The sequence below is a fragment of the Erithacus rubecula genome, assembly GCF_903797595.1.
Source record: "Erithacus rubecula genome assembly, chromosome: 18".
NCBI lineage: Eukaryota > Metazoa > Chordata > Aves > Passeriformes > Muscicapidae > Erithacus > Erithacus rubecula.
In genome coordinates, this window is record NC_136670.1 from 9,447,590 (window position 1) to 9,732,647 (window position 285,058).

At 44.4% G+C, this 285,058-nt stretch overlaps 8 protein-coding genes and 1 long non-coding RNA gene across 15 annotated transcripts; 3 read left to right on the forward strand and 6 right to left on the reverse strand.

Moving 5' to 3' along the window:
* Positions 1-26,855: 26,855 nt before the first annotated feature.
* On the reverse strand, positions 26,856-44,930 carry SLC17A9 (solute carrier family 17 member 9). 2 transcript variants are annotated; one of them, XM_079321390.1, is made up of 13 exons: positions 44,776-44,930; positions 36,888-37,085; positions 35,836-35,975; positions 35,106-35,205; positions 34,039-34,169; positions 33,164-33,260; positions 32,219-32,315; positions 30,185-30,272; positions 29,848-29,882; positions 29,202-29,317; positions 28,707-28,762; positions 28,178-28,207; positions 26,856-28,069 (listed from the first exon to the last, which is right to left on the reverse strand). In XM_079321390.1, the coding sequence occupies exons 1-13, from the start codon at positions 44,862-44,864 to the stop codon at positions 27,906-27,908; spliced, it is 1,341 nt and encodes a 446-aa protein (XP_079177516.1). In that variant the 5' UTR covers positions 44,865-44,930; the 3' UTR covers positions 26,856-27,905. The 2 variants fall into 2 exon arrangements, with proteins under 2 accessions (XP_079177516.1, XP_079177517.1); XM_079321391.1 differs by lacking the exon at positions 36,888-37,085 and having other exon boundaries at positions 27,776-28,069.
* A 3,049-nt stretch (positions 44,931-47,979) lies between these two features.
* On the reverse strand, positions 47,980-55,496 carry GID8 (GID complex subunit 8 homolog). 2 transcript variants are annotated; one of them, XM_079322068.1, is made up of 5 exons: positions 55,338-55,496; positions 54,067-54,196; positions 52,726-52,922; positions 52,043-52,240; positions 47,980-51,702 (listed from the first exon to the last, which is right to left on the reverse strand). In XM_079322068.1, the coding sequence occupies exons 2-5, from the start codon at positions 54,182-54,184 to the stop codon at positions 51,529-51,531; spliced, it is 687 nt and encodes a 228-aa protein (XP_079178194.1). In that variant the 5' UTR covers positions 54,185-54,196; positions 55,338-55,496; the 3' UTR covers positions 47,980-51,528. The 2 variants fall into 2 exon arrangements, with proteins under 2 accessions (XP_079178194.1, XP_079178193.1); XM_079322067.1 differs by lacking the exon at positions 55,338-55,496 and adding an exon at positions 54,822-55,125.
* A 362-nt stretch (positions 55,497-55,858) lies between these two features.
* On the forward strand, positions 55,859-107,226 carry DIDO1 (death inducer-obliterator 1). 3 transcript variants are annotated; one of them, XM_079322060.1, is made up of 18 exons: positions 55,859-56,033; positions 57,273-57,405; positions 71,934-72,113; positions 73,604-73,708; positions 74,018-74,930; positions 75,243-75,561; positions 77,477-77,689; positions 78,162-78,387; positions 90,313-90,760; positions 91,586-91,745; positions 92,160-92,276; positions 92,471-92,575; positions 93,030-93,165; positions 93,305-93,851; positions 94,671-94,824; positions 95,804-95,893; positions 96,530-96,725; positions 102,177-107,226. In XM_079322060.1, exons 3-18 carry the CDS (start codon positions 72,029-72,031, stop codon positions 105,515-105,517), a joined length of 7,155 nt encoding a protein of 2,384 aa, XP_079178186.1. In that variant the 5' UTR covers positions 55,859-56,033; positions 57,273-57,405; positions 71,934-72,028; the 3' UTR covers positions 105,518-107,226. The 3 variants fall into 3 exon arrangements, 2 of the variants coding, with proteins under 2 accessions (XP_079178186.1, XP_079178185.1); XM_079322059.1 differs by lacking the exons at positions 55,859-56,033; positions 57,273-57,405 and adding an exon at positions 59,771-60,016 and having other exon boundaries at positions 71,924-72,113; XR_013776358.1 differs by lacking the exons at positions 55,859-56,033; positions 57,273-57,405; positions 90,313-90,760; ... (7 more) ...; positions 96,530-96,725; positions 102,177-107,226 and adding exons at positions 59,893-60,016; positions 78,800-79,802 and having other exon boundaries at positions 71,924-72,113; positions 78,162-78,694.
* A 2,023-nt stretch (positions 107,227-109,249) lies between these two features.
* Positions 109,250-116,460, forward strand: TCFL5 (transcription factor like 5). 2 transcript variants are annotated; one of them, XM_079321516.1, is made up of 7 exons: positions 109,250-109,447; positions 109,681-110,447; positions 111,137-111,323; positions 111,888-112,047; positions 112,738-112,978; positions 113,380-113,521; positions 114,171-116,460. In XM_079321516.1, the coding sequence occupies exons 2-7, from the start codon at positions 109,714-109,716 to the stop codon at positions 114,282-114,284; spliced, it is 1,578 nt and encodes a 525-aa protein (XP_079177642.1). In that variant the 5' UTR covers positions 109,250-109,447; positions 109,681-109,713; the 3' UTR covers positions 114,285-116,460. The 2 variants fall into 2 exon arrangements, with proteins under 2 accessions (XP_079177642.1, XP_079177643.1); XM_079321517.1 differs by having other exon boundaries at positions 109,712-110,447.
* COL9A3 (collagen type IX alpha 3 chain) lies at positions 115,286-148,244 on the reverse strand (the record flags this gene model as incomplete). The annotated part of the gene is made up of 32 exons (XM_079321515.1): positions 115,286-116,290; positions 116,979-117,056; positions 117,210-117,392; positions 119,104-119,158; positions 119,500-119,646; positions 120,029-120,061; positions 120,289-120,333; positions 121,620-121,655; positions 124,593-124,664; positions 125,515-125,568; positions 127,594-127,647; positions 127,985-128,038; positions 128,854-128,898; positions 129,552-129,605; positions 130,186-130,239; positions 130,517-130,570; positions 130,987-131,040; positions 131,888-131,941; positions 132,670-132,723; positions 132,826-132,879; positions 133,316-133,369; positions 134,629-134,685; positions 136,112-136,153; positions 136,727-136,780; positions 136,951-137,004; positions 137,730-137,753; positions 138,339-138,374; positions 141,916-141,969; positions 142,201-142,272; positions 142,823-142,858; positions 146,969-147,037; positions 148,179-148,244. The coding sequence occupies 32 exons, from the start codon at positions 148,242-148,244 to the stop codon at positions 116,115-116,117; spliced, it is 2,028 nt and encodes a 675-aa protein (XP_079177641.1). The 3' UTR covers positions 115,286-116,114.
* Positions 148,245-150,095: 1,851 nt separating this feature from the next.
* On the reverse strand, positions 150,096-161,092 carry OGFR (opioid growth factor receptor). Of its 2 annotated transcripts, XM_079321513.1 has the most exons (9): positions 160,766-161,072; positions 158,588-158,641; positions 156,746-156,790; positions 156,008-156,070; positions 155,632-155,713; positions 155,243-155,321; positions 154,729-154,795; positions 154,315-154,463; positions 150,096-153,534 (listed from the first exon to the last, which is right to left on the reverse strand). In XM_079321513.1, exons 1-9 carry the CDS (start codon positions 160,964-160,966, stop codon positions 152,163-152,165), a joined length of 2,112 nt encoding a protein of 703 aa, XP_079177639.1. In that variant the 5' UTR covers positions 160,967-161,072; the 3' UTR covers positions 150,096-152,162. The 2 variants fall into 2 exon arrangements, with proteins under 2 accessions (XP_079177639.1, XP_079177640.1); XM_079321514.1 differs by lacking the exon at positions 158,588-158,641 and having other exon boundaries at positions 160,766-161,092.
* A 737-nt stretch (positions 161,093-161,829) lies between these two features.
* On the reverse strand, positions 161,830-166,705 carry MRGBP (MRG domain binding protein). Its single transcript, XM_079321901.1, has 5 exons — positions 166,361-166,705; positions 165,371-165,492; positions 164,766-164,847; positions 164,205-164,282; positions 161,830-163,173 (listed from the first exon to the last, which is right to left on the reverse strand). The coding sequence occupies exons 1-5, from the start codon at positions 166,581-166,583 to the stop codon at positions 162,983-162,985; spliced, it is 696 nt and encodes a 231-aa protein (XP_079178027.1). The 5' UTR covers positions 166,584-166,705; the 3' UTR covers positions 161,830-162,982.
* Positions 166,706-213,174: 46,469 nt separating this feature from the next.
* NTSR1 (neurotensin receptor 1) lies at positions 213,175-265,018 on the reverse strand. The gene is made up of 4 exons (XM_079321484.1): positions 264,222-265,018; positions 228,330-228,531; positions 217,615-217,705; positions 213,175-215,472 (listed from the first exon to the last, which is right to left on the reverse strand). Exons 1-4 carry the CDS (start codon positions 264,888-264,890, stop codon positions 215,223-215,225), a joined length of 1,212 nt encoding a protein of 403 aa, XP_079177610.1. The 5' UTR covers positions 264,891-265,018; the 3' UTR covers positions 213,175-215,222.
* Positions 234,790-239,692, forward strand: LOC306809866. The gene is made up of 3 exons (XR_013776319.1): positions 234,790-234,907; positions 237,343-237,441; positions 239,611-239,692. It is a non-coding gene; the product is annotated as an uncharacterized lncRNA (long non-coding RNA).
* Positions 265,019-285,058: the final 20,040 nt, after the last annotated feature.

Consider the following 285,058-nt stretch of genomic DNA (forward strand, 5'->3'; position numbering starts at 1 on the left):
GATCAGTGGCTTTTAATGAGGATGTTGTAGGGTGATTTAGGTCTAATTTTCTGCTTAATAAGGCTGGTTTAAAAAGTAATTTTGTTGGGATGTGACTCTCCTAAACCTGTTCATTATCAGTGATGGGACTTCACTTCAACACTCCAGGAAATGTTGTGTTTAATTAATATTGTGTCGGCAAGTGGATATGCTGACAGATGAGAAAAAAATTGATGAAGAACTTTCAAGGACATTGACTTCATTACACAGCTTCATTATAGCCTGAATAACTGGCTAAATATGTCACTGGAAAGATAATGTGCCACTTTTAACTCTTTTCTGTGTGTTGTTCATGTAAGTAAGCAGAGGATTTCTTTCAAAATAACCACTATTGAAAAAAAAACCCATCAAGGTATTACATCTGCATTTTTTTCATTGCTTCATTCTCTTTATGAGATTTCTAACTGATAGTGTAGATGTAAAGTAAAATACTGTGGATTATTTACATTAATTCATCAACCATTTTGCTTGGGCAGAGTGTAATGTTAGTAAGTGACATTCTTCACCATTGGATAATTTTCCACAGTTCCCCTAAGACGGGAGTAGAAATTAATTTAGAAGATTTTTATTTATCTGCACAAAACAGTATCCTGAGGCATAGTGATGGACTGATCAGTGCCTATATACATACATATATATATATATATATATATATATATACATATATATATTGGGTATCAGTGTGGGGTCTCAAATTAGTCTTTTCACCTCAACTCAGAATTGTTGCACAACAATCCTTATTCCCCACCAAGAAACACCACTTTTAGCTCTCATTAGTGGGTATTGTATTTGTCTCCTGGACTGGCAGCCAATGTTTCTGCAGCATCCTTTAACTCTTTGCTGATTTCCTCTGCAGACTCACCTTTCCCTTGGCTAAGGTTAAGCTATGACAAAATCGCCCTATATAAAACAATTTTTAAAAAAAGAGACACTGTTAATTCAATTAAATTTTGTCCACTGTAGTAATTCACAGTAATTTGCAGACCACCCTCCATCACCTGACTGAACTTTCAACCAGAAAAGAAAGCAAAAATAACCTGTTTCAGACTAAATTATGTGAACTGAGTGTGACCTCAGAGACTTTGGGTTGGGGTTTTCCCATTTCTTTTTGCAGCAAGGGAAAAAAGCTTCAAGTCAGATCTCTCCAATAGGAGTTGGGAGAGAAAAAGGAAAGAATGGAGCACAGGGTCTGGAGCAGTATTTAGCTGGGGGCTACAGAAAAGAATCCTAAAGGTTTGTTACAAAATTCCTAGTGAAAAACAGGTCCAGCAGCAAACCATTGACTTTTCCTGGGTTTCAGTTGCCTCTTCTTTGAGAAATAAGACTGTTAAAGAAGAAAAGGGAAAATAACAAAAGCTCAACCTTTGAGGCTGAAAGCAAAAGAAGAAAAAAACTGTTTTCAATCTTAATCATTAGGGCTATTAGCCAAGAGAAGAGGCCCAGGCAGGGGAAGGAGAGGAGACGCTGACTGGAGGCGACAGCTGGAGTTTATCGGATGCGTCAGTTCTCTTTAACACCTCCTTTGGGTGGCTGCTGTCACCTTCAGATGGGGGCTCTTACAGGAAGGGATTCAGGAAAGCATTCTGCCATGTCAGCCCCGTTACACACCAGGAGCTTTGTCCCCATCCCAGGATTTGCATTCCTCCTTTCCCCATCCTGTGTCCGTGTCCTTGTGCCAGGGGTGGCACTGGGTCACCTCAGATCTCTGCCCACGTGCCAGCACCTTTAATTTAATAATGACTCATTATTTCCTTACCCTCGGTAACAGGAAGGCAACACTCAGCCCAAGTGTTCCATGAAAGAGGAGCCGACAGCATCCTGTCATCAGCACAGAGCTGAACCCGCTCCAGCACCTTCTGCCTGCAGAAACTCACTGAGACATCCTGGGGCTGCAAAAGAGGAAAGGACCAAGCAAAGCCACCATCCTGTCCCCAGGATGGCTCTGTTGGTACCTGCATCTTGCTCTCCCTAATGGGGTTTAAATATCTGCAACGATGCTCTGAGCCACTCGTATGGATCAGCCCATGGGAGAGAAGGTGCCTGGGGGTGCAATGCTGGCTGAACCTGTTAAATGTGCATTTGGTTGGATATATTACATCCTGAGTAAAATTCCACTCATGTGGGATTTTTTTTCCTTGGTTTTTCAATGGTTGGACAGCCAGAAATATCACAAGGACTTAAATTAAAATAACATCCTTCCTCACCTTGGTCTATGGAGGGATGTGTCTTACCTGTTAATCTGCATTTAATTGCAATGGTTATGTATTAAATCCATAAATTGCTTCCTTCCACTTCTAGCTGCCTGATACCTGCTTCAGTCAGAAAGAAGCAGAGATTTCCTTGGAAACAAATTATTTACAGCAGGGCATGTTATTCCCAGACTGGCACAGCTAAGAAGTAAATGCAGAAGTTTTTCAGAGCCTTTTAAGCTCACCATGGGTTGACATCCATTGGAAACCTTAGCCATGTGTGCATGGATAAAGCTAAAGCTGTTTAAAATTGGGATGAATAAGTGTGATATGGGAATTGATTGAAACTTTTATTTGGGACAGGAAGACCCAACTATCTGAATATTCTACAGTGGGCACCATGTTCCAGTTTGGATGCAAGATTCCCATGTCAGGGTCTCTTGGCTTCTGTCTGACAGGCAGGAAAATCAGGATTTTATTCTGCTTGGCTTTTCTTGTTCCTGAGCTCTGCACTTAATTGTTCCCTGGCCAAGGGGCCAATTAATTCCTATGCAGGGCAATTAAAACACATTGGATGTGAGCAGTTTTGGAGCTGTGACAATGAGGTGACACAGAATGCAGCCCTGGACAGGGAAAAGACACGTTTCCATTTGCCTTCTGATCTTGCTGCACACAGAGCTGGATCCCCAGGGTGTGAGGCAGCTTCAGGCAACTGGAGGAGGAGGAGGCAGCCTCATTTTTGGGGATGAGCTGCTCAGTTCATCCCTTCTCCTGCCCTGGGTTTGGCAGGAGGGAGCTTGGTTTAATTCCTGAAATTGGGATCTTGGCTGTGGGGCAGAGACTGAGAATCCCCAACTGCTCTGCTGGGCACTCCCTGTTGTGCTGACAGAGTCTGGGTCACCCCAGCACCCCTGGGCTGTGTCACAGTGTCCCCACACAGGGACAGTGGGGAGCTCAGTGGCAGGACAGGGCATCACTCCTGAGTGGCTGGATGGTGCAGGCAGGAGAATTTGGAAGCAAAGGGAGCCCAGGTGTGCCAGCAGCACATGCACTGGTGCTCAGGAGGAGCCTGCTGCTGACTCCTGTGGCTCTTGGATTATCTCAGCTGAGCACCCACCTTTGGGGCTGGAGCAGAGTGTAAATATTCAGATGAAATTTTGAAACCAAAGTGCAGTTAGAACTGTGGCTCTTTGCAGTCTGTTGTATAACGCATTACAATGCACAATTATGTAATTGTCAGTTATCCAAGAGTTTAGTATTTTGCAGCATGCCAAAATCAAAAGCTTGTTCTTATTAACATCCCAAATGTACTTAAGTGTTTGGTAAATACTGGGAGATACATTTCTTGCCCTAGAGAACATACAGTCTGAAAAATTAATATTGATTCTAGACAAATCAATGTTTGCTTACTAAAATCACGTGCTGAATACTTTATAAGCACCCACCCAGCTGCAGGGATGTTGCAAGCTCTGTCTCCCTCTGATGCCACAAACACAGCCTGAGTCTGTATTCAAGGCTTCACCTCACCATGCAGCTTTAAAATTGTGGCAATAATGTTATTTAACAACATCTCCCGTCAGGGAGAGTGAAGGCAAAAAAATTCAGACTTTTTTCTGCAGATCCCCAGTGGGTTTCTTTTAGGCAAGGCCCATGTACATTAATACAAATCATATTTTATGTTACTCACAGGACATAGAGATAATCAGAAAGCTATCTTCATAAACAGAGGGTTATTCATAATCCCTCACATGGCATTTCAATTATCAGTCTGATGACGATGTGACATTATGGATGAGGTTGTGATTAAATTTTCTTGTGTAATGACCCTAAGTAAATCTTTGCAATTTTCATTTTGCAGAGATTTAATATAGATTGGTGGCCTGTTGTTTGGCCCCTGTTTAATCCAAAATCGCTCATTAAATTGGGACCAGTAAACATCTGATGATTGCATTTCATGGACTCAGCTATGAATTTAACATATTAAATCTACATTCCAGATGGATATAAGCATCTGTTCTCATTATGGTTATTGGTGTTAATCTGAAACCCTGACCTGTTTCCCCTAACATTACTCATATTAAATTCCATCCCAAATTCTAACATATAATGGCATGAAGGCAGGAGATAACTAAAATACCTTCACGTGCACATAATCCAGTGAAAGATGAACAGCAGAAATTAGGGGACAAATGCCATGAACTTCTTGTTCTCAGAAAGTGGCTTTCACTGCTGCAGGATGTGAAACAACTCCTTTTGTTTTCCAGCATTGAAAAAAAAACCCTGAAAAACTCCAGCAGTCAATTCTATTTGACCATGTACTTGCTAATCACCGGGCTTGAGCTGTATCCTTTACAGAGCAGCACAGCCCTAATTTGCAAATCTGATTTGTCGCTAAATCTCGTCAGAGTTTGACCCAGCATCTTGCAGGCACTTGCCTGGCAGTAGCCAGACTCCTCTGCTCCAGAAACACTCAGCTCAAAGTCAAATTAATCTGTGACTTCCAAAGACCATTAGGAAGAAGATATGTGTTCCAGGGCTGCTGAGAGCTTCTCCACACTGCATGATTCATGTTTATTGCAGCCAGGGCATTTATTTATTAGATTGCTCAGTGTAATGGGAAATTTAAAATGACACACATTGTATTACAGGGAGGCTTAGCAAAATATTATCTCCCTGTTATTGTAAATCAAACAATTCTCAATGTCAGCACGGATCACCTTTGCTCAACAGAAGTTTCTCCAGAGGGTTTGTATAATTCCTTGGACTTTTTTTTTTTTTTTTTTTTTTTGCTTTAGTTTCAGGAAACATGCCCTTTTCCCAAGCTGAGACAGGCTGCACAGCTCAGTGCTGGTTTGGGATCCTGGCTGTAATTCCAGGTTTACTCAGGAATTCACATTCAGGTCCTGTGCCTAAAGCATCAGACAATTCAGCCCCACAGTATAAAAGTTAGTCAGAAGGGTGAATTTAGTTTTTGCCTTGAAAAGGAGAGAAATAGCCAATATTTTAAAAGATAAGAAGTAGATTTGTTGCACCAATCTTGTACCAAAAGGCACAAACCCCTCCCAACACCTCATTAACTTATTCCCTGGGGTTTTCCTGGCTTGTTAGGGCAGGAAGAATCCATCCTCTGCGATGGTGGGAGAAGGAAAAACAGCCAAGAAAACTGCAAGTACCAGGAAAGTCTGTCTGAATTCTAGCAAAACTGGGCTGAAGCCAAAAATCTGAGTTAAGTCCTCACTGGGGTTTGGCCTCCTGCAGCACCACACAGACCATGAGTGGCTATAGCAGCAAAAAGCCTTAGGGGGATTTTAACTATCAGATATTCACCTGCCATATAGGAACACTGTCCCTGAAGGACAAAGTGTTGGAAAAAGTGCCAAAGCTGTGGTTATTGGTTGAGAAGTGAGACACAGCATTTCCTGATGGCTGCACTGGGCAGTCACTTGTCTGTAAAATTTCCCTGTGATTTTAACAAGTTGAAAACTGTAGAAACACAAATGCTTTATTTCCAACATGTACTGAGGTTTGTACATAAGGGAAAAGTGGATTTCAGTATGTACTATGTATTAGAGAGTGCATCACACACAGAGAAAACCGGCCTGGCTTCATGTACCCATTCTGTAATGGGAAAACAATCTGATCTCTGAAATATTCTCAAATACTGGCTCAAAGACCACAGAACAGAACGGGGAGGAGGTGAAAGAACTGTAATGTCCAGTGGGTGAAAATACCCACCAAGGTGTGCATTCACCATCACCAGTGCTTGTAACAGAAGGACAAAAAACCCCATTCCTGTCATTAGCAATTAGGGCTGCATCACTCAGGGCAGAGCCCTGTGTGTGCAATGAGGCTAATTAGCATCACAGTGCTGTCTGACTCGGGGATTTTGGAGCAGGCAGCACAGCAGAGGGGCTCAGCAGCGAGGCTGGCTGCATTTCTGAGGTGGCCAAAATGTTGGTGCCACTCTCCAGCAGTGAGTGTTGGGATGGCAGCAGCGTTGGGAGTTCAGTGTGAGGAGATGCTGCCTCAGATGATCAACACAAAGTAATTTTTGCTCCATGAAATGCACTTTTTATATCCAGGTGTTGTTCCACCAGGGTTTTGCCAGGTTGGTTCCAGGATGAAGCAGCAGCAGAAGTTTGATGTGTGAGCACCAGCTCAGCATTTTGGGGAGTGGGAGGAGGCCGAGGAGAGGGGTTCTGGAGGAGCTTCTCTGGCAGAGAGGATTACAGCAAGTGCTGCTTGTTTGGGACATTCTAGTGGCAGGCATTCCTGCTCATGACAGGGGTTTGGAACCACTTGAACTCTGAGGTTCACTTCCAACCTCAGCATGCCATGATTCTGTGATGTGATTCTGTTTGCTGCTGCTTCCCCACTGGCTACAGCCCACAGGAGCTGACACACCGAGTGGTAGAGAACCAGCAAGATATTTCCACAGCCCAACCCTGGAACAAGTGAACCTAGAGAAAGCCAGAATTAAAATACCCTCCCTAAGAACCATTTTAAGCAGACCAAGAAACTATCTATGCCACAGAAAGCACTCCTTAAATTCCCAAAGTGAGGATTTTTAAGAGGGAATAATGCTGAATGCTGATTCTGAAGAACTGTGATGTAGCTCCCAGCACAACAGACCAGAGATTTTAATTGCTTGTTAACTACTATTGTGGCACACGAGCTAGCAAAGCTGAAGCCGTGTGACATAAATCACATGTCCCAGCCCAATAAATCTCCTCTCCAAGTGACAGCTTTGCAGACAGCACTGAAGGAGAGCGGCCCATGCCCAGACCTGTACTACAACTGCGCCTGGAACCCTGACAGATCTGTTGAGACCAAAACACTTGGCACTCTGCTAATGTCTGTCATTATGGTGATTGATACGGCCCCTCTATCACACGCTGCACTTGTCTGCGTTTCCAAAGCTTTATTCAATTACTGCGTCTCCCAACTGTTATCCCGCATCGGTACCAGCAAATGACCAAGAGCACTCAGGGACAAGCTGAGGTTTTTTCAGCTCTGAAGAGCTGAAAGGGGTGAAAGCAGAGGGTCTGCTGGCTTTTCTCTAAAGGCTGAAAAGCTGAGTTCAGGGTTAGCTTTATGCATAAAGGACAGGAGCTGATGCTGTCCCCACGCTGATAAAAGAAACAGGTTATTCTACCACTTACAGCTTGGCAGGACCAAGGGACCTGCTGCTGCCTTCAACGTGCAATAATTGTCAAGGTTGAAGGATTTATTTTGTGAGCCCTGGTGCTCTTGGGGCCGGGGTTATCTTAATGACTCTGCTGCAAGTGTTCCCCTTGACCTACCTTCAGTGCCAGCCCCAGGAGCAGGTGCCATTAGAATATATTCCACCCCCATTGAAAGTCCTGTCTTGGTGGAGACTTTAGGAGGAAGAATATACAGATATATTGTTTCTATAAATCCCCTGATATTATCTTTTATCGGTAGTAATAAATGTCCATATTAATTAACTTAATGGTTTTAACTGCAGTAATGACTTTGTATTAAACTAGTGAGCTTTCATGTTCCACATAAAAGCTGCAATATTAAAACTCATCTACAGTATTTTTTTTTTTATTTGAAACAAAGCAAACCCATTCTGGAATATTCCAGCCACCAAAGGCAGCAAATTAATCAACCTTGGTATAAATTATATCCATTTTTAAATGGACATATATTCAAATTTGGAAGATTTGTGAACAAGCCACAGATATGGTACAAAAACAGGGCAATCACTTTTCCCTTTTTTTCCCTGTATTTTGCTAATAAACATGTGAATCTGGTACTCAGTCTTTCATCTGTTGCTGTGAACATTCTGTGTGTTCCCATAAATATTTGAGAAAAATTCATTGGTTTTTGCAATCATTTTGAAATATGTGTCAGTGCCAGAGCCAAAGCCAGAGGAGGTGTTGGCTACCATTAAGGGAGAAGGAAAAACTGTGTGTGGTGAGAACAGCAAGAGAGTATCAAAGAAATATCTTCAAAATTTCCTTTGCATTCTCCAGGCTGAAATTTCTATACATTATATGTGAGCTCATGCAACTGGAAAGGTGGAAAATGGGGATTGTCTGTAGCCAGGGCAGTGGTGCAGGAAAAAAAAAGTTTATCTCCATAAATTGACATCTGTGAACAGTTTTTCCTGGTTCTACCAGGACTGTGTCTGAGCCAATTTAGTCCCTGGTTTTCTGTGGATTTAAACCAGTATGACTGTCTTCACCATCTGTGTGAACTGGCCCCATTTTATGATATATTATTTTATATTTTATATATAATATATAACTGACTGCTACCAGTGCTTTTCCTGGCTCTAAAATGTCTGGGCAGACGTGTTTGTTCACAGCTCCTAAACCCTCCTGAGAAAGACCATGACCCCTCCTGACACCCCAACACCAGCTACACAATTCCTTCCAATCCATCCTTTACCTGCAGCTGAAATTGCAGATAAAAGTGCTGCTTTCCAAAGGTAGTTTATCTCTTGCATTCCATTTGGGAGATAAAGATGGGGGCATCAGAGGGAGAGGTCCACAATTGGAACCAACATCCATCCATGAACTTCCTTCATGTCTGAGCTGCACTGGAGGACAACTGAGGCTTTGCATAACAGGATTGGATTTGCACTCTGACAGCAATGGATCTTTGCAAATTAAAAATTTCTCCTGAAACCCTTCATGCTTTCTAATGAAAGCCCATTTCTGGCACCAGCTGGTTAAAACAGAAGTGGAAGCCAAGCCCTCAAGCAGGGCACAGGGAAAGCTTTCTAGTCTGGTCCATAATCCCAAATCTAAAGAGTGCAAATTAATCTCTAAATTCTCCAAGAAAAAAACTGCTGGATTGTACTGGCCCTTACAGGTAACAAAGTGAGCTAAGAAGAAGCTCCCAGCTCTTTGCATGACCAGCAAAAATCAGATCTCATTCCTCCTGCTGTCACCACTGAGCCAAGCTGCTCTTTGTGTCACGGAATTTAGGCTCAGCAATTATCATTGTGCATGGGGAGAGTTTGCCAAAGAGCTCATGGTGCAGCAAGGAATGAGGATTTCTTGGCTGGTTATGTTGGGTTTGAGGTTTCTGAGCAGCTTCAAGCAAACCCCAGAGCATCTTCCTGAGAAAAAGATCAGGCAGCATCCAGGCTCCTGATAACTTCTTGAGGTCTTTGTACCTTTTGATGGCAGGAGCTGCAGCTGGGGCTCAGTTTGGCAAATCTGAGCCATGTGGGGCTCTGCAGCCTGGGGCAGTGGAGCTGTGTGGGGGGACCTGCCAGAGCCTTGCCTGATGGCTCCCTCTGGGAGTGCTGGTTATCCTGCTAGCTTTATGTAAATATTTTTAAGTGGCACATCTGTCTGAATTACCACCGTGCCCTCCTGGATTGCTAATTGTAGGTTTTAATTCAGCTCTGACGACCAGTTTACATAAATTAGGGAGCTGGCAGTAAGCAAGCTTTGAGGAGCTGGGATATGGATTTAGTGAGGACTGATTTTTTATTTTTTTTTCTCTGAAATGCTTCTCCTCACAATCTAGTGCCTCTTCCCTTAGCTTGAATCGTTCTGGGAGAGAAACAGAGTAATTCAGCTCTGCTTGGGGAAGGGACACAGAACTGTTTTGTCTTCACCCCTGTGCCAGTGTGCCCAGCTCACACCAGTGGTCTAATTGACTTTAATTGCTCTAGAAAAAGAAAAGGATTTGGCATTTAATTTGTGTGCCCCAGCCCTGTGGCAGGAGTCAGAGGCAGTGCAGCTTGGCATGGCTGTGCTGGCTCACTGAGGGAGGCTTGGCTGACACAAGCACAGTGTGCAATCCCCAGCCCTTCCCTGCTGGACCCAGGATGTGCCAGAGATTAACCAGCCAACAGGTTGGTGCTGTGTGAGCAGTGAAAATCTTCCAGCCCTTCCCCAGCTGCACAGGCTCCAGGGCTGGTGTGCCCAAGCCAGTTCTGGCAGGCAAATAAAGCCCAGCAAAGGGTTCAATGCCCAGCCCCATCCCCTCTGCCAAAGGACTGTCCACAAAGGCTTTATGGGGATGCTCAGGGGAAATTCCATCATTAGGATTTTCCCAGGCTGAGAGCTTTCTCAGTCCAAGCTTGGGGTTTTTTTCCCAGCCTTGAAGCTTTCTCAAAGGTAAACATAAAAAGAGAAAGAATTATAACAAAAGAGAAACACCTGCTGGATGCATGAGAGCCTTGACAAGGGGTGTTGCTTTCTCTGGACCAATGAGCTCTTGTTCTTTCCCTGTCTCTGAACCTTTCTATAAATGTAAGACTAGTTTGTAATAAAGTGCTTCTTCTGCTGCTGCTTCTGCATGGAGGAAGTCTTGTTGCTGTGTTCTGCTGCTCCACAGCTCCATACAGCAACAGCTGTAAGCTCACATTTGTTCTCCTGGCTCTCACCCATACTGGCTGCATTAAAACTCCCTCATTCTTGATGTGGCCAACCTGAAATTCAAGAATTTTTGCACCCATTTCCAGCAGTCATCAAGGTAGACATGCCTAAATTAATTTATTTAATGCTGCCTGCTTGGAAGCAGAAGTTGGCTCAACAGAGGGGTTTGAGAGGGATCTGGAAATATCCCTCCTTGAAGCCAAAATCTTACATGTTTTGTAGCCAGATTTCAGGGGAGATCAACAACCCCTGGTTTGGATGCTGCCAGCCCCTGTGAGGTGCCACACCCCTGGGGTGGATGAAAACTGTGCTTCACCACAGCCTTGTTCATAGGAAAATATCTAAGTCTTGTATTAAATTACAACTGAGGTCTTGTGTCTTGTGGGGAAATGGTATTTTAATATAAATTAGAGCCCAAAATACAACAATGAGATGGTTGAAGAGAAGCTCTCTGATCATGTGTCTACCAGCACCAGAGAGCACCAAAAGCACAAAAAGCTGTAATTTCACATTGAGTTCCCAGTTTGCATCTTAGGGAGTTTAAACTTCAAACAGAGATTAATCAAGCAGGTCAGTATTCACTTTCTCCAAACTCTGCCTTAGCACTGTGATGCCTTCAGCTGATAAGCTTATCCATGTCATTCCCTGTCTCCTGCCCAGAATTAATCTGGTCAAGAGCCATTTTCCTGCTGTCACATCCTCCTGCTCTCCCAAGCAATCATGCATTTCACACCACAACCACTGACACCACTGATGCAGCCCTTTAACCATCAAAACACCCAGGGTTTGTCCCAAAGCCTGTCAAATGTCCCTTGCATGGATAGAAGCTGTCCTACAAATGTAGACAGGAAAGTCAGAGTCTCCTTTGGCAGCTTGTGTTTGCAAGGGTTTGTTTTTTTGCAAGGTTGCAAAGTATTTCTGCCTTCAAGCAGCAGCAAACGTATTTTCTGCTGGGGGAAACATAAGTGCTTTTCCAATAAATATTCTGCAAGTGAATCAGAGGTTTTTTTATTATTTTTTGTTATTATTTATTATTTTTATTATTGAAATATCCCATCCCTTCTCCTCAGAATGTTGATGTGCAGTCATCCAACCATGCAAGACCATGGTGCTGCACCTATAAAAATAAACCATCTGCCACCTGGCATCTCCCAGCACCAGCACTGCCATAGCCACTGCCCAGCTTTGCAAGAAAAACAGAGAAACCAATGAGCAAAACCCATCTATTTTATGAGTGACTCTTTAGCAAAGTCAGAGGTCAGGGAGGATGGGCTCAGAAATGGATTCAGATTTAAGGGAGGAAAGAATACAAGGAGAACAGGCTGGAAATATCCTGCCATACTCAACCTGTTGACACACAGACAAGCTTGAACTGAAATGATCTAGTTGACTAAAATAGTTGCTGCAAATGTATTTTGTGCTATGACTTTGTTTCATCTCAGTTAGGCGCCCCATATCTTCTAGATGGCTGGAGAATAAGAAGAATATAGCACCTCCTTAAAAATATAAACCCAGAAAAGCAAAACTAGATAAAAGTGTGGAATTTGGAGGGCTGGTCACTCCCTCTGTCCTGTCTGAGATGAGGCTGCAGCTCCTCAAGGCACCAAGTGATGCCTTGTGCTTTCTTTTCACTTCTGAAAGATGCCTCCCACGTGTTAGACCTTCTAGTCTAGTGAGAACATCCTGATTCTCGCTGCCATTCTCTTTTCTCACATTCCAGACTGAGCCTCAAAAGACAACATTGTCTCAAATCCAAGGAGCCAAACCCAGCCCTGCTCTGATGGATCTGAACAGGACTGCAGCTAGGTGAATTTTTGACCCTTTCTTCACAACACATACACCAAGAACAATTAATTTCCTCCACTCTGGTGACAGCTCAGCTGCATCCAGGTTGGTCCAGAGCTCATTAAATGTGGCAGAAATCTTTCCATCACTCCAAGGGACCTGGAGCCAGCCTGCTGCCATGTGTGCTGCAAGCAGGTGCCACTCATGCTGAAGCACAATCCTGGTACATCACTGCATCCAGACTTTCCAGAACAAAAGCTTGAGGGTTTTTTTTTTGCTCTGTCTGGCTGATACTTTTTATGGTATCACCCAAGGGCCAGGTTGTAGTTCTGTAATTGTACAGGGCTGTCATCCTCATAAATATTAAACACCACTTCCAAGTGAAACTGCAGCTCCTTTCATTGCACAAAGCTATGGATATCCCAGCTGAAACCTCTCTGCCTCCTTGCTGGTGCCTGCTGAAAAGTGACTGTGGTTCAAAATATTTATTGATGCTTTGTTGTATTGGGAGAATGCTCAGTGACAGATGGACACTCTCTTTAAAACCTCAACGTATGCAAATCTCCATACAAAAGAGCCCAGGATGTTTTTAATATCCCACACTTGCCTCAGGACATGTTTTTAAATCCCCACTTACCAAGGGGCCTGGCTTTTTATCAGTCAAACGCCTTAAGCACTATGTCAATGTGGACATCTGGCCGCGTGGTTAAAAAATTTTTTATTTGCTAAAATATTTAGTGGTGTGACAGGGGTTTTAGCTGGGGACATCAGGTCTAATGGCATATGTTTCAACCCAACTGCTCAGAGAGGAAAAATTAACAAGGTAGTTTTTGGGGCAGTTTACCTTTTAGAGTGTAGTAAGGCAAAGAAATTGAAGGGAGAAGTCCAGAACCAGGGTATAAACAATTGGGTTTTAATGTGCTGAAATAGCTCCTCAGGATTATTCTGATTCCTTTCCATTACTTCAATGTACAAGGGAAATTCTCCTAATGATGTGTTTGAGTTTTAAGAGCTTCTTCCTTCTTTTCAGGTTGAGGTTGGCCAAGGAGATTGTCTTGAACTGTTCCCATGCAGGAGCCTGAGCAGCTGATAAAGGGTTTGGAACTGGTGGGAAGGGGTGGGAGATGATTACCAAGGAGTAGATGAATGAAAAATAACAGACAGAAAGGTGTCATGAGTCTTTCAGGTTTCTTTCCAACCTTTTACACTTAGCACTCAGCAGTGACAATTCCCACCCAACACCATCTGGAGAGCAAATCTCCAAACTTCTCAAGGTTTTGCTGCTCCATCAGCACCCAGACCATGAAAAAAGAATTGTGATCCCAGCAGTACCAACCATCAAGCTTGTTTTCCTCCCAGCTAATCCTAGCAAGCAGTTCTTGAAGGAATTGTCAGGCTGGGAAGGGAGCAGAAGGTGCTGAGCAAAACCAGCCCTGGGCAGTTGGTGATGCCAGGGCTGTTGGCTGGAACTCCTCTGGGGTGATCACAACACCCCAGCCTGGTGCCAGAAGCCCTTTTGCTTCCAGAACAGCCACCTTTTATCTTTAAAAATTAGATATGCAAAAGTGATTCCCAGCCTACAGATGTGCCATGGTGTGTTTGCTAAAAGCAGCAGCCTCAGCTAATTGTTGCTCACCTGCTGGAGCTATTCTGCTCTCAATTAACACCACTATTATTAGGAAGTCACCACATGTGAATTGAAACACCAGAAGTGTTTGCCTTTTGCATGGGCAACCAGGCAGCCTGAATTGCTTAGAGGCTTCCTCCCCTCAATGCTGATGCTGAATCCAAGGAAAATCATTTAACCCTTAATAGCTGTCCCTTCACTGGGTTTGGTGTGACACTCTGTAGGAAGAGTCACATCACTGCTGTCACATTTGGGTATTGAGGAATTGCTTCATTGGAGGGCAAAAGTTTCTCTTTCCTCCACTCAGGGAGAAAAGTCAACCAGAAGAACCAAGGCAGTGTCTGACCCTTTGTCTTGTATCTCTGTGATACCTGCATTTTATGTCACTGCAATATTCATGTTTACATTTGATTAACTGAGACTCCCTGGGTTGAGTGGTGTTCAGTGCAGCTGCAGGTGTGCACAGTTTCAGGTCAATATGTTTGAATAAATGAGGCCACTTTCTCTTAAAAAAAAAATAGAAATCTGGTTTTTGTGCTAGCTGGCAAAGGTTGCATCACTCCATTTCTCTGGGAAAATGAATGAGAAAATGAATGTGGCAGAAGAGCTGCTGATTACAATGCAATGTGATGATGTAAGGCTAATGAAGAGTGAAATCCATTGATTTCAGCTCATTTATGCAGAAAGGGCCAAACTGTGTAGGAGCCATTCTCTGCCCATATTGGTGTCCTGTCTCCAGCTGTGACCAGAGCTCTGCCAAAGGTCCCACAGCCCCCAAAACATTGATGTGACCAAGTCTGGTGATGGCAAGCCAGTGTGAAATCTGAACACAGCACCACCAGAAACAGGTTTGAATCGTGGAGCACATCTTCTTTCCAAAGAAGAAGATGTCTACTTTTTCCAAAGTGCTGTTTATTGTGATTTACAAGAGGAAAAGGCTGATTTAAATGGAGTTGATTAAAAATATTTTTACCTGGAAGTTGCACAGATGTCACAGTGGAGCTGGAAGGTTGGACAGGAGATACCTGTGCCCTTCTCTGACCTTGCTGTGATGGTGGGAAAGGGAGGATTTCTGAGGGATGGGCCAGCAGCTGACAATTGCCTGCAGAGCTGGTCCTGCTCCACGAGGTCCCTGTGTCCTCCAGACACCTCCTGGCTTTCCTGCCTACCACTGAGGGCTCCACTTCTGCATCTGCTCTTCCCTCACAGGGAGAGATTTTGGCTTCACCCCATCCCTCTTCTGGAAGAGACAAAATGTCATGGTGAGATCCAAGGCATATCAAAGGAGTGAGACACCGTGGTAGGCACCAAGCACTGTGATAGATTTGCTGCTTGTTTTCCAAATGAGAAGGTGATATCATTCTCCTAGAGCTAAAACTTTTTAGCAAACCCCCAAATTACTTTTTTTGTTGTTTAATAAAAAGTTCTTTTTCTCTAGCACACAGTACTTTCTTTGTGTCATGTGCTTGTCTTTGCTGCATTCCTCCTGAGAGCAGTTGGTCACTCTAGTTCTATGAAGTATTAATACCCCACCAGTGATATTTACGTACCCAGATCTCTCTCTCTATTTTTTTTTTTTTTTACCTTTAGATGTTCAACAGCATGAATATTCTTATTTTTTATTTAAAACTAATTTGGAGTTCTCGCTCTCTAAGGGGTTTCTAATCACCAAAAAGTGCCCGAGGCTAAAACTGATTGACAGGAAAATGTTGTGGCTTCTGAAAAGTAAATTGTCTATTGACAGAGCAGTATACAAAGGAAAATGCTAAATGCTTATTATTTATGAGCTATTAGGGAAAATGTTATTAGCATCTGTTTCCCACATGGGCAAAAACACCTGTCAGACATCAGGAAACTATAAAACGATGCACAGTTAATAGTTACTTTGTTTAAAAAGTCATTAAAATTGAATGTCAGCTAAAACTTAGGGAAACATTATTCTTCAAAAGACTTTTAATCTTGCTGTTAAAAAAAAAAAAAACAAAACAAAAAAAAAAAAAAAAAAAAAAAAAAAAGAAAAAGAAAAAAGAAAAAGACCTTGCCACATTTTAATTTCTGGGAGCAGAAAGGAAGAAGACGTTTGATTTGAAAGCGATGAGGCGACTTGTGGTACACAACAAACAAGGCATGAGAAAAGAAAAAAGCAGAGGAAGAAAGAGCCAGGTTGGGTCCCCCTGGAGCTGTGGGGCAGCAGAGGGAGAGCAGGGCAAGGTCAGGTGTTTACAGGGGCTTTCAGTTCATTTTGGGACTGTTTGGATTTTATTTAAACTTGTAAATAGGGCAGGTCTCTTTTCCTTGACTGGATTTTGATGAATTTTCCATGGGCAGAATTGGCAAAGAGCTTCAGTTTGTTTACACAGGGAGCCATTTTCCTTCTAAAAATTCATTTATAATTTTCCAAGCAGCCATATTCAGGAGACAAACCCATTCTCCATATTTCACACATAGCTGAGCACAGCAGCAGCACTTTGACAGCAATCCTGGTAAAACCAAAGGCTTTTGTTAACACAGAGTGTGATGGCACCTTCCCTACCAGCTTGGTCAGAACTTTAATACAAGTTGTAAGACCAAATCCAGGGGATGTAGAGGCTAAAAGGTGAAAAATATGTCTAAAATGTGCTGTTCTGAGTAAGTGTAATATCAAAAAGTACACACAGAAGCCTTGGTGCAGAACAGAAACATGGTCCATCTTCCCACATTTGCTGTTGCAAAGGAAATAAATCACTTCTGTCTGCACAATTTACATTCCTAGACAGGAATTTCAAAGCTGGAGATTTACTTTGGGAAATATTAATAGAAAAATAGATGCTTTTTGTAGCAGTCACACACCCTGAAGTCACTCTTGGTTTTCCTCACAGTGAATGGGATCTTCCTGATCCAAGGCACAAGGACAAACCCACTGTGACACCAGTAAAAGTGCCAAAGAAATATAATATAAAATACTGCTTGTCCATTTAAATTATTTAATGTTATTAACATTAATTACCATACTTGGATACCCTGAGTGATTCACACATTCTCCCTCCCCCCAGCCCTCTCCTCCAAAGCTGAACTCTGAATTTCCACATCCCCTCGTTTTCCCCATGGATTTCCTTCCAGCAGCAGAAGGGATTTGGCAGATGGTCTCTCACCATCCCAGTCCCCTGTGCTCCAAACTCTATTTCTTCTGCATCTCCTTGTTTTGCTCCACAGCCACCAAGGCTCAGCTTGGTGCCTCCCTGTGTGTCCCAGTTTCCAGCTGGGACATCCCTGGGGCACTGGGGGCTGGAAGGGTTTGGTCCATGCCAACACCCAGGGTGGCTCAGTTAGTGCTGGTGGGTACCAGGAACTCTCAGATCTCTCTGCATGCTCTCTGAAGAGATGCTGAAGGAGTTCAGTGCTGTAGTGCAAGCAGAGGGTTGTATTTTAGCCTGAAGAGCTGCATAAATTATCTTCACCTGGTGGAACTACTGGCTTTTATGACTCAGTTTTATCACAATTTCTTCTGCAGCCCATAAATTGAGACAACGTTTGTCCTGCTCATTGGAAATGGTGTGAGGGATGGAGGGAGCAGCCTGTGCTCCTGGGGGATTTGCCATCCCCAGAGACTCTGGGAATGTACCAGCAAGGTAAAGGACACCTCACTCAACACCTTCTGGCAATGGCCAGCTGGGGAGGCAGAAGATGCTCTCAGTTCTTTATTAAATTCGTTTCTGGGACAGGTTAAAGTCACAATTACACTGCTGACATTTCAGCAGCAGACTTTCCAAAGCAGGGACTTTCCAACCAGCATCATTAGCTGGGACAGGCAAACGAGCTTCCCAAAAATTCTGCTGTCCTGCTCCAGATGCCAGGTGCCTCCATGAAGTCGTGGGGCTGTCTCTTGCCCTTCCCACCCTCTCTCCCAGCAGCAGCCACAGCCTCCACCTTGCCTGATCCCCCCAGGCAGGAGCTCTCCTGGGTGGGGACTTCAATATGGGCTGGAGCTGCCTTTGAAGTGCCACTTTCTCTTTGAAATGCAATGTCTCACTCATCTAATCCTCATCACATTTGGGAAGCTTCTCTTCAGTCCTTCAGATGGGGATGTCAGGGGAGTAGAGTTTATTTTTGAAAGGGGCCAGTTTGAAGTTTTTTTGTTTTAAAAACATAAATGTGTTTTTGATCACAATGTAAAGTAACCCTTCTGGTGGGTGAACCTGGTTGGGTTGAGGTTTTATTGCTTTGTGGGGTTTCAAGTTTTTTGCTTGGGACTGTAAATCGCTCTCAGGCACTTTGGATTTGTTTTCCTAAACTTTCCCCTGATGCTCATTGTATAGTCCATGTATTCCAAACCTCCCTGTTGCCTTTCCCACCATATGTGTGGACTCATTCCAGAGGGAGCTGTGCTTAGAGAGAAACCAACACTGTGCCCACTCCAGTCCCAGGGAGCAAATCCTAATCAGTGGAATGTGCAAAGACTAAAATCTGGTGCAATTAATTCCATTTGGTTAATGAGGATGATCCTCTCCAGCTCCTGTGCACGTCTCAGGAGCAGCAGGGACTTTCTTCCCAAGGAGCCACCATGCAGGATGGGAGCTGTCCTGTCCCCAAATCCCCCATCCCTGTGCTTTCCCTCTGCTGGACACAAATGCAGCTCCATGGTGCAGAGCAGCTTCCAGTGACACCCTGGGTGCCAGGCTGGGGTTTTCTTGAGCCCAGCTTTCCTCACAGACCCTACAAACACTCCTCACCCATCCTGGAGCCAGGACCCACTGGCACAGCAGAGTCAGGGATTTAACTTTGAAACGACTTGCACTCAGCCTGCTTTTCCCCACACTAACCTTTCCTCCTCCCAGCCTTGAAAGTTAGAAACATCTTTTGTATTCCAGAGGCCAAAGGGCCAAACTTGCCTTTAATTAAAATGCATATTCTTTAATTAAAAGCCCCATAACACATGAAGGGCATTCATTGAAATACGATGTGTGACATAGTCATTACCCTGCTGTTAATTACTAATTAATGAAGCTATTTCAATTAATAGCTTCCCCACTGTCACTCTGGCTTTGACAGGGCTCCGTGCTGAGAAGCTGCAGTGGAATCACAGGCGCTCCAAACTCCTGGAACGGCACCAAAAGGCATCAGCTGAATATTCATGTCGGACGGCGTTAACACTTTTCAATTAAACATAATAAAGTAAAAGCTCCGTCAAAAGTGTATATCAAACATGCCTCAGCCTTTCCCTCTCCCCTTCCAGCTTGTCAAAAATAACTAGAGAGAAGTAGGAGGGGGAAAAAGTGGGGTTTTTTTTCTTTTCTTTCGACACTTCAGGCTGGAGCATCGTTTATCAAGCACGCGGTGCTGCTGCTCAGGAGAGGATTTACAACAAGCACTTGTGCTCACAGCAGCTCTTTGCTCTCCCAGGGCTGAGTTCTGCATTGCACTCCTGTTTTCTATCACTTCCCTACAGTAAAACTGCAGTGGGAAGCAGGGAGAGGCCTCCCCAGCTCTGAACAAATATCTGGGAGCTGAGGAACTCTGCATTTCACTGCCCTGGTTAAAGGAATCACTTCCCCAGTGCAGCTTTGATCACAGAGCTGGGTCTCCAAGGGGGTGCTGCTAAGGGCTGTTGCAAGAAGCAGCCTGAAAAAAAAAAAAAAAAAAAGCTGTTTTGCAGTTGATGATAAGTTATATCAGACCTGAAAACTGCAGAGAGGAGCAGAGCTCTCTTGGGCGCCATCTGGTTGAAGCTTTCCACTCAAAACACTTGGAAAATGAATCCAAGAGAAATTCCCCAGGAGTATTTCCAAATTGAACCCCAAATGTTTTGTTTGAAGAGTTTGTTTGGGTTTGTTTTTTTTTTTTTTTCCAGGCAGATCTTGGGGAGGGGGAGGTTTCTTTTAGAGAGATAACATTATTTGCAGAAAGCTGGAAATTGGGAGAAAAGGAAGATATTGTCCAGCTGTCCCTGTTTAGGTAGTCAGAGGTACAGAGAAGTCTCATATTCTGCTTTTGTTGCAGAAAGCAAAAAGAAAAAGATGATTACTTGGTGTGGGATACTTCTGCCATAGGTACAGGGAAGGGAGATTACTGTGATTCCTGCAGGAAAAAAGGAAAGAAAACGTGAGGAATCACAAAAATATGTTTCAATCTGTGTCTCAACTTGAAGTTTCTGAAGCTGAGCAAGATAACACTCCTTGCATTGCCTGATGGCAATGCACTGCTGAGGCATGAGCTAACACTCATCATGTGAGGGAACTAATAAATAAATCATGTGGTTTGCACTCATTCTTTGTGTCAGATCATGTTTCTGCATTTCAGTGTCCCAAACAGAGCAGTGGCACACCAGGCAATGTCCTTACTGCTGAGTGCTGAGCATCAGCTGGAAAAATTATTCCTCCAGATTCCTGGTGGCTCTGAAAAAATGCAAATCCATTTGTTGTGTTTGTTGCTTGTTTCAAATTCTTGCTTTGTTCTCTCTGGATTCTCTACCAGGGCTGGTGTCACCTGTCCAAATGTGCCTGAAGGCCCTGGGTGGACAAACATCATCCCTGAAGAAGACTGAAGCAGGGAGATAGGGAAGGGTAAATTGTATTCACCACTGGGATTTTCCCACCCACACCACTGTCCCAGCCTCCTGGCCAATGTTTGGTGCTTCAGGAGTTAAAATCCCCCATTCTCATCTCCTGCTCTGAGTGCTGGGCTCCATCTCAGGCACTGGAGCTCCATCCCTCCTCCCATCTGACCCTTCAGCTTTTCCCACCCTGAGCCAGGCAGTGGCCCTGTTTCTTTCCCCAAGCTCACAGACAGGTAGATGATTGTCTTTGACACTTCATGTTTCCTGCTCTGGTCCTCCTAGCTGAGACTGGAAGCAAAAATCAAGCCAGCTCTTAAATCCAAGAATTTCAGACCCAGAAGAGTGTGGCTATGACATCCAGTGCTCCCTTGCCTTGGAGGGCAGCATGGAAATGTAGATCCTTTCCTTCACTGCTCTCCTTTACTCTCCCACATAACATCTGAATTTTTTATTCCATTCTCCTTTTCTTTTGACCAGACCAAGCCCTGCTAAAGCTGCAGGGCAGCCCAGCTGATCTGTCAGGCACACTGAGGAGCCACCATTGTTTGCCCAGCTGTTTGTCATCTGAGGGCTGGTCTCAGAGGTCTCAATTAGGGCTTGGGGCTGACCCCTCTCCACCTCTCCTGGGAAGAGGTTTTGCCTCTTCTGCTCAATTATGAACAGCATCTCCTCCACGTGCAAGAGAGACCAGGAGGGTCCAGGAGCTTTGGCTCTGCTTTAGTTGTTACCTCTGAAGCCTCATTCAGAGATATGCATTGCTATAAGACTTCCCAGATCACTCCTATAATGTAATAAGTCCTTAATCTGCTACATTTGTGTAGAGCACAGAGGTCAGATTAATTCATTGGACAGATCCCCATTTTGTTTGGATGCTGTGCCCCTCTCTCAGAGGGTGCTGTTGGTGCAGGTGATGCCTCACAGAGGTTTCTCCCCATTTCCCTGGTGCTGGAGTGACTTCTATGCCTGCCTGGCATGTGTCTGGTTTTATTCTTTATTATTAGCAGAGTAAAGAAAAGGCAAAATTCACACAAATCGTCTTTCGTATATTTACATGAGAAATCCTGTTGTTTCAAAAGATACCAAAGCTCAGATAACAGTGCTGAGAACTTCTGCTCTCTCCTGCCATTCCCAGTTGGGCTCTTTCTTGCCCAAAAAAGAAATTTTGGGCTGTGTTGAAAGAAGTATTGGCTGAGATTGGAGCTGCTTCCCTGGAAATATTAATCCAACAAACACGGATGAATCTCCTGGAATAATCCTCTCTAATGCACGTTCAGGAAATCAATTCACTGCTTTATTCTTTAATCCAGAAATCTCCAAGGAGGAGGAGGAGGGAGAGGATGAACAGAAGAGGATAAAAAATTGGCACTGCACTTAAGGAAAAGAGAGAAAACTGTGTCTGGTGTGAGGCAGTGACATGTAAAGATTCACCTGCAAACATCAAAGCCCTGGGAAATGCCAAAATATGTAATTTCTTGCTCATGCTCTAGTTTTGAGCTCTGCATTAAACCTGCCAGAAAAGGGTGGGTGCTAAAACAAATTTAAATGTTGTATTCCCAGCTGACTCCAGGCACAAATTCCCCAAAGAGCAGGCACCAATCTGGAAGGGTTTGTCGTGGTCCTGGACCCAAACCGTGCCCAGGTGCAGAGCAGCCCATGTGCCACCAGCCCTGGTCCCCTGGAAGGACAGCCCAGAGCTGTGCAAACATTCCTCAGGTCACCACTTGGCTGCAGAGCGTGTCCTACTTAGAGAATTCTGTAAAATGAGATTGCAATGGAGTTTACCCAGAGCTCTCCTGGTCCAGGTGGCTCCTGCAGTGGGAGCTGCAGCCTCCAGCCCTTTCCAAAGCACAATTGTGTCCCAGATGGGCTGAAATAAAATGAAATAAGAGATCTCAATAAATTACTCATCTGAAGATCTCCTCTCTGGTATCTGATTATGCCCCTGCTGATAATGCTTCTTGTTCAGGGGGTTTATTTTGCTAAATAACCAGTGGCTGACCAGGGTCTGGGATGCACAATAAGAGGGCACATCCTCCCTCCCATGAGCGTGGGGACACGTGGGAGCCTTTTCTGCTCCCAAAACCTGCCAAGAGATTTGGTGGAGTGAAGCAGGGTAATGGAGGAGCTGGAGGGAGATCTGCAGGCTCTGAGGAGTAGGCTGGCTCATCAGCAAAACCACACAAAGGTGATTGAAACCAGGAAATTCGTGACACCAGGTTTGTGGGCACCTTTGGGGCAAAATTAAAGCAAAATGTAGAAAAGCTCCTGTGCCCAGCCAGGGTCCACAGCAGCTCTGAGCATCTGAAGGGCTGAGGATGAGACTCATGGAACATCCACCCCACCTGTAGCTCTCACCCAGGGGAAGAGGCTGTAAATGAGTGGGTTTGTCTGAAACTTGGTAGGAGAGGGGCGAGAAAAGCTGACATGAAAGGAATTTAACAGCTGCAATGAGCCTAGATGGTTGCACAGGAAAATCCCCTGTCACCCACAAACAGTTTGCCTTTAATGAGAATGCAGGACATGCGTGAGTAGGTTGCTAATTCTTTGTGTAAAATCCTCCTGGTAATTGCTACACGTGTTCATTTCCATTGTCTTCCATGGAAGTGGCATTGCAATCTTTTTCTCCTTTGGAGCTGAAATGAAAAACAATTTTTTGGAGAAGAGGGAATGTCAAAGTTGCACAAGATCATGCCCAGCATTGTGTTTGGAGACACAAGAACAAGTCACCCATATATTGGGAGCTGTAAAGAGCAGGGGAAGCAATTTGGGAAGGGATTCAAGGGATCAGCAAAAGCTTTTCTGGCAGCTACTTTCTCAGTCAAATCATTAATTTTTCTTAATCCTTTGCAAAAATCTGGTGATTTGGGAACAAAATTTTATAGTGTTTCAGTCCTGCTTTAGAAGGCCAAATCCAATTACTGGATAATGGGACTTTGGCCTCCCAGGAGCAGAGACACTTTGGAAGATGTGGGTTTATATGGGGGCTTCATCTCATTCCATTATTGGATTAAAACCTACCCACCCTTAATCCTGCACCAGGAACTGTGTAAGCAGGAGCTACACCAGCCTGGACACCAACTGGAGCATAAAACCCCTGGCACTGCTCAGACACCCCAAAAACTGCACTGCAGGAGGATTGGGAGTTTGGAGGTGTTGGTGGAAAAAAGCCTTTTTTTAAACCCAAGTTGTACTTGTGGGAGCTAAGACTGTTCTTCATGTGCTTTTTCATGCTCTGGGGATGGTTACAACCCAAACCAGAAAAATTGTTTTGAAGAGAGAAACCAAACAGAGAAGAAAGGGGAGAGCACTTGAAGCTGTGATAGGAGTTTGATGCCCTGGACTGCAACTCCCTGCCATTGCCCCCCCATCACCCCATTTTTAATTACAAGCAGCCAAACTGTAAAGACCTTAATGGACATCTTAATTATTGCATTAAAGTTTGAAATGGAAAATTCCTCATTACTTGCCATGCAGTAGGTCAGGGCTGCAATAAATGGTGATATTTTGCTTATTACAGGACTGGGTGCCCTTTGAGAGCTGCTGTCTTTGGGGCATGTCCCAGCCCTGGGGAGCTGCCAGGTGGATGTTAGATCAGGTCTCTGCTGTGAGAGCATCTGCTTGTGTACTCCAGGCAAAACTATCAGTGAGGAGTGCTCTCTGCTGTCCCTTTTCTCCTCCAAATATTGCTACTTTCCTCCTGTGTTTTGCTTTCCATCTGCTTGAATGTGTTTATTGATTTAGTGTTATGCAAACTGCAATAAAACAGGATCCTTCCAATGATCTCCAGCCAGCTATGGAATATATCCCAAACAATTTAAATATAAACCAACCCCCAGCAGCAATACAAAGGTACTTGTCAGCATTTAAGGTCCTTTTGCACTGTGCCTGCCCCTCCTTGCTCAGGGCAAGCTGAAAACCTGAAATCCAACCTGGGACACTGACAAATTAAGGAAAGTGGCAGAAAAAAGACTTTAAAAAGGAAAGGGAAAAAAAAAAGGAGAGAAAAAAATACAAAACCCAAACCCTTCTTTTCTCTCAGGCTCTGCATGTTGAAGAAGGGCAGGCTTTAAGGTGGGTCTTTCTTGGAGCTGAAAAGCCTTAAATAACCTAAATGACCTAAAAGGTCAAAAAGCTCAAATGTACATGTTGATACCTCTGTAAGGGGAGCAAAAAGACAGGGAAAGTTGAAGATAATTTGCACTCTGCTCAATCATCCTCAGCATCATTTTTCTGCCACCAGGTTTCACGTTGGCATTTTTTCTGAACACATTGATGAGAAAATTAAAAGGGGTCTACAGCACTTAGAGATATTCTCTTGATTACATGACCCCACAGATGAGGTGTTAAAATTCATTTAATGGCTATTTCTGCTTTTAAAACTTTTCCAGCCCATAATATCTGCAATTGTCCCATGAGGGGTGAAAGTGAACACTGGGATAGTAAATTCTGGGGTTCCCAAAGGCATCTCCAGCCAGGGCTGCTCGTGGGCTGTGCCAGCTGTGCCAGCTGTGCCAGCTGTGCCAGGCCAGGCTCTCACCAGCCAGGAGCTGCCACATCCCAGATCTCACAGCTCCCTCTGTTGGCATCTGCTCGAACCTATCAGCAAGGATGTATAAAAGGGTGGGAATGTGTTTTTATTTGTTTTTTAGCATGATTGCCACGTGGAAGGTGATCTGCCTGCAGGGTGTGTCCCACCTCACCCAAAACTCACTCGTTTGTGTCATTACTCTTAACAAGTGATTCTGGATCATGGCTGCTGCTGCTTTACTGCCCACCCCTTTGCTGAAGGCAGCTCTTCATTCATTTTCCCCAAATCTGTGAGAAGATGGAGCTGGATGAACTCCGAGGCTGATGTACAAGTACACTGAGGATGCTGTGAAAATCTGCCAGCCCAGATATTCTCCCTGCACAGGCTCCCCCGGGAGTTAATCACATCAAATATACTCCTCTGTCCCTCACTGATCACACAAATTAACACCTCTGCAGTCAAAAGAAAACCACAGTTTGCAAATGATTCGCTGCCTTTATTTTTTTTTTTTTTTTTTTTTGGGGTCCTTCCATAGCAAAAACTCGCAGACCACAAGCTTTGGCTTAAACAAATAACAGTACAGATATGCAAAACGGTTTCAGTACTTCACTGAAGAGGTATGATGATGAAACAAGCCTCAAGTGGAGGTCAAACATTTAACTTCTCAGCCAGTTACAGAGACAGACAACTTGGACAGCTCACTGGAATGTTAGCTGGATTCACAGAGAAGGCACAGCCAAACATTTGCCTTTGAAGATCAGTTCCAAATCTCCCAGCTGGCAGATCCAAGGGGTGGCCAAGCAGCCTGATTCAAATGTGAGTGATTTAAACTCATTAACTCCTCCACAATAAATGGTGCAACCAGCAAAGAGAGCCAGAATTGACTCCCCATGCTCCTGACCTGCAGCACTGAATGGCCAGGGAAGATACTCTAAAACCCCACAAAACCTGTCATGGTTTGTTTGCTTGTTTGATTTTTTTTTTTTTTTTTTTTTTTTTTTTTTTCTGTAAAAAGGCCATGCAAGCAATCTGTTCAGACTGGACAAAGGACAAGCTGACAGAGATGGCTGCACTGCCTCAGGCCCCTCTGGCAAGCCTGGCTGTGTTTGTGTTTGCTCTTACTGGGTGTTCTTCCCAATTTACCCTTCTCAGCTCCTGGCTCTGCAGCACCCCAGTACAGACTGGTATTTATGGTAGCCAACAGCCTTTCAGAGAAAAAAGAGCAGAAAAGGAGCAAAATAAAATACTTTCTTATCTCTCTGTCCCCAGTCAGGCCACACTGATTCTTCATTTTCTTGGGAAGACATCAGGCAGCTGCATCCTTCTCTAATTCTGCCCATGGGTGATTCTGCAATTAAAATGCTGCCAGTATTTTCACTACAAACCAGGCTACTAAAAAACTTTACATGGCTCCAACAGGTCTTCCAAGAAGAAATTTGGCTAAAAAAAGGTGAGGAACAGGATAATAGGTTTTTTTTTTTCCACCTGAACCTATAGCTTTCCTGCACTGCAAGGTCTTTGGGAAACCTGCTCCTCAACCTGAGTTTTCTGCTAAGCACTAGAGAAATTCAAGGGATCTTTTCAGGCTGCAATCAAGGGATTGGAGGAGAAGCAATGAATTGCTTTAATAAAAAATTCTCCTTTAAAATTGATCCTACAGAACCAAACACTGAGGCTGGTAGATCCTCCCTTTCAAGAACTAGTGTTGGATTTAGTGGGAGTACCACTCAAAACAAGCATGCAGAATCAGGCCTCAAGTACATAAAATATAGGATTTGGTGCTTAAATTTTAAAATATTTATAAATAACTTTAAGACATTCAGGCTCAGAGGTGTCTACAGCTAATTATTTCCCTCTTGGGAACCACAGGGATCCACATCCCTGTGGATGCCCCATGCAGAAATTTGATTTATGCTTAACACAGAAACAAAACCTGCCCATGCCAAGCTCTTTGGAAAGTCTCCCTCAGCCCTTTGAGAGCATGTGGGGACACATGTGATCATGCAGAAAGCATTTGGGAGTTGCAGACCCACAGCAGAGTGTGACCAGTTCTTCCCATACATTCACAGCATTTGTCAGAACAGCTGCAGAGGGATTCCTCAGCTGTTGCTGCACTGCAAGCTCAGCCCAGCTAAGCCTGACCTGAGCTCAGCTCTGCTCTCATGGTGGAGCTGCACCTGGGCTCAGGGCTGGGTGAGAGAGAAGGGAGAGTTTGGGTGCTTGAGCAAAGCCAGGCTTGGCTTGCAGCCCTCTCCCAGCCCCATGGCCCTGGCTCCAGGGCACACATCCCCTGCAGGGAAGCCTGGGATCCAGCTCCCAGCCCTGGGAACCTGGCTGGTACCTGCAGCAGAACAAAGGCACACATGGGGTTAAGGGCAGAGGTGCTCTGGGGACATTCCTGTCACACCTCAGAGGACACCTGGTGGCACAGCAGCCCCAGAGCCAGGTGGTCCCAGCACATGGAGAAGCAGCTCCCCTCAGGAGGGCATGGAACCACAGCAGCCTTGGGAGAAGCCAGGTCAGCTGCTTTGGCCACAAGGATATTTGTCCACGAGACACAGACTGGGACAAACTGGTCCCACAGAGCACATCCTCATTGGAAATGTTGAGCTGGACGGCTCTGCAAGCCACCAGCTACAGCCCTGAGCAAAAAAATGAACTCTAAATTTCTCTTCTCCCATGGGTTTCGTCCAGACCCATTATGTACTTGGTTTCAGCATGTTTTTTCCCTGTTAAAACACCTAAAAAAAAAAGTAAAATGTTCTTTGGCACTTGTGCAAGAATGATCCATAGATGTGACACTTTCCTGTCCTTCAGCTGCTCCTTGGGTTCATCTCTAAAGATCCAAATACACAGAGTCTGTGTCCACCCTCTGGGCCTCTCCAAACAGGAGGAATGTGCAGAGCCCAATGCTGTTCACAGCAGCCACCAGGTTGAAAACAGAAATCCAGGAGCCAGTGGTCTCAATCAGGTATCCAGCCAGGTACACACAAATGACACCTGCAGAGAAGAGAAGCACCTGCAAAGGCTCTGGGCTGGACCCTGCCCTCTGCAGGGAGAGGGGTCCCCAGGAAAGGATGAGCTGAAAGGATGAGGAAAGTACTTTACCTAGGAGGGCTCCACCTGTATTTGCAACCCCTGGGAAGAAAAGGTGTGAAAAGAAATTGTGAAAACCCACAGCCATGAGCAGTTTCATCACAGCTCCCACCAACCCCCAGTCTGCATGTTGGGCAAAGTTCTGATCATGGAATCACTGACTGGTTTGAGAGGGAGGAACCTTGAATCTCATCTCATTCCACCCTCTGCCATGGCAGGGACACCTTCCACTGTCCCAGGTTGCTCCAAGCCCTGTCCAACCTTGGACACTTCCAGGGATGGGACAGCCACAAATTCCCTGGACAACTGGCAGAGACCACTGACACAGCCCCAGCCCATCCCTGGAGCAGCAGAGCACCTCACAGGTATAAAAAAAAGCACCTTGGTGGTGTTACCTGCCCTCAGCACTGGGCAGTTTATCACAGAAGGAAGCTGAGACTGCACACACAGAGCAGACACTGCCCAGAGCTGCTCCTGCTCAAACCCTGCTGTCCCCAGCAGATGCCACCTCTCCAGCACAGAAACCCCACAGAATCCTTACCAAACAGCAAGCCAGCACACGAGGGGGCCAGGTCCTGCACATTTACTGAGATGCCACTGGAGAGAAACAGAGGGGGGAAATAAATGGCTGTTTGAATGGAATACGACTGCTTTTCCATCATTTACACACCTTGATTTGTCAAACATAAGGAAAAGTCCTGGACAAGAAAAGGCACTGGCAGGAGAAGGGAGATGCTGAGAGAAAAGCAGGTGAGTATCAGAAGGAAAACAATTCAACTCAAAGTGTTCAGAGGGGCCACAATGCAATTCCCCACCTGCTCCATCTCCCTCACACTGGCTGATCCAAGCCCTCCCATGGTTTGCTAGATGAGTTCCAACCCACAGAGCACTAAACCCCACCAGCCCCACAGGGTCCCAAACACAATGCTCAGGCAAGTGCCAGCTCTTGTCCTCACAGTCAGGACAGAGGCAGCCTCCTCTGAGACCCCAAAATGTGCAGGGCAGCTGAGGCCACTGTCCCCATGGCTCTCCTTACCTGTGGTTAAAGGTCTGCAGTCCAACAGAGGCTGAGGCAAACACTATTGCTTTGCAGAAACTGGAGGTCTGGCCCAGGCACAAAGCAAAAATGCTTGAGACACCAGAGCCAATGACCTGGAAAAAAGGGAAAATTAAACAACACAGCATGTTTTCTGTAAGGGAGAAAGCAACTCCTGCCATGAACAAACTGTTCCCTTTTCCAGTGGCATGAGTTTGTGTGCTCTCTCTGCTCCTCTTTTTTTTCCCCAAAAAGTCCTTCAGTGTCAGAAGTCTGTCCAGAAGGATGTGATGCTGCAGACCAGAGCACACACTGTGTTCTCACCCAGCATTTCTATTTCTGTTCACCCTTGTATTGCTACTTCCTCAGCACCTAAGGGGTCATTTGGAATGAGCAGGGACAGGCTGTGAAAGAAAATCCCTTCAGAGCACTCACTGTGCTCATTAATCCAGGCTCTGCTCCTCAGCCAGGGTTTTCCTCTGGATTTCCTCTCACACATCCTGACCACCACTTAATGTGCAAAGCCAGAAAATCTTCCCTGTTTCCATCTATATCCCCCAGCCCAGCCCCACACAAGGTCTAGTCTGCCATGTAATCAGAGTTTATCTGGAAACTCAGGAATCTCTCCCACAGCTTCAGCTCTTACCTGCATGAACTTACGAATGGTGATGGTTCTGTACCCTGGAGAAGAAAGGGACACTTGGAGTTAAGCACAGCTCACCTTGTTTCCAGCCAGGAAACTACAACAGGAATAGATTTCAGATCCTAGATTTCATCTCTGAGTGAATATTATGGATGAGGTAAAAGGGAGCCCCAAACATGTGGATGGGGTCTGGACACTGGAGAATTAATTTTGCTTTTGTATCAGAAACTCACATTGTCTATTTGCTGGGTATTCTCCCTGCCAGCAAGCCACCTCCTCCCACCCAGGTCCTCTTCCCACATCACATCAGAGCTGAGGAAAAGCCACAAGGAGCTCTCACCTTGACTGATTAAATGATCAGACAGAAATCCACTGAACAAGCTCGTCGGAATTGCAACCAGCCAGGGGACTACATTAAACACCCAACCCTGAAACAAAGTGAAAATCAAGAGAGATTTGTTGTCAGAGCTGAGCTTGTTTGCAAATATTTTGACAGTCTGTGGTACCTGTAGAAAGGAGAAATAATGAAGCACTCAGGATTAGTTGCAGCACCTCTACCCCCTTTGCAGAGCCAGCTCTCAGCTCACCATGCCCCACTCCAAGCTCTGAGGGAGCAGGTGCATCACAGGCCTGTACATTTGTTTTTTTCTTTCCTTCTTCTCCAGCAATTCTGCATTGAGGGCAGAGGCAGAAAACTCTGGGAAAGAGGGATTAAATGTGGCAAAGTTAACTGCTCAGCAAGATGATGTGGTGGGCAGCCACAGAGCCCTGGGAAGCTCAGTGTGGGTTTCCTGTGGGTTCCCAGCAAAGCTACTGGCAAAATTTCCAGCAGCTTCCAGCTCATTAGCAGCATTACAGTGTGAGGCTGAGGGAGCAGAGCTGGATTTCCTAATGGCAGGATTAGGTGACATTATGGGTAGCAGCATCCTTCGGCCTATTTTCAATTAAGTGAGCTGCAGCTGTAATCACAGACATTAGTGCTCAGCTGGATTACAGCTGCTCAGGGGCACTTTGGTGCCCAGATCCCACAGGAGCTGAAATCAGCGTGGGCTGGGCTGGATTTCCTCTCAGCTGGTTGAACCTAGTCCTGCATCCATCATCCCCAGCATCTCCCCTCTGCTCAGAGCCCATCACCCTGTGGAGGCATCTGCCCATCCTGTCTGGTTTTGGGATGCTTGGAAGGGCTTAATAATCTTGGTTTTAAATAATTCTGTTAAAGCTACTCCTGGAAATCACACCAGGGCACATCTGCATCTTTCCATGCCTTTGAAATTTGGGTTTTGGTCACTTTTGGCAAAGCTAGCCCATGGGTTTTGTGGGGTGCTGCTTCTGCTGTCTGCCAACAGCTGGGGCTGCCCAGCACATCAATCCCAGCCTTGTCTCATCCCACAGCCCATCAGCCTCAGCCAAACCCTCCAGCACCTTCACTCAGGTGGCACAGGCAGCTGCCCAGCTCACCTGCAGCAAGGGATTTTGGCCAGCAGGTGACACAGGCTCCCCACATTCGGGCTTCTCATCCATCCTTTAAAATCCAGCAGCCTCAGCCCCCCGTTTTTAACTGCACAAAGTGATTATCAGCTGCAGGAGCACTCTGTAGAGCATCTTACGTAAGGGCACCATGATATAATGCTTAACAGATGGTAAATTACTGCTGCACAAGCACATTACTCGAGGTGCACAGATCTTGTCACAACAATATGTTTGCTGGTTTAACACATGATTTTAATATAAATATCAAGTATGCCATAAAGAGCTTTACATATGTAATATGAAAAGGCAGTTGTAAGCAGCTCTGGAAATTGTAAAAATCTATCAAAGCCATTGTGGAGAAGACTGTCTGGGTTTCTGAGAACAAGATGAAAATACCAGCTCTCAGCCCAGATGAGTACTGCCTGAAAAATGGGAGTATCATTTGTGCTGAGGAGAGGGAAGCTTTTGTAGTACTTTTGAGTACATGTTATTAATGGTAATTATCATTCTCAAAAGCAGGTCTGAGCTGTACAATGTCAGTCCAGTTAAAAACCCTGTAAAAAATCCAGGAGTGAATGGTGGTTAATTGCACCAGCATAATGTCATGAGCTTTGTGCTAGCTGAAAATCATCCTTTCCTCAGAAGAAAAGCAATTTATAACCCAATACAACCTGCTGTTCCCTGCACCTTTCAGCATCCCTAAACAAGCAACCAGAAACTTCTGCAACCTGGAGAGATCTCCAGAGGATGAGCAGTGATGCCATGGTTCCAACCCCACAGGGAAACCTCCCAGCTCCTCTTACCAAATCCCTCTGCCATCATCTTCCTCCCCCTCCACCCCTTTTGGCAGGTACCCAGCACAGCTCCTTTGCTCAGCAGTGCCTCTGCTCTGGAGCCAACCTACCTTGGACTCGGGAAAAGTTTCCTTAAAGAAAGTCGGCAGCCAGGAGAGGAGGGTGAAGAAGGTGCTGGCCGTGGAGAGCTGAGCGATGATGACAGCCCTGAAAATACAGAGCTGAGAGGAAACAATCAGCAGTGACAGGTGATGCTGCCTGGGAGATGGGCACTGGCTATTTCAGCTCCTAACTGAAATCCCTGAGGTTTTTCTCAGGGATAGCTACTCCTTTTGGCTTCCTGAGGTTTTTGTCATAGATAACCTCTCTTTTCAGCTTTCTCCTTGCAGCTTTCTCCTTCTCTGCCCCACCGCACAGCCCCGGGGCCAGGCGAGGTTAATTGAAGTGCTAATTATGGCACTGGTCCCTTCCAGCCCTGCAAGAGCCCTCCTGCCCCATTTAGGATTTCCTAGGGATTTGTTATCATTGTTATTCAAGGCAGGAATGGGTTTGCTGCCCTGCAGCCCCATCCTCCTCCTCCTCCCCGCCTTAAAACAGCCCTTGGGAACAGACTTGGACGAGCTTCAGTACCCACTGCAGCATCCCAAAGGACAAATGGCCATTAAAAAGATGTTTGCCAGCAATGAGAGCACAGCCCGTGCCACCCAGTGCCCCCGAGCAGCACTTCTTAGGAGCCCATTACAATCTGCATTTCTAACAAGACCCGTGGAAAACATCACTGGGAGGAGCACAGGACTCATCCAGGGGGAACAGCCTGGGAACGAGAAAGATTTGCCAGTAACAAGATTTGCCAGCCTGCCAGTCCTCTGGAGCATAAACCACCTGTGCCAAGCTTACCTTTTCAGCTCTTTATTTATACAGAAGGAATTAGAAAACTGCTTCTGCTTCTCAAATATATAAATAAGTGGATAAAACCCACAGAGGCAGAAGAAATAAGCCCAGAGAGGAGAAAACAGAGGATGGTCCCAGCATGGCCAATGCATGCAGCTGCCTACCAGATTGGTGCCTTCCTAAACAGCTGCTTCCAGGGAACTTTGGTCTGCTTGGGTATGGAGAGGCCTCTCATTAAATAGTTCATGGGTATGGAGAGTTCTGCAAGGAAGAGAACATCCAAGGAAAGCTGTGGTCAGTAATTACCTGTGCAGCCACTTTTAATCTCCTTCTAACCCTTGGATTTGTGGCTCTACCAGCATTGAATGCTCATGAAAACATCTTGTTAAAAATGACCAAAATTTTTCCACACCCCTCCCCACCCAGCTACCTTCACCCATGTGTTATATTTCTTACGTAATTAAAGAAAAGTCCCTTGGCAGGGGACCAGGTTTGGATTCTGTGCAGCAGCAGGCGCACACCCAGCTCCCAGTGAGCAGGGCTCCTACATACCAGGTCACCCTAATAATGCTGTAGCCAGGTGTAATGGTTTGTCCATATGTGGAATTACTCCTAGGCAGTTATTTGGGAAGAGATATTGTGGATTAACTGGTTTTTAAAAGCTCTGTGTGTAGATGCTCTTAGTTTAGAGTAAGTATCTTGTCCTGCTTTAGCTTAATCCACTTTGAAGATCATGCTCTGTTTTGTGTTTTCACTGGTGCTTAAAGAGTACTGAGGAGCCAGATCAGGCTCTCAGCAATGATATAATCCAGCATGGGACTTGAAATAGGAAATCAGCATTGCAAGAGCTCAAATCCTCCTTTTTGGGTTGGGGATCTTGGGTGAGACACAGCATGTATTACAGAACAGATCTGACACAAGCCTTTGTGTAAAACCAGGCCTGATCTTGGGAGCACACAGGATTTGTAGAAAATAACAGAGAGGAAATCAGTTAGTCCCCAGATCCTTGGGAGCACTGCCAGCCCCAGGATGGACTCACCTTTCTCACTCAGGAGGTATTTGCAGGTGCAATAAACCCAGAGCAAAGTGAGCAAACCAGAGAAGTAGAAAACACTTTCCCAGCCGTACCAGTCGAGGAGGAGAGATCCTGCACCACCAATCAGCAGAGTTCTGCAAGGGAAACCACCCAGATTTACTGGCCTGGCTGAGAGCTCAGACTGAGCACATGGATGGGAGACTCTCCCTGGGGTCAACACTGCTGTCACTGAACCACAGAATCCTAAAATGATCTGGGTTAGAAGGGACCTTAAAGCTCATCCCATTTCACCCCTGACACGGACAGGGAACTTTCCACTATCCTAGGCTGCTCCAAACCATCCAACCTGGCCTTGGACACTTCCAGGGATCCAGGGGCAGCCACAGCTGCTCTGGGCACCCTGTGCCAGGGTCTCATCACCCTCTAGGGGAGAATTTCTCAGTCACTGCATGTGTGGGTGCTGCCACATGTCCTGTTCCCTGAGTGGCATCTCAGGCCAGATCCTCACTGGCAGGAGAAATCCCAAAGGGAACTCATCCTCACCTGCCCCTCACTGAAAAATGGTCACTGGGGAAAGAAAAGGAGGTTGCTGGTGTGCAGTATCCCAGAGAATGTGTAAAGCAGCAAAAGAAATGGGAACACTGGAAAACAAAGTGATTCAACACAGTGATATTTCTACTTGGCTTTTAAGCAGCCCTTCCATTAAGAAAGGAAATTCTGATGGAGATCAGCAGAGATGGAGAAGTTCTATTCTTCCCATCTGTCAGAGAGGACAGGTGACCAGTGTCAGGCTGACCCTTGCTCTTCCTACCGAATTGGGCTGTTTCCCATAGTAATTAAATGTTGCAAACAGTCTTCCTTTTTTGAAAAGAAAAAGAAAACAATACATAAATCTTTGGCAGGCAGAACAGCAACTGCCTGAGGCTTCCTCAGCTGCAGCAGGAGTCCTTGAGGACCCATGAATCCACATGTACTTTGGGCTGTGAGTTTTGCCTCCAACTATTTAATGGCATTTCATCACACACGATGTCCAGAGACTGTGGCTGGCTCTCAGAGGCCTTTGAACTCACCCAAACTGTGATCCAGTCCCCACTGTGCTGTAGGTGAAGGCTCGCTCACTCTCCCGGACCCTCTGCGACAGCAGGCTGGCCAGGGATGGGAAATACACCCCTGAGAGAAACAGGAGCAAGGCAGGGAGGAATAAGGCAAACCAAAAGCAAATTTAAAAGATCCAGAGTGAGCTAAACACTGAAACAAAGCAGCAAAACCTTTGGTGAATTCAGGGGTATAAAATAAACTGAGTGGATCCATCGCCAGCAAAGGTTTGTTTGTGCCTTCTGTGCAATCCTGTTTCATCATCACCACTGCTACTGGAAATCCACCAGTGCCAATGCACTTCCCAGTGTTGCAGCTTGGCAATAGGGAAGGAAAATCACTCCAAATTATCTAAAAGTTTTGGCAAGGGCCAATTTTCTCCAAGTGTTTTGAAGGAGTTTTAAAATGTGGAAAACCAAACATGACCAGAGATGATTTCCAAAGCCAGCAGCCCCTGTCTGGCAGAGAGATTTCTACAGGGGAATGACTTGTCAGTGACTTTCTCTAGAAATGTCACTGTTTTTTCTTCTGGAAGTTCTGGATGTGGAGTAAGTTTTGAGGCAGAGAATTGCTCAGACACCCACGGGAAGGGTTCATGCACTGCCAGCCATGGGACTTGCATCTCAATGTGCTGCACATGAGCCTCTGGGCAAGGAAGCCCCTGCACAGACAGACACACAGACAGGGTCAGGACAGGGGTCTCACCTTGCAGCAGCCCCATGAGGAACCTGGAGGAGGTCATAAAAACCAGATGGGCTGAAGAGATGTGGGTGAGCAGCGGGGTGAGGACTGTGAGGAAGCCCCAGGCTGATGCTGAAAGGAGGAGGACTTTCTCACCTCCTATTCTGGAAGACAGAAAACACATTATCAAACACAGGAGGGCAAAAGGGCAAAGTCCTGCAGCCAAGGCTCAAGTGCCCTTCCCAGTTTAGCCTGTTTTTAAGAGGAACCTTTTGGTCAAACCTGTTCGTCTCTTGCCCTTGGGGAGTAGCTCTGACCTTTTCCCTTCCCACCTCCTGCCCATCCAACTCCAGCAGTGACTGATCACAGAGATCTCACAGCACTGAGCCACTCAGCTCTCTGATGGTGGTGCTGGTGGGGGAGCCTGAATGCTGCCACCATTCTGCTTCTCTTAACCACTGAGGGTGTTTTCCATTCGCTTTTTTACCCTTCAGGTTTCTCCGGGTGTTTTCTTGGAAACTCTTAAGAACCCTAATTAAATAGCACAGTGCTCTGCACGGATAATGCATCCCTTCCAGGCATGGGCTCCTCACAAAAGATTCCATAGAAAAGCTCTCTCACTAAGAACAGATTGGCTGGGGAAAGGGACTCAAGCACGTAATGATTCAGATCCTCCCTTACAGCCAGCTGGGGAAATTGTTTGGTTTTTAATTCATATGACACAATGGAGACAGTTTATCTAAACATGATGGAAACAGTGTATGGGGACTTGCTAGAGAAAAGACTGCAAGAGAATATAGGGCAGAACTGAAAACAAAGATAACCTGTGGAGATAAAATATAAAAACCTATATTCACAGGATCCTAGAATCACTTCCAGGGATGAGACATCCTCAACTTCTATCTGGACTGTCTAAATTACCCACATCCCTTCCCAAGCAGAGCTTCTCCCCCTGGACACACCTGACCCTCCACCCCATTGCTGTGAAACCTGTCACTGCCACTGCTCAGAACTGAGAAGTCAAAACCAACCCAAGCATCATTCAAACAAGAAAACACAAGAATGATTTCCAGTACTGATCACTGATGTGTCCTCCAACAATCTGTGTCAAGCAGTAGCCCCAGAAGAAGCTGCTGAGCACGACGCCGAACTGCTTCTTGTCCCAGTGGAAGTGGGAGCTGAGGGCCAGGGCGCAGATGGGCACGGTGACACGGGCACAGTACAGCAGGCACGTCCCCAGCAGCAGCAGCAGCGTCCACACACGGCACTGGGGCCTGCAGGGATGGACAGCAAGGTGGGACAGGGCACGGGGATGCTGGGTCTGTGCACAGACAGCATTTAGGAGGTGGCTTTGCAAGCAGAGCCTGGCTCGATAGAATGAAGGTCAGCACGACTCTGCCAAGGCACAGGGGTTCTGACACACAGTGTATCCCATCTGCTGGCTCTCAGGATGCCAACTTCATCCCAAACACTCTGAACCCAGCAGCAAATGTCTGTCCATAGGCTGCAAGGTGGAATAGGCTGCTTGGGCATCACTGGCTGCAGATGGAGGGAAAATCAGAACAAACCTGGCTTGTTTGCTTTTCTCCCCCCAAACTAGAAACTGCTCTTTAAAGATAGCAAAGGAAAGGTCAGGACATGAGGTTGGAAGCACCTGCATGAGACACACCCCTTGCTAGCAAACATTGATTATTTGGCATTTTTACCCACTCCTCAAGGGAAGTGTTCTGTGTGTTGCTCTTCCTAAAATGAGAGATATGCAGGAATTCTTCAGAGAGATAAGACTTGATGGGCCTGAAGAGCTCAGAGAGAAAAGCAAAATAATTAAGCCTAGACAGATAAGAAATTTTAGATAAAAAGAGACAAAATATGTTAACAGAATATGTATTCCTGGTGTGTGAATTCTCTGTCTCAAGAAAAGGGCTCCTAGAGGCTGGGAATAAGTGAGAAGCAAGTCAGTGATGGCTTCTGGAGCAAAAAATCCCACATTTTGCTGCAAATATCAGGCCCGGGTGTAGGCACATCCCTCTGCCATGTCACTTTGTGTCCCCTGCTTTGCCAGTGAATTACAGAGTTAAAAGCTGAGTAAGAGCACCCACTATTGGTACTGTTGGATTATTTCTATGCCCAGAGGCCAGAGCACCAAGCACTGAGCTAACAGACTCCCTCTGCTCCAGAGGAATTCCCTGTACCAGGGCATAACCTCCGGGCTTTCCACCCTGCTAAACACACCCACCCTCCACGGGAAACAACCCGGGTCACCTTTTGTATCAAACAGAGCGTTGATTTCTCTGTCCTGGAAATATAATAAATGTGGGTTAATCCCACACAGCACAAACCCATTTATAAAGGTGCAAATGGGGCGTCGCAGGGGGGAGGTGAAGGAACAATGAAGAGCAGAACGGGGCGGGCAGGTGAAGCTGCTGGAGGTGGATTTATTGCTGGTTCCTGACAAGGCAGATAAGCAGCTCAGTGCTAACCCCTGGCAGGAGGAACTGGAAGTGTTTCAGCTGCTGTTTAGAAGGTTGGAACTGTTGTTACTGTGCACACGCACGAGTGCACAAAATAGCACAGAAACTGGCAAAGCCCAGGAATCTCTGCTGGAGGAACAGTAACCAGGGCTTGACCTGCCCCAGGCATTTCAACCAGCTGGGAAACGCTCTCGAGCCCCTCCTGGGCTTACCCTGAGAGGAAGCTCTTTGCAATCATATCCCCATTTGCTGCAAAGCCAAAGCTGGGCTGGTCTTTTATCACCAGCTCCAGGAACAGTGGGTCCCCTGACTGCAGCTACAGAAAAGCACAGGGAAACCAAAGGCGCCAGGACCCTGCATGTCTGGGCCAGAGAAACCCCAGCAGGATAATATGGGTAGGAGTTTTGGGGCATAGAACCCCCATCAGAGGCAGGTGGGGATAACCAGCCATGGAAAACCTTCCACAGAGCCCTCAGGATGGGGATAACTCCAGGTACAACTCCTGCCTGCCCTGCCCAAATGGGCTGCTGCAGTCCTGGGCCATAATCTGATATCTCCAACAGCACAGCACTGGTAAATTTGAGCTATTGAACCTGCAACAACCGAGGTGACAGAGTAAAGCACAGTAGCCAGTGATGTGTGGAGGTATTTTCTATTATTCAGCCATCAAGATAACTTCCTAAATAGTACTTTTCCCCTGCAGCAAAGGGAGACCTTTGTGAGCTTCCACTGGAGTGGGGCTGAGCTCTGTCTCTCCAGTCATTCTGGTGTGCTCAGAGTAACCTGCAGTTATCCTGATAAGCACAGCAGCATTTTAATACCAGATCAACAGTTCTTCCTTCATCCTAAACCCTGTATGGCTCTGCAAGGCGTAAGAGGGAGAGAAAAAGACCTGAGCATCTCAAGGAGCCTTTACTCTGTTTCTCTCTCTAGAGCTCCTCTCCAGATGATATTCTGACAAAACTCCAGGGATATATTTTTCCCTTGATTTTTACTTTTATTCCAAAGCACTAAATAAATCTCTGGGTGTGTGACACACCCTCAATGTTCTCTTTGGCCACTACTCCATTCTATATTCTCGTCCTTTAATTACATCAGTAGGGATTATGTTCACAAGTGGAGAATGTAAGGATGGCTTCAGACTACCACTTCCTCCACAGGCAGCACATCCAGCTAGGAAAATCCACCCAAGGAGTATGAGTGTCAGATGTAATCAGTAGCTGCTCACACCCACCTGGAAGCATGGCAGGAATGATTTCCCTGCAAGGACAATGACGTGCTTGCATCACAGGAAAGAGCTTTGTAAATGCATTTTCTCCTAATTATAGTTATCACAGAGGCTGTAGATGACTCAACGTTCTGCTCAGTGCAAAACAACAACAGCAGAGGTTACACAGGAGGAACCTGGACTAGCACAAAGACAGGAGTTAAAATTCTCCTTTCCAAAACTAAGGAATAGTGACAAACCAAAGTTTTCGTGGGTGACATCAGTCACCTGAGAAGTGAAACTTCACCAGTGTTAACAGATAAGATCTCAGGAGTGCCCTGATGAGGGAGGGAGACAGGATGTGCTGCAGACAAGCACCCTAAGTCAGAGCACAGGAAATCACAGGCAGTGACAGACACCAGTTGTCACTGGTGTCACCACACCCCATTCACCCACCAGACCAAGCAGCATCTCCCAGCAAGCATCCCTGGGCCAGCCCTGGCTGTAAGTGAGACACTTCTGTGAGAGGGGCCAGCCCTCCACACCACTGCAGGCAATCACTGGAGCTTGTCTGGAGCCACCTAATCGATGTAATTTGGTGCTCTGTGATGGCAGTGGCTCCTCAGTGCCCAGCCTGTGCCCTCCTGACCTGCAATGCCCTTCTCCCCACAGGAGACAGGCACTGCAGGTGCATCCCCTCCTGCACATCACCGAGACCCTCCTCACTGAGCAAAGCAGCCATGCAGCTAGAAACACTTCCTATTTCACAAACCTCCAAACACCACTCAGACTATAATTAGCCAAGCCCTAATGATACTTCCTGGGTGGCTTTTTGAGCAGCCCAGTGTGATGTCCCTTGGTTCTCCTCCTCCAAATACAGCCTTGGGCACTGGGTAGAAATGGCTTTGCTTCCAAGCATCCACAGATTTCCCTGAGACCCAGCTCCCACCAAGCAAAAGGATCCCCCACTCAGGGCACAGTGGTTAGCATGGATTTTCAAGGATGCCTGAGATTCCCAAAGGGGCAAAAGCAAGCTGAGCTGTCTGGCAGTGGAAGCAGAGCCAGCAGCACAGGGTATCTTTATTTGCAGTGTGTTTTCCTGCTGGAGGAATTTCTCCAGTAGATGCCACAGAGCAAATATTTATTCAACTTTTATTTCTCTTGACTCGCCTCCCTCCTTTCCCCAGTCTGTAGGGCTTTGGCAGACACTGCAGGTCACTGTTGAGAGGGACTCTCAGGAGTTGAGGCTGTCAATTATCCCAATTCAGCCCCCTCCCAGGCATGAGTCTGGACTGCCAGGTATTTTCAGGTGGTAAGAGATCTGTGTTAGACAGCAAGGCAACAAACAGCCTGTCCCAGCAACAGCTCTTGGCCAGAAGCCATCTGCAGTATCTGTGGGTGTTTTCCATAACTGGAAGAAGAACTGGGAGCTGCAGCTCCTGCTCTGCACAGGATGGGCACAGGGACCATCAGCAGAGCACAACGCCCACCTCCCAGGGAGGGCATCTCTACCTCAGCTCCCCTCTCTAAAAAGAGATTAGAAACAGTTCTGTGGGAGATGCACAGAGAGCAGCTCAGTGCAGCCACCCCCAGAGCCCCCAGCACTCTCTCCTGTCCCAGCCACCAGCAGTGGGCACTCCCCAGACCCTGCCAGAAGCCCAGGGCAGGATGGGGATGAGCCCACACGGTGGTGCTGAGCTCCCAGCCACACCACCAGCTCCAAATCCAGGACACCCAGCAGCCCAAGCACAAGGCCACCTCCCAGGGAATGTCCCCAGCTGGTGCCTGTGCTCCCCCTGTGCTTGCTCACCTGTCAGCCATGCTGTATCAGCACTTCTCTGCTCATCACCCATTCCCACGGCATCATTTCCCTTCAAAACCACTCTTTTCCAGCTTACCTGCCTCTAGCTTTAATTTACAGTCACCTCCACCACAAGCAGGACTGACTGACGTGGCACCAACACAGCAGCAGTGCAGACACTCCTGTGCCAGGAGATAATACCCAGGTTGTTATTTTTAACCCTGTTTGACAGTCTTTTCACTTCTCATTCTTTGTTTTCCTCAAACAATTTCTCCTTCAAAATCTAACATGCTTGTCAAGAGAGAGGCTTGGAGTAATTTCCCCCCCCTCTGCCCAAACATTTTGTCATGCTGCAGACCAGCTCCAAGCTAATGATTTGTCACTGTCAAAAGTAGCTGTGGGGTTTAGAGTTGTTGGATTTTTTTTTTCCCAATCCAGCTAGCAGCCAACAAGAGCAGCACAGAGGACACAGGGCTTTTTTTCCTGGGAAAGCTGCTGGCTTCCTGTTTGCCTCCTGTGCTCAAGCTCCCTCCACAGAGCTGCAGATGCCAACAAAGTGGTGTTCAGCAAACGAGCTCTGGGTTAATTCCCTCTCTTCGTTTCTTGCTTTTGGCAAAAGCAAAGATGATATTAGATTTCAGCAGCTCATATGAGCTGGAAGTAATTGTTGAGTCCAGGTGGAGGTGGTGAGAAAACATAATAATAAAGCAGAGGCGTGCTTTGCACACTGATCTGAGGGCATACATGGATCAGCCAGGAACTAATTGTGTGGCTTGCTTGTGTTTTCCACGTGAGAAAAGTTCTCAGCAACGTCACTATTACACCTAGGGTGAGGAACTTGTAAAACAAAAATTCCAACCACCAAAAATCCCCCAACCAACTAAAGCTGCAACACCATGTTGACAAAAGATGAGGGCACAGAACTCAGAAAAAACAACTGAGTGTTGTCTCTGGGCAAAGATCAGGTGACTGGAGACCAGCCTGTGGCCAGGGTAGGACTCCTTTTATCTCTGGAGCTTAAAGGAACTGCTATAATCACCCTTTGTCTTCAGGTGTAGCCAGAGGCTGGGAGATGCAGAGTGGCTTCAGGAGTCATTGGCTTCCCAGGACACAGAGAGTTTTTCATGCTGCATTTCCCTCCTGGAGGCACCATCCGAAATGTGAGCCCCACATCCACTGCTGGATCTGCTGGTGGCTTTGCGTGCAACCCTCAGCAGCTGATTTCTCTTTTCACTGCTTTGGTCTTCCCCCAGCTAAACCAGAGATGCTGAAACACATCCACTGCCGAGTGGTCGTGCTTTGGCACGTTAGGATCAACATTCAGAAATGCTCTCTAACTGTCCAGATGTGCTACATAAGCACGAGGGCTTTTTCAAGCCCCAAACAGAAAACTCCAATGCTGTTCTTGGAAGAGATGTGTGATAGTGGAGCCACTGGAAACCTGCAGAAAAGTTTGGGAAAGGCAGGCAGGAGAAAACACGAGGCAGGAAGAGTGGAAGAGGAAGGAAAAGCCAGTTGAAGAAAGGGAGGGCAAAAGAAGTAGCATGAACAAAGATGAAAAAATCAACCTGCCAAGATAACTGTTTATCGCTCCTTGCACTGACAGATCTTGGAAGGTTGCCTGGCAAGTCTTTTGTTGGAGCATGAAGGGAGAACCCATGCCACTTCCCCCACCTGATAACACCTTGCCTCCATGGCAGTAACTCACTGCTTGGAAAATACGAGTTATTTATTTGCATATACTGTTCACGAATTGTCCACCAAATTCACTTCACCCAATGAGGTACTTTATACAACTTGACAAACCTGCTGGAACGATCTGATGGCTCATTGCCCCTTTCTGCTCCCTCTTACCTGCCCAGTTTACTTTAGGCGATAAAACCTCTATAAAACCTTCCCAAAAAGGGCGGTGACCACGTGTGTGCCTTCACTAAACAATGGGGACATGATCGCAGCTTCTGTGAACTGCAGCAATATAGATAATGATCTGACATGCCTTAGGGTTATCCTGCTGCTCCTTCCCATCAGCAGGATTCTCTCAACTATTAGCAGCACTTTGCGTGGCAAGAATCACTTCAAACATCTGTCTCTGTCAACAGGCTGTGTTCATCCCTTTTGTTTTGGAAAGTGTTATCTGTGTTTTGCATTTTTCAAAGAGGTTTGAGAAACAGGAGGGCTTGTTCCGGTCAAATTGTTTTTCCGGTTTCTTTTTTTTCCTAGAGGAGAAACCTATAAACTTAAGTTTTGCTTCATGAATATCTCGTGTGGAGTCCCGCCACTCCCACTTCACAAAGACTTAGGGAAAAGTTAGCAAGGGGGAGACACAGAGAATCAATTTTCCTAGAGTGTTTCAGGAGGAAAGAATTTTCAAATGTTAAGCGCCTCTGTGCCGAAGGTCTTCTTTAACACCCACCCCGTTACCTTTAATGTGAGCGTGGATTTGGTGAGACTTCCCAATCTCTGACTGCAGTGTGCCCCAAGCGAGGGAAGGGGGGAGCCCCAGGTGCCACCACGGTGGCAGCCGGGCATCAGTCAGCTGAAACCGAGCCAAATTTCTAAAGCACACGGAGTCCAGAGGCTCCCGGTTTGGAAAAGACTCTGACCATGAATTCCAGCTGCCCCACTGGAATCATCATCTCAGGATCAGCCCCTCCTCCCACCTGAGGTGTTGGTGCTGGGTGACTTTCCCGAGGTGGCAGAGAGGAACAGCACCGCCCCAGGTGTCCCAGTCTGCTCCACACACTGGCTCACCCTGCCTCTGCCTGTGCCCCTGCTGTTAAAAGCGCTCACTTGGGGTTTAACTGCATTTTAAGTATTTGAAACAATTTATTTCAAGAGCAGTTCACACTGTCTAGCTGCTGCCCAGCTCCCATTCCAGACTTTATCTTAATGCATGACTATCGCCAGTACAAACATCCCCACTGGAACACTTCGATAAAAACCTCATAGCGGTTTTGTTTTAATTCACTGATTACAGGCCAGAAATAAGCTGGGTAGGTTTTTTTTTCCCCCGTTTTTCACAGTAATTCCCTATCTTCCTCCTTCCTTCTACGGTCTCTGCTGGAGTCCGGAGGAGTGAGACAGCGGGAACCGCCCGGGGCGGTGGGACCGTGTCCGTCCCGGACGGCAGGAACGGGGACAAGAGAGAGCCCCCCCAGAACCCCCGAAATTCTGTCCAGGAGCGGTACGGACCGCCCGACCTTCTCCATCCCGGAGCCGCATCTTCCCCAGGGGCTGCGGGGACCGAGGATACGGGGTGCCGGGGACCGAGGATGCGGGGCGGCGGGGACCGAGGATGCGGGGTGGCGGGGACCGAGGATGCGGGGCGGCGGGGACCGAGGATGCGGGGCGGCGGGGACCGAGGATGCGGGGCGGCGGGGACCGAGGATGCGGGGTGCCGGGGCCGGGAGGGGTTGGGGGAGCGCGGGGAGAGCGCGGCAAGCAGCGGAGCGGCTCGCCCGGGCTGGAAGCGCGTCCAGCCTTACCTGGACCAGTATGGCTCGGCGCCGCCGTCCCGCCGCATGCCGTCGCGGGCGCCGCTGGCCAGGGGCACATTCCTGCCCCCCGCGGCCATGCGGGCAGCGCCTTCCGCCTCCCCGGCTCACATCGCGGCGCTCCCGGCCCCGGCCCTGCCTCCCTCCCCCGCCGGCCCGCGGCCACGTGTCAGCGCCTCCCGCCGCCCCCGCCCGCCGTGCCGGGAAGTGCCGCCCGGCCCGGTGCCGGTGTCGCTCCCGGTCTGTGTCCCCCGGCAGCCCCGAACCCGCGGACCCCGGACGGGACAGGTGCCGGCCCGCGCCGGGGGAGTTCGCCCCGTCCGGCACCGGCGAACCGCGGGGTTCGGCTGGTTCCCTCTCCTCCGGTAATTCCTGACACCCCCATCGGCTACAGAGAGAGCGGGGAAAGAGGGGAGGGACCAGGTCTGTCCTCCACACCTTGGCAGGGAAAGGGGACGGACCAGGTCTGTCCTCCCGTTCCCACACCTGAGCTGGAAAGAGGAGATGGAGCAGGGTCTGTCCTCCTGCTCCTACACCTGGGCAGGGAATCGCTCCCTGCTGCCGCAGCTCTCACGGGCTTGCCGGCAGAAAAGTGTCTGGTTTTTAAGGATTAGAAGAGAGTATGACATTGGCTTCCGAATATAAAATAAATAGAGATAAGTGTTGTTGCACTGTTGGATAGAGGCGATGCCTTGCTGTATCTGAAAGAGATAATCAAACTCCTTTATGGAAATAAATAATTTGAATGATGGTTATATCAGTCCACAAGAAAAGGACTCGTGACTCACTTAAAGATCATGAACGAGCATGAGGCATCGTTCAGGTGATGCTGTGGCCGATTGCAGCCTGGAAGCAGAAACGGCAAAACTTCAGGAGAGCAAAGGATGCAGGAGCCCCCGCGCAGCCTGAGCAAGGTCGTGCATGGTCCCTGGGAAAGGTACCAGAGCTGCTGGGCTGCACCAAAACACGCAGGGGCAGCGCAGACACCTCCTGCCCGCTATTCCTGCAGCCAGAAACCTCTAAAGCCTCGGTGGAATGAAGCCTTTAGCAGACTGATATTTAGGTAATTCAAATATCCTTCTCCCAACATGAATCCCTCGGCAGATCCCTGATGAACGGTTTTCTACATAAATCAGGAGGCATAACACTATTATTGAGCTGAAGCTTTGAGAGTGAAATAGCAAAAAGGTTTCTTACACACCAAAGACAGCTCCAGCAGAAGGAGATTGCTGAAAAAAAAAAGCAAAAATCATCAAGCGTACATTATCCTTTGATTTGGTATTTCTTCCTCAGGAAAAAAAGAGATCTTTCTCAAAAGGCCTGGGGCATAGTCAGGCACAGTCACACAGACCTGCTGCATACACAAATACACTGAGAACACAAATATAATGAGCTTTGCTGCAAGTAGAGGCTGAGAGGAACCACGTGTAGTAACCACTTTAGCTTTCATTTTGTTGTAGGCTTTCCTCCCTTTATTTGAGCAGGAAATGAAACTAACGAGTATTTTTATTCACTCTGCCACTGTCCCCTTTTCCAGAAGAGGGAGCCAAGTCATGGCAAATTGCAGCCAAAAACGTAAACCATTGTTCAAAGTATTTTGGACTTTAAATTTAAGTGTATGGTTGGAGTTCAGTTAACTCAAAGCAGGAAGGGAGATGAGCTCTGATGCAACTACAGAAGTGAAATTCATGTAATAAGCTCAGAAAAGAGCTGAAGAGGTTTTGGGCATGGTAACCACAGAATCAGGAAATTTATGAACTCATAGGCAGGTATGAGGGATCCTGTGTTCAGTCTCACTGCAGAGGGTGCAAACACTTCCAACTGATACTGCAACAATGAATCATACTTTTAGTAAGTTAGTAGTCCATTTGGAAATCAAGCACAACTTTACATTTTTGTACTCCTTGGTTCCTCTTCTTGTCCTGCTCAGAGTCACCTCTTCAATTAGGAACTTGACTAATCTGCCTCTGAGATAAGAAGCTACTTTCACTGTCCAAACCAGCTGCAGTTGTAAGGGTTTGAATGCAACATCCATCACATTCATATAAATTTAAAGAGTAAATACAAAACATTGTTCCTTTTACTGCTGTATGATTTTCTATAAGCAAATCTCCCACCAAGCTGATTAAATGATAAACAGAATCAGCTCAGAGGACAGGTGCTGACTAAAGAAAATAATCCTAAACAAGAACACAACCTCCTCTCATTTTTCCTGTGTTCAGCTTAACCTGTCAAAAGATTAAACCAAACAAAATATTATTGGTTAATATTTGACTTGACATTTACTATCCCTGCAGTTTATCCATGTTTATTCAACAATGGTTGAATTATTTGTAGATTTTATGAAGTTAAGCATAGATTAGGATCAAATCCTGAAGGGGTGTGAAAGGAGCAATAGGTTCATACATTCCATGAAGGACAATTGTTGTCTTCTGAAAGGACAGTGACTGCAGCTTGAAAGCTTCCTAACCTAGAGCAGTGTCAATGCAACTTCTCCACACAATAAAGAAAACACACATGGGTTTCTACTGCTAAATAACCCAATTTGGCAAAATTACTAGGTGGCAATTAACTGAAAAAAAAGCCAAATTATCAGAGAAGTTGGCAAATTGAGCCTGCTTGTAAACGAACAGCAGCAATTCATCCAGGTGAGATAAGGTAGCAGGATATTGTTGGAATCATGTTTCAATCCTCAAGAAAATCATGACAGAATGCAGGGCTTCCTGGTTGTGGTGCCAGAAAGGTCAACATGCAGCCCAGAAGTGGTTTGACCAACTTTGTGCTTAATCAGGTGAAGGCAGCAGGGGAGCAGAAAGGATTAAAAATAGTTTGTAGCACCTCGAGGTGCCCATGGAGAAGCACAAATCCTTTTGAGGGTGCTGTTCATGAGCTTTGTGTTCTGCCTCTGCTCAGCTGAGCACACCAAGCACCAGGCAGGGCTGGGGACAGACACCATCTACACAAAAGCTACAAACCCCCCTTGTCCCTTTTTGTTAAGGACAGCAGAGCAGAAACAATTCCTGACGTGGTGTCGCTTCTGGAGGGGAGAGAGAGCTACAGTGCAGGTCAGAACCTGTAGCCTCAAGGCAGATTTAGGGCAAACAGGACTCCATATCCTTTTCCATTCTGGCTCTCAAGGATGCTCTCAGCTGTGGCTGACAGCAGCAGCCCCATTTCCCGTGAAGACACAACACACAGGGATCCAACTGCATTTAATGAGCTTTGTAACCCACTTGGACACAAGGTGGTTTGAAATAAGTCGAACAACACTCAGCTAGTCAAGGATTTTTTTAAGTAATGCCTTTAAGCTGATACTCAAGCATACAAAGCATAAATTTTACAAATTAAAAACAATAAAATCACCCTGGAATAATGTAGTGGCTTTTCCTGTATTTACAAGGAGTGGAAAGGAGGCAGAATTCTTTTTAATTTTTCTTTTAATATGGGTGGAAGAAGCTGAAAGTGTTTCAATGAAATCATCTTAGAGAAGTACTTCACCTGGCTTAAAGGTGTATGATTGCCTCCTGTAAAGTCTTGAAAGGAAATGCTTCACTCAAAATTCTGCTGTTAAGTTTCTGTGCAGCAGCCTCTGCTTTTCCAGCTATATAAAATTAAACAGTTCAGTAAGTATTTCTCAAAGTACCACCACAATTTCATCTTCAGGGAAGTCTGTGAACCCCCCACCCTTCCCAAATCCCTCCTTTGTACAACAGAAGCAGCCACAGCTCAGCTTAGATTTGACAGGCAGAAACAAAACATGGGAACAGCAAAGACAGTTACAGGGAGGTGATGGCTTTGGGAAAAGGAGGGAGGTTTGTAGCCTAATCAAAACACACTTGCTATGCAGCCTTTCTGCAGAGGTATAAGACAGGATGTTTTACAATCCAGCTTCTCCACATCCATAGCATGAATGAAAAAATCTTACTTGTTTTCACCAAAGGTAAGGCTGGGGGAGGATGAGTGCACCACCTCTAATGATCACATCTGTCTGCCAACGTTGGGTTTGGAACAAATTTTCTTACAAAACTTATTTTCATATTGTTCTAAATTCAGTGGAACAAAATATGTATTTTTACACTAAAGCAAACTGATCAAAGTGGCATTTAATAGTATTTGTTAAAGTGGTTATCTAACAAAAATGGGTTAACAAAAGCCCATTCATTAGTAGTCACCAAATAAGACACTTTCTCATGCATATGACAAAAATTCATTTGTGTACTGAGACGTCTGTTTACTGTGTACAATATTTCCATAAATTATAATATGTTTCACAGCCCCTACCATTCAAGAATATTTCAAACAGATTATATATTATATTTGTATATGCAAACTATTTTATATACACTAATATAAAGATCCTTAGAAGTACCAATATCACTACCTTTATGCTTTCTCTAAAATGCATAGCTTTCGAGTATCTTCTTGCAGTTACCAAAAACTTTACAGATTAAAGCTGCTTATCAATGTGGCATGTTCATAAAAACAAAGTGAAATAGTTCTAGGCTAATTTTATATTAAACCCCTTAAAAAATGTGTTTATTTTTTTAATGGAAAAAAAACAAGCCAGTGGAAATTCAAGTAATCTATGCTCAATCATTGCCCAAATATACTCTATGGAATTAAGGTAGCGTTCTAGGAGGACAGTGAACTTCTCACCCAGGGTTGCAACACTGCATTTCTCATGGAGAAAAATGCTCATCATGCCACAAAACCACACCACTTGCCACTTCACCTGGGAGAAGCTTTACAGGAGATTCAACAACACAAGTGTCAGAACAGAGAGGAAAAGCTGATCAGTTCTACATGAAGAAATTAGAGCTATTCCAGTTTTGTTTCTGCAGTTTGTTATTAAACAGTTACATTAACCATACAGTTTCTCACAAACTAAAAGTTATACATGGTTTTCAGACATCAACCGACTTAAAAAAAAAAAAAAAAAAAAAAAAGAAAGAAACCAACTTAAAAAACCCCAAAACAACCAAACCCACAACTGTTAAAAGTTTGGTGTTAGAATAACCAGCCTGGGTGAAGGAAAGCCAGACTGCTGCTGTAGCTGGGGGGCTACTGATAGCTTGTTATATATAACCCTACCACAAATGCCTCAAAGTGGAGAACAGAAGGACCAGTAAGAAATGGGAACAAATGATTTTGTTACATCCATCATCTCCCTTAACCTTGGTGCTCTGCATCTCTCACAGCTGCTCAACAAGGGCTTCCCCCCCAAAAATAGCTACACAAGTAAACAGTGTTCACAGTAATGCAATCAGTAACAGGTTTTGTTAGCTCCCCTAAGCCAGGTGTATCTGCAAAGCTTTATACAGTTTAATGCATTAAGTATTCCAGTAAAATTAAGTGAAAACTAAGTTTCATTCTACAGGGTAATACCTACCATACAAGACTAGATTATGTACAGTATGGGACTGCTGTGACAACTGCCAGTGTCTCATGATGTTAAACTGTTTCACTCATCAGCTTGCTCTGTGCTTGGCAAAACTTGATCTATAGACCTAAAAATCTAGAGATAGATTTGGCAAGATTAGTGCTTCCTACCACTGGGTACAAACCAGTGTGCAGTGCTGCAATCACCTGACCAGAACATCCCATACCCAGAAGATCACAATTTGTTGACTTGAAAGTCTGGACTTCACATTAAAACTATAGTTCTAACTGGAGTGAGGACAGTCAGTAAACAAATACAGATGAGGATGAACTGCATCTCTTCAGAAAGGTATGGAAGAAGTGAGAAAATGCAAATTTCTGGTTTTAGACAGCCCTGCTTTGCTTAGCTCAAGGCATAAATACAGCCCAAGTAGCTCTAAAACTACAATTCTTATTCAGCAAGCATGAAGGCAGATCCTGCACAAGATGATACATCAGAGGCTTCAACAAGCATCTCTCCCCACCACTTGATTTCCTAACATCAGTCTTTCAGCTTACAGACATCCAGTGGTCTTCAAAGTTGTAGCAGCCACCTGGAATCATTGCAAATTTAACATAGGGGGGGAAAAGGCCCCTGTTAAATAACCCTCAAATGCCTCTGGGGCCATTTTGGTCATTTTTGAATATTAAGGAAAAAAAACCAACCTATTTCCATCAATACTCCTCCTGAAAAGATGGGTCACTGATCCATTATGAACATAGCTCTCACCATATAAAGCACCAAGAAGTCAGAAACAAGGAAGAAAAAAACAAAACCAAAACAAAATGTTCTTAAATTATGATTTACAAGTTTATACACTATTTCCTAAGCAAAAAGTTGACCTTACTGCAAAGTTTATAGATGAAAACTTGACCAGTTACTTTTAAGGGGAATGTATATCTGGCTATAACTTAAAGGTAGAAAATATTCACTGTTCTATATACACATTTCAAACAGGAGACAGTTAAACTGAACAGTTGCCAATATAACTCCATATTAACTCACTGGCCACTAAACTAGGCATCAGCAGCCAATTAGAAAGCTTGAATTCTGTACTTTTAAAAATGCTATTTTTCCTGTCCTGTTTAATTGTTTTTTTTAAAAATGTATTATAGTGCATAGCCTAAGTCAGACTTCCAAAGAGATACAGCGCCTTTCAATGCAGTTTTTGCAGCATTTAAAAGGGACTTTTCTCCCTTCAAATTAGATGTTCATTGAAAAATCTGAATTGAGTGCTGTACTGTAGTAAAAATATTTCAGTCACAGACTGATATAAATGTATACTGTGCAGTACTAAGATTTTTTGATGTCCATCTGCACACATTTTACTTGGGCTCTTCAATCGTCCCCTTGCTGAGGTCTGTCATTTTGGGGTATTTCACTTTCTTCTGGTCCAGCTCATTCTGAGCCCACAGTAGTAGTTTCAGTAATTTTGCCAACTTGGGTGTTGATTCACGATTTTCATAGTCTAGAACAGCTTGATTAACCTCACTCCATACCTGGAAAAGAAAAACTGGAGTTCAGTGACTGTTTTCATACAACTGACACTGCTAAAGTCACACAGACACTGGGGAAATCACACCTAGTATGCTAATTCCTCAAAAATGGCCAGGACAGAGCTCCACACACTACAGACCTAGAGAAAGCAAGGAAGAGAGCCAAGTAGATGAATACATTTGGAATATATTAACACCATTTTTAAAAATCTTGCTCAAGAAACACTTCTGTTCTTTCGCGTATCACCATATAAGCTTTTTTTCGAAGCACTTGAAAAATATTTAGATTTTATTTTCATAACATACATATAAAAGACATCAGTTGCCTTTGAGAAAGGACTACCTTCTGTCGCTGCATCATGTTCAGCAAGTCTCCAAATGGTGATTCTTCGGGATTATCAAAGGCAAGCAGAGCCAGCGTGCGCTCCATTTCTGTCAGGCATTCCCTGCTCTCCTCCCCTTGTTCTGCTAATTGGGTCTGAGCAAATTCCAGAGCTGCCTCTGTCTCACGCTGCCGAATCAGTTCAATCAAGTGCTGTTGCTACACATGAAGGACATAGAAATATTAACCCAACAAATTAATAAACCTCCACTGTTTCAAGACTGGAAGATTCAGACATTGGTGTGTAATTTGAGAGAAAGAGTAATCTGTAATTTGACAGTTTGAGGTCAATTCATCTCAATGTGTGAGACAAGGAGCAGCAACTTGGCTGCAAAATCTACTGGAAAAGGGCACCTGGTGCTTTTGAATAACATGGGTTACTAAGGAATCCAGACCAACAGCAACTGGAAGCTGGTAACTCACAGGCCACTGCTGCTGTTACAAGTTTTCATGTTAATAACTATGTATTTGGTGACTCCTGCACCACGCCAGTTTCCCACTGCTACAAAAAAATGCCAAGAACACCCACAATGTTCACCCATGTTCAGTTGCAAACCTCACAACATAACCTTAATTTCTTCACTACTTTCCCATTCTCTTAGCAAACTCTAAGACAAAAATAAAAGTTTGCTACCTGTCCTCACCTGCAAATGAAAGTAGAGATATCTGTTGGTATCCAGCAGCTCTGGATGGAGGCTGTTTATCAATGCAATGGCTTCCTGGATCTGTCCTTTCAAGATCATCTCACGGATTTTTATTCTTTCATCCAGAGTCTCTAAATCCACACTGGGTTCAATTCCAGACTCCATCCGAAATTTCTCTGCTGCTTCTTTAAAGCCCTCTGAAACAGGAACATATTACCCATAGAATGTATTGCATGAAACACGTTAGAAGAAAATCTATCATCTTAAATGAAAGTATTTGAGCATTGTTTGTACAATTTGTGGGTTTAAAGATTAGCCCAAAATTGTGAAAAATTCTTCTCTATATAAGAAGTCATTTATCCAATAGACATCTAAGAGTAAATGCTTAATTCATTCTGAACTCATGTCAGCTCACTCTCCAGGGAAGCAATTTGTAGTTCAATACCTCTTAATATGGAAACCTGTTTTATACTTAAATAAAGCACTGTGTTTATTGCAAAATGAGATTGTGAAAGTCACATATTCAAGTGGGTGGTTTTGCTTTGCCCTCCAGCCCCAGATCTGTTTACACAGATCCAGCAATTTTTCTGAGAAGAAAATAGACAAAACAATAATTTTGTTTTCAAGTGTAGTATTTAAGGTTTTAACAGCTCTTTTCAATCTCAGGTCTTAGATTCATAGATGCAAAACTGATTTACACCACCCACTAAGATGCTCTTCCTTCAACCCACGCTCAGTGTAAACAGGGGTGTAGATGGATCCAAGCACCTCCACCCTAGCACAGCTTCCTGGGATGGCAATCACCTAATTACTGGCAACAATTCCCAAGGGGTTTGGGTTGTCCCAGGAATAAAGTCAGGTTATGTGCAGAAGGGGTTAATATTCTGGTCTCAAATTATTTTGACAACAGTGCCCTTTCAGAGTTTATCTTTCTGCCCAGTTAAAAACTTGCTTCTGATAGTTGTTCTTGCAGCTTTCAGACTGTTATTTAACAACAGCAACTTATCTTGAGCTGTTTCAATGGCACAAAAAAGGACATCACGAAGAAGCAGGTCATGTTTACAGCACTGCAGAAAACACTTTGTTTTCTCTATCATTTAGCAGAAGAGTTCAGGCTCATAAATGTCATCTGTACTCCATGAGAACTGCTCAGTCTCTGATTCTTTGTTGGTCTGCAGCTAAGAGAACACCAGAGCAGTTGGGCTTTGCTGAACAGAAGCTCAAAGCAATCACAAAGTTCTCACAGCCCTTAATTCCCCTACATTCAGTTCCATATTCTACCCCAAAGTGATCAAGTATGTGACACAGATTAAGAGCCCCCAGGCACCAACACGTTTTTACCTGTGACAAGGTAATTCATGATAAGGCGGTTCATGTCTGCTCTCTGGATATGTAAATTATTAAGCTTTTCCATCCATTCATCTTTCGTGATTTCATCAGGTTTTTCTGCATAACTCATTCTGGACTCCAACTACAAAAGAAAAGAATCTAATTTAACATGGTTCAAGAAGAAAGAAGCTTAATGTGTGTAAGAATTGTGCTCCTGACATCTTTAGAGTTGTCTATGAGCTCTTTTAAATTAATAATCCAAAACCAGCCCTTTTATCTTAAACCTGAGTTTTGTATTTTTTTCCTCCTTATTCCTGCACTCTTCCATATCTATTTGAAAGGCTCTAAAGCAGCTGCCAGAAATCTCAGAACAAAAAATTCAAATACCATCTTGTACTTACTCTTAAATCCACTTCACATAAATTTTTCATAGAATTTACACAGGACACGCACAGTGCAAAACCAGCAAATCGGAGTTTGACAGCCAGCCACAAAGACTGTGACAAACACTTACAGCAACGCCTACATAAACAATATCTGCTCTAAATATTCACCAAAACTTCGGACAGCTCCCTAGATTGCACAGCTACAAAACTGCCCATGCTATAATACCCAACTCAAATCTTTACACCAGCTCAGCTTCACTGCCCCCAAAAGTTCTCCTGTCAGCTCTCCTAAAACGTTATCTCCACTGTTTTTCCAGACAATATTTATGTTCGGTTGGGCAGGCAACGCACTTTACTAAGGCCGCATTTAATGATTCCCACCTCCAAGTCACGACCACGGGGGCAGGGAAAGGGGAGGCCAGGCGGCCACAACAGCAACAGGCACGGCCACCCCTGTCAGACAACACGGGCGGCAGCGCGACTCCTCATCGCGAGCCGCTTCCAACAGGTTCTCCCTTCTCTGAGCAGCGCCCGCAGCCGCCCCGCACCCGGCAACTCCGACAGCGGCAGCACGATCCGCCCGGGCCGCGATCGCTCCGGCCCCGCGTTCCGCCGCCCGCAGCCGCGCTGTGGGAGCGGGGCTCCCGCCGCCCCGCGCGACGCTGCGGCCCGGCCCGACCCGGCCCGGCTCGCTGCGGCCCCGGCTTCCCCCGCCGCCCGGCCCGGCCCGGCCCTGCGCGGGCCACGGGAGCGCTGGGCCCCGCTCGCCACAGGCGCGGCGCCCCCGCGGCAGCCGCGGCGGACGAGCGCCGGCCGGGCCGGCGGGCCCGGGTCAGGGTGAGGGCCCCGCTCCCGCCGCGCCCCGAGGCCGGCGCGGCCCCCCCGCCGCCATCTTACCGCGCGCGCCCGGGGCCGCTCCGACGCACGAACGCGGGGCCTCCGCCGCCTCCGCCGGGCCGCAGGCGCGCGGGTCTCGCGAGAGCGGCGCTCGCGGCCAATCAGCGCGCGGGGAGCGGGCGAGAGCTCGCGACCGCCGAGCGGAGCCAGGGCGGCGCGGAGGCGGCGGGAGCGGCCATGGCGGCCGCGGGGCTCTGAGGGACGCGCCCGCCTTCTCCTCCTCCTGCCCTGCGCGCCCGCTCCGCGCTCGGCTCACGGCACGGAGCGCCGGCCCCGCCGCGAGCAGCTGAGGCGGAGGCCGATCCGGGCCGAGCTCGGCGCGAGGGGCGCAGGAACCGCCGTGTGAGGCGGCGGCGGCGGCGGCTCGTGCGCGGACACGGCGGGGTCGGTGCGAGCAGCGGTTGTGAGGAGCGGCCGCGGGAGCTGCGGCCCCGCCACCTGCCAGGGGAACGGGCAGGGCACAGCCTGCCATGTCCCTGTGCGGCCCCCGCGCTTTCCTCGTGTGCTGATCGGCTGGGCTGGGAACTGCCCTGCCTGAGGATTGATGCTCTCTGCCAAAACACGTAGTGGCTGCTCGGGCGCTGGTGAACCCGCTCCGGGGTTTGTAGGTCACTGCAGGAAAAGCGGGAACACAGTGTTGCCAAAATAGGTTCTTGCACCCGGTGAACAAGAAGCCAATCCACACACACAGTCGAGGTATTTGATTTATTTACAGTTCTGCGCAGAAACGGGTGCTGGGTGGCAAATCCACAGAGCCAGCGATGCCAACTATCAAAATTTACTACTATTTATACATTTTAGCAAACGATCCATCAGTGGTCACGATCTGCCCCTGCCCTAATTACCTTTAACCTAGTTGGAGCTGATTTCAGAACAATTGCTGAATTGGTTTATTAGTGTTTTACTTACCTTGGAGTTCTGTCAGATGGCCTTGTGGCCCATGAATTCTGCATTCTTCGTGTCCACTATCATTGGTACATCCTTCTTAACAAGCTTTGTTAACTTCTCCTAAACTTCAAAGAACGTTTTCCCTTCTGAAAATTTTGTGTATTCCACATTTTGCATCAAAACCTCGATTTATACATTTAAAGGGAGAACAGGCTTAAAATGTACACCTGTCTGTGTGAAATGCTGCAAATGACTCCTCAGGAAGATTTCACTCACACAGATGGGGAATGTAGACACAATTGTGCACTTTTCAGTCTTGATTTTGTAGCTGCAATAAAGCCCAGGCTCCAAAACTCACTTTCATTACAATTGTGCTTATCCTGAAATAGAGAAAACCTTCAATGTAATAAATAATTTATTAGAACCATAGAATATCCTGAGTTGGAAGACACACACAAAGAACAAAGTCTTAAAAAAAAGTCCTAAATCTGTGCAGAATATCATGGTCAGCTGCATTTCATCAGGAACCACCATGGTAGGAAAAGACAGAATAGATAAACTTCAAAATAGATAGCAGGATACTGCTGTGACTCCCAAGTTGGATTAAAATGCATTACTACTTTGCTCTTGGGAAATTATCCCAAAATACAGCTACCATATCCCACAGTCCTATCAGAACCTTACTGTGATGAGAGCAGTAATATCATGGAAAGTTGGATTTTTGGGGGGCAAGATGACAAAATTGGGATTAATAGAAACCTATAATAGCTGTAAGTGCAGTTTATAGATTTTTTTACATGAATTAGAATTTGTTAAATCCTAATTTCAAAGAGATGTTTTGATGACTAATATTTGGAGTTCCATTGAGTGAATCCCAAACCAAAGTCACTTATTCCAGGAGAAGTCACAAAAATGCTTATATTGAAGGGAAGGAATTTACCTAGAATTGGAGGGGAGGAAAATTGTGCAAGTTTGTAAAGAAGGGTTTTACTTAATTTATGTGAATGTGATTAACCCTCATTAAAGTATTTCTCTATGTTCATCTAGTATTTTTGGAAAATAAGTATCAGGAGCCTTGGAGAATCAAGAATCCTGAAGAAGCATTACCTTGACACCTGACGTGTCTATTTTGTGATGTGCAGAGCTCTGAGGACAGAGGCCTTTTTCCACTAAAAAAAAGGTAAAGTTGGAGCAGAGCCAACAGAAATTAGTCTCTTCTGACTTAAATGTATTAATTATCTGTTAAATACAACAAAATCACTAGAGACTGAGGAGGGAAAAGGACTTGCTTGTTTGCTCTCAAGCTCCTTTCATTCTTATCTTCAGTTTTTCCTGGCTGCTGCAATTGGCTCACTCAGAGCAATCAGTGACAGAGAAATGAGGGAAGGAATGAACGTAGAATAAGTGTTGTGTTTATATTTAAGGGTTGTGCATCTTCAAACACAAGTGTTTGAGGGGAAGGTGGGTGAGAGTGACATCTCAGATCTGGGGACATTGTGCCACACAACAGTGATGTCTTAGTGTCTGTCACAACATTTTATGGGTCACTTGTAACAACTGTTGTGTGAAATGCTACAAATATAAGAGAGGCCAATTTGAAACAAATGAAACATTAATTAGGGAAGCCCAAGTCATAAATGTGTCAGCTGCACAGGAAACTCGGTGCACTGACCAACCAAAAGGTTTGGGAAGGAAGTAGAAAAAAGTTTTTGAGAGTTAGTGCTGAGGGATTTGTGGCTATCTCAGCATAAGCTTCTCTCCTGTCTAAGGAGGTAAGATGCTTATTAGACTGTTTTAGAAGCTGATTGATGGTTATTAATCCCATCTAGGATTTCCCAGCAGAGTTTTAATTTCAAATCAGTTACAAATTACCAGGATGTTGCAGGAGAGAGGGCCTAAAGGGAAACAAAAGTCACATTATAACAAAAAACACCTCCTCTTTCTTTGCTGCCAAGATGATGCAGATGCAGATCAGTAACCCAGGAGTAAATTTCCCATATTAAAGGAAATTAGGCTGTAGCAGGAAAAGAATTAGGAAGACAACAAGGCAGGAAAAGAACTGAAGTGTTGCTGATGAAGGTGACACATTTTTAGTCAGCAAAGGTAGAACCTCTGACTGGCTTTAACACAAAGGTGTAGAGGTTTTGTGGTTGCAAGTGTAGTGTGCTCACACTGGGGGTGCAGATTGCATCACCATTACCTTAAAGTGGTGTAAGCCTCTTATTAAATGTGTGTAAGAGGAATTGAATATCTGTTTCACTGCAGAATTCCTTATGGCAAGCATCCCCTGTTCACTGCTGCTGTGCAATTCCTTGTTTTGCATGTTCCTTCCCTGTTGGTGTGTAATTCCTGGGTTTGAGTAGTCCCTAGATTCTAAATTTATCCATGAAAAGCATAAATCACAGTGCAGCTTCATCTATTAAACCCTAAGGTATTTCCCCTCCATGTGATTGCATTTATTGCAGCTCTGTAGTTGCAGAACAAAATCTGAATTCCTGCTGGCCTATAATTGTGTAATTTTGCACAGGAATCTGTTGTGGTTTTTTTTTACCTCTTGGTGTTCCTGAGTGAAGTATTAAAACTGCCCAGTTTTACAGCTGGAGAAAGAGGCTGACTATGCTAATAGCAGGTTTTCCAACATTATCTTGAGCTTTTGCCACCAGAAGTCTCATGAAAAGACTCCTAAAAGATGTAATCAAATTACTTGACAGAATCCTGTAAATCTGTGGAATGATTCCTAGAGAGGGTTGTTTTTTTCTCACATTTTCATTCCTTAATCTCAGTAAACACTGTATCTATCTGGAATCCACCTGAAACCTGTTTTATAAACCCATGAGGAAAAATGTGAAGGATCAGGGTAATCAAAGAGCCAAACCTGACATTTCCAGCTGTTTAAAGACTCTTCAGGTGCCCCGGTCAGGAGTCTCTGTATGGTGTTGGGGGTGTTCTGTACCCCCTGGCATCCCTCAGTGACTGTGGGTATTTCTGAGTGCAGGTGCCCCAAAAAGCGACAGAAGGAATTCAACACGTAAATGTTCTTAACACTCTGTAGCGATTTGTAGCAGCGTGGATCCTGCAGTGGTGTTTTAGTAGCTTAATCATTGACCAAGGATGTTTCCTGTGGAGGCTCCATGTGTTGTTATGGCAAATTCACAGAATATTCCACTCTCAGCACTCCGTAGCTCTGAGCCAGAGGAAGGCATTACAGCAGCAATCTGCCGAACAGCGTGAGTAGAACAGAAAAGCCAACCAAGTCCCAGTGGAACGCGCACAGGTGGGGAGCACAGCCGCTGTGAGCAGGTGGCTGTGCAACAGCAGCCCGGCTCCTCTGCCATGTTCCTCCCGTGCCCGTCCTACCTCACGAATTACGGCTAAAGCTGCCGTTCTCGGGATCAGCCCGCGTTTGTGAGCGGAGAAACGGGAGCGGGCTTGAGGGAGCCCCGAGGGGCCCGGAGAGTGAGCGCAGAACCGGCAAGGGCGGCGCGCCGTGTGAGGGAATCGCCATGGCGCTGAGCGGCTGCGATAGCGCAGAGGGCGCCGTGAGGAGGAGCCGCCATGGTGCTGAGGGCGCTGAGGGTTGTGGTTGCCGCTCTCCCGCCCAGCGCCCGCCGGGTCCTCCCGGGGCCGCGCGCCAAGGGGGCGCTCTGGCCCCGCCGCCGCCATCTCGGTGTCGATGGTGGCGGGGGCGGAGCGACCCCGCCCAGCGCTGCCGCGGAGCGAGGAGGAAATGGCGGCGCGGCGCGGCTGAGACCTTTGGCGGCCGCGGCGAGAGCCCCCCTTCCCTGCTCGCGGTGAGTGCGGGAGGCGGGTAGGAGAACACCGGGGCGGGAGGGGAGCGGGAGCGGGGCCGCCGCTGCGGCAGGGAGGTCGCGGAAAAGGCGGCCCGGCCGCCTTCGGGCTCGCTCTAAAATGGAGGCGGGCGGGCGGCCGGAGCGGCTCGAGGGTGGGGTGGGGGGGGTTCCCTCGGGAGCAGCGGGGCGCGGGCACGGCACGGTCTGGCCCGGTCCGGTCCGGAGGAGGCGGCGGCGGCTCCGTGCGGGGCCCCGGAGGAAGCCTTGGGCTCACGCCGCGGCGGGGCCGGAGCGGAACGGGCGCTCCCGGGGTGGAGCGGGCTGAAGGCGGCTCCTCCATCTTGGGGGGGAGGAGAGGCGAGCGGAGGCCGCGCGGCTCGGAGCCCGTCGCCGTCATGGCCAAGCTGAGCCCGGGAAGCGGCGTCGTGACGGCAGCACCGAGTGACCCCGGCCCGGCACCCAGAGACCCCAATGGTGCCGGGGCTGCGGCGGGGGCGCCGAGACTTCCCTGCCTTGGAGAGGTGTTGATTTTCTCTGGGCAAAGGAGGGATGTCCCTATTGGTGAGTTAAGCACGAGGAGTTGGACTTTATCATGTTCTGCAGACTGTTTTGTAGGAAGAAAAAAAAAAAAAAACAAAACCGAATATTTACACAGTAGGAACTGTTGGCCGGTTTTAAATATTTAATAAATTTCTCGCCAATTTCCTGTCCTGGCACTAATGTGCTTAAATGATACTAATGTACTTAAATGCTGTTTCTTGGAGGTGGTGATAATTTGATGCTATTTCTTTGGCTTGCAAAAACCATTATTTGGTGGCGATCACATTTTGTTTCATACAGTTAAATAGTTTATACCTCCAAGCAATAGCTTATATTTTAGTTGTGATAACGAAAATGTTCTTATCTTGTCCTTTTTAACTTGAAAAGAATGTTACAGTCTCGCAGTGTGTTATAAAATGAATGTGTATTATGTGTTTTATGCTTGCCCTGCAGTTTTTATCTTTAATTTGAAACATTTAACGTGCTCTTTTGCTTTCATGGGTTTTCCTTCCAGGCAACTTCAGGGTGAGAAAAAAAATTCTGATTTATTTTATTTAACTCAGAAGAATGTATATAGCATTCCTAAATACCCTGGGTTTTTTGTTTGGTTGGTTTTCCCCTGGATAATAGGATTCACATTTTTTTTCAGAAATAGCTCTTTTGAATACTTAGTAATCACTGTTGTGTTTAACTAAATTCTTTAGCAGGTAATATTAAACTCTATTTTGCTTTATTTTATGATAACTTTTCCCACTGCCTTTTTGTGTATTTCCCCCAGTTTTCTTTTAAAGGATAATTTGAATTAGTTTATCTTTAATAATCTTGGTGCTACTTCTACAAACAAAATTTGCCAGCTGTTTAAACAATTTGATTGCTGGTCAGTGTAAAATGATGTGTAGTTACTGTCCAAGTGTACTATGCACTGTGTTAATTGTAGCAGATATTCTGGGTTGTGCTCCACTTTTATGTGTGCCAGCTGCTTGTTATCATTCCTTGACATTTAGAGCTTTCTATAGGAATAAATATAGACGTGAGCTTAAAATAGCTCTTCAGCTAGGCCTTCCATTTTTTTCCCTTGACAGTTCCAGAAACATATCACACATAAAGGTGTTTTAAAGCACTGGGCTGAAAAATTAAAGGCTCATGTTGGCCTTTGGCCTCCATTGAGACTGCTTAACTCCAGTGATTAGAAAATCAAATAATTGGTGTTTTCAAGACCAGCATTTAAATAATTATTTTACAAACTTTTTCTGTTGTTTGTTTCTTTAAGGGATGTTTTCTGTTGGTATGCAAATGAAGGTCTTGCTGTGTTGCAAATAGATATATGTATATACACACTGCAAAAATACATGCAGTTTTTTAAACTGTTGAAATATGCAATAATAATATAAACTAATATCTATTCACACAATGATTCAGAGGGTGTTTTCATATAATTAAAAGATGGATTTTGAATTAAAAAAGCAAATAACGCCAAAACATGGAACTCCCCAAAGCAATGCAAATAGAATCAAATCTAGGTTAGTAGATAAAATGGAATAAATATTTTTTCAGTGTCTAGTGGACTCCTAGAAGCCAGTGTTTGTTCTGCTTAATCCAACTTCACTCTCAGATTTTTCTGACAGTTGATCACATTATTTGTTTTTCCTTTAAGATAGTGATTGTCTTTATAGTTGTACCTTAACGACTGTGGGATTTTAATTCTGTGAAGCCTGAAACTTTAAGCTGGAGGTATTAATGGGAACGGGAAGAGCAAGGATTAAAGGGGTTGGGCCGAGATTTATAAAATATAACTGGTAGAAGCAGGAGCAGGGCCTGGACTGGGCAAAAATGACATTAGATGGCTTTAGTTGGCAGAAGTGGTGTCTCTGCACCATTTTATTCTCCCGTGCACTTTCTGCCTTGTGTCTCTTGTGCAGTGGGAGGAGATGAAAGGAGAGGATTTGAATAGCAGTAGGATTTCTCCAGTTTATGTAAGAGCTGGTTCCTGTTTGTGTGTGCAGTCAGGCCTGACTTCTCAGCTCTCAGTTAATGCTTGGAGGATTCTCTGCTGGGAAGCTTTTATCTAAGGCAGCTTCTGAAATAAGCAGATATTTAACAGATGTTATTGATGGTGGTCTTCAGAACACTGCTAGACTTTAAGGTTAAAAAGCTAAAATTTCCAGTTAGGCAGCTCAAACACACATATTAAATGAGCATTATGTATGTTCTCCCAGTAAATTATAATCAAAACTGGAAATTCAACTGCCTTTACTGCATCCTTCATAACACAATCAGCGTGCTGTAATTACTGTGTTTCACCAAATTTGGGAGAAGTTCATTTTTGTTTACTTCCTTTAATGAAGCTGTTTTGATGAAATAAGAATGAAAATGATAGCTAGTTCCAGAGATTATATTTTTAGCTCATTTTTTACAAACTAAGTGAGGGAAAAAAATTGTATAAACACATGATTTTGTTTTCTTCAACATCTGTACTGGTAGGGTCAGGAATCATAGCTTATTTAAAAATAAGATGTGGGAGTGTGAAAAGTTGATCTTTAAGATTCTCCGTTTTAGCTGTTGAATTTACAGCTGAATGTTGCTAATGACCCTGATAAAGAACTAATTTCCCTGGTGTCCCGGTGGAGGAATGCCAGGGGGTGTGAATTGCCTTCCCAAAGCAATGTTTCCTGGGCAGTTGCTAAAGAGATCAAGGTCAGTAGCAGAAATTAAGAGTTAGGCAAATAAATAGTATGTATTTGCAAAAAAATTTCATTCAAGATTATGTAAAATGAGTGGTAAAGATCTTGTGTATTGAGTAATACCCGGCACTGTTTGTAATTGATACTTCTGTTGACTAAACTTTCAACCCTGACTTGTAAAATTGGCTTTTGCTGGAGCCTTTAGAAGGATTCTTGTACAGAGATTATCGTGTTTGGGCTTTTAATCTAAGCATTTGACCACCTTAAGTTGTGTTTATTGGTTCTTAATCTGTATAAAAGGGAAAAAGAAAAGAGCAGAGCTCCCTACACTGCTTTGATTCTGCCCACAGCTTTCCTTTATGGGCAAAATCTGTTTGTTACCTGATTTTTTGCTCATGCTGTTCAGACCCTGAAAGCTGAAGTAAGCATGACCCAAAATCTTATTTTTGGAGGGACGAAATTTTCGTTGTTAGGGCAAGTATGGGATTATTCTACTCAGAAGAATGTGATTCAAGTCTTCAGAAGATGTTGTAGGAGTAGTGAAATGCCAAATGTCAGTTTGTTACTAAGTCAGTATCTGCCTAGGCTGCCATGGAACTCTGACTAGAAAATAAAAATGACATATGTAATACTTTTCTTCCCTCTTAAAATTAATGCTTTCATAAATGTAGAGAGCACTACAGTCTATATAAATTTTGTTTCCCAAACACACTTATGGCCTTACAGCTTGGAGCATGTGCACAAGTGCCTTGTGTTCAGGGTTTCTGAAATTTGTGGGTGCTGTTGTCACATTTCTGTCCCCAGCTGCTGACATAGAGCTGGCAAAGCCTCTCCTGCCTACACACCTACCTTAGAATCTCTTTGCCAATGTAACACCTTCTTCCAAGCAATTTGATTGAGCTTTCAGTTTTTTCTTTTTGCCCCTTGTGATGAACTGCTTCCCTGCTTGGAGGGGCTGTGGTAGAGCTGAGCTTTCGTGTGCAGCTGCCCTGGGTGCTCACTGCCCCACCCTGCAAACAGCACAGACAGGTAAAAGTTCAGTTTGGCAGATCTAATTACACCAGTATGAGACACTTGTGCCAGCACAGCTCTGTTGATTAGCTTTCCTGATTTATGCAATTGTGACAGGCAACATCTGTAGTATAGACAGGATCTTTTATTAAATTAAATCTTCATGTTTGCCAGATATCTGATGGGCTTGCTGCTAAAGTGCCTTGAGTATTTCTATGAGAAATTGCTATTCAGCTGGATTTAACTGTGAGAACTTCAGTCTGGCTCAAAAAGCTCTTTTTGCTGCTTGCCCAGAATAAAATGTCAGTAATGCCTGGTGCCATTCTCATTCTGTGCATGATCTACTCAGCAGTCCATCCCTTCTTCCCTTGACTGCTGGAGTCCTGTGTGCTGCAATCTGAACTAAGATGGTTTTAACCTGAAAGACATCAAAAATAAACTTCAGTGTGTGTGTGTTTTGCTTTACATAAACCAGGGAGCTGCTGTGTTTTTGCTTGCTGCAGTTCTCCTGTGCTGTGGAGTCGCTCGCTGTCTTTGCTCTCTAACTGCTGCTGGGCCCAGCCAGTGTGTGCTGCTAATCTGATATTCTGCTGCTGTGCACACACATTGAATTCCTCCCTTGCAGGAGTCCCACATGCCCTGCAAACCTGCAGGACTGCTGGTCTGTGCAAGCACAGGTTTCCATCCTGTGAGGCACTGCCCTCCCTCCTGTGAGGCTTATGTAAGGTAAGTGAGCAGCCTGACAGGAACCATGGAAAACCTGATGGTGTTTTAGCTTCAGACACAGCAGAGAGGGTTTATAATGTGAGACTGAAGACATTTTAATTTGGAAAGGTTCATGTCTTTATTGCAAGTACAGAGACCAAGTGAGTGCATCTTGTTATTAAGGGAAGCTGTTTTTTCTTGGAATAATCAGTTTCCTTTTATTTTAAAAAGTAACCAATTAAGCTGGTATGCCCAGAAACTTATTTTAAAATCAAACTCTTCACTATTTCCTACTTTTGAAAAGTATTTATCTTGTGAAATTTATTAAGTATCATTTTTCATGACTGAAAAGTCTAGGAGATTGAAAACTTGTTTCTGCATCTTTCAAAATTTTTAAAAAAAGTAGTTAATGTATGTTTGTATTTTAAATCTCCTTAGTTGATTGGTGTCAGCACTTTGTGTTGGTATGTGGTGTCATGTAAATGTGCACTTAATGGGCTCTCCTGTAGTGTGTTTATACCATGAACATTTGAAAGAATTTTTCAGGCCAAACATAAAAAAGGCTTTGCTCTCCTCCAGTGTGGGTACCATAAACACCCTTTCCACCACCTTCAGAGAGTGCAGATTCTTCATCCTCTGGTTCAACCATTTCTATCTTGGGACAGCCTGGCCTCCCAAACCAGTCAGTTCTTTTCCATTACTTTTGGCAGGTTGGGATACTCCCCTACACTGAAAAATGAGGCAGCATGTCTGATTACACTGAGGTGTGCTCTGACTGTAATTGCCTGTAGTGCCATCCCTCACAGATAAACACCCAGCTGGTAAATGGCCTGATACTAAAAACTACCTTAAAACTACAGCTTGGTAATATTTTGTCTTAATTTGGCTGTGAAGAACTGTTCCTACTGGCCTGGAATAATTATTGCTTCCTGCAGTGTTTAAGAAGAGTGCAGGTTTCTTAAATGAGGCTGGGGTGTTCCTGAGGAGCATGGCTGTGTTACTGTTCAATCTACATCTTGCAAGTGTAAAAGCTTGTTAAATTTGCAAAATGGGAATAAAACATTGACTCTAGAATAGGAAGAAATGAACTACCACTTCAAGTTGTTAGTATTGTGGGTAGAGGAGGTGGTGGCTTTGGTTGTAGTCTTGGAATTAATTTAATGTGTTTAATGATAACCAACAAAGCACTTAGAAATAAGTGCTACAGGCTTTATAATGTTAATTCTCCTTGGGTTTATTCTTTTAGGTCTAACCATAAGCATTGAAATACTGTTATTTCAACATGATATTTCATATGTCAACTTCTGGCATGAAATTTTTGTAATTATCAGGAATGTCTGAACTTTTGACCTTGAGGTGCAGCTTGGCTATAGCAGTCAAGTAGTGATACAGTAATTTATTTGGAGTGCAAGGGAGGAGTTAGGACCACAGTTTTCATGTCTCCCAATATCCAGATTTAAGCTTTAGGACTGTGACCTCTCATTCTTCAACCCTCATTGCCTCTCATTGTCACAAGCTCCATTTCACAGCTGTTTGGAAGATGTTTCCCTTCCTTCATAAGATACTTAAATTAGCAAGCAGTGGATATGTTTGACGTGAAAATAAAAGGCTGTACTTTGGAATCTGATTTTCTGTTGCTTTCCATGTCAGTAGAGTGTCTGTCCTTGCATCTTTTATGGCTGAGCAGGTGGAGGGAACATGTCCAGAGCCAGGCAGAACCTGTTCCTGCTGTTCCTGGGGGTCACTGAATTGCACTTTTGTCCCTGGTCTCACTGGAGCTGCTTGTTTCTGTACAAAGTAGGTGATGCCCTACTGGCATCTCTGGGGCTGCTTTTATAGTGCCTGTTGGAAGGAATTAATTTTGCTGCTGCTTAGCAGAAAGTGCAGGTTTCCCATCTTTGCCAAAAAGGGATGCAGTATAATTTTCAGTGGCATCAATCTTCTGAGTAGGTGTGCATCAACTAAGCCATGCCAATATTTATTTTCATCAGAAATTAAATCCTTATGCGAGTTCTCAGACTGTTTTGTTTTTACTCATGTGATTATATTTGCTGATTAGGATTATTTTTTAACACTTAAAGGAAGGTATCAAACATTTTTACAGGAAATAAGTTGAGAATAAAATGAGTGTAAATCTGGACATAAATAACTGTTATATCATTCTGGAAAGGATGTTTTCTACTCTGTAGCATCTTGCAGTTTGTTTGATATTTTAGAAATCTAACTGGGATATCATTGTTTCAGATGTACTTTGCATATCAAGCTAATTCTCAAGAAACTAATAAAAAATAAATCAAACCAAGTACAACTCATTCTAACTGAAGCTAGCATCATCTCTACTGGGACAGATTGGATTTGTATTAGGACATGGACATGAAACTGGTCACTGATGAATGATACCTGCTTTAAAAACCTGGCTGGTGTCAAATCACGCTTTGGATTTCTTTGCAGATGCAACAATCCTCGTGTTCAGAAACTTACACTGGCCACAGAACCTTGGACTATTTGTTGATATTTCCATCCTTGGGGCATGGTCTTTGCCTTTCCATAATGTATCTAACACAGTAACTGGAGTTTAAATCCGAAGACTTCATGTAAAAGTCTAAAAGATGCGAATGTTAATCTCTCACAAGTTTTAAATAGGAGTGAATCTTCCTTCCATGGGTGTTTATGTAGGGATGTCTAGGTGGGATCTCTCAAAGTCACAGACATCCCTGTAGAGTTCTCAATGCAGTACAGATAAGAGAATAAGTGTCAGCTATTAATCATTTGGACTAAAGCAGTCGTGCAGAGGGCTGGTGTAATCCCTAATGAGGCACCAGCTTTGGTGCAGATTACAGCAAATTGATTGAGTGTTAAAGAGAACTGACATCAAGATCAGGGAATAAAATGCAGCATATTTTGCTATTACATGTGAGAGTGAAGGAATAAAGATCACTCTTCTTTCATACATAATCCTAAAACACCGAATAAAATTTAAACTGAGCTGAATCTGAAGAAATTTATCCTGAATACTGACAGACTTTTTTTTTTTTCTACACAATTCCTCAGATAAACAAGAAATGAAGTTACTTTTTTTGGGGATGGGTTTAGTTCATGTTAAAGGTTTTATTACTAGATTTCCTTTCAAGATGATTTTTTAGAGTGAAGTTTTCCTAGTTATCTGAAGCAGGGAGTTCTTAATGCAGTTTAAACAACCATCTCCAGAAAAGACAAAACGTTGATGCAGTCACAGGACCCATTGTGCTTTTATTTCCACTTCAGGGATATAACAAAAATAAAAGTGGAAATCCCGATCTGAATACTTGTCATAATTTATTGAATCATCCTTTGTCTAGAAGTACAAACACGAAGAGATGGGCACATGTCAGTGTTCTTGAGAAGCTTTGCTCTGTCACCTCAGATAAAGTTAGGTTTGGCATTTTAGGGCTTCATGAAGTCACCAACAGCAGATCCAGGTGTGTTCACAGCCCATCATGCCACGAATATCTGAGCTCTGTGTTACTGGCAGAGATAATCTCTCCTTTTCCACCTGTGATTTCTCAGTGCTGGCTCACAATGCAAGGCAGTAGATAAGAGGTTTAAGAGGTGAGGTTTTGTCTGCATGTGAAAGGGAGATTGCCAGCAGGTTTTTTGTTTGTTTAGGGAAGGTGTGATGGAGTTTAGATTTTTAATGTGTGTTGTGAGGTGTTACAGTAGCAGGATTTGAAATTTGGGACTCTCAATCTGATTATAAATTGGCTTCTGAGTCTGTTCTGGAATGTTTTCAGTCTGTTTATTGAAAACCACAAGAGCTTGCAGCAGTTGGAGAATCCACAGGGTGAGTGCTTTGCTCTCTGCTCCTGCACTGTGGCTGCCCTGTGATTTCGGGTTTGTTACTGCTTGGGAATAGTTCACCAATTGGAAATTAAAAACTTGTGACAGTTCTGGGGTTTGTTTTCTAGGGTACAATACCTCTGTGCTTCTATTGCTTCTGGAAGTCTAGAATGAAATCAAGTGCCTAACTTGTTTTTGAAAATATGAAACATTATACCTGAAAACTAAGGGGAGAAGAAAAAACTAAATAAATGTTTCCTTGACTCAACCTTTCTTGAGATACTATGCATCAGCTTTGTGCTCCCCTTCCAGTTAAATGACTGTTCTGTTTCAATGGAATGTTTCTGCTACTGCAGCAAATCCTGATTTGTATTTGTAAATTAATTTATAGTTGATCTAAAAACTTAAGACATTTTCTCACGGGAGGCTGCTTTTCCAGAAGCTGTGAGTCTCAGCAGGAATACAGCCTTTTGATTGTATGTCTATTAATGTTAATTTGCCTTTTTAACCCATCATTTATAGGAATTCTTACCTCAGTTTTTTCAGAGGAGCAAAATATCCTTTCTAATATTTGGAAAATAGTTGCCTAAAATAGACAGGATTGTGCTGATGGGAATTGTCGGCTAGGGGAAATATAATAATTTTCAGTTTCCAGCTGGAGCTCCCAATTTCAGAAATGTGAAATGTTAATATATTGTGTTAGAAGAAATAAGTAAAGTTATCATGGATGTTCAGCTTATTTAAAACAAGATTGCCATTTTGCTGCTTCTGTTGACATTTCTGTCAGTATCTCAACTGCTGCTGAACACTGAACTTGAGAACAAACAGAACAAAATGAACAAAAAGTCCCACTGAATCTCGAAGAGAAAGAGGTATTTGAAGATTCCAAAGTTGCCATATGTTGTGGTAAATATTTTTGTAGGCAGTTTGTAGAACATTTGCTTAGAAGTACAAAATATAATTGTGATTTGAGGCTCCATCCTTTTGTGTTTTGATAATACTTGATTTTTCAGCTTCTTTTAGGCAATTAAATTTAGCCTGTATTAAGATGCAATTCTGCTAGAGCAGGTTCATGTATATTAAGTTTGAAACTTCCTCTATTTCTCATGAAAAATATTTTGAACCACATGGGAAGGTGAAAAGTGGAGATACTAAATAATAATAAGAAACAGCCAGGCATTTTACAGTAAACATGGGAGTTGTAACTTCAGTATTTTAAGTGCACTGTATATTTTTTTCTCTCAAATTTTGAATTATTTTTAAATTGGAGTTCCATGAAATTGTTTTTCTGTAGCTAATAGAGATAATATTGGTAATAGCAATTAGGTAATAGCTACTAGAGCAAAAAGAATAATGATTCTGGCATAGAATATTTGGTTTTCGGTATTACAGGTGTTAAAGGTTTTCTCAGTTAAATCAGAGCTGGACCCACTGGCTGGGCAGTGAGTGACCCTGGAAGATGCTTTTTGAGTTAAACCAGCTGTGTCTCCTGAGGGATGCTGCTGGTTGTGGGTCTGGAATGCTGTGGTGGTACTTGGGGTCTGAAACTTGATTTGGAGAGCAGGTTGACACAGGCCTTGGATGGTGCAGCACTGAACACAGCCCTGCAGGCAGTTCCTGCTTCAGGGTAAATTCCCAAACAGGAGGGACTTTCTGTGTGTGCTAGAGGCTTAGTTTGTTTCATAGTTTATTTAGTACAGGGTTAAACAAGAAGTGATTAGCTGATTTTCCTCTCTCTTCAGGCATATCACTTAAAAACTGCATGGTGTGTGATTAGTTGGAGATTCTGAACAAGGAGATTGAAAAGTTCTTACAGAGCTACACTGTGGATGGAGGCACTTCAAACTCAGTGACAGACTCCTTGGATATAATTCAGTGCCATGAGATACAGCTCCAGGGGCTTTATAATTAGAGTCTACTGTTCTTTTTTGTTGTTTAATTCTTCCTCCTGTTCTTGGAGTGGTAGTGGTTGGCTGAGGCAAAGAATGTACATAATCCCTTACAGAAAAAGCACAGGGAAAGAGGAAATACTGGTGTGAGTCTAGCTCTGCACTCCAATTAGTACAATTAGTATTGTTTTTACTAATTCTGCTCTGTCACAGTCATGCAAATCTTGAGATTTGTAGTTCACAAAATAAAGCGATCCACTGATGAAATTGCATTTGGGGAGGGGTTTGTCTTTTCCCAATTCCTTGTTTTTTGAGACAGTGGCATTGGAGAACACCTAGAGATGATGATTGTTTAGGGCTTTTGAAGAGCACAGATGCTTTAGGAGTTTGGGCTTCAAGAGATTTGCAAAAAATAAAAATTTTAAAATCAAAGTTAGGGTATGTGTTGGTGTGTCTTTGCAGGATTGTCTAACTAACTTTAAAATCTGTATGTCTCCTCACCTGAAGTTTTAACAAGAAATTTATATTCCCTTCAAAAAATTATTATTGTTTTAGCTGCATCCTGCATCTGCTGTGGCAGTTCCCTTGCATCTTTAATTGCAGGGTGCTGGCACACAGGGTCTGTGTTCAGTTTTGTTCTTTTGTCTCCACTCATTTATGTCATAGTCCAGTTCATCCTGTCCAGCTGGTCCTTCTTTACCTCTCCAATCCTTTTCCAGTGTCCTTGTGGTCTGAGAGGCTACTTTGGGTTCATGCAGACATTACCTACTGGTGATAGAGCTAGGGTGCTCAAAGCTGCAATGTCTCCTGGATTGAAATTTGGTATAAATCAGTAAATCTGCCCTATTGCAAGCTGGGCTGTGGAGTTTAAGAGCATTTCTGTATTGTCATTGACAGTCTGCAGTTAGTAAATCCCACTCTCAGAAGGCTTTTGGATACTGCACATGGACTACATTTTTCATTACAGTTTTGTTGCTGTTCTGAAAATCTTAATTGAATCTAAGTGAATTAGCTAGAATGCAATCATCTTTTTATTTATTTCAGAGGTGTCTGCTGTTGTTAACTGAGGAGGGGTATTGCTTAATATCCACTTTTTTTTCCAGTTCCAGTGTTTTTCTGGAAGTGTGAAACTGTCAGGAAGACAAAATAATAGAATTTGCATTATAATGTAATAAAAACAAAACAATTCCAAATTTAATTAAACAACAGTAAAATAAGTTAATAAATATATCAATACCTTATTTTGTCTCTTTCTTTTTTTCCAGGAGCCAGCAGGAAAAAGAGGATTGATAGCATTTGGACCTGCTGACAACTCAGAGATTGAGTGTGGCACTTGTGAGTCAGGAAATTCAGCATGTGCTGGCTGGAGGATGCTGAATGACTCTGATCCTGTGCTGCCCTCCTCTGGCTCAGCTCTTCAAGGAGAAACCATTGGAGCCTCTGATGCTGTGTCAGGTACATTGGAGAGCCTTCTTAGTTATTTACATTTTAGCTGAAATTTTATCTCAGAATTTGGGAAACCACTGCTTGTAGGTTTGAACATTTCATCATCTTCCAGAGTAAACAAAGATGTAAACTTCAACTGTTTTGACTTGCTCCCTTAGTTATATCATTACCTTTTTGGTACAAATATAATTGTAGTGCTGTTTAAAAAAAAAAAAAAAGTTAAAATTTTATCATTAGTGGTTTTTTTAATGGTGGAACTTAAAGAAGTTTCATATTGGTTTGAGCTCTGTGCCTGTGTACTTCAGGCTTAAATTTCACTTTTTATTCTGTCTGTAAAGTTAAAAGTAATCAGTTACTATTTAAATTAATGTTCTGACGTCTGCTGCTTTTCCAGTGACATTTATAGTATTCACAGTTACAACTGAAGTGTTAATTTTTTCAACATATCTGCATAGATTTTTATGTTTCCATGGCATTGCCCCTTAACATTTCTGTTCCAGCAGTGTTAAATGTAACACTGAAAGCAGAGGATTTGCAGAGGAGGGATTGTGTTAAGTCAGAGCAGTAGTGAAAGTGATGCAGTATATGAAATAAGGAGATATTTATTCCCAGGGAACACTGGAAAACTGGAAAAGCTTGCTGAAGGATGTCTCTGAAAACTTGTGGCTGTGTTATGTACAGCTGTTAAAAACTTCTGATTCTTCAATGCTGTTACTTAGGAATTCTGTTCATGTTCCTTTTTGGCTTACCTTTGCAATTCCTCAGCCAGGGATATACATATTCAGAAACAGCTTTGTGCAGAGTTGGGTTGTTTTGTTTTCAAATAACTTTCTATTTAGCCTTTTAGGTTTTTTGAGGTGCAGTTACTACTGCATGTTCCAGTTCCCTGGGAACAGTGTCACTGCAGTGGCTGCAGGGCAGTTTCTGTACCCTTAGGAGCAGTTCCAGGGCATGCAGCTCATTGGAAATATATTTAATACTTGTTAAACTGGGTTATTCCCAGATTTATCAAAATACAGATCCTACATTTATTTCTGTCATTTGCTTCTGCCTTTTCAAATAAGAGTCTTCTAGTAAGCCCAGTTCTTTGCTGAATCAAGTTTTTTTGGGGTCATTCAGGTAGATCACATAGGCTGAAAATGTTCTTGCAAATAACCATGTTAAGGATCAGCCTTTTCTATATTTTATTCCACATAGAAATGAGTGGAACTGCTGAAGAGATTTCTCCCACACAAACCCCAGGGAGCAGGTTCATACTATGAAGTTTTTTGTTTGGCTATTTTTTTTTTTTTTAGAAATACCAGAAATTCTAAGGCTACTCAGTAAAATATGTCAGTACAGTATCCAAACCCACTTGTTTAACTTAGTACTATGAAAGAAAATTTATGACTTGAAATCCAAATGCTTTTTACAATTAATACTGAGATCAAAATACTTACTAATTACTTGGGCAATGAATATTTTTGAATGAGAATTGTGGGTATTTTCTTTCACTTCAGCATTTCAGAGTGGGGACAGTGTTGCTTGTACTATGGAACAAGCTGGAAACACAGTGCCATTAGAGTCTGAACCTAATACTGACAACATGGAAAACAGTTCTCCTGGTAAGAGTTCTTCCTTTGCTGTTGAAAATGTGCTTATTTATCCATCGTGTGTGTATGTATGTTACATGTGTGTAAATTTTAAATAACTCAAGTTTTGTAACAGGAACAGCTGGATTATGTTGTCTCAGTGATGTATTTAATTACTACTGGTTTGTATTACATTCACAAGAAAATATTTAACTATATTGAGGTTCATCATACGAAATAGACATACATAGATGTCACAAAGACAATAACATGTTGAAGAAAGGTTTTAAGAAAGCACATCATTCATCAGCACCACTTTATTAACTCTTCCCTTGTTTTTAGCATCAGTGTTGGATGATAAAGGTGAGCAAAGCAATGAGGAGGAGCAAAAGTCTGTCAAGCCAACAAGTAAAGAGTTCAGGAAAACCTGGGGGTTTCGTAGGACCACCATTGCCAAGAGAGAAGGTGCAGGAGATGCTGATGGGGACTCCAGTGAGCAGCAGCCTCAGCAGCAGCAGCAGAGCATCAACCTCAGGAGGAGCGGGCGGCAGCCGAAGCGCACGGAGAGAGTGGAAGAGTTCCTGACCACGGTGAGGCGCAGGGGCAGGAGGAGTGTTCCCACCACCCTGGAGGATTCCAGTGAAGCTGCCTCTGGGCCAGCCACTGATGCTGAAACTGCTTCTGAAGACAGTGTTGAGAGCACTCCAGATACCAAACCTGTCACTCGGAGGATTTGCACCCGGAGCTGTAAGGAGCAGAAAAGCCCTAAAAGCAGACCCACAAAAGAGGAAGAGGAAGAAGAAGAGGAGGAGGAGGAGGAGGAAGAGGAAGATGCTACTTCTGATAGTGACAGTGATGGGTTAACACTAAAGGAACTGCAGAATCGGCTAAGAAAGAAACGTGTTGAGCAGAAACCTCAGCTGGTGTTGAAGGATGTGCAGAACCACCTGAGGAAAAGGAATTCAGAGCAAGATCCTGCCAAAACAGGTGATGTCACTCCTGAGAAACAGGATGAGTCTGAGCTGCCTGTCAAGCAGGAGCCAGAGACTGCAGACATCACTGAGATTGCGAGTCAGGTGGTTGTGTCTGAGGAGGACACTGAAGATCTCGAGGCCCAGAAGGAGGAGAAGCCTGCCCTTGGTGCAAAGGGGGGCTCAGATGAGGAGCCTGAAGAACAGCCCAAAAGCAAACCTGAATCTGAGATCTACGACCCAAATGCCCTGTACTGTATTTGTCGTCAGCCTCATAACAACAGGTAGGCCAAGGCTCAGCTGCAGACACAGTGCAAGGACTTGGAATTTTTCTGTGCTGCAGAATTATGCCAGATGCTAGTGCTTGCTTTCTGAATGAGCTTGTGGGTTTGTTAATTTTGGTGGGGAGTTGATAACAAATACTTCAAAGAGGGTAAACAAATACAGAAATAACCAATGAGGCAGAGCCATGCACCTGGTGCTTTATTGGAGTGCTTAAGTTGTGTTGCTTGAAATACTAATTGATCACTACTTTTTTTTTTTTTTTAAATTTCACAGTGTTTCACTGTTCCTTGGTGGTTTTTATTTTTTTTCAGGTTTATGATTTGTTGTGATAGATGTGAGGAATGGTTTCATGGTGACTGCGTGGGTATTTCTGAGGCTCGAGGGCGATTGTTGGAGAGGAATGGTGAGGACTATATCTGTCCAAACTGCACCATTCTCCAGGGACAGGATGAGCCTGTTTCAGAACTAGACCAGCAGGAAGCTAAAGTGGAGCAAGGAAATGCTGATGGCACAGAGTTCACAAGCATAGGAACAATTGAACAAAAATCAGTTGAGGACCAAGGAATCAAGGGTAGGATTGAAAAAGCTGCAAATCCAAGTGGAAAGAAAAAACTGAAGATATTTCAACCTGTAAGTATTGTAATTGTTTCTTACTTTTCATGTTTCACTGACTACATGGAGACAATGACTTGTATGGCTATAAATCTGAATTGATTTTAAAGCTACACATAATCTGAACAGCCCACTGCACCCTGCTGGTTAGCAGAGGTTTATCCATCATTCTGTTAGTGTAGGAATTAAAATTTAGTTTCAAGTGAGGGATTTAAAAGTTTCATATAGGGCTATTCTGCCCTTTCTAAATAATGTTTCTGATGTCAAACTATGAGGTATTATTTTAATAAAAATATTGTAATTCTGGGCTGGTTTATACTATCTTTGAAGTAATCACAAACATTTTTGACATTTTCAATGGTAGTGAAACTTCTGTTTAACATTGACAAGTCTCTGTTGGAGTTAATTCCAGCTGTACTTCCAGTTAGTCTTTAATTTTCTGATTTTTGTCCTGATACTGCTTTAGGTTCAGCAAATAGAGAGTTTCTTTGTATTGCCTTTTTAAATCTAAAAATATGTATTTTGAACTGTTTCAAAATCTGAAAGATGTTTAAGTTTTATATTATAAAGTTCCATGCCCAATTGGAAGGGCATAGAAGCTTCTTCAGCTTAATGTACCAGAATTAAAAAAACCAAGTGCTACAATGTTTGTCTTTGTTTTCTTAAGGTGCTGCAGTAGTGCCAGTGTCTTGGACATTTCCCTTTAGATTTCAGAGCTGTCCATGGCACCACAGTGAGAGTAATGTATAGCCAGAACAGTTGGAGCTGGATATATAAATATTCACTATTTTAAGATAAATGTGTGGAAAGCAGCGTTCTCAAAAATATTTTCAAATACACTTGTACTTCTTTCTACACAGAAAGGTTTTTGAGTCCAGTGCTGTTGGTGTTGGCTCTGCTACTGAATATCACCAAGTGCTCTTTATCTTTACTTCTCAGTTAAGTGTGTACATGATGGAAAAATTCCCAAATCTAAGTTTTATCAGGCTGCTGCAGATAAAGCTGTGTACTGACTTTTGATTGCAGAGAAGTCAGTTGCACTATGCAAATAATACTTAATTAGAAATAGTCCTGAAAAACTACTCTTGGTAATTGCAAATGGCAAGAGATTGTGTAGAACTAGAGTAGTTGTGAGTGTCTTGTATCACTTTTAGGAGTAATTTAGGAGAGAGACTAAAAGCAAAAATACTCAGAGGTGATAGGTTGGAGCCTAAAGAGCTTTCAAGCTTAATGTACTCTGTTTTCAAGGAATGTGCTATTTTCTGAATCATAACATTGGAAGAGGAAGTGCTTCATCTGTAACACCTTGATATATAAATGGAGAGTGATTTTGAATTAGAGGGAAATTCAGATTGCAGAGGCAAACCTATAAATGTGTAAGGAGTGGGAGGCTGTGTGATAGTTGTGTATAAAAATTCTTTTAATGTAAGTTGGGAGACTTCTAAAATGAAAATTGGTAAAACCTCTAGAGCAAGAATAATCTGTACACCTGAATATCTGAGTGCTTCCTCTTGACACATGTGCATGGCTGAGGACAGCAGCTGATGAGGATGGTTTAGAGGCCTTGCTGTTGAAAACCCAGCTGTGCATTATTATGGGCATTTCTCACATGATGTAGAGGATCAGTACAGCAAAATATTTGTGTATTTATGGGATTTGAAAATTCAGGAAACCAGCTTCTTTTATCTCAGGGCTGCAGACCAACCACTTAAAAATGCAGCACATCCTGAAAAAATGTGTTAGAGGAGTGAAGTTCTTACCTTATTATGGGTTGTTTGTGTTGTGTCATGAGCAGCAGCTGTTGTCACAGTGGTGCAGGTCAGAGCTGCAGTCTGCAGATGGGCTGTGTAAGCATTTCTCTGTGTTACAGAGGCTGTTCCTGCTCTTTCCACTTTGAAGTCTGACCTGACTGCATTTCTCTGTGTATTTGAAGGTGATTGAAGCTCCTGGTGCTTCCAAGTGCATCGGCCCCGGCTGTTTCAACGTGGCCCAGCCTGACTCTGTTTACTGCAGCAATGACTGCATCCTCAAACATGCTGCAGCCACCATGAAGATCTTGAGTTCTGGCAAAGATGCAAAACAAAAACCTAAAGAGAAGATCAAACCAAAATCTGAAAAGCCTGGCCTGCCAAAACCTCAGCCGCAGGTAAGCTTGTGTTCATGATCCAGAGCAGTTGCCCTGGAACACTGTGCCTTATTTCTTAAATAAAACTGCTAAGTCCTGCATTGAAGAGGAACTTTGTTAATTTTTTGTTGTTATTCTCTTGCCTTTTTCTGTGTTAAGGACAAATAAAATTTTAAAAATCTTAATAATTGCCTCTAGATGGAGATAGTACTCTTTAAAAAATTATTGCCACCTAGACAGTCCTTGCAAGGAACTATTTTAAGTAATTTCATCTCTTTTATTTTACTTTAAGTCAAATTAATTTTGCCTTCTTAAACTAAACTTCAGGTTATTGGGTTTTGGAGTAATCATATCATTTCAGATAGTGCACTATAAAAGTAAAGAATTCCCTATAAAAACAACCAGTGCACATGTGTGTTAAGTCTCTCTGCTAGCTTGTAAAATGCAGTGTATTTGACGATTATTGGTAATCAAGCTATTTTTAATTATCCAGGTGAGCATCAAACCAGTTTCAAACCAAAAGAGACAATTCCCTGAGAAAAGAGAGGTGAATGTGAAGAAGACTGTTGTGAGCACAGTCAAGACTGAGGCAAACACCCAAGCTCCTGCTCGAGAGCCAGCAGCAGAACCTGTGACACCGTCCTGGGCCAGCGATCATAATTACAATGCTGTAAAGCCTGAAAGGACTGCTGCCATTTCACCTGCACTGTTGTTCAAATGTATGTATGGCTTAGGGATATTCCTGAATAATCATATTTTCTTTGAATACCCATCCATTCTTGGCTCTGCAAAACTAGGGATTTTAGGATTTGGGGGGTTTTTTCTTACCATGGCACCAAGCTACTTTTCTCCACCTTCAAAGATTCACACACAGATACACACAAATGAGAGACACTTTTAGGAGTTCCATTTCTATTATATGACAGTTGTATGATGTCAATCTACCCAGCTGTTTTCTGGATGAAAACTACATGGTTAAGCTTGAAATCTTTCCCATAAAGACAGTGTCTGTTTCTAATCTAGAAGGTAAGTATTGATATATTTGTGTTAAGTTTTGCAAAAAGGTTGTGCAGTGTGCACTGTGAATCAGCAATTGCCTGTACTAATTTCAACTGTATTTTTGTAATTTAGATTTGGCACCTGTCTCTCAGGTCTTGCATTTTCACTGCCTGGTGCTGAGAGTGAAATCTTCAACATGGTATCCACCGATACTTGACACCTCTGCAAACAGCTTTTAAATGTCAAGTATATTCCTGCTGCTTTTCTTCCCTACATGAAATAACTTAAGGACCCCATCCTTTACTTTTATGCTGGGGGGAGGCAGAACTCTATTATCTTTATTTTCTTTTTTTTCCTCTTTCTCTGTTCATATTCCGCACGTTACCCACACACATGAGCACATCTCAACTGGATATGGGCAGAGATGCTGCCTTGCATATTTTTGCAGGTTTTGAGTAGCATCCTTGTAACTCATGTAAAGGTAAGTAAGTGCTGCTTTGAAGCCTGTACAAGTCTTTCTACTCATGACATTTTTTGATTGATTCCATCTAAGTAGTTTTATAATGCAGTTATGGAACTTGAGATGAAATCTGATGTTTCACTTGCAAGCCATGTGACCTTTGAACAGTAATGAATTCAGAAATTCAGTTCTCACAGCTTTTGTAACCACACTTCAGCCAATTTACATTTTATTTTGATAAGTAAACCTAATTGAACATTTACATGGAAAATAACTGATAATTTTATAATACTTAAGATGAGATTTTTCTAGTTAGAGTTTTTAAACACTGAGGGAACACCAGCTACCCTAAATTGCTGTTGATGAACATAGCACATACCTGGTATATTTTAATGGTCTTTACCCCACATCAAGTTAAATTGTTGTAATTTTTCCTCTATGTATTTTTGCTGCATGTTAGGCCCTTTACCTTTTTTATAGTAAACTCCCTTAATTAGCTTCCATTCTTTTAAGATTATTTTAAAGAAAATTGAGCTTTTTTTTTTTTTTTTTTTTTTTTGTCAGGAACAGTAGTGTTTTAACATCACTAAAATTAGTGGAAAGACATAAATGATACTGTAAGGGCTTATTTCATGTCAGATTTTTCTGACCCTGACAGTTACAGGTGTCCACAGAACCATTTCACTTAAAATGTCCTATCCCTATAGGGTTTGGTTTTTTCCTAGGAGATAGGAATACAGGTTTTTGAGGCAGAAAGTTTGAGGGTTTTTTAAGGGTGTTTGCTCTTGAGATTTAGCACACTGTAGGTTTTGCAGATTTAACCACTTCCAGTGGAAAACTGGATTCTTGAAGCTAAATAGTGAAATTGATTCCAAAAGATTGTGAATACCAGGCTTTAGCAACAAATAGAGAACAACCTAGTTCCTGTGATGAAGGACTTTCACATCAAATGCAAGGAAGAACTTCAGATTGTTTTGTTTTTTCCTTTTTTTTAAGGTAAGTTACACTAATATGTGGAAACTCTGCCATTACTAAATGCCTAGAGAAATTGTATTTGTGAAAAAATGTGTCCTGCTTTTCATTGGATAGGTCTGAGCTGTAGTCTTCCTGAGAAGCTGCCAGTGCACCATCTGCAAAAGTACTCTATCAGATTTTATTTCTATAAGAAATCTTTATATGCTGTTCAAAATCTGAAAGTTACAGCATTAGGGAAATTCATGAGGGGTGTCTCACTTCAGGTATCTGAGAATGAGAAGTCTCTAAGTCTGAACTAGTCTGTCAAGTTAAATGTGTTTATTGAACCAAAGATTATCTGTTTAGATGCAAATCTTAAAACCAAGTAACTCCCAGTTTAGAAATGTGCATTTCTGAACATGGATTATGAAGTACTTGTAGTCTAGAAGAGGCAAAGGATTCCAAATGCAGCATTTCAGAATGCTGCCTGTGTTCTTCAGAGCTTCCAGCCATGTTCACCAAATCCTCGTTTACAATTTTAGTGCAGGAGTCCTTCTGGGAATTCAGAAAACTTTACCTGATCAACAGAATCACTTTCTAATACTCTTTCCATTAGACAGTTTATCATTTCAAACAGATTTATTTTATATATTTACTCTGTACTTTTGAGTTAAAGGATTTGTTATTACATGAGGTAGTTGTTTTAAGTAGTAGCAAGAAAATCAAGTCACTTTTAAAGATGTACTGGGTGGTGGGAGCATGTCATGTATTTGTATCTAAGCCTACTACCAGGGCCCTCCTCCCACAGCCTGTTCTGCATTTGTTAAAAATAGGGATATTTGGTGCTACTGCTGTGCAGTTAAACAGAAATGTTATTTTTTTCCTTCTGTTACCCCATTAGTTTGTGTTTCTTCACTTCCTAACTTTGTCTTTTGTAGATGTGAGTTAGGGCTTGAAAGTGACTTAGTATACCAGAATTTGGTTCCTGAAAAATGACTGTCTTCCATCTTTCTGGGCCCAGTGAAAATGATCTTTTTGATTAATTTAAAATCTAGGGTGGGAGATACCTTAATTTGATAAATGAATATTAAGTACAAGTACCTAAAAAGTTTCAGACAGCATTTGAAGTACACAGTGTAAAAGGAAATTGAGTCTGAGTCACATTTTCAAAAGAGTTGCTTTTACTTTTGTTAGGATAATTTGTATTAATTTAATATGCAGTGCTCAGCTTTTATATTGCATTTCAGAAGTTTTTCTGGCTTCCAGATTTATACAGATTGAGATTTATGAACATGGTTCAGAGATCCGTGTTACAACAGCAACACTTGTAAGAGACTTGTTTCTGTCCTTTTGCTATTCATTGTCAAGCAGAAGGCAGCAGCAAATGCAGTTTTAAAATAGAAAATTAATCCCAAAGGAGGGAGAGTAAGCATTTGCAGTATCCCAGTTTTAAACTACCCAGTAGTAAGTATACCAAGTGTTCATTAGTGCTTCAAAACTTTGAAGTTCACCTGATTTATTAGACTTAAATACATGGAGCAATAATTTACTCAGTTTGGGTGAGAAGAGCAAGTAAGCATGCAGGAGAGTGAGGAGGGTTTATTAGATAAAAGCTCAAAAGGAAGCATTCAATTGTTCTTGTGGGAGAACTTCAGAGTAAAAAGCACTTGTCACACCAAATCACTGAACTTGTGTTTATGTAAACTGCAGGCAGATAAAGTGAATTTATAGCAAATTATGGTCATATCCTATTTGGTACCAATATTTCACTAAAGTTTTTAAAGAGTGGAGTTTGGAAGGGGGAGTGTTTGCTTCAGAGAAAATGTCTATGTTTGTGGTCCTGCTTCTGCTTCCCAGCAGGGAATTACGAAGAGACAATGCTGCCACCTCCTGGAAGTGGGACTGACTCTGGTGATCCAGATTTGCTTTTGTTACCCTTTTCAGTTTTTGGGGTTTTTTTTTCATCTCTTCTGCAGCAGCTGAACTGAACTTTTCAACACTTTAGCAATTGACAATGGGAATAGGATGTCCTTGTGTAGTTAAAGATCTTGGACTGTTTGTTCCTGTACACATTTACAAAATAAGGAGACAGAGAATAGAGCACAGGGATAGTGAGATGCCCCCTTTGTGTCTTGATATCTTTTTTTCTTCTTTATATAATAACATCATGAATGCAAGAAAGAAAGAAAATAAACTGCTCTACAGAGAGCAGGGGGAATATAGAGTGCACTAAAGACAAGCTCAGGAAGTCATAGTGGTGTAAGGAGCTGTAAGTAGTGATACGAAGAATAAAAGATAAGGCCTTGTCTACCTACAGGCTGGTGCCAATGTAATGCTGCTTCTCAGGCAGGATGGTACCAGCTGAAAATGTGACTTAAATGCAGTGAGTATGGATATGCTGTTGGTTTAGCTTCCCTTAAATCTATTTTACTTAAACTTTGCTTCTTAAGCCATAGCTATGTTTGCTTGCAAGGACTGATTGTAGGTAAACTGGATTCCTTTGGGTGTCAGTGCTTCCCCACAGGAAAAGCCAGGCTGTGCCAGCTTCTGTACTGGTATAGCTGAACCACTGCTGGCATGTGAATTAGAAAGCCAAGGTGTCTCAATGCTGTATTTTGCAGTGTAGGCCTGTCCTGAGGAGGCAGTAAGTATCCAGCAGTACTGGGGAAATGAAAAGAATTTTCATTTTGGTCCTTGCCACTTTCTGGGACACCTGGTTGCCCTGTTTGTTGGTCTGTCTTAAACGTTTGAACTAGAGAAGTTTTCAGAAAAGCTGCTGACAGACCAATAATGGTCAGCATACCCAAGATGAGTCTGCCAGAACTTCTGAGGAATTCACCTTGGAGTCCTGGCTCTGGAAGGGTTGTACAGGAGTATAACCTGGCAGCTCCAGTGCTGAACTCCCGTCGTGAGACTGGCAGGGGCTGTGCTGGCCTGGGGCTGGTACAAGACCTGAGCCCTGCCTGTGGAGGGAAGCAGACTGTAGAGGTGCTGAAACCAACATCCCCTGGGACCCAGCCAGTTAAATGGAGCAGTGGGATCCTTGGGGAGGCATTTTCATCACCTGCCTGTGAACTGCTGGAGCTCCCCTTCTCTGCTCTGCAAGGTATGTCACACGTGCCTGTGGCTGGCAGCCACGTGAAGATTTTTGTCATCTCTTAAGTTAGGAAGGCTGGTCCTTGCTACTGGCATGTGCCTCAAACACCCAGCATGCCCAAGGCACTTGGAGACAGCAGGCAGCACTCCTGCCATCAGGGGTGCGTGGATTCAGTGTGAGAACCATTGCTCAGGGGAAGGGTTGGGGGGCACAAACCTGGTACATCTTCCAGAGGCACTGTGCATATGAGGGTGGTTTATCTCATCATCAACACTGAAAGTGATGAAAGTTTGATTAAAAACTCTCACCACCCTCTTGCTGTTTTGCTTTCTTTTACTGATTTTACTTCAGTTCTTTGAACTTGCTCACTTGACAGTGAAAAAGTTCTTTGCTAGTCCCCAAATAAAAGGGATTTTTTTGAGGTGATCACTTGCACTTGTCAAGTTTGCTGCTGATTCGCTGTGTCCGATCTGTGCTGAGCTTGGAACCCGAAGATGACCTGTCCCTGCAAGGAGTGAGGATGCCAATCCATGAACAGTCTGGAAGCCCTTTTTTTGCTTCAGGTAGTGCCTCTCTCCTCAAGAGGGGGCTAGGAGTAAAGATGCAGTTGTCTAATGTAGTCAGATACAGGTCACTACAGTATCATGTAGATGAAAATAAAGCTCGTGTGTGGAAGCTACAGATGAATGTCAGCACAGAGCTGCAGGTTGCCTTGAACACAAATCACTGCAGAAAAGGCAGGCCCTTTTCTCAGGTTGCTGAATTAGCTTTGGAGACAGGTTTACATTGTGTGCTGAATGTAGAGGCTGAGCACACAGGCAGCTTAGCTGCAGTGCAGATCAGAACTGATGGAGGCTTTCAAAGAGCAGCCGTGGGGCAGGCAGCACATGCCAGACTCTAGTGTTCAATAAAGTTTGATTTGGTCTTGAAAGTGGAAGGAGATGGGGCAGGTAACAGTGAAAACGAGTGCTGAAACCTATTTAAGAGCAGCTCAACACGTCTGAATTAGAGGTAGCACTGAGTTATCTTAGAGAGAAGTAGCGAGAAGCCCTGCAGAAGCAGGTGTGAGCAGAGAGCAGTGAAGAGGCTGGGAGCTGCAGCAGTCCCGGAGCTGCTCATCGGCACAGCCGCGGTGCTCGGTGCCACCAGAGGGGGCTTCGGGCACCCAGAGCTGAGCAGTGCCCGAGGCACAGATGTCAGGCAGCCCCAGCACGGCACTGCACAGCTGGCTCGGATCCGGTAAGTAGCTTCCCCATGTGGAGTGCTTTAGGACTGACAGCTAAAGCACCTGCTCGGGCAGCCTGTGTGTCTTACTCCGTTTTTTCAGTTCCAAAAGGTTTCGCCTGGGAGGAACTCGTGGGTGAAAATTCAGTGGTGGCCGCTGCATTGGGATGGGGGTTGGTTAAATGCTGCTCTGTTCACTTTACTCCTGTCACAAGTCACACAGGAGTCGTGGCACAGCTGTGTCAGACAGCTCCTCCTGGGACACGGGCTGAGTGGCACTGGGAAACTGCTGAACCACGCCAGCTGTGAGATTGGGAAATCCTGCCTGTCCTCTGCTTCAACAGTTATCCAGAGGGGAAATGCAGTTGCTCAATTCTCATCTACTGGCAGAGAGGGCTGAGGTGTTTCCCCTGCAGGCCGGCAGCCTGTGCTGCCCTGTGTGCCAGGGCAGAGAAGCTGCAGCGCTGGGACGACGGCGCAGGCACGGCCACCGCAGCCACCTGCGCTGAGCCCGAGGAGCTGCGGCACCGAGCGCGGCCTGGGCCAAGGTCACTGCCCAAATGCTGCCGGGGCAGGTCCTGCACGGGTGGCTCTGCTGGGCTCTGCACACCTGCCTGTCAGCTGCTCTAAGGGCCAGTGCTGATGCCTCGAGATCAGCTCTTGTCACAGAATGGAATTGCTCTGGCCGGCTGTCACACTGGCTGTGTACTTTCTAACAGGTATTGATGGGTTTATCACAACAGTGCTGCAGCACAGTGGATTTTCTTCCCACTTTAAAGAGTAGTAAAAGTGATCCAGTTTTGAAAAGGTGGATCACAAGTGGCTGTTCTCTGCTTAGATTGCATTACTAATTTTTTGGAATTTTACAGATTTATTGTTAAATGTTAATTACCAGCTTTTTTACTGTTGGTGCCACAGAAGTTCGTATACTATGCATAAGACTGAAAGGTGGTTATGGAGTTTGGTTTTTTCCCTAAAACTCTCTACTGTAGTGAGAGAGAAGTCTGAAAAGGACTTGGGCTGCCTGTGTGCTGGGCAGTGTCTCCTCAAGTGCTGAGTTCCTGCTGTCCTGCTCCCTTGGGCCTGCGCTCCCGCTGCAGAAAGTTCTGTGCAAGCTGGACGTGACACAGCCATCGGCTCCTCTGCCACTGACTGGAAGAATTCCATCCTGGGGAAAGAAAGTAGATTAATGTAGATGGAAGATAACACAGGGGAAATGTTAAGATGGTATTAGACACCAGACACAGTGGTGCTAGTGTATGAACAGCCTTATGCCAAAGTCTTAATTCTGTAGAGAAAATTACAGTACTCTACATGGCTGCACGATTTATTGCACAGGAGTGCTCTAATGTCCTGTAAGAGGAGCTGTTACGCTTTTTTTAATTTAGAAAGCCACCAAAAAACAGCTTTGCTGGAGTCATTGTGAAATGAGCTCTTCAGGTATAAGAGGCTGTGGTTTATCTCCACAGCATTTAAAAGTTTTAGCATCAACTAGAGAGAGTTATTTTGAAGAGCTTTGCTTTGAATAATTTTAAAACTATACAGAGAAAAGGAATAGCACATTTATTCTGGTCTTTAAAAATTGAAAAAAGTAGGTAATAGTTTCAGCAAAGCAGCTTATCACAAATGAGAACTTATACAGAAACTGGAATTAGATTTTGAAGTGGCTTTCAAAAGCTATTAGTCCAAAGAAGGGTTGGGTGAAGAGGGAAAGGGGCAAGACCCAGAATAGACTTAAATGCTATATGGAAATATTCTTTAAAGGTTGGAGAAGAAACAAAGTTTCCTTTGGATAATGTACATGCTGGTGGTGTAAAACCCAGCCTCGGGATTTTTGTGAGGAGCTGGGATACAAGTACAGCCTGCAAATCCTTCATGCAATGTGAGCAGCTGTACACTGTGGAAATCCTGCTGAAACTGGGCCCCACCATGGCCTGGCAGTGCTGAGACACCGTGTTGGGAGGTTCACAAGTACCTGGGACTGTCGGGCTCATCTGTCCCAGCAGAAGCTGTGGCAGTTCTGTCCTGCTCTGCATGCAGAAGCCTCGTTCATGGCTGTGTGTTGTAATGTCAAATGTAACTGCACGGGGAGTTTCCTCAAGGGAGGGATTCTGTGTCTGTCGACACCTGGTGGGAGAGATTCTAGTTGTGTCTGTAATGAGCACACCAAGTAATGCTGTTTGTTAAGCCTGGGAGGAATGAATGGTTTTCTGCCAGAGGATTTGTTGATTTCACCCTGGGAACGTGTTGGCTCGTTAGTTGTAGCTGCACCTCGGTCTCTTTAGCCCACGCCTCCCTCCAGTCAGTAAGGATCCTGTTCCTGTCCTAACAAGTGGCCCATGGGACAAAATGAAGCAATTAGGAATTACTGTTATTTTAAATTGTGTTTCTGATGTCAAGCCAGGGAGGTTCACCCTGATGTTAAAAGTGCTGAATGGAAGAACCACCAAATGCCTTACTCTGAACTGCTGATGGTGAAACTCCATGTTAATCTCTTAAGTGGGCTATGTTGATTTCAGTGCATGTCTCATCCTTTTATTTTAAATTTGGTTTAGGGCATTTATTACTGAAACTACTGATGGAAAGGGCCAAACCCACCATGGTATAAAACACTGGCCAGTGTGTGCAGTAGCATTGGCTGCTCCTTCTCATGCTGCCCATAGCCTGCCAAGCACTTGGGAATCATGGGCTGAGGGAATGCCTGGTCCATGAGCTGTCTCATCCATTTGCTGAGCAGCTCTGGCATCTGTTCAGAAGTAAAACTCCAGATGTGTTGGCATACTGCTCTCTGAAAAGAGAACATATTGCTGTTAGTGCTTCCAGAGTTACACCTGCCATGTTCCCATACCTGTCAGGGGGTCCTGTCACTTTGGGGTGTGCTCATATTATGGATAGATTGATTGATAGAGTGAGCTGCCACCCCATGGGACAGCACTGCTCCTTCCCCACCCTTCCCTGGGTGCTCCTGGGCATTGCACCTAAGACCCATGTAATGCACAGATGAGTTGGGGCAGCACATTGATACTAAACCCCAAAATTTTATAGGACAAAAATTCTGATTTCTCATTGTTAGAACAGGGTAAGAGGGTTTTTTTTAGGTTAGCTTCATGTGCAGCTGTCACGGGTTATTTTTTTGTAGAGGGGGGGATCTAAATATTCTGGATTCTTTATCAAAATCTGCACATGCTTGATTGGACAGTGTCAGTTTGGACCTTGGTATCTCTGGACTGAAGAGTCACTTATGGCTGAGTTAGTACATGGAGAATCTGTATCCATGTCTGTTCAACAAGTCCTCCTTGAGGGACACTTGAAATTAGTATAAAATAGCATTGTAGCTTGAAGCTGTCAGGAGTGCATGATACTTGGGAGCTATTTCCATGTTTTCCATTGGCTAAAGAAGCATAAAATTGCACACCTTTAGAATAGTCATGTTGTCAGCTGACAGGTTAAAGGATGCTTTATGTGTCCTTAAACCTTACAGACTGCTGACCTTCAGCCCCAGTAATGTCAATCTAGCTTGTACTAGTAGCTTTTATTTTTTTATTTATTAGTTTTATGAATCTATATTCTTACTGTGGTATAGCTGTTTATAACAGAAAGGTGTTTGGTGTGGTTATAGTTCTTATATGTACACAACATCTGATGGACACAAAACATCTTGGTTCTGCTATTTTTAATTCTATCAATGTAGTTTTTGTTAACTACTTTGAACTAATCATTAAACAGATTATTGGTTAGAGGATTAAGAATAAATTTACAATCATACTTGTGCTGTAACCACAAAGAACTGAATGTTTTGGTACTGAGGACTGAATTTTGCATTCACCACACTGCAAGCCAAGCTGTTCTGCCCTGCCCTGGCAGGTCAGAGTGTGCTGCTGCCCTGTCTGCCTGAAAAGATACCATTCTGTGCAGAAGATCAAATACACCAGGAGAAGGAATGGGAGTAATTCCTGCAGTGTTATCAGTGCACATGTTGTGGGTATTTGCCACCTCTCAATTCAAGACTGACCTAGAAATAGGTTGGCTGGTTACCTCTGGGGTTCTGGGGACCCTGCTTGACCAAATCAGCCATATCAGCAATAGTTCCTTAGCCCCTTTCTGCCTGCTGGGATTGCCAGAGTCCTCTTGACAACTGCAATAGTGTTAGGGGAGACAGGGAGAGACACTGCCTTCCATGGAAGGTGTGCCTTGCTCAGGCAGACAGGAATTAAGGCCAGTCTAAGGAAAACTTTATGAGTTATGTGAGGGTAATAATTGCATTTCATTTATAGAAAACCATCACAGCCTATGATTTATTGGGCTTTGACAGAGGGTTTTATTTTACACTTCAATTAGTTAAATCTGGCAGAAAAAAATCCTCAGTTGTAAAATACTTATAGGAGAAAATTGGGGACAAAGATACTGTGTCTGTTCTGGGTTCTTGTGTTCCAGCAGAAGTTGAGCATACACCCTTGCACTTCATCTTAGAGAAGGTCAATTGCTGTGCTGTTCCTTGGCTCACCTCCCACCAGTGTCCGTGGAGGCTGCCAGCACCGAGGGCCAGTTACAGGGAGGGGGGTGAGGAGGGGCATTGCTGCAAGTGCATGCTGCTGCCCAGGCAAGTGCTGATCTCCACCAGGCATGCAGGAGCCTGCAGGATCATTTCTTAACTAAATAAGGGAGTGCCATTTTTCCCTTAAGAATTCCAAATCTTCTGCAGTTTGAGGGATGATGAGATTGGGAATTTATGCTGATGTGTGGGGTGTTTTAAACTATATGTCCCCAGGAGGGTGTGGTTCCTATCAAATCTATCTCAGGACAGTTTAGACCTTTTCCAGTGATTTCTGTTCTCATCAGAGCAGACCTGGAAGGTGAAGAGGGACAAGCTGGTCCTTGGTAGAGTTACTGGAATTCTTGGATGTTGGCCAGGAAGTGTCCTGCACATTGCACTTAAGGTGTGTGGGCTGCTGCATTACAAACCTTCAAGGTTTGAAACAACACTACTGTAGTTGTTTTTTGGTAGTTTCCCTCAGAACCCATCTTAATTTGAGCTCTCAGGATCTGTGTGCTAGTGTTTGCCCACTGTAACTTCGATGTCTTGGAAATAATGTGCTGTTGGAGGGGGATATGTGAGTTTTGTGAGTTTGCTTTTTTTTGTGGATTGACTTGTTCCTGTCAGTGCTAAAAGATGGTACAGATGAAATGCAATTTAAAAACATATTTGCTTTTTAAGTCCTGTGCAAGTGTATCTTTTACAGGTGTGAAAACCAGAGCTTTTACTTTGACTTGATAAATTTTCTTGTATGTGACATGTATTAGTTATTGTAACATTAGAATTTTAAATGGAAAACTGAGTATTATGAATGAAAAAGTTTGAGATTGGCAAGGATTAGATGACTACAGCTTGAGCAGCACTGTTAATGTTGAAATAGTCTTTAAATCTATACTTTAGCTAGGAACTGAAAAGGTTTATTCAGTAATACTCAACTTAGGGTAATGTTAGTATGATTTCAAATTTGTGGACTTTGTTGTGAGGTAAACCTCCATAATGAACTGGTTCTGTAAAGTGCTATGAGACTTCTTCTGTTTAAATGTAGAGTGTGGATTGTATTGCATTATTTTTACTTTTTTATATGTGTAAGAGTTTGGGTTGATTTTGAAGCTTAACCATGAAATCCCACTCAGGAATCTTTGAAGGTGGTGCCTTTTCCCTCCCCATTTTTCTTATGCACAAAATTTTCAAGAAACAAGTCAATTACAGCATGATTTTTAAAATCACTTTTAACAAGGCAAGTGGTAGCAAATACTTGCCTGACAGTTATTCACTGGAGATGGTATTTCACAGACTTTTCTTTATAGATTGGAATTTGATCTTCATGAATACAAAGTTATAAAGTTAAGCCTTTATTTTCCTCTTTGTTTTAACAGCTCAAAGGGAAGAGAAAAGGAACGAAGATCGAGCAGAGTCCACATCAGCACCAAAGAAGGCTGTGGTAACTGTCATGGAGAAACAGTCCTCTTCTCTCACCAAAAATCTGCCTTCAAAGAAGTCCCCATCCTACTCCAACACATCAGTAACTAAACCACCACTGAAAGCTGCTGGAAGTTTCAAAGGTGTCATTCCCAAGAAACCTTGGCCATCGTCAGGCAGCGTTCCTTCCAAACAGTCACCTCTCTCTCACGGCTCATCAGTTGCCAAGAAAGCAGCTCCGTCTTCCAGTTTGAGTGGAGGACTCAAAAAGCCTTCACTGTCTTCCATGCCAGCTGCAGCTGGAAGTAGTCAAGCAAAAACCTCAGCCAATCCTGCCCAGTCACAGCCCAACTCTCAGATTCGACAGAATATTCGCCGGTCACTGAAAGAAATTTTATGGAAGAGGTGGGAATTGAAAACACTTTTATATAGAAAGCTACACCTAGAAGTAGTGTGCAGAATCTAGTTTGTCCTGATGAGCAATTTTGGGGGGTTGAATTTGTGAAGCAAATTACTACAAGTGCAGTCAGCATCTCAGGTTTATATTTGAAATAAAAATTCCAGATAGAAAATAAATGTGCATGTGATAAAGCCTTTATAAAAAGAAAAGTCTAGAGATGGCAGTCTTGGAGATGTAGAGCTGTAGGGAACATAGTACAGGAAATACCATAGTGAAAGGTTAAAGCTCACTGAAGGAAATACTTCCTGTCCCAACATGAACATCAACAGCAAGAAATTCTTGTCAACAGGCAACTATCACTTAGTACAGGAGAAAAATAACAAATACACTAAAAAATGCAGATTTCCCTACAATAATTATTAAAGATAATGCCAACCATAAAGACTTGTCATAGAGCACTACCCTCTGGTATTGTCTCTGAAAAGGAAATCCTGGTCACAGTGGGGAATCAAGGACCAAAACTCAAGAGCTTGGGCTCCCTGTGTCACTCCTGGCAGAGAAACTCCTGGTGGCAGTGCCTCGAGCAGGAGTAAAGGCTGGCTTGGTCTCCCAAAGCCATGTCATCCATGGCCATCTGCAGGCATAATTAAAGTCTGCCTGAGTTCAGGGTCCTGAGATAGACTTTGGCTTTGAAGTTTCATTTAAAGGAGTGTTAAGCCCTTCCTGGGTGAGGAGCAGCTGAGGTCAGCTCTGGAAAATTTATTTTTTGTGCCTGTACCTGACCATTCATCCCTGATCTAACCACACATTCCTGTTCTTGTTTGCAACAGAGTCAATGACAGTGATGACCTGGTCATGACAGAGAGTGAAGTAGGGAAAGTGGCACTCAACATTGAGAAGGAGATGTTTAATTTGTTCCAGGTGACAGACAACAGATACAAGAGCAAATACCGTAGCATCATGTTCAATCTCAAGGACCCCAAAAACCAGGTTTGGAATTTTCTTACACAGTAAACTTGTATAGAAATCTGCTTTTGGGCTTGAATGGTATGTCAGACTCTACCCTCAGCATCAGGAGTTTCAAAATAGAGACTTGTGAATTAAATGATAAAATGTTATTATAACATTCAAGCAATATTAACAATATTTTTATCTAAATAGGAGTTCAAAGCCTACTTTAGTTGGTGATTGGTATTTATGCAGTTTGAGATTTGATGTGATGTATTTATACTTGGGGTTTATTTAATCTTTGGTTTCTGGTTGCTGCACCCTTCCAAGTGTGTTTATAAGTAGGTGATATTTTCAATAGACAATTAAGAAACTGGAGCAGGTTTTGCACTGTTAATGTTGTCAGTTACCTGAGCAGGTTCCCTTCAGCCCAGCAAAAGTCTCTTCTGTTTTCAGGGACTTTTCCATCGTGTCCTACGTGAGGAAATCTCCCTGTCAAAACTGGTGAGAATGAAGCCAGAAGAACTTTTGTCTAAAGAACTGTCTGTGTGGAAAGAGAAACCAGCTAAAGCAGTAAGTGTACTTAGGGTACAAATTAAGAGCAAGTTTGCCAACCTTTACCGCCCATTATATGTTAATGCACCTAACAAAATAATAGTAACACTCAGTTTCAATACACTTTTTCCCTACAACATACCAAATGATGGCAAAGTACAGAGTAAAATAAATATATGGAGCTTTTGCCAACACTGTTTGGTTTCTTTCAGATGGAGTCAAGAAGCAAACCTCACGAAATCAAGAAAACGGCTGTAAAACGGGAGCATGTCCCTGCTGTCAATATGGAGGATTCTCCACCAGTGTCTGACTCTGATGTGAGTACTGGGGCTGTTCCTTCAGCAGGAGGATGTGGAGGGGGAGAAATGGCAGTTAGGGCTTCAGATTTGCCATTGGAAGTGCAGATTGTTTCACTGAGCTGTGGGGATATCATTGCCCACTGGGTGTGCTGTGAGGATTCCTCAACTGTGAAGGGCTGCAACAGCCACTGATAGGTGTATTTTGCAGGCATTTCAAAAGTGCTGTATGTTTTTCAGCCCCTAAAGTCAATTTACAGAAAAATACTTTCTTTCTAAATGTGAGCTCTACTTAAAAGCACTGTGGCTTGAAATGAGGGCACATATCATGTGGTAACTCCATCTAACGTGATATGCTTTAAGCAAAGAGTTTTATGTATTCCTTTAAAGAACTGAATTAACAGTTTTCAAAGTACTTTTTTATTGTTGAAGTTAATGGTCAGCTGTAATATTTTTTGTGTCTATTCACTTTTAGGAGCAGCAGGAGTCAACCCGAACTGCACCCAATATGAACAGTGCTCCTTCACTAGATGTTTTTAGCAGCATGTTGAAGGACACAACAAGTCAGCATCGAGCCCATCTTTTTGACCTGAACTGTAAAATCTGTACAGGTATTTATTGACAATGCTGATCTTGGGCAAAGTAAAATCACTGTTATTTAAAAGTATTTCTTGCTTCTTTGTGTTTTTGAAATCGCTTCTCCAGACTACTGTTAAATACTAATCAAAAGCACTTCATATAAATCTGTAGGTCAGATTTCAGCATCAGAAGATGAGATACCAGCTAAGAAGATGAAGACAGGGGCTTCTGCTAAGAAGGTGGAATCGAAATCAAAGCCAGAAGTGCAGGCCAAGTGTGAAAGTCCTGCAGCAGCCCCAGCAGCAGAGCCCGACAAGGAGCCCGTCACTGATGATGCAATGGAAATTGATGTTGAACCGGCAGCAGAAACTGTTTCCCAGCCAACCACAGAAACACCTTACATTCCTACAAGCCAGAGCCAGAACAGCACAGACTCTGCTGTACCTGAAGAGGTCTCTGCTCCCCCAGCCTCCTGTGCTGGCCCTGTTGTCACAACTGTAACGGTTTCTGGCAGAGACCCCAGGACAGCCATGAGCAGCTCCTCCGGGACTGTGACACCGGCCCTGCGCCCTGCGCCCGCAGCTGACAAAGTCTCCACAGGGGAAACCAAACAGGAAACTTCCAAACCAGTTATGACTGTCCCCAAATCAATATTAACCAAACCCTCTTCCTCACCAGATCCCAGATACCTGGCGGTTCATCAGTCACCCAACATCAAGTGCGTATCCTCAGCAGCTGCCACCTCCCTCCTGTGGTTCTATGCAGATTCCCATGTGTCCCATATCCTGTTCCCTTTCCCTCAACCAAAAGGCTTGTTGAGGTTTAAAGTTCAGGGAGCCTGATTCATATTTTTAAAATGCCATCTCTCCTCATTTGTTTTCTCTAGCTTGGTAAAGTTTTCAGAGCATCAGTGTGTGTTGACAACAAAGATTCTAGAGTGTTCCAACAGAGAAATAAAAATTTGAAGGTATCATGCAGACTTAGAAGTCTGAATATACATTAATATCTAGAAAGACAGTGCAAGGGAGAGATTGCTAGAGGCATTTCCAGATTTTCATCCAGTGTTAAGATACTGTTGCATGTAAATACAAATTAAAATCAACCAATTGGTCAGCTTGAAAGGAAGTACATTTCTTTCACATTCTGAGTATATACAATAGTAAAAATAAATACTGCTGAGTATATCCTTTTGCAGTTGCACTTAAAATAGGTTTATTCATAGTAAGTTCTTTTACTTCAGAATCTCTTTCAGAAGGATACTGTTTACTTAATTAGTGAAAGTCTGTAATTGGTTTTATAAAAGTCATACCTTTTGGCATGTCTTTGCCTGCCTGCAGCTACAAGTTTATTTTCTGTTACTTCTTGCTTTTTTAACTAATACCAAGTGAATGGAAAACATTAAGAAAGCATCTAGTAAAATTTTTGTCACATATTCAAAAGAAAGTATTGAGTCAATAGGAGGAGGGAACAAAATTTAAAATAAGGGTCCCATTCTCATTGGTATTCTGTAACCTTCCTGTTTGGATTTGTTTTGCAGTGCTTCAGAGCCTCGCTCACCTCAGGACAGCGACACTTCTCTCTTTCTCTCTCGTCTCAACACCATTTGGAAAGGATTTATTAACATGCAAAGTGTGGCCAAATTTGTCACTAAAGCATATCCAGTCTCCGGGTGCTTTGATTACCTTAGTGAGGTGTGTGTGTGTTTGGAATGGGTCTGTGCTGCAGTTCCTGGTGCTAGAAAGGCTGGGGGCACTGTGTGCTCATGGAGCTACATTAGAACTCTAGCAGTGGTAAATGACATCTTTGTAGTAATGGGAAAATTAGCTCAAGGAAAAAACCTCAACCTTTTAAAAACTTCTCACAAATCTGTGAAGAAAGTTTTTCAACGTGTTTATTCATGTGTTAGGAATAATGGCTTTACCTCAGCTTCCTTGTTTAGGAGCCAGTGTTTTAAAGTGTGTGCCTTGCTCTGTTCTCAAACTAGATGGGCCACTGATGTGATCTGTTGGAAGAATTTGTTCAGCTGTTTATGAAAAGTATCATCCTTGATACTAATTTTCAAGTAAAACCAGTTGGATGGTACCATTCTGAGAGCAGTGTACATTCAAATAATGAGACAGTAGAAAGGTGGTTTTTTTCTCTTTTTTTCACTCAGGGGCATTTTAAGTGACTTAGGAATTTTCAAACACAAATGTATGGTTTAGGACTTAATAGGGTTGCTTGTTCTTCTGAGTATTGCTTTTGCTGAAATGAGTTTCACTGTGCTCATGACTGGAAATTCACCAGAATTCAAGTGACTTGGGGTCACTGCAAATGTGGAGGAGAGCTGTGTTTCAGATAGCAGCTTCCCTATAAAAGCCAATAAACATGGATATTATAATTTCCCTATAAATACCAGGAATGGGCATACAGAACTATCTGATGTGTTGCTGTTCTCCATGTTTGGGGTGTGTTTCATCTGTTCCATGTATCCTGTTGCCTTTGGGTCACATGTCATAATTAAACACCTCCAAATTTAGGAGCAGCCTGGCTGAATTTAAAAACATATGTACAAAAGTGTTGTAAAATGTAACTATCCACTGGGCTACTGGGATGGGGCAACCTGCACTGCTGTTTTTTAGGTTTTGTTTTTGGTTTTTCTCACACTACCATGTAATGCTTCTTGTTTAGGATTTACCTGACACAATTCATATTGGTGGGAGGATCTCACCGAAGACAGTCTGGGATTATGTTGGCAAACTCAAATCTTCGCTTTCTAAGGTACTCACTTAAAATCCTTTATAAAACCCAGGAGAAATAGACAGCAATGTAAAATGACAACTTCTTATAATACAGAGTAGTAAGCAGCAAATACTGACATGGATCACACATGAAAAACTACCTAAACCACTTCTTTGAAATTTTTGATTTATTTTAGTAATATGTTTATTGGGCTGTAAATCTTGATCTCTCTGTCCTGCACAGTAGATAAATCTTTATGCTATTTACTAACTGAAATATTGAAGATTGAAACTCAAATTTTAAAGAAAAGGAACTTAACATTTAAAGTATTTAATATATTTTAGTATTAAAACCACTTCAGAGTTGAAAAAATTATAGGTATTATAGAGAAAAATATAAAACTAAGAATTTTCCATTTCTTTTCCATTTGAGCATCAAGCTGTTCAGTTTGATGTAAGAAACACAAGTAATTTGTGTTTCTGAAAATGAGGAATCTAATTCTATTTCAATGTTGCAAATTGAACAGCAGTAGTCTCTTAAATTTAGAGTGTTGCCCTCAGGGCATAGTTGGAGTGATAAATGTGCAGTTTATTTTTCCTCTGGAATTTGCCCTTTACCGTTTCATTTGCTGTTACGTTGCAGTTTGAATTTTTCCAATTTGCTTTTCTATTCCAGGAATTGTGTTTGATTCGTTTCCATCCTGCAACAGAAGAAGAAGAAGTTGCCTATATCTCTCTCTACTCCTATTTTAGCAGTCGTGGTCGTTTTGGTGTTGTAGCTAATAACAACAGACATGTCAAGGATCTCTACCTGATCCCCCTGAGTTCTAAGGACCCAATTCCTTCCAAACTCTTGCCCTTTGAGGGACCAGGTAAGCACAAAACAGGGGAGGTTCAATGCTAGGTAAAATCACCAGGCAATAGGCAATCTGAGACAAGTTGTTGAATATTTAATGTAATCATTAGTTAATTTTTTTTTAATATAAGACCAATTTTAAAGTACTTAATTAAGGAAAAACTGGAAATCAAACTCTGCTAAGATAAAATTGTCCAAACTTTAGTCTTTCCAACAAGATGCTCGTATGTCTTAGGAGAATGAGTTTACATATAAAATCAAGGATGTGGAACAGCCACTATATTTAAAAAAACCCAAACAAAACCACAAAAAATTCCCTCCCTATTATCAGCAACTCCTAAATTCACAAACCCTAGACCCTTATGAGCCATTCACCATCACTTAATTGAAGCAGGAGAAACATCCCACAGAGGAGTCAAGAAGTCAGAGTGAAGACAAAGGTAAAACATCTCTGCTGCTTCCACTGCATTGTCTGTGCAGAGTTAATCTGTATATGCAGTGTGGGGCACAAGGTGTTTGAAATGTTCTGTTCTGCTTGGATCAAGTCAAATCACTGAGTTCAGACAATCAGCCCTTTGGGGAGAAAGGGACCCATTCCTTAGGGTTAGAATCTTCTATCTTTAGATAAAATCACCTGTAATAGCCTTTGGTTGAACATGGTGACAGAAGAACTGAGAATGAAGTCACAACACCTTTCTACAAAATCTGGAGTCGTCTTCATCTAAGGATAAGGAGATGCATATGCTTAGTTTCCAAAGAAGGATGTGGGTTTTCTAGCAAATAGCAGGTTGAGAGGCTGAAGAGCTGCAGGTGGCTGTGAAGGCAGAACTCCATTGTCGTGGCCAGGCTGGCACTAACGGTAGGTATGGAACAAGGAGCTTACCTTTCTGGGAGGCTGGCTGAGCTCTGCCCCTCAGATACAAGTGCAGCACAAAACTCAATAAAGCATTCTCATGCAGGAGCAACAGTTACTGGGATAGGATTTTAATCCCCAGATGAGATTTTTCTCCTACACTTCATGTCTCTTTTATCTGTCTTTGCACAGTGCACAGACTAGGTGTTTGTTTTTAGCAATAGCTAAAAAGGCAGGATTATTGCTATCTCAATTACTGTATAATTAGAATTGTTGATCTCAGCACTTCATAGTCTGTAATTTACTGAATTTTTGAAGCTAGGCAAAAACTTCATCCCATTTCCTAGCCAAGAAGTGAAAACATCAAATGCAGAATACCTTGGCACAGGGATGCAGACAAAGAACCTTAATTCATGGACTGGCTTTTCCAGGCAGAAGTAAAGAAATACCATCCTTTTTGGGCAGCAGCACAAGGATGGGATTGGCCATGGAATCTGCTATAAATGTCTGTTGAGGTGATAAACAATTCAGTTTACCTAATTGTTGCCTCTTGCATTTTTGTGGAAATACCAGCTTTCTGTTTTGCACCTCTTTTACTTCTCCATTATGGTTTTCATTTACCTTGGGTTTAAGGTTGGTCAATGTAGCCAAACTTCACTATTAGTAAGATGTATTTTTAATGTTTTTAATGTCAGACTGGTTTTGCTGAGTTTCAAGTGCAAAAGTATTTCAAAACTGGAAGGAGTTGCTCAGAACAAGTTCAGGTCTCATCTGCAGGTGTTCATGGAGGCAGATTTTGTAAGTCAGGTTTTCAAATTGACATAAATAATTGTAGGCCAGGTCGATTAAAGGTTAGCAGAAACAAGGCTCCAAGGGCAGGCAGGTAGTTCCAGGAGATGGAACAGTTTCACAGAAGATACACTAAAGAGCCAACACTTGCTGCAAACTCCTGTGGCAGCCTTTATCTCAGCTGTGCCAAGTTGTGTTGTGTTTTTAAAGCAGTGGAAAGAATCAGGTAAGCTGTTCCTCTTGTTTTGTGTATGTATGAAAACCACAGCATGTAATCCACTCTTTTTTAATGACATCTGATGGAATTTGCTATGTTTTCTTTCTTTCACAATCAATAAAAGTATTTTATGGAACGTGGTCATTGTCTCCTTAAATTCAATCGTGTGTCTTCCAGTGGAGTCTAGCAAGGCCTGGAGAAGTGTTGCCTTTAGTTGGTCTATCATATTTAGATAAATAAGAGCTGAGGGGGGAGGAGGGAGAGGGCAATCAAACCCTGCCACTCCAGAAATCCTAGTTAGAAGATACTCCAGCTGTATCAGCCAGATCCATCAGGCACATATGGATTAGGAATTTCTCCTGTTTTCTGATGGATTGGATTTGGAGCACAACTGAGGACTGCACTAGTACCTAGAAGATCTGCAGAAAACTTTGACGTGAGCGGCTTAAAGGAAAATGGAGGGTTATGCTGATTTATATTTAATTAACTCAGATATTTATTACCAGATTTTGTGTCATGGGCTCTACTGCACTGTCCTCTTGCAGTGGTTTACGGTATGTGAATTCATTTCTCTGTTTCACATACACTTTTGCCACTTCCAGTTGTAAAAGGTATAATCAGACTTAATTATAGAAGGTGATTTAGTGGTGATGGGGCTGTAACAACTGCCTTACTACATAGCTGAATTTTAATAGAACAGACATATATCAGCAAAGATTCCACAAATGCTGGTATGTCTTTTGGTAGTTTTTGGAAAGGACTGTGAATTTTCATAGAATATTAAGGCATGAAATCTCCTCATGCTGTTTGGAATGCTCTTAAAAAAACAAATGCACCAAAATTTTACCTGAACTGTGAATAGAGTTTGATGTGTTCAGCTGAGCAGATTAGGAAAAGCAGCAGCAGTAGAGGAATGTGGCATTACAAACCTGAGTTTCTGTGCCAGTCATTTCCACTCAGCAAAGGAACCTGAACGTGGAGCAGTGGCAGTGCTGGGAATGAGCTGGATCCTGAATTAAGGGGGCTCAAATGTGATGACAATTGTCTATTGCTCTCATATTTAATTGGGACAAATATTTAAATGGCATTGATAAGATAGAGATAAAATTTTATGTTGGTCTCTGTAGTTTAAAATTCACCACAGGTGTGCTTAGTCCAATCCCATGGGTCTGCCAGGGACAGGCAGAAGTTGTTGAACAGTGCAGGTCAACTTTTACCATCTGCTGCTGACAGGGTAACATGGGGCTGATACACACATAAATATGGTGAACTTGATCTAATGAAAAAATGTACTTAAGGCTAAGGAAAACAAATATAATTCAATACTAGTGTTTAGTGTATCCTGTTCTAATGGCTTTAGTTACAGGAAGTAACTCAATAAAACCAGACTGGGGATTTCAAATGCATAATAGAATAATAACTGTTATAAATAATTTAGCACTGAAAGCTACTAACTCTGGCAGCACTTCTAAAACGTGTGTTTGTGAAAGGCAGTCATTGAGCAGAGTAGTGGCAGACTGCAGTCAACATTTTGTTGTTCCTAAAATTAGGCACTTAACCTATTTATGGATATTGAGATAGAACAGGGCTGTGGCCTTTGAGAGCTGCTCTGGCCATGTGTCTTCTTTGAAGGAATTGTAGTATTTGATCTCCCTGAACTGAGTGCAGAAGTCAGCTTAGGCAAAATTTCTAATATTTGTGTAAAATTCCAGTATCAAAATGTAACATTTTAATGGATTTATTCTATGATGACTAAATTCTAAACACAGTAATTTATAACTGCTGCTATTAACTTGCTGCTGGAATTTTTTGCCTTAAAAGTGTAGAAAATTTTCCCCTTTTTTAATTAGTGACTTGATTGCTGTTTCTTGCAGGGTTTCAAACCTGATTTCTCAGTAATTGCTGTTTATTAGCTATCCTGCCTGATGGAATTTTGACACCTGTTTATTTCAGTTATTCAGTGTTTGAAATTCATTGTGACTAATTGCATAAATCACAAGTCTTTGCATGAAATTTGGTAACCAAAACATTTATCAACAGCAGAACAGCAAATGCCTACTGGCAGTTTCTGGGTGAGCTCCTGTTCGTGAGATGCTCTGCACTGGTCAACACCCACCAACTGGAGCTGTTATTCATTAACATAAATTTAGGAAACAGCTGATGTATTTTCCTCTCTAGATGGTAAATTTACGAGTCCCAGTAAAACATCTGAGTTGTTTCACCAGATTAAAGCATGTATTATGTGGTTTACTAATAGAGTGTATCTGCTGCTGTGGGGTTTGGGGGTTGTGTTGGTGTCAAAAGGGTTTTGATGCTAATAATGAGATTTTTTAAATTGTTGCTTAGTGATAAGTTGGTTTAATAAGAACAAGGAACATAAATATAAAAAATCTCCTACTTGTGGGAACTTGACTATAAGGGTCAACACAGATCAGAGCTCTCAAGTTGCCATTTATCCACAATGAATATTATCTTTTATTTTGCAATATTATCTTTTATTTCACAGATCATTTTATGTTTCTATATTACTGCTTCCTTGCTGGATAGAAATCATAACTAATGGCACATATGGGGAAGAACAGTGGCCCTTAAATGAGGGCCTTTTAAAGGCCATTTAGTCCAGAAGTTTCAAGATTTTCTGTATTTGCCACCACTGGATATTAAAGGATTTAGTCCCTGCCCTTCATTCTAGGCATGTTTATCTGCCAGTAGAACTGTGTGTGTAGGAGGAAAAAATACAATAGCAGGAGACAGGCCTAGAGACCTTTGCATTTTTCCTCTTCATCTGAAAATTTCTTATAATATCTGGATATACTTCTCCTTCAAGTCTGAAGCTCCTCACAAAGGAGCAGTTGTGCTCCTGGTGTTTTTTACTGACCCATCAAGACCTGATTCCTGCGCTGCGTCCGGCAGCTCCAAGGTCATCCCACCCCCAAACCAGGTGCAGGCCCAACCAAGCAACTTTTGGGACATCCCCACCTCCCCTGCTTCCCTCACACATAAAATTGTCTGGCTGGAAAAAACCACAGGAGCTGGGAGTAATTACCAGCTTTAACAGTGTGTTCCAAATGCTGTTTGATGTTTTTGCCATTATTGATGTTTGTTGAACGTGGAGACAGACAAAGTATTTATAGATTGGTGTTGAAGTGGACTTTTAGAACAGATGATATGATACATAGCAATGTTTAGGCCATGTTTTCTCACTTTTCACTATCTCTGTGTATATTTGAAAAGTAAAAGTAAATATTTGATTTTTCAAGAGAAGAGGTGGGGGTAGTTGAACAATAGAAACAATGTAAAGATGCAAAAATAACAGCTTGCTTGGGTTTGAACTTTCGCAGAACACTTTCACAATTATGTCTGCTACTGCAATTCTTTATTAAAAATATTGAGGAAGGAATTTAAAATTTTAAAGTTATGTATAAATATATATTAAAAGTAAGAAATACAAATGTATATGTTTATGGTCTAATGAAAATTGCTAATAGTTCTGATGGAATTTAGAAAACTGTTACCTTTATGTACCACTTTGTAAAATAATAGATTTCTACTGAAAGCATCATTAAAAATCAGATTTTTACATACACGATGTTTGTGTTCTCTTTCAGGTCTTGAGTCATCTCGGCCAAATTTAATCCTTGGGTTGGTTATCTGTCAGAAAGGGAAACGTCCTGCCACTGAGACAGAAAAAATGGAGGAGAAACGAAGCAGGATTCAAACACATGAGGAATCTGAAGCATCACTGTTCTCCAAAGGGCCTCCAGCTTCACAAGAGAAGAAAACTCCCAAATACACACTTTATTCAGGAGACTCCACTGTGAGTACCACACCACCTGGATCTCCTCCTCCACCTCCACCCCCACTCCCCATTCCAGACACCTCAGCAGTGACACCTTCAGTATTAAAAATACTGTCATCCATTAAAAGTGGCCCCACAACCACTGTGACCCCACCGATTTCAACCGCCGCCCCTGCAAGCAGCACTGCCACCCACCCGTCCTCAAAAACCGCCACGCCTCTCGAGCACATCCTGCAGACCCTCTTTGGGAAGAAGAAAACCTTTGAGCCTCTTGCCAAGGATGCTGCAACTGTTCAGTCTTCCAGTCAGGAGAGTCAAGCTGCAGCAGAGAGTGGGATGCCAGCGGTTCCTCTGCTGGATCCCATTGTGCAGCAGTTTGGGCAGATGTCCAAGGACAAAGCCATAGAAGAGGAGGAGGATGACAGACCTTATGATCCTGAGGAGGAATATGGTCCAGAGAAAGCCTTTGAAATGCAGACTGGTGAAAGTGACAAACACTACAGTGTGGAAAAGCCATCTACTACAACAGAACTAGAGGATGAGGCTTATGATCCAGAGGATGAAACTATCTTGGAAGAAGCAAAAGTTACTGTTGATGATTTACCCAACAAAATGTATACAGACAGTAAAAGTGGTTCTTCAGAAACATCTGCTTCATTTGTGTCTGATTTATCTGCATCCTCCTCCTTGGTAGAACAGCAAAAAATGTTGGAAGAATTAAACAAACAAATAGAAGAACAGAAAAGGCAGCTAGAGGAACAAGAAGAAGCTCTCAGACAACAAAGAGCAGCTGTTGGTGTTTCCATGGCTCACTTTTCAGTGTCTGATGCTTTAATGTCACCTCCACCAGCAAAAGCTTCCCTATTAAAGCCTGAATTATTCCATCAGGATCAGCAGGCTGCACAAAAAGTAGATTTACCTTCATCTATAAATCAGCAAGCACAAGTTTTAAACCAGGGCTGTGACCCAAGGCAGAACAGAGATCCTCGACAGGCTCGAAGGATGGCAACAGAGAATGACAGTTCTGATTCTCGAATAAAGCCACAGGTAGTACAGAATGAGATATCCACAAGAGAAGTTGCTCCAGCAAGTTTTCCAAATACTTTGCAGACTTCACTTGGTAAGGAAGAGAATGCTTTAATTTCCACTACTCAGCCTGGTTTTACTGCTGATAATTGGGTTTCAAGTGAACAGACATCTATGGTGCCCCAGAAAGAGACATCTAACAGCAAATTTGAACACACCATTCAAGTTACTTTGGAAAACTTGAGTCAAACAGCTTCTGGAGATCCTTCTGCTTCCAAACCTATACGTAAAGTGCTGCTTCCAACACCTCCGTCTTTTCAGCCTAATTTCTCCACATCAAATGACAGCCCATCTTTGCAAGATATGCATCAAGTGTCATGGCCAAATGAGTCAAAGGAAGCAATGGGAAGGGATTCCTTTTCAAATACGATGTTTCCTCAGCAGGAAAAGGCAGCTGGACACTTTGAACCAGAGATGGGTCTTCCATCAGTGCAATACGATGAACAAAGAAATCCTCAGTCTCATCAGTTTGTAGAACAAACTGAACCCACACCAGTTCAGAGTGAGGGTGGACCTCCCCCACAGCACTTTGAGGAAAACCGAGCGTTTTCTATGTCTGGGCAGAAAGGGGGACCTCCAATGATGCTCAATGCACCTGGAGGACCTCACGGACCTAATTTTAGAGGGCCGGCACCACAGTTCTCTGAAGAGCATGGTTTTCTAAACAATGATGGGCAAAGAGGACCTCAGTCTGGAAGATTTGGAGGTCAAAAGGGTCCCATTCCTCCCTTATTTTCTGGACAGCATGGACCACCTCATTTTGGTGATAATAGGGGCCCTGCCCCTTCTTATCACGGAGGTCCAAGAGGAATGTCACCATCTCATTTTGAAGATCATAGGGAACCTCACATGGAACAAATGGAATTCTCAGATTCCCAATATGATGAAATGATGGGGCCTCCGGGACAGTTTGAAGGACCAGATTCCTCTCAGTTTATGGGAAACAGAGGACCTTCACCTTTTCCTTTTGGAGGTCAAAGACGACCTCCACCCGGTCAGTTTAAAGGACAGAGAGGAGGGCCTCAGTTTGGAGGGCCAAGAGGTCCAGCCCCAGGTAATTTTGGGGGACCAAGAGGGCCTCACCCAAATCAATTTGAAGGGCAGAGAGGTCCAGCTTCAAATCATATGCCTGGTCCAAGGGGACTTTTGCCACAGCCATATGAAGAACGGAGAGGGAGCCCACCACCCAGATTTTCCAACCAGAGAGGTCCAGGACCACATCAGTTTGGAGGACCAAGAGGAGGCACACCTCCGATGTTTCCAGAAGAAGATGAACCTCCTCGATTTCATTACCAGGGTCAGTCTCCACAAGGTATGAAACCACCCCCAAGACCACTCCTGGATCTTCCAAGCCATCCACCATCTCACAGAAAAGAGATGTGGGAGGAAGGTGGACCATCTCTTTCCAATATGTCTGGACCAGGACCCGAGTCAGAAGGACAGTGGCCCTCTGACTTCCGAGAAGGCAAAAATCCTGACTACAGAGGCCAGACATTTGAAGGGAGACAGAGAGAGAGATATGAGGGAGGAAATAAAGATAAGGGTTTGGATCAGGCAGAGCTTCAACAAGCAGATAATCGCCAAGGTAGAGGCTTTGAGGAACGACGAAGGGATCGAGAACACGGCAGACCTTGGGAGAGAGACCGTGGCAGAAACTGGGGCAGAGACAGGGACTGGGAGAGACACAGAGACAAGGAATGGGATAAAAACAGAGATAGGAGCCAAAATAGAGACAAGGATTCAGAGCGGGGCAAGGACTGGGAAAGAAGCAGAGACCGAGACAGGACAAGAAACAGAGAGAGGGACTCGTACAGAAGACGTGACAGGGAGCGATCGAGAAGCAGAGACAGGGATCGCGACAGAGACAAGGACAGGGACCGCGACCGAAGCCGGGAAAAGGAACGGGATCGGGACAGAGACCGAGATCGCGACAGGGACAGAGGGAAAGATCGCAAGGACAGGAGCAAGAGTAAGGAAATTGGTAAAGAGACGAAGCCAGAAACACCGAAGGAAACGCAGAAACCAGGGGAAACTGAAGCTTCATCTTCCAGCAATCAGTCATAGAACTGTGACTGGTATTTCCCACAAATATACAAATACTTTTGCAACACAGCAAGGACTGCACATCTGTAAATACTGTACATATTGTCCTTTTAAAAAACTCTGTTGTAAACCTAGCCTTACCCGATGTACTGACAAATAAGCAATTTTTGAACAACTGTGAATGAAAATAATCAGATAGATGAAAAGCAAGAACATATTGGACTTTCACTTGCTGCATTTTGTGCATAATGTTTTTCTTATAAAAATTCACAATGTTACCTGTACTGAAATTTTGTTTTTTCTACTTGCATCTTTATCTTAAAGTTTCCATTTACAGTACAGAAATGGAAAAAGACTAAGAAGAGCATATTGCTTTTTAAGATTATAAAGTTATGTTTTCCAGTAACTTGAATTGTAATTTTATAGGAGAATTTAATCCAGACCTGAGGAGCCATACCTTTACATCTCATTTATGTGATATTTTGGTGTCAAAATTGTTCCTACAGCACACACTAAAAATGTTGGTGTCATGTTTCTTTTACAATGGAAGGATCATTTGTTTAAGAAAAGGTTGCAAAAGAACAGTGTTAATAATTACTTGTAACTGATGGAGGATTTGATAATGGAATGTTATAAGCTTAAAGTGCACTATCTTCCTTTTCTATACATGTATTTTGGGTCTGGAATCCACCTGTTAAGTGTACAGCAAAGAACCAAGTCATACTTAGTTATTTTCCATGAGGTTTTAAATATCCCATGTTTACAAACCTGTCATTAAAGAAAATACAAGAGTAGCACCTTTATAACCAGCAAAACTTACAAAAGCATCAGACATTTATTTCAAAAAGTGGTAAGCCAAAGGAAGGAAGAGCATTTGGTTAAATAGGCCACTAAATCTGTTACTTCGATGGAACTGATTTAGTGGAGCATTTTTTGGTTTTGTTTAGGTTTTGCAGAATTTTTCCACTGATTTAAGAAATGTCCCAATTTGATTGAACTTTTCATTACAGAAGTGCTCTTTCATTCTAAAAGGGCTCTTGAAAAAGAAATTATACAATTCTTTTGTTAAGCCCTACTTAGGCTGGCAGTGTATATAAAACTCTCCACTGAAAAAGATACAGTTGCATTAAAGTTTGAATTATGGTGGTACATCATGTTGTGATTGAAGAAGGACATTTTTTCATGGTGAAATACATCACAGTGCTACTTCCCATGTAGTCCTCAAGCATGGAATTCTAAACTGTGAAATAAAACCCCACTAGTTTATTTGAATGTGTAAATTAACCTCTGGGTAAATATTTTGATATTTTGCTAAAATATATTTGGAAATGTAAAATTAGATTCTCGTAAACATTTTGCATCTTGAGGACTATATTACAGGTAGCATGTGTGTCACCACAGTCACACTGGTGCATCCTTGAGGTCCTTGTACATCCAGGATTTGCTGGCTGAAATGATCATCTGTGTCTTGAGGGAAAACAGTAACACACAAAGAAATCCTATTAGATGCAAACATCAGCTACGGTGTATGATTTTTTTTTTTCTTAATGAGATGTTTCTAATTTAAAGACATACATAAAAGTATGCAAAATGTGTGTTTGTTTAGGTTTAATTGATAGAAATTTCTGTAAATTGTATTTTATATGGCAAAATATATCACTGTACATTAAAATATGGGACTTCACAGGTTTTTGTTACTGTAAGTAGAATAAACACCTACAGAGAGCTGTTGTCCATTTCTTACATGTGTATGTATATATTATTTTCTACATTTTTCTATTTCTCAACAAACCACAAGAGACTGATGGCACATGGGTCTTGTTTCCTCATAGTTTAATGACAGATGTTTTGCAGGATGTCACAGCCAGACAGTGTTTGATTGCAGGCCCTCTAAAAATAGCAAAAATCTGTGCTAATGATTCTTTCCTCAGTTCTAAGTCATCTCCTAATTTATTTTGCAGGGGTTTTTAAAATTTGAATAAAAATGCTGGGAATTAGAAGATTTTTACATCAAAAAATCTGAAAAAAAAAGTATTAATTCAGGTCACACCATTTATGAATGGCTTGGCTTTACATTTCTATGAAATATGTGTGTAGCTCTTCATCTTCTAGGAAGTTCTTCTGTAGTAGTTTGGGAAATCTGTTTATGCTTTAGGATAGGTAAATACATCCTCCCAGAGATTTAAGTGGCAAAAAAATCAACAGCATAGGCTCCAGTGACTTTGTTAAACCACAGCTTTATGTAGTTAACAATCAGCTGAAGTTGGATTTTGCAGCAGGAGGTAAAAGCCAGGCTGAAACCAACATAACAATTTAACTTGATTTACAGAGACTAAAAATGGTGCTCAATGATTGTCCTGCATTGCAAGGAAGAGAAAAACAATTCTCTGGATTTGTCCAAATTTTGATTTACATGAAAAAACTCACTATTTTGAGCTTTTGTCTATGTACTAAGCTAACATTCCAAAACATAGTTTGATATTTTTTCCTGTGAAAACCCCTGCAAAGTCTAGAACAATAGCAGAAATATTATGTCTATAAAAGGCTGAACTATTTCAGTGCGAGCACCGTAAATGAGAGCGTGGAGGAGGATTAGAAAAGTAGGAGAGCATGTATTGAATTCAGTGTGCACAAAACTGCTTTTAGAACGTCTGGGTTTGTGTCTAGAGGGGAGTCACGAGTGAGACTGTGGGACTGTGGCCGCATTTCATGGAAATGTCGGTGCTCGCTGCCTTGGATCTCTTTTCCTCTCCATTTTCCCGTCCGTCCCCCGGGGCCCCTCCTGGGCAACGGCAGGCGATTCCCGCTAATCCAGCCGGTTTATCCCGTTAATCCAGCCGGTTCCTCCCGCTAATCCAGCCGGTTTATCCCGCTAATCCAGCCGGTTTATCCCGCTAATCCAGCCGGTTCCTCCAGCTAATCCAGCCGGTTTATCCCGTTAATCCAGCCGGTTCCTTCCGCTAATCCAGCCGGTTCCTCCAGCTAATCCAGCCGGTTCCTCCCGCTAATCCAGCCGGTTCCTCCAGCTAATCCAGCCGGTTTATCCCGCTAATCCAGCCGGTTTATCCCGCTAATCCAGCCGGTTCCTCCTGCTAATCCAGCCGGCTTCTCCCGCTAATCCAGCCGGTTCCTCCCGCTAATCCAGCCGGTTCCTCCCGCTAATCCAGCCGGTTTCTCCCGCTAATCCAGCCGGTTCCTCCCGCTAATCCAGCCGGTTCCTCCCGCTAATCCAGCCGGCTTCTCCCGCTAATCCAGCCGGTTTCTCCCGCTAATCCAGCCGGTTTTGTTGCCTCTCCCTGTCTGCTCCCGTGCCGGGGTGACGCTGTTGCTGCAGGCGGGGCAGTCCCCTCACGCAGCCCGTTGCTCTCTGTGATTTTGCCGTTAGCGACAGGACAAGCGACAGCGTTCAGCCGTGGGCTAAGCAGCCAACAGGTTTAACGAGTTAAAATTCGGCATAACAGCGTGCCCCCGCCAAGCACCGCGAATCAGCCAGAGCAGCACACCGTGCGTCCAGAACCCGAAACGCGCCTGTGACACGCTGCAGCCACACGTTCTCCCGTCGCCGCCTCACAGCCCCGCCGTCCCGTCACCGCCGCTTTGGCGGGCCCGGCTCCGCCCGGGTCAGTGTCAGCCCTGAGGGGCGGGGCCGGGCCGGGGGCGCGGCGCGCGCGGGGCCGCGCGCGGGCGGCGGTTACGCGCAGCCGTTGGCGGCGGCGCGCGGCGCGCTCGGGCAGCGCTCGGCCGGGCTGAGGGGCCGCGCGTCCCCTCCCGCCCCCGCCCCGCCCGGCCCCGCCCGGCCCGGCCCGGCCCGGCTCCCCACCGCTCCCCCGGCCGCGGGGCCCCGCTCCCGCCCGCCCGGGCTCTGCCCCGCCGCCGGACGGGCGCTGACTCAGGGGGTGCCAGGCCGCAGAGTGCCCCGCAGCCTCCCCGCCGAGGCCGGGGTGGGGACAGGTGAAGGCCGTTTGTCGTGAGCAGCTGTGCTGGAGGGGGAGGGAGGGTCTCACCCGGGGGGGAGACATGGTCAGGGTGTCAGGTACCCCGCCAGCGGCAGCTTGGTCCCCGCTCTGTTACCTCGCCAATCAGTGTTAAGTGCAATTTTTTTTTTTTTTTCTGCCTTTGGGTTTGTTTTTTTTTAATGGATAGTACTGACAATTGTTGAAGGTTTTATGGTTTTCTGTTGAAAGGGACATTGGTAACTGATTAGGTTTGCTGTAGCCATGTCAGGATCAGCCCCCGAGGAGCCTCAGACCATTCCTCAGAGCCCAGCTAGTGTTGCTGACCCCGCTCCCGTTGCTGTCGGACCTGGAGGCTCAAGTGACAGTTCCTTTGGTGAGCAAAACCTTGGCTTCGCCACCCCCGAGGCCAGCCTGGTGGAGATGATGGACATTGAGTACACCCAGCTGCAGCACATTCTTTGCTCGCACACGGAGGCGCAGAGTAGCGAAGGTGAAGTGGAAGCCAGGCTCAGCGCTTTCTCCTCGCCTGGCCCCTCTGCAGACCCCCCTCTGCAGCAGCCCTCCCCCAGCACCAGTCAGGACGGGGGCTCGTCCAGCAGCTCTGGGAACCAGTCGGTCTGCCCAGTGACCTGTCAGTCAGGGTTGCCTTGTGACAGCTACTGGCCGAGTTCTAACCCACACCTGGGCTATGCTGACTTGCAGGAGCTCAGGATGATGTTACTTAGCGAGTCCAACCTCCCCGTCAGCCAAAGAGACAAAGCGCCCAACAGTAGTAGCTCTGTAGAAGTCTCGGGATGCAGTGTAGCAAAAGCTAAACAGGGTGAAAATTTCTTGGGGGAGAATAAGGAAAACATATTTGTTGAAAATTCGGCACTGGCACCAGAGGTTAGATCTAAACCTGCAGTCAGAGCTCGGTTGGAAGACAGATTCAACAGCAGCCCGACAGAAAACCCCAGATGTCAAGAACCCCAAGAATCTGGAGTAACTCTTAACAAGTGTGTTGCAATTACTTTTAGTTTATGTTGTTAAACTATGTATCATGTCGTTCAAAACTGATTTGCTAAGTGAAACCTAAGAATAGTGCTTGTTTTAATGTACGAGAAGGATGGGTTGGGCTTTGTTAAACTGTGCCATCGAACGAGGCTGCGACTCCACTGGGCTCAGCTTAGGCCCCTCTGTTTATTGCATAAATGGTACAGCATGGAGTTCCAAAATTAATTACTTTGCAACTTTATTCTTGATAATATGTACTGTAAATAAAGGCGAGAGAACATTACTTAGTTTTAATATGCAGCTTGCTAAAAGCAAAGTAGATTTTTTATCATGATAATAACAATAGATTTGGGTTATAATGTGGAGGTCTGACTATGGGGAAAACTTTGAGGAAAAATATTGTTTTACAACCTAACCCTGTATCTATCTTAATGTGCTGACAAAATGTTTTATTGAGGCGTAAAGCACCTTGTTATTGCACAGAATAAAATACCTCCTTGGCTGATTTTTCTTTTCTTTTATTTGGCCCCTGAAGTGGGCAATATGGCAATAACAGTGATTTCTGTTTACAGTAAATGAAAGTGGTTTCTTGGTGATAGTTTCTAGAATATTTGTAGCTGTACTTTTTCTGCACTCATTTCCAAGCAGTCAGCCTGGTATGTTTTCTGTGTTTGTTTGTTTTTGTCTGAAGTTTAGTGACACTGATCCGCCAGCCCTCAGAAGTGGTGGGTGTTCCTCTTCACCAGCAAGGGAACAGGTGTGCTGCACTAGGGAAAAATAAGGCTGCACCTGCCACACATTCCTTGCCATTTACTTACCCATTCTTTACCATGAATGCATGTTCTGCTGCTGGAAGTGCTAATCCTTCCCAAGCACAGGTAACTCTCCTCTGCCAAGTTCCAATGCTGATGCTATTAACTTCCTGGCTGTAGTTGAGTTCTGAAGGTTTGTGCTAGAGTGTGCCTGGGTTTGAATAGGGATGATCAGAATGATCTGTAATGCTATTTATTTATTAATCTTTAAGACAATCAAGTCACTTTTGTGGCATTTGTAATTACTGTGATTAGTCTGTAATTTGAGTCCCAGTAATGAGCAGTAGGCCATCAGATTTCCTTTTTTCTAGAGTTTATCATCAGTTTCATCTGTTCAAAAAAAAAGAGACCATATTCTGTAGTTCTTTTCTTTCTAATTCATTTTGATGATAAAGACATTTCCCCCTCCACAATTTGCAGTAACCTCTGAAGCAAATTGATAGCATGGCACTGAGAAATGTCAGAGGTACCCCCAAAATTCACCACTCTCTCAAAACCCCATAGTTGTGTGTATGTAGGATTTATTCTGCCTGAAGAAGTAATTTAAGAAGCTAGCAGAAAGACATCAAAATAGTCTCTTTTGTTTTAATGTATATAGTCCTGTAAGTATTTCCTTTTTCATTTTCCCAGACCTGTGGAACATCTTGCACTATTTTGGAAGCTGCCAAACATCAAGACCTTGGGATACCCAAGACATTCCCTTTTCTCTATCAGGAAGTTGAATCCACAAAACAGACAGTAGGTGCTATAAATAAAGCTTTGCCTGAGGAAGTTTGGATTAAAGTTGGAGGTAAACCATTTTTCTTCTTTTCCCTTACTTTTCTCTTGATCTTCAAATCAATTTTTTTTTTCTGAATTTGTGTCTTTTCTGTAATTAATATGATTTTAATGAATGTGGGAGGTGAGGTTTTTAGGCAGAGATGTTCAATATGCAACATGGGGCTAGATTTCTCTAAGAAATTTCAATCCCTAAGAGTTTAGCTATACTTTCAAAATTGTTTAGCACTTCTGGCTTGAAATGAGGACACTTGAAGTGAGAAAATACCTTTAAAAATCTGGGCCTTGGGTCAGCAGCTGGTTTCTTTAGAATCATAGTATCTAAGGTTGGAAAGACCTCCAAGATCATTGAGTCCAGCCTTTGACCAAAACCTGTGCAGAGGGGTAGCTTTGCCCCAAAGCTGATCCAGCAGACTCAGTATCAAACTGAAGAACATTTTTAGGGCTGTCTTAAGTGCTCAGCAAGAGCAGGCACTATGGGCTCTCTGAGGAAATAGAAGCTGTGTGGATTTTGGAATAGCAAGCAATGCCTTGGGTCTTCTGCAGGACATGTCTTGCTGTAAGAATCAATATAGGCTGGCAGTAAAACTTCAGATTATTCCACATAAATCCAGCACCAAAACAACTTTCCATGATCACTATTTTCAGGTTAGTGGCATAATAATAAATAGGTCATTCTTTTCATCTTTATTTCTCCAACAAGACACCTTATGCAAGCAAGCCATAAACAGGAGTTGCAGCCGAATAAATCTGTTGGATGCAAACATGGATCGCAAACCTCTGGGTGAGATTCGGAACGCCCGGGACAACAACCAGAGCACTGCAGCTGCCCAGGGCCCCTGGCAGGCAGCACAGCCCAGCTCCAGTGTGCAGCTACAGAGTGGGTCCCAGGATGGAAGTGCCCAGAGGAGGGAAAGGCACAACCGCCTGGAGAGAGACAGGAGGTAATTCTGGGAGCAGGGGCCATGAAACACCTCTGGGAGCCTAAAATGCTGCTGCTGCAATGCTCTGATTATCCAGAGGAAATGTAAACTTGACATGTTTTGTGTTAGCTTCAAAGAAGTGGAGGAGGTGAGGGTTTGTTGTTTGTTTGAGGGGGAAAAAAAAAATCTTTGTTTCATTGTGGTTGTCTTTGTGTTTTTACTCTGTAAACAAACAAAAAGAGATTTCAAAACGTTTCACCCATTCTGTAAAGATATGGTGACTTGTGTGTAACAGAACTAATACACAAAGCTTGTAGCAGTCCCCAAAGCCCATGGCTGGTAGCACATTGAGTACTCTTCCTGTTGGCTCTATTTCCCTTTCCCTCTGGCCCGTGGTTGATAATTTGGCTGTTTGCCTGCAGGCGCAGGATCCGGGTTTGTTGTGATGAGCTCAATCTCCTCGTTCCCTTCTGCACGATTGACACTGACAAGGCAACAACTTTGCAATGGACGACTGCATTCCTCAAGTACATTCAGGAAAGGCACGGTGACTCCCTGAAGCAGGTTGGAAATCTCATTTCATTTTTGGGCTTGATAAAAATGGGAAGTGTTTGAAGGCTGTTATAACATGTAACTGGGATGCAAAGTTCTGCTTGATGCTGTTTGTGAAGGACCCACCATATCCCTGAACCTGCCTTTAATATTTTTTTTTCTTTCAGCTGTTTGAGTTCTCTAGTGAGAAGTGACTGTCTGTTCTCAGTCAGTGTTTTCAAGTTGGATTTTAAAATTAATATTTTTTAGTTACCCAGTTCCTGAGTATGATCCTATTTGGACAACAATATAAAATTAAGGTCATCTTCAATCATTCCTCCCCTCCTTCATTTTCTTTATTTTCTGCCTATTACAGGCTTCTAGTTAGTTCAGGGAGGGGGATCACAGCTACATGCCCAAATTGTATTCAGTGGGTGAGCAGAGTTAAAGGGTTACATCACTTAAAAGCAGCTCCTGCTCTTTTCAGCAGTAGTTGCAGCTCCAGAGTAATTCTGGCTCTGCCAAGAATTTTAGGAGAGCGTGTATTGGAAAACCTGCTGGTCTGGATATGGGTATGGTCCCTCTTCCTTCCTATTGAAGGCACTAATGAAACAAAAGCATCCATCTCAAGTAACTATCTACATTAAATAGAACATTTATACTTTGTATTTTGATTTTTTAGGAATTTGAGACTGTATTCTGTGGTAAAACAGGCAGGAGACTAAAAATTGGAAGACCAGACTCGTGTGTAATGTGTCCAGCCCAGGAAAACCGAACAGCTATGGAGACCAAATAGCCTGACCTGCCCACCCTGAATTGTGTGACAATGGTCCAAACTGTGGTTTATTCTTTCCATTTACATGCTGAATAGGAATTTGAAAGTGTAACTTGTAAATATGTATAAATAGAAGTTTAAAAGAAACATTCTTTATCGCAGATGGAAGTTAACTACCAGCAATGGAAATCAGTGCCCTGTTCAAGGGGCTTTGGGACCAGAAACTGCAAGAAAATGTCATGACTAAGTATTTTAATCCTTTAGTTGGACAAAATTTGCTTGTCTTCCTACTTTGGGGTCTTATTTAATTATTTACTTGTACTTTCTTTTTTAAGATGATGCAGCACAGATTGGAAGAGTTGTAGAACATCCCTTTGCCTGTTACTTTAATGGCTAGATGCAAAATCATTCTTCCAGTGTAAAAAGAAACTAAAGTTACTATATTATAATGCCCATTTTCCCCTTTAAAATGTAAATATTGTCCCATAACTGCCCATAACAGTTATTTGGAGAAGTGCATAGTTTCTAAACTGTGTGTATTATGAATTTTGCATTTGAATACATATTTAACATAATTAGCTCCAAAGAGTAGTGCAATGGTGTTGGCATTTTTAAATTCAGTACTATTTTTAATGTCTGCCACACAACTGTCCAACAGGTTCTTGTGTTGTTTCTTTAGACCAAAAATGGCTTATTTTAAACAGTACATATTTAAATGCACAAACTATTTTTATATTTAAAGAGAAATATGATGCTTTGTTCATAGGATTTGGCATATAGCTCAGAAATAGAACTGTGTGTGAGCTGAGAGTGGTTTTATTAATTTTTTTAAATAGATGATGCTAGCAAGTTTTAAAGTATAAAGAGTTCTACCAAAATTAATACTGGTTTAAATCACGGATAAGAACAATTGTGCAGCAATTTATGTCCAAACAATCCTAGGAAAACCAGTTCTGGAAAATGGAGTTTAGCCAAGTTAATTTGATTTGTATAATGACACTTACAACATCACAAAGAAAAGGTTAAAAAAAATCTCCTTTTATTTTTACAACAGTTCATACAGGTGGTTTTGGCTGGACTTTAAAAGAGCATCCTTTCTTAGGTGGGGTTCCATCACAATTACTGTGCAAATAGCTGAAGTAGAGGTCATGAAAATGCTGTTACTTCATTTCCTTCATTATCATATGGAAATACACAAAAAAACTCTTCCCTGGAAATTAAAATATTTACATTACTCCTTTTGCAGAATTTGCTTGCAAGAGGATTACTGTTTACTAGTCTTGGCAAATATGTGAGATGCAATCTGAAAATTTCCAACTGGCAGCACAGACTTAAGCAATGGTCATTCCTTAGGCCAGAAGGTTCAGATGTTAAAATACAGGATATTGAAATGCCTGATTTCCACTGATGGAAGAGGCTGAGTGCCTTAACAACGTGTCTGAGTGCACAAACCTGCAGGACTGAAGTCAGTGGGAGCAGCACCAAGGAATTCAATGGAAAAGGCTCAAACTTTCTTAGCAAAAAGTCGTGATCTTTAGTATATGGGGGGTGATGGTCAAAAGGAGCAATGCTTCCTCTTGCAGGTCTCTTGAGCAAAGGGAGGAAGGAAAGGTGAGGTTGTTTAACAGTAAAAATTCTGGAAAATAATTGGGGGAAGGAAAAGATAGTCATAAAGCATCTTTTAATTAAAGTTTTCATCTGATGCTTTCTTTTTCATAGAACTGTGTCAAAGTCTCCACTTAATAGAATAGAAGGAGCATCTGTCCTTTTAGCACTAGAAGGATTCTGTTTTCTTACAATGCACTGTTTATTTAAATATTCAGTCACTTCTTCACTTCTTGTACTGTTGGTTTATGATTTTTTGGAAGTTGATGCTGCAACAGCTCCCATGCAAGCCGACGTGTCACATATTCCTGGAGTTCCCTGAGCCCCAGTAGTCCCAGGAGTGCCAGGATCCCCTGGCAGCCCGGGTTCACCCTGAGCACCATCACGGCCATTTTTAGTAATTCCAGGCACACCAGGTGGTCCTAAACAAGAGAGGGGAAAGATACATGAAATATTTCCATCTCTTCTTTTTTAATATCTGTATATATGTGTTGCTTTTAGAGATCTTGATATACTTTGAGTGTCTGTACATCACACTTGTTATGGCCTGTTGAGTACAAGGTGTTTTCAATAAATTTACCCTGAATCTGGAGTATGTGCTTTGGATTTTTTATCCCTAATTTGGTCAAGGGATGTTTTGGCTGTGTGAACTCACAGTTTATTAACATGGATTAATGCAATTACTTTATGGAAGATTCTGAGACAATAGAGTTTAAATTAATTTTTGTGGAAGAATTTAAGAATAACGTGGTTGTAAATATATTGGTTTTATGAAATTCTGTGAATGGAGAGACTGCTTTCGATGTCTGCAGTTTATTCATTGTACAAGTGTAATCCCAATTAGAAAAGCTGTTTGAACAGGTAAACAAAATAAAGAATATTCTTCCAAGTTTCTAATAGATAGTAATTAATTTGCATAAATTAATCTTGAATCATTTAATAAAAGAATAATCAGTAAGGAGGCACCATCCTTTCCCTTGATCTGGAGATCCTCAGAGTTGTGACACACCTTTCAGTTATTGATGATAATCTATGGCCATCAACAGGCAGAGCTGTCCCTCCTCAGCCTTCACCTCAGTGATGGAGATTAAATTATTTCCCCACACTTACCCTGCAGTCCCTGGTCACCATCAGGCCCATCGATACCTTGGCCAACAGGTCCTTTATCTCCCTTTTCACCAGTGTCGCCTTTAATCACAAACACAATTTCCACAGTGAGTTGGAGGGGAGAGAACAAGAGAAGCTACAACTGCTCTGCGTGTTGCAGCAGTCCGAATGCAGCACAAATTCCCAATTTCAATGGGTATGAAAGAGAAGCCAATAGTTTGGGTGTGCACTTGCCTCTGGGTCCGGGGTCCCCCAGCTCTCCCGGCGGGCCCCTGTAGCCAGGCGGGCCCCGCGGCCCCGCGTGCCCCGCGCTGCCGGCGGCTCCGGGCGGCCCCGGCGGCCCCGCGGCGCCCGGCCGGCCCCGGGGCCCCGGCGCCAGCGGCTTCCTCAGGCTGGCAGCCAGCCGAGCGACGTGCTCTGAAAAACACACACTGCAGCACTGCACCCTGGCAGCCAGCCGTGCCATGTGCTCTGAAAAACACACACTGCAGCACTGCACCCTGGCAGCCAGCTGTGCCATGTGCTCTGAAAAACACACACTGCTCTGCAGCACTGCACCCTGGCAGCCAGCCGTGCCATGTGCTCTGAAAAACACACACTGCAGCACTGCACCCTGGCAGCCAGCTGTGCCATGTGCTCTGAAAAACACACACTGCAGCACTGCACCCTGGCAGCCAGCCGTGCCATGTGCTCTGAAAAACACACACTGCTCTGCAGCACTGCACCCTGGCAGCCAGCTGTGCCATGTGCTCTGAAAAACACACACTGCTCTGCAGCAATGCACCCTGGCAGCCAGCTGTGCCATGTGATCTGAAAAACATACACTGCAGCACTGCACCCTGGCAGCCAGCTGTGCCATGTGCTCTGAAAAACACACACTGCAGCACTGCACCCTGGCAGCCAGCTGTGCAACGTGCTCTGAAAAACACACACTGCCTCTGCAGCACTGCACCCTGGCAGCCAGCTGTGCCATGTGCTCTGAAAAACACACACTGCCTCTGCAGCACTGCAACCTGGCAGCCAGCCGTGCCATGTGCTCTGAAAAACACACACTGCAGCACTGCACCCTGGCAGCTAGCTGTGCCATGTGCTCTGAAAAACACACACTGCAGCACTGCACCCTGGCAGCCAGCTGTGCAACGTGCTCTGAAAAACACACACTGCCTCTGCAGCACTGCACCCTGGCAGCCAGCTGTGCCATGTGCTCTGAAAAACACACACTGCTCTGCAGCACTGCAACCTGGCAGCCAGCCGTGCCATGTGCTCTGAAAAACACACACTGCCTCTGCAGCACTGCACCCTGGCAGCCAGCTGTGCAACGTGCTCTGAAAAACACACACTGCTCTGCAGCACTGCACCCTGGCAGCCAGCTGTGCAACGTGCTCTGAAAAACACACACTGCTCTGCAGCACTGCACCCTGGCAGCCAGCTGTGCCATGTGCTCTGAAAAACACACACTGCTCTGCAGCACTGCACCCTGGCAGCCAGCTGTGCCATGTGCTCTGAAAAACACACACTGCCTCTGCAGCACTGCACTCTGCCTCTGGGCAGAGCAGAGGAAACACTGCACCTGTCCTCCCAGCTCACCTGGAGATTCTGGGGTATTTACATCTCTGCAAACATAGATTTTAATTATATATCTACAGAGTCGATTATTCCTGTTTCTAAAACCACTTTAAAGGATGTCAAGTATTCTTACTAAAGGCAATTAAAACAAGCTTCCTGAAGCAAACTTTCAGAGGTTAACCTCATCCCAAACAGGGAATGCAACCTCCAAATGCAAAAGTCACTTTGAAGAAAGGACACTCCCTGAGGACCTGCTCCAAGGAAATGAGGTGCACTGAGGAGAGGTGAAGCTCAGAATGGCACAGGTTAGGGCAGGAGGTCTCCACTTGTGCCAAAGCTGCTTTCAGTGCATTTTGACCATTGCATGATGAATCATTTAAAAATACTAATTTTAGAACACCAAGGTGACCTCCTGAATAATTTCTTTACACTAAAGATCAATGTTTTGGGCTTGTTTTGGTTTTTTTTTATATGAAGACAGAAAATTAACAAATCTCAGAAACCACTTTATGTTCAGGATCTACCCATCAGGTAAAGTCAGCTTTCTCTCAGCAATACTCACCATTTATCATTTCCCCACAGAGCTCTCTGATATGTTGTTCACTGGCCTCTTTGCCCTGCAGTTAACAGAAGAATTTGATTTGTCCTTGTACAAACCTCTTTATCAATAACCAGCCCTGGCAGAAGCTGCAGCACACAAACACATTTCCAGGGTCCTGCATGAAGAGCAGGGGGTTCTTTCCCCTCTTCAAAAGGTGACAGCTTCCCCTCAGAACTCTGCTGTATGAATGGCAGACAAATTTTAATGTAGGGCCAGATATTTAATCTGAGGTTTATTTGGCCTTATTTTTGCCTGCTGAAATGCAGGAGTTTATTTTTTTGGATAGCATCCAAACCCCATGATCCATTTATTCACTCCACAGGCTCCCTGAGTGCTGCAGAAGCAGCAGGTACTCACAGGAGGTCCAGGTTTTCCTGTGATGCCAGGGACACCCCTCTCCCCCTGGTGACCCATGGGTCCTGGATGTCCTGGGATCCCTGGTGCTCCAGTTGTCCCATTGGGTCCTTGCACACCTTTTGGACCAAGTTCTCCTCTTCTTCCTGGCTGCAGGGAAGAATAAAAACAACCCAAAAGCATTTAAAATGGAAATCATGATCCATTCTTTTCTCCTGGGGGTTAGTTAAGACTTTTGTCAGGTTTCCTGAAGGGATCTGGATGATCAGATACATTTTTTACATCCTAAGGGTGTTTCTGCATATACAGGTCATGAAGAGTCTTGGTTACAGTGAAAATATCAAACAAATTTCAATATTTTTGGATGCCACAACCCCCCATTTTTCTCACAGATTTCATAGCATGATTGTGAGGAAAGCTTGTTTCTAGGGAGTGACACCAGAGCAGAGTTTATTCTATAGTTATAAAGATGCAGTGGTCATACTTACTTTTAAATCCTTTGGGGCATGAGCCCCCAGTGTCTGACACTTACCTCTCCTTTTTGGCCAGGGGGTCCAAAGGGACCCTGTCAGAAAGAAAAGGGAAATAAGAAACAGTGATTAATTCAGAAAATGCAAATCTGAAGCCCAGTCTCCCAAGCTGCTGTGACATGTGCAAGGCTTGGGCTGCCTTCTTTCCACAGCAGGGTTGGAGATCTCAGGTGATTTATTCTGACTGACCATAGTGGTCCATGGCTTTCTGGACCCATCTGTTATTTGAGGAGTCAACTGTACTGAATTTCAGGACACCTACCAGCTCTCCTTTGTCACCTGGGAGGCCATCTGCTCCAGCAAAGCCCTGAGAGAGAGACCAGAGTTAACACAGCACCTTCTGCTGACAGCCAGGATCCCCCTGAGGGAGATGGGGGCTCTCAGCAGCCACTGCAGAGGGAGTTCTCTCTGCCCAAAGCTGAGCTCCACTGTAGCTGCTCCCCTGTTGATGAGGGCACATGTGGCACAAGGCAGCTGGCAGGAGGACTGGGTGTCCTTTGCAACAAGCTGGATCTGGATGAAAGGCTGAATTCACATGGATGAGAGCCATGATGGGTTGGATGTCATGGCCATGACATCCACAGGCTGGCACTGGCATGTTCCTCCACCAGGGAACATAAATTTCAGCTCCCCCTGCTCTGTCACAGAAAACAGGGTTTGCAGCCACAGCCAAAGGTTGGGTGTCCCTGTTCATGGCCTCCTGAGCAGAGCAGCTTCATGCCACCCTCAAACTGCAGTGATGTCTTGGTGAGGAACATCCCTCTCCTCTCCTGGGGACAGGAATGGCTGAAGCTCTGTGACACTCTGTGACACTCACTGCACCAGCCAGGCCAGGGAGCATCCTCCCCTTGCTGCTCACTCCAGCAGCAGCCTGAGCAATCTGAGCATGGCTGGGGTGACACAAATCCCTGCAATCACTGCCCTGCCAAGGCAGAGCTGCCTCATCACACAGCTCTATTATTAGAGCAGAAAATGAACATTGTTATGGGGACTCCACAGCTTTCCACAGGAAGTTATTCCAAGACAAACAGAGATCAGGTTGGTCTTTCCCCTTAGCAACAAAACAGAGACCACACTGATACTGGTAAAGCAAACCAGCAAGGCTTGCTAGGAAAGCCTGACTTTCTGCAGGAACACAGCCCTGCTTTAATGAAAACCATATATTTGATGAAAACTGGCCCAACAGCTCATTGCTGAGATTAAACCAAGTGTGGAAATTGAGCAGCAAAAAATCCAAGATTAAACTAGTTCATTAGTGTGCCAAGCTTCAAGGTTAGGGTGAAACATCCTTCATCAGGCACATGAAGCTGAGGAAAAGCTGCACTTCTAAACTTAACTCAGGAGGAATTTGATGTGAGAGGCTCCTGCACAGATCCTTGTGGCTACAAAACACACAGGGAGGGCCTGGTGTTTGCAGCACAGCATTTTCCTGAGTCTCCATTAGAACAGACAGCACCTGTGCCAATGCAGGGAAAATGGGACCAAAGAGGGTTTTGGTTTTTGCTGCAGAATATTTTCATTTGTGGAAGAGAAAGCTTTCTGCTGTCAAAGGCTGTCCCTGAAATTTGCTTCAGCATGAAAGTTATCACTTACCTGGTTCCCCTTGGGACCAGGAGCACCAAGAGGACCCTGAAAAAAAAGAGAAAGAAGGCAGATGAGCTCAAACTGTGAATTCCATCCCTGTGAATTCCTGGTGTGGTCAGACACTCACTCAGCAAGGAGTCAGAATCTGTCTCCCAGCTGCCAAGTAAGGGGGTACAAATCTCATTGACACTTCCTAGAAATAAGAAGGGATTTAAGCACCCCTGCTAGCTCTGTGACACTCTCCACAGTCCCTGCTTTGTGTTGTGGGACAATTTCTCAGCCTGTGATGTGAGGAGGAGATTGGATTTACTCATGGTATAAAACAGACAAGAATATTTTTGTACCACAAGGGCAAAAAGTCAAGATGTTTTAGATGTTTTTTTCAAGGCCTTATTACACTGTCAGTTTTCCTAGGATTTGGAATTTGCTCTTTATTTAAAGATTCATTGAACAATATGGCCATAGGAATAAAATACACTTAGATGATGAACTGATTATCACCTCAGGAATAATCCAAGCAATTTAGAAAATCCTTCTATCTTTATCTACCTGACATTCACAGAGAGACCTTTGCAGCCTTATTGATTTTTCTGCTTCATAGAGCAGAGCCAACAAGGAGTTCAAGAGAACCCCAGATTTTTTTTTCTCTACTGCAGAATCTCCATTGAAATTCAGCCATTTTACCCTTCAATCAGGATTTCTATAGCACACTCATCAATCTGGCATCTGCAAACTGATCTTTTTTATTAACTAGATGTTGAGATGGCTCAGCAGAACAGAATCTTCAAGGGGGACAAACACACACAACAAGGACATTTTATTTTGCTCAATTCAAGCACTAAGCTAAAAAAAAAGGGGAATTTCTATTAAAGAAAATTAACTCAGAAAAACAGACAATGGAGCATAGAAATGCTAGAGTGGCTAAAACTTTGTAACACCCATTTTAGTTTGCTGATGGCAAAAACAATATATTCCTTTCTGAACATTTTCATCTAAATTTTATAACTCTGACTTCACAGTCTCAAGGCTCCATGAAGTTTATGGCAATAAACACAGTTCAGTCCCCAAAGACCAAATCCTGCAAGGAATATTCCCTTAAAGACAGGCTTAGCCCAGAGGATTTCCATTCAAAACTCCAATTCACTGCAGTGGTAATTCCTAGCAGCAGGAAGAAAGAGTTCAGGACTGCCAGCTCCATGTCTTCACACATTTCATCTGATCACTAAAACAAAACTCATGCTTTTGGCCAAGCATTTAGAGCTCCAGCAGGGAGCCCAGACAGGCAATGCCCCAGGTGGCTGCTGGCATCCAGAATCCTCAGGAATTTCATCATAATAAAAATCTTTAGGAAAAATATTTGTCTATTGCTGTCTCAGTCAGCAACAACAGCCAAACCCTTCCCCTCCCCTTATCCCACTGATGTGTTTTATCTCAACACTGTTTTATATCTCACAGTCAAATGCACTAAACCACTTGTATTTTTCATGCCAGCAAACACATCTACTGAAATGCTGGTTTATATTCCTGACCACAGTCAGTGCAAGGACTGTGAAAAAGCCTGTCAGTACTCAGTTAGCTCAGGCATGAGGGGATTTTGCTTTTTTCACAGAAAAGCCTCAATTGATTTCAGGAGAGTTTGATGAGTTGGCTGCAGCTGGGACAGGGTAATTGCATCGATCCTGTGGGTGCAGTTCTCTTTTTCCATGTCAGGAAGCAAGCCCAGCACAGATCTCTGGGTTCTTTGTGTCCCCAGGAGCACAAGCTCTTTATTCAGGTTATAAAAACACAGTCTGGGGGTTTAGGGTGAACCCATCACCACCAGCATGCTCAGCACTAACCCAGTCCTCAAGGGCCACATCCCTGCTTGTCTGAGCCCTTCCAGGGATGGTGACTCCAGCTGTTCCAATGCTTTACAACCCTTCCTGTGAAAAAAAATTCCTAATATCTAATCTAAACCTCCCCTGGTGCAGCTTGAGCTGTTTCCTCTCATTCTGAGCAACCAACAATCACATCTCAGAGTAACTACACTGAACTTCAGAGCCTGAAATAAAACCTAGATTATTTTTTATTGCTTTAAGCACAACGTTTTCCCTCCCTCTGCTTGGAGCAGCTCCCTGGGCTCTTCATGCAGGGGCCTCTTCCCCTCTCAATGTACATTTCTCACCACAGCAATGCCCTGAATGCAGTCAGGAGCCCCAGAGCTCCACAATAAGGCTCCTGTTTCACACTTCCAGCTCACAGTCACTCCAAGAGGCTTTTTTAAACCTGCCTGGAGCCAGCACAGAAGGGCCATTGTGGAACCCCTGTGGTGCTGCTGCAGTGGCTTATACAGAAAGCAACTTAAAGCTTTTTTTTTTTTTTACAAAAAAACTTTCCCCCTAAAGCTGGGGAGGAGGGAGCTGGTGAACACATGGCTCCTGTTCTTCTCCAAGCTCCCAACAAATGCTGTTCACTTTGCCCTGATGGCTTCTTTCAAATAAGGATGAACTCATTTAAATGAAAAATGACATTTATTGGGAGGTGAGATGCCCAGGTGTTTTGCTGTTCAGAAAGAAAAGTCACTGATAAAACTGTAATTTAAAAAAACCCCAGAGAGTCTAATCAAGCATCTGAGTAACAAAAATTCATGAATCATCTCCCTTGTGCTCCTGGGGAGTGAGGCTTTGGTAGAATCAGTGTAAGGAACAAGGGAAAATCCCAAATACTCTCTATTGTGAATATATATATATATTCACAATATATATATCTATATAGGATAGGGGCTGGAAGCTGCTTTTAAACAATTCACCCTGTCTGAAAATCGTGGGAGTTTCTGAAGTGGAAGAGGAACCAGGAACAGAGGGAACAGGATGCTCCCTGCCCTGAGCTCTGACTTGGGCAGCCTCAGGACACAGCACACACCACCACACCAGGTTTTGGGACCCCCTTATCCTCTAAACTCCCATCCCCAAGAGGAATTAGTCCCAGGTGTCTTGTCCTTACCCTGTCACCTGTCTCTCCACGGATCCCAGTCGGGCCAGGCAGGCCAGGCTCACCACTGGCACCCTTGGGCCCCTGTTGGGAGAGCAACAGAACAAGGTGCAGCTTACAGTGCCAGAAACCCTGCAGCACCCTGGAAGGTCAGCAGTCTCCAGAACATGCTCAGAAAGGTTATTTTTGGATGGTCTCTCTCCCTTTTCCCCCAGGGCCTGGGGACCACTTGTGTGGTCCAGCTTCTCTCTGGTCCACAGCCAAGGTCAGGCAGGCACCAAGGTGCTCCAACCTTTGGCCTGGGTCTTAACAAACCTCTTAAAACTAATAAACCTTCAATATCTGTGCTCCCACAAGTGATGCTCCCCTCAGTGGGGAGTGGAGGTCCCACACCCTTGAAGAAGGGAGAGAGAAATACTGGAGACCCCAGTGCAGCAAAAGGAGGAGGAGTTCACTGAGGAAATACAGGCAGATCAAGGAGAAACTGAGGTGTCTTTATGAAGATCAAACTCAAAAGAACATAAAGCAATTTGGGTTGGAAGAGACTTTAAAAGTCAAACTCAGCTTGCTCCAGCCCCTGGCACAGGCTGGGACAGCTCCCATCAGACCAGGCTGGTCAGAGCCCACCCAAGCTGGCCTTGGATGGGATGGGGATGGGATGGGGCAGCCACAGCTTCCCTGGGCACCTGTGCCAGGGAACAGGCTCAGAACCCAACAATCCCCCCTGCAAACAAACACTGAATAGAATCTGCCCTGCAGGCAGCTTATCTGGCCCTGTGCTCTTCCTGCCATCCCTGGTAATGAAGTGTCCCACTGGTTCTGGCTAATGCAAAGACATTTCTTCCTTTCCCCCACTGCCATCAGCCAGAGGTTTGCAGAGAGCACTGACCTGCCAGAGCACCATGTCCAAACCCCCCCCTGTCCCCACACTGACCTGGAAACCTCGGACACCACGGGCTCCTGGGGGGCCTTGGAGGCCAAGGGGTCCCTGCAGAGAGAGACCAGCTTTGGCAAGGAGAGAATGCAGGGCCAGCCCAGCCAGCTGTGCCACTGAGCTGGCAGAGCCTGGCCCCATGGCTCTGCTGCTGAAGCACTGCAAAGTGCTCTTTGGTGTTTGCTGAGCTCTGGAAATTGCACTGTTATTAACAGAAAGGCTTATTTGGATAATCAGTGCTTAAGAACATACCATGCTCATGAGCAGTAGGGATCAGGGACAGCAAAAAGTGGCAGCAGGATGGAGCACAGACAACATCCATTAGAGGGATCTGCTCTGCCAATATTATGCTTTTAATTGATTGCAAGGAACTACTGAAAAACATGTGCTGCAGGCCTTGGAAATGAAAAATGGCAATTGCCTCCATTTGCCTGGGCATCCTTGGATCCAGCAATGCACAGAAAGCAGCAGCTCTTGCTGTCAGAGGCTTTTAAGAGCTCACCAGACAGAACATGAACATTACCATTAGGAGTCTCTATTGCTTTCTCCTGAGAAGAATCACATATCCAATAAAGATCTTGGATGAAAAAAAAAAAGCCACCTAAGTAATTTAGGCATTTAAATCTGATTTTGTAAACTGTCTTCTTGAAATAGATGCCTTCAGTCAGCTTCTGTCACGAGGCAGGGCTGCAGCTTTGGCTCCTGTCACTCCATCCCTGCTGGTGGAGATCCAGGGACACAAACAAACCTCAAAGTGGCCCCTGACACAAAACAGCATCATCCTCAAAGGGCTGAACAACTGCTCAGGTGTTTTTGGGGTTGCTGCTTTCCACATTTTTTTTTTTTTCTGTTTGTAATTCAGTAAGAAATTTTGAAAGTTATAAATACAAAGCTTTAGGAAAGTTGAGTTAAATTGCATCAAAAATGACTCTGCTGAGCTGCTGGTGGGAGCTGGAGGGACCTGACAGGTTTTGACAAACCCCTGGTACTTAGACCTAAAAAATCCAAATTGTTTTGAGCCAAACAGGCTTAACACTGGAAAAATTCTGCACCTCTCTTGGAACTTCCCAGTCTTAACTTACGAATTATGATTCTAATAAAAAAAAAATCAGAAATGAGAAGCTCAGATTAGACATAACCATGGATTCAGCTGCAACTGCACCCCTGTCAAAACCCTGCACCAGCACAATTAGCTCAACTGCTTTTGCTTTTTGGCTGTAATAATGTGGTACCTTTTGTGAGGCCAGCCACTTTGATGAAAAATTGCAGACATAAAAGCAAACATTATTAATACAGTTTATTTCTAAAGCTCTATTCCCTCTCCTTGGAAGTTTAGGCAGCAACTGCTCACAAACAATAAATCATGCAGTTCAATTTCTTCCAAGTGGCACGTACCAGAAATCATATTAGACTTGCTGTAGGCTCCTGGATTTCAAAATGAGATTAAGATGGGGGGGGGGGGGGAAGAAAAGAAAAGAAAAAAACCCCAACAAAACCACTAGAAGATCAGATCCAACAGCAGCACTAGCTGGGGAGTGAAAAGATGAAAAAGATACTAAAGCAATTTTAGCAGTGGGATCAAAATGAGTTTTTTCCTCCTGATATCATTTGTTATCATCTCTGCTCTTGAGCAGGGACAGAGCAGGGAGCCATGCAGTCATTCCCAGTTTTGTTGCATGTATGACTTCAGGTTTTGCAGGGAATCCCCTGCTCCAAGGAAAGGGATGCATGACTGGGAGGATTTCAGGATTTTCAGGATTTGCCATGTGCTGGTGGCAAAACCCACTGCAGCAGCTTCTCAGAGCTCTGATTCACTAAATCCTCACTTCAGCACGGGCAGAACCTCCTCCCTGCTGTGCAATGAGGGGTTTGCTGACTGCCCAGTCCCTCCTGCCAGACTGTGCCCAGTGAAATGGGAGGCACCACTTGGCATTTACTGGGAGCTGTCAGTGAGAACAGGATCTGACCCAGCTTGGGGGAGCAATTTCTCTGCTGCCAAAGCTCCCCAGAGACACCACTGAGAGAGAAAATGCCCTTTTAATGTAGCCAGAGTGACCCCCAGACAAATCCTGTACTTACAGTGGCTCCTCTGGGTCCTGGCAGACCTCTCTCACCAGGAATGCCAACATCACCCTGCCAGGGACACCAAAGTCAGCTGTGATATTTAGGAGCCACAAACCCACCCTTCCCACCCTCTGGGACATGTTCCTGGATCCCAGGCTGCTCATTCCCAAGCTCCTGCCCCACTGGCCCATCTGCCAGCCCAGAGCTGTGCCCACTCCCTGCCCAGCCAGCCCAGTGCTCCCTGGGGAGCTCCACACCAGTGAGTGCCTGCAGGGCTCAGTCCCATGGGATTGCAGGTGCTGCAGCACTGGAAGCTTTATTTGTGCAAGGAAGCAGCTCCAGCTCCCCAGTTTGGTTTAAAAGCCACCAGCAGAGCCCATGCTAAGAGGAAATGTGGGACACTCACAGGGATGCCTGGCTCTCCTGAGGGACCTGCCTCTCCCATCTCTCCAGGGCTGCCCTGCAGAGCACAAAGCAAACAGAGCATCACTGCAGGGAGTCATTCCTGCCCTACCTGAAGCAACAAAAGGAGGAGGGTGTTAAAACCTGGATCAGGAAATAAAAACAGCTTTAAACTTTCACAGATTTAAGGCAAAACTCACAGCACCAGGGAACAGGTGAGCTGCACAATCTCTCCTGGCACCAGGGAGGGCTCCCAGCCCCAGGGCAGTGTCCCCATGTCCTGTGTGAGACTGGGGTACCAGGACATCCCATCACATTCACCCCTGCACCACCTTCCTATCAGGAGATTCCTGCAGCACCTTCCTGCAGTGTGCTCTCCTCCCTGAGGATTAGCAGCAATAATGGTGCAGAGGGAAAAATTCATAAAGGAGAGGGACAGGGGAAAAAAGAGACACAGCTTTGTGCTGAACTGCTTTGGTCTGCCTGAGGTTTTCTTTAATCTCACAGGTAGGTGTCAATATAAAGCTCCATGGAAGTTTTTCTCTGATGTGAGAGAAAATCAGCAGAAGGCAAGATGAGATCACCCTGCTCCTGCTGGTGCTCAGCCTTTTGATTCCCAAAGATCAAGCCTCCTCCTGGGACTTTGACAAAAGGATGAGGTTTACTAATCCACTGATGACTCTCCTGTGGATCTGCTGTGTCTCTACTGAACCAGGTGCCAGCCCAGTTATTTTACCTAATTCCTGCTCTTCAGCCCCAGCAGAAATACAGAAACCATCACTTTGGGGCAAGTCCTCCCAATCCCCCAAAGCTAAAAACTCTTGCTGTGACCACTTTCCCTACCAGACCCCATCATTAGAGAGATTCACTTACTGGTTCACCCTTTGAGCCTTTAAAACCTGCTCTTCCAGGCAGACCCTGAAAAAATTATATTAAAGCAATGTCAGAAGAAGTGAAGTTATTAAATTTGTTATTCTGGTCTGATTTGACACACAAGGAGTGACCTTTGCTTGAAGCAATGGAGGTTTAGACTTCTGCAGCTTTCACTGTGCAAATCATGACTTCAATGTCTCTCTTGCTGCTCCATGAACACTAATCCTTGGCATGGGAGCAAAGAGCAGGAATATACAAATACAGCAGCAACAACATTTTGCACAGCAAAAACCTCTCTCCAGGGGTGTTCAAAATATTCTGGGAATACCTTATCTCTTTTAAATAGTTGGAAGTCTGGAGAGATGAAACATTTTGCCAATAAGCACTGGAGTAAAGCAGGGACAGAGCTCAGGATATTATATCCCAGATCAGTGGGATGTGAAACAGAAAATCCCTCTCAAGTTTAGAATTTAAAGAGTCAGAGAAGCCAACAGCCAGGGAATTACTGTGTGGTGCTGCTCCAGGTGTTCTCCAACCCTGTAAGGCACAGTCCTTGCCTGTCTGCAAGGTGGGAAAAGTGCATTTCCTCTTGGCTCCTTGTGAGACAGCCCAGGATGTCCCTCCCCAGCCCCAGCAGGGTCTCTGCAGGCACACAGCTGCTGGCACCCCCAGGGGTGGCAGTCCTGCTCCATACTCACTGGCAGTCCATTTGGCCCCTTCTCTCCAGGAGCACCCACGGGAGCTGCATCACCCTGTGGAGAGGGAGAGGTTGAGAGGGATCCTGGGGATGGCCTGGCACAGGCAGGGGACACATTCCCAAACTGCATTTGTACTTTTCTCTCTCCCTGTATGCACAGGACCAGGAGCTGCTGTGTTCAGAGGAGTGAGCACCCACTGCACAGGAGCTCCCAGGTGTTTCCCTGATTCCTGCAGCCCCCAGCCCTGCCTAGCAGAACATTCAATATTCCTGCAGGAGCACTGCTCAAGAACCAGGCAACCAGTACCTGACAGCACATTGTCTCCAGGCTATTAAAATCAACTCTGTCAACAGCTCTGAAAAGGCATCTCAGAGGGCCTGGAGTCAGCCAGCAGGAACCACTGAATCCACAGGCACAGCTGAGCTCACATCATGTGTGCACCTTCCTTCTTCAGGGAACTCCCTTGGGACTCACCAATAGGAGAATTTCACTCTCCTTCACTAGTGACAACATTAGAAAACTTTTCAGAAGGAAAATCTTTCCAGCCAAGGTTCCTGAGGAGCATCAGGAGGTTTGCAGCACTCCCAGCACAGTCCCAGGAGCCTTCCTGGGGTTTAGGCAGGACTTTACAAACCTTCTCACCATCGAGTCCAGGAGCTCCATCCTGCCCATCCTTGCCAGGCATTCCCTGCAATCATGGACAGCACACAGTTAGCTCAGGAGGAGGCTCTGTGGTTTGCAAAATACATTCACATCTTTTGGCAATGAGTCCAGCTCCAGTAGTACTGGGAGGTTTTCATTAACAGCAGTACAACTATGGCTTAGTCCAGCTGGGTTTACAGACACCCTCAGAGCAGAAGCTTGACAGCAAAGAGGGCAAGAAGCAGCTTCTTTCCTATCATGTTTTATCTCCTCATCTGCAGCAAGACCAACAGCAAGATCTGCATCCTATTTAATTGACTTACAGGTTCTCCTATGAGTCCACGAGCCCCTGGGTTTCCTTTTGGCCCAGGCTTACCCTAGAAAACAACAAATCCTGTGTTAACCTGTGTAAAGCTGAAGAACAGTCAACAAAGACAATACTCAGATTCTGTAGGGAACATTTCATTCCATTTCAGCTGGGTCCTCTCTGCCCACAGAAATATGGAGGTTATTTTGGGACACACCAGGAAACCAGCCCAGTGCTGGATGCAACACCTGGGAAAATTCTTGATCATTTCAAGGGATGGGGATGTAAGATCTGCTCCCTGTGCTCCAGGCAGCAGCACTTGGACATTCATTGCTCAGACACCTTTAGCAAGAGCTCAACATCTCATTTTTGAGATGATGCCTGCATCCCTTTCAAGCCAAGGAGGGGGGCACAAGCCTTAATAAACCTGTGGAACAGGCTTGGACTGTCACATCCCAGCCTGGAGCAAGGGGGGGTTGCACTTACAGTGTCACCTTTGGGCCCCCGGAATCCCTGAGGTCCTTTGCTGCCTTGGTCTCCCTGTGACAGAGGAGGAAAAGCCATTAAGCATCTCCACCCCACAGTGCCAGAGATGTGCTTGGAGGGTGAAATGAGGAGTTTTTGTGCTGCTGGCTGGTGTCAGCAGAGGTGTGAGCACACACAGCTCCCCCAGAGCTCGGCTGTACTTTCTCAGGTACACTCTAATTCCTGACACACTTCCTGCAGCAGGGACTTTGCCAACAATCCCTCAGGGCAGAGACCATTTCCCCCTTCATTTAATGAAGCAATTTCTTTAAGCAGAAACAGAGTGGGAGAAAATCTTTAATATTTACTGTCTAGATCCTGCTGGGAGTAATGAAAGATTTGGTGAGGAACCACCTCATTTTATTTATCTTCTATATTATCTATATTATCTATATTATTCTATATTATCTTCTCATTATCTTCTATAATTGCAGGACCAGGGAGGGTGGTGCTGCAGAAGGGAGCTCTGCAGAAGGCTGGGGACTGCATCCTCAATACACAGCTATTCCTGCTTGGAGCAAAAATCCTTGAGAGCTGTGGGCACCTGGGAACAGCCAGGCTCACGACAGGGCTGATTCTTCCTGCAAAAGTAATGGACATTCCCTTCTCCAGTTGCTGGTGCTCAAGGAAGGGCAGTGAAGCACAGAGAGCAATGGAAACTTGGTGAACTTATTCTGGTGTGGGGCATGGCAAAGGGAGAGACAGCATGAAGTCTGGGTCAGGTAAAGTTACATTAATCTAAGTGGAGGGAAAGGGCAAAGGGAATAATGTGGTCAGAACAAATCCTGTTCACTGGCAGAGCTCAGGAAGGAGGAATAAACCAGGCTGTGGAAGGCAGGGCCACAGACATTGGGATACATACAGCTTTGCCTGGAGGTCCTGGGATTCCAGGAGGGCCTCTGAATCCAATGTCACCCTGCAGAGAACAGACATCACTGTGATGCTGGGCTTGGCAGAGGATGCAGTAACAGAATCCCCACCTTGTACCACAACCTGAGGAAACACAAAAGCCCTGGACAGACACCCTGTATCTCCTGCTGGTTTGTAGGACACACATGCAAAAATTCCCACCCTGAATAATGGGTTTTTATTTGCACCTCTGATGCAGTGATACCATCCATGGCCTTGCTATCTTGATAACACTCTTACTCCTAAATAAATCATGACTTCATCCAATTCAAAACCATTCAGCCTCTGGGCTGCTGGTCAAAGGATTTGAGCCCAAAGCCTCAATGAGCTGGAGATTGACTCTGTTCTCACTGAGGAACCTTTTTGTATCCTGAAAAACTTTGTTCATCAGTGATTCTTTGGCTTTTTCTTGTAAAGAGACAATAGAAAGTGAAATGCTCGTGAAATGTTTCTCTCTATTTTATTTTTTTCTCTAAGATTCTCTAACACTGTCAATCTTGCACTTTGTTTGGAATGATTCAGCCTGGCTGGGTCTGACCCTGCCAGTCCCCTGGGTGTGTGGATCCTCCTGACTTGGGAAGGTTGTTCTCATGGAGGGGCTGCAGGGAACAGCCCACACTTTATGCCTTTACAACTTCCCAGTGGAGTTCAGGAAGGACAAGTGCCACTGGCACCTCTCACAAGACAAACTGGTGGTGGAGAGGAAAAGAAAAAAAATCAGAAATTTTTTCTTACTCTGTCACCAGCTGGACCCATTGGACCAGGGAGGCCTCTCAGTCCTCTTGGGCCCTAAATAAGAAAACAAATAATTTCAAACTCAATCCCTGTTTGTGTAGCCAAGGTGGCTGCACTGAGCTCCAGAGTGAGAAGCCATGGGAAGGGTGGGGTTACCTGCAGGCCAACACCTCCTGGAATCCCTGGAGGGCCAGGAGGGCCAGGGTTACCCTGGGAGAGAAAAATCAATCAGACAGGAGAAAGGACAGCAGGACCTGCAGACACACAGCCAGGGACATCCCCATCTCAGCTCTCCCTCCCAGAATTGCTTCTATGTTATAGACAACTTCTACAAGCAAGAACATCCAGATCAGTCAGGAATTTATCCAAGTGGTTAATGCAGGGCTTTTCCTGAGCTGACATCCCTGCAGGAGAAAGGACAGCTGTTAACTCAAACTGATCTTGGCATCATGATCCTTGGAAAGATGAATTTTCTTGGTGCTACAGGGAGAGCAGTGGAACCCAATGCACTTCAGCCAAAGTTGCTGCTCCTTGTTCAGCCAACGGCCTCACCCCTCCCTGTCTCCTTGAAAAAAAATCACTTATTTATTTTTAAGGTGTTTTTAAAGAGAAAAGTCTCCCCCATTACTTTTAAATTGAAGTTTACCTTTTCTCCTTGTTTTCCTACTTCCCCAGGCTCCCCTTTGTGACCAGTGTGTCCCTAGAAATGAGAGTTATGATTATTCACATCCCAGTAGAGTAAATTAAATTTGGTGAGACAGCTGTGAAATCTAAACCCCCACATCCCAAATGACTTCCAGGGAAAACAGTCTGTAGGTGTGCTGTGAATGGAGATCCCTCCTGGGGAAGGTTATCAGGTACCAGTGGCAGAATTGATGGAGTTCCAGGAAATGCCCAGATTTGTTTTCCCACAGTGACTTGCACTGGACTGAGCTCATGGTCTGGATGCAACTCTCAAATACAGATCAGGGACCAGAACTCAGTTCCCATCACCCCAGAAAATGGGGATGAGTCACTCCTGAGAACCCCATTCTGCATTTTTAACCTCCCTTTTTAAGTCATCTTTAATGTCTGCATCATCAAGCTTCCAGTGAAATCCATGTCCCATTGACAGCTTTCACATCAGCTCTGATTCACTTTGTGTCTTGGCTCCCTTCCTGTTATTGTGGGAGAGACCCAGGCTAATTTAAGGCATGGCAGATGTTTTTCCTCACCACAACAAAGGTCCTGTGCACCATTTGCATCATAATTGGAGAGTTTCACAGGGTTTTCCATTCCATGAGCTATGAATTTTGAGCAGTTACGCCCTAAACATTTTGTATTTGTAATGATATTTATGACTCAGTGCAGAGACCAAACAGACCTGAGCAAGGTCACTTCAGGAGGAACTGAAGCATTTCCCAGGAGTTCTCCCACTCACTGCCAACTTCTAAATCCTGCTAGAAGAACTTGAGTCACTTTTTACTTTGTCTCACTATTGGAATCCATAACTGCAAAGACTTGATGTGAACCATAGAGGGGAAACATAGAGAAGATGTTTAATTCCTGAGGATTGAAACCTTAAATTTACATACCAGATCCCAACTAAACATAAATCTGTCTGGTGCTACGCTGGCTATAAAAACAACAATTAAATTGCATTATATTAATTATGTAAGTTATGTTTTGCAGTTTGGAGGTTTTTCCAGCCCCAGGCCTGGAAAGGCAGCACCTGGTTCTTGAGGCAGCCCTGACCTGCTGCCCCTGTTTGTTCCTGTCCATCAGCTCTGCCCCACTGGGCTTGCAGGGGTTTTAATTTATGCCTAGAGTTACATTTCATTTGTAGGAATAAATGCAATGCATGGCTGGTTTGGGAGGTGTGGAGCCCATATATGGAGACTGTATATCAAATTTAATTTGGGTTCATAGTGTGTTCATTTTGAGAGGCAAATCCTGGTGTTGCAGGTGATGTTTCCTTACCTTGAAGCCTGGCATTCCTGGGGGGCCTGGAGGACCTGGTGGGCACAGAGCTGGGCACTGCAGGCAACAGAAATAAATTGGTTTAACAGGCACACAGCACACCCAGGGAGGATGGTTTTTCATCCATTAGGTGGAAAAGTCATGTGGATTTTGGCTCTAAATTCACTAAATCAAATGGAATCACAGCATCATGGATTGACCAACATTTCCCTATGGAATGGGCTCCTAGAGGTCCTGGTAACCCACAAAATAGTGATTTATGAATGGCCTGGTCCACTTTGAACATGGACTGTGAGACTTTCTGGAGGCTGACAGTGTCCACAGTCCAAAATGCTGAAGAACCCAAGTTTCCCAGTGAAGTTGGGTCAGTTTCTTAAAATCATTAGGACTATATTTAATCCTCTGCATTAACTGACCCCTATTGATTTCTTTTAGCCAACTCCTTAAGTGAAACAAGAACAGGCATCAGAGTTAATTAAAGAACACCAATAAAAACTCAATATCTATGAGCTGATATCTGCAGTGGGAGAGCCCCAGGTGGGGACTGCAGCTTGACTGGGAACAGAACATGATGGAAATTTCATGAGGAAAAGGACATTCCCTTGAAACTTTACAAACAGCTCTTAATTTGTTTTGTTGTTTGTTTTTTTTTTCTTTAATTACAACTACAAGCAGCATCTCTGTAGCAAAAATTTAATTTTCTAGTATATTCCACAGGGTACCTTAAATTAAACATGCAGAAATAGCATCATTTTCTATGAACTCCCATGTGATGTGCCATAAGGCAGCCTAAACTGACTTGGAGCTTTTTTTGGGGCACACCAATTAGAAAACCAAAGAAGCTGTCACAACAACAGCTGTGAAATCTGCAAATGTCACTTCCATAGTTCCTGGACTGAACACTCCTTTGGTTCCCCTGAAAGAAAGGGATCAAGGCTTTCTCCTAAGGCAGGGAGCCTAAACAAAGCCTGTGTCCACCATCCCTGGAAATAGCCAGTGCACACACTGCCCTTCCTGCTGCAAACAGGGCTGGAAGCATCAAAAGCTGTTATACCAAATGCTGCAGTTGTTAGCACATGAAGAATGCAAAATGTGCATTTTGGGAAGGAAAAATCAAAGACAAAATCACAGATTGGTTGGGTTGGAAGGGACCTTAAAGCTCATCCCATTCCACCCCTGCCATGGAGAGGGAACTTTCCACTAGCCCAAGTTGCTCCAAGCATCCAGCCTGGCCTGGGACACTTCCAGGGATGGGACAGCCACAGCTTCTCTGGGAAATCTGTTCCAGTGCACATCTGCCTCCTTGAAAAAGCATTTCAGTCCACCTCACTTTTGTACATCCTGGAAAGGTGGTTTAAACCCACATCTGCAGGTCTGAACAGTGCACGTCAAATGGTCTGACACTGCCCCAGCTGTGCCAACCAAAAGTCACATCAGGGATTAAACCAAAGCATATTTTCATACTAAATAAAGACAAACCTACCTGAAGGTCCCCACCACCATCAGGAAGGGCACCTGGAAGACCCTGCAATTCAGGGAATGGTGGCTTTTAAAAACAGGAGAAAACACCATTTCTAGGACAATTTTTACAGACATTTTTATGAGCTACACCAGCCCTCAAAAGCAGGCACATCAGGGGTGCAGCATCCCCTGGAGATGCCCAGCTGGGCTTAGGGTGATGAAGGCAGCAATTGGAGGAGAGCAGCTGTGCCTTCCTCCTGTCTTTGGGAAACACCTCCCAGTCCCACTGTCCCCACAGCAAACCCAAAGCAGGGACTTGATGCAAAGCCCACTTGCTGGCCCTACAAGAACAGATCCTGACCCAAGCCAGCACAAAAAACTTCCTTGAGAGAACAACAAGCCCACCCTGTGTGCCATAAAGGTGGGGTTCATTGGGTTCCTCCTCACACAGCATAAATAACAAACAGATCATCAAATCATCCAAGAGCAGCCAGGGGAAAGTAAGTCCCTGCTCTCCTCAGGGCACTGTGTTTAAGCCCTGCTGAATGCTCATGCAGCAAATAAAAAGTGCAGCAAGAAGAAAATTCCAGACTCCCCCCAGGAATTTTCTCACATTTATTTGCAAGTCTCAACTTACAGGAGGCCCAGGTGGTCCAGGAGGCCCTGGGAATCCTGGCAGACCAAAAGGGCCCTAAAAGTAGAGAAAATAGTAAGAATTCCCTTTCAATGTAAATGCAAAGGGATGTGAGGGGTGGCTATCAAAATATCACTTCAGAGAGAGGCAAGAGACAAAAATTAAACTCATTCTTCTGTGGTGGTGCACATTCAGTAAATGAGGATGAAATGGCAGGAGAAACTCACAGAAGGGCCCCGAAATCCATGTCCACCTGGGAGCCCACTGGGTCCTGGAGGGCCCTGTGGGACAGAGGGAAGAGCTTTGAACATCTGTGGTGGCCTTGACCCCCAAAGCCAGGGGCAGCCAGCAGCTGGGCTGTCCCCATCTCCCAGCCCCTGAGGAGCTCCATCCTGCTCCACCAGCAGCTTCCCAACACACTCCTTGCCTCTCACTCCATGCTCCCCTGGAATTCACTGCCAATCCAATTCCCAGAATCACACAATGATTCTGTAAGCTTGGAAGAGACTTCCAAGATCACCAAGCCCATCCCATGCCCTAACAGCTCAACCAGACCATGGCACTGAGTGCCACATCCAGTCTTTCTAAACACACCCAGGGATGATGACTCCAACCCCTCCCCAGGCAAAGCATTCCAATACTTTATTACTCTTCCCATGAAAAACTTCTTCCTCATATCCAACCTATATTTCCCTTGCAGCTTGAGGCTGTGTCCTGTGGTTCTGCATCCCTCAGGGCAGCTCCCAGGAACCCACCAAACAAAATCTGCCCCAGAACTGGGCACCTCCACTGTTTACAAGGCTGCTGTGCCTTGAATTTACACCAGAGCCAGTTTCCCCAGGGTGGGGCAAGGATCAAAACCCCACAAGGTCAATGAGCTGCAGGACTCCACACCCTTCTGCCTGGCACAGTAAAATGACCTGAGGTCTGGGGTTTGTAACACTCAGGGTATCCAATAAAATCAAAATCTTAATTCAGATTTTTTAAAAATATTATTATTACTTACTGGAGGTCCTGGTAATCCTTTACCCTGAAAACAACATTTGAAACAGTAAAAGTTCACTCAGAAACTGAACATACAGAAATAGAAGAAAGCCTCAAAAAATGCTGCTATATTTTTTTTTCTAAGTTTCCTTATCACCCCCTTGATTATAATTAGCAATCAGAGCAGAGTCTTGATGAATTATTTTGTTGCCTCTAATAATTTGTATTCCCTTTCCATCTCTGTTACCTATGAGACATCTGTAAGAAAAGAGAAATGTGGTGACACAAGAGTTTGACATGGAGAGGAAGACAACACTCCAGTTTATCTATTTCTCCTTTTTCTTTTCTTTTAAATTTTGATTAGACACTGATAATGTCTAATAATTGTGATAGCATTTGGTATGTCAGTCTGTATCCCAAGCTGGTTTGCTTTTAGAGCATATCAGAGAATAAAACCAGGTCTGGTTACCAGAACAGGTCGCACATACATATTTAAACATTTCAAATATATTCCCTCATTCAGGCTTTGATCCTTTTTTTTGAGTTACAAAGCTTCCCATCCTCTCTTGGTGATGGTTTTGGCACAATATTCCCCCTTTTGATCACATGTGCTGTTCTGGGAGGTACTTACAGCTGGTCCAGGTGGCCCAGCAGGTCCTAATGCACCCTGTGGGAATAAAACAGGATAAAAATTAGCAGGGATAAAAGAGAAACTCCCCTGTGGAGTTTTCTCTGCCTGGAAACTCCAGCAGTGTCTTGCAGAAACACAACTACAGGTGCTCAGCTGAGTTCACACATATAGGGACAAAAACTTATGGATAATTACTCTGAAAGTCCCAGCTGGCCTCAGATGAATATCTAAATATCCTCCATGAATATCTAAACGTTTATAACTTGAATTCTATCTACTTGAAATATTCTCATTCATAATACATTCATATTGTAGATTCAATGACTAAGTTTCCTAAAACTATTAACAAAATTTGGATTTGTTCTAGGGAATTTTATTAATTCATCAATTTTCCTTTTGAGCAAAGCCAAAGATTTGGCAGCTTCTGCTTCTTCACTTGCTTCCTTGGCAAATCCTCCATCTCCTTTTCCCAGTTTGCATTCCTATTCTTAGGCTTGACTGGAGCTTGGTGAACTCATGGCTTAGACTAGAATTAAGTCACTCTTAAGCTGTGAAGTTCCTGCTTGGCTGAAGATAAGAACACAGAGAGATTTCCTTAACCCCTTTGCTGCATTGCAAAGCTGCCAGCAGGCTGTAAAATTAATGATAGGTGATGATTCTGAAACAGAATCCCAGCATGGTTTGGCTTGGAAGGGACCTTAAAGATCATCTTGTTCCCCCCCCTGCCATGGACAGGGACAATTCCAGGGTGCAGGGACATCCTCTGGCACAGGGACAAAGCTTCCACAGCTTCTCCCAGCCCAAACACCCCCAAAATGCTGCACAGAAACATCTCCAGGGTGATGTCCTGAGCTGGAATGACATGGTGTCTGCCCCTGGGACCAGGTGGATGGGGTGACCTGGGGAATGTCCCAGCACACAGCTCCCACTGTGACCCCAGGGATGACCCTCCCTCTCCTCCTGTTCTGTGGGCCACAGGAGATTAGAAATGTTCTCCCTTGTTAAGCTTAAGGAGAAAGACACAGAGGACCTTGTTAAGAGTGGTCTTGTGAGCAGAGGAGTGTAATCCAATAACAATCAGCCATGCTGTGAGTGTCAGCTCATTCATTTCTCCTGCTCTGCCTCCAGCCACTTTTATCTGCAGGCTAAAATTCCTTACAGCTGCTGATGGCTGTAAGGGACAGGCTGGGATCTCCTCCTGCAAGGAAACACTGAATTCCTGGCACCTCCTGACTTGCACCCCAATTCTGAAAGCAGCTGCATTGCCCCTTTCTGCTCTGTCCAACAGCCCAGAAAGTTGGAAGAGCACCCAAAATGCCTTTTACACTCCCTAATTGATACCTTGGAGGGTGTAAGGTGCAGAATGCAGCAGTGAATGTTCCTGGTAAGGTAAGAGTTCATGAAATCCCTGAATGAGCTGATTCTGCTGCATCAAGGCAAAGGAGAGACTCTAATTTACATCTCCATTTTAATAACATTGTCTGACTCAACTCATTCTCCTGGTAACAATGTTCTTTCTCTTTTGATTAGAAAACACTGTCACCATAATTTTTCACTTTGTAGTAATTTACTCTGTGAATAGACAACTGTGGAGCATAGGAAAAACTTGATTATTATGACATTCATAAATAGAAGTGAATTATTATGTTTTCCTGCTTTCATTGGAAAGCAACAAACTTCAAAATGGCCTTTGAGAACTTTCCAATGAATCCAGAATCTAGCCTGGAGGTCATGACCCAGCTCAATCCCAGCTAAAAATAAAGGGATTTTAAAATTCAAAAAACAAGTAGACTTGATCTAATCAGTCTTTAAGCAGAAGCAGGAGAAAAGATAATGGATGCTGAGAGCAGCAGGAGATATTTAAGATGAAAATCCTTTTGAAAATGTTTGGCAATAAAGTATTACTGAAAACTGGCTTCCATGAGCCCATTTCCCTGTGCTAAGCAGATTTGCTCTCAGAAACTCCAGTTCAAAAAATTAAGCTTATTTAGAAGAAATCAGAGTGTTAAGCACAAATTCAAATCCACAGCAATAAGTAAACAGCTTATTTCAGTGAGTCCTGCAAGAGTGAAATATGTTCTAAAAGACAGGGAGAAAGAAAAGCAAGTTTCTAACAGTGCTGTCCATTTAGAGTGCTAAAGCTTTCAAAGGTCTTCCCTTTCCCCAGCTTTTTATTAAACCAATTAAAACAATTTCCCAGATGGAGCAGTGACCTTGAAAAGCTCCCATAAATGCTGAGGGGTCCCAGGGCTGCCCCATGCTGCCAGACTGAGTTCCAGGATAAGGGAAAGCACAGCAAACCCCAGGGCAGCTCTGCTGGGGGCTCCTGCCCAGCAGCCAGAGGGGAACTTCTGCTGCCCAGAAATTATCTGCTCAATTCCTCTGCAAGGCAGGAGCTGTGTGCTACCTGCCCCCCAGCCCAAACCAGGGCACAGAACTGCTCACAGCCTTCCATGGGCACTCCTGAGCTTTCCTACTTTAAAAATCAGGGATGTGCTTCCAGTTGCTGGACTCAGAATGTCTGAGAGTGGCCAGGATTTTGGATCTCTGGGGAGAAAGATGGAAAAAAGGGACAGAAAATTAGTGGGGTTTAGGGGATGGTGATGGACAGAGGCTTGGGACCAGGATATTTGTGTCCTGCCACTCAACTTTCCCAGTGGCCACACAAACTTTGCCTGTCACATGGGAAAGGAAGAAGAGCATGTCACAAATACATGGCTGACCACTTATCCCCTTAAACAACTCACAGGTTTTTTTAGATTTGAGTAAGCCCTTCAGGCAACAAGTGGATTATTGGGATATACTGAACAGGTTCCAAAAACCCATCACTGCAGCCCTGAGTCCAAGAGGCCAACAAGCCAGCTGTGGACACAATCCTTATATTCCCATCTAGGAGCCAGGAGAATAGACATGCTGGATCACAATCTGTGCTGAATGGCTCATTAATGATTATTCCTTAATGTCACAGGGAGGCCTAAGAGTGGGTGATGCCTGTGGATGATCTGAAGGACATCTGTAGCATCTCTGGCAGTGGTTTCTCTCTCCCTGTGGTGCCCCTCAGCAGAGCTGGAACATGCAGGAAGCAGAAAAAACTCTTTATTTCTTGCTAGGCTGGCTGGGGAGCTATGGCAACTAATAAAGCAACCATATGGACAGTTCCAGAAATAATAAAAGGCAAAAGTTCAAACAATTAATACACAGTAGCATTAATTATAAACAACACAGATCTGCCAACTCAGATAACAAATAAAGGCCAAAATAACTTCACTTTGATAAACTTCACAGTTCAGTCTGTTGACTACTTCAAGAAACTTTTTGGATCCTTGAAATATCCCCAGTACAGCCACCACTGAGCCAACCCAAGCAGGTTCAAAGCTTTGTGAGAGAAAGGTGGATTTCATACCTTGCCTAATCAAAAGCTACCTGGAGCTGCATTTCAAGGATCCAAGTATTCTGCAAGGGCTCACATCAGAATTAACACTTGACTATCACCAATTTCCAGCAGAATGTGAAAATCATCCCTACAGTCAGTGACAATGACAATGTAAAGGGATTTGGGATCTGATGAGATACTCACACGGTCTCCTGGAGGCCCATTGGGGCCAGGTGGGCCATCAGTTCCTGTTAAACCCTGTAAAAAAACCCCAAAAAGATCAAGAGAGTGCCATCCTGTCAGCAACACATCCCAAGATTGTTCTCATACTCCTTAATTCAGCCTAGAGCTGCTTCTCCTTCAATTCCCCCTGATATGCAAGACACAGATTTGGTCCAGGACTCACATTCCTTCTCAGGCACAGAGAAGGCTGATAAAACACCCCTGTCTATGTGAAAGATTTAAAAGAGAAGATGACAAAATACTCACATCCACCCCAGGAAGGCCAGGCAGTCCAGCTTCACCTGCAGCTCCAGGCTTCCCTGGTGCACCTTTTGGCCCCTACATGAGGAAAGCAGTCAATTATTGCAACAAAGTACAAGAGAAACGTGGTAAGGATGGAAGCTCATTTATTGATGTGTTAATCTTACACCATGCAACGTGGCAGAATCCCATAAAGAGAGGTGAATCTTGCTATGGATCCATATCCAAATCCTGAATTTCAGTGCTTTGGCTCATTCCCACATGCTCACAAGCTGTTCTTAGGAGAGGCAGGGGTGCAGTAAGTGACCAAAACAAAGGGCTCTGCCACCTGGTGCAGCTTTGAGCACCCCTGGCAGACTGAGGGGCTGAAACAGACTCAGAGCAGAGCCAAAATTGCACCTGTCATTGTACAGGTGGTGCACAATTTATTTCATTTATTAATTTAATATAATTATCACTGATAGCTATGAAGCAGAAGAATGTGTTTGTCCCCTGGGGCAGTGCTGAGCATCCCCACTCCTGGGAATCCTGTGGCAGATGAAGAGGAAAGTGAGACTGTAGGGACCAGCTCATGCTCTGTGTGCCCTCGAAAGGATGGACAAGTCAGTGCCAAGCAGGAAATACTTACTGGTGGGCCTGGCAAACCAGGGGGGCCTGGCTCTCCCTGGAAAAAAGAGAAAAGGCAGGGTTAGTGCTGAAGTTCTCTGTTGAATTTTCCCAGCAATGGTGTTTCCAGCTGCACTCACACCTCTCCTCATTGCACTCCAAGATTTATCTTGCTCAGCCTCATGAGCTGATGCTCTAAACCCTGCTACCCCCTAAGCAGGATGAGCCTGGACAGCCTTTTCCAACATCTACAGCAGCAAATTTGGGAAAATCCACATCCCCAGCCTCCCAGGGAAAACCAGCACTCCTGAACACTGCCCCCAGAACTTTCAGCTTCTTCCAGGTATTGTTAGAACTCATTTGCACTTGGGAGTTACTGCAAGTGGGGCATAGAGGAAGCTGGATGTGTGTCACAACTTCCAAACATCTTCCTTGTGAAACAGAGGGATTCAGAGAAACTCCAACTTTCCAGGGCACAGTGTGAAGCTGTGGTACTGCCAGGAGCTGGGGATTACCACAAAGTGAAGAATGAACAAACTGTCTGCAATGATTTTCTTCATATGACTAAACTTGGACAGGAAAAGCAAACAAGCACAGCCCCCAACTGATTTCCACCTAATCCAATTGCACAATCTGGATTAAACACAATTTTCATAGAATATTTCAAAAGCACTCTTTTTTAAAAGTTAAAAATCTAAAGAAACTTCTAAGAACAGCATTAAAGGTGTTTGTATTTCATCAGTCTTTAATCACTTATTCCAGCTCAGACAGTTGTAAAACCATTCATACGTGTGTGTGTGGACTCCAGATAACAATTTGTATTTTCATGTTGGGCCCCAAAAGAAGGAGCTTGGTTTCTAACTCATCCCACAGAAAACCACTTTTTGTCCCAGCCCAGAGGGTACCCTGCCCTCCTGGCTTTAGGATAAGTGCACTGAATATTCTGAGAGGTGCTGTGAGTGAGCAGAGGGGAAGGGGCAGGTTGGTACCTGGAAGAAGAAAATCTCTCTGGAAGAAGGTTTATTAACAGAGCAGAGCTTGAAATCAAACCATCCCACCATGGGGCTGCTAATCAGGAGCCAGGAGGAGTTTGCAGAGCTGTGGAATTTATAGCATGCTTCTATATTTACTAGGAATACTGTGGGCAAATCTCTGCAGCCTGGAGCTGCTCAGGATTTATGTCCTGCACCACTGACTGACCAGAGGGACCCTGAACAGAGGCATCTTTATGCTCTCACTGGCTGAAGCAACTCCTTCAGTATCCTTGGCCACAGCTTTTCCATAAATAGTTATCACTGTCATGGCTGGGGAAGGTGCAGTGCCAAGGAAATGAAAGGAGCAGTTCTTTTGAAATGAAAAGGCAGCTGGAAATGGCAGCAAGGGTGGTTTGCTCCCTGGACTGCCAGCCCCTTGCATTTTTCCTTCTGTGGTGGGAATGTGCTCAGGGAGGTCACAGCACCAGCAAGGGCTGTTGGGCACATCTGAAATCTTGATCCTGCCAAGGGGGAGCCCTGCAGGACTCTGCAGGAGCACCAGGACTTCAGAGCTGAATCAAAAGCCTAATCAGTGTTTGTACCCCCAATGCCAGATCACTGGGAATTAGAGGCAAGGGCTGTCAGCAAAAGGAAATGCTCTCCTGGTGCTGTGTGAAAGGGAAGTTTACTCTTTCTCAGCAAGTCAAGCCAGGAGAGAGAAATCAGGGAAAAAAAAAATAAAAAAAGCTTGATTTTTTGAAAAGTGACAATTGCTTATTAGCAATTTAGGGAATTACATCCCCAGAAATAATTCACAGGAACTTGTCACTAATTCTTTCCATCAAAACATGCTGTTCCTAGTCTTGGGAGAGAGAGATTTTGCTTGTTACTGAGTATGAAACGAGAAGCTTGTTAAAGGCTTTAATTATAAAATATTTCAGAGGGACTTAATGTTGCAGCTCCCCCTGAAAGGCAGGGATGAAAGCAGAACCTTTGAGAAATTGTGCTGTGGAGTTCATCCAAGGAGATATCCTGAATAATTCAGCTGCATGCTCTGCACTTCTCACTGCTCACAGTAAAGAGACTGCTGAACACCTCAGCTCAAAGACATGCAGCAACACTTCCACACCACTTTCATCCAAAGTCCCTGCCAAGATAACCTGGCTGGAGTGGCTTACAGAGTTCAGGAATACAGTGCAGAAAAATTTCAATTGCCATTAAAAAAAAAAAAAAAAAGTCTCAGCACCAAAATAAAAATAAAATAATGGTTTCACTCTGCAGTGGGATAATTGACACTGCCACTCAGGATCCACACAGTCCTCCCCATGCAGCACTAGGGAAGTGTAGAACAGTGCTGAATTTTGGAATGTACTGACACAAAAGGAGCAGCTCTTGAGCAGGGAGGCTGTGTGACTGCTCAACACCAGCCACAGCCCTGCATCTCCTCCTGTGCAATTCCTGAAAGGACTCAATGTCCTGCTGAAGAGCAGAAACCATCCTGGAGCCTGTCCCTGGGCAGCCAGACCATCCCACTGGCATCCTCTATCCACAGGAGGGATGGGGGTCAAGTCTGTTCAAATAAGAGACTATTTCTGTGTAGCCAAAACTCCAGACTGAAGCTGGGACTGCAGGACTTTGCACCTTAAACCTTTTACTCAGACATTTGATTTATTGGGACTAAGTTCTTCACATTAATTAGATGTTATTTGATCCTGTCCCATGGGGAGTCTTCCAGAGCTTTCAGCTGTGGATAAAGGGTGCAGGTCCACATGACTGACACATCCCTGGGCTCCTGTTTCCAAGAGCAATCAGAAGCAATGCTGGTGCTGTTCCAGAATTAAATATCCTGTAGAAAGCAGGAGCTGAACAACTACAGGGTTTTTTTTTTTCCCCCACTTCCTCTCTGCAGAAGTTGAAACTTGAAATCTGAAGGGCTTCATCCTTCCCAAACTCTTCTTTTTGCTTCCACAGTGAATCCCAGCCAGCCTTTCCCAAAGTGTGCTGGCCACACCAGAGTCCTGCTGCAAATGGAACCAGTGTCCTTTGCCCTCTTCTGAGGCACCTCCTGAGTTTTGTGACACCACAAAAACCAGTGGAAGCTGCTGAGGTGCCAGCTCTGAACTCTCACACTACAAAACCAGAGGGAGATTCCCAGCAATAGACTCCTTTAGCCAGAGGGCCACTCAGAGGGAGCAGCTGGAAATCAATGAGGTTCTCTCTTCAGCCCAGCCTGGCTCCCCACTGCAGGCACAAACACTCCTTGTTCACCATGTACCAGGGAACTCATACATATTTGTTTTTTTTACCTCCTTATCCAAAAGAAAATGACCTGTATGGAATGAATAGACTTTTTCAAGGTTGCTTAAGGGCCCAATTCCAATGAATGCACTTCAGATGAGCTCTAAAAACTCCTGCACTATTCCACTATTCCACAATCTGAAATAGAAGGAGGAACTCAGAATTTTGCATTTGGTGTGGTCTTGCTGAAGGTCCATCTGATGTTCATTTTATCCACTGCCAGCTACAGGACACAATTCAGTCCTTATAAAACAGATGCACAGAAGCAATATTTTTGATTTCTATGGAACCATCAATGAAAAGTAACAGAACAAGATTTTCTCCTCCATTAAGTCGTGGGCTATGCAGTCTTCTCCCTCTGCAGGTGTAAGGAGCTGCCTGCTCAAACAAAGGCTCTTCATTTATTTGCCTTTTGGGCCACTACAAACACCTGTCTGGCAATGCAAGAGCCAGATCCTGACACATCACATGCCACAGTGAGCAATAACCATGACGACAATATTAAAATAAAACTAGTAAGACAAAAGCAATGGCCAGTGCTGCATATTTCAGCCTCTTACAGCCTCTCTAGAAATGCAGATGCTCTGAAGCACCACATAAACCTGTCTTTGAACTGCTGAACGTGCACTGACCCCACACACATTGTACCCCTGCCCTCAGCCTTGTGCTTTGCAAGCAGGCTTACAAACCTGAGCTCTCCCTGGGGACAGGGGACTGACCCTGCAAAGAACCTGCTCAGCACCTCCACTTGCTGTTCAGACTCCTGCAGAATGAGGACAGTGATTTTCCAGGTCCACCCCCCAAAGGATGTCCAGAGGCTGCAGATCTGGAGACCCAGAGCAGCTTCTCTCCCCCCTGGCTCTGCCCCTGCCCCACCCCTGGCCCATGTCACTCACATCAATGCCATCCTTGCCAGATGGTCCAGGGGGTCCTGGAGGTCCAGGAGGGCCTTGTGGTCCAATTCTTGGAAGGGACTGGGGAAAATGAGAGACAAGAGCTCATTTTTGCACTAGAAGGAACACATGGGCTAGATCAGAAATCACTGGTCAGGTCCTGCAGCTTCACCCTAAATCTGCACCCCCTGCCAGCCTGGTGGGCTCAGAGCTGCTCCAGAGCAGTGCAAAGCTCTTTGGAAAATCGTTTTGATTGAGCACATCCCCAGCTCCTTTTACTGGTGGCCTATACTGGGAATGCAAACTGGTCACTGGGCAGCAAAGGGGTTTCATTGTATAGGAAATTGTTCTGACTACAGGTACATTTTGGGTTGAGCAGAGGAGGAAATGCAAAGCACCTGGAAAAGGTGCCAAATGCTTGGTAGAAATAATTAATTTATAGGCCCAGTCCAATGGGATGATGACAAATCCAGGCAGTAAAGATGAGGAGAAAGGGAAAATCTCCTCTCTGAGCAGGATGCCGCTTGAAAATCTAGGATTTTGGAAAGGTCTGAGGTGGGGGGAAGGAAAAAAGGTTCAATAAATGACTTCTGTATGGAGAGGGCTCCAGAGAGCAACTTACTGTAGCTTCAGGGAACAAAGGTTTCATTGTAGAAGCAGCTCTGCTCACAGCAGAGTTCTGAATTCCCAAGCCAGGCTGTGAAAATTCCTCACTAACAATGAAAAACTCACTGAGGAGTCATTTCCCCTGACAATAATATTAGCACCAGACCAGGAAATTTAATACAGCTTCATGACTCAAGTGAGCAAGGGTTAAACATGCTGTAAAAGTAAAATTTGAAAATTGATTGAGGGAATGAGTAAGAAATTCTGATTCAGATAAAGATCCAGATCAGATTCACTGGATATCGGTTACTTAATTGTAAAATAAACTTCTTGCATCAACAGATCTTCCCCTTCCAAGGCCTTCCCCTCTCATAATTGCAGTCCTGAATGAGAAAACAACACTTCTACAGAAACATAAAGCAGCAGTTTGTACCTATGCAGGTACAAACCCAGGCACACACATTTGTAATAAACTTTAGAATAATCACCTGCCTATTGCCACGTTCCACCCCACAGGTACAACACACACCGACCACCCTCTGTAGCCCTTACAGGCTTTTTCCTTGAGAAACAAGGAGGCACAAGAGACACAAATGAGGTTTCTCACCTGAGCTGATGCTGTGGCCAAGAGCTGGCACAGGGAGAGGAGCCCAAGAGCAGAGAATGCAGCCATGGTGCCCAGGCTCTGCCTCTCCCTTTCCTCCGGGGCAGCCAAGCCCTTTCTCCTGCAGGGTCCAGCAGATCCCTCCTCCTCCCGGGCTCAGCTTACAGAGCAGAGCCTCCTCGCCTCCAGATAAACCTGTGGCTCCAGCTGCAGCGAGGGAGAGGGGCTGAGCTTGGAGAGAGGAGGTGGGAGAAGGAGGGGGAGCAGAGCTGCTCCCATCCCTGCCCTGCTGGGCAGCCCCAGCCTCCTGCTCCAGGAGCCTCTGGAAGGGCTGCACTGGGCACAGGAGCAAAACTGGGTTACTCCAGCTGCAAATACAAAGCTGTTCCTTAGGTCTCACCCAAAGCCCATCACCACCTCTGGGCTGGACAGCTAAAAAGAAACACAGGGTGACTTTTTGGCCTGAGGCCACCCAACTCCAGCAGGGACATTAACAAACCTGTAACAGTGCACGATCACTACAGAGAAATGCACTTACTGCTTTGTTGTTCACATCTGGCTTTTTTTTTTTTAGGGTGATCTGAAGAGCACTGATTCCTTGAGAAGTGATGAATGCTGGTCAGAAAACAGACAATCACAGGGAGGAAGGAAAAAGAAGGAACATTCTCAAAGACACAAAGAAATATTTAAAATATTGCAAGGAAGAAGAGGACAGTTCCCTGCCTGGTGATGCCAAATGGCAATAGATCCATGAAGATGCATCTCCTGCAATAAGCTTCATGATTTCCTTTATTGAATAAAGACAATTTCATCCAAAGCAGGGCTTGTAAGTGGAGAGGAACAGTGGCCAGCATCCTCAGGGCTGAAATGACAGAGCTCAGCTGGTTAGGAACACAAGAGAAGTGGAAAAATCAAAGCCTAGGAACTGAAATACCTGATTTTAGCTTGGCATCTTTACCCCAGGAGGACTGTAGGAGCACCCAGTGTTTGTCTGTCCAGCTCCCCAGCAGCCAGTATTCCCAGAGCTTTGGCAGAGGGATAAAGGACTCAGATTTACCAAGTTCCCACAAGATTCTATGGAACAGGCAGTTGGGGGCAGGAAGGAAATGTGTGTCTGTAAGTTTCTGATGGCCTCAGAGTAAGTGGAATCCTTTATTAGACACCTCAAACCCCAGGAGGGAGAACAGCTCTGCACAGCTTGTACATCCTTCTCCATCCCTCCACACCAAGGCAAACTGATGGCAGGAGGGAAGGCAAAGCAAACCCAAATTCCTCAGCAACACCTTGTCCAGAGCAAACCAGGGCTTGGGGGGGCTGCAGCAGGTGGAGCCTGTCCATGGCCAGCACAGGAAGGGCCTGGGAGTGCTCACCTTCAAGAGAAAATAAACCCTGAACTGAAGCTCCCAGAGCCAGGCTGGGCAGGTGCCCTCCTGCCTGGAGCCCCAGGGGATGCCCAGAGCAGAGTCCTGGTTTGCTCTGCAGAGCACACCAGCTGTGGGAGAAGAGCTGCAAAAGCAATACAGAACATTCTGAACCATCCAGACACCCCATCTCTGGATGTGTTCAAAGCCAGGCTGCACGGGGCTCTGAGCAACCTGACCCAGTGTCCCTGCCCCTGGCAGGGAGGTTGGACCAAGAGAAACTGAGATCCCTTCCAACCCAAACTACTCTGTGAGTCTATGATATAAACAAGCAGCATGGAGGGGTCTTTTCCCCAAAAACATTCACTGGGCACATTTTAGAGGTGGAGGAAGATTGGGCATCACCTCCCCATGGAAGAAACAGGAGGTATGTGCCATGGTGAGCCCAGCAGAGCTCCACTCGTTGGAGGGAACCAAGCAACAGCTCATGGCTCCAGGGGGAGGGTAAATACATGGTCATATCTTACCAAAGATGAAGAAATGTAAGTGGAAACTGATATGCATTAAAGTCATGCTTTAATAGGGGAATTAACATAACACTCTGTGATGATACAGCTCTGAGTGCTTGGAAACACCTTGTGAACTCACCACACACACCTACAGCCAAAATTAAACCTGGCAGGAGAGGGAAGGGCTTGGTTTGAGCACTCACTCCAGGCTGGGGCTCACAGTGAAATCCCATTAAACACAAAACCAAACCCCACCATAACAAGATAGAGGATCTATGCCCCAATTGAGCACACATTCACAATGAAAATCTCATTAAATAAGAAAATGACTATAAATCTGTACAAAAGCCACAATTAACAATTCTTAGGAATCTGTTAGGAAAGAATTCTCACTCAACATCTTCAAGTATTTATATCTGTAGTTAAGTGTATACTTATCAGCTATTTAACCCATCTGTTCTTAAGAAGAAAGAAGTATTTTAAAAACATTAAAGCCTTTTTTCAGTGACCATGAACATCAGATGTTAAGCTTGTAGACTTTTATTTCCACACACATGTGGCATGCTAGATCAGAACCTACAGTCTGGGAAGGCAAATCACCCCTCAAATTCCTTGAAAGATAAAGCTTAAGAGCTGTGGCAAAGAAAAAAAAAACCATTGACATTGCACAAGCTGCTGCATGTGCTCTCTGGCCATCTTCTGCACAAACCAAACAGCACCAAAGAACCTCAAAAACAACCCAAACAACAAGTCCACACCTTCAGGCTGCTGGAAACAATTTCTCTGCTTCACGAAACAGATCCTCTGTTGCAAATTTTTAGGAGTGAAGGTGCTAAACTGTTTTAATGATCCTTCAGACACGGTGGAATATTGTGTAAGTGTGGCAGAGCAGCTGACAGGGAGGTCAGGAACACTGAGGCAGGCAAAGAGCTGGCAAGGTCTGAAAGTGAATTCTTGAGGGCTGGAAATAAACGAACCAGACAAGCGTAGCCTCTCCAATTAACATTTCAATTAACTGGCCCACAAAGCCCAGTGGTTTCCAGACATGCTGCACTGGAACATGCCTTGGCTGGCTGACATTAAAGGCAAAGCAACCCTGCCTTAAGTAGGAAATGAGTTGGATCTGACACATCAAACCTCATGCCATGGGCTCCTTCAGATCACTGCAAATTAGCAGCAAAGGCTGAAAAAATGCACTGGGAAATATTTGTGCTGTTTTGGCAACTGTGAGATGAGGGCCTTTTGAAAGAGTCATGGACACAAAAATCTGTGGAAGACTATAAAGGGTCTAAAAGTGGTGGGAAAACCTGGGGAAGAGCAGCTCTAAACAGTTTTATGCAAAACCTGGAGCTTCTCTTAAACTCTCAGTAGGCAATTTGTAGCCTTACTTCTAAAAAGAACTACAAAGCAACCTCTGTGGGGATGAGAAATAATTACTCAGCACTTTGAACCTCAAGAGAACAGAATCTCTACACAAAGGTTCATACTGGTCAGAGACACATTTTGGTTACAGTTTTTCTATCCCAATCTAAAGCCAAACCCATTTTCCTTACCGGGGGAGAGGCAACTACATTGACATCATGTGAAACCCATATACTCATCTCTTTTAGAGAAACAGCACTTTTGCCAGGAAAAAACTCCTGGCAAGGTACAGCCTTTCACAAAAACCAAACAAAATTACACAGCAGTAGAAAGGCCTGGCAAATTAAGTCATGCTGTCTTACATTAAAAATCGTGTCTTTAATAAATAGTTAAGTAATTCAAACAAGGAGATAGATCAGTTTTCCTCTTCTCTTTCAGTAGGGACATAACCAGAATCAAAGCAAAGTGCAAAAATCCCCGTTCCTCCAAGATAGCCCTGAACACCACAGAAACCCAGGAACAGGACACGGCCTGTCCGTGAAGATGAGAAAATGAAAAGTTTTCCTCTTTAGGGTAACCAAGAGCTGGATCTCAGTGAGTTTACTAGAGATGATGAAAAATTCATGGAAGAGTGAAAGTGAGACAGAGGCCAGCTGGATCATTCCAAAGGAAGTTTATTCAGTTCTCCAAGCCAGCAAAGCTGGCTCCCAGCAGACAGGGCAGTGCCATCTCCACTGGCTCGGGCTGTGCTGCTCTCACTCTGCTGCTCCCTGCTCTCCACCAGGCTCTGCTGCATCCTCAGAGCCTTCACCTTTTTCTGGTGGGACCTCAGCACTGTTTTCTTCAGGACAAGTGGGTGTCACACTCTGCTCATGACTCTCTGGAGCTTGCTTCTTGTCTGTGTCTTCCACTTGCCCTTTTTCACCTGCTTTTTCCTGCTGAACTAGCCCATCTAGTTCACCTTTATTCCCCAGGAGTTTGCTGTTGCAGTGGTGCTGATCACCCCCTGCAGAGTCTGGATCTCCACCTGACTTGCAGCCATCCTTGACTGGAGCAGTGCAGCCAGTCCTGGGGGGTCTGGAAGCAGCCAGGGGTCTCAGCTCCCCACCATCTGCATCACCAACACCACCCCCCATCTCACTTGGCACTTCCACAGCTGCATTTTCCTCACTGTCATTTTCTTTTCCAGCCTCACCATTAGCAGCAGATGCATTTGCCTTGGCACCAGAGGCTGAGGGCCCCATGCTCAGGTTGATGGCCAAGTTGACTGGTTTGCTTCTCAATGATTTTTTATCAACTTTCCTGCGTTTCACAGCTGCATCCGTGGTCTCTGGAGCCACTGGATCTTTGGTGCTTGAATCATCTTCCCTCAGTGCTTCCTGATTCTCTTCTGCCTGGGAGACTGGGTCAGAGGAGGGGATCTCTGCATCAATTGCACACTCTCCCAGATTATGAGAAATGTTTTCAATATCAGCAGAGTTTTTCAATAACCCTTCCCCTTTAGCATTTGCCAAACTTGCATTCAGTTTCCTCTTCTTGCTCTCCTTTGTGCAGTCATTCTCTGCAGCACCCTGCCCTTCTTCAGCTTCACTTTTTAAATCTTTTTCCTCCAGCTGGGCAAATGAGGCTTCTTTCCCCCCTTCATCATCTCCTACCTTCAAACCACATTTGCTTATCTTCTCCTTTACATGTTCATCGCTCATTTCAGGCTGCAACTTTTCAGCATCTCCAGCTTTCTGTTCCACCTCTAGAGACTGGCTCTGATCCTTCTCCACAGAATCACCACATTTTTGACATGGAGTGTCCTGTGTATCCTCAGGCCTTTGGAGCAGCTGAGGCTTGGCAGAGTGGGGTTTGTACTTTTGGAGTTTGTCACGAGGCCCCCACACGAAGCTGCTCTGAGGTTTGAAGTGTTGCCAAGCGTAGTGGACGAGTTCTCTCCTCTTCTCTTTGCTTCTGACAGTGAACAGGAAGTAATCCAAGGCACTTCTCTTGACATTTGGTAATGTCTCCTCCACAAGAGTTTCTGTGAGGAAAAACTTCACCAAGTGCACTTGATAGTCTTCATACCCCATCTCCCCCAGGCACTTCAGGATGCGAGTAATCCTCAAATTGTTGTGGCTGAACCTGAAGGAAACAGATAAGCAAAGCTGTCAAGGCAAAGTCTTACAAGTGACTGTGAACCTCTGGGGCATCTGCAAAATGTTTCATCATTTGACTGTGAGCCATTAAAGACTATTTGACAATGCAAATGGAAGCACAGGTGGGCTTAAGCACCATTGCTGCTGTTTGCCTTCAGCAGCTCTTTTCTAATTCTCCCCAGGTTGATAGGATTCATCATCTCAGCAGCTTAGAAAGGTTTTTGGCTTTCTGAATCAGCCACCAATGGATAAAAACCACCATGCTGGGACAGACACACAAGTCCTGCCCCTGACAGAGACACTACAGGGTAAGCCTGTGGTATTGAGAACACAGGCATGAAAGGATGCTGCCAAAACCTCAGGATTTAAGCTAGACACAACTGGTTTTTCCTTTCTAAAAGCTGTTTTTTCTTTTGTGATTATGCTGCTCACTCCTTTCAAGAGGTTAGTATCACCAGGAAGGGTCATTACTTACTGCACAAAACCTGCATTAATATAGAACCAGACCATTTGCAGAGAACATTTCAAACAAGGACTCAAAGCATTTTACACACATTAAGGGATGCTTCATAAACAATCAGAGAACCACATGGAAAGACTTGTATTTTGTAATTTAACAGAATAAAGTTAAAAAATACTTTCACTAGATAACATTTATCACCAGCAGTATCCATTCCTCAATGGCTGAGAATTTCCTAGACACTTTTTTTCCCCTTCAAAGAAATGCCTGGCTGCAATAATTGCTCAACAGCATCAACACACCCACCTGTTCAAGTTTTCAAACCGTTCACGCCAATTCTCTGCTCTCTCAAGTTCTCCAGTTTCTTCATTGACCAGGTTGATTCCATAAAATCCCAGCATGAGCTTGTAAGCACGGATAAACCTGTCCATAATCTCCTTGGACTTCCTAAAGGCCTAAACACAAGACACAGCAATTATTAAAAGGTCCATCTCCCTAATTACCTGCACCAGATTAAGTGGCAGCTGAATTCTAAACAAGAGTTGATTGCATCACTGAGCATCTTATTTGCTGACACAAGACAAGCAAATGCTTCACTGTGAACACACTAAAAACACAAGAAAACAATGGAAAAAACCACTAGACTTCAAATATAAAGTATTTAGGAGAAATTCTAACACCCTTCAGATCTCAAAGAAAAGAGAAGATTAAAACAAATACCTGGATTTCTTGACAGGTGAGTGGCTTGGCACGCAAGTTCATGCCATGTTCACGTAAAGGGAACAGCCTGAAGGAAAAGAAATTTTCAGGCCAGATGAGCAAAGATGACATCCAACCTGGGGTACCCAACTTGTCAGAACCAAAAAAAGATTCCAAAACTTGTGATATCACAGGTATTTCTTGGAGAACTCTCATCCTTATGGACACAGAAGTAATTTTCTATAAATCCCTCCCATAAAAGCATTGTCTACACCAATAACAAAAAACCTTGCTTATGTGAATCTCTCTCCTTGCCTCAACTTTGTGCTCCAAGACCACAAATGACTGAGACCTATTGCCACAGCTGCACTGGAAACCTGTGTTTTCAGGAGTTCCAGTGCTGCTCCCTGAGGAATGTAACTCAATTAACTAAATTAACTAATTCTGGGTCTTGTGTGAAATCAGGAACACACATTCACCTGACACTTAAAAGAGGCACAACTAGAGAGGCACTGTGTTCATGCAGACAATTTACCATTGTATGTAAGAATGGTTTTCTTCCAGTGTTTCATACTTGTCCCTCCAAGATGAAAGCAGAGTTTCAATAAGCACACCTGCAAGGAAAAGGTCAGGAAAGAAATGACACCAAATTAAAATTGAAGTTAGCCAGTCAGTCATTCCACACAGCTCCCTACCCAGATATTCACACACAAGCATTAGCTTCTCCAGCAAGACAATCAGCCAGAAAAATACCTTCACCAGAGTATTAAGGAAAATAGAGCAGGAACATTTTAAAATGGACAGTCTTGGTGGGTTTTGATTGGTTGTTTGGTTTAGTTTTTATGGCCTCACATGGATTAAACTGATCTTTCAACAACTAGCTGCAGCAGATGGCATCAAACAGCCACCACACAAGGTACTCACCGTGGGGCACAAAAGCAATCTCATTTTTATAAAAGCTTAAGTTCCACATCTGTTCTTCCTCATTCTCTGTTTCTTTCAAATCCTGGAGATGAGAACAAGAAATGAACAAGCAGCAACCTTTTAAAAGGCAGTAATCACTCCAACACTTCTCCTTGCTTTCCCTCACATTCCCTGCACATTTCAAGCTAAATCTTCAAGATGTGCTTTGGGTAAAGTAGCACCTTGTTCTTGATGCACCCACACACACATCATCCCTTCCCCCTCACAATGAATCCTTGGAAGGTGCTGAGCCTGTAAATGCAAATGCAAAAGGGTGTTTCCAAAGCTAGGAAGTGTCCCTGAAGGCAGGAGTGCTGAGCAGCCCCAGAGCACCTACTGGGTAATGGTTTCTGTATCTCTGCAGGTCTCTCGCCGCAGTCCAGTTGCGCCTCCCGCTGCACTGGAGAGAAGAGAGAGCAGAGATTCAGAATGAATGCATCTTCTGAAAAATAAAATAAAGAAAATAAAGCCCTGACTCAATTCAGCACCTCTCACAGGTTTCCCTGCATGTGCCCTGCACACTGCACTCTTAGCAACCCCAAAACCAACCAGACTGGTGCTGTAGTCATGTCTCTGCATTCCTGAAGACAAATTTAAACCAAGAGAAGCTAACACCATCTCCTGTAACCAAAACACTCATTTTTTCCCCTCTCATCTTATTAATCAAGGCTTTTATGTTTTATGTATTTATTGTATTCCATCTGAGTTTGCCAATGGAAATTATGAGAACAAGCTGGAGATCCCAAATACTTCATTGTTTTTCTTTAACTCAAAGGTTTTAGAACAAGACATGACTCTGAATTGCTATAAACCCAAGTGAAGACAGAGGCTAGACCTTAAAACTGTAGAATTTAGAATGCACAATATCCTTTGAATTCAAGATTCTCATTCCCTGCAGTTCTTGCTGAAATAGAAATTTTCTTCATCTTTGCTTTGTGCTTAAGATCAGCCTTGTTGATTTAGACAGTGGATAGCAACAGAACCACATGGTGACATTAGATATTTATTTTGACTTCTCTTCCAATCACAATTATTACTCATCTTTCCATGTAACCAAATTTTATGTCAAGCCTACCTGAAAACCCCTCCAAGACATCAGTGAGAAATTTGAGCTTTGATCCTGCAAATAAAAAGCATTTAGTTGGAACATTTTGAAACCAAACTTCACCAAGAAAATAAGAAACAGATACAAAATGAGAATACCCACAGCAGTGACTCACAGGATCCCTATTAGTTGCCAAGTGACAGATTTACCTAGTTACAGCTGAATTCACTGTATTTTATGCATAATTCAAATTGCTACAGAGAAAAACCTGTGGTGCCACATGAATAGGCACCAGGTTCTCATCACAGATGTGCTAGATTTATTCCAAGTGTCACATTTAGACAGAATTCACAAAGAACAGCTTCACTTCATGGAAATAGAAGTTGCAAATATGTCTTAAAGTGCGTTTTAACTGAAATATATACATATTTATTTATACATTTGATTACCTCAATGATAAGGGATTTTGTTACACTTCACAAGCAACACAGACAGGTTTAACCTTGCTGAGTGCTGAACCATTTTATCCCAAACCACAACAGCATTTTACAGTGTTCTGTGGATTGAGAACCACCAAAAGGAACAAGAATAAATGCTTATGAATAAAGGGCACCCAAAGAGGGCACAGGCAGAGGGTTCAATGCCAGCTCACAGAGACAACAGGGAAGTTGGGAAATGAGGGGGAGATGTGCAGAGTCTTGCAAAACAAGCATTGAAAGAAATTTAGAAGAAAGAAGCAGCAAAACCTCCTCCAAATTACTTCATAATCTCATCTGATATTTCTTAACATCACATGCACAGAGAGAAATAAAACACTGATCACTAGTTCATTAATTATTAAGGTAGGAATTGGTCAGCACTAGTAGCACCTTGCTGTAATGAGTCACCCAATCAGTTGCCCTGATGAGAGTTACGTGGCATTTAGACAATTTTGTTGCCAAGTACCAAATAATCCCAGAAACTCTTCACATTTAAGGTTCTAAAGTAAATTCCTTGAACACAGTCAGGTGGGAAAGGAGAAGAGCAGACTGGGTCCCAACTAGAAAGAGAACTGGTTTGCTGAAGGGTCATTGCAGATACAGATACAGATACAATGCCATGGTGTAAGAGGCTGTTAAAGGCTTGTCCAGAAGGAAGCCAGATCCAGGGAAAAGCCAATCTGGAGCACAGCAATCCAGAGAATAAGATGGGGAAGCAAAGAGAGCAAAATTCAGCTTTGCTCCTCCAAGCAGGTGTTGTTTCTGGGTCTCTACAAACTTCCAACTTAAGGCCTTTCTTTCCAGGTAAGAAACACAAACTAAATAGCAAAGTTAAAAATTCCCAGTAGAAATGAAACACCTTTTTTGTCTCACAGCAAAACTAAGTGGGTTTCATGCTCCAAACCTGTATGACACCAGGCAGAATGTGCATTGCTGTGGGAAGAGCAAGTGAAGCAGAGAACACAGCAAGGAGAGGGTGACAGAAAGAGGATCTGGCTGAGAAATCAGCTGGAAAACTGCTGGAACCAAAAGGGATGTGGATTGTGAATGAGGCACAGGAGAAAGAAAGATGAGAGTCCAAAAGAGTGATTGAAACTTTTTGTTGATGGAGATTTAGAAGGCAGGATTATGCTATTAAAACAGCTGATCATGAACTGCAGGTGTTAAAGCAGTCTCAGAGGGAACTTCTTAAAATGAACACCACCCCCAAAGTTTTCAAAGCTCACTTATAGAAGCTGAAGGCACTGAAATGCAAAAGAGCTGGAAAGACACATCTGCAGGAACTTCAGGCAGTGAACACCAGCAGAGACACAAGTGAAATGCAAAGACAGAAGCAGAATTTTAAGTTTGTTTTGAAAGTGCATAGTGCAAATAACAATAAAAAAACTCTAACCTCAATACCAAAGAAAGACATTAGCTGCTTCACGAGTAAATAAAACCATTCAAGCTGAGGGGAGAAAAATGAGAATTAGTGTAAAATAAGCAGAAGTAGGAACAGGTTAAGGAAATTGATCCATGTATGCCTTTGACAGGCTGCAAAGGCATAAATGGCTAGCAGAAGATTTACTGCTTCTTTGTGCATTCATTCTCAGTGCCCTTGCAATTTTTTTGGGCACTGTCAGACAGAGGTGACTACACATTCATCACTGAAGGAAGAGCTCCTACTTAAAAATGCAGAATAATATTCTGTAATCTCAGGGACAACAGCATCCTCCTTTGTAAGGCAAAGCTGGAAAACTCCACTCACTGGAGTGAAAAAATGGTCCTTGCTTTTACAGCTGTCACCATCCAGAGCTGCTCTAAGGAAAAAAAAAAGGAACCTGAAGAACAAACACATTTAAACAGAACAATGGGAATGTTCTGGAGTTATCAAAGCTTGTGAACTCCTGCCACATACAAAAGAAAAGTTGATAGGGTGCACTCAAACAATGCAAAAAAACTTGATCTATGCACACAGAGAATTTACTTCTCCTTCAAAAGTAGTTATTTCTATATTTTAATGCTTATGAAGCAAAAAAAGTATATTCATTAGAAAGCTTTATCTGCTCATTTATCTTCTGAAGATAAGGAAGAGATGCTGAAACGAAACTCCAAGTGAAGGAGTGGTTTCCCTTTCCCAGAAAGGGGAGGAGTTAAAGGACTGTAGTGTGTTTTGAGAGGAAGTACTGAAAAGGAAAAAGTTGTATTCATCAAAGCAATGCTGGAGAAGAAATTACTGATACCCAATGCCAAACAGAAATGTCAGATAACACTAACAAATTCCTTTTATTTCAAATAAATATAATTTTAAGGCACCGGACAGGTGCTTGTGCTTTGCAGCACCTTGCTCAAAACTGCACAGGTACGTCTAGTTTTTAAAACACACCATTTTTTGCTGTTCCAAGTTGCTCTACACAGGCTCCCTAAGAAATAAAACACGTCTACGAGAAATAAGGAGTTACAGCTCATTTTTAAAATTGAGCAGATGTTATGTAATGGATTTTTATTGACAGCATGAAAGAGCCTAGGGAAGGCTGAGGATACCAACCAAAAACTTAAAACCACATCAATGCCATAATGTCAAATCCAGTAGCCATCAGCAGTGGTGAACAGGCAGGTGCCACACACAACACAGAACCTGTATTTATGGGATAGTACCCACATCATACGGAATGGTGGGGAAAACAAATTAAAACCCAGCTCATGGCAATGTAATGGACCTTGAGGAGTCATGAAATGACAGCACCCCTATAAGCCCCCCTCGTCCGGGGGGATTTGCTTCCTCAAGACAAGGGCAAACTCCGAGCCGAGGATGCCCCGAGGGCCGCGGGGCCTCCCCGGTCCGAGCAGCGGCTCCGCACGGGAGAACGGGCGGGGGCGGCCCGGGACGGGATCGGGAAGCGGGGCCGGGCAGAGGGGCTGGGACGGGGCCCCTCAGGCCGCCCTGCCCCGCAGGCTCCGCTCTGTGCCCCCCACACGCACCGGGCTCCGCTCCGTGCCCCGCACACGCACCAGGCTCCGCTCCGTGCTGTGCCCCGCACACGCACCGGGCTCCGCTCCGTGCCCCGCACACGCACCAGGCTCCGCTTTGTGCCCCCCACACGCACCAGGCTCCGCTCTGTGCCCCGCACACGCACCGGGCTCCGCTCCGTGCCCCGCACACGCACCAGGCTCCGCTTTGTGCCCCCCACACGCACCAGGCTCCGCTCCGTGCTGTGCCCCCCACACGCACCGGGCTCCGCTCCGTGCTGTGCCCCCCACACGCACCGGGCTCCGCTCCGTGCTGTGCCCCCCACACGCACCAGGCTCCGCTCCGTGCTGTGCCCCGCACACGCACCAAGCTCCGCTCCGTGCTGTGCCCCCCACACGCACCGGGCTCCGCTCCGTGCTGTGCCCCCCACACGCACCAGGCTCCGCTCCGTGCCCCCCACACGCACCAGGCTCCGCTCCGTGCCCCGCACACGCACCAGGCTCCGCTCCGTGCTGTGCCCCGCACACGCACCAGGCTCCGCTCCGTGCCCCCCACACGCACCAGGCTCCGCTCCGTGCCCCCCACACGCACCAGGCTCCGCTCCGTGCCCCCCACACGCACCTGGCTGTGCCAGCAGCCCCGCACCCCGCCCTGCTCCTCCGCCGCCTCCGCTCGCTCCGGCTCGCCTCCGCCGCCATCCTCCTCGCCATCCTCCTCCTCATCGTCCTCCTCCTCCCCCTCCCAGGTGGAATCGTACTTCCAGAGATTCGCCTCGTCCTCCGAGTCGTCCTCCTCCGCCCTAAGGCTGAACCAGGCCGCCATGGGGAGGTGGAGAGAAAAGGAAAGCGAAAGGGAGCGGGCTGCGGCGGCGGGGCGGCCCTTCCGCCCGCCCGAGCGCACAAAGCCCGGGCACGTGTGGGGGGGAACAGCGGGACGGAAGCGCGGCCGCGCCCCGCCCCCTTCCCTGCGCCGCCGCGCCCCATTGGCCGCCGCCCGCGCGCGCCCTGCGCCCGCCCGCACCGCGCCCGCGGGATCCGGGGAAAAGCGGCACTCCCGAAGAAAGGGGTAAAGGAACCGCGTTCCTAAATAACGGGTAAAAGAACAGCATTCCCAAAGAATGGGTAAAAGAATGGCGTTCCCAGCCTTGTCCGGCAAAAGGGATGAAAGAACAACATTCCCAAAGAAGAGGTAAACGAACAGCATTCCCAAAGAAGGGGTAAAAGAATGGCATTCGCACCCTTATCCGGCAAAAGGGATAAAAGAACAGCATTCCAAAGAGCCAGCACTCTGAAAGCAAAGGGGGACAACGAGCAGCTGAAGTGTTTACATTTGCTGATACCAAACTGCACATCCAAACAATTCCTACAAAATTCCCGTTGCTGGATTGGCAGAGAAATCCCCAAGTGGATTTTCCTTGCTACCAGGTTGGTGCTGAGTGGTTGCACCAGTACACACTACTGTCGACATATTTCTACTTCAAGCTATATAAACATTTCATTGGCAGAGCAAAAAATTTTGATTAAAATCCCATGGATGAGAAGGATTTGCTCTCAGGGACATGAGAGTTACAAAATCTGCACTTTATGGCCAAGCTGTGTAAATCGTGATAAAGTAACTGGCACTTTAATGCTAAATTACTTTCAAAATAAGTTGGGCCAGATTTTAATCAAGTCACACAACTGCCATTTAGTAAAATAAAAACAAGTCAAATTTATTTTTTGTATAAAACAAGAAAAGCAAATTAGGCAGACAAGAACTTGGCTATGTACCTAGAATAAAACCAAAAAAATGAGAAGACTCCGAGTGCCTCACCTTGAAGGCAATATTGAGAAATCAAGAAGTAATTCTTCTTTTTATTAACTGATAGTTAATATATAGAAACAAATTCAGTACCATTTCAGCCTGCTTCATTCACCATTTAACAGGTGTTTATTAACTGCGATCCATCTTTTGACAACACAAAAATAAAATCTCAATGTTCTAGTGTATAAAAGATAAGCATTACAATGTCAGCAAGATTCTTCAGTTGTAGAACAAAATGAACATTTTGGAAAACCAATTCCATTCACATCTACTAAAACTGCTTTAAAAAAATAAATAATTAAGTACAAACCCCACTGTCATACACTACTGTATTACAAATGGATGAAGCAACACCTCCACGTTCATGCACAGCTCAGCTGATCCCTTATAAAACCATGTGTCATCATCACATCTTTTATTTAGGACACTTACTCATTATTTGGGCTAGGGGCATTATAATTTTCACTTTACTTGTGGTTAAAAAATGTTCCATCAAAAAAGGTGAAACGAGGTTCCTCCAGCAAAGAGAGTGACAGAACACTTCAAATGCAGTGATTATCTGCATTTAGAAGAATTTAAGTTTTAACTGAACCAACAAATGAAGACATTTGATACAAATGGAAGGGAAATGGCCAAACATTACCCACAGATGGTCTGTCATAGTCGCAGACAGCAAAGGCAGAACAAGCCCACATTCACAGAAACCACCTCTGCTTTGGATGCTCCAAGGCCCTGTGCCCCGTGGGGCACTCTCTCCACGAGCTGTGCTGACACAGAGTGTGCTGCTGGTTTGAAATGCAGCCCTGGCACTGCCACCCCACCCTCCCCACTGCCAGCTCTGTCCCCACACCCCGGGAAGGCGGCTCCTCGCTGCTGCCCAGAAAACACCCCAGGAGAGACAAAGCCAAGGCGTGGATTCCTCAAATACTGGCTCAGGTATCTTTTACTTCCTCCCCAAGTTTATGCAGTGACTGTGCTGCTCCTTGTTCCTCCTGCTCCCTCCTCCCATCCCAGAGTTTTTCACTGCTCTCAGCTCTACGTCCTGCGTCGTTTGGCGGCGCTGGGACTCGAGGGGTTGCTGTTGGCATTTAGAACCTTCTCGGTGACTCTGTTGCGCTTCCTCTTATCAGACCCTTCTTTGGATCCAGGATCTGATGAAGTTTTCTCTTTCTCTTTGCTGCTTGGCTTTTCAGTTGTTTTTGCTAAACTTCCAGAGGGTGCAAAAACTGAAATAGGACCAAAGTAATGATTCCAGATCAGAGTCATACACATAGGCAAACAAGAGTGATATCAAACTTCTTTATATTCCATAAAACGTCTCAAAACAATCGTCCATCATTTAAGTCTTATTTTCACTTCTAAAGGAAAAATCTCTGAGAAAGGCACATCTTGCTTTTATTATTTGCTTTAAAGACAGGCATGTATTTTGACAAGCTAAAAATCAAACTCATTAAGTGGAATTAAACAGCACTTAATATTTAAATAATTTAAAGGAACACTTACAGAAACATAGGACCAATCTATGGAATTTATAATCAGCAGCAGTCATTGCATTTGGTACCATAGATGATTTTAAAACTGAACACCCAAAAATTTAATATATTTTAAAATACATTTTAGATCTTTTATTACAGTCTTTAAACACTACTTATTCAGTGATATAAATATGATGAAATTATAGAGTTAGCAGTTGGCTTGGTCTGTTAAATAGCAGGATCTCTACTGTTTACATTTGACTTGTTCTACAGCAAAGTGTTAGGAAAACAAGCCTTTTATTTAAAAGCAGCAAGGTAATGAGAATAAAATAAAATAAAATAAAATAAAATAAACACTCTGCCCATCCTCTCATTTCAGCATGCAATTTTACAATCTCTTTTGATTTATAGGTCCTATTTCCCCCACAATTACAAAGTTCCCAACACAGAGCATTTAAAATCAAAAAAATCACTCAGCTTTCTTCCAGAAATCCTCAGATTCCTTCAGACTTCTGGGGGTTTGTCAAGTACATATTAAAGCAAAAAATTTTCAAAGCTATACAACTTTGTACAGATGAAATTAGGAGCAAAGAAGAAATCTTTTCAATAAGCAGTTGCTTACTCTGTGCACTCTTAAATTAATCAAGTTCTTAGCATGAGCACAGGCTAAGTGTGAGTACAAATCACAAAGTACACTGCATTTGGATTTACATATAACATTAATTTCTCAATTACAGTTGGTTTTTAATCTCGTATTACACAGTAGAGAGTTACAAAATTACCTTCTTCAGGACCTGCATGCGTTTCCATCTCTTCTTTTAAAATTTCCTCTGTCACTTCTTCTTCCATCATTACTTTTCCTACAGAAAGGATTGTTAGCAATGGTTAGATGGTTTTAAAGAACCACATGGATTTTTTTCTGGATAAGTAGCCTCTGCATATTTGTAAATATTCCATTCAACATTCAGCAGTAATTCAGTAATTCACATGAGGAAGTGAAATGGTAAACAGGCAAAACATGTTGCAATGTCTTATCTGTACTAATAATTTACACTGAATTTTTAGTGTAAAATTTAGTGTACCTAGTAATTGAAAAGCATTCCACTGAAGTTTAAAGACAACAAGTCCTTTGGCAGGTGCTTGAACTTCATATTTCCTACTTTGGATAACACACATCAGCTAAATTGCAAAATCCAGCTCTCACTGGTCAACCTGAGATTTCTGTCAAACTCCTGCACATTTCTATTAAATTTGACAATCATGCTTTTTGGGGGGGAGTTTTGTTAAAGATTCTGGGATGAGATTAAAGCAATCAAGAATCAGAGACAGCAATCACATCTCACCTTCTCTCACTTCTTGAATCATTTCGTCAGGAAGAGCAAAATTCTTCTCTGTATTAGGGAATGGAAGAATCTCAGATTCATGCTTAGAAAGAAAAGAAGGATCTCTGTGAGTGACTGGTAAAGACTTTAATTTGAATTTTGACATACAATCTCCAATTCTATTTTACATGCAATTAAAGCATGTAGGAGCTAAATAATTTTTAACATGACACTTCAGATGTTAGAGAATGAGGTCAGGATACCTGAGATCACAACTCATGATCATTTGAGATCATTTTTGGAACTCAAGCATAGCAAATTCCTATGTGAACACACAGTAACTTCCTTATTTGACACTTATCTAAACATTTTCTGGATCAACATTTAGGCAAGTTTAATAAACAAAGTCAGAACACACTATCAAAAAAAAAAACCCAAAAACCCTCACAAGTCACGGCAGGTTTTATTGTCTACTGCCTAATCTACTTTTATTTAGGGAAAACCCCATCCACTCACTGGATTGACACCTAAGTACCATGAAAAGCACAACAAGCCCAGTGATTTTGGCCTGTCAGAATTTCTGAAATCCACGAAATCATGTGCCAACACCAACCCTTTATACTCACAAGAGCCTGCATATCATACATGGTGCTCAGATGGTCCCAGATCACTTTGGATGAGATCTGCCGTCCGATATTCTGGCTGAATTTATCCCGGATACAAATCATGTGGAAATGGCGATTCACTCCTGGGGGAAGAACCCAGTGCAATTAATGCTGCTAACAGTTTTATTTATGATAATTAGAGATATAAAGAAATTAATTTATTTACTTAATGAATTTTAAAAGCCTTGTTGTTACAAGGAATCCATACATTACAGGAGAGACAGCTGGGCAGGCTGATCTTTCACCCTGCACTGCAGGTGCTGTTCTCCAGGGAGCTGAGGGTAATTCTAACATACAGCCAGAGCTTTTAGAGAGGCTGTGTGAGAAACATCCCGAGCAAAGTATAGGGAGTGTTGTGTTCAATTCTGGGCTCCTGAGTACGAGAGAGACACAGAGCTCCTGGTGAGGGTCCAGTGAGGGCAACAGAGATGAAGGAAATGGAGCATCTCTCTGACAATAAAAAGTGGAGGGAGCTGGGCCTGTTCGGCCTCCAGAAGAGATGCCTAAGAAGGCACCTCAACAATGTTTATGAATATCTAAACGGGGGTGCCAAGAGGATGGATCCAGGCTCTGCTCGGTGGTCTGAGCACACAATGATGCACAGGAAGCTCCACTTGAATACGAGGAAGAACTTCGAGCACAGGAACGCACTGCCCAGAGAGCCGGCGGAGCCTCCCTCACTGAGATACTGCAGAAGGGCTGGAGACAGCCCTGTGCCGGTCTGTGCAATGAGCCTGCCCAGGCTCGCTGTGCTCGCTGTGCCCGCTCCGTGCAGCGGCGGAGGCGCGGGGCAGCCGCTCCCGGGCGGCTCGGGGGCCCGGCCGGGCCCGGCGCTCCCTCCCTCCCTCCCGCAGGCCCCGCCGCGGCCCCGCGGGCCCGGCCCGGCTGCGGAGGGGCTGGATCCGCCCAGAGCCCCCGCCCGGCGCCGCCGCTCCCGCAGGCCGCGCTCACCTACGGGCTTGTGGCCCAGCATGGCGTGGAACAGGCACACCTCCACCTCCGGGCTCCACACCACCGCCGCCTCCTCCGCCGGCGCGCCGGGCTCCGGCCCGCCCGCCGCCGCCGCCGCCGCGGCTGCAACAGCGGCAGCGACCGCCGCGGCCGCCCCGGGCCCGGCCGCGGGCAGCGCCGGCTTCTCCACGGCGGCGGCCGAGCCGCCCTCCGCCTCGCTCATCCCCGCCGCGCCGCGCCGCGCCCGCAGCGGCTCCTGCCGGCCGGGAGCCGGGCACGGCCGGGCCGGGGCGGGGGAGGCTCGGCGGGGCCCGCGGCTCCGGGCGGGGCCGCTGGACGGGGCCGCCCCGCAGCGCCTGAGGCGGGGGCTGAGCGGCGGCGCCAGCCCCGGCCAGAGGGCGAGGCCGCGGCGCTGCCCGGAGCCGCCTCACGGAGCTGTGGGGAGAGCGTGCGGGAACAGCTTGGGCAGCATCTGGGGAGGGTCCTGCGCGCCTCTGGAAGTGCCCTCTGGGCTGTGGGCAGAGCCGCCAGGACCGCGGTCATGTCTCGGGGTGTCTCGGGGCAGAGAACGCTGCCAGCCCGGTGGGCTCCGCAGGGCTCTCGGCATTCTGAGATCCCCGGCACTGGGGGTCTCTGCGGGGCTGAGGGTCAGCCCTGCTGCCCCGGCAGCCTCGGCCACCCCAATGCTTTCCCTCTTGGCCACTTCAGTTTGCCCTCATGGCCAGTTCAGCATTTGCCCTCTTGGCCACTTCAGTTTGCCCTCGTGGCCTGCCCTTATCTGGCCCACTGAGCTGGCACAGTGGGAACATGGATGTCCCAAGCCCTCTGACCACTCCTTGTCACAACACGATCGTTTTATATCAAATACCAACCTCGCATTGACAAATAAGTGTGCCTGGCTTGGCTACAAAATGCAGAACCTACCAGCTTTGCCCATCATTTAAGATGTTAAAAAAAAATCTGTTTGGGAAGAAAGAGAATGTATCATTCCCTCGGAGATAAGGGGTTTTTGCCTTGTTAGGTATAATTAGACACACAGGCATGAAATAGGACTGCTGTTGCTTAGGTGATAGGGTTTTCCAATTGCTCACTCCTCACTTGAAGATTTAATCCATTTTGTGACATTAAAAGTGTTTCAACAGCAAATAATGATCACATCATATGCAAGGAATGAGTGTTCTGAGTGAATAATAAAGCAGTGGGGGCAAACACAAGCTGAGGCATAATTTTAATGCAAATTATCCAAATAATAAAAAGCAGGAAGAGAAAGATGCAATTTTCTGAAATTGAACTTTCTGTACTTGTTCATTCCCAAAGAGCTGACTCATATTATTGTTTTGAGTTTAATGGAATTAATACCACAAACAGGTTAATTTTAACATTAAATAAGCATTTGAAAAGACTTAAACCCAAAACCTCATGTGTGAAGCCTTGGGAAGTTTGGTGGTGTGGATGCCTGGGTACAAATTCTCTTTTCCAGCGGGGTTCAGTCTGCCCTCTTGGAATGGAAATAATTCTGTGAGTCCAGTCTGGCTTTGATGCTGTTGAAGTTCTCCAGGAGCAGCTTTCTCTGAGCACTCCAGAGTGACAAGAGATCTTGCTGGCACAACTTCTCTGCCCCCAGACTGCAGGAATCTCAGAAATATTCCTTCTGCCTGCTGTCACTGCTGTATCTGTGTCCTGGCTCTGCTGGACCTGCCTTCACACAGCTCACACTTCACACTGATTTCCTCATTTTGAGCCAAAATCACCTACCAACAGGACTCTTCCAATCTCAAGCACAGCTCCTCATGTTTTTGCAGTTAAACCCAGCCCTAAATCTCAGCCCTGTTTAATCTCTCAGTGTTTATTTGATCTATGCTGCTGCTTAGTCTTCAGCTGCTGCTGAGAGAAAGGTTCATGATTTCCTGTGATGGCTACACAGCGGGAGGAAATGAGTTCCTGAACAACAAAATCCATGTTTTCATACATATTACCTAGGCACAGAAAAATGAGGAGAGAAAGAAAAGCAAATAAATTTCAGGGTATAAAAATTGTTCCCCTGTTGAATAGTTTTCAAAGTTTTGCAGGAATAACTTATTTTTATGCCTGTGTGAGACACTGAGTTTCAGCACTGTCATCTGTCACATTATGCTGCTGCTTAAAGACATCAAGAGGGAATAACTGTGTCAACTCAGACAGAAATTTTTATGTCACTAAGTTCTTATGGCTAAAAAAAGTAACGTGAAACAGAATATTAAAAAACCTATGTCTACCTCTGAAAACACAAAAGCATATGAAATTAATTAAATTCAGTAGAATAATATTAATGCAACAGGAGCAGTATGTGCATAAACTGGGTGCTATTTTATTTTAATCACAAATAATTATATTTCCCCGTGCCTAAATTCCCTTGTCACATTCAATGCCTCTAGGAAACATATGGGAGCCTATAATAATGCCATGTACAATCTCCACCTGGATCTTGACCAGAGTTTAATTTTTCCCTCATTAAATTTGACTGTTTTGATTTTTTTTTTCAGTCACCGAACAGATTTTTCAGAAAAATTTACACTTCTCTTGTTCAACTTTAAATCCAACTTTTGGGTTTAAGCAGATATGGACTGTATAAGGCATGCATGATTTTATTAATTTTTCTTCCTACTCTTTAAGCTGCTTTGAGCCTTAAAAACCTGTCTGGTTGTTGTGTCACCTAAGGGTGCTGAGCCCTTGGCTGGATCAGTATTTCCTCCCCAGAAGATGATCAGTAATTTCCTAAGACTTTGCAACAACTGAGAAATCCGCCTGGCATTTGGCATTCTCCCTAGAAGTGTTGGATTTCTGGGATAAGCAATATGGCTACAACTATTTCTGTCATTATTTTAGAACACCATGTGCTAGTGCCCTTAACAAAGCAAAAAATTTCATTCCAAATCCTGTGATTTTTGGTGTGCCTCATGAACATTTGTAAAAGACTATCATCTGCCAGCTTTTGCATTAAACCCAGCCATTTAACCTTTGCTGGGGGATTTAGAACATCTTTGATATAGAATCTAACAGGATTTTTTCTTACATAGGTGAGAAGTACATGCAGAAGAACATTTTTCTGGAGCCTCTTCCTGCACCAAATTACTCTCAGGTCCATACATCCTCCTACAAAATAAGTAATTTCAGTAACTTGGCACATTTCAGTATTTCTGAACAAAATATCTTTTGTGACTTACAAAGACCTCCTGAAGAGAAGAGTTTTCATGTGATTTGTAAGCTTTAGCTTTCAAAATCTGGGGGTTTTTTTCAGTGTGAAACCTGTGGGAAGTTTTGCTTCAACAGAGCTGCCCAGGGAATTGTCCAAAACTTGGAGTTTGTTTATTTTGCATATCTTTTAATAAACCAGTGAAGATAGTTGATATGAGGATGGTTTTCTCCCCGTGAAACCTGTAAAGAAGGAAGAACCACAAAGATAAAAATTTTTGTTGTTAGTTTTTTCACAAGGCTCTTTAGAGCAGCATTGCCTTTTTGTCTTCTAGTTAATCACCTTTTTCCTTTGCTTAAAGGTCTGTTTGATTATATTAAACAAGGACTGAATGGAAAATTCACTCTCAAGATCTGCCCTGCACAGCTTCTTACAGGTGCAAACTAGGGAATTTAAATCAAAATAAGGGTGAAGCAGCAAGGCTGAGGGCAGCAGCTGTCAGACAGGGAATCTGCTCTGCTCTGACATATGTTCTCAAACTGAATTTTTCCCTTGTGACCAGTTGTGCTCGTTCTCCCAGTGGAGAGAGGCTTCATTTTAGGTGGGCATCAGATGGCAAACCTTGGAAAAGTAGCTGGAAACAATGCAAATAATTATCTCTGAGCATGCACAGAGGGGTTTGTTACTGCTGCTGTTGTGCTTTAAAATATCCCAGCTCAAAGGGGATTGGAGAAGGAAAAGTCATCTAAAAACAATCTAAACTGATTTTTCAGTTTAACAAATCCATCATACCCCAGGCTTACAGAGAGGCATAAAGATTAACCAGTGGATTTATAATGAACAAGCTCAAGGTGAGCACAAGGATCAATTCCTGAATCCTTGGCTAGCCAAGCCAACATCAGAGCATGTTTTTCTGAAGGTGATTTTTACTGATAGTGCCTAAGTGTCAGCCAAGCTAAAGCCCTGTCAGCCCAGCTGGTCAGGCCAGATCCAAAAGGAATTCCCTTCCTTGACAGTTGCAGCATTGTGATTAGGATTGCTCAGCTCATCCCTTTCTTCTCGGGGGCATTTAATAAATTTATTTTTTAAACTACACCTCCTAGTTTGTAAAATAGCAAGCAGGGAAGCTCTAAGCCTGCCTGGCTGACATTAGAATGACAGCACACTCAGCTTTCACTGTGGCAGAGGGTGGCAGCAGATTTTCATGAAGCACGTGTGCTCCTTCAAGCACACACAGAGCTACTCAGGGTCTGGGAGATCCTCTCAGGGCCCTCATTTCTGGCATTTCATTTTTACTAATGGAATTCACAAGCACCTTTCAGCAGCATCATCCCTTAGGCTACGATGTGTGGGTGATGCCTAAAGTTGTTTTCTGGGGTTGATCTGAAGCAGGGGCAAAAGGGACAAACTGCAGGCACAGCCAGGCAGGCAATGCTGCACAGAAAACAGCAGAGGAAGCTGTGGAAGGAACAAGTCTGCTTGAAATTTAGCTTGCAATGATGATAAATCAGTAGAACCAGCCTATTTGTAGAAATAGGTCTCTGGAGTCAGTGTTAGTTTGTCTCTGAAACAAGGGTCCACTAATTGGACATTTTTTTTCCAATGGCCATGGAAATTAGTCCTGTCCCATCTCCTGTTTTGTTTTATAAACATTTCTGGTTTGATTCTAAATTTTCATTTACAGAAGCAAAACAGAACTGTGGAATTCTGTCTCTTCTCAAGGTACAAAGTGTATAATTACTCACAGTAGGGAATGCTTGATAAACCAATACATCTCAAACTGGAGTTTTATCTGTTTAACCAAATTCCTCACTGTCGATCACCTTGAGAAGAAATTGGATTCTCAGAAATCATCAGTGTATTTTCAGTGGTTCCATTGATAGGGAGATTTTCTTAACCTGGGTCACTTTGCCTTTAACCAGGCAGATGCAGCCCTGGATCAGCAGCAACTTTCCCTGGTGTTGCCTAAAGTCTCTGAGTTTTGTCCTTCACTATTTTCAATGTCTCCACCACTGTCTTTAATGACATTATACCAGACTGACTGGGGAAAAAAAAAAGAAAAGAAAAGTATTTTTATTCCTAAGTGTGAATCAAAGGGAAAAAAAATCCATTTATGTCAGTGAAAGTTCCCTATAGAATGTGTTGTTTTCTGTCTATTTGGTTGTTTAGGAGATACCTGTAAGAGGAGATAGGGGACAATTAGTTATTATTATTTTTCAGGCCTTTTTTTTTTTCCCTGTAATTTACAGCACATATTGCAAAGCCAGTTATTCCTTCTAAAACAACACAGACAAAAAAAAAAAAAAAAAAAAAAAAAAAAAAAAAAAAAAAAAAGCCAAAATAACTGCATCAGTAATTTAAAGTATTTGGGTTAGATCTGAAGTGTTTCCATCTTCATAGCCAAAAAAATGTCAGTTTTTACCATGTGCCTGCCTAGGGTGTTTCAGGAGCAAAAAAAAAAACTTTCAAGTAAATAAACAGGTTTAAAGAAAGGCTGTAGACAACACTGTCGTGACTGACATTACTATAAAAAATATGCTAAAAAAAAATCTATATATATATCAATCTGTTCCTGTAAAAAGGCACAGATACAGCTAACAATATTACCAAGGTAGAATGTGCAATTGTTTTTGTTATGGATTGATACACTTGGCTACTTCCTGCTTTCTGATTCAGCAGGCAGAACTTTATTTCAGTGCACTGCAGCTTGTGTGGCAAAACTCAGGATTTTATCAGCTGTAATGGGGTGCTATAATTTGATGTAAAAACCAATGATGCCAATGAAGGATTGCTGAAGAAGTTTGGCAAATATGTATGATATCTTTATGAGAGACTTAATTGCATAAACCTGCCCTCTGGATCAGCAGTTCTACTGCATCCAGAATTCTAATTAGCACTTTCTGCACAGTTTCCCACTCAGAGCAGCTCCTCATTACACCCTGGAGCTGCAGGAATTTATGGTGGATTCACACAGGCTGACTTGGCCAATGTGCTCTGTTGCTTTGCTGAGATCAAGATCTGCCTTTAAATTACTGGCCCTGCTTTATACCTTGTTTATTTTGCTCAGTAGCCTCTACCCCAGAGTTGATGTTTGAAGTTTGGAGCATTCACTCCAAACTCCAACTTGAGATTCCTGTGGGAATGCAGCCTTTGCTGGCTCAGGTCTGTTAGCAATGTTACATATACATCATAATTCCCACCTGAGCACATATGTTCAAGTGTTCTGAGGACAGCTGTGATTACCAGATTTCCTTCTTTAAATTGTTTTAATTTTTTTTTTTCCAGAATGGGAGTAACCTCAAACTTGCACATTTTAATAGATTTTATCTCCTTGCATTTTGGGGATAATTTCCCCCCCCTCAGCATAATAGGTAGAAGTCTTAACACTTCCCATTTCTTCAACTGCATCAATTGCTTCAAATAAGGATCTCATTTTCACATGACTCTATAGACCTGATGGACCTAAATTCAATGAAAATTATGTAAAATTGAAGAGAGCAAATGTACGTGATGGCAGGGCAGCACTTTTACTATCATCTACTTTGCATAATCATGTTAGGGACAGAGCCTGGGAGCACAATACACAGCTTTTCCCAGCAAGCTGTGGCTAGAAGCTTTTTGCAAAGTGACAGAGCTTCTCCTCCTATTCAGGATTTCTCAGTTACCTCAGCCTTCATGATGGTTTTATGCTCCTTGAGAAAATACCAGAAGTAAAGTATTAAATGTAAGGCATTTTCTGGAAGGTAGGAAGGCCCCAGTATCTTTCATAATAGATAATTTCACCATTTATCTATGTGAGACACTTAGAAAGAAAATACCTATTTGATTTTATTGTGTGTGTTGAGGGTCATGCTTTTAAAAACTCACAAACTCTCTTGACAGGCTGGAGCAGGGAGGTGAGGGATGAGGCTGATCATGCACACAGGGCTTTGGATCCCACCTACACATCCTGGTGCTCCTGACTCATCCTCCAGTCCCTGCAGCAGAAATCAAATCTCTCTCACTCTTCTCCCATTCTTAAAACCATCTCTGAGGAGGGCTGAGTTACTCACACTTTTGCATTCCCCAGAGGAAAGGAAATGCTGATACAGAAGGTGCCAATGGTGTGGGTCTTTCTCCTGCCTTCCCAAGAATTCTGACTGGGGGTAGAGAAGCAGCATTTGCTGCAGATTTGCTCTTGGAGAGGCAATTTAAGCTCATCCATGCAATATCAGAGGTCTGTGATTCCCCAGCCTTTTCATGCCTGTTTTTTAGCACACTGGAGATGCTGCTGCATTGCCAAAGGAAATGAACAAGGACAAAAATCCTCTTTTTTTTAATATCTTCATTCACTAAAAACTTTTCCCATTTGCCAAGGAGTGTTATTCTGGCTGGATGGGGCAGAGGCAAAGCTGACCCTTCATTCACACAAAATCAGTGCATTTGTTACTGACTATCCTCATCAAGGGATTTTTTGTTAACTCCCATGTCTCTGTGCACTTTGTATTTTAGGGACTGAATATATGTGAAGGAAAATTCAATTTATATTTGCCAGACTTACTATACCTCAGAGCTAACTCCAAGTCTTTCAGAACACAGCTCTTTTTCAATCTTTCTTGGCTGATATGAGATACCAAAACCTTAAAAATGAAAATTTATTTTTGCAGTAACTTCAGAGAGACTGAATTAGGCCCAAGCTTCACTTGCAGACCTGTGATAGGAGCTATTCAATCACATATATCTGACTTTCAAAAGCTTTTTTTTTTTTTTTTTAATCCCCCATTAGAAGCACTTGAAAGTTTGTTTGGAATCCAGGTGCATCTTGCCATATAATAGTTCAATGGACTTTAAGAATATAATAAGTAAAAATCTCTTTTGCCTTAGCAATAGGAAATTTGGGGCTCAGGTGAACAATAATCTGTCCTATTAACATTGCACACCAGAATTCTGAATTGCTCCTGCAATGATAATAAAAATGTACAAAGTTTAAAGGATGGCTTTATCCCCAGTGTTTCATTTCCCCTCCCTGGAAGCCATCACCTGAAGTGCTCTTTACTTTTGGTGATGTTAAATATAATCACCACAATTTTTCATTTGAATTATTAAGTCTCCACTAGAATATATTTACAGCTGGGGTAAGTTTAGAACTTACATCTACCAATGTTTTGTTTGGTGCTTTTAAAGGAAGGGTTCTGTGACCTTACAAGAACCACCCAACCTTGGTCAGGGGGCAAAATGCTCCAGCTCTGCTGAGTGGGAAAACTTCCACCAAGTCTACTTTGACAAAGTTGAGTTTCTCAGAATTTCCCCTCTATAATGGCCTGTCTCATAATGTCTTTTTCTAATATCTGGCTCTGCTGTTCTCCCTTTTGCTTCTTACTCTGAAGACCAAATGCTCAATAGCCCAAGTGGAAAAAGGTATAAAATAAGAGGTGGAAAAAATAATCTTTGTAGCGAATTTTTTGTGCTGGGCTGTTCACTGTCTCTGTTAAATGATGCCCTTTAAACTGGTCCCATCATTTTAATGTTCATTTTGTTTATAAGTTTTTTATGGGAAGGATTTTCATCAGTGAAAGCAGTAGAAACCCAGATGTAGAGTTAGCCCTGGGCTTGCCATGGCTTCTGTCCTTGTATATGTGCCAAATGTTCATCCCTGGAGCTGATTTTTTCTTGTATTCTCATTTCAGAAGCTCCAGTCCTGCTCAGGACAACATTTCATTGCCATTGCCTTTCTGAGTGTCCAGCTGGAATGATCCATGCTGGTTTTCATCCCTGGGCAAGGAAAGGGGCACTTTCTCCCCATTCTGTGTTTGGCACTTTCTCCCCATTCTGTGTTTGGCACATTTTGTGTGTAGCTGTTCCTAAAGTTGTTGTATGAAGTCTGGCTGTTCCATGCATTTAATTTAATTTCATTTCTCTCCATTGCAAGGGAGTCTGGTTGGTTTCTGAATATATTCCATGATCAAAGGTGGGATTAAATGGGAATATTTCCACCCTTAGAAAATGACTTCATGTATCAGGTGTGTAGCTGTTTGTGTACACATATGCAGAAGTGTAATTAATCTTCAAGGGATTTAGGGAGAGCTGATGAATTTTCCACTATTCACAGTCTGATCTGGAAGAGGAATCCAAGACCACAATAAGCTGCATTCACTTTGAATTCTTTTAGTTATTCCTTTTGGATCAAGTTAGTGGAGTTATTAAGAAAAACAATCTTATCTGATTTCCCACTTTACCTTTTATTGCTGCAGTTCATATCTGTATATTACCTTATCTCTGCACCCTGATGGGATTGTTGCTAATTTATTCAAATTCAGAACATTTGCTATCTGCTCTCACTATGATCAAGGTGGGCTCATGCAAAGCAGTGCTCTTCTAATCAGTTTTATTAGACAGGATTGTTGATTAAATGCCTTTATACTTGTCTTCCAGACCAATTTCTGAAATGAATTTTGACAATGGCTGTTTGAAGCTCCTGTTTCTATACAGGTAATAATCAAATTCATAATAGGAAGCTCTTTGACAAACATATTTCTGGAAAATGAAGATCACAAACTTACTGGAACAGCGAATATCCCATTTGTGCTGCTCCCTTTACTCTTCAGTTATGAGCAAACAGTACTTTAAACAATTTAACCATGATGAAGTTTTATTTCACTGGGCTAAATCTGCTGCATTCAGTCACTGGAGCTACTCCTAATTCTTTAATATGTCTTAATAAAGGAAACTTCTTTTGTCACCAAACCCTGCATTTTAATTTTCAGTTTGAAACAACAATTGCCAATTACATTGCAAAAAACCACCAATCATGGAAGATAATGGAATTGGAAAACTTTGTGACCTATTATAACAAGAGGGCAGCTGAGGAAAAAGTCTTCATTTTGACTATTTACTGCATTGTGAATCTAAATTTTTTTTCTCAATTTTCTGTTCAATTGAGTCTTCTGCCAAGAGATACTATATTAAAATTGTTTTTCTCTTTAGCTAGTTAATGAAAGATTGTAATTAAGATAAGTGGGATCAAGCATCAGATCTCAAATTGATGTTATTGGGTGGACGCAGCTGTATTTTTCCTGCTTTATAAGTCTCTTGATGTTAGCAACTGGAAACCTGAATGTTCTTCAGAACCATCATTAGTTTTTTGTGCCTTTGCATTCAGCCTCAGAATGAAAACTCATTGTAATCCTCTGGGCTTGATGCAGTGGTTCCATAGACTCCAGAGCTCACAGGATTTACAAATTCAGTTCATCTCAGGGGAGGGGGGCACCCACAGTTTAATGCAGGATAATTACTTGGCTTCTTGGTGCACTCTGACAGTTCCTTCCTTTCAAATTCACTGTAACTTTACAAGTAATTAAACACAGCTCTGGCTTCCTAAGGCAAAATGGATTTAAGAGTGGTCAAGCATCTTGTGGAGCCCTGCTGATGCCACTGGTGTCCCTTCTGTGATATTATTGCACTTGGCAGAGCAGAGCAGGAACAATTTCTAGCCTGAAGGTTTTAGTTCTCCAATCTTTTCACAGGTTACCACTCCCCATTCTGGGTACCATGGGCTGTTAATCCAGACTCAGACTTCTCTTAGCATCAGAAAAGGTCTGATGCTAATCCTTGTGCTTTAAACCTGCCTCTGGGAAAAATCCACAGAGCTAACACTTACAGAGCTGGAACTGTTTGGAATAAAACTGTTATAAGTGATAAACAATTTATTTAAAGTGTCAGGTCTATAGAGATAACAGCTTCAGTCTCTGTACAGCTTTTTCTTAAGCTTCACATAAGACAGAGGTGCACCTTTATCAGAAAAGAAGCAATTTTGTTGGGGGTTTAGCAGCAGCAGCAGTAATGGTGCTTTTGTAGATTTTTGTTTTTCTTTTCCAATTTAAGTAGCAGTGGTAAATTTGTCCAACATCCCTGTGATATGTGCAGGGTTATGTTTTGAAGCTGCAAGAAGAGCTACTGCTGTCAACATTCCTGGTACATGCTGTGCTTCCCCACTCTCCTGAAAACAAACTCTGGTTCTCTGTTTTTCTTCTCACCATGCCACACCAGACATCTGACTCCCAATGTATAAATTTTCCTATAAAGTTAATCCCACACATCTTTAAATGCAAGTCTCTGATTAAGTTTGTCAAAATTGTTTTTCTGGGTGCTTTTGTGTTTCTCTGAGGGGCACAGCAAGATGAGAAGTGGCCAAGTCCAGCTGGAGGTGGGCTCCTGCCTGGTTTCTGCAGGAGGAGAACAGACTGTTCAGAGAATCATTTAGCAGCTGTTTATTAGAGGCATAGACATGTGATTTTGGGGGTAGTAAAACTTGGCAAGGACTTTAAATTCAAAAGAAAAAAAACAAACCAAGCAAAGAAAAGCTAAAAACTGCCAGTCACTGATCTCCTCCTGCTTTTGCAGCAAGTTTAATCTTGTGTTTCATTCCATATTCACATGGACATTCCAGTTGTTGTCTGCAGCACCTGAATAAGAATCTAATCACATTGACAATTAATTTGCAAAGAAACTTATTGAAAAATGCTGCTAAGTGCAAGAAGTTCTGGAAATGTAATAGAGAAGCTCATCAGGTGCCCATTTTTTAAAGTCTGAAGGGCTCTAATGTAATCTGACAAATTGAATCTGGGATGGAGCTGCTGTGCTGAATTTCAAGGCCCTCAGCAATGAGGAAAGTGATAAACTTTGGTTTCCTTCTACCACTGAGGTAGGATACATTTACAAATCAGAATTAAACAGATTGAAAACCTCCAGTCCAATGTTTTTTGCAGGAACCAGGAAATTGGGTATTAGGATATATTCATGTGCAGCTCTGCTCCCCCAGCAGCAAGGATGATTCACCACTTCTGCACCTGACACAGGGGACAGGGCTTGAATTCATTCCTTGAATTCCTTTTGGATTCAGCCCTTTGTCAGCTCTCATAAGCTTTCCTCATTACTTCTTGTCCTGTGTCCTTCTAACCATGCTCAGCTGCCCCACAAACTGTGGATTACCAGAGCCTTTTCCCCATCTTTTTACCATAACCCTGGAAATTTCTTTAGAAAACAATATTTCTATTCAGTAAATCCCTTTTAACCAAGCAATAGTACATTAAGAAGAAATCATAACATGCAAAATGAAAAATAAAGCTGCCATGAAAGCTGAGGTTTTACCCCAAAGTGCAAAAAAAGGCAAAGAATTAACTGAAATTTATATTCTCTCCCAGTTTGTATGTGGGAAGTGTTCAAATACTGTGCTGATGAGGGGTGATATAAAATGATTGCATAATATCAGAGTTTAAATAAAAGGGTGTGGAAAGCCAGTGCAAAGATGTGTGAATTCTGAGGAAAATTAGAGTTACAACTAATCTGGATAATGCTGCAGAAGGATCTTCACTGAAGTCTGGTCACCAGGAATTGAGACTCTCAGCAAAACTTCTCTTGCTCTTCAGAAAACAGCTTTAAGCAGACCATGATTTTAAATACTAAAAGTGTGTGAGCATCCATGCCATCAGTTTTTGCAAGGATGATCCCTTAGGAGGAAGAGAATTAGAAAAATGCTCTAATTTCCTTTGCTGTTCAGCTGCAGTTGTTCATCAGGATGGACAGATGAACATTTATGTTTTCCTGGGCAGACAAGCATTTGCCTTTGTCCTTTCTGTTGCTTAGAGAGCTGCTGAAGGTATTTTTAAGTAGAAAGTTGTGTAAAACAAGAACTGAGGTGTATCTGCCTGAGAAGAAGCTGATGCAACAGATCTGAAGCTGCCCATTCATTGGAAAAACCAGAAACCAAATTTTTTTTGCTAAAGGAGTGAAATAGCCCCTGGAAAAGCTGTCCCACAGTCATAGAAAACACAAACATTTCTATCAGACAGTCAGAACAAGCTTCAAGGATAGCAAAATGCAGGTGATAAGGGAGGGTGGGTCTCCCAAATCCAGCTCAGGGTGGTGCCACCACAACCAACACAACTGCCCCCGGTGCGAGCTGTGACATCCATGGAATCTCCTCATCCTTGGCAAAAGCTGCAGCTGCATCCTGTGTGTCACAATCATCCCAGCTCCTGGGGCTTTAGACTGTGTCCCCTTCTCTGCAGGAGACAGAAAAGATGCTGCTTCTGCATTTATTGCTCTCTGTGCCAGGATCCTGGAGTGTCTGGAGTGCTGCAAACACTTCACTGGGGCGGAGCGGAGCCGGCTGCTCGCCATTCTCCAGTGTGCTGACAGCTCACTTCTGGAAACTTTAGCTGTAGAGAGGCAACAATTTGTCTGCAATTTCTGATTTTTACTTCTTTTATTCAGCCTTGAAAGGGGATTCACAGTACAAAGTGAGCAGACAGTGCTGCATGCAGAGGCTCCCAGGTCCCCTCTCCACTGTCTGAGGCTCTAGGCTGGCAGCACCCTCTCCATGTGGAACTGCATCTCCCTCTTTTACCTGGGGTTCCAGCAAAGTATTTCAATCTGAGTTTGTAAAGAAGCACATCCTTATGCATACACTGCCCTTAGAAGTGGGAAGAGCCTGAAAAATGTCAGGATTGGCCAAAGCCACGACTTGGAACTCAGTTGTGGATTTGTGCTTGGGGCTGGAAGAGAGTGGCTGGTCCTGAACCACGGCTTCAGCAATGGTCTGAGGTCAATCTGGTTTCCCAACTCCTTTCTCAGGGTCTGGATCCTCTTTTCTGTGCTTCAAACTACTGTAAACTGTGAATTTTGTGGTTTTACGTTCCTGAGAAGACAAAAGATTCTCCTTTAATGAGATCAGTGTCTGATCCTTGGGCTTGTGAGAGACTTCTTATTGTGTGTGATAAATTTGATCAATGTGATTTTCCTTCCACCTGCTGCATTGCTGCTTCTCCTGTCCCTGCTCTAGTGCCACTGATACTTGGAGCAGATTTTCAAGAGAAAGTAGAAACTTCCCTCTTCCCCATATATTTTTCATCCTTTTGTTTTCCCCAGCCCCACAAAATCCTCTGATGATGTTCCTGCCTTCTCTTCTGCCATTAACAACAATATTTTGTGACAAGAGCTATAGTTGCAGTCAGCATGGAAAATTTGCTGTTATTTTAAATAACCATCTGCTCTCCCCACAGTCTGCTACCTCACCCTTAATTTCTTTATTTTTTGGATGTTTATTTTGATTAGCTTTGTCACATGGTGCTATAAGGAAATCTTGCTTCACTTCACACACTACTGCCATGTTGATACAGAAAACTGGCTTACAACCAAAAAGATGCTATTTTTTCCATTCCCTCTCCTTTTTTTTTTTTTTTTTTCCCCGAAAAAGTTTTATGTAACAAAGTGTTGTGTAAGGAAGAGAACAGCAGGGAGTATATCAGAGCTCATGGATTTTATTTCATCTCTGTCATAAATCCATTGTGGCACATTGGGCAAAGTCAGTACAATCCATATTTTCTTATTTGGCTCAATGTGAGAGCTACTGAAATCTCTTCAGTAGATCCCTAGTCACACATGTATAATGAGGACTCAACTCTAACCCAAAGGAAAAACAGAATCTTGGAAGAACCTTCTATATCAGGGAGGAGCTGATGCACTAGAATAGGTCACCTTTGTTTATTTACATTAAAATTTCTGGCACACAGATCTTGAATTTCAGAGTAATATTTAAATGTGGGTGTTTGATATCTGTGCTGTAAATGCTGTTTCTCCATGAACTGATCCATGTTTCTCCATGAACTGATCTCAGTGCACAAGGTTGTGGCAACCAAGCAGCCACAATTCTGGGTGGGAAATCTGCACATGTGGTGGAAATGACCCAAACCACAAGAAATCTCTCTTTGAGGAGCAAAAAAAATGATGAAGAAATTAATACTCATTCTGCAAATGCAAATTTAAGTGGTGTGGTTGAATAAAGAAATGTGATTTGGCTTCCTGTGAGAAACATTTTCAGAGGAAACACAGGTCCTGTTGAGTCCTTTGCATATATTACAGTTCCTGCAGATCCTTGGGAAGCAGAGGGAAGTGTGGGAGTGCTGGAAGTGCTGCTGTTCTCTTATATTCTGCTTTTCCATAGGACTTTTCTCAATGTTGGCTCTGGGTGTGCAAACCAACCCTGCTGGCCCTGGAGGTGAGACTGGAATCAAGGCACAATTACCTTAATGAGTCTTTTGGAGAATGTCAGTGCACAGCCTGGGTTTATTTATTCTCATGTATCAGTGTAAACTGAGAGTAATTCCACCAGAAAAAAATGAACAGAGAATGAAGTCCTGTGGTTCTGTCATAGATTTCAGAAGTTCACTTAAGGTGTAACTGTTATGTTACAAAACACAAGGGATCCCTCCAAAAGCTTAAAAAAGACATCTGTGACTGTTCTAACAGCACAGGTTTTTTTCCAGGGGTGTGTGTGAAGAGCAGCTCTTCTGAAAGCACAGCACTTCAGTTTCTCCCTGAATTAATGCTCATTAGCTTTTGAGATAAGTTTTTATACATTTATCTTGCTTTTTCTAGGGCTAAGTTAAATCATGTTACAATCCAGCTTTTGCAAACTGAACACCAGCAGGGGTAGTTAGCAAATCTTTTCTTTTTGTGCCCAAAACTGCTATCAGTGAAAACAGGAACTGGAGTGTCCTAAGGATGGATGTTCCTTCATCCTTCCCTTTGTCCTAATCTCTGTTCAATATTGGCTTCTGCCAGTATTTCTTCTACCTGCCCACCCTGTTACATTTTTCTGGAAATAAAACCCCAGACCAATAAACAAAGTTAGCCAGCAACAAACTTCAAAAAGAGAAACCCCATCAAACAAATCAACCAAACAAAAAGCCACAAACAACAGCAACAAGAAAAGACCCAAACAAGCAAACTTACAAAGAGCAAACAAAACCCCACAAAACCAAAACAAACAAAATCCAAACAAATAAACATGCCAGAAAAAACCCTCCAAACCAGAAAAAAATAGGAAAAAGAAAAGCCTGATAAACCAGAGTTGCTGCAGTGATGTGTTAATGCTTACTAATATTGGTCTGCAGAAAAGAAAATCTTCATTACTGGTGACAGCTAAATAAGCAATATTTATCTTATCTACAGAGTGCAGCCATGGGTTCACACAAGAAATGCCCTTTTCCATAGCTCAGCTCTTTCTCTGGGCTGCTGCTGACTACACTTCAGTCCTTATGGGATTTCATTGAGTTTATCTGGTGAATTAACACCATGAAGGACTAGAAAGTGCATTATTTCCTAGAGCACAGGATACCCACTGCTGCTGCTGCTGGCACTCAGAGAAAAGCAGTGATGGATGAGCAGAGGAGACTCCCCTGTCCCAGCCAAGGGAAAACCACATAAATCTTGTTAATGCAGAGCCACAGACAGGGAGGCTGAAAACACTGGTCCAGAGGATGGATTGAGATGTCCTGGGGAAAGTTTCCTGAGCTCGTTTGCAGAATGTTCTATTCTGATTACTGCTGACCTGAGGCAATAACAGACAAGTCTCAAACAATCAGCAAAAGAGAAACTTTTCAAAATCTTAAGTGACTTTATTTTTTAAAGGGGAAGAGTAGCAAATAAAGAGTTTAAAAAAAAAAAAGTACTAAATCTTTTTTGCCTCAGCTACACTCAAAATTATCTTTTGCCTTATCCTGTCACACAGATCTTTGTTCAATGTCCAGGTGTATTTCTTCTTTCTATGGCCATACTACTACTAGCCAGAAAATCCCATAAAACACATCCCAGAACCTGTGAGCTGAGTTTGCTACAGGAGAACTGGCAAGCCTTGGAAGGTGAGCTCTGGGTGAACTGGGGTATGAAATCTCAGTGCAGAGCTGAACACAAGGCACAGAGCAGAGAGAAATCTGACTGACACAATCTGCACTCTTCTAACTCAGAAAGGGTTTCACTGATACCTGTCGTTTAATCACTCTACCACTGGTGTCTTTTCCTAGTTATACTTTGATTCTGAAAATTATCAGGTCACACAGTCCTACCCTTTTAACCAGCTAAATCAGGAGTAATTGGAGGCATTGCCCCAATATATAATTTACTTGACAGCTGCAAAATGTCCCAAATTTCCACAGGGTTTTCACAGCCTCCACTGAGTTCTGCAGTGCTCATGGTGGTGGAGTTTTAAAGCCAATTCAAAAGTGTTTACAGCCATGAACGGGACCTGCCAGCAGTGGAAATGCAGCAGCTCCTTCCCTTCCCTTCCCTTCCCTTCCCTTCCCTTCCTTCCCTTCCCTTCCCTTCCCTTCCCTTCCTTCCTTCCTTCCCTTCTTCCCTTCCCTTCTCCCTTCCCGTCCTTGCCCTGCCCTTCCCTTCCTTCCGTCCCTTCCTTCCCTTCCCTTCCCTTCCCTTCCCTTCCCTTCCCTTCCCTTCCCTTCCCTTCCCTTCCCCTTCCCTTCCCTTCCCTTCCCTTCCCTTCCCTACTTCCCTTCCCTTCCCTTCCCGTTCCCTTTCCCTTCCCTTCCCTTCCCCTTCCCTTCCCTTCCCTTCCCTTCCCTTCCCTTCCCTTCCCTTCCCTTCCTCCTTCCCTTACTTCCCTTCCTTCCCTTCCCTTCCCTTCTTCCTTCCCTTCCCTTCCCTTCCCATTCCCTTCCCTTCCCTTCCCTTCCCTTCCTTCCCTTCCCTTCCCTTCCTTTCCCTTCCCTCTCCCTCCAAATTTCTAACATCCCAATGCTTTCAGAAAGTTGGTGGCACTGATTTTTGCCAAAACACTACACACAAATTATTATACATGTCTAATCAGTAATTGTTTTTAATTATTAATGAAATGGCAACCTAGGCACCTGTGATACAAGAGAATCTGGGCAGTTTTTTAGGAGGTAAAACAATCAGCTCTCCCCACTGGAAATCCCCCATCCCCTGAGTACCAGGAGGGACTGGCCAAGTTTCTGCTCTGGTGGTCACACAGCAAAAGGTGCAAGGGGCTGAGAGCCCCGAGGCCAGTGTGGCACAGCTCTGGGAACTGGGAGCACTGGTCCTGCTGTGCACTCTGCCCACAGCAGGATTGGAAAGGTGCATGGCAAAATTAAAGAAGACTCAGAGCTCTTGCCCTGTTTTCCCTCCTGGTTAACTATTTTGTTGTTACCTCATTTGTTTTGTGCTGTTTAGTGGGATGCTGACTAAGCTGCACAGGGAAAGTGTCATTAATTATTAAGAAATTGTCTAATCCATCAGGACATCAGTACTGCTATAATGCTTCCCCTGAGGAGACCAAAAGAGCTTTGAGTAAGGAATTGGAGGTGATCCAGGGAGAACATGCAGCCCCAAAAACCAGCCTCACTCCTTAAGTTTGTTAAATGAAATTTCCAGATGTTTCCTCCCTTCTCAGCATTGCACACCAAAAAGGCACAATGGTGAGTTTTCAGAAAACGAAATTTGTTTTCTGGGAAGAAATATTGCTGAAGGGAGAAAGAGACAGGACCCTGAGGGATGAAATGCTCCATGTCCATGTCCAGTTATTACATGAAATAATACAAAAGGTCTGACCAAGGACTACTTTATAGTCATAGTAACACATTACAGCCCTGTTGATCTCAAAGCTAGAATGGAATAAAATCCTCTTGTTTTTCTTGCAGGCCCATCAGAGACATGAAATATCACCCATTTACCTTGCTGCTGACCTGTTTCTGTCTGACTGATACATGACTAGAAGGATACCCAGGATCAATCTGAAGATAACAGGATTTTATTTACTCTATTGCAGTATCTGGCCTCAACTTTTAGGTGCTGAGTTTTGCTCCTCTGGGACATTAAACCAGAGACAAGCATGCATCATATGTCAGAGATGGCAGAGATTGCCCACCCTGGTCTCCCTCAAAGAGGGCTTTGGGCAATTCCACTACTCCTCTGCCAGTAATTCCCTACTGTGTGGCAAAAGAAAATGAAAAAGTGCAGCACAGGAGGTTGTGTGGCTGGGTATGAATAAGATGTAAGTCAGTGTCTCTCAGTCCTTACACTCTGGGAGAAAGCATCTGATCCTTCTCACTGGCATTTGTGTGATGGCTTGAAGTGGGAAAACCCTCAATGAAGTATTATATATGAATCACTCACATCTAAGAGGGGGTTTTCATGAAATCTCCTGTTTCCAGCCTTTTTTGTGCCCTCTTTTAATAAATGCCTTTAATAAGTCATGAATTAGGAGTGGAAGGCTCACGAGCTGCTGTCTGGAGGGATAAGGACACCTCCCTTGAGCTGATTAAAAGGATTCTTCCTTAGCCATGAGAGCAGGGCTGTAAGCCTGCAAGAGGGTTCTTGATCCTCAGATGTGATAATTTCCCTCTCCCTCTGCAGTTCCAGGTGGCTGTGATTCATCTGGAAGCTCTTGGTAGCCAGGACTCCTCAGGATGCTCTGCATCCTGCTGACAGCTACAGCTGCAGATGGCTTTTCCTCTTGGGGCCAATGCTGTGCATCCCCTCTCTTCTTTAAAGATGTTTGTGATAGGACTGGGATCCAAGGCTGGTCAGAAACAATTTTGGTGGGAAAAGCTGGTTCTTTGAAATCTTTATAGGAGCAGGAAAAAAAAAAAAAAAAAAGTTTGTACAAAGCTTTTGTCAGAGATTGGTTTTAAAGTTCTGTAAAATTGAATTTCTTGTTGAAATGAAAAGCATCTATGTCACCCTCACTGTCCCTTTGTGATCTTCAGAACAGCCTTAGATGATTTTAATCTCCCTCAGTGTTTAATTTATACTCCAGACTTTGAAGAAAATGCTGCTTGTATCATCATGACATCTTTTGAACATAAGAAGTTTGCAAAAAATACAGTAATACTTGTCTACATTAAAGACTCTGCTAATCCAGGGTGAGAAGTTTGACCGTGGCAAATATTATCCTGACAGAAAAAAGCAGCTTTTCAAAGGAAAATAATTTCTGAATGGGTTTTGGCTGCTCTGTGCTAAGATTATGTATGAAGTTTACCAATAATTAAATACACTACAATTTCACTAATTGTTTGATTAGGGGCAATTCTCTAGACATTCTAATGTGTCAGGTTTTCAGTGACAGAGCTGACAGATTGGTCTCTTATTTTCCTTTTGCTATAAATCATGGAGTGTGACTTGCTAGGAAACTGAAAGTATGGAAATGAGACACAATGAAATGCAGAGCCATGCAGGGACTGGAGTGTTTACATTTCATTCTAAGCAATAAGGCAGAGGAAAATACCTGAGGGAGGGAGTCTGTGTGTGCAAATGGTTCCCTCAGAGGCAAAAATCAAGCCTTGCACAATTAAATTGAGGCATAATTATGTAGAACGCAGAAATGTACAATTTTCTTATTTTAAAAAAAGTCCAAAAAATCCTGTTTGTTTCATCAATAACAAAGAAGTGACAGCAAAGGGAGTGAAGGTAAAAGAGGTTATATTTGAAAGTGAAGGAAATGATGAGAACAGACCAGCTGTGACATTCCAGAGGGAATGGGTCTGGATTCCAAATATTTCCAGCATGAGAATGTCCTCAAGGATATAAGGAGAAGTTTGTGCAAATGGAAATGACCACTGCCGCCCCGGGGTCAGGATCAGGATCAGGATCAGGATCAGGATCAGGATCAGGATCAGGATCAGGATCAGGGGGGATCCCTCCCTGACCTGGGGATAAAAAGGACATAGTGGGGTTCCCCATTAATAGACAGGGAATAAGAGGTGAGGCTTTGAGTCCTCTGTCAGGAGATTGTCCCAGGTGAGGGTTTGGGTCTCCTGTTCCAGGATCCTCATCTCTGCTTTTGTGAGCACAGCTCCATTATCTACTTAAACCAAATGCACAGATCTTTGTTAAGAAATGAAAAACCATCTTTCAAGAGCTGTGTTCCCTCTCTCCAGGAGATCTGACATTTTCTTTATCTACCATCCTGGCCTGTTTTGTGTTCCCATCAATCAGCCCCTTTTCCTCATGAAATCTTGCCCTGTTTCTCCAGGTCCATGCCTTTTCATGAACCTCAGTGCATTGCCAGAAAGCCTTGATGGCTTTCACTTGTTGGAATTTCACTGTTTCCTTTGTCCTGGCATGTAGCTTGCATGCAGATCTGCTCTTTAAAGAGAGCTGGAGCATCACTCAAGTGGATTACAGGGAGCTGGCTGATTCCAAAGGCTTTATGAAAAATGTCTGGTTTTTGGCAGGCAGATTGTCCCTTGAAAAGGGAATTCCATCAAAGCTGAACTTCTCTGCATCCGAGAGCTTCACATAATTTGTCAAATACATACAGGCTTCATTTTTACCTACAACATGGATAACTGATGAAAGGAAGTTATTTTTCTTTGCCATTCTTTTAACGTCCCATAAATAAGAGCAGCAAATAAAATAAGAGGCCATTATCACTTATTATTCCATAACCTTTCCATTCAGACACAGTCTCTGAAAACCTAATTAAGGCACTAGTGGTGGCTAATGCATGCACTCCAAACAATGCACACTCAGGCTCTGTTTTCAGCCAGAGCAGCAGTTCATTAACATTACACACCAACAAATGAATTCAGTCTGGGGTAATGCCTCCCGATTAAACTTCCCACAGCCCACTTAACTGGAGCTTTGGTGTGTGTTTGACAGACACTTTAAACTCCCTGGAGAGACTCTGCTCTCCCCTTTGCATCCCAGCCCCTGCTAAAGGCCAGATTCTGGCTGCTCTCAGCTTGATTAGTGACTTGCTCATCCCATGGAGTTTAATTGAAATGAACTGCAGGGCTGGATGTTGTCCAGCCTGGGGAGAGGTAACAGAATGGCATCAAAATAGTGATGCTGATAACAAAGGGGTAATTTTTTAAGTTATCCCATCACAGCCACAGCTCAGAAAATTCATTTCAGGGAAGATCCTAGGCTGGAATTCCAGAAACGGGTCAGCCTTAAGTTTAAACCTTGAACTATAAAATAGTGACAGGACAAGGGATAATGCCTTTAAACTGGAAGAGAGAAGCTTTAGATTAAGTGTTAGAAGAGGAAATTCTTCCCTATGAGGGTGGAGAAGCCCTGACAGAGGGTGCCCAGAGCAGCTGTGGCTGCCCCTGGATCCCTGGAAGTGTCCAAGGCCAGGCTGGACAGGGCTTGGAACCACCTGGGACAGTGGAAGGTGTCCCTGCCATGGCAGGAGTGGCACTGGATGAGCTTTATGGTCCCTTCCAACCCAAACCATTCTGTGGTTCTGTGAAACTCAAGGGAGGTTGCAGAACCTGTTTCCCCACCTTGTCTATCCACACAATTCCTGCAGTAACTCTTTAGGAAGAGTCATTCTACCCTCTGCCTTCAGATTCCAGCAGGTCCTGCCTCTCAGCAAGAGATGTGTCTGTCACAGTGGGACTCACACAAGGACTGCAGGAAAGGTGCAAATTGACCAAATTACACAAGTTTGTGCCATGAGAAGCAGAAGAATGGGCAGCCAAGCCTTGGAGCCTTTGACAGATGGGGGTGGCAGGTTGGACCATCCCCATCTCACAGGGATGACAAGTTGTAAAAACCCAGTCAAGCAGTCAGCCAAAAATGCTGCAGATGAAGCTGCTGGAATCACCAGCAGGTGTTGGGAAGCAGAACCAGCTGAAGTGGCTGCCAGACACCCACATTCAGCAGGATGGGGATCCCTCTGCTCATTGCGTGGGTTTGATTGAAAGGAGATTCAAACAGGACTTTTTTTTCTTACAGGTGGCAGCTCTATGCAAATTTGAAAGTGAGAGTTGATAAACACACACTTAGGGATTGCTTTTATCATCCATTTTGATTTTTATGTTAGAGTTTTATGTGTTTCCTCAGGAAAGTGAAGAAACAAACACTGTGTTAATAATTAATGGGTTGACTAATTGAATTGCTGCCCTTTTCACTCGTGTGATCAGCTGGTATTCACAGCTTTTTAGAGTTTTTTCCCATTAGGATGAGAAGTGGTTGATGTCTGCCTTGGATCTTCTTTGGTATGAATTTATGAGGAATATACACAAATTTCCAGCGAACACTGCAGAAGCACAGCAGGCAGCTCCCTTGATGAGAAAATCCTTGTCTGGGCTCCTGTGTGCTCCCTCCAGAGAGATTTGCTTTTCTGCCTGCTCTTGAGGAATCAGAAACCCAGGGAGTCTGAGAGAGCCCTGCTCCATCCAGTGACCCTGTGCAAGATGAAAACAAGAAGAAGTAGCATTGCAAGAGGTTTTTTTGTGGTGCAGTTTGTTATGCTGTGCTTTGTAACAAGCACAGGGCACTACTTGTGGCAAAACATTATCATGTTTAAAAGCAGACAAGCTTCTTCAGCCCCTCAGGCTGGGAATTTCTGTGTGCTCCAGGGAACTGATGTTATCTGGAGTCATCTGAAAGGTTTTGATTTCACCATTCCTGAGCTCCATGGTACAGGAACACTGAGTCCATCCCTAGCTTTCATGGTCAAGGAGAAAACCCTTAGAAATCATCAACAACTCCAAATACAGTATAAAAAAAAATTCCCTTGAGTAATAGGAAAGCATCTGGGGAGGGTGAATCAGTAGGGAAAACACTTTCTGTTACTCTTACCTTTGTCTTTCAGGTTTACACAATGACAGCATTTCCTCACATCCCACCAGCTTCAGTGTAGTGCTGTTTTCTGGGGTGGCTCTTTGGGCACACAAACAAATAACCTGCACATTCTCAGTGCCACAGCTGGACAGGACTAGAGCCACACCTCCCTTCTGGCAGTGTGACAGTGTCACCTGGCTCTGCTTCCCCCTGTGTCACCAAGCTGCTGTGCCCCCTGTCCTGAGCTGGGTGTGCATGGACGAGGCACTCCATTAATTTGGCCTGAGATAGCTCAGATGGCAAAAATCCTTGAGTTATCTGCCAAGAAAGCTGCAAATGTGCTTCAGCTGAGTCTGTCAGCATGAGGGGAGCAGAGGGTTGCCCAGTCAGCCTGAAGATGAATCTGTGCTTGTTCTGTCAGCTGCTGGAGATTGGAATGTCAATATTGAGCCTAATAAACTTCTAGTTTCTAAAACATTAGCTGTGCTGAGATCATGCTTAATAACAATCTGGTCTACCTCAGACCATGCAGTGATCTGCAGGGCTGTCTCTGGGCTGCTGGTGTTGCCAATACTTTGGTTTCTCAGGTCTGCTTAGGTGTGTGATTCACCCAAATTAAATCGTGGCCTTGGGCTGCTTCACTCTCAAACCCTGTGCAAAGCAAAGGAGGTAATTTAAAATAAAAGCTGGGGTCTAGAGACTGAGACATTAATATATTTTCTTGGATTTCTCAGAGAAACTGAAGCAGAGGGCAGGTGCTGAATGAACACAAACAAATACCCTCATAAGGAGTGCGTGACACCAGAAACTTGAAGGTCAGCTCTGACAAAAGCACCAATAAAACCTCTATGACTAATAAGGCTTTTAAAAGACCAGAAGCTAAAAGTCTCAGATCCCTCTGTGGTGCAGACAACTGCTCCCCATCCAGCTTGCCAGGCAGCTGGAGGTGCAGGGAGCACTGATGGATGCCAGGGTACCAAAATGCTTTAATTACACTGCCTTCCCCAGAGTTCATCTCTGTGACGTGTACAGAGTACAAGGACAATATTGAACACAGAGATTTCTTTCCTTTGTTTTTGTCTTGGCTGGATTAATTAGAGATGTCATTGATCCTGACAGGGCTGCCTTGGGGTAGTGTGGCTGATGCTGTGCTTGCTACAAGGAGCTGGTGATGAGGGGAGACATAGGGATTTTTTTTTTTTTTTTTGTGCTGTATTATTCCATTCGAGTCCACTTGAGTTCCTTTGGAACAGCATTTCTCTCTAGAATTATTACATTCTCCCTCTATTTATTGGTAATGTGTGGTAACTTATTCCCTGACACGGGGAATGAAATTGGTTGCTGGTGACTGCAGGGTTTTTGTTTGAATATTCTTTAAAGCAGAATCACAGACTGGTTTGGGTTGGAAGGAATTTTAAATCTCATTTCATCCATCCTCCTGCCAAGGGCAGGGATGCTTTGCTCTAGACCAGGTTGTTCCAAGACCCATCCAACCTGTTTTTCCAGGGATGGGGAATCAACAAATGAAAAGCAATAATTTAAAAAAGAGAAAATGGGAGACACTTCCCACCCTGTGCCCAGATACCTGAGCACTGGTGAATTAGAACAGTGCTCATCTTGCAGATATCCCAAAGAAATTCCTAAAGATTTCTCATTAAAACCAGGATTCAGCTGTCAAATTCTGGCAGGGGAAGGGTGGAATAAATGGATTTGTGGGCAGAGGGCAGGTGACAGGGTCAGAAGCACATGACAGATCCATTTCTCCCAGAGCCCTGCAATTTATCCTGTGGCTGTCACTTCCATTTAGAGGGTCTGGATGGACTTGGTGACCCAGAGGTGAGTGGTGGGCGTGGAGCATCTGTCTTGGTTCCAGTAAGGCTTCAGCCATGGCACTGCTTGGGTGCTTTGGAGGCACAAATGCATTTTTCACTCTGCTACCCTCTGGCTGGGCAACAATACTAAGATTTTTCTAATTTTATTTAGAATAAATATGATGTTGCAGGTCTTGCAGAGCAGGAACTAAAGCATATTCTTCTCACTCCCAGTCTTGTGTCTTGTCCACAAGACTCACTTCCCAGGTGGCATCCTAAAAACCTGTTCTATTTATCTATTCCTCCAAGGACTTCTGAATATATAATATATACCTGCAAAAAATAAATCTGCAGAAAATAGAGTTTGACAGGTTTTTCACTACTTCTCCAAGAGTGTGATCATTTTTCAATCAGCTGTGCTCTGCTTTCTGTGTTGTAAGTTATTGTCTTTGATAGAAAAATCTCAGTTTGTGTGTTGGCTTCTACTCCACGTCCATTTATGCTTGATACCTCTCTAAATCAGTGATGTCTGAATTACAGGTGACTCATGGACAGTAATCAGTGCTAAATCAAGTTTGATTCCTCTGATGAGAAGCCTGGAAGACAGAAATAAGGTGCCTGGAACTTTAGATCTTTCCCAAGAAACACCTTGTTCTTCCTATAAACCCAACAAATGCTTGTCTGTTATCAGGGACATCAGAAATTCTAAATTAGCCTGTTTCCCAAGAGATCTCCATGAGTAGTTATTTATTGGGTGGTATATAGTTTCAGGAAAGAAAAAAAAAAAAGAAGAGAAGAGCTGTCTGTTTGGTCTTAATTTCTGTGGCAATATTTCTTTCCCCCCTCACTTTTAGATTCCCTTAATTGTTCCTTTCTTCCTTTCCTGCCATGTCCAGGCTGTGCACACCACTCCCTGAGCCACACTAGGCCTCTAACAAGAACTAGGAAATGTAATTATTCCCACTCTCTCTGTTTTCATTATGCCTGTATTAATAGTCTTCCTTTTCCCAACAAGCTCTGCTGACAGGGAGCCATTATCATATGATGCACATGGGCTGAGTACAAATTCAGGTTAATACCCCAGGATGCTGTGTAATGCACTGTCCTGCTGCTGGGTTAATCTAATCCAATGTGATGGAGGAGGCACCGTGGCACAGCTCAGTGCTTCAGAGCATCATCTTGCCAAATTTTGCAGAGGGCTGGCTCCAAAGCTCTCATCCTGCACCAAAATGTTCAGGGCAGTGGTGGTCGATTGTTTCAGTGCCACTCTGGCCTCTCTTCACCGTGTCTGAGGAGTGCAGAGAGGGAAGAAAGGCTGAGGGAAGAGGGGCACCCCAAAACCACCACCCCTCCAGCCCCTGGCACCCAGCTCAACAAGCTCTGTCCTTACATCCTCCTGTGGAATGGGCTGACAGGGTCAGAGGGAGCACAGGACACTGAATATGCCAGCAGAGGATGGGGAGAAAGGGGGATCCTGTGGCCATATGCAACCACCCAAAAAAGATTAAATCAGAGGTGTGAGCACAGTGCCTTCCTGGATCCTGCCAAGAAGTTTAATTAAAGTCACTTGCTGTAGCTGAGTGACCCACTTTCACTCACAGCTATCACATCTGATGTGATGTTTTAGGAGATGGGCTACAAGAACAGAACAGCATTTCCATCTTTCTGTCTTTTTTTCCCCCCTTTCTAAGCAGAGGAAATGACAAATTCACTTTGCAGGCAGGAGAGGATGATGAACTTTTAATGTTGTAGTTGTGGTAAAAACCACTGACACATGACATGGCTCATCTAGATCCCAGCTCTGTCAATAGCTCTTCCAATCCATAATCCCTTTTTCTCCAGGGCTAAGGTTTAGGAGAGACAACTCTATCTGGAATGTTTGAGTGGTTTGCCTTTGCTTCTGTCTTCTATCCTCCATGTCCAGTGAATTTAGAATTGCTCAGCAGTGCACAGTCTTATCTCTGTCTGGGACAGTTTTTCATAACCCTGGACCTGTAATATATTCCCAGGTTTTGGCAGTTTTCTGCTCTGTGTTCCTGCTATGGCACCATTACACACATAATTCCCACATCTGCCCTGGATCTGCTGAGAGAGAAACCAGTCAAAGCCATGCACAAAGTGTGGGAAATTGTCCCAGTCATGTTCATCTTTGACCCTGCTATTTCTCCTAAGAATAAGGCCATACTCTGAGCCAGAGAAAGCAGCAAGGTAGAAATAATTTGGGGGTTTTGTTTTTTGGGTTTTTTTTGTTTGTTTTTTTGTTTTAGTTTTTTTCTTTTTTTTAGTGTAACAGAGGGTTTTTAGTCTCTCCTAATGCAGTTACAGCTGTTTGATTCATTGGACCTGGGTGTAACTAACTCCCTTTGGCAAAACATGCACTGAGACCCAGAGCTACCACCTGCACATCAGCAGGAAGCTCCACTTTTCTTTCCACAAAAACACAGATTTATGACAGCTGCTGCCTTCCCTTCATTTCTATAGCAGAGTTAATTTAGATTTATCATTCAATTCAAATCCAGGGAAAGTTCCAGTCCCCAGCAGCCCTCACAACCATTCATTTTCTAGCAACAATAACTCTGACTAAACAATAGAATCTTGCTTGTAAAGACTCAATAAAAGTTATGCTGATACTTGAGAAAAAAATATTGCTTGTCTTCCACCCATGAAAGGAGTAAACTCAGCCGCCTGTCACAGTGATGAGCCCAAAATGAAACTTTCATCTGATGCTGCCAAATCTCTGGATTTTGGCCAGAGTGAAAACCAAAAGGGGTGTCCAAGTTAGAGCAACATCAAACCCAGAGGGACATTGGCTTTGCTGTTGTCTAGAGTAAACAACAGTAAACTAAACTATAGTGAACTAAATAAAACTAAGATACAGTAAACTAAATAAAACTTGGCAGAAAGAACTTCTACTATGACATGAACATTTTGCCAACTGTTCTCATTAATTGGATGTGACAGGACAGAAATATCACAATCCATGGCTTGGATGCATTTCTCTGCTGTCAAAGGCACCAGTGCTGCTTCCACCTCAGACTCCAATTCTGCCCTGAACAGAACAATCCAAACCCCAGAAAACTGCCCACTGCTGGAATGAAAGACCCTCCCCAGGAGCAGGGAAGGAGGAGAGCCAGGAGACCTGGCCCTTAGCCAAAAGATCAGACAAAGAAAGATGCTGAGAAAAGATACAACGGCTCAGAGAGATTTCATTTCTTCCAAAGAATGCTTTGGTTTGAGCTCTCCTCTCATTAATGTAATTTCCCATATTTCTGCCCTTGCTGTGTATCTCACATCCTGCCATTAAAAAGAGAGTCTGGAGAGACTGAAAAACATTGAGATCACAGCTATATCCCAATTCATCTTTTCCCTCCAGTCCTTCTTCCAAAAGAGAGCAGTGAGAGACACCCTAATCCAAGAAAACCCTTCTCCCAGCTGCTGGGAGTGCATGGTTCCATCCCTGCAGTGGGTGGATTGCTAATTGCTTCCCTGCCCTCCACCCTCCCCAGGGACTGCCCAGTGCATCCAGTTCTCATCAGAAGCAGCAAATGGCTGGCAGAGAGCTCAAGGCTTCAGCAGCTCCTGCTGGGGATGGCACTGCACATCTGGGAGAGGCAAACCTGGGGAGGAGAGAAACTGCCAAGGGCAGCCCATTGCCCTAACCCAGCCTGGGCCAGCCTGCATCCTTTCAGGGATCTTCTTGAGCTGAAGGGAGAGCTTTTCTCTGCGCTCAGAAATCAATTTTTGTTTTGTATCCATGTTGTTTAAATAATATAATAAAGCTGAAGTAGCTACAGGTGCCTTTGGTATAATAGTAGTTGGCAGTCACAGACCTAAGGTAAATAAATATAATTTGCAGTAAGTCTCTGTGCAGATGAATGTAATCTTGACATTTGCTCTCATATTTAAAGCTTGATTTATAAGATCAGGTCGAAAAATCATTAAGGTTGGAAAATACCTCTAAGGTCATTGAGTCCAACTATCTGCAATGGGAGAATTGATTTCAAAGGCTCTTGAAACAGGCTTTGGCAAGCTCACATGGTTCCACATGAGAGATTAATAACACTAAGAGAGGTTTTATCACAGTCAGATTATCAGCAAGACATGACAGAAACTATTTGGGCCATTGGGAATGAAGAGGCTGTGAAAGCCAAAGATAGAAGTGAAAAACAAATAAATGCCTTTTATAATTAAGATTCAGAGAATTTAACAAATTGGATTCCTTGCAGAAAATTCTTGGCCAAACAGATCCTTTAGGTATTGAGTGCCAAGGGTTTCGTGCATACATTTATTTCTAGGCATGAGAAAGGGAAAGTGCAGGTCAGTGATGCACAAACCAAGCTGAGAGTCCTGTGGCACTGAAGGGCTTGGTCCTTCCTGTACCAAACTGTCCCCTCCTCATGAAACAGCAGCAGCTGAGGGGTGTTTGAAGGTCCAATGTGCAGAAGAAGTGAAATAACCAACTCCAGAGGCTGTCAGAGCATGGAAGAGCAGGGTCAGGAGGGTTTGACAAGATCCCCCCAGCACCTGGGAGTGTCTGATTATCAGCCAGGAGCCCCTGCTGGATCATGGCACAGCTGACAGCTCTCTCTTGCATGGCCAGGGTGGAAACTCCATCTGTGCCCATCAGGTCATGCAAATACTTGATTAGTTCTCTCAGGATTGAGCAGAAACCAGGTTTCAACTGAACAGACAAATCTCTGACAGGACATTTCTTTAGGAAAAACAAGGGCTCATTTTGTGCTGGGGTGATCTGTCCCCATCTACCTGATCTTGTTTTGGAACAGGTTTTATCTCTTTTTTTAGCAGATAATTACCCTTACATACTACAGTTATTCTCTGTTATTTCCTGCTTCTTTTTCCTTTAAAGAAAAAAAAAAAAAGTGAACTTAGTTTGTCCTTTTCCTTTAAGCATACGGTTTCTGACACATATAAATCAATATACTTAATAGGAAATATGCTTCTGGAAGGGATTTATAGAAGTAGAAAGACCTGTCATGAAACATGCACAGAGCATCCATAATAGAATTATATCATGTGAATCTATTTGGAAACAATTTGTCATCTTGGGACAAAGCTATAGCCAGGAAAGAATATTACATGAGAGCTTTCTCTTTGCACAACATATTGCTGCTAGCCTGACTGAAAACCACAAACTAAGAAACCTTTTGGTTTATTTGAGAGCCAGATGCCTGATTTAAGGCAAGCTGGGCCTGATCCCAAAGCCTATCAGAGATGATAGGAAATCATCCTTTGAATTCAGCTGGCTCTGGCCCAGATTTAACAAGCTGGTCTTTTACAGGCACAGGCAGTGCCACTGACCAAGGTATTTGTGTATTCCAAATGCTTTCCTTGCAGTCTGGATGTGGAGTTTAGGCTGTGCTTACTAACAGTTGCTGGAAATCATAAATAAAGACTCTTTGAGTGTTTGGCCTCAGTTTTGAGTACAAACTTGTGGCAGTGGTGCTGCTTTGAGGCTGCCACTTCTGAATTCGTGAGCTTGGAAGGGTGTGTGAAATGGGGCTCATGAAATTATGAAATTTCATTATGAAAAATCACATTTTCACTATCATTTGGTCCCAGCCTAGGGTTGTGAAGGAACAGAGAGGGAAAACCCCAAACAATTGGGTTGTGTGTAGGCAGCAGGGCTACTCAGAAAATCATAGAATGGTTTGGGTTGGGTTTGGCCATCTGCCATGGGCAGGGACACCTTCCACCTTCCAGGTTGCTCCAAGCCCTGTCCAACCTGGCCTGGGACACTTCCAGGGATGGGGATGGAAATATATAAGGGTGATAAATAAGCAATGAGAAAAATAGACCTACAGACAAAACTGGCTAAACAAAAAAGGTGATCATTTCCCAGGCTGGCTTTTCAGTAACAGATCCTTCCCTCGTGTTTTTCTAATCCTCCCTGTTCTAAACCCTGATGTTAGAACACATTCTCCTTCCAGCCACATCAGCATTTATTGATGTGACTTTAATGTGGCAGGTTTTTAACTGGCTGGATGTTTTTGTCCACCTTCATTTAAGCTGCCCTCTGGCATCCCAGGATCCACTGATGCTGCCCTAGGACTGTGCTCCAGTGGTTTGGAGACAGCTGGAATAGCAGGGGGAGGCTTGGTGTGTGACTGTGTGTGTGTGTCTGGAGCCTGATGAAGAGAATGAGCAGAGCTGATAACAGATGCTCACAATTAAATCCAGGCCAGATAATAAAATCAGGTGAAGAATAGACCTTTGGCCCCAAGCTTTAATTTTTGTTGGCAAAGAAGAGAGAGCGTTAATGCAATTTCATGTACTGCTACTTTGATTCACTTCTCTTCCTCACCAGCAAATGCACTCAGGGTTTGTGCGCAGATTCTGGCAAATGTAACTGTTAATACTTGTTCCTCTGTGTATAAATTCCAACTTTGGAAGCCTGGCTTTACACCTGAGCTCTCTGAGAGCTGCTTTGTCTGTTGAATCTATCTCTCAAGGAAATTCTAGCAAAACTCAGAGAAGGGAGGAATAGGCAAAGTCCCATCAAATTATTTTTTCAACAACTGAGGGCTTAGAGAGGGCCAGATCTCTGTTTCACTGTGGAGGAAAAAGAGATCTGCATAGATTCCCTTGCCATCAGTTTATGAGAATATATTGCTATTTCCAGTATCACCATCATCCAGTGGTGATGGTTGCAGGTTGGGCTCCTTCAAGGGCTGTAAGAAAAGCCACTGGGATAAGCTTTGCTAACCAGTATTTGTAAAAATTAGTGTGTGATTGTCCTTGATTGCATAGCATACAGCATCTCATCAGCCACCTTCCTGCTCCTCCCAGCCCTTCTTGAGTGATGCTCTTTGGATTACAGCTCCTCTGATCCTTCTGCTGCCAAGAGTTTCTGCATCACTTTGTGGATGTGCTGTGTTTATGTTAATGCTTGTTTTTGTGTCTGCTTCTGTGGCAGAAGGTACCTTCTGCCAAGGTATCTTCCTGTTTAGTGAAAAACACAACTAAAAAACAACTATTGAAAATATTATCATTCCAACACAGGAATAGGAATTTGTGCTAATCCAAACTAGGAAACAGACTCCAAACAGCTGCACATAGGATTGAGCTGCAAATGAATCAGAACATATTCTCCATCCAAGGGTGAGCAGATGTATGACTTTGAGAGAAGCCTGTGGACATTGGCTCCTCCAGATTTTAAAATGCTGCCAAGGAGGTAGGAATGGCACAGATCTGAACTGGGCTGCAGCCCTGCTTTCCATAGTGCAGCCAGGGGGAATTTCAGCTATTTGGGGTTTACAGGGTGAAGGAGGAAGGGTCTGTGTCTGTGACTGCCACTAGAAATGCTTATTGTAGGACAGAAGGGCTTTTTTTAACCTGTACAAATTGCCTCAGTTCCATTTTCCTAAGTAAACAACCAGCTACAGAATCAGCTACACTGCTAAGTGAAAACACAAGTTGAAAGAGAGCAGTGGAGACTAATTGAACAGGAAGAAAGGAAGTATATGTGTAGCAGACCTGAAAAGGAGACAGAGAGCTAATTAAATGTTGTACAATAATTTCTCACAATGTCCTTCACATGCAGCATCATAAAATGTTTTGCTGCATCAATGAACCAAGGACCAGCTGCAAGTCTGAAATCTTCCTAAAATCAGAAACTTTTTACATCCCTTGTCCTCTGCCTTATTGTTATCAGGCTGGTGCAGAGAGCTCCTATAAGGAGAAAACATCATAGCTCATCAGTCCTTCCTGAGATCAAGGTGAAATTCCTCAATGCCAAGCAAAGAATGGGAAAGTGGGAAAAACAAAGAGACCAAAATTCTGGGGCTGGCCAATAAATCAGAAAGAACAATCTGCCATATGCCTTTGCAAGAATCCATGGGGTTTTTTTGAGTAATCTTTCCTATGATCTCACAAAATTCATGCCTGTGCCTGTACATGTGGGGCATGTTCCACTATTTGTGCATGGAAATTCTGCATGTTCTTTTTGGAGCTTTTTGGAGGTTGTAGGAGTGCTATCCATGTTCCCTTTTCCAGATGTAATCCTGCCACTGACTGCACCTGAGGCATGGCTGTAGGCAGCTTAATTAATTCTTGCTTTCAAGTGACAGCAGCACACTCCCTGCATCAGTTTCCAAGAGTGTTACTTAGCATGTGCAGGAAATTGAGGGCTAGTGAAAATAGCATAAATTTCATTATTGGTGGAGAAAAAATATTACAAGTGGAGCAAACTGAAAGTCACTGGAGAACGATGGGGCTGAAAGGAAGAAATTAAATATATGAACATTCCTTTGGGATACTGATATTTCTATACTGGTGGTTTTATGCAAAAAGCAGAATTCAAAGCAAGTTTGCTTCCTCCTCTGGCTCTAACCTTCACCAAACTTCATGATTTTCCGCTAGAAAATGTGCAGCCAGTTTTTTCTATGCCTGCAGCCAGTTTTTTCTGTGCATGCTGCCTGAATCACAGCCAGTGCTGGGAGCTGCTGTGCAGCCAAGAGCCCGAGCAGCACATGGGACAGGACACCTCAGACACGTGGGTCCCATTGCTGTGCTCTCAAAACCTCCAGGATCCAGCCTGCTGCTTCTCCTGTGCTTTTAGCACATGCTGGTGATGCCCATGTGAGAGGGACAGATGTAGGCAGAAGTCTTCCCTTTGCTATTGGAGAATTTTTTCAGCCATCAATTCCTTTGAGTCTCAAAATGAAGCTTTTCTTGCCCATGGAAGAAGATTCCCTTGTTGGAATCACCCAGTACATCACTGTATTTCTCTGGGAATAATTAGAATAACAAGGTAGGGCAAACCATTTAATGAATTCCCTCTCTTAGCAGGATGTCCCTCAGAAGGGAGGTGCACTCCAGTGTGTTTCTGCTCCCATTCTAATTTCTTCTTTGCTGCCCATGAGGGGACTAATGAGCCATGAGATGCTTTGGACATCAGCTCCAGCCCCCTGGGTCATCCTGGTTGTGTGGGATGGAATGAGGGCGAGCAGACTCTCCTGCCCCCATCACAGCCTGTGGTTTAGGCAGGTGTCCCTTTTATCAGTGACTTGAGAGATTGCTGCATTACAGTTTCCACCATGGAAAAAAGCACAATTATTATAAGGCACTGTTATCTCTTGTCACATTCAATAAAATCAGCCTGGCTCTGGGGAAGTCCTGTGAGGAGGGTTGGGAAGAAAATTCATGAGTGCAGGGTAAGAGGCATTGGCAAATGAGACCTCCTGTCAGCCACCACCCCTCAGACACTTTATTTAGGGCAGGACTGGGTAAACTGGGGTTATGGGGCTGTGCTGTGTGGTTTGCCAGGCTGCCCCAAATGCCCCCATGCAATTCCTGGCTGGAAACACAAAATCACAGGATGATTGTATGCAGATGCTTTTATTGAAGAGCTCTGGGAATCAGGGGTACAAACCCAAATCTGACTCCCACAGGGATTCAAGATGGACATGTTTTTATCCCCTTTTCTTTATATAATTATATATTAATTGTTAAACCCATATTGTTCTATTGTATACATTGATCTTATCCAAGCACAAATTCTTGTAATTTTCATCAGAACCCCCCAAACATCCTTTCTGATGACTCTTGTTACGATCACATCATTTCTCATGATTCTTATTACAATTAAACAATAATTCTATTCAATTACCAACCAACCATTATATTTAACAATCATATTATTTATCATATAATGATTACAAAAACCAACATCCATTCCTAGGGCCTGGTTCCCTTTCCCAGGCCTACCAGACCCAACCTTTCTTTCCACCCCTGGATCCATTGTATGCAATTCCCATGTTTTAGAACCATTTTAGCCCTGTGCTGTCATGGTGAGGAGGCTGTGTTAATGGTCCCTGCCCTGCACTGAGCTGGGCTGTCCTAAAGTGAGGAGAAATTAAAACAGTGACTTGATTCCTCCTGACATTAAAGCCCATCATGTTAATTAATGAAAAATCCAAGCCCTTTGCACTGCTGTGGCTGCTTGGCCATGTTTGCTGATGTGTTTATGATGGAGTTTTATCCTGTTTGTGAGGAGAATCCCTGGGAAAGGGTGGATGGTTGCTGGGTTTCAGTGCCCAGCCTGGCTTGGAAATGCAGCACAACCAGGGAGGTGATGTTTCCAAACCTGCAGAGCTGAGAGGAGCTGATGCTCCTGGTGTCTGTTCTGTTCTTGGAACATTAAACCCAGCCTGCTTCTGTCTGGGCCTGCAGGGTTCAGATCTCCTGGGGTTTTTCTGAAGTGACAAAAAAAACCCAGGTTGATTTTCTGGAAAAGCTTTTCTCGGGAAAAGCTTTACCCTACAAAGTGTTGGCAGCTCTCCACACTTACTTTCTTCAGGGTACAGGGGGAAACTTGCTTAGTAGCTGGCAGAGCAAAGCTCATGAGGGAATTTTAAAACATTGAAATGTCTGATTCAGAGCTGCTGCAGCAGTCATCTACTGCACATTTATTTTGCATGGGAATTTTGCAAATGTAGATGAGCAATTACATTGTTTTACCATCCTGCTTTCTCTGTTATGGGGTGTTTAGCATCTCTGATGCAGATTCCCAGGAATAAATGTGTTTAAATTCAAACTTGACCCTAAGAGGGGAAGAAATAATTTTCTGCTGCTGTGTCAAGCCTGAGTGATGATGAATTGGCAGGACCTGCCTTACAGATACTTTCATTTAGATCCTTTTGAGTGTGTGATGGAAAATGGAATGTTGAAGATGGGCTAATCCTTGTCCTTGCTTTGCCAAGCATCAGACTGAAGCAGCTGATGCCTTCCTGAGACTCTTTGTCAGCATCTCATGGGAAAAGGGGAGCAAAAGGCTGCAGTCAACATTGTTCCAAGCAGGGTGGTTCATGTGTGAACCCACAAAAATGTCAAAGTCCTCAGCCCAGCCCTGTTTCAGCAGGAGGGCAGTGCCAGGGGACAGGGCTTGTCCTGTGTCTGACCCAGCAGTTAAGAAGAGTGGGCAAAACTGAGGAGCTTCTCCAGAGAAACCAGGCACTTGTGAGTAGGATTTTCTTTTTTTTTTTTTTTTTTATTGGTTTCCACCTGTCAGACTTGTCAGTGATGAAACTGGATGTTTTCACAGAGAAAAAAGTCCTTCCCCCTCACCACCCCCAGACGTCCTGCCTGCCCATGGCCCATCTCCAGCTCCACAGTGACAGCTGAGCAGGTTTATTCCTGTCAGCAGGAGAGGAGGAGGCTGTGAGGAGTGGCATCCCACAGCTCTGGTTCCTAGCTGATATTTTGTGTCTGGTGTTTAGGAATCATTTCCTTTGGGTGCTGTTGAGACTCTGCTGATCCATTCCCCACCCTTCAGGTTGATGTTGTACCTGGGATGTGCAGGAGCTTTGCCAACACCTGGCAGCTCTGCACAGGACTGGGGTGATCTGTCCCTCTTCAGAAAGTCCAGGTGCCACAACATTGGCCTCTGGTGCCAGGTGCCACAGGTGGCTGTGCCTGAGCTTGGGCACAGAGGGAGGATTTGGAAAATCAAACTGGGACTGCTCAAATGGGAGGGTCCTTGGCAAAACCCAGCCTCCTCCTATGGGAAAACATGAGTGGGGATTTTGCCACAGAATGACAGGGAGAATTAGGGGAAGAAGGAAGCAGTTCTGTTGTGCTGGCAGCAGGAGACAGGCAGAGCAGTGACCAGCCCAGCCAGAGCTGTGTTACCTACCTGTATCCACAGCTCACTCTGCAGGTGACTCCCCTGCTCACATCCCTTCCCTTACTGCAGCTAAAATACAGGAAACACCTGGGGGTGAAACAAAGTGAGAGAAGAGTTATGGAAAGGGCAGAGGCTCCCCTTGTACACAGTTGTCACCCAAGAGATTTCCACTTCCACCAAATTCACAGAATTCCCTGAGCCTTTGAGACAGAACAGATCAGTTCAGCTTTGTGCCAGACAACTGAGATGACAACATTTTTGGTGTCCTCAGGTCAAGCCTGTCATGTTGAATTAATGGCCTATAAGGCACAAGAAGTGCTGTCTCCCCCCTGTGAATCAGAACTGAGACATCACCTGCACAAGTAATTGCATTAGTTTTGAATCAACAATGAAAACAACGGATAAACAATTATCTACTCAAGTTCTTCATCCTTTTTGGTAACATCATTGTGCAGAGTAATTGAATTACCATTGTCTTCCCATTTGTCACGGGGTGCATGAGACACCCTTTCTTTCTCTCCCCTGCCTGTGCCACTGTGTGCATGAGCACTGAGCCAATAGCCCAAAGTGCCTCTGGCTCTGCATCTCAGGTGGGAGCCTTGCCCAGAGGTGTCCTGGTCTCCACCTGCTTCCTGGGGATGTCACCTGCAAGCTCCTGGTGTGGCTTTACAGGAAACACGATCCCCAGCCAAGGGAATGGAGCAGAGAGGGGAAATGTGGGAGGAGGGAAATGTTCATGCACCTGGCAAACTCCTGAAGTGCTGCAGGGGTGGCACCCACAACTAGGACTGGCCTTTCCAAAGTGATGCTTCAAAAGGAGCTGTTCTCTTCCTGCTGCAGAGCTTTCCTTAGGTGAGATCCAGATGTGGCTGCACAATCCCCATGATGGGGCTGCAGTGTGCAATCCCAGTTTTGCCTGTCTTGGATTTGATTTCTCTGTACCTATGGAAATGTTGTGGATCACAACACAGAACTGTTCCCACCACAGCTCATGATTTATTTGAAATAAAATCAATTTTTCTGCATCATGATTTTTCTGGATACATCTGGTTAGGATGAGGTCTCAGTGTTTGACTTTTGAAATGTTAGTGTTTCCAGTAGCACAGAACAGTTTGCAGGAAAATAAAGACTCTTATCTATGAATATTTATGGCTGGAGTTGAATTGTATTTTAGACTGCAAGTCAGTATTGGTGGGAGAAGAGTAGATAGGAGGCAATATTCAATTTATTAAAATATTTTCTCTTTTGTGCCTTGATCGGTGAATAAATTTATTTGAAATTTGTGTTGCTTGTCTCAGTATTAAAATCTTATTAAAATTACAGTCTTACTAAATAAAACAGAGCAAGGAACACAGCTGTCCACAATAAGCCAAAAATATTTCTGCTTATAAACAGTAAAAATATAGAGTTGACCCAAGCTATTTTATAGAGCACATACTTTGATATGAACAGAAACACAAATTATCCTCAATTTAAACATTCATGAGGTGGAACCACAGCTGCTCAAGTGAAACTTCTACTTTTTAATCCTAAATAAAAGGAGCTAGTTGGAAAGATGTGACAAAATAATCAAACCAAACACACCCTCATTTTGAGGGTCCGTGACTGAACATTTTTTTCCAAATTTAATATTTGGAGAGTAGGGATGACTTTGAAAAGATCTGTGATTGAAAATATGAATGTGGGAAGGTGGGTACTGGTGAAGATGCAGATTAACATGCTCTGGAGATGAATCTGCAGCAGGAAATCCTGAAAACCTTCCCAGATTTGTGTGTTTTTCTCTCTCCCAGCAATCCCACTTCTCTCCTTCTCCTCCAGTCCAGGTGAGTGTCCCATTCCTCAGCCTCTGCAGCTCTGATCCTCTTTCTACCCCTGACTTCCCAAATCTTTTAGCTGCTTTCCCTATTGTTAGGTAGCTGCAAGGAAGACTCTAAAACCAGGAGATTTTCTTTAGGTGCTCTGAGGAGCTACTTCCAAACTGAATTGAAGTAAATTTCATCTGAGCAGAAGGGAAAATGTCCTCAGTTGCACTTAGGAATAATTGCTCTACAAGAGAGTTGAGAACAGCTAAAAAATACAGAACTCTGGCCAAAAAGAGAGAGTGATTGTGGGAACAGGCATTGCTAGGAGATGTGAGCAAAGTTAACTCTTTGCTTCTCTGCTTTACTCTGGTGCTTGGTGAGGGGATGATTTACTGACAGGCTGACAGGCTTGTACCTGTGCCCTTGCTTCATCCCCCAGCAGTGGGTCATCTTCTGACCAGCCCTGTTTCTCATTTTTATCACAATCCTACTCTGTGCTTCTCTGTGCACAGTTAAAAACCTTCCTGAGAAAGTTGATTTGTGCATCACAAGAAATAGGCTCAATTTCAAATAAACATGCCTTACCCTCAGTTTAAAAAATTTTCACTCTAACAAAACACCTTTGCCATCACATCCTCTGATTCATTATTTCATTTTGGTCCTACAGCTCCTGATTCTCCAGCAGTCTGGAGCCAGCCTCTAAGGATGCCTGTTGGTTTCATCAAAGTCATGCTGTGACTCATGGCCCCTTCTCACACAAAACAGGCTTTTCCTCCTGATGAAGACAACCAATCTTCAAACCCTATGGTGCCTTCTGGAGAGATGGATGTGAAGCACAGGCAGATCCCAAGCCCTGGAGCTGATCTCCCTGGAAAATGAATAGCACAGGGGAAAGAATTGTTGTAAACAAGTGGAAGTGAGATTTTGGTTGAAGAGAAAATCTTTTGACTGATCTGTGAAGATGCAAAAATCAGACAGGAGCAGACATTCTGCTCTTTTTTTTTTTCCTTTTCCATTTTCCAGTGGATTTTTTCCTTGTTGCATGCTGGTGCTACTGACACAACTGTATTCTCCCTGGGAAAATCTGTGAATCCTTTTGATGACGTGATACATAGAAATACACAGAGAGCAAATAGAATTGTCATGGTGCACTGATGGTGCCCACACTTTCTGGAGACATTTGAAATCCTTTGTACCTTTTATCCTACACCCTAAGCTGATATGGCACAATCTCCCTCAAAGCTGAGCTTTGAAAAATCAGAGTGCTGGGGGAAAACCAAAGTGAGATTTGCTCTCTGCAAATCATTTTCTGCCTCTATCTCCCTGTACAGAGATTCATTAATTTTGCATTTCCTGAGGAGTGGAGGAGAAATAGCCCTCCCTAATTTTTATTTTAATGTTCATCTATGCATTGCTTTGCCTTTCCTGTTCACCACAAGTATAAAGCTGCCACTCACACACTGACTCTTGGTTAAGTTTATTGATGAAATGTTCTCCCAGAAGAACCTTCTCCAGGATCAGGTGATAACAATGTGGATGATGTCCCAGAAATCATATCACCCTAGGGCAAGGGGAGAGGAATTTTTACCAGTCAGCCATTCTAAGACAGACATTTCTTTTCAAGGCTCTTCATGATGATGCTCTTCACAGCCAGGTTGGACAGGACTTGGAGCAACCTGATTTAGTGGAAGGCGTCCCTGTCCATGCAGAAGATTGAAGTGAGATGATTTTTAAGGTCCCCTCCAACCCAAACCATTCTGTGATTTAGTCATGATTGTAGTGGTGAGACTGGCAACATGGCAAAATGTGTTTTTCTCTGTCTCCAAAATTCTGTGAAAACTTTTTAAGATAACAAAGTGAAATCTGCAAGTGAATGCCAGGGAGCTCCAAATGATGAACAACATATTAGAAAGCACTGAGCCATGCTGTGATAAAAGCCATTGTAATATATACAATAAGCAAGAGATATTGTCCTGTATTCAATAAAAATCAGCACCAGAGTCTTTATTCCTTCCAGACACAATCTATGAACTCTGATTTCTGTTTTAATCTGATCAGCACCTCTGGCATTTAAGACTAGAGTTGTGAACAGAACAAACAGCATAATTTTCCCCTGCTAAATTACATTTAAAAAAAAAAAAGAAAAAGCCTCAGAAAAGAGAAGCAAACCGAGCTAGATTGGGTCAGTTACAAACACAAACTGGGTTTCTTTGCAGATGCAAACAGGTTTATACCAGTTGGGCAGGTGGGCATTCAAGGCTCAGAAACGCTCCAGAAATTTTTATTTTCTTTAATCTGAAAAGCCTGTAGACTGTGCTTAGGTGTTTTTCTAGATCAGCCTCCTGAAGGGTGCTCCCTTCTTTGGGCAAGAGGATTAACCATTGTGGCTGCCATGCTGTGCTATCACTGGTGCCCACCTTTAAAACCCCTGTACCATTTGCTTGCTCTGCTCTGGCTGAAGCCCAGAGGAAGGAGAGGGATTAAGTCTCAAGTTGTGAGTGGAAAACACCGGCCGTGACAGGAGGCGTTTTCCTGGAGTGGTCACGAAAAATGGTATTTCATGCTTGTGTTGATGGCAAAGAGAAATTAATCTTATTCCAATTGCCAGTCTGAAGGAAGACAAAATATGATTTATTGCAGTAATGCCAAACTTTGTGAGAATTCATGCTCTGTGTGGGAGCTGTACTAATAATGCTGTTGGCAGCCCTCGTTGCTTTTCACATGGACAGAAGAACTAAAACATGGCAAATGTCAGGTGTCACAGATTTTGCCACAGCTCCCTGTGGCACTGCTGAGGTCATTCCCATTTAATGGAGTTTGTTGCTGTTTGGGTGTTTTTTTAAATTCACCTTCTCCTGCAACCTGCACGGGCAGCCCCAAGGATAAGAGCGCTGACAGAAACGCTCCAGGAGCTGCCAAGTGCTGTGACAAGGTTGTTGCTGCTGCTGACAGCCTGAGAGAAGCTGCTTTTTAATGGCTGAATGTTGGCATGTTTTGCTAATATGTGTCTTGGAATGGAGGCTGAATATAGCTCCTGAGCTACCTGCTGGTGCTGGGGGAAGGATGAAGCAGAGTTGACTGATGGGAGCGCTGGGGTTTGAGGATCTGGGCTGCAAAATTTAATTGTGGCTGAAGTTCTTGTGCCTGAAATCCATCCCTAAAACCAGAACTCCACTGCAGAGACAAAGGGATGGAGTGTGCTGGGCTGTTGGAAGTGTGATAATGCTGTTAAATCTTGGTAACAATGGCTACTACATCTCCATTATGTTTGTGAAATTTTGGGGTGCTGGCAGGATCTTAATCTACCTTCTTCCAGCTTAAACCATTTCCCCTTGTCCTGTCATTCCAGGTTCTTGGAAAAACTCCATCTCCAGCTCTTTTAAAGCCTCTTTAGGTACTGAGAGGGATTTTAAGGTCTCCCTGGAGCTTTCTTTTCTCCAGGCTGAACAAACCTGGGCAAAACATCATCCCATGTATGGCTGCTGCACCCACACATGCACTTAGACACATACAAATTTTTGGCCTTTCTCTTCCTCTTTCTTGAAAGTCCTGGCTGGCTTGGCTGATTTGTATCACTATGGTATGATGTTTAACTTTGCTGGTTCTCTGTTTAGATTAGATGTTAGCAAGAAATTCCTGGAGAATGCTGAGGTCGTGGCACAGGGTGCCCAGAGCAGCTGTGGCTGCCCCTGGATCCCTGGAAATGTCCAAGGCCAGGTTGGATGGGGCTTGGAGCAACCTGGGGTAGTGTGAGGTGTCCCTGCCCATTGCAGGTGGTTGGAATAAGAAGTTTTTAGGTTCCTTGCAACCCAAGCCATCCTGTGATTCCATGATTTTATGATCCTTTCCCACTGGTGCTTGGCTGAGCGAGCCCAGGATGGGGCTGGCTGCTCTGGGCTCCCCTGGAATGTTTTTGTTCCCAGAAAACAGACCCAGCAGCTTGGTTTGGCCACCCTGCAGCACTTGGGCCATGGCTGTGCCTGTGCTTTTGGAGGGGTTTTGCACTTGAGTGCCCAAAATCACTTCAGGTTCTGCTTCGTGCTTCCCAGCCCACAGGAGGGCTGGAACAATAACAACTGTGATGTGCTGCCTTAATGCTTAAATGCCCTCATGAATATACTCCAGCCTGATCTACAGTTCAAACAAATTCAATAAGGCAGAGCAAAATTTAAAGATATTTTAAATAAATTAACTTCTGTATGGATGTTTATTAAGTTTTATGAAGCCATTTACTAAAACATAACATTTTTTTCCGAAAGGTGCCTGAAATTTTCCCCTCGTGAACTATGGAAATTGCTTTTATAATTGAAATGAGAAATAAGGGCCAAGCTGAAAGCATTCCTCATGGCTCGAGGCACAGTCCTTGTGCCTTTCTAAAGGAAAAAAAGAATTATTTGACTCTCCACATCTTCTGTTTTCCTTCACATTTTCAGGATGCGACACGGTGATTGCGTGACACCAGTTGGGAGGGTGGCTTGGGAGGAATGGGAAGCTCTGCTTCCCAGAATTTGGCTTTTTCAAGGAGTCAGCCCTGTGCTAGACAAGTCACAAGCAGACAGCAACATTTTTCACTCCAGCCTGAACATGGGCTGGATTTCTGCATAGCCATGGAGGCTCCACTGGGAGCTCCATGCCCAGCACAGAAATCTCCTGCAGGCTGGAAACAAGGATGCTGCCACGTGCTGTGGATTTCCACTGCTCAAAACACGAGCTGCAGACTGGAAAAACACCTTTGAGCAGAGCAGGGCTGAATACCTAATAAAAGGATCCATAAAATAAATTATTTTGATCTTTTAATGCTTGATGGTGTAGGGACAATAAAGGTTTCTGCTCTTCTCATCTGGAAGCAGCACCAAAAAGCCTTTGGAGAGGCAGTGCATTGAAGCTAGGTTTTAGAAGATGGATTTTCCAGGCATGAATAATTCCAAATATTTAAATTTTATTCCCTTGCTGCTTCCCAAGCAACCTTTCCCTCTATTAGAAATCAAAACAAAAGGGTTGAATGGTTAAAAAATGTGAAGGTTTTATGGCTCAGCTCAGCTATTGCACAACATAACATTAACCAGAAGGAGGATGCATTAACCTGCAGGGAGGATGGAGGTGACTGATTTTTGCTCATTTACTGTAAGGACACTTTAATATCATGGGCTATACCCAGGCATTCCATCCCCACAAAATAACATTTGTGTTACAAAAATAAATGCCAAGGAGGAAGAGGATCATGCTAAAGATGTGAAGATAGAATGGGAAATAACTGTTAAGACACAATAAACTTGCTTCTTTGTCATGATTGTTTGGGGTGAGGGATCTCAGGGAGGATTTTTCAGGGTGAACATCACTGATGGGAGCATCCTTCAGACCTGACTAGCCCCTGTTTGTTTGCTGACCTGAGGTCAGAAGCAGCAGCTGGAATTTGGGTGCTGTTTGTGCTGCAGAGGGCAGGGGCACTCAGGGCTTTTCTGCAGAGGAGGAGAATCCCAGCTCAAGGCAATGGGATTTCAGCAGTTCAGACCCCAGCCAGGGTGCCTGTGCTGACAGCCAGGCTGTGTGATAAAGGCATACCTGCCACCTCAAACAAAAGCAGCCCAAGCCTTAAATTTGGATATTTATTTCTTAGGATCAATAAATGACAAAATAAAATACCATACAGTACAAAGGCTATATCAGGAATTAACCATTTCATTACACTTTGATCAGTAAATACAGTATCAATAATAGCATGTACATTGAAAGAGTGTTTCCCATTGCCACACAGAAGGATTTCACATCCTCTTCTTTCCCTTTTTTACAGAAAATATTACAAAGCAGACACTGACACACTTTTAACATTCATTTTTTTCCCCATTGAGCAACAGGCCACAGAAAATAAAGCACATCAACATTTTGTAGCTCAAAATAAAATTAAAAAAAAAAAAAAAAAGAAAAAAAAGAAAAAAGGTGCACTTTAAAAAATATTTGCCATAAATACAATATGTGCAGGACTATCAGGTGGCACAGCTGAGGAAGGACTCTAGATCACAAAGCCAGGACACAGCATCATTAAATTTTGGATCAGCATTTTCTGCTTTTGCACTAAGCAAACCCAGGCTGAGGACAGGAAGAGTGGTGGAGCTGTGATGTGAGGAACCAGACAGAGCTCTAGCAGACACAGCTTTGGTTAAAGATCACCAAACAACACAGCCAGGAGGACACTGGACTGACACAGCTTGGCACAGGGAAGTGCCCCACGCCTGTGGATGTTTGCTGTCCCTGCCCAAGGCAGAGGGATGCAGCTGCATGTGATGGGATCAAACCTGAGCACACTCAGGGGCTGTTTCACTGAATGCTGGATGCTGGAAATGCAGATTCCTGCTATTGCTGTGCCCTGCTCACCCTCCTCGCTGATCTTCCAGTGAGTTTTCTCCTGAAAACTGGCTGAAGTGAGGTCCATGCACCTCACAGGAAAAGACAAGCTCAGCAGAGCATTCCAGCACTGATGGGCTGGTCCTGTCTGGGGGAAACTTCTGAATAACAAGGACTTTATAAAGCTGATTTCACACTCTGCCAAACGGATGGATCTGGCAAGGGCGCTGTGAAGAGAAATGAAACCTCAAAATAACGTTTGAAGAGGTCACTGGATAGACCCTCTTCAGGATGGAATTTCTCACAATCAATCTGGCAGCACTTCACATCTGCAGATTCCACAGATTTTATTCTTTTTTTTAGTCAAAACAATCAGTTCCAAACACAGGGAATTTGCATAGAGGAGCAGAGGCCCCAACACTCACCTTTGCTTAGGTGAAGAGTGCAGCCAGGACAGGGACACAGAGTGGGAGTTTTTGTTCTGTCTAATGGCAAAAGCCATTCACACCAGATTAAATCTAAAAACCTTGTTGGGTCAGCAGTTCAATCACTGTTGAAAGGCATGTAAAGAGCCATTTCTCTGGTAAATATGGGGCAGTTTGTACCTTTTTCTTATCTACTGCATCAGCTTTCCAGTTAGAAACTTGGAGCAACCATTCATGAAGAGGTGTCCTTGCCCATGGCTGGAGTTTGGAACTGGATGATGTTTAAGGTCTCTTCCAACCCAAACTGTTCAGTGATTCTTTGGAAACCATTGGGGTTTCCTGTCCTCACTTCTTTGAGCTCAAGGGAGCCACATCTCTAAGCAGAATATAGCAAAGTTAGGTGAGGAGGGAAAAGAGGATGAAGGCAGCTGTAACTTCCACTGCTCAGCTCAAGGGTGTCAGATTTGGCCAGTGGGAGAGGTAGCTTTGAGCTGCAATCTCAGATTAAGGCCATGGCCCCAGGGCTGCTTTCCTGTTAAACTGCAAGAACAGAGCTGTAGAAGTCAGCAAACCACTTGGATAAATCCCTCAAATTCCCCCTGCACTTGAGTGGCCCAACCAGCACTGTGGAAAGGGTTTATGTTAAATTCACTTTTATTCCAGCTTTTTCCCACTGTCATGTCAAGCCGAAAATAAACCTGCCAGTTTCTCTGAGCTGTGATCAAATATTCTGTAAACTGCCAGTGTATCTCAGTAGTGAAAGTCTAAAGCAAGCTTCTTATGTGAAACAACCATTTTTGTACAGTGTTTTCTAAGATAATCAAGCACGTTTCAGCAGGTCGGTGTTGAACAAGTGTAGCAATAATGTTTAATATTTCAAAAGTAAATGAGACATGCAGAGTGTTAAATTGTAATGAAAGTCAAAGCAATGCAATTACAGCTTCCCTGGGAGGTTTCCTGGGAGAAAGCTCCTCCCAGCTGCTATTTAGAGGTGAAGTAAAAAAATTTGGGTCATCCAGAAACTTTTGAAGTGTCTTGCCTGGAAGGCCAATGTTCAATGTGTGATATCAAGAATCCTCTTCCTCTCAAGGCAGATCTTTCCCCTCTCCTGTTGATGGTACCTGGATTTTCCCACTAGGCAGGATGAGCAGGTCTTCTTCCCCCAACCTCCCCAAGCCATTCCACACACACCATACTCAGAAAATACTTGCTGGTTTCTCACTGATTTCCTTCTGAAGAGATCAGTCTCCCTTTTGCCTCTTTGTTTCAATTTATTTATCAGTGTGCCACTACCTGTTTTCTTTGTCAAAGAGGAGTCAAGAGTCCATGGGCAACAAAAGTGCTTGGTCAAAAAGAATCTCTGCCTTGTGCTTGGTACAGGCAGGGCAAGGAACACAAGAAGGCATGGCAGAACAGAGCTTACATTTTGGCTGGATCAGAAGAAACTAAAGCCCCACTGACTTTTATTTTGAGCCCTTTCTTTGCAGGGGTTCTGTACTAGGCATTAAAATCACCTACCATGCCTGGCAGGTGTGGCTGATGGGCTGGGTACAGGTTATAAATGCCCCAAAAGTCACTCATCACCAACAGCTCACAGCAGATGCCCCCAAATGTTATTTCCTCTAGTGCTGAGCCCAACAGGACCTAAACCACAAGTCTGGGGAGATGGTCTTGGTGATTCTTGTGAGCTCCTTCCAGCTTGATCTGTTCTGGGATTCTGTGATGTCACATCTGTAGCAGGGGGTGTCACCAGTGGCTCAGTCACTGGTGTCCATCACTGTGTGACCCTCACTGGGGCCAATCCACACCTGCAGCACTGTGGCTTCACTTAGGGACCACAGGTGCTCATTAGCTGAAGGGTGGCATGGGATGGGCAAAGCCCAGGAGGCCAAGCTGAGCCCTCTCTTCTACTTTGTCACCTTTCAGAGGCAAGTCCTGCTCTCCTGACGACACCAGGTCACCCCTAGCAAAGGTTGCACAGGGTGATTGGTCATTTCCAGGTTTGTTCAGGTCACCATCTGGGAAAAAGCCCTTTAGCTTGTCCCACAGCCCTGTTGTTTCACTACTAAAGACTCTGGAGAAATTTCCTGAATCATATAAGGGGCTGTTAGAGGTGGAACCATATGGCAGAAAAGCTCATGCTACCTTTCATTTCCAGCTGGGAAATTTCTAAGAGAATTCTCAGATCTTGTTTCTGTTCCTCTGGCTTGTTAAAAGAAAGTGGGTTTAGAGTGAAGACTCCCCAGTTTAGACTTCCTTATGCTCTGCATTTGAACTATGTGAATATTGGGGGTGCAGATAAGTGTGCCAACAGTTCTGGTAGCAAAAAGTAATAAAAGAAAAGGTAGAACAAGAGGACCTGCTGCCTACAATTGCTATATACTGACATGTCAGCCTTGTGGAAATGGTGAGGAAACAAGTAAAACTGGAATAAGAATGGGAAAAAATCTACAGGTCCCAGAGAATTGGGGCAGATTGCTCTTATCTCAGCAGCCTGGAGCCCTCATAAGCTCAGACTTTTCTCATCTCTTGATGCAGGCCAGAAAACTGTTCTCCATGGTAAAAAAATAGGATTTGGCTGTATGGCAAAAGGAAGATTTTCCATCTCTGTTCATTTTCAGCACTCCATCTGGGCACAGCCTCTGCATTCTTGACTTTGCCAGAGACTCAGTTATCAGTGCAGTGTACCAAGCCAGGCACTGTGCATGCCCTAAAGCCAAAGGTGACCCCCCTGCCCAGGCCACAGCCACCCCAGCCTAGGTAAGGCATCATCTGTTCTTATTTAATTTCAAGGAGCCAGAGCAGCTCTCTTGAGCACCTCGGTCATATTACTCCCAATGGAGATTTATTTCTAAAATAACCACCTGGCTCCCTGAGTTTTCACTGATGAGCATTCCATTCTCCAAGAACTTCCCTTTCTGTTCAAAGCTTCTTTCTCCTCATCAAACTCTCTGCTGGGTGCCACCAGGATCTCAAACCCTTGGATGTGAACACGGCATCTCTGCACTGAGGAAAGGATGAAATGCAGAACAGTTTTGCCTAAGTTGAACACATTTTGGCTTCCCAGTTAACACCACACCTGGATTTATGCCAGACTGAAGTTACAATACATGTAGACATTACTCACAAGAGGCAAGGCCAATGCTCGAAAATAACCTCAAAGTTACTGGCAGAACAAAGCCTATTTTTTCCCAACAAAAATGACTTTGCTAAACACATTTGTGTTAGGTGAATTTGGAGACCATGCATGGAAGTCACAGAGGCCTCTCTCAAGTTTTGGCTCCACGATGAATCGCGTTCCTCCTCCACCTTTGGCTTCAGTATGTGGTTTCCCTTGTGACCTGGCTGGAAAATGTGTGGTTGCTGGAGATGCTGTTGGATTTCCTGGTGAAGGCCAGGCGTTTCTTCTTCTTCCTCCACGGCAGGCACAGGATGGAGAGCGTGGAGAGGAAGATCTGGCGGAAGTTTGCCGACACCAGGTTGTAGAGGATGGGGTTGATTGCTGAGCTGACGTAGAAGAGGACGTTTGTCAGCATGTAGAAATAGTGGTAGAAGTTGTAAAGGAAACTGGAAGAACAGATGAAAGACAAAAATCTGAGTGAAGAACTCAAAGTCACAAAGGTGAGAAAAACATGGGCTGCTTTCCAGCTAACCTTTCTATCTGCAAACATGAGTTTAGTGGTGGTGTCTGAGTCACCACCACCCATCTACATCCACAACTGGTCAAACATGGGTCAGGTGCCTCTGTGGAGATACTGCCCCATTTAGCCCTGGAGCCAGACAAGATATTTACCTCATGCATTCATCTTTTACTTTGGAAAGAGGCATTTGGAACCTGGGAAGCCAGATGGAAATTTGCATCTGTGTCATACATACACATTAGCTTGACTTTTTTGGCTGCAGTTCTGATCTACAGAGGTTGCAGAAGAGCCAAACTCCAGTAACAGATGCAGTTCTCTCCTCCCTCTGGCAGTGAGAGCAGCATCAGCTCATTCAATGAGTCCCTGGGTTGGGATTTGTCCATAATGTGGGACAGCATTTCCTGTTCTGGGGGCAAGCTGGTGATAGCATCCTTCTGAAACACATCCTAACCACCACAATTTAATGTTTTCAACTAGAACTGGTTGAAAATGTTTTATTCTCTTTTATAGTTTTGGAAATATCTTTCCTTGGGCCAATGGAGATCAACAGCCCTGAGCTGGTAAAGCATTTATAAACACCACAGGTCTCATTTTCAGGAAGATGTTCCTCAGAATCATTTATCTTGGTGAAAATTGCAGAGCTTTTTTCTAGTCTGAGCAGTGTCTAACAAAAGATAAATAGGGCAGTGCTGGACTACATTGCCCATCCCTCCACACCCCCTCAGCACTGCCAAGGACTGCAAGGCCCATCCAGCTCTTACAAGAAGAGTTTCTCTGTGTAGCTGTGAAGAATTAATATTGGAAATTTTTCTCTTCTTCAGGGGCAAGGCACATGGGTTTATAAATGAACATGCCAAGCTGCAGCAAACTCTTGGTTAGCCACCAGACTGATAGCTCACTATCACTCTGTAAATTCAGTGTTTTCCTAAAATCACTCATGGCTTTAAAAAGAAGAAAAAAAATATTATGTGAACGCAGCCATGATGCATAAATTCCCACTAACTGCAGACTTCTCTACCACTCTTGCTCAAAGCAACTGCAGTCATTACATAATTGAACAGTGCCTTAAGTGCTTTTCACATAGGAAAGCAAAGCAGAAACAAGAGTTTGTCCCAGTGTGTGCCTAGAGCTCTGTTTTCATGACTGAAAATAGATTTTGGGTTTTACTATGGCCAGATCCATAATTCCATTCAGTAGACTGCTATATCCTAATTTATTATATATTGTGTTTGGACTTGATGGAATTTTAGGTTTTTATTGTTGTTCTGCTTTTTGGTATTGTAGATTTTTTTTTCTTTTCCTTGAAAGAAACAGCCCTGGTCTCAGGGAGAACAGGGATGTAACAGCATGCCAGGAGACACAGGAGTGCATCCCTTGGCATCTCAGGCTTCCTCAGTGTGTGTGTTCCCAGACAGCATTAGCTTTTAATGATATATATAAAAATAATAATTAGTTTGGTGGCTGCTTTGCTGGCCTCTTGCCTCAGAAAGGAGCAGGGAGCTCTGGGGGTGCCTTTGTACATCTGTGAGCAGTGCATATGTGTTTGTACAATTATCCAGAATTCTCTGACAATCTGGGCACTTCCTAATCAGCAGCAACTGCTGGTATTTTATTTTGATCCCTGCAAAACCCAGTAAATAACCTGGCCCAGGCTCAGTAAGGAGCACAGTTATTCCCCATCTCCCTGTCAGAGAGGAAATGTGGCCCTCGTGGAGTAAATTGTGTGCTGACAGGAGCTGCTGCTTCTTAGGGCTGGGGATCAATATCTCTGGAACAGAGACTGGAATCTGGATTTACCAGCCCTCCTGCCCAAATGTCATTTCATCAAGGGCTGCCAGGCTGAAGCCCCATGGCTGCTGCCAGCAGGGGTGAGGAGGAGGAGGAGGAGCTGATGATGAGTTTTGGTTCAAGGTGATGCTTCCTACCCCGTGTCTGGGGGATTTAGCTAAAACAGACACTCTTAATTTGCCTGGCAAACACTGAGACATTAAAAATAATAAAAAAAACCACAACAAAACCAGCAATTAGGCATGGGGGGAGCAGGCTGTGTCCCCAGGTTGTGACTCACTCTGTCCAGTGGCTGGAGGGGACGTAGCAGAACATGAGCCGCCGAATGTGGTAAGGGAGCCAGCACACCACGAAGGCAATCACCACAGCACCTGCAGGGCAGGAAAAACATCCTGAACTTGGTGAGCAAGTCTCCATCAGGGTGGAAAGGGGACCTGCCTACTTGGCTTTAATTGCTGCAAGTGTTTTCCTGCAGCCCCACTTGTTCTTGTGTTGCTGTAGTGCAAAGAATTAATAACCCTGAGGGAGAACCAGCCTGCAAATGTCTGTACAGACAAACAGAACAGAAATAATTGAGAGCAGCACTAAGCACTGGGGTAGGGGCATTAGGAACAGAAGGTGCAGATGGGGACTGGCAATGCCTGCTTCATACACTGGCTTAAAGGAAACTCTGTTTGCATCTGTGTTTCACTGGGAATCTCACCCAAAGTATTCACAGAGACAAATGGTGATGTTTTTCATCCAGGTATGCAGGGAGCCAGGAAAACTCTAATCCCATTAGTTGGTTACATGGAGCCACTGACCACATTCCCCACAGTGCTGAGCATCATTAAACTGCTCTTTCCAGTGGCAGGGGCTCATCCTTTTGTTCTACATTTGTGCCATACCTGAGATTACAATGTGTTTGGGTCTGGGCTTTGCCATAATAAAAATGATCAATTAAAGGGTAAGCAGAGAAAGACACTGTTGCTTCTTTCCTTTCCAGATTCTGAGGGATGTCAAACAATGGGAAATAAAATGCAACAACTCTGAGGCATAAATCTGCTGTTGATAGAGTGGATTTGTCAGTCTGGATTAAAAAGTAGATCTATCAGGCAATCAAGAGAAAGATTGGTTTCCTTTTGTAGTATACATTTCAACTTCTGCATGGAACAGCAGGATTCTGGCAGAATCCTAGCAGGAAATAAAGAAATCTCAGTTAAAACATAACACAATAAGAGGCAAGAAGAGAATAAAGACTAAATAAAATAACTAAGTTAATTTTTGGTCCCAAATTTGCTCTACAGATGACAATGAAAGCATCACTCTTGTCCTTTATGTGACCTGTAAGGGGCTGGGAAGCAGCAAAGCTCTGCTCCAAAGAGAGGTACCACAAGTACAATGTGGATTTGGGACTTGGAGGCAAAGGCTGGGATTTTATATGCCTTGGGATTGAAAATATTTCTGTGGATATGTCCCAAACCCAGACACTGTCATCCCACAGGGACCATGTCATAGCTCAAGATGTGCAGAAGATGTGTTTCCCTTGGATAATGCAGTCCAGGAGGAACCACTCTGGCTGTGGCTGCACCTCCCCATCACTGATGCTTAGCCAAGAGGCACAGGAGGGCAGAAATTAAAAAATCCCTGGTGTCCAGCTCCATACTCACACCCTACTCCAACTCCATGAGCTCCCTCTCTCATTAAACACACAACTAACAATGGAAAAGGCTCTATTCCAAAATGCATGACAGCACCTTCCAGAAATGCTGCAAAAGCCATTAATCCAATAAAGATTTAAGCAACTGAAGGGACATGCTTTGGAAAGAAGACTAGAGGGTCTGTTTTTATTCTCTTGTCCAAGCAAATTCATTTCTTCAAAGTTTATATTGGCTGCTCTCTGGCCAGAGTCATCACAGATGTAATTCATCACCAGACAGCCTGCAGCCCTTCAGATGCCACCAAGTGAATGAATCTGAGCTGGGTGTGATCCTTCCCTGAGGAGCTTTGGTGGGACTTTGACAGGAGAGCCCCTGCACAACACGTGGCACAGGAGAGGAGGGGACAGCCCTGGGAATGGAGCATGGCTGCCTGCCTTGCTCCTTCACATTCCTGAGCCTCTGCTTCTGGACACCTCCAGAAACCCATTTCTCTGTCAGGTGGGCGTTTGGCTTGTCCTGGATGGAGCAGTGTCCCTGTGATTCTCCAGGAGATCCCTCCCAGGGGCTGCAGGACAGGCAGCACTCTCCATCCTCTCCTCCTCCATCCACCAGCCTCAGGCCAACATCAGCTCCAGCCCATCTGCTCAGGATTAGCTGCATCTTCAGGCTGCAAAAGCAGCTTCCCAAATGGCTCCAAACACAGGTTCACTCAGGCACATCATGATTTTTGCACTGGCTCTCCTCAGCTGCTCACCCCTGCGTGCAGCTCTTTAGGAACGGCAGGACCCGGATTCTTACAGCCAATTATGGGAATCTCACACATCTGCTTGTTAAATTTACCAACATGTTAAATGAAAGTGGTTTTCTCCTGGTAAATGATCTCTGCTTCTGCTGCTCAGGCAATGCTGTGCCAAGTAATATGGATCTATAGTAACAAAAACACATATTGAGAGAAGTATCTGCTTAACATCAGCAATTAAGTAATCTGCGATAATTCTGTAATATCACATGCAATCACTCTGCAATTAAAACTCTATTAAACATGTGAAGTGCACTGGAGACACTTATTGTCTGATTTGGAAGTCCCAGCTGGGTGACACACTGTGCAGCTCTGTGCTGCACAGATTAGGAGATCCCGACCTGAATTTGTCACCCTTAATCCGTATGTTTTCATTTTATCATACAAGGATCAAGCAGATTTAGTGTGGCAATCCTGCCCTCTTGGGTCCTCTCCCCTGGGAGGAATATAAAACACAAGACTGTGTAACTTTCACATAATGCAGAATGAAAATATCCTTTTCTCCCAGATCCCTGGTTCCTTTTCCTGCTGTTTTGCTCTTGCCTGAGCACCTGCCTGTCAAAATGGTTGAGCTTAAAACAAATCCCAGGTAAACTGTCTGCCAAAATTATTTTTTATTGCTGTTATGAGCTCCTAGGATGTTCTTAATCATCAAAAACTTGACACATGGCTTCCTTTGGTGGAGTAAGGAGAAGCAGATCAGCCTGCTGGAGCTGAGCACTGCAGGGGAAGGGTTTGACTCAGTGTGTGATGGGGTGACTGTCCAGGATGGTGCTTGTGAGGTTGGAGATTTCCTGCCTTTATTTTTTGAACTAAAAATAAACCAGACACATCCCTCACTTCTAATTAATTCAATAAGGTTCTATTAGGAGCAGAGCTGGTCCATGAGCTTCTGATATTTCCTATATTCCAGCAGATGAGGTGCCAAACCTCAAGGCTGGGGAGTGTTTGTGGGACCCCAGCAAGATGACCCCAGCGTGCCATTCCACCAATGTAGCCTCTCATTTCCTTTCTAAATCAAACTCCCGATTAAAATGTGTATTAAACCCTGAATTATTACATCCTGTGTCATTCTATTTTGTCTTAGAATGGCTCTTTTCTCTGCCTGTTTGAACTGCAAGCCAAGGAAGAAGGGGAGAGGAAGGAGGAGTGGCAGAGGACGAGCCCTGGTTTGTTTTTCCTTCAGAAAGTCCTGCAGAGAGAAACATCAATTCTGACTGACATCTTTTTCATGGCACAGGAGATTCAAACTGTACCAGTCTCGATTCTCAGACTAAACTGGATGTGGAAGCACTCCTGGAAGTGAAATTCTGTTAGATCACACTGGGTATTTTATTTTGCCTTGTGTGTATCCCGGGTGAGGCTGGGGAGCTGCCCTGCTCCAGGACACAGGTTAGCACGAGCATGGGGCAAGGCACCATGAGTAAGAAACCCAGGGTTGGGCTGGCTGGGCTGGTTGGGCTGAGCTCAGGAGTGATGCTCAGCAGGGATTCCAGCCCCCATGCCCTGGTGGGGCCATGTGAGGCTGGGGGTGACTCAGAGCCTGGGACAGCCATGGGTGAGGAGCCACCCCAGTGACTCACTGGGGAGCTGCTGTGGCACAGAGCACTGGCTGGGCTGCTGTTCTCCTCCTCACTCCATCTCCTCCAGCCCTCTGGGGCTGCTGAGTCACAGCCCTGCAGCCTGGGCTGCCTTGGCAAGACACCCCTTGTGCTGTCCTCCTTCCTCTCAGGAGAGGCACAACAGGGATGCTGCTCCTCCTTACAGCCACCTCTGCTGCTGGGAGGCCTCCAGAGAGGCTCAGATCCATCTTCCCTTGATAGTTTTGTCCAGACTATATCAGCCAATTTATTTCTTCTCTGTGTTTGAAGAGGAGCTGAGCCACATACAGATGAGGAACGGCACGGTGGAATTTCTGAGCAAAGGCAGGAGCTGTTTGGGGAGGTATTAACCTCCCTGAGCACCAGCTCTGAGCCTTTTCTGTGCTCAGACACAACCCCAAGGCTGCCCAAGGGGTGCACACCCACCAGTTGGTACTAATGAGGTGTACAAAAGGTTATCAGGCTCATGTCAGTGTAATGCTGATTTCTGGAGGAACAATCCTTGTATATCCCAAGCTCCTGGGTTTTATCTACTGATTTAGTTGATGCCATTACAGGAGAACCTCTCACAAAGATCTGTTTGATATGAGAGGTGGTGAAAGCTGGGCCAAGTGCAGGCACAGCATTGTTAAACCTCGAGGTGCTGTTTATATTAACATGATGTTCTACCTGACAGGCTGTTGGCAATATTTATATCAGCAGGCCCCAAAGTAGGGATTGCAAGGGCTGCCAGGGTAGGTATGAGCTGAGTAAAATTAAAACTACTTCTGCTGGTATTTGGGTCATAAGGCTGTGTAATAAAGGATTTCCATAAAAGTCAGTGACAATCAGCAGGGATTGGGGACCACCAGCATGAGCCAGGAGTACCCAGGAGAGCAAAGAAGAAACTGGGAGTAACAAGGAGCTTGGGAAGTTCCCAGATCCTTTAGACACCACTGAAAACACACAACATTTGCTGGATGCAATCCCCTAATGCTCATATTATTGAAAAAAAACCCTACATTCTTCTTTATTAGCAAAAGTGAGACAGCACAGTGAATGAAAAAAAATGTTTGGCATTCAAAATCAACATTTCACTCAGATTATATTCTCCAGTCCTGATTTTTAATGGCTTCAGATGACAGATTTGAAAATAGATGTGAATTCCTGCCCCAGCTCACGTCAGTGGTTAAATCATCCCCTGGCACCAGTTTCATCCATAAGGAGCAAGGTAGAAAATACAGATTAAAGCTGTCCCAAGAACAGGCACTAGCAAGCAGCACATCACTGTTGTCCCAGTGCAGACTGGGGTCCCTTCCCAAGTTTCCTTCTTGGGAATTATTCTTTTGGAAATTAGAGAATAAGTTGCTTGATTCCATTTAAACTTCACTCATGCCCTTTCCCCTGGGAATATATGGATGTTTGGAGGAGAAGGAAGAGGAAAGGAAAAGAATTTCCCCTTTGAAAGGCAGAACAGGGATCCCATCTTATCCTCAACAGGTTCAAGTCTGTTTCTATTTGGTGAAATCAATTGTAACCTGAACTGGCTTCCTCTGCAGCCCTTTCTTCTTTCCCCTCCAGTTCTGAGTTTCACACATCCTTTGTTCCTCCCAGAAGGGTTTCTGCCCATCAAAGGGACTCTGGAGCTGTATTCACTGCATGCTTCTGCACTGACTAAAGCCCTGGCCAGACTTCATGTTTAGAATCACATTAGTTAACTTTTTAAACACCCACATAGTCACAGCTTAACACCTGGAAATTCTGCTTTCAGGGCATGGCAAACCCTGGAGTTCTCTGCAGAGATGCAGCCATGAGAGCCTGCAATTCCTGCAGGGATGCTGTGCCAGGCTGGGCTGTGGTGCCAGCAAAGGGACACAAATTGGAGAGGGGAAAAAAAGAGACTCCCTGCCCCAAGAGGTGCAGCCACCCCTGGTTTTTGCTCCTTGGAGGGTGTTTATAGACTGCTCTGATGCTGCTCGTTTTATCTCACTTGGCAGGCTGCAAAGTAAACCTACAACTACAAACATCTCTGGGAAATATATACAACTGTTAAATAGGTAATTTATCCTCTCAAATTTCAGTGTGACACTTCAGCTGTTAAAATCAGCTTCCACTCAAGCTTAATGCCACAGGGGTTTTGCTGAACTCCACTTGGAGTTGCTCAGACTTTTTATTAGAGATACAAACTGCCACGCATTTTGTTCCTTTCTTGAAAAGAAATGATTCATGAACAAATAAATCTGCTTTCCTTAGAATATGGGAATTATGAAATACAACTGTTTAAGGAGTTTTAGACTGGTGCTCTCCTGTGTATTGTGGTTGTCAGTATAAGCTATTCCTGTCTGTAGGCTGGTTATACTAAATCTCATGGCAATATTCTCCTCCTGAAATGAATAACTCAGACTTGGAGTTGAGAGTTGGTGAGGAGAAATGAATGGACTCTTCAAAGTATTTGTTCAGAAGGGGAACTATTAATGCACAAATTAATGAAATACATGGATACATCATTAATTCTTGGCCCTTGTCTTGTATTACTTGACGAAATGCAGAGACCCCAAAATCATAATTTAAAAATTCACAGACGTTCAGTAAAAAATGTGACTTGACTTCATCTACAAAAAAGCATTTTACTGAGGCATCACCCAGCCAGCTATGGGAGACTGAAGGATATTATTTTAATTGGTTAAATCTCTAAGTGCTTTTTAATTGCTCTCACTAAGCAGCTTCAGCAACAGAGCACACTCTACCTGGACCTGATTCCATTTTAATAGGCTTAGCCAACATCCCCATGCAAAGCCTCCCTTTGATGTCCATCAGTTTGTCTCCACATCATGATGAGAGCTCATCTGTGCCATTCAATAACTCCTGCCTTCCTTCCATCCACGTGGGAGCTGATCTGACAGCAGCCAGGAGCTGCTGAGGCTGCTCAGGAGAAGGGGCTGCAGGCAGGTGTGTTGGTGGGGTATCAGTCCATGCCACAAAACTGGCCCTTTTCCAGAAGGCATTTTGGCTGAACAGAGCTTTCATCCTGAGCCAAGATCAAATACACCCTGATTTTTGAGCAGCAGAGAGAATTGGGATTGTTCAACCTGGAGAAGAGGAAGAATTTGTTGCAGCCTTCCAGTGCCTAAAGGAGCTCCAAGAAGGCTGGAGAGGGACTTGGGACAAGAGCCTGGAGTTACAGAACAAGGGGAATGGCTTTAAAGTGAAAGAATGACTGGAAACTAAGATGAAATTCTTCCCTGTGAGGGTAGTCAGGCTGGCACAGGGTGCCCAGAGCAGCTGTGGCTGCCCCTGGATCCCTGGAAGTGTCCAAGGCCAGGCTGGACAGGGCTGGAAGCAGCCTGGGACAGTGGAAGGTGTCTCTGCCATGGCAGGGGTGGAATGAGATGAACTTTCTGGTCCCTTCCTGTCGTTGGATACTGCTGGGAACCAGGGAAAAAACATCCTTGAAGCCTTGGGTTTCTCAGGCTGCACAAGGACAAGAAATTTTAACAGTGATTAACACCTGCTGTTGATCACAGAGCTGTACATGTGCTACTGAGGCTTTCATAAAAACATATTTTCAAAGAAGTGTTGTCTTCTTGGACCAATGAGTATTTTCTATTCTGTTTTGCATGAACTACCCTATATATATACACATATATATATATATATATATATATATATATATATATATATATATATATATACACACCTATATGTAAGTGTAGTGTTTCTTTAAATAAAGCTCACTTTTGCTTCTCCATTACACAAAGAACTATGTTGCATTATCCTTTCAGCCACCCCTGTAGCCAAAATGCAACACCTTCCGACCCCAACCATGATTGCCCTGGTGTGTGTGCATGTGAGTGTTTAAGGATTACATGGAATTTTATCAAGTGATTGTGATATAGGCTGTGCAATCAGAGAATGTTCACACCCAGAATGTTCTGTGGTGCATCACACAGCTTGGGAGACTCAGCATTCCAAAACTTCAACATAGCCAAGGAATAACAGAAATTGGAGGTTGTTTAATGGAAGGAACTGGAAGGATGAAGGAAGGTATGAAATCTCTTGGTGAATGGTATTTTTAACAGCAGAACTGCTTGCCCTGTTACTCTCAGAAAAAAATCTGGGAAGCTGCAAGTGCCTGGAGCCCTCTGAATTTAAACTCTCACACCTGGTGAACTCTGGCAGCAGAGAGGGAATTACAATCAGGAATCTCATGCCTGCTGACTTAATGAGGTGGCTCCCAGGCAAGAGCCCTGACACATTTCTTAATCCTGATCACCCTCATTATTTTGTACATGACCAAAGTCAGACAGAGCCAAGAAAATACACAAATGCTACCAAAAAGGAGGTTGTGGATGTTTTGAATTAGGCTGTTAGTCTGGCCACTTTTAGCTCTTATTTAAATGTAAACAAATACTTGATCTCAGTACATTTGGAACAAGTTTGTTTTTTTTCTGCTCTGATCATTTCCAAGAGCTCTGCACATCATGAACTACAAAAAATTGTTTTCTAAGCACTACTTTTGCAAGTTCTGAAACATTTCACCCTTAAACCCAAATCAGCCTCCTCTGTAGCTCAGGCCAAAGTCCACTTTTGGAAATGGAAAATACTTTTACCCCCATGAAGCTCTGCCAACAGTTTTATAAGGTGGGTCAAGTGCCATTTTTCTTTTCCCACCCTCTTCCATAAATGAGCCCAGACTCTGTTCAGGATTTTGGCTGTCATGGATGCTGGGATAAATCATGTGCATCCTTGTGTATTTTTTGCTACTTTTCAGAGAGCTCAGATGCCTGGGTTATTAAAATATAACTCATGAGGAACAGGTGACAAAAGTGAGTGTGAATCAAGCACCTCCAGTAATCAAGTGCCTCTGAAAAACTGAAGTGCAGCAGGATTTCCCTCCATTTGCTGGATAAAGAGAGCATTTCTGCATGGTGGAGTGAATCACAGACAAAAGTGAGGGAGGATTTTATTATTTGCTGAATCTTCTTCAGCACAGAAATGGAACAAACAGCTGCCTTCTCATTGCCTTCCCAGCAGGGAGGGAGCTCAGTCCTGCTGCTGGGGTGGCCCTGAGGGGATGCCTGGAATCCTGGGCATTGCTGCCACACCTGACCCACTTTTCAACCATCTCAGACTGAAACCCTCATTTTGCTAAATAGTCTCAGCTTTTGCAGTACACAGCAAACTCAAAAATTTGCCTGGAGATGAAAAAGAGGAAGCAGAAGAAGATGAAAAAGAAAATTATGCTTATTGCTCAGAAAGTGAAGGGTTGTTTTTCAGTGCCTCAGAGGAAATGTGGACCTGTGGGTGAGGGGTGCACTTCCCCCAGTGCTGAGGAATGCCAGGTGTAAATTTAGGTTTCTCTGCTATTATTCATGGAGAGCTCTCTCTTCTTGATGATCAAGGAGGATACAATACTAAAAGAAGACAGAGAGGTGTGAGGTGGTGTAGCAGGAGTGAGAAAAGGCAGCTTCTCACTTTATGGCATCAGGCAGAAGTGTTAAAAAACAGAAAAGGATAGCAAGGAGCAGAGTCCTTGTAGGGGAAGCAAGGTTCCCTCCTCACCCACCCTGGAAAACAGTTAATTGGGGTGCAGAGACCGTAAACAAACACAGTCCAACAAGATAACTGTGGGGAATTTAATGTCCCCTGTGTTTTTCTTCCCTTTCTCAGTCGGTGTTTCCCAGTTGGAAGCTGGGGTGCTCCCAGTGCTCACCTGTGGCATGGGCAGGGAGTGCTGCATGGGATGCATTCCTCGTGAAAAACAGCTGGGAAATTGTCATGGAGGCTCCTGGTGCCCTCTCTAGGGATTTCTCTGGTTGGAAACATGGTCTGGGCCAAAGCACTTCAAATGCCAAGATGCCCCATTCCTGGAAGAGTCCCAGACCAGGCTGGACAGGGCTTGGAGCAAGCTGGGAAACTGGAAGGTGTTTGGGACCAGGTGAACTTTAAGGTCCCTGCCAACCCAAACCCTTCTAAAACCACCAGAACATCAAAAAGCTTTCTGCTAACAAATTCTCCCCATCCAATGTTTAACACCACTATGGGCACACTTTGTTAGCTACTTCAGGTATTATTTTTGAACAATTTTTGCTTTATCCTCCGTAAGGTTAAGCTAGCAAATTCTTTGGTCTTTTTCTCAGCTTATTTAATCAAGACATCCTCTGTTCTCCAGTACAGCTCAATTCTTGAGTGCAGAATCTTTTATTTAAGCTCTGTCTGAACCAAAGCTCCACAGAGAAAGGGAAGTAATGAAATAATACAAGCAAGGCTTAAATTGTGGTCGACTAAATCATTAAAATGCTGGGCTGGTTTTGCTTTTCCAGAGTGAGCAGGTCTGCTCGTTATCTTTGCAAACCAACAAGCAAAGACAAAAGGAGGGGGTGTTTTGGGTGAAAGCGTTTTCCAATTTCCACCCTTTACTCTTCAAGTTACATTTCTTTTGAGAGGAATGTAGGATTTGTCTTTACAAACGAGCTGTGGATCTGCTGGTAGATAAGACCAGCACTGAGAGATAAAAGAAACAATGGGATGGATTCCACTGATGGATGAATGGGAAAAGATATTTGTCTTTACAAACTGTAAGTTTGCTGATAAATGAAATTGGATATCTTAAGATTAAAGAAGCAATGGGGAAAAATTATGAATTCTATAAAAATTAAAATTAAAAGGGAGGGTTATACATTAGAGGAGAATCTCAGGTATCAGGTGTTTGGGAAGTCTGTGCCTCTCAAGTACCTCAGCCCAGGGGGAAAGAGAGAGGGAAATGTGGATAGGAAATCAGGATAAAAGCAGGCTGCATCCTCCAAAATTTGAGAGATCCCAGGGGAATGCCCCATGGCCTCTCCCTTTATCCAAATAAAGCAGAAAGGATTGCTCTGTCTCCATTTTGGACATAAACCTGTGGTGTTTGTGGGTTATTTTCCTGACACTTTGGCCACCTCCGGGCAGCTGCACACCGAGGGTGGGCGATACTCACGCAGGACCCTCACGCCGTGCTTCAGGGCTTGCACCCTGCTGGGCTCCATGGACATGCTGAGCATGGTCTGCTGGCCACCAATGGTGCACACCTGGTTCTCCTGGGCCGCCTGCCTGAACATCACCAGCAGCTGGTTGGCGATGATGGTGTTGAGCACGGAGATGACGACCATGGGGAACACGAAGGAGATGAAGGTGTTGACCTGCAGGGCAGAGATGGGGCACAGTCAGGGATGGGAGAGCAGAGCAGGAGGTTGGGGTTTATTTCTCAAAGCAGCCTGCAGTGGAAAGCTTTCCCTCCTCTTACTCAGCTGGTTTATTTTACAGAGGCAGAATTCAAACACTGCTGACGCAGGTTCATTCATGTCGGTCAACACCCAAAAAAGGCAAAATCATTCATATCTAATTACATTCTTTTCCTCTTTTCAGTGCAGTTTATTGCCAGAAATGTCTCGACTGAAACATGCCATTGATCTTTTCATCTCCCAGCCAGCAGGGTGCTGCTTAGTTTTCATCATGCATAGCATGACTTCTAAATAACAGTGTGTTATTGTCTTTTTTCTGCATTATGAGCACTCCTTTTTAACTACCTTTGTGTCCTTTCCTTGTAGATTTAATGACAGCATTTTGTTACCTCATAACTAAGTTAAATAAACCTTGTGCCTTAAAGGATTAAAATTGATCAGAATAAACAAGTGGAAATCATAATGTTTTTAGTACAAATTATTTGATTACCAGTTTTGATAAAATTAAATGGAGGATCAAATTAAGCAGTGATTGAATCAAGTAGAAGTCACAGTTCACGTCAAATGCAGGGTTTGCTGTTTAGAAAGCTCAGTGGAACTGAGCTTGGCAAAGGGCAGCCCAGGGACACAGGCACCTGTGGGGTTTGCCTGCCCATGGTGGGATGGGGAGCTGCCCTGCCAAGCCAAGGGCTCATCCTCTCTGCTGGATGGCACAGGAGGACACTCAGCACGTCACTCAGGTGAGTGTGGAACAAATCAAAAGCCCTTCAAGCTTTCAGAATTTCAAAATATTGACAAGAATTAAACCGTGCTGCAAATCGCTGTGAAAGCAATTGTATTAGAAGTGATGAAATGACAAAAAGATGGAACCACGAAACTCAAGGGGGAATTTGCTCAGTGGGAGGGCTCCAAGGCAGGCTGACTTCTTCCCCACACAGTGACTTATCTTCCACTTAAGTGAGGTAGGACACAGAACAGCCCTGCACTCCATGTGCCAGCTCCCTCTTCAGATTGCAAACCTCATCTGGAGACAGGTGCTCCAGGTGCTGGGATGGAGATATCCCCTTCCACCCATCCACCCTGCTGGACCATCACCAGGAGGGACAAGGCTCTGTGCACACCTGTGCCTGGTGCAGATCTGTGTGCTCTGTGCTCTGGGGGGATTCAGAAATGCTGGAGGTGAGCAGGAATCACCCAACCACACCCCAAGATGCTGCAGGGATCCGTAAAGGAAAACAGCAGCACATGGGAGCAGAGGACATCAGAAGCACTTTGCTTTCTCTGTCCTTAAATCTGAAGCAGAAAATCCTCTTTAGGTGCAGACAAGTGCTGTTGTTCTTGCCCAGGTTTTCTTTGGATGGATCGAGTCTCTACAACTTTGTGCTCCGGAGCTCAAGGCGTTAAACAAAAGTACAGCTGGGTTTTGTCTCTCCCATGGAGGGAACATCCTCTCCCATTTATGCTGCAGTAGTGACAGAGCTCCTCTGCTGAGTGAATTCCTAGATACACCCCACCACTGCAAGCTGCTAATGGCCTCTTTTGTTAATTATAAAGCAGTTTTCTACACTTCTAAAAGATCTCACAACCTCCTGTAAATAAAGAAGAGTTATCTTTTGGAGTTGCCTCCACAGGCTAAGATAGATGATTAATCATTAAACACCAACTATTTATCCTTTGCAGTGCAGCCGGGCTGAGCTGGTGCACACATGGGTGAAATAGCTCAGATTTACCAGGTCAGACTAAGAAAAGAACCCTGTACTCCTCACTGCAATTTCTGTGGCTTCTTCTTCCCCACTACTGAACAATGTCTGCACATCAGCAAAATGCAGCACTTAACTCTGGAAACGTTTCACTCTTTCACCTGAGATTCAGGATTTATTTGCTTTCATTCTAAAATTTTGCCCTAGTTGTGAATTAGACTTGCTTGATATAATTTTGCAGAACTCTAAAAGTCTTTTCCAAGCTATCTTAAAAGCCTTGATTCATTCCATAATTGCACTGTGAAGTCTTTTCAGGAGCTTAAGAAATTGGCTAGAATAGCATTGACTTTCCCTTTTAGGAATTGTTATGGTAAAAGTGGGAATATTGCATACTTTATATCCAAGGCTATATTTAAAGATTTTTTTTCTCTGCCTTGATTTATAAGAAAACTCTCATATAGTATTAAAAAAAAATTAAAATACTAAAAATCAATATTTTTGCCAGTAGCAGAATATTTTAATTTGTTGAAAGAATTATGAATTATTTGCAAACACAAAGTCCTGAAGTACATAAGGGCTAGAAAAGCCAATTCTCCTTAGCAAACCCTTTCTATTCCCTGTTTTTCTGTTGAGCTGCTTGTGGAGAGCCAGCACACTGTGCACATCAGAGCAGCAACACTTCATTTTCAGGTGACTTTGCACACTGCTGGATCTACTGCCTCCAACAACTCTTCAAAGTCAGTGGAAAATTTCCCACTTGCTCAAGAGGAGCTGGTCTGGAATCCCAGGACTATGTAATTGAAAGTTCAGGAGCAGGAAGGTTTGTAGAGGTGTTCAGTGGGATTTTTTACAGAATCTCCTAACATCAGTGGGCTAAAGTGGCCACAGCTGTCAGTGAACACCCATGGGAGCCTTTGGAGCTTTATAGATCATACAGACTGCTCTGGCACCAGAAAAGAGGGTTTAGAGAGTGTGCAGGCTCATTTTTGACCTGAAAGTCTCAGATTTTTGTTGGCTTACCATGGAAAGCACAGTCTGTGTGATGCTGGAGCTGCACTAATCCCGTGTTCAGGGTTGTTTGGGTGCACATGCACAGGGGTCTGGCCTCATCTCTGCTCTCACCAAGCAAGGCTCAGTCTGATTCTCCCCTCCTTCCAAACTGATGTGTTTGCACCAAAGTGAACCCACCAGAGCCCAGCACCACAATGGGCAGGATGAGCTCAGTGCAGGAGCCCAAAGCTGTGCATGGAAAGGCTTAGCTGGGCTCTCTAGCTAAAAAACCCACACAAACACAGCACCACAAACCCCGTGACCGTGTGCTAATTCCTCATTTAAAAAAAAAATTAAATAAATAAAAAAAAATCCAACATTGCAATGTTTGCCAGTGTCAGGACAGAATGAACCACTAACCCAGTTCCATGCTGCTGTCACTGCTGGGATCAGTGCAATCCTAAAAGCTGCTCAAGCACCAGGCTGGCAGCATCTGTGGGATGGGATTAGTGCTCAGGAACAAATCATGTTTTGTCTCGTGCAGAACAATCTCCCCTCCAGCACTGCCTGAGCAGTGACAGCCAGAGACAAACCCCTCTGCTCTGTGCTGAGCAGGACAGTGACAACACTGGTGCCTCCTTTCTCTTGGCTGTCTACTGCCAAAGGTGATTTTAATATGAAGTAGGAACCATTGCAATTATGCAGAGGTTTGCAGGACAAAGGAGATGGAGCAAAGCTAAGAGGCCTCATAAGCTCCTGAGAAGATAAATGGAAATTTGTGGGAATTTAATCAGTCTTCTAGAAGGGAAAATGATGCAGGTCTCAGCCTCACAGTTAGCCCAACAAAAACTAGACTGTGTGTGAGACAGAGAATTCAGCCTTGTGTGAGTTTGCTTCTTCCTCCCAAACAAGAGACATGGGAGAAGGGACAGCAGAACCAAGGGACACAAAAGCAGAACCCATTTCTCAGGTTTGTGACTCTTCCTAAATCTTTTTCAGGGGAAACTGCTCCCCTGGCTCTGCTGAGCTTCCTGCTGATGTGATTCACTTTTGCCAAGTCGTCCCTCAAATTATTTGGCTGCGTGGTTTCCCTGGGTTACCACGAAAAGCAGCTGTGATGGAGAAGATGAGCACAGAACTCCACACAGGAACTTCAACAAAGTCCTGTAAATTAGAGGGTTTGCAAAGGTTTATTCTTTTGTGCTCCAAGTTGACTTTTGGAGGAACACATATTCAAAGGTCACTTTGGAAAAAAATGGGGTTTGGATTCCTACTACAAGCTAAGACTTTTTTTTTTGTAGATGTATCTGAAGGCAAGGAGGCTAAAAATTATGAGTATTACACTTGTTTATGGGTCACCTTTGCTCCCAGCAAAACTCCATCACCTGAGTCACCTGCAGCTGACTGTTCCCATGGTCCATAATTTTGGAAAGGCAAAGAAAAAATGAGTGAGGTCTTGGAGAGCTTCAGTGGCTAAAAGTAAAAACATTAGGCTAAAAGTTCTTCTGGACATACAGTGGCAAATTTGACACTATAAGTATTTATGATAAAAACAGCCAAGAATCAGAACTAATCACAACATTTTAATTGAAAGAGTTTTGATGAGAAAATAGAAAATGTTCCAGTACTGAGAACATAAAAAGATTTTTGAGCATGACTCTTGTGTTTTCCCTCATGCCTTTTTTCCAGAGAAGTAAATAAAATCCCCCAAGCCAATGGAGCATGAAATGCTGGTCACAGCAGAGCTGCATCCCATGGAGCAGAGCTGGGATGCTCTGCCAGCAGCAGCAAGGCCCCTGCAGTGGCCAAGGGGGCCAGAGGAGACTAAGAGATAATTTTAACCCTGGGTTATGACAGGGATTTTGTGTCAGAGATGAGAGATGTTCCCCTGTAGCCTGATAAATGAGGGGACAGCAGAGCCAGATCCTCAGTCTCTGCCAGCACAGCCTCTCCAGGGACACAGCTCCTTACAGAAATTATTTGGGATGCCCAGAGTGATTTTTCTCCCTTTTTTTTCAGGGCTGTGGGAAGGACAATTAAAATGGAGAGAAGTGTGGATGGTGACAAGCTGGTAAAACCTCATCTGTGCCCTCTAAGCTTCTGTCATAGCTCATTCCCTGTGCACACCTGGATGATGCTGTGAGTCCTGCAGCTTTCCTGTTTTCTGCTGGGGAGGATTCTCAGTGCACAGACTCCTGGGGAAGTACCAGGAGAAATGGGTGAGAAACCCCAAAGGAGCTGAAAATGGACTCAGGAGAAGATGTGTCCTTGTGCTTTCCTGGAAGTGACAGGGACAGGACTGAGGATACAGTGCATCCTTTGATTTGTTGTTTTGAGCAAATCTATTAAACCACAGAGCTACATTTTAACAATCTACCACATTCTGGTTCACCTCATTTCCAATGGAAATGGAAAGTAAATTATCCTCCCCCCTGACTGTGGAGGCAGTATTGTTAGCATATGCCAATCAGGCAAGCACATTCTGCTACAACAACATTTGGCTGCCAAAAAATCTTATTTGACTAAATGTACTTTACAAAATTACTGGTTATCTCACTCAGTAGCCAGAATTAGCATTTTTTTAACCAGCCAGTGGATAATTTCAGCTGTTAATAAGCACAGTACTGCATTCCAGGATACAGCAATCTGTGCAAGACAAAGCAGGGAAGGGGAAGGTACATCATGTTGGGATGCCAAAGGGAGCATTTGGCAATGGCACTCGTGTTTGATGTTCACAGGATGTGTCTGATGGAAAAAAAAAACCATCCACAGGTTTTTTTTCCCCCACAGTAAATAAATTACCATATAATTAACCCCATCTTTACATAGCTCTCCAGCTTTCCATGCCAAGTATCTCACGATTTTCAGGTAAATGCATTCCTTAGCTACAACAGGGCAGGACATGTTTGTGTTTGTGAGTGATAGAAGAAAATAACTCCTGCTTTTGGAGCCAGTAACTGGCACGGGGAAAAATGTGGAATCTGGACAACTACAGCCTAGTAAGGGAATTTATCTCTTCTGGAATTTTTTGAGGGGACCAGTACTGCAAGGTATTGGCTGTGGTCCTTGCCTTGGATAAGAACATCCTGATATGGGAGCACAAATCCAGGGTAAATAGGAATATTTGGCCAAGAGCCAGAGGCTGTGTGTGTGTCTGGAGCTCCAGCAGTGCATTTGAGCAGGAACTGGACCTTTCAATGCTGCAGGTTTAGCTGGAGCAGGTTTGCTGTCACGTTCTTTGGGGTGGCTGCGTGGCAGGGGTGACACAGCTGCCACCCTCAGACACAGGCTGCTGCTGATGTAGGTGGCTGGCACTCTGTGCCCTGTGCAGGCACTTTTGGTGGTGCATGAAGGTGTGGTGGAATCCTGCATCCCTGCAGGGTTCTCTCACAGCACCAGTGACACAAACCCAGTGAGCTCAGCTGTGTGAAATAACCCTCCCCTTTCCTCCTAATAAGGGACAGGATGCAAAAATCTGTGTAGATACAGGATATAATATCCCATCATTAGCTTAGTGAATAATCAAAGACAAGATGCCAAAACCCAGCTATTATTTTTCTCTTTGAAATACCCTGAGAAATGGCCACAAAAGCCTCTGGTTGTTATCTCCAGGTATATCCTGTACCTCTTCTACCCAGCTAGAGGTGAGTACACATTCCACACACATTATCTGAGGTAACAGAGTGTGGCTGTGTGAATTTCTCTGATCTCATCCCAAAGAGCTCCCCTGCTCACCCCCTGGAGCTGCAGGAGCTCAGAGACACTGGGAGCACCTTCCCTCTGCCTCAGGGAGACCTTTTCAAAAGCTCTGAATACCGAGCCCAGACACTTCAAAGAAAGGTTGCCACGATGTAAAATGTTGCTCCCGCTCACAGGTACTGATGTCAAAATGTATGATCAGCTCTGAGTTACAGAGGCAAAGCCTGGAGCCAGGACAGGTCTGCCTGGGGACATTGGGGTGGCAGCCACAAGCAGCTGAACACCAGGAGCTGGGGCAGGGATGAGAGTGTGAGCATGAACACCAGAAGGACATCCAGAGTTTTCCATCCAGGTGGAAAAAATCCCAAAGAAAAGCCTGCAACACAGGCTCATCCTGTCCAATCCGTTGCTGATTAAGTAACTCAGCAGGCTTTGTTGATCTCAGCTGGCATCAGCCACAGGAGCTGGAATTGGCCAAAACTCTGCATTTCAGACCTCTGCAGGAGCCCCTGCTTTATCTCTGCTGTGGATGTGGTCTGGCAACAGAGGATTCCAGGTACTGTTGCTGAGCTGAAGGAAGAGAAGAGATAAGTCTGAAGATAAATTATCAGGTGGAAGTGATGGAGCCACTGGGCTGGTTCCTGTGCCCATGCTGCTGCTGCCCTGCAGCCAATTAGTGCCAGTGAGGCTGGAGCTCAATTAATGCACTGCAAGGACCTGTGAGCATCTGCTCCTGACACATCCACTTACTTGCTTTACTCACTGGGGGAAAACCCCTCCAAAGACACATCAGAGCATAATGCAAAAGACTTGTTCTCGAGCTGTGGCTGCTCAATGCTGTGGAGGAGTTTCAGGTTTTGTATTGGCAGATATTTATATCAGAAGAAAATCCGTGTTACTACAAGGCTTGGGGTGGCAGCATGCAGTGACTGCAGTCAGAGATCTACAAGGTGCAAAACCTACAGCCTGGTGCAGGGCAGGAGGACGTGGCCATGCACAGGGCATGTTCCTCTCCTCTCTCTGTGCTGGCTGGATGCCCCCAGAGCTGTCTCCAGCTGGATAACACCAGCCATGAACTCTTCCAAAGGGCTTAATTTAGCTCTAGCATTGAGATCACAAAGAGGATCTGCTTAAACTCTGTTTTCATTAGCATTTTGTGTCTGCTCCACAGCAGTGATGTTTTCCTGGCTTCTCTCTGTAGATCTGTGGCCATCACAGAGAATAACCAGGCAGTGTGGATTAAGGTTTTAAGAATAACCAACATGTACCATTTTCAAGCCTGTGTGTGGTCCCACACTGATGAACTATAATGGGAATGCAGAGCAGCTAATGATGTTGAGAAGTTGAGTTAATCACATACTCTGCAGGAGCTAATCAGATACAGAACAGATGGAAATAAATTGTGTACTGACAAAGAGCATCCATCATATCCATGGCAAAAACATTCCCATTCATAAACTTCCCTCCTTGGAGAAAACATTTGTACCTAAAAAATAACATCTGACGCAGAACAACTTAAATGAGTCTCTTGGCCATGATGAGTTGGGAAAGATGTCAGAGCACTGAATAATGGTGGCACTCCTGAGCATGACTGGATACCTGAAGGATCATTTAACCTCATTTCCATGCATGGTTACAATGCTGTGATCCGAACTGTTTTCAGATTTATTTATTTATTGTAACAGCAAAAGATGTGATTCATCCATAAGTGCTGCATATGAATCTTATTATTCCTAATTGTGCACGAGGGTAACACCTACATATTGAACTCCCTGGGGACCTCAGAGCTTTTCATTACCTCTCTAAATGCCAGAGAAACTATTCCATTATAACTGTTCTTAAGAGAAAAATTCCTTCTTTCCTGGTCTTTGCCCACCAAACTCAAACTTGGATGGCTCTGCTGAATCCACCTTCCAATGAGGAAGAAAAACTGTGAAAATCAGGAAATCCTGGAATATACAAATTGGAAGGTCCTAAGGTTTATCACTGTGAACTGAAAATGCCTTGTATATCATGGATACTCAGCTTTTTCTCTGAATAAAACTGAAGGGAAAATGTTTATTTAGAAAAATGGAAGACTAATCAAATGATGTCAAAGGAAAAAAAACCCAAAGCCAGATAACCCAAGTTAGGATTTAGCTTCATGAAGATGATGAATTTGGGGACTTGCACATCTCACTTCAGTTAATTTAGAGCCTCCTGCCACTGATTTAAGAGGGATATTTGGAATTTTAAAAGGAAGGATTTTGGCATGGGACAGCTGCTGCCTTCCTGTGCCTCGTAAGGGAGGACAGAGGCAGTGACAGAGCAGCAGTGATGATCCTCCATCACATCATCATTAACCCAAAAAGCTTCAAATCCTCGCCACTTCCTCCCTCAGGAAATCACAGGATATTCTGAGCTGGAAGGGACCCACAAGGATCATCGAGTCCAGCTCCTTCCTTCTTCGTTTCCTGTGACTGGTACAGTGAGCTACAAGGTAAATTAATTCAATTTACCCAATTTTGCTTGCAAACAGGAATAAAGTCGATTCATATGCTGTCAGTTTGTTGGCCTCAGCCTTGCTCCTCAGATCCATTGCACTACTTAGGGCAATATTTTTGCTTGAACAAAAACTCAGTGAATAATATTCATGCTTTTCCCTTTGAACACACAGGTCTCTGTTACTATCTCCCTCTCACCCTCCCCAGCAGCTATGTTCTGCTCAAGGGGAAATAATACTTCAATTTCAAATAACAGATTGGAAATACACTTTAAATAATTCACCAGTGCAGTTGGATTTCAGTTCTCACTATCTGCTGGTATTTTGGTTCCTGTTTTCACCAAAGGGATATTGCCCATTGCCTTTCACAAGATATTTGGGTTTCTCCAGCTCTGCTGCTTGTCAGACCTCTAAATAATTGAATAAATGTTCATACAGTGCCTAATGCTCCTGACAGCTAAACCTAATCCAGATTTTGCAGTTATTTTCTGCCTATCCTCTTTTGGTTCTTTCCCACTGCACAAGTTGTGGGGGCTCACATGCTGGACATTCATCCAAGGAAAGTGTTTGCATGGTGCTTGCTGTGGAGCAGACTGATGCTCTCTGCATGGCTGATGATGCCCTTGATGCCTCTGAGGGCACTATCACCACATAAATAACTCACAGCAGCTGATTTTGAGAGCCAACATCCAGATCCTTGCTTCTCTAACCTGTGCCTGTTATTCCATTCTTCTTTGGTTCATGCTTGGGATGGCTGATGTCATGAATGAGACTCTTGTGCTTGGATATTTACTCACAGACAACACCAAGAAAACAATTTAAACACTGGTGGCTGTCAATCATCCCCCAACTTTTCTTGTTCTGGCAATACTGAGTCATTTCATCCCTCACAATCAAAATGAATGGCTTTTGCCCACATGGGTATGAAGTCACTGGCAGTGACTGTTTCAGGATTTTAGCTAAACATTCTGCTCTAGCAGGGAAACAAAGCCAAAGACACAAGCACAGGAGCATAACAAGAAAGATTTCTGACTGTGAAGAGCAGCAAGCAGTTGAATCAAATGGTGCTTTCTCCTTCTTCCCACACTCTCCTGGCAGGTGGATGGTGGCAGAGAGGAGTGTGGCTCTGTTTGCTGCCTCTCAGGCTCCAGTTTTGCACTTGGGATGTGCAGAAGTGTGGAGCAGCCAGGGACAGCCAGGTGCCCTTTGGGGACAGGGGCAAAGCTGCAGGGACCCCTCTGTCCTGCCCTTGGGGGGAAAAATGAGGATGCAACCAGCAGCTGGCTGACAGGAGAGCAGAAACTCCAGAGAGCACAGGGTAATTAATAAATCAGCTCCATTCCCCGGGATGATGCTGAAGATTTAAGATAAAGACTTTGTTATAAAACTGCAGCCTTCAGCCTGGCACACACTGCAGGAGGATCCAAAGGAAAGTTAATTTAAACAAAAACCCAAAGAAATGGAAAGAGCATATCATTCTCCTGTTGAAAAATATGCAAGACCCAATTCAGAACAATTCAAAGGAAAGTTAGGTTAAACAAAAACCCAAACAAATGGAAAGAAAAAAATCATCCTCCTATTGAAAAAACCCATCAGGCCCAATTCTGATTTTGCATTTCTGCCAGGTGAGGTGGAGGTAGAAGAGGGTAAGAGATGCTATAGTGTCTGAGAAACAAGTAAAGGCAAGACAAAAAAAAAAAAAAATCTGTTGAATTACATTTCAGGATCAATTTTTCTGAAGCTTTTTGTAATATTTCACATATGCTGAAAAGTCTCATTAATACAGCTGGTAAAATAACAGCTTGTCTTCTTAAAGTAATTAGTAGTTGACAATTGGGTTGAATTTTAAATCCATGAGGAGCTTTGGTTAGCACTAATAAATGTTGATTAAGGTAGCAATTAAAATCTAACAATCTCTCTGGGGGCCTGAACTTTAAAGCTGAAGTTTGGAACATACCTCAATTTACAAAGAAAATGCTACAGTTCCTCCCCAAGCTTTATTAAGTTGTGGCAGTGTGGATTTTTATGTCCTTTGGTTGTTTTTGTTTTCTTTTGTTACTTTATTTTATTCTTTCCTTTCCTTTTTTTTTTTGTTTTTTTTTTGTTTTTTTTTTCAAGTTTACACAAATTAATTGCAGCCTAAAGCAGTGGTGTTTTTTATTGCAGCCTGAAATTGTGCTCCACAGCTTGGGCAGCCACCAGCACCTCTCCTGGCTGACACAAAGACTTGGGGACAGTGGTGACAAGTGAGGGTTGAGCTTTCTCTCAGGAAATGCTGCAGCACCCTCCTGACATCCCTGTTTTTGTGGCAGCCCTTCCTGGGAGGCAGCACCTGCCTGTCCCTCTCCTCATCAGCCCCTGAAGTGCCTGGAGAGATCTCCAGCTCTCCTCAAGAAGTTCTGCCCCAGGCACAGGTGAGGTCAAGGGTGCTGGCTGTGCTCATCTCTCCTGATTCCCTGCAAGCATCCCATAATCAGGGTGATTGGATCAGCTACCAAGGAGAGGTATTGACTTGGCAGTGTCTTGAGGAAGACTAAAATTATCTCTCTTTGTTGCACTTGAGTGGTCTGACCCAGGCAAATCACGAAGCACATTTTGTTTATAGACTTCTTTTACTGATTTATCATCAAGGCACTATTCATGGAGGCCTCAGGTTCTTTGTGATCTTACTTAACCTGATCAAATTTCAGTCACTTCCCTGCGCTTTTTCTGTTTGGGAAGGCAGAATGCACATTTGTATTTCATGGAGCATCTCCTCTATAGTGGCCAAATCCTTTCTGGTTTTCTTCACTCTTGCTGTGGGCAAGACATAAACTGAACACAAAACCAGATTTGTCTTGATCACACATTAGATCTGTGCCACCCATTAATTACATTGCATCCCCCAGCTTTTAAGATGAATGCCAGTGGGGGGAAAAAATAAGAATACAATGTGAAATGGGAGCAACTTGGTCCTCTGGTGATCCCAGGAGTGTGTTGGTACTTGTGCTCTGGTTACAGCACTGAAATCAACAGGCTTGTCATTATATTGCTTTTCTGTTCCTGCTGACTTTGGGAGCTGCTGAAATGAGCTCCTTTTCCTGCAGTGGCTGTTATGGAAAAAACAGACCAGCAGAAAATTTGTGCACATCGTGGTGAAATCCAGGGAGCATTCCTGGGGCAAGGCAAGGGATCAGTGTCCCTTTGGCTGCTCCTGGCCCCAGCATCCTCAGCATCCTCAGAGGATGAAACAGCCTCCATCCTGAACTGCCTCTCATTCTGGAAAGGAGCTTTAATAATTAGCATCATTTTTAGGTTCTTTCTTAGCCCAGCCTATGTGATCTGAGCGTGGCTGTTGGTTTCTCCACAGAACTGTGTGTTCCTGAGTACATTTCCCGAGCCCATTCATTGTTGAGGATATTTACAGAAAAAGGGAGCTGGAGAACTGAGGATGTGAGGAGCTGGAGGAGGAAAAGGAATAAATCCAGAGGGTGGAAAAAAAGCCCATTCACTATCAGTCAATGTGTCTATCACTTTTTTCCCTTTTTTTTCTTTTTTTCTGTGTTGTAAGGATGAAATACAAATGGCTTGGATAAATGTGTAAAGGGATGCAAATAAAAGCTGCAGAGCCAGAGACATTCAGAGCTCCTTTTTTTTTTTTTTTCTTTTTTTGTTTTTTTTTTTTTTTTTCAAAGGAGGCTTAAGAACTGGATGAAATAATACATTTCCATTTGAGTGAGCAATTCCCATGCCTGAAGCTTTGGGATAGGTCATTCTATCTGCAAGATGGACACAAGGGTTGAAGCAGCTGGGAACTGGAGCCACAGAGGGACACCAGAGTGAGCAATGGTTTGGGCACCTTGGCACTGCAGTTTTGGGGTTTTCAGGGGAAACAGCTGCTCTGAGAGGGACACAAGTCATCCTGGAAATCTCCACCACAGCCAGCACCACCCTTCACGTGGATCCACCTGTGCTGCAAGGGGCACTCAGGGCTGCTTGGGGACATCACTGGGCTCTGGGAGCATCACTGCATGGAATGGCTCCTGAGGAGACACCAGGGTGATTATTCATGCACTGCCTTTCAGACTACTTGAAAGGGCCTATTTAATATTTTTACAGTAATACTATGCACTCTGCTGCTCTTACAGTAGAATTACAGGTGTCATCCTGAGGTGGTGTGTGTGGGGGGCAGGTTTTTGGAGAAAAGCCATTTTGCCAAACACACAAGAGAAACAGGGGGCTGCAGAGAGACCTGGAATCTCCAAGGAGCTCAGAGGAGCTCCTGGTTTCAGGCTGCTGCCTTACCCTCTCATATGAAGATAAACCAGCAGGGAAACACTCAAATAGAGGGGACAGTATGGAAGGATGCGTTGGTTCAAGTTCATGTGCAGAGAGAGAAATCCTGAATCTAGCACAGGTAGGGAGGAAAGCAGAGATGAGCCACCTCTCCCTGCTGACAATGTCTCTGTTGGCCCATTAAAAGCCACTGCACTGAACAGGTCAGGTCCTAATGAGCTGTGGGCCCAAAGCCTGACTGGGCAGCTGGAAGGCTCCACAACCCCAAATCCACATGGTCTTTTGGAAAATGAACCCAAGGCAAAACAGATCGAGAAGGTCACGGCTCCCTCCTGCACACCACAGCTCAGGAAAGCCCTGAATGTTTTCCCATTTCTCAAAATTGATTTTCTTTTTTCCAAATTAAAGTACAAAATGAACATGTGAGACTAAATGCTATTGGAGCAGACTGCAAATGAGGCTAATAGGCCAAATGTCAGATTTGTTTCTGCTGAGGAGTCATTACTGAGTAGAGGCTTTGTATGACCTGCTTTGCTCTAAAGCATAATCCAGCCAGCTAATGACTGGCAAGAGAAAGATGTTTTGCCTGTGGGATGGTTTATTTGCTGTTATGAATTTCTCTGGATCTTACCCCAAAGGTAGGGGTACACACCTGGCTGTAGCCAGCATTTGAGGCTGGCTAAAACTCTGATGGATGAGGTTAAATAATTCCTTGGATTCTGTGTGGAGCAAAGTTATAAATTGCTATTCCTTAAATCAAGATTCTGTTTGCAGGTTTAGGAGGATCTCTAACCATTTCCCACGGCAGCTCAAACTCCTGCAGCAAATTCACAGGCTCTTAACAGCAGGGCTGTTTTTCAGGTTCACCTTTCTCAAAACCACAGGGCTCCAGGGAGGAATGGCTGAGAATGTTGATCTGGAGCAGGTATCAGCTTCCAATGTCCTGACTTGTGCAGTGCAGGAATCAGGAGCTGAATCCCTGCAGGCACCCAGTAACTCCTGGTGCTGTTCAAGGCTCTGAGCGTGGCTGTTGGTCACATCCCCCTCTGCTCACAGAGATGTTGCAGCTGCTGCTGCTGGCACTTACTTACACCAGCCTTTGCTATGCATTAACTGAAATAATTTCCTTTCTGAAGCACAAAAATTTCAGTGCAAAAATTGCTGCTTTTATCCCTAAGGCAGGCTGCCCAGACACAAGACTGTCTCAGGTAGGAGCCATTCCTGACCAAATAGTTGTGGAGGCAGATTCCTTGCAAAAGAGGAAGTGATTTAGTAAGATGAGGTTGTGAATGCAACCAGGATTTCCCTGTTAATTACCTCACTGTTAATTAAGGGACCATTTTTACATTAAAATTAATTCTTATCTTTTAAAATTACATTCTTTTAAAAGGGGATGTACAGAAGTGTTTATCACTGATACACTAAGATGCTAATTTCCAAATGTTATGGCTTGTAATCAAGTTTAATTTTCTGACTTATCCTCCAAAGGAGAGACTTTACACCAGTTTTGACATTTAAATTACCTTTGATTTGCAAGTCCAATACTGCCATAAATATTCATCGCCAAGAATCGTGTATATTCAGTCTTTAATTTTTTAAAAAATATTTTTAATTCACTACTAAAATCCATCTCCAGAGCAGCTGAAGGAATGAAATGAAGCCCATTTTATCTGAGGCACGGGGAGCACCTGGCTGTGCTCCCCAGCAGCGAGCGGGCACGCCGTGCTCCTGTCTGATACCACCCAACAAAACCTGACAGCAAAACCATCCCTTTGATCCCTTCCCTTCCATCTCCTGGCAGAAGCTGCTTGAGGCAGGGCTGCTGGCCAGCACTGCTGTTGTGGCATGTGCCACGGGGACACAGGAGCTGCTGGCACGGCGGGTGCCACGTGCGGGGCTGGCACGGCTGTGCCCGGCCTCTGCTCTTGGGCGTTTTGGCTTCCACAGCCACTCAGCACAGCACTTCTGAGAGTGGCCACGGTGAGGACAAAGCCCTGCTTGGCATGGGGGAGATGCCTGCTCAAAGGATGCCCAGGGACAAAGCTCTCAATAAGAGCTTTTTTTGGTGCTGCCTGGCTGTGACCCCGTGTGCGTGCTGACCCAGGGTGGCAGCGTGCCCAGCCCTGAGCTGGGTGGCCACAGCTGTCCCAGTAAAGGCTGCAGGCCATGGGAGGATCCCTGTCCCCTCTGGCAGTGACAGCAAGGTGTCCTCTTGCTGCTCTTCTGCAGCCCCACATGCACTGAGGCTTTGACACCGTTTCGGAAATGAGGAGAAGCTGTGCTGGGGGCTGGCAGCTCTCAGGGCTGATGTGCCCAACTCCCTTCCCCTTCCCTGAGCAGAAACCCCGGTGAGAAGAGAAGCTGAGATGCTCCAGCCCCTGCCCTTGTTGGTGTGGGTCTCTCTGCTCCAGTTTCTGTCCCTAAATGCCATAAAGATGCTCCATTCTTTCTCCAGGGTATTAGGAGACTGTTGGTCAGTGTGGGGTGGGAAGAGGGACAGGATCAGCTCATATGTTGGGCAGAGGGCTCAGAGTCCCAGAGCCCAACTCTGAAGCACAGAGCAGGCAAACACCTGCACACATCAGTCACAATAAAGGGCAAATTGCCTTCATAATGAAACATTTTCCTCCTTTCAGTGACTGATGGCTTCTTCAATTTTTTTTTCTTTTTTTTTTTTTTATATCAGATACACTTCAAATGTAATTAGTTTCTCCAGTCTTTTTCCTTCTTTTGACAATAAGCCAGGGACAGAGAAGAAACACTATCACTACCCATTTCTTAAAATAATTTCTATTTCCAAAAGGCTAATAAAAATTTGAGATACACTGTGACCCTTTCTACTCTTAAGCCAAGGAATTTATTTGAAGCATAAACATCTCCTTCTGAGATGAGCCACTGCCAGTGCTTTAACTAACACAAGATGGAATATGACACTGCTTTTATGGCATTTTAGATGCCCCCACCTCACCCCCACCCCAGGGACAATAAATATGTACCTCAAATGTGTTCTTGTGTTCAAATATCCTAAATATGAACCTTCTGCTGCTTCCAGGAGTGTCCTTGGCTTCTTGTGTGGGCATCTTTGCACCACAGTTACACTGAGATTGATTTTCTGGTACATAACCAAGGTGTCTGCTCCTGCCTGAGATCAAAGAAGGATCTGCTTTCCCAGGAACTCGCTCAGATCTTTATTTTGTCTGCTTGCTTTCCATTTCAGTTCATTATTTTAATGAAGGGTATTTTCTCTGCCTGCAAGATAATAGTTCACAATGGAAGACAGGCTCACTTCTGATATTATTTACCTCTTCCATTTGAAAAGGAATTGCTTGCAGTAAAGCCCTACTGAGTTGGGATCTGAGTGTAGCCTTAGCAACTTCAAGTTTTGAAAATATGAGATGGACCATAAAGGATCAGGGATGCCAATTTCAGGTCTGTTTCTGCAAAAACTCCTGAAAAATATAATTATTTGGTGGGGCAATGTTCTCTCTGGTCAGTGTTTAGGACTAAGATTCACTTCCCATAAAGGAACAGAGATAGAAGGATGAGCATCAGAACTGGTGAAGTGATTCAGCTCTGAATTGTTTGCAGAGACTCCACAGTGGTTAGAGAAGCCTCATAAGAAAACCTGGACTTTATTCTCCCAAATAACTCATGGCAATGTAGAAGAGATGATCCTGTGTCACTCTGGTAGGAAAAAAAAGACATGACAATGGCCTGAAATGTCTTGATTTTTGATTCAGGAAAATCTGAGAGTCTTTTAAGTGACAAGTTCTCATAAATAATTCCATCTAATGGAAGATACTTTGGTAATTGCAGTATTTTAATTTCAGCCCTTTAAGTGCAGAGAATTCTCATTAGCACTCAGCGTTCAGGTACTGCAATGAATTTTCATGGAGAGAGAATAGCATCCACAGCCCTGAAATGGTGGAAGTATGATGGATTTATGCATCACTTTATGGACAAAGATATTAAGTGATTCATTAAGCAAAACCATTCATTCCCTTCTGGGTACAAGAAGTTTTTATTATTCCTGCTTTTCAGGTAAATAGATGGAGGCAGAAAATTACTAGGTCTGGCCTAAATCTCCTCTTCCCAAGCATTTCTATAGTGACTTTCTCTGTTTTCTAGCAAGGTTTATTTATAAATGAAGCCCTTCAAGTGACCCTGGAGAGTCTGACTTTCCATGCCTCAATCTAACTCCTGTGCTATATTGCCTTGACTAAAGGCAATAAAAACATCCACAGGGGAGCTGAAATGCCAGGCTGGCAGACTGAGTGCATGAATATTGTAAATGAATGAAGCAAAATTTGGATTTCAGGACAAAATCTTGCCTTTACACCAACACAGAGAGAACTGGGTCTTGTCATGGTTGTTTAAAGGAATTGGCAGCACCTTGGAGAAGTGACTCCTCTGCTGCTGTGTGCTGCCAACACGGAAAACATAGAAATTAAAACATCCATGTTCTCAGTTGTTCCACTGGCACTGGAAGTGCTGAAGGAGGAGGAGGGATGTTAATAGGAGTGTGCAAGAACAAAAGTGCTGGTTTCACACTGAACTCAGAGCTCTCTTGTGTAGCAATGACTCACAAAGTCTGGGGCAAGTGGCGCTCAGCAAAGGCGGCGCCGTGGGCAAAGAAAGGAGATCATGGCACCTTTTCCTTCCATTTGTCTCCTGTCTCTTAAAGGGTTTCAAAACTGGATGTTAGCAAGGAGATAAATGCTGATTCCTTCACACATACTGGAGTTAAATGCTGGGAAAGGTAAAGCACTGCAGGCAGATGTGGTGGGAATCACAGAATGGTTTGGGTGGAAGGGACTTTGAAGCTCATCTCATTTCACCCCTGCCATGGGTAGGGACACTTTCCACTGTCCCAGGTTGCTCCAAGCTCCATCCAATCTGGCCTGGGACACTTCCAGGGATTGGGCACCCTTAGCTTTTCAAGGTATCCTGTGCCAGGGTCTCACCATGTGAGCCATCCCTTCCATTTAGTCTGTATGGAGTTGCTGAGCATCACTCTACCACTGCTGCAGATGTTTTCCTGTGGGGATGGATAACACACACTGCTGTTCTGGCTCCACTACTTACAGCTCTCATTCATTTTACCTTCTATTTCCTGGCACTGCTTAATTTGGAAAAAATGCTGCAGTGACAAGTCTATGGGAACTTTGACCACTTTTTTAGGTTCACAGCCTACACAAGTGAGCTGAGAAGTGCAGGTCCCTCCTAACTCATGGGCATCCAGACATGCAGGTCTCTGCAGCTGCACTTGTTACAAGCAGACAGAGCTGCTGGCTCTGCAAAAATCCCATTTCAGTGTAATTCTAAAGCCATTTTTGTAGGAAAAAAAGGTTGTTTGTATGAATACATGCATGGACCAGCTTTACTTCTAAAGGCAGAGTTGAAATCTAATTTGAGTGTGTTAGAACTTCACAGGTGAGGTCCTCTCTGTTGCTGCACAGGAATTCAAAAATTCTGCTTTGCTGCATAGCCTTTGGTAAAGCAGAGATCATACAGATGAAAAGAAAAAAAAAGGGATTGGTCTGTTCTTTAATGATACAGCCAGTTTCACACCCTGAGAACCAAAATAAAAAGCACAAACCAAACATAAAGAAGGGGAGGCACCAGCCACTTCAGTGCTATTTGGATTAATTTATTTAGAACAAATTAGAGATCTTATTAAAGACTCTTCCCTCAGGACCTCTCTGGTCTGTCCCTGACACATGCAAGGAAAAACATTTGATCTTTAGCAGTGAAGGAGCAAAAGCAAAATAAATTTTAAAAAAGGCACACTGAAGAGAGATACTTCAAACAATTATGAATCAAAAGAGAATGCCAAGAAGATTCTAGGGGACAACTTAAGTATCAGTTTACCTATTTATTGTGCATTAATTAAAATGTTTAAAAGAAGTGGAACCTGGCTCAGGGAGTGATAAAGCCAAATCAGATGTGCTTTGACTCATCACAGTGACACAGTGAAAGCTGTACAAAAACATTACCAGGAAGATCTGTTTGGAGAATTTAAGATCTTTGTGCATTTAAGGAGTTTTGACATGCTGTTGTAAGGCAATGAAAAGTACAGGGGCTGAGGAGATGTGAGAACACAAGTTATAAAAACAATTGAAAAATATTTCTGTCCTGTAAAAGGTTTCTAATAGCTGAAGTAGTTCTAATTGCCTTGACTAAAGGCAATTAGAAAAAACTAATAAAATGAAAAAGTGAAAGATAATCTTGTGGCCCTAGAAGCTTTCTGTACTTGTGTTATGAGCTTTGAATATCTGCTATAACTTAGAGCTGCTCTTACAGCTTTTGCAGTGTGTTTTTGGACCCCTCCTGCAGAATGAAGTCCCTAAATTGTGGATAAAACCCTGTGCTTGTGCTTCTGGAGATCCCTGGTTCAGTCTCCAGCAGCTCAACCAGTCACCCCACAAAGGCTGAGACAGAAGGATGGGAGTTACAAACCTGGAGCACAGGACACAGCCCTTGCTTAGCAATGCAGCAGTTATAGACAAATAATCTTCTTAAGAGAGTGGAGAATTTGATGTAAAATTAACTTTTGGAAGGAAATCAAAAGCTACTTGTCATAATTCAATATACACTACTGACAAAAAAGGGTAAATGTTGAACTATTTCAGTGTTTTCAAATAAACACTTGTTTTTTTCCTTGGAAACACTAACACATTTCGTTTCAAAATAATAGATAAGAAAATATGCTGAACTTCTGCTTTATTTCAGAATCATCCTAAGCTAAAAAGGAAGAAGAAAAAGATGGGTTATAAGCCCAAAATGAATCAAAGTGATCCAGCTCAGCTCAAACCAGAAGCTTAATTTGCACACAAAGTGCTGTAGATCAACCCCAAATTAATTGCTTTGTTAAACTCATCCCTGCTAAATTTCTTAAGTCATTCTTCTTGGTTTGACCTGAGCTCCTTTTTCTCCTTCGAAAACAAATGATTTCATTATTAAACCACAAGTCTCTCCCACGAGCAGCAGGAACATCTGCAGTGGAAAGGGAGGAGGAAGGAGAAATTGTGACTCCAGCCCAGGAGCCCTTGGGGATCACCCACCTGCTCTGAGCTCTCCTGGAACTGCTCACCCAACATTTCTCTGGCTCCTCCCATGGCAGAGAAGATCAAAATTTCTCCCAAAGCATCAGTTCTTTTGTGAAGCTCAGCATTTGGGTGCAGAGGTTGTGGCAGCAAAGCAACTTTGTTCTCCAGCATGAGCTACCAGTGCATTCAGAGTATTTTGCCTCTCCCGTCCATCCAGAAAAAAAAATAAAATAGTGTAGAAATGAAGAAAGTTTGTCTGGACTGAAACAAAGGAGGAGGAAACAACCTGTCCTTTCATTTTGATGGATCTTTCTCTGTAGGGAGCATTGAATATCTTCATTTTCCAGGTATCATTTGGTCTCAGATTTGTCATTCTTGACACAGGCATTTTGCAGCTAACAGATTAAGCTTCACCTACTGGGCACAAAGTATTTGGATGTTGTCTTGTAAAATAAGTAATTTCCTCCCCCTCCTTTTGGCCAGAGCAGTGATTACTGCTCACTGGTTTAGACAGTGAAAGAATGGGTTATTTCAGAAAGAATGAAAAAATAGAATAAAATAAAATCTGGGAAGATTTCCATTTCCCTCAAAGCTTGCTTAACTTGTTTTAAGGTTTTATTTAAGGCACAGAATGGTTGACAATAAAATTATTTCTCTGAGCTGGGAGAGGTAAAGCAGATTGTTACACACAGGGAGAGGGGAGCTGACTGCTCTCATAAATAAGTCAATGTGTTACTCCTGCAAGACTGGAAGTGGAATGACAGCTCCTCCAGATGCTGATGCTCTATTTCTCTGTGGCCCTAAAGTTTGCTAAAAATACCCTCCAAAAGCACACGTGCTCCAGGGCTGCAGAAACCCTTGGAGCAGGGGAGGTTTCAAATGGCCACATTCCAGCTCCATCCCAGCTGGGCTGGGTATCAAACCTCTGCTCCCAAATTATCACACCTCTGCTCCAAAATTATCACACCTCTGCTCCCAACTCGTGCCCAAACCTCAGCAGGCATGGCTCCCATGGCTGAGTGTCATTAGGATACTGCTGGGAGCCAAGAAAGCAGTCTTTCCTCAGGCTGCTCAAGGACAAGAAATTATAACAATGATTAAACATCTGCTGGAGATGTGAGAGAAATGATGTTTTGCAGAAAGCATGTTTTCAAAGAGGTGTTGCCTTCTTGGACCAGTGAGCCTTTTCTATTCTGTGTGGCACGATCTACTCTATATAAATGTAGTGTTTCTTTAAATAAAAGCTCTCTTCTGGTTCTCCATTACATGAAGAACTATGTTGCATTAACCTTTTCACCACTCTTATAGCTCAAATGCAACAGCTGAGGGGCTTTGTGGAGTGGGGAGGGCTGGCAGATCCTGAGCTGCTGAGCCTCCTCAGAGTGGTGGGGATGGTGCTGCAGCATCCTGGCTGTTTTGGGATCAAATCCCAGCTCTGAGGTGCTCTGAGCCTGCCATGCTTTAATGGAGATTATTTCAAGTTATGTTTCCAATAGAGATGGTTCACACGTGCCCAACCTCGCTCTCCTCCCTGCCCTCTCTTGACACAATGAAGAGGCAGGTGATAAAACACAGCAAAAATTAAAGGAAAGGGGAGATGGAAACCCATTAAATTCCAAAGCAGAGCTTTGTTTTTGGATGAACATCCCTTCACTGCTCTAAATGCAACTCGTGCAGGCAATGGGCAAGGGCATGTCACCTTCCCCTCCTGACACCCACCAGAGGAAATAAATCAGTGTCATCAAACCCCAGCTTCTTTCTCCCCTTCTTTTGCAATTTGATGTCTGAGGTGCATAAGGAAGAGGAAAGCACAAGTATGACAGGGTGATTAGTGCTAATCTTTACTCACACAGAGAATAAGTTACCAATCAGCCACTCTGTCCCTATCTCCTTATTTAAAATGCAAACTAACATGAATGAAACAATAACAATTTAATTAGATGGAAATCGAAAAGCTACAGGAGAATGCCATTGTTGCAGCAGTCTGAGGTTCCTGAGCTGCATGTAATTACTTTGATGGATCACACACTAAAGGGAGAGTTAAACAGCACAGTTTCCACAACACTTTTTGCACCATTCCATGTCTTCTCACTTTCAATGATGGAAGCCAGGGACAGCTAGAGTGGGAAATGATTTTCCTTCCAGTGCAGCAAGGACAGTGTCCTGGGAAGCAGACCCAGCCCACACTCCAACCTGCCTGTTTTGCTTTAAATGAAAAAAAAAAAAAAAAATGCCCCAGAGCTCCAAACCAAAAGATGCCCAGAAAGTATCAAAAATGACGAGAACATGTAAACCATGATGGAAAGTAGAGCAAAAGAAAGAGAAAATTTAAAATGAAACAACTAATGAAACTTTTCACAAGTATAAGGATGTACTCTGACAAAGGCTGTCACAGACATGCCAGCTTGCACTCTGGTGTGGTGCAGGGATCAGCCTGGTTCCTCAGACTCAGCTTCAAGCCCAAGTTTTGGAGAGGCACAGCCCAGACCACACCATTCATTGGGGCTTTGAGGAGGGGCCTGCTGCCAGCACCAAATGTGTCACTGTGAATCATCCACACACCAGTCTCAGACTAAAAACTGTTCCCTGAATCATGGAGAAAAGCACAAATGTTCTGCTCTGAAACAGAAAATTCACTGACTCCTTCTTGAGCCAAAAATAGGGGAAAGGGTTGTATAATTCATTTACTTTGAAAAATAAGCATTTCAAAGTTATCTAAACAGCACTAACAACAGGGAAATCTCTGTTTATTTAATCAGTCCATTTTTTGCTGGGCTTGGTGCTGGTGCTCCAGGCAAGTTTATCTCATTCACCTTAAAACAACTTAAACACAAAACTTCACCCAACAGCTGTGAGAGGCTGGCAGCTCCACTCCACATCTACATTACTGCCTTAAACATGTGCTCCTAAAAACATCCCAGGTTTTGGTGAACACCATGTTGTGAGCAGAAGGAGAAGCTGGAAGCATTTTGTGAGTAAGTCTTGGAACAAGCTGTTTTCTTAGGGGTGACCAATCCACATTTTATCACTGGTTTGCCCCATTTCCAGCCCAATCAGCTTGGATGGAGGCAGATTTCTGACAAGTTGCAGCTAGAATTATAAGTGAAAAAGCCATGATTATTTTCAGCTGAAATTCTTGTCTCCCTGGATAAGTACTCTACTTCCCTCAGCAGTCTTTGCAAATCATTCTTTGTGACCAGACACAAAAGACCTGTTTTCTATGAGATCACTTATCTCCAGCAAAGTTTCAATGGAATATTGAATGAAGGCATCAAAATCCTGTCAAAACAACCACTGCCACAGCCTGGAAAGTAATTTTTCAAGGCTTCTTTCTTGATATTTGCTGGTAATAACTTTCATCAAGTTCATTCCCAGAAAAGGTTGGGGGATTTTCTCCCCATCAGCCTCTTGGGATGCTGGGCACAGCAGTGTCCAAGGCCAGGTTGGACAGGGTTTGGAGCAACTTGGTCGAGTGGAAGTTGTCCCTGTCCATAACAAGGGGTTGGAATGAGATGGTCTTTAGGTCCCTTCCAACTCAAACCATCCTGTGATTCTATGATTCACCACTGCTGAAGAGGTCTTTGATTGCCCAACCCATTTCTGGGTGATTCCCAAGCATTGGGATCACCCAGCTCTGAGGAAGGAAACCAGCTTCACCCCAATCAACACCAACCCCCTGTTTGGGACTGCTGTCTGTTTATGAGTGAAGGCAGCCAGGCAGAAAGACTCTTTCTCCACCTGAGTGGTTTCCCTGCTGCTGAGATGCTGACCTGAGCCACAGGCTGGCTCTTGGCAGGAGAGCAGCACTGCTCCTGAGATCTGGAGAGGAGGATCGGGTGGGTCAAGGTGATGGCTCCATGGAGCACAAGAAGGGTTCCCAGGTGTGCTTGGAAATGTGTGAAATTTGCAGGACAGCAATAGAGGGAAATCTGCTAACTATTAGAGTTTTCATAGAATCATCTTTGCTTAGCCACTCAGTATGAAAATTTTTCCTAACATCCAAGCTGACCCTCCCCTGGTGCAACTTGAGTTTGTTTCACTCATTGCCTGGGAGAGGAGGCTGACCCTCAAAAATGTAAGGAACTGAGGTGTGCACCAGCCTCCTAAAGAGAAAAAAAAGCTCAATGCTGGAATGGAATTAATACCCTGAAGATTTTCAGCTGTGATTCAATCTTGTCTCAACAGCACCCACAGGTCACTAGTCAGGATCATCTCAGCCCGATCGATACCCGTGGCCTTTGAAGCTCCTGTCTGCTGGCTCAGGAAAGGTGTTCCTGCAAATCCACAGGGAAAATCAGGCACTGCACCCTGACAGACACAGCCCCAGCAAGAGGCACCTGGCGCAGCCACGCTGCTGCAGCCCTGGGAAACTGGGGGACAAAAAAAAAGAAAGTCTTGAAAATCAGCTGAACTAACTCCTCCTGAAAAATCACTTGGAATGTTTTAGTTTTTTGTTGTTTGTTTTTTTTTCTTGTTTGTTTTTGTGTTTTGTTTTGTTTTGTGTTTTGTTTTTTGTTTAATCTGAGAGCACAGCTCTGATTTAGAGCAAGGGAAAGCAGTGCCTGTCTCTTCTGAATTCCGTGGGGAGGAAGTCAGTCTGTTTGCTGCTGTGTAGCTGCTGTGCACAGCTCCAGCTGCAGTTGTAGAGCTCCAGTCAATAGTTGCTTTACAGAAAAAAACAGTTTTGTTTTGCAGGCACAAAGACCTCTTCTATCCCTAGCCAGCAGGAGGTTTATAAAACTGTCATTTCTCGCCCTGTTTCTGCCCTTGCCTCTTTGCTTCTACTTCTTACAGGCTGCCAGTGGGTTTTTTATTGCTTTGGGTGTTTTCTTTTAATTGAAACTGAGTAAATTGCATTTTTCCCTAAATAGTTGATGAGTTTAACAAATTTTTCCATTATTTCATGGGGGGAAAATACACCAACCTTTGGAGCAGAAAACAGAAACATTATTTGAACTTGCTTTGTGTAAGAACACAGAGACAATCTCACAATGATGGGGGCAGCTCCTGAGGGCCCTCAAAAGCTACTTTTGGCTGGGCAATATTTCAGGGATGAAGTTTAGCCCAGCACTACATGATATGAGAAAACCTCTGGGGCATGACCAGCTATTTTCCCTTTTCCAAAAACATTCTTTCTAAAGTAATGAAGACACCAGCAAGCTTTATTTCTGGCTGATCACTATATTTGTAACAGTCTTTCTTGCAGTAGCTCCATTGATAACAGGGGGAAGAGGGAAGATAAAAGCAATCATAAAAGAGAAAGACCTTCTGCCTCATCTCCCTCTGAAGCCATTCCCTGCAGATCACATCTCTGGCCCCTTTTAGGGGAGCTCAGGCTGGCAGGGAGGGACAGGGGTGGGAGACTCATTTGCTGGGAAAAGACAGAGCTGCAAAGCAATAATGCAGCTGGCATCTCATTCTCAAAAATAAATGGCTGCTGCCATGCTTCATCTTCCTCCTCTTTTCCTGCAGGACCCCTAACATTAATATCACTGGTGAGCAAGAGTGTTCTGTTCTTTCTTATCAAAAAGCAGAGCAGCTCCCTCAGGCACAGCTCTGTCCTCAAGCCCCATCCCTGTTTTTATCACTCCTCTTCCATCCAGGCATCTCCTTGAGCTGCCAGCCTGCCTCCCAGGCAGGGGGGGAATTGGAAGAGCAGCTTGGCAAGGGATTGCACCCAGATGAAACCTTGCTGAAAAAAGACAATACAAGGAAAACCAGTGTGACCTGATGGGGTCTGGGAGGAGCAGGGAGGGTTTGTGGATGGAAGCAGAGCTTGGCCAGTGGGTGCTGGGAGCCACAGCCTCTCTGCTTTGCTGATATTATCCCCTCTCTGCCCTGGCCCCTTGGAAAAGCTCTTTTCTTTGGGTAATTGTGGTTTTGTTCTCATTGCAAGTACTGCCCTGGGACATGCTGCTGGTGACACCCCCATATTTTGGCTTGTGATGAACTGAGGGAAAATGCACCCATAATGGAGCTCAGCTGGAAATTCCCTGAGCTTTTTACTGCTCCCAAGCACAGTATTCAGCAGTGACACAAGGTCTAATAGGCTTCTGCTGTTTCCTTTGACTCAGAAAAATGGCTATTGCAGCTGCTAATGCTCTGTCTTCAAACAAACTCCCTTTCTTGCTAGATACTAAAGAATAAATGCTATTTCCTTGGCTCCAGGATGCTCTTGGAAAACCATCAGATCAGGCAGAGTTTCTGGCCATGCTGGCATTGCACTGACCTCTCTCCTGCCAAAGCTGAGCTCCTGATACTCCAACACTGCCCTGCAGCAGCAGTTGCCCTGGGACTCTCATCACTGCTTGACTCCCTCTTGGAAAACGAGGGCAGAGGTTTCTCTTCCCCTTTGCCACAAGAGACAAACTCCCAGCAAGAGCAGTGACAGAGCCTGAATCTGTGGCATCACTCTGATGGGGCAACAAACAGCTCTGGCCACTTTTTATAGCATGGTGCTGGTCACATTTCTCCTCCATGAAAGGTGGACAGAGGGAGGAACAGAGAAGGACCCAAAACAGGCACAAACCCACACAAACCTACTAGCAAATTCCATAATGAGGTGCTGGGCCCGTGGCATTACACCTGACAAATTCACCACACAAAGATCCAAAGGAATAAACCAGCTCCAAATAATTTCAGGGCCTGAGGATGTGTTCTGTATCATCTTAAACTTGGCGAGATTCATTTTCCTGACAGGCTGTTTAAAAGAAAAGTGGGTTATATGATTAAAAGAAATAAACCTCTCTCCAATGCCCTATTGCATGACCAGCAAAAATAACCCTTCTCGGTTCTCACCTACCTGGATGTCAGCATTTCCCAGAGGCTTTCATGCCTCCAGCCCTTTTCTTTGCCAGTGAAATCACAAGCAGGCTCTCAGACACTGATTTTTGCAAAAGAGCAGGCTTAGATATAGATTTCCGAATTCAAATATTGCCAGCACTTGCCTACAAAGCACAGGGCACAAATCCACAGTGTATAAACCAGGGTAATAGAAAAGCCAGGCTGTTAATCTTCATAATGTGCCTCTCAGTGGGGATTTCACTTGAATGTTATTTGCATTAAATATGATACTGAGTGGTGGATATGCAGTTATAAATAAATTAAAGGCCATATTCAAGTCAAACACTGTCCCCCTGTCGACTGCAGCCCCAAGTGTGAGAGCTGCTAACAGTGGACTGTGCACTCTGCTCATCTGCATGGCTTGCTGAAGGGAAAAGTGCTGGAAAGTTCCATCATTAGTGCCCTGAGAAACTCTTTTTTGGGGGAAAATTGATGTGTTTTGTGAGGTTAATAGTGTCAGCCCAAGCTCTACGAGTGCTGGAAGTATTGTTGACACTTTTGTTTGCCTCTGCCCATCCCCACACTTTGCTTGTGGATTTTCTCCATAAAGGCTGAGCTGTGCAGGAGCCTCCCCTTGGGCTGCTGAGGATGGCAAAGAAAATTCAATTAGACCTTCAAGGGAGAAAAAAAGGTCTTATCCTGAAGGAGAAGTGAATTCTTGGTTGCTTCATTGCTGCTTTTCCTCAGTGTTTCTCTGCTGCAGCTCCTCTCGTGGAGCTCAGGTATGTCAGGGTTTGTTTCCTGGCATGGTTTGATCTCCAGGCTGTGTTCAGAGTGCCAGCCTGGCCATGAGCCTGGCTGCTCTAGACTGCTGCACTCTGAGGTACTTACTGACCAAATTCCTGCCTTTTCTTGCTCCCCTTTCAAGGGGTTTTCCATCCTGCATTGGCCAGGAAACACCTGCAAGCTGTGAGGGAGAGAAGCTTGAGGCTGAGTTTGCTCCTTGAGTTAGTAAGTGCAGTCTGTTAAGTGTTTGGGACATGCACAGCTCCCCATCATTGTACCTTGAGGTCAAATAATCTCTTTATTAGTCTAAGCCTATCCTTCTTCTGCCTACAGTGCTTTATCAAACTTGACACACTTGGATTTAAGGAACAAGTATGACAGTGTCACAAGTCTATGACTGACAGCAATGAAAAATGAGATATGGGAAACTCAAAGGATTGAGTTTCTTTTTTTGAATTAAATGAGTATATTAAAATGTATAAATTACCCCCGTGGGGATAAAATGTAAGGTCTTTACAGGATGAGTCAATAGTGATGAAAGTAATGAGTTAAACTTTCCCAGCAGCTGTGTGAGCTGCATTTTTATAAGATGGTTTTGAAAAAAATCATTGAATAGGAGGGAAAAGTGGGTTAATTTCTTATTGAACATAGTCAAATAGATATGGACTTATTTAATAAATTCTCCAAGGGAACAAGGTGCTACGAAAGTCCTGCCACATATTAAGATCATATTTGCTCGGTTCAGCAGTGCAGACATTTGTTCTTGCTTAAGTTAAAATTAATAGGATGTGGCATTGCAATGACTATATTAATTAGCTCATTGGAGTCCTGATCAAAACGAGGGGTCTGCTGAGCCAGATGTCATCCTGCATCCAAGAGCTCGTGGCAGATCTGCAGCAGGTCCCTGCTCCCAGGTCTGGGTGAAGCTGGCAAGGTGATGAACCCCTTAATTCAAGGTGAAAGGAGGAAGAAAATGGGATGGTGAAGGGCTGAGATTGCTCCTGCTCTGGCTGCCTGACACCTCACAAAGCAGGGAGCAGACCCAGGCAGCAGGGAGCCCCTCAGGCTGAGCCAGGAGGGGCCCAGCAGCAGGGCTGGGGTGCCCAGGAGGAGAAGGCAGCAGGGACACCATGGCAGAAGGGGGCTGTCACCTGCAGGTGACAGCACAGCCATGAGCAGTGCCACCCTGCCCAGGGTGCTTTCCTTTCCTCCCTGAGTTAGTGATTGTCACCACGCTTTCTGCTCTGCCCATGACTCTTCACTTCAGAGGTACTCCCAGCTTTGTCATCAGCATTTTGCATAAAACAGATGCTTTTTCTCTTCTTTCAAATACTAGGCTTTATGAAAGTTTACATTTTTCCTTTTTTTTTTTTTTTTTCTCCATTTCTACTAGGAAAATCTCATCTCTCTGATTCCTGTCTTCAGCTGACAACTGCCCCTAGCCCATGAGAACACAAAAGCTTCAAAGACACCTCACTGAACTTTTCCTCAAAGGAAAAGGTTGAGCTACAAAGGCCTTGTCCATTCTATCTTTCTTTCCCTGGGAGAGGAAAAGCTCCCACGGAGCTGTGCCCAGCAGTGCACTCTGCTCTGAGAATTACTGAAGTGAAAAAGCCACAGGAGATGAGCAGCAAATCTCACATGCTGAAACCACCTGCAGGTGAGCAGCTCCTCCAGCCCACCAGATGCATCCTCTCCAAAGGCCAAGGATGAAAGCCACACAGCACAGCCCTGTGCCACAACATCCTCTGTCCTGCAGGAGCAGGGGTGATGATGAGATTCTGGTACCCCAGGGAGGGAGGAGGAGGATGGACCTCCACAGACAAGGCATTTGAATAATGGGATAAAATCTGTCTCACTAATATTCTCTTCTCATACACAGAAAGCAAGTGAATGCAGAAAAACACTGGGAATGAACTGTCAGCTCAGAAATTTTCTCCCTATTCAGGGTTAGTACTCCACCATCACCACCTTCTCTAAACCCAAGCACTTTTTTCCCAAATAACTGATCAGCTCAATTGATTTATCATCATTATATGTTTGGGTTTTTTTTAATCCCACTCCTAAGAGACTTTGCAATTGGATAGGAGAAATGGTATCCATGGGAAGCAAGACATGGGGGAGCTGAGCACTGGAGGCATCTCCAGCTCCACACAGTGAGAGTGGCTGTCCTGGAGGGCAAAGAGCAACCAGACAGACTGGGAATGTAAAAACCCAGATTCATCTGCTTAAAGTCAGGGGAAGGAAGGGTGTCAGCACTGGGATTGATGGGTTTGGCATTTAATATTCTCTGCTTTAAGGCTCAGACTGCCCAACCCCACCAGCCCCTCCAGTCACCTTCACTGTGTCACTGTCCTGGGGCAAACCACAGCAGGGAAAAGGCAATGGGGACACCATGCAAGCCCAAATTCCCCTCTGACCCCCAGCCAGGCACCCTGTGTCCCATCCTGCCTGCCTGGGGCAGGCTCAGAAGTGTTTCTGGAAGCCCAAATTGCCATCTGTGAGTCTCCAGCAGATGCTGCACAGAGACGAGAGTGAAAGTCTTTAAGGGAAAGGAGGGGGGAAGCAGGGAGATGACAATTAAATAGCTGTTTTAAATGATCTGAAAGATTAAAGGCAGATGAAGGATTTTTTTTTCTCTCTGGGAAAAGCAACTATGAGATTACCTTCATCTCTTCTGCCTTCACAATCTGCTGGTAAGAGGAAAACCTAAGAGCTAAATCGATCAGCCACATTTCCTCGTTTTTTTATTATCTCTCCAGCTGACATCTTGGGAAGGGGGAGGGAAAAATAAACCAAGTGAATTAAAATCAATTGGGGGGGGGTGAAAAGAGAAGAAATTATGTAAGAACTGGCAAAACACAGCAGGCCAAGTGGTTATGTAAAGCAACAAACACAAGAGCTTATTTAAATTAGATCTAGCTGCGAGACAGAGCAGAGTGTAAAGGGGCTGGGATTAGGCAGGCTGGGCTGTCGTGCATATGCTGAGTTAAAGCCCTGCTTCCCTGAATAGCCCATGAAAAAAAAAGGCAGATTTTTAGGGATGCTCCCACCATGGCAGATGGGCATTGCTGCTGGGGCAGGGGTTCCTCTGCACCACTGTGGGGATGGATCCAGACACTTTTACACAACTGTATCTTCATTTTCTTATCTACCTGAGGGTGTGGCAGCACCATGACCTGATGGGACACAGTCCAGCCACAAAGGTGCCATTTGTGGTGCCATCAGAGGGGTGAGTGGCACCAGGTTCTCTGGTGAAGTGAGGGATTTAGAACAGCACTCTTATTAAAAGCCTCAGTAGGAGTTTGGCTGTGACTTAAGGAAGAGAAATCAACTTCAATTCCTCTAGTCAATACCAGTATAAACACAGGATTCCTGAATAATTGACTAATCCTGATAGGATTTGCCAGCAAACCTGGAGAGAATTCAGCCACTTGCTTTTATAGCTTGCTATTTTCCTGAAATATGGAGAAATATTTGTCATGTTTATTTACTTGGAATCACAGATCTGATGGTGGGCAGGGCCCTGCACCAGAGCAGTGAGCACATCCCACCACCCTGCCAAGGTGCCCTCAACAGAGGAAAGTGTAAGGGAGGGTTTGCAGCATCATACATGGAAGTGTCAACTCTGTAAGGCTCTCAGACCAGTGGAAATTTAATAGATAACGTTGGAAGAGTGTGTAGAGACATGATAATGGATGTCAAGGCTTTTGGTCCTTCCTTTCCATCACCTTCACACCTGAGACTCCTTGGCAGGTCCCTTTAAAGGCATTGCACAAAGAAATGTAGGCAGAAATAAAGCAGAGGAGCTACTTGGGCAAAGTTGTTTCATGTGCAGAGTTATTTACTCTACAAATCATCCAAACTGTGAGCAGCCTTCATAAACCATGATAAAGGAGGGCTCTGGAGGGAAGGGTGAGCTGCAGCCACAGGGGGTGGGCTGAGGCAGAGCAGATCCACAGAGGAGCAGAAATCCTTCAGAAGGGTGAGGAGGCCCAGAGGAGTTCCCCAAGTGCTGCCCTAACAAATGAGCAACTCTGAGCTGCTGGAGCTGTGGCAGTTTCTGGAGGAGCAGGGCCTGCTGCCATGTGTTTTAATAGATGGGATCACACCAGCTGTCCGTGCAAATAAAACATTAGCATGTGTCAGACACTCTGCCCAGGCACTTGCTGAAACTTGGGGGACATTTTGCAGCAGAGCCATCCAAGCTGTGCCACACCAGTGGGAAAACATCTTCCCCTGTGAATTTTGGGGTGCCCACACCCAGCTCCCCTTGCACATGTGCCCAGTCCAGGCTCAGATGAAATCCTGGGATTTTAGTTTGAGGAGCTGCTGACTCTGTGTGTGGGGACTGATGGTGCAGCAGGATTGTTGGTATTTCCTTCAGCTTCCCCTCTTTCCCCACCTTCTGCTGTGAACCTCTACAGAAAAAAGTATGAAGGTAAGAAAGTAATAAGCAGGAAAATCAATTTGCACTGCATCTGGCCAGTGAAATTCTGAGCTTTTAGAAAATCAGGGCTGAGACTGTGCAATGTTAGTGGCACACGGGGCTGCACGTGGCAGATCAGGACACTCAGAGGGATCCTTTTTGAGGAAGCTGGTTCCAGAGCCAACCCCACAGGCACAGAATCATAAGTGAACAGGGAAAACCTCTCATCCTGCCACAGAGCTCTCATATCCATCTCTGCTACAACGAGGAGCTTTAAAACCTCCTCCAGCTGAAGTGCCATGAAAACATGAATTTACTTGTATGGCTTTAAGAGGTGTTTATGTGGAAAAAGAACCTAAAACCTAAACCAGTGCTTTTCAGAGGATGTCTGCCAGCTAAAGAGTTTACTAGACCTAAATAATATGGTTATAATGGACTCCTGGTTCCAGATCCCACGTGGATGCCAAGATCCAAAGCAGACGTCCCTGACTGGCAGAAGAACATGAAAACTTGGCAATGGAGAATATGTAATAAACCAGAATATGTAATAAACCAGATCCACAGCTGCAAGGACAGTGATGAGCAAAGCTGGAAAGAGTTCTAAGAATTCCACTTTAGAGGCCACACAGCACTTATGCCTCGATGGCAAGAGGTGAGATGTGTCTGGTTTGTGGGGACACACAGTGTCACCTGCAGAACATCTCACCTACTGCTCTTCCTGATTATGTGCTGCCCTGAACAATTTGTAATTGCTAGAAGAATATCAGTAATTACCTTTTACAGTTGTTGTGGAGCTTAAGTGGTGCAAGTTAATATGTGTGAGAACCAAATTTCCTGAGTATTGTTTGAATGATTGCTTTTTTTATTATTATTATTACAAGGAATCCTGGTTGTTCACATTCAGTCTAATTTCACTCAGGAATGTCCATTAAAATTTGGATACTCAAAGAAAGTACAGAGATGTTAAATTACTACAATCAAATAAGCCCTTACAACCCAGAATATTCTGTGAAATACTTTTTCCAGGAAGCTTGCTCCAGTTCAGAGAGGATCATTCTCCTGTAATGATCCCAGCAGAACCATAGCTCACACTGGTCTCTGAGGGTATAAATGGATACAATGCCCTGTTCTGGAATAGAACTTGAACTTCTTTCAATCAGTCTACAAAAAAAAAACACTTGGAGAGCTAATGGTTTCCCAAAAAAAAACCCCACCAGTTTGCTTTAGACAGTTTTCCAAACAGGAATAGGAGTGAAATATGTTGAGTGATTTATTGCAAGCAATTTGCCAGCTCGAGCAAGTGCATCCTTGCTCTCCCTAATTTGAAGACAGAAAATGAATGCAAAGAGATGCAGAGATGCTCTAAAGCAACTTGAACCCACCACAAAAGACCAGGGCTCCAGATTGCCACCCAGCAAGACCTCTGCACGTCACACTCCACATCAGCACTGCCCTTTCTCTCCCGGATCTTCCATCACTTGTCTTTTTTTAAACCTCTGCACAGCTCAGGCCGTGCAAGCGCCGGCTCACACGCTGTGCCGCGCTTCCCATTAACGCACTTCAAACCTGACTTGCAGCTGCTCTGCTTATTCACTCCAGAGCCTCCCCAGCCCAGGGCCCTGCCTCACGTTGTGTGATGCTTGCCTGTGCTCAGAGGAATGGGGTGAAACCATGAAACAACCTTCCTGTCTTGGCAGAGCCACTTTTGCAGCCGGATTGCCCGAGAAGAAACAGCTTGACATGGTTTGGGGTTTGGTTCTTCCTTCTCCCTCAACTGCTGCCTCTTTCTTTTACCTTTTAAATTAATACACTAGTTCATTAAACATAAATATAAGAGGAAAAGCCCACAGGTGAACTTCACATACACATAATGCATTCATGTCTTCCTACTCCTGACTTGGTTAATGGGATAAGGTATAACCTGAATAATTTCAAGACTGTAAGGTACACTGAGAGTGCAATCTCTAAATATACGGGTGGGAAATAATCCTCTGGTTTTAGCCCTACCATGGTAACAATGAGTATCAGTTTAATCCTAGAAGGAAGATGAGTGGAAATAATGCATTTCAGTCCCATTGTTCTCAAATCAGACGGTTCACGTCTCCTTAGAGAGCAGAGAATTTGGGTTAAGTACACTGGGCTGCCACTGGCAAAACCTTCCAGGAATCTACAGGAGAAATTCAGCCCTCACCACCTAAGATGAAAGTTAGGGATCATGACAAAATGCAGAGGGAATCCAGGGCTTCTATCAGGGCTTGATTTGGGTTCACTGGAACAGTACAGAGGGGAAACTGAGAGAATTACGTCTAAACATTTACCGACTCTGATCTTTAATCTAAATGCACATTCGCTCACCTGCTTTTAGTGGGAAGGAATGGTTCTGATTCATTTCCATTTAAATTCCCTCCCTTCAAGTGTGGGAACATCCCAACGACTTTAGTACACATGCAGCTTTAAATTCCAACTGCCCGCTGATTAACCCCACCTGAAATTCATGTTCCAAATGAAAAATTGAGCAGCTATCACATGCAAGCCTGGCAGCCAAGGGGCTATGGAGATTGGTGTCTTGCTCTCTTCTGTCCCTCCTTCCGTGTCTCTTACATTTTTCAAGCTCAATGCTCCAGTAAACAAATGCCTCAACCCGCCAGAGCACTGGAGCACGGCAAGTGTTGATGCTGAAATCCTTTCCACGCATGGGCGTGTTGGATTTAGCACCGTATAGAGAGCAGCAAAGCCGTGCTGAAGTCAGAAGGGGCTGCTAAAAGCAGCTACGGATTTCCCCAAAACAGCAAAAATAGCAGCCTCTGCCTTCCACGGTGCAGCTCCTTTTCAGAAGCCTTTGCTACACCCTGTGTCCAAAACTTTCTGAAATTAGGAGCTGTCACTATAATGAAGGAGAGGGCTCTGGATCAACACAAGCAACTGGGAGAGGGAGAGAGATTATTTCCTCTGAACTTACTGGCTGCTTTCCAGCAGAATGGAAGGAGATGCAAAAAATGCAGAGAAAGGGTGGAGATTTGGGGATTTCTGGCCATGATCTGCCACCTTTGGAGGGGACCAGAGAGTCCCCGGTGCGACACCGGCGGAGCGGGGCCGGCTGTCCCGGGCTGTGCGTCACCGGGAGCGCCGGACCGGGGCAAGGGGAGCTCCAGGCACGGCAAGGAGCTCCGGGGAGGGTTGGATTAACCAGCAGGATTAACCACGGAGCAGGATTTACCCCGCTGCAAGGTCTCTGCCCAGCGTGGTGGGGCAGGAGCGGGTGCGGGGAGGGGGGCAGGCAGCGGAGCCGAGACCTCACAAATCCCTCCTGAGCGCACCCTGGGTCCCGTCAGGGCTGCTCGGGAGGGACATCCCCATCCCTGAGCCGGTCCCCGCTCCAGCCTCTCCCTCTGCCCCGCTCGGCTCCGCGAAGTTCGGCCAGCCGGGGGAGGAGGCGGCGGCCGAGCATCCCTCACCTGGATGACCGTCTTCAGCGTGGAGGTGTCCACGATGGCGGTGCAGATGAGCGAGTCGGGATCCTGGTCCTTGCCGTAGATCTGCCCCATGGTGAAGATCATGGGGATGGCGAGCAGGAAGGAGGCGATCCAGATGCAGCTGATGAACTTCTTGGTGCGGCTGCGGGACATGATGCTCTTGGCTTTGAAGGGGTGGCAGATGGCCATGTAGCGCTCCACGCTGAGGCTGGCGATGTTGAGTGCCGTGGCATAGGTGCAGGCGTCCCGGAGGAAGTAGTAGCCCTTGCAAACGGCCCCCCCGAAAGCCCAGGGGTGATGGACCCAGATGAAGTTGTAGAGCTCGATGGGCATGCAGAGGAGGAAGATGAGGAGGTCGGAGAAGGCGAGGCTGGCCAGGTGGTAGTGCACGGTGCTCTGCAGGTTCTGCAGCGACTTCTTCCGCACCAGCGTGTACGCCGTGATGGAGTTGCCCACGGTGCCCACCAAGAAAAGAGCCGAGTAGATGACGGTCACCATCACTTTGGAGTAGATGTCGGTGTTGACGTCCAGGTCCTCCTCGTCGGGCACTTTGGGGAGCAGGTCGGAGCGGTTGGAGGCGTTGGCGTAGGCGCTGGGGTGCGGGTGCAGGGGCCCGGCGGGCACGGCCGGGGCCGTGGCGTTCGGGTGCATCCCCGGCGCCGGGCAGCGCCGCCCGGAGCCGCCGCGCCGCCGCTGCCCCCGGCGGGGAACTTGGCTGGTTTTAATGCGGCGGGAGGAGCCGGCGGTCCCGGGGCTGCCGCGCGTGTGCGAGTGCGAGACGCGCCCCCCGCTCCTGGAGCCCCGCTGCCTCCTCCCTGCGCTCCCCCGCACCGCGGAGGGGACAGGATGGGAACAGCCCCGCACGCACCGGGACACGGATACACACCGGGACAGGGATACACACCGGGATATGGATACACACACCGGGACAGGGATACACACACCGGGGCACGGATACACACACCGGGACACGGATACACACAGGCACACACCGGGATAGGGATACACACCGGGACAGGGATACACACACCGGGATATGGATACACACCTGGACACGGATACACACACCGGGACAGGGATACACACACCGGGACAGGGTTACACACACCGGGATATGGATACACACCTGGACACGGATACACACACCGGGACAGGGATACACACACCAGGACACGGATACACACAGACACACACCGGGACAGGGATACACACACCGGGACAGGGATACACACACCGGGACACGGATACACACACCGGGATAGGGATACACACACCGGGACACGGATACACACACCGGGACACACACACCGAGACAGGGATACACACACCGGGACACGGATACACACACCGGGACACGGATACACACACCGGGATAGGGATACACACACCGGGACATGGATACACTCAAAGACACACACACACCCCCACACCGGTACACACACCGGGGCACACACCGGTACACACACCGGGGCACACACCGGGGCATGGATAAACACCGGGACACGCACACACACGCACACAGGTACAGCACACACCCGCCCCAGTCCCCGCCGGCCCCGCACAGCCGCGCCCTCCCCGCCGGTCACTGCCGAGCACCCCCGGCCCCGCTGGTCCCGCAGCCCCATCTCGGTCCCCAGAGTGCGGCCCGTGTAGGGACAGAGAGAGGGAGCAGGTCCCGGGCTGGGCTGAGACTCTCCTGCACCTTCTCCATCCCTCACTGGGTCAGACACAGAGGCACGGCTGGGAGCTGAGGGCTGGCAAGGGGCTGCTCGTGGGTCTGAGCCCCCTCCTTCATCCCCCACTGGGTGAGGAGAGGTATCAGGGGTGCTCTGACACTCTTCTACATCTGTAGGTACTGGTGATTTCCAAATATCCACTCAGCTCTTGCTGCTGCTAGGGTAAATGTGTGTAAATGAAGAGGAAAACACATCAAAAAATACCTACCTGTGCCCTGACCTGGTCGGGGCACCCTCAGTGCCATGGCACAGCTGCTTTGCTTCGGTCCCTATCAGTGACTTTTCCCTTAATATCTTTATATTTGGGGATGTGGGTTCCTCTATGAGTTTCCCTGTTGCAGGGACAGGGGCTGTGGAGCTGCCATGGTGATGCTGATGAAGGTGACAAATAGATCCTCTACAGGGAAAGGTTCCCCAAGGATGAGTGGTCTGTGATGGGGTTACCCTTTCAGCCACCCTGTAAAGCTGTGGTGAGCTGTTTGTCCACTCAGTCGCCTTTGAGATAAAAATATTTGAAAATGAAGAGAGGAGATGGAGGAAAATCCCATTCAGGGCACCACCATCATTTCTTGAAGACAAGCAGCAAACTTTCCCCAGCCATCTACCAAGAGTCCATATTCCCCCCAGCTTTACTCCTCTTACATCCATGCAATAAGAGCACCATAGAAGACTCACCAAAATCAGATTTATTTAGTCATGTTATTCATACCAATTTGGAGAGAAATATTTTCCAGCACTCATCCCACTCTAGTTTAGAGAATGACTAATAATCTCTTAACACCACTGTTCCTTCCATTTCAGCTTTTCTAATGAAATTTCTATTAGTTTAGAGGAGTTTGTCAGAGTTGCTGTTCCCAGCTGGTCTCCCACATTGCTCCTAATCCTTGGACGAGGTTTGGGAATGGATCAAGATAATTTATCCTGGAAAATGAAAGTGGAAGTTGTGGAAGTTGGTGGGGTGTACTGATGTCTGAAGGAGATCTGCAGCTGGGATTCAAACCTTCTCCTGGCCCCCCACTGTCCCCAGCCCTCAACCCCCAAGCTGGGGGGAGCTCAGAGCCCTGTGATTTCAGCACAAACACACAATTATGGACTAAGCACCTCTCCCACAGACAGTGAGTGAGTTCTGTTGGGATCTTTATCTGTAATGAAGAGTTATTGTCCCTTCTGGTGCTGTAACTTTGTTCTGGCCTTGTGAAAAGCAGTTGCTATTCCCACAAACAAGATACCCATCTGCTGGTCTAATTTTGCAGTGTGGATGTGCACGTTTATATCAATAGCTGTCTGCAGAAATGCTCTGGTTTGGGTTTTGCTGCCTCGTGTTTCTGCACACAGATGATGCTCAGGCACAAGGGGAGAATTGCCCCAGCAGCTCTTCCTGAGTGCTCCACGTGCTGCCTCTTCCACCTTCCCTCCATGCCAAGTACTGCCAGGGAATATCAAGAGATACAGTTTAAAAATAATTCTAATTGCAAACTGAAATAGCAGGTACCTGAAAATAATCTGGCTGTTGATCTACAATCAACACTTCAAATCTCTCCTTTCCTAAAAGTGCATGGCAAAGGTACTACCCAAAAAGTTGATAGGGAGCAGTCAAAAATGGGCTGAGTGCTCCCATCAGAAAAGGCCTCAGCAGCACATTTCTGTGAGCTAATTAATTTAATGAATTCTATTAATTCCTTGTCAAATCTGCCTCAGCCACACATGAAGGATTCTCACAAGCAGACAGCTCTGCTTCTCACTGACAGGGTGATGAGCACAGAGCTTGTCTCCTGGAACTCAGCCTTGCATTCCCCATGCAGGGATCAACCTTTCCCCCTTTCCAGAAAGTTTTTGCCCAGGCAGGTTCTCCCTTCTGTCCTCACTCACTTTTCCAGAGCTGGGCACCTGCAGCTGGTCCAGCCTGAGACCCTGCCAGCCCTGGTGTCCAAGCAGGCAGAGCTGAGCCTGCCAGAGGAACAATCCAAGACATCCACCCTTTCCCATCCCACACCCACACCTTTTCTTCTCTCTGTAGCTCCTTTTAACTCCCCACTGCCAGCGCACGCCCTGGGGAATTTGTGAATTCTCTTTCTACAAAATGAACCACAAAAGCATCTCTTCTCACCTTCACTTCTGCTCCCAACGAGGTTCTAATTCACATTCTCCCTCCAGCCGAAGCAGAGGGGGATGAGCTGCTTCCTTCTGGTGCTCCAAAGCCTCCACCACAAATCCCCACTGTTTGTTTCGGAACCAGCCGACCTTTCAGCTAATCTGGGCTCGTTTTAATATATTGTGTGTGTGTGTGTCTGAGGCTTAAAAAGGAAAAGAATCATGGAAACCAAGAAAAGCCTGATCTCAAATGTTACAGTAAGGCATTTACTTAAAATCTTGCTGGAAAATGTCACCCAAAAACCTCATCTATTTAAACTGCCTGGACTTCGAGCTGAGGGCCCCACTGTGCCTCGGATGTGAAGCCTCACCTCACCCTCCTTTTATGTAGACTCAAGTATTTTTCATATTTTCTTGTTCCAGGTGATTCCAGTCAGTAGGAATTTTTCGTGTTGATCTTATTTTTCTGAATGGCACAGGAAGCAGCAGAAGGAAAGCTCTGCAAGAGGTTGGTGCTAAGAGGCAGCATCAGCCTTTTCCTATTGAGCACCCAGCCCCAAACCCCTGCTAGAGCAGGTTCTTGAGGGAGGGGATCTTGGACTGACTGAAGCCTTTAAAATCTCTTCCCACTGGGTTCACTATAGACAGCCTCTCCCCTAAAAGTCAGGAGTGTCTAAAATGGGTTGGGGAGGTAAAATCCTGGAGTGTGCAGGGATTTTGTTGGGACATGCTGTGCTTGAAATGCAAGGGAGTGAGGGAGAAAGGGGGGATGGAAAAAGGGACATTGATCAGCATTGTTGGTGGCAATATTGACTGGATCATTACTTACAGGCACTCCTACACTCAACTTATTGCAAAATAAAGTGTTGGCTTGGCTGAGCAATAAACAATATTTACTGCCTTTGGCTGGGCAGATTTCAGAAGAGTATTTTGAATCAGACCAGTTGATACACAGGACATTTATTGACTCTGGTTTTCATAGCAGATTCACCTGCTGAGGCTCTGCAGTGTGAGAGAGTCAGTGTGTGGGTTGGCAAAGTGGGCAGACATGCCCAGAGCAGAGCAATGATCACACACCCCAGCATGTTTGTTCTTGGGCAGCTTTAAAAAAGAAAAAAGGCAGTCCAAAACCCAGAACATGCTGTGATGTGTATGATGCTATTGGTAAGAGAATCACTCTGAAGAAAGATCAGTGTCTGGGAAGGAAGAACTGGGAAATAAGAAGTCAAGGTCCTGTATTCTGTGTGTTGCCTGGTCAAATTCAGTCTTTTATTCAAGCAAAACTCCTTCTAAGATAATGAATGCACTGGCTGACAGACCCCGTAGTATTTGTCTCAAACATCAGAGACTGACACATTAACTGGGCACACACAAAAGATATCAACTGTTTTAGTTTAGAAATAAAGGAGTTTGGGGTCCCTTGGGCTGGTACTGCAACAAGCCCAAATCCGATTCCTCGTGGCAATAAATGCATTTTGTCTTCATATATGCAGTACAAGTGCTCAGCACACAGACAGCCCACACAGGCTTCCTCTTTGGAAATCATGGCCTTTATTCCCAGAACAAACACAAAAATTGACAGAGGAGTCTTAACTGGGAAACCAGCACTGTCTGTGGCTGGGAGCCCCAAGCAGGCAGGTGCAGATGGGCTGTTGCTCTGCTCCCCAGGGGTTTAATCTGCTTTTGCAGCCCTGGCAGGGCTGTGCCAGCCGTGCTTCCCGCAGCGGTGCCGGCTGCAGCACTGCCATGCCTGCCAGCAGCTCCAGCCCAGCTGCCCCTCCTCCTCTCACACCACACCAGCTCTCAGGACTCAATTCGCAGATTAACCTCATTTTCTCAGCCCTCCCCCAAATAATTGATGCTGTTTTCCAAAATTTCAAGTGGGCCTGGCAATCGTAAAATGCGAAGGGAAAAGCAGCGCAGCAAAAATCCCTGGCAGCCAAAAGCTCTTTACTGTCTTTCCCCAGTGGCCTTCCCATGTTTTAGAAGTACTCACAGATCCTGAATAAATGCCTTGGATTTCAGGAAACACACAAAGCACTGGGCATGCTTTGTGCTCTTTCCTGGTGTGAGCTTTTTTATTAAATGCTGGAAATGCCACGGGCTGGAAGAGCTTTTTCCTAGGCTCTGTGTCACCAAAGAACAGGGTGTGTTCAGACACCACTCCACCTCCTTGCAGCCAAAAAGTCCCTTTCCTTTTCCAGGGAGAGCAGCACTGAGGGATGCAGCAGGGTCAGCACCAGAAAGGTTCCCAGTGGAAACTTCCCTGGGACTCCCTACACTGGCTTTGAGTCACTCTGTGACACTTCAAACTCAAAAACTTGGCACTTCATTTCTTCCAAAGCATTGCTGTGACCTGTGCAAATGTTTATTACTGGTTCTCTGTAATCTGGCTCATTCCTGCAATTCTTCCTTTTAAGTGCCCATATCCTCCTATTTTTCCAAGCACTGACACCCTGAGCCTGGGCTGCTCCTGAGCCTGGGCTGCTCCCAAACCCATGTTGGCATCCCTATCCCTGTGTGAGCATCACAGTTTAACCAAAGATGACAAAAACAGTATTAACTCTGTTAGAGTGAGCAGAGAGTCCCTGGAGAGGGATTTTCTTTTCCTTCTATTATGGCTCAGAGGCTGTTGCACCCAACCCAAGGGAAAAGGCTCCCATAATCAGGTAAAAGCCCCAACTCCAGAAGCTCTGTAATGTAGAGCAGCCCTGGGACTGCTCTAAATTAAACTGTAAGAAATCAACCAAAGGAAGCAGGAGATAAAGGAAAAAAATCTACCAAAAAAAAAGGCCAGGAAAGTTAATTCCTTCCATCCTGTGTTAGAGAGGGAGCTCATTCAGTGCCTTTCACTGATAATTGGGGCTGCATTCAGTGCCTGACATCTTTTTTTCCAAAAGTCTCATACTGGGTGTTTGGTGAGCTGCAGGTACTGAAGAAATGTGGGGGGGAAAAAAAAGCCCAGCTTGTGGGAAATAAATCTTTGGTTGATTTAGTGGAAAGATGTTTACTGAGAAGGGAACTCTCTGGACAATAGCTATCTTTCTAAAGATTCTCATAAATCACAAACTGTTCTGACTCCAAGGGAAAATATTTCTAACTGTTTCACTGTTAAAAAATAACTTGGGTTTTTTCACTGTTCTTGCAGCATCTTTTCATTTTTGCTTCTTGTCTTGCCTAACCTGTGAATATCCTTCCAAAGCCTTATGCCAAAGGGGTGATCCTGTGGTGTCTGCTAGAATTGGTAACTGGCTCCTTGAGAAACTCTGCTGAATCAGAATTACAGAATGGTTTGGGTTGCAAGGGACCTTAAAGGTTGTGTTCCCATCCCTGCCATGGGCAGGGACTCCTTCCACTATCCCAGGTGGCTCCAAGTCCTGTCCAGCCTTGGACACTTCCAGGGATCCAGGGGCAGCCACAGCTGCTCTGGACACCTTGTGCCAGGGTCTCCCCACCCTCACAGGGAAGAATTTTTTCCTAATGCTGATCTCTACATGTTCTCTGTCAGCTTGAAGTGATTCCCCCTTGTTCAGTCACTCCAAGCTCCTGTATAGTCTCTCTCCATTTTTCTTGTAGCTCCTTAAGGTACTGGAAAGCCACAATCAGGTCACTCAGAGCCTTCTCTTTCCCTAAGCTCAGGCTACAGTTTTTCTCTCTTATTTACAAAGTCCATGTGTACAGATTTTGGAACCAAAACAAATTCACTTTTAGTGCAGTACAAGGTTTTACAGCAAAACAGAAAAAGTTACCTATCCAGCCCTGAACCCAGGTCTGAATGCCTGAGGAAAAAGTCTGGAGAATGATTTGGGTAGAAGGGTGCATTCATACAAGAAATTGCAAAACATCAGCAAAGCCACACTGGTGACAAGGATGTGAAATAGGTTAGAAAAATTAGATGGAGTCCTTCTTCCTCAGTAATGATCATGTCATCAAAGGAAGTCATATTTCACCAGGTGGCAAAAAGAAGTAACAATGACAGAAACTTCCCAAAAGCAGCTGTGAGATGAACTAGCAGGCAGCTGGGCAGAATTCAATTAACAAACTTAAATCTTTAAATGACTTCATTCTCCAGAATTTGCTCTGATCCTTCAGCAAATTTTGCAGCCACAGGTCAGCTTGGCTCCAGTATTGTGTGAGGTTCAGAGAGACTCTTACAGCCCTTCTCTTACCTGGAGCTTTTCTGGCAAGACAAGCAGGCTGACCTCAGTGCAAGGAGAAATATTCCTCTGCCAGGGAGTCACAAGGAGAAGCAGAGCTGTGAAATTCAAGAATTAAAAGCCAAAAGTCAAACTGAAGTCAGGGTGGCAGGGTCTGCCCAGATTTTGTTTGTATAAGTAATACTTTCAGAGGGCAGAAGTCCCCAGGCAATGATTTCTGTCCCCTCTACAGCTTAATTTGCACAGCAAGGTCAATGCTTGGAAATGCTTTTCCAATGCTTGGGGCCTGTAACAATTTGACCATAAATACCAGGAATTCTTTTAAAAGATTTTTAGAGTTATTTTTAAAGAGTTTTGGGAATTCTTCACCAGTTGTCCTCAAACAACCTTATCTCAAGGGGTGCCTCATTTGAGTCTCTCTGGAGAAAGAGAGGCTCCTGAGACACCTCAGTGGATCATTACTGGGAGAATAACAAATTAACAGCACTGATGAGCCCTTGAAACCACTGGCAAATGAGCTGAGCAAGCAACAAATCCTAAATTCCTCTTTGTGAGGACTAAGCTTTGGATGCATTAGGAAGATGTGTAGTTCCCACCTGTACCTTAATGGAAATCTTCACTTCCCAGAAACCCCTCCAAGGAGCTTAGAAATATACCCTGTCCTCTGTGAGATTCTCTGCTTCCCTTGATAAGTATGCAAACACATTTTATTATGAGCCTAATATGCCAGCTAAAAGGAGAAATTGATAGTCTGCCATATAAAGAGATCTGAGATATGGCTGAAAAAGGGCAAACTTGCAAGAAATAAAATCCATCTTGTGTTGCAATATGAGGAGATCACTTTATCTGTTCATCTTTTATTGGAATAAAAGGGCATGTGTAGGTATTGAATTAGCTGTGTGACATGTCACAGGCTGAGCTCGAAGCATTAAAAGAAAGATTTTGATCAAATGCACACTTGCCTCAAGATGTAAAAGGGATGATGTGAAAAAGCAATTTTGCAAATTTAAGCAAAATTGCTTTAGAGCAGATTTTGACAGCAAATAGAGACAGAAAATGTGACAATCTCACCCTCACCAACCAACCAAGCCACAGCAAAGCCAACTGCAGGGTGTTGTCACACTGGTCCCTTCCCTCCTGCAGCCCAGGCACTGACCCAGGGCATTCAGCACATCACTGCTGGGGCCAGGGCAGCTCTTTGGCTGCCTCCAGACTCACAGAAAGGAGAGAGCTGGGGACAGGGAGCCCAAGTGGGTTCCTTTGCCTGAGGGGTGACTCTGGTCCTGTCTGGCTTTTGAACCTAATCACAGAGGATCTGGAGAAGGTGATGCTCCTAATCCAGGAGAGGTGCAATAGTCTCATGTTCAGTTCCTGACAGGCTGAATTTCTCCTTCAGGTGCTGAAAGTCAAGGAGGATAGTCGAATCCATTTCTCTATAGATTCTCAGTCTGCCTAATTGCAGACTTCCACACAAGTGCCATGCTCATGGAGGACTCAGAAGGCATTAAGCTATTTTTACTCTACATTTAACTCTTCTGAGCCAGTAGCAACTGAGAAGTTGTGATTAGTGCTGCGAGTTCTCCTGTAAAACAGTTATCCAGTGAATCACTCTTCACTGACAGGGCTCTGCCCACCTTCCCACCAGCCTCACCAGGTGATAGCCTACTATTATAACTCCTCCAGGAGGCAATTATTTCATGGAGACAATCCTTTTCTTCCTCTCCTGCCTGGTAGGGAGCTGTTCTGCTCAGCTCCATGGCAAACAGCAGCTGCTGGTGGAGGTGACCCTCCCAGCCAGGGTATCCTCACAGATGGGGCTTCAACTGCTCACACACCAGAGAGCCACAGGGAAAGGTCCTGCTGGCTCCAGTGGGCTGATAAGGGTGGAAATAAATACATGTTACCCCAAGTTCCTGGAGATTTACTGTCCAGGATATGCAGGGGGATGTGAAGTCATGGTTCTGGTTTGTGAAATTATCCCCATGAGCACAAGTGCCCTTGCTTTAGCCACCTCCAAGATCAGGAGGGCAATTTCCCCAAAATGAAAACTGGCTTCCCTCCAGTGCCTGGTGCACACAGCACTCCTGTCCCCTATTGTCTCCAAAAATCAATGCCCAGCAATGCAAAATCAAAGCAGAGCAATCTGCAGGGTGTCTCCTGTGCTGTGTTTCATCAGGAGGAGGAGGCAGGAGCAGATCCAGACCTGCTGCAGCACCTTGTCCTGCTGTCCCAGGGATGGGCTGGGCAGGAGCAGAAACACTGCTATTGGTGATGGGCAGGAGAGGAGCTGAAGTGACAACAACAATCATCATCATTCTAATTGCTTTATTTGATCACACAGACAGAGCCCAGAATGTGCCGATAATAACAGGAACACCCTGGGAGCATCTTTGATTTTCACTTCATGAAATCACACGTTTCGCTGTTGTTTCTGAAAAAACATGGGATGGGAATCATTACAAGGCAAATTAGGTTTGAATGTTGCCAGTTTGTGGAGGGAGGATGGAGACACAGCCCCAGTGAGCTCCTGCTCAGCCCAGAATATGGAGTCAGAGGCAGAGTTCCACATCTGAGCCCAATCCTGACTGCTCAGACCTGTGCCAGAATTCAGCAGCTTCTGACTTTTGCCACATCCCAACTGACTGGGAGCTAAATAACAGGCTGGGTTCAGATATCACCACCAATGTGTTTTCATGTTTCCATTAAGATTGGTCTTGACAATCCTGCAGGTCTTTACCAACCTTAATAATCCCATGATTTTATGTCACCATCTAAATAAAAGAAGTGGAGAAACCACAGGGCCAAAATCCACTCCCTTCCTTTAACTCAGTGCACTTGTGTCTGACTGTCTCAAGCTAATTATTACAGCTTGTGTTTATGTGGCTCTTTTTGCCAACATATAAAATAGCAGCAAATCCTCATGTTTGGCTTTGGCACTGAGCAAACATCTCAAACAAACCTCTCTTGAAATTCCCTGGTTCCTGCAGCCTGTGGATTTGTCCTCCAGGGTGTCATGACAGTGAGGTTTGGTCCCAAACGGATTAAATGACTTTAAGTGGTTTTTCCATTACTCCAACAGCAAACCCCATTCATGAGTGTAATTTGTAACCTGGCACAGATGAATGAAATTAGATTGGTTTGATGATATCCAGAGAAATGCTTTTGTTTTGGAATAAATAAAGATAGAGGGTTAGAGGTGCAGGTTGTAATAAACCTGCAGGAAACCTGCTCAGAGCTGCAATTCCTGGAGCCAGGCTGAGCACCTGCAGTGTGGATCATCATTATGGATGGGATGCAGAACATGTGTAAATATTTTACATAATGGCATTTGGCCAGCACGTGTGGATTTGAGCCCACAAGAGGAGCAGCAACCTTTTCTTTCCTTCCCCACTTCATCCCACTGAAGATTTTTCCTTCACAGGAAGAAGACAGAAATCCCAAGGTTTAGAATCAATTCTGAGCGTGGAGTGAGAGGATGTTCGATGTTAAATGTTTAAATTAAACACAGCAACTTCTGCTCTTCAGACAGAAACCCACTCCCTTGGGAGGCTCCCTTGTAGGTGTGTTTGATGGGACCAGCTTTGCAGCAGCCAAAATCAATGCTGAGTCTGCTGCAGCACAACCACAGGGCTGAAGCTGGAGAATTGTGGCTCAAGGGTTTTGTTTTGGGCTCCCAGTTCAGCCTGTGATGAGGGGATGTGCATCCCAGAAACTCCAAAAGGCAGCTTCTTAGTTAAGGATTAAAATTTTCCAAAGTACTTTGCTATAATTGCATGCTTTTCCTTAAATTAAATGCTTGAATAATTCTAGAAATTGGCTTGAACTAGAAAATGCTTCACCTCTAACTATAATTTGCTAGGAAACAGGTAAAAAAAGGGAGAGCTCAAGCAAGAATAAGTAGCACAAGCATAAAGAGGTTTAGGAGAAAGGAATGAAAGAGTGAATATGTATCAGCAATAACTTACATTTATGTTACTGTCACAGAGCCCTGAAAATAAAATCCATGAACAAACGGGGATAAATATTACACCAGCATTTATGTTCACTTTCATTTCAACACTGCAAATACTTAAACACATTAAAAAAGATTTAGATTTTCAAGATACTCGGAGGTTTTTTAGGCACTGTCAAATTTGATTCAAGTTGATGAAGAAGTCTGAATACACTGTATAAATATGCAGCTTAGTAAGCCTTCTGCCCAGCCCAAAAAGCAAGATATTTTTAAACAGCAGACTAGAAATGGGATCCATACAGCCTCCTCATGATTGCTCTAGAGATTTGGACAAAAAAGAGAATCTGCATGGGAGTGTGCAGGGGGTTTTAACCTGTGCTGCAGCAGAGGTGGGAGAACACAACCCTCCCCAGCAGATAAAACACATTTTCCTTGCAGGATGCTGGAGAAGAGGAGGCAGGGAGCAGCCAGGTCCAGCCCTCACTCCAATCTGACACATTTCTGTGTTGATTCATTTGACAGTTCAAGTGTGACCTGGGGCTGGAGGCTCAGCAGCTGCTAAAAGATTTGTGATGCTGAGATTACCCAGCTGGAGAGTGTGGGGTGACCATGGGCTCCAGCCCCCAGAGCTGCTCAGCTTTGTCCTGGGGCTGACAGAGATGAAACCCTCTGTGGATGACAGAGATAAGGCATCACCTCCTCCCTGAGGCAGCAAGGACATCTTCCTATTTGAAAATTACATAAATTTAACCAATACAGGATTTTGCAGCATAAAAGAGGTCCTGAGGAGGCTGCAAGGTGCTTGGGCAGCCTCAGCACAGGGAAAATCCACTTCCACTGGGGCTTTGGCCACTGATTATGGAGCAGGGAAGAAGTGACAGCATCAGGATTGACCATGGGTCTCGATGCTCTGTAATTTTCAGACTTGCAAACGTGGTTGCAAACTTGGAACTTAGTTTGACTAAAAGGAACATATGATTATTGAAGCACTTGGACCCAAGATTCAGCAAAAAAACAAAAGCAGCATATGAGGTAACATATGGTAAATATGTATTTAGAAAGTAGACAAACTCATCTGGGTCAAGATTTAATCAGATAATGTTTGGTTTAGACTCAGCACTAATGCTGCTTTGGAAGCATATTACATTTGGAATCAGTATTTAAAACTCTGTTACAGGCAAATGAAAATAAAAACTAAGGAAAAAAAAGAGTGGCAAATTCATGGCATGGCAAATTTCTATTTCTTGAAAGCCAGATCAAGTCTAATTAATCAATACTCATCCACTTTCCTTACACTTCTGGTACAAAGGGCTAGCCTGGTGTATAATGCAATTAATTACTCTTTTCCTTTTGGAAAATTTATTTATCAAATCCCAAATTCCAGTTAGACCCATAAATACCATCTTAGACGCTGAAGAAGCTCCTGAAAGAAGAAAAAAAGAAATCTCTGACAATGCTGGAACTCCTTTGTGTTTTAATGAAAGTCCTTCTGGCTCAAGAGGTCCTGCAGGTTTTTAGGCAAAATATTTCCCCCCAAAGTCAATGAATCACAAAACACAGTCAGTGCTGTCATGGCTTGGGGTAATCTTTTAAGAGTTTTTCCAGTATGTTTATAATTTCCCAATTCCATCATTATGTGACCTTTGACAGGCTCCATCAGTTTATATTGTTCCAGTACATGCATTACTCACATTCAGATCTCTCTTACTCAGGTGGAGACAATGGAGTAACACCATTATCTGTAGGTTGGGAGAAAGATCAAGATCCATCCAGAGTCTTTTCCTCAGCCAAATAGTTACAGCTTCAAGCCAAGAATAACACAAGGTATGTGGGAAATCAACATGAGCATGCATGAGACTCAGTACATAACATTTCCTGTGAATCCTGATGGATGGGGTGGTCCAGCTCTGTTCTCCATCACTTCTTTCCCCACCAGACCATTGCACTGCACATGGCCCACTGTGGAATCCCTGTGCCAAGCCAAATGGAGCCTCCAGCAGAGCCTGTCACACCTGCTTTCCATCACCTCCTGCTTGAAACTCTGCATGCCTTGAGACTTTTCATTGTTCTTCCACTTGATTAAATATTCACAAAATCCTCCATTTGGTGCAGGGTTCCCTTCCCAATTTGCACTAACAGGTATGAATTTATTCATGTAGAGAGAACTCAAGTGGGGACAGAGTAAAGATCAGGGGAGAGAGCAGCACTGCAGACCAGTCAGAGCCCAGGACAGGCGATTTCTGAGCAGACGTGGCTTTCTTTGGGAGTCAGGTTTGAGCTAGGATCAGGCATTTGGTGTGGTCGCTGAATTTCCTACATATTTATGACTCTACACATGAGAAAAGTTGTCAGCTCAGAGATGAGCTGAGAGCAGTTTGCTGCTCCCTCCCCGTTTAACAAAGGCACCAGGTGGCTGGCAGAGACGCTGGATTGCTTCATTAGCAGCAAGCAGAGCAGAAGGCTGGCTGTGAACAAGCAGTGCTGAAGGAAGCCAAGCAGATGAAGCTGCAGGATGGAGCCCCTCCAAGTGCTGATAGGAGAAGGGAAGATGGGCCAAGATGGTGAGAAAACCCTGTCACCTTTTGCAGGCACTCCCAGAGCCCTCAAACCCCCCGTTCTCACATCTGTGACACCATCTCCTGTCGCCACACGCTCTGCCTCAGCCTCTGCCCTATCCTTCCCAACAAGGGCTGCTGCCCATGGGACAGTGATTGCAGCAGCCCCTGGGAGCCATAAACCACTCAAACATATGGCTCTGCTCCCCCACATCTGCTGGGATAAGTGCTGCCTCCCTTCTCACATGAGATGCCCAGCAAAGATGCAGATGTGCAGTAGCAGTCCATGGGTACCTATGGCTTTGGAGGGAATTGTTCCACTCTCCTTTTTTTTGGACCATCTCTCCTAATTCCATCAGATTATGGCTTTAGGGAGTGTAGGAGAAGCAATAAACTAATGCATCAGCCTTTCAGGCTCAGGGGGATGTGCTACCCTCCTTTTCCTTGTCTCACAGAGATGAAGCGTGGTTTGACAGGGATACTGGGAACCAGCCCTGAGATTGTGTAGCTGGGAAGCCAGGAGCTTCTGCTGGGTCCTGGAATTAATTAATTAATGTGTCCCTCCATTGCAAAAAGGCACACAAAATATCAGAGTTCTGGGGCACTTGGAAATTCTGTTACCAACAGGTACTAAAAAATCATATGGCTTGCTGGCTGCCAAGGACATCAGGGAAAAGGGAAGGGAATATCTCCAATTTTAACTGAAGAGAGGACTCAGATAAAGGATCACAGAGCTCTCTGACAGGGCATGCTGCCCCTCAAGGTGCTGCAAATAGCCACAAGCCAATGATAGCAATTACTGGAATGTTTTCCCTTCTTGCTGGAGATTCAAGGAGGCCTGGCAGTACAAGTAATGTCATGCATTGTTATTAACAGCAGGGGAAACTCAAACACGGTTCTCAGGGCCTCACTTGTGCTGAACACAAGACAATCTTTCCCAAAGCAATTGCAGCCCCTGTGAGCTCCAGGGAAAATCTGAATTTGTTCTACAACTTATCTGATTTTTTTTCAGGTAAGGATTGCAGCAGGCAAGGTGTGGCTGCCAAGCCTTTCTCTGGAGGGCAGCTGGGGTGTCTCCCTCCCTCTGAGCCCCAAATTAGCAGTGATCTTGTGCTGATCCCCCTGCCCATTCATCTGCTGTGCTCACCCTTCAGGGCTGGCACTGCAGACAGGGTAATCCTCTTTGGTGCCTCTAACTTTAATTAAAAGATCACCTTTCCAACTCCCCTGAGAAGAGCCCAGTGGTCCTTTCTGCTCTTCTCACAAACCAAATTAGCCATCAAGTCACAACTGGGAAATTTAGCATCCCATTGCAAAGATGGTAATTAATCACCATTTCAGTTTAAAGGAGCCTCTGATTCACCCAGGACAGCAGCACTGAGGGGAAGGAAAAACGTGAGGAGCTGTGAATGGAGATCTTAATATATCATTGTCAAGTGAATGAAGCCTTGAGAACAGGTTTGCAGGCTTGAAATGCAAATAGGAAAAGGTGGAGAAAGAGGAAAGCTACATCTTCATCATGGCAGCCAAGTTCTGCTGCTGGCTTGAACTGGCATGACCAAAAGGAGGAAAGACTGGCAATATTCTTGCATTATAATCCATGCAGTGCATGGACCATGCCCCCCATTGGGGCAGGTCACCTTGAAAGTCTCTATTTAAATGTTCAAGCACCAGGTGAGTTGGCTTTGAGAGTGATCACAGTGTAGTCAGTACATCCTTCAAAAACTCTCTGTCACTCTTCTCCTCCCTATGTGCCACCAAGCCCAAGGTGTCACTATGAAGACCTGTCATAGCAGGTGAGCAATGGCCCTTCCCAGCTCTGGGGAGGAGTGAAACCAACAGCCTGTGCTTAGCAGGAACAACACAGGGAGAGCAGGACTGCAACAGACATGGCAAAATGAGCAGCTAAAGCCACAGGGACCATTCCATAATGCCTCTGGAAATGTGGAGCTGCTCGCCAGTTTTCCCTCACTGCTATTTCACAATACTGGCTGATTAAATTTTGCTGTCTGGTATTGAATCTAAATAACAATGAATAACTTATGAGGAGCTCTTCTAGCAAGGCACACTGTGTTCCTGCTATTCACTCAGTGCTGGGATTGTTGCTCACCAGACCCAGGGGACCCAGACAGGTCTCCTGCCCATTTTCCACACATCTGGACAACAGCTGGTGAGTGTCTGTAGCTGCCATCCCAGTGTCACCCACAGCTGCCACCTCAGTGTCACCCACAGCTGGCTCCCAGCTACGTCAGGCCATGGATTGGGAACCCAACCTTTGCTCCCACATCTCTGGGCACCATGGCCAGCTCAGGAGAGGAGTTGACTGGTGAAGAGTCCAGGGAGAGTACAAACCCAAAATCCCACCAGCCTCCCTGGAAGCATTCAGCCTGTCCCACCAGCTCTTTCTTCTTATCCAGCTCTTGTTAGGTTTTTACTTTCTGCTGAAGGCAAGTCTCCACCAGAATGAAGTACTTTAAAATATTTTGAGTCCTGCGATGGGTTTTAGCTCTCCCAGCCCCCATTTGCACCCAGAAGTGGTGCAAAATATCCATTTTCTTTGCTTGGTTGAGGCAGCAGGAACTCCACCACCCCTCGCTCTGCTCTGCCCAAGGTAGGGATGATGCTTAAACCAATTCACTTCAATACAAACGGTGTAAAACATATTACAAAGGCAGCTCTGAATTCCCCAGGCTGCAATGCACTTCAGCAGCAGCTTTTGTGCAGCTTTAGCTCTGATGATCCACGATCAGACGGGTGGTGAAAGTGCCTGTCTCTCCTCCAGACTGGGAGGCAGCAATTTCTCTGCCCAAGCACTCTGAGTGCATCCGAAATGCATGAGGAGCTGTTTAAGCACCAGTTGCCAGAGCCTGCCAAACAAGAGATAGATTTGCCTTCTACATTCAAGTGAATTTTTATTTTTGTCAATCTTGCCACTCTTATAACATGTCCCCCCTGTGCAATGTGTTGAGCTGCGATAACCGAGCATAACGCATCCGCAGGGATTTGCAGTGGCAGGAAAACAATCTTGATATTCACGATGAAGAATGTCAAGTAGTTTTATAGTATCAAATGATGATGGTTTTTACATTCTGTCTGTGGAGAGTAAGCTGTGGAAAAAGCTAGACTGTGTGAATTTATGTGTGTGTGTGTGTATTTACTGCAACCACTGATCAGATCAAGAAAGCAACCAGGAATCTCAAACAAACCTCATTGTTTCCCCTACACACCCCAGGACTTCTTCTCTTGCTGTGGTTTTTTTTCCCTCTTCTAATTACAGTGATGCTATTACCCAAATTAGCAGCTGAGAGCACACAGTAAACCTTTTCAGGACCAGGTGTGATGGCAGTGAGACAAATGCCATTGAGACCTGGCAAGATGCTGCCCCAGGCAGGAGGAGAAAACACACGGGATTTGGGGAGTCCCCTCTGTCCTCTGCAGCTACAGGATCCCCCAAAGAGGTGATTCTTTGTTTATTCAGCCTTTGTGGAGCACAATCTAACTGCAGCTGAGAATTCAGGGCTCCTCTGAAGAGCCCATGTGTGGGGAAGGCAGTGGGAGGAAGGTTTGCCCTCCAAAGAGGATTAATTAGGAGAAAAGCAGCTGGTGGATGTGGGATAAATAAGAACTTAAAGGTATAAATGAGTAATTATAAGATAAGAACATTTCTCTCTCAGCTCCTTGTTCCACCATGTGTTTTTGCTCTCTGCCATCTTCTCCAGCAGGAATAGTGCTTAAAAAAACCTGAGCTAGTGAAATGAAGCCTATTTTCCAAACATGAACTGCTGGCTGGGAAGTATGATTTGTGTTAACACTGTCTCCCTTGAGTGATTTTCTAAAATGTCAAGTAAAACTTCTTAGTTCTGACAAGATTTTTGCAGAAATTTCAGTTTAGGAGCAGGCCAGAGGTGGGGCTGAGCACCAAGACCCTGCAGGGGTTGTGGTCACTGCTCAGGTACTGAGCAAGAAGATGTAAGATCCACCCTTCCTTGGGTTTAACTCAGACCTAAAGCTCCTAAAATTAAGTGTTTGCACCAAAGTTTGCATGATCTCAAAACTGAACCTGTCAAGGCATAGAAGCACATGGGTCTGGTACAGATTTTAGGTTATGGTCTTCATGTTATATAGAGTCAACATTTAATTTTTTTGTTGTCTTTTCCAAGTCTGGGTTGGTTTAATGTCATTACCCAGGTATGTAACATCTAATTAGGCAGCAGGGCAGCAGAGGGATGCAGCTCTGGACTCTGTGTGTTGTCAGGAGGCTGCACAGGGTGAATTTCCCCAGACACCCACGGCTGCACAGTGTCACTCCTGGTGTGTGAGAGAAGGGAAAAGCTCCAGGCAGAGAGGGAAGGGAAGCCCCTAACATTACACTTGTCAGACAAAAGGTTGCCAGGAATGATCTCTCCCTGGTGCCTCCTTAACCACCTGCTGCCAATGACACCCTTCAACTGGCTGCAGGTAGCAAAGGATGGATTTCCACTATTCCTGCAGCTGTTTAGGTGATTTAATTACATCTGGCACATCAAGAGGAGTCTAAATCAAAGCACTTGGCATGGGGGAGGTTAAATGTTGCTCTTTTCAGACTACACATTGTTTTTGGTTCTATCTCCATAAACAGAATATTACAGAAGCAAATGTGGCAACGCTCAGTGAGCGCCTCCTCCTTAATCCACCTCAGCATTTGCCTGCTCTCAGTTGGTTTCTGCAGTAATCACATTTCCTTTATCTTTAATTCATGACCTGATCTTTCATTTAAAGTGGTGTTTTTTTTTCCCTCCAGCCCCGTGTATGCACATTCCTGCTCACAGCTCCTGCAATCCACCATGTAACCTAATGCCAGAGGGGAAATCAGGTGAATCTTTGCAGCGTGGAACTTCTGAAGGAGGCTGACATTTGAGGAAGGATTCAGGTGCCTGAACACGCGTCATGGGCTGCTTTGGAACCCCCCAGGGTAGCTGAGGCATTCCCCAGAAGGGCTGGAAGATGTCACAGGAAACCTTTGGGAGGTCACATCCTTGTGGGGACCGTGTCCCCAAGGCTGGCTTAATAGAGCAGACAGAAAATCAGAGTGTCACAGCAATTATTCCTGATGTTGAGACACTCCAGGGGATGATGGAAACCTCCTCTCTGGCTTATTTTAGTCAGGGATTTTGAGGAGATGAGGGTGAGAGCTTTTAGCCTTTGTAGTGTGCCTGGGGAGGGTTTTTCCCCATTTTGGGCCACAAGGGGACCCAGGGGCCCTGACCCTGCAGCCCTGGAGGGTATAAAATGCTCAGTTCTGCCTTTAATTTACTGACAGGATTTACACAAGAATTCTGTGAAATCTGGTAACTAAAGCTCTCAAGAGGTAGAGGATTTGCTGTGATCCTGGGTGGAATAAGCTAAAATGTTATTTCTTTCAAAACCTAATCAGGCATGGATGTGGGTAAAACCCCCCCAAATTCACAGAAACCCTATTTTAGGCTGAAAACATACAAAATTATGTGTTTTAAAACAACTGGACACCAGGTATAGGATGGGTGCTTTTTCCTGAGCTATAGAGACATAAAAGGAGTTTATTTTAATAAATGTGGGATCACTTCCTTGCATGGTGGCTGTGGAGAGGTGGCAGGAGGGGATGTGGGTGGGAGAGACCCCCAGTGAAGCTGTTTGGAGGAGGAAGGTTAATAAATCACCTTCCAGAGCTGCTGCCCCTCTGTCCCATCTCCTCCTGCACTAAAGGACTCCTTATCCAGGTTTCCCTGGGCTGTGTCACTTTGGAAATGGGAAGCCAGAAAAATAGAAGAATAAACCTTAAAGTCTTGCACCTGCCTCCTGGCACAGGGTAGAATTTGTGATGGGATCTTCCCTTAATATCTTGAGCTTTTGGATGCTTTGTCCTGCTGAAATGGGAAGTGTGGGCGATGCCAGGCAGGCGTTGGAGAGACAAGCAACATGAAAGGAAAATAATAAACAAATGCCAAGCTAAATTAGCAGCAGTCTGGGAAGTGAGTCCATTGAGCAGTTTATCTGAGTCACATCACAACGTGCCCAGTTCATTCCCACTGCTTCCCCCCAGGAGCCCACGAACACAAAAATAATTCTGTAAATAAAATTATTTGCTTCTTGGAAGTGCCTTTTTCTCCCCCTGAAACAAACAGAAATAAAATCCCACAATGACTCTATAGGAAGTGAGCATGAAACTCAATTGGTTGCATTAATCTGCTTTGCAATTTTTTTAATTTTTTTTTTTTTTAATTGTGCATTCCTGAAGAATAAACCCATTTTTCCCAGCTGGAGAGCGGCTGTCCTTGAGCAGAAGCCACAGCACACACAGCCTGTGCTGCTC

Excerpts from the sequence above, each read along its gene's own strand:
- TCFL5 (XM_079321516.1), top strand. The coding sequence starts at position 109,714 with ATGTCAGGATCAGCCCCCGAGGAGCCTCAGACCATTCCTCAGAGCCCA. Across the intron at positions 110,448-111,136 it reads TCTGGAGTAACTCTTAACAA|TTTAGTGACACTGATCCGCC; the intron begins GTGTGTTGCAAT and ends TTTTGTCTGAAG. Across the intron at positions 111,324-111,887 it reads CTAATCCTTCCCAAGCACAG|ACCTGTGGAACATCTTGCAC; the intron begins GTAACTCTCCTC and ends TCATTTTCCCAG.
- NTSR1 (XM_079321484.1), bottom strand. The coding sequence starts at position 264,890 with ATGCACCCGAACGCCACGGCCCCGGCCGTGCCCGCCGGGCCCCTGCAC. Across the intron at positions 228,532-264,221 it reads CGCTGAAGACGGTCATCCAG|GTCAACACCTTCATCTCCTT; the intron begins GTGAGGGATGCT and ends TCTGCCCTGCAG. Across the intron at positions 215,473-217,614 it reads CCCTCCAGCCACTGGACAGA|TTTCCTTTACAACTTCTACC; the intron begins GTGAGTCACAAC and ends CTGTTCTTCCAG.
- OGFR (XM_079321513.1), bottom strand. The coding sequence starts at position 160,966 with ATGGCGGCCTGGTTCAGCCTTAGGGCGGAGGAGGACGACTCGGAGGAC. Across the intron at positions 158,642-160,765 it reads GGGGCTGCTGGCACAGCCAG|CTTGAATGGTTTTATTTACT; the intron begins GTGCGTGTGGGG and ends TTCTCCCCTCAG. Across the intron at positions 156,071-156,745 it reads TGTCTTGGAGGGGTTTTCAG|TGCAGCGGGAGGCGCAACTG; the intron begins GTAGGCTTGACA and ends TCTTCTCTCCAG.
- MRGBP (XM_079321901.1), bottom strand. The coding sequence starts at position 166,583 with ATGAGCGAGGCGGAGGGCGGCTCGGCCGCCGCCGTGGAGAAGCCGGCG. Across the intron at positions 164,848-165,370 it reads TGTATGATATGCAGGCTCTT|CATGAATCTGAGATTCTTCC; the intron begins GTGAGTATAAAG and ends TTTCTTTCTAAG. Across the intron at positions 164,283-164,765 it reads GATTCAAGAAGTGAGAGAAG|GAAAAGTAATGATGGAAGAA; the intron begins GTGAGATGTGAT and ends TCCTTTCTGTAG.
- DIDO1 (XM_079322060.1), top strand. The coding sequence starts at position 72,029 with ATGCTGAATGACTCTGATCCTGTGCTGCCCTCCTCTGGCTCAGCTCTT. Across the intron at positions 77,690-78,161 it reads TGCCAAAACCTCAGCCGCAG|GTGAGCATCAAACCAGTTTC; the intron begins GTAAGCTTGTGT and ends TTAATTATCCAG. Across the intron at positions 96,726-102,176 it reads CTTGCCCTTTGAGGGACCAG|GTCTTGAGTCATCTCGGCCA; the intron begins GTAAGCACAAAA and ends GTTCTCTTTCAG.
- SLC17A9 (XM_079321390.1), bottom strand. The coding sequence starts at position 44,864 with ATGGCCGCGGGGGGCAGGAATGTGCCCCTGGCCAGCGGCGCCCGCGAC. Across the intron at positions 35,976-36,887 it reads GGAGGACACATCAGTGATCA|AATAGGAGGTGAGAAAGTCC; the intron begins GTACTGGAAATC and ends TCTGTCTTCCAG. Across the intron at positions 35,206-35,835 it reads CCTCATGGGGCTGCTGCAAG|GGGTGTATTTCCCATCCCTG; the intron begins GTGAGACCCCTG and ends TGTTTCTCTCAG.
- GID8 (XM_079322068.1), bottom strand. The coding sequence starts at position 54,184 with ATGAGTTATGCAGAAAAACCTGATGAAATCACGAAAGATGAATGGATG. Across the intron at positions 52,923-54,066 it reads CATGAATTACCTTGTCACAG|AGGGCTTTAAAGAAGCAGCA; the intron begins GTAAAAACGTGT and ends TTCCTGTTTCAG. Across the intron at positions 51,703-52,042 it reads ACATGATGCAGCGACAGAAG|GTATGGAGTGAGGTTAATCA; the intron begins GTAGTCCTTTCT and ends TTTCTTTTCCAG.